The sequence below is a fragment of the Zosterops lateralis genome (assembly GCF_965231275.1).
Source record: "Zosterops lateralis genome assembly, chromosome: 11".
In the NCBI taxonomy this organism is placed as follows: Eukaryota; Metazoa; Chordata; class Aves; order Passeriformes; family Zosteropidae; genus Zosterops; species Zosterops lateralis.
This window is the reverse complement of record NC_139771.1, coordinates 4309996-4598353: the sequence shown is the minus strand read 5'-3', so window position 1 is coordinate 4598353 and position 288358 is coordinate 4309996. Positions and strand designations below refer to the sequence as shown.

At 41.8% G+C, this 288358-nt stretch overlaps 4 protein-coding genes across 7 annotated transcripts; 1 reads left to right on the top strand and 3 right to left on the bottom strand.

Moving 5' to 3' along the window:
• The first annotated feature begins 21577 nt into the window (after window positions 1-21577).
• DCAF1 (DDB1 and CUL4 associated factor 1) lies at window positions 21578-69305 on the top strand. 4 transcript variants are annotated; one of them, XM_083869115.1, is made up of 25 exons: window positions 21583-21729; window positions 26769-26886; window positions 31467-31543; window positions 31797-31870; window positions 32827-32940; window positions 34643-34780; window positions 35593-36096; window positions 37230-37331; window positions 38557-38715; window positions 40003-40182; window positions 41332-41541; window positions 42706-42875; window positions 44009-44133; window positions 45208-46468; window positions 47376-47574; window positions 48247-48329; window positions 49112-49196; window positions 50569-50802; window positions 51333-51426; window positions 51893-51997; window positions 52706-52779; window positions 53639-53743; window positions 64489-64744; window positions 67504-67559; window positions 68264-69305. In XM_083869115.1, exons 2-24 carry the CDS (start codon window positions 26777-26779, stop codon window positions 67521-67523), a joined length of 4479 nt encoding a protein of 1492 aa, XP_083725241.1. In that variant the 5' UTR covers window positions 21583-21729; window positions 26769-26776; the 3' UTR covers window positions 67524-67559; window positions 68264-69305. The 4 variants fall into 4 exon arrangements, 3 of the variants coding, with proteins under 3 accessions (XP_083725241.1, XP_083725239.1, XP_083725240.1); XR_014590849.1 differs by lacking the exons at window positions 67504-67559; window positions 68264-69305 and adding an exon at window positions 57586-57641 and having other exon boundaries at window positions 21578-21729; window positions 64489-64540; XM_083869113.1 differs by lacking the exon at window positions 67504-67559 and having other exon boundaries at window positions 21585-21729; window positions 68264-69304.
• Window positions 69306-74201: 4896 nt separating this feature from the next.
• Window positions 74202-77243, bottom strand: RBM15B (RNA binding motif protein 15B; the record flags this gene model as incomplete). The annotated part of the gene is made up of 1 exon (XM_083869644.1): window positions 74202-77243. The coding sequence occupies one exon, from the start codon at window positions 77241-77243 to the stop codon at window positions 74475-74477; it is 2769 nt and encodes a 922-aa protein (XP_083725770.1). The 3' UTR covers window positions 74202-74474.
• Window positions 77244-77611: 368 nt separating this feature from the next.
• MANF (mesencephalic astrocyte derived neurotrophic factor) lies at window positions 77612-82338 on the bottom strand. Its single transcript, XM_083869818.1, has 4 exons — window positions 82201-82338; window positions 79809-79936; window positions 78908-79049; window positions 77612-77955 (listed from the first exon to the last, which is right to left on the bottom strand). Exons 1-4 carry the CDS (start codon window positions 82286-82288, stop codon window positions 77771-77773), a joined length of 543 nt encoding a protein of 180 aa, XP_083725944.1. The 5' UTR covers window positions 82289-82338; the 3' UTR covers window positions 77612-77770.
• A 4030-nt stretch (window positions 82339-86368) lies between these two features.
• DOCK3 (dedicator of cytokinesis 3) lies at window positions 86369-283677 on the bottom strand (the record flags this gene model as incomplete). Its single annotated transcript, XM_083869273.1, has 58 exons — window positions 86369-90952; window positions 91430-91512; window positions 92088-92210; window positions 95510-95597; window positions 96498-96616; window positions 99998-100150; window positions 102037-102118; window positions 102631-102766; window positions 104252-104373; window positions 104759-104875; window positions 106130-106213; window positions 107182-107361; window positions 107817-107903; window positions 108438-108604; window positions 109316-109457; window positions 114269-114373; window positions 115962-116048; window positions 120679-120827; window positions 121502-121595; window positions 122085-122145; window positions 123820-123915; window positions 124038-124064; window positions 125903-125988; window positions 128288-128436; window positions 129814-129872; window positions 130142-130242; window positions 131138-131213; window positions 132643-132737; window positions 134934-135032; window positions 137089-137193; window positions 138129-138256; window positions 139213-139405; window positions 141529-141615; window positions 142853-143023; window positions 147003-147084; window positions 148376-148476; window positions 148809-148892; window positions 150524-150621; window positions 151080-151251; window positions 151948-152054; window positions 152515-152677; window positions 156672-156796; window positions 165978-166103; window positions 168209-168297; window positions 172857-173004; window positions 174965-175025; window positions 179394-179475; window positions 192963-193117; window positions 194922-194963; window positions 202513-202597; window positions 215167-215315; window positions 243477-243573; window positions 246291-246346; window positions 248161-248201; window positions 257059-257142; window positions 276470-277325; window positions 282557-282783; window positions 283626-283677. 58 exons carry the CDS (start codon window positions 283675-283677, stop codon window positions 90446-90448), a joined length of 7440 nt encoding a protein of 2479 aa, XP_083725399.1. The 3' UTR covers window positions 86369-90445.
• Window positions 283678-288358: the final 4681 nt, after the last annotated feature.

The following is a 288358-nucleotide window of genomic DNA, read 5'->3' as shown; positions in this document are numbered from 1 at the left end:
TTTCATCTTGAGAGAAGGGCTCAAGCAAGTCATGCAGGGGAAGTGGAAAATCAGAAGTTCACTTGCTTTCTTAATATCACAATGATATTCTTAGTATCACTGAGCTTTGTGCTGAAGGACTTGGTCAAGGAGTCACGAGGGAGCCACATCTCAGAGCAGCCTGTTAGGTTTGTGCTGCTCCAGCCCCACGGGCATTTGATCAGCCTCATGATATCCAGGCTGGATTTCACCTGCACTTCACCACTCAGCCTGCAGCCTCCTCTTTCCCCCGCTAGAAGGGGCTGAGAACCAGCCACTGCAGAGCAGGAACAAGGGAGTTTCGTTACGGGCAAGTTCAGGGCAAATCCCACCACATGAAACAAGTTGAACAAATCCCACCACATGAAACAAGTTGAACACTTCTCTGCCTGTTAGGCTCAGCACTAGCCCAATTCGGTGTCCCTACAAAGCACAACCTCTCTGCCTGAAAAGCTGGCACTTTGGTTTCTTAACCCAATGGTGAGCTGCTTTGGGAAGGATTTCAGTACTCATTACGTAACTCAGCACAGCACTGCTCACCTGAAACACTCCTCAGCCTTCAACACTCCGGTTTCAAACACTGGGTGCAGGAAGGTAGAACAAGGCACCAGCTCTTCTAGACAAAGCTGGACGGGTTTACAGTTTCAGGAAAGTAAAGAAAATAGCAAAGATATGATGATATAACAGGAGACAGAAAGATCTAGACAGGGTGTTTTGCTCATAGAAGAGGCAGTTTTATGTTTAAAGAATTAAAAGTAAAAAGTTTACAAACTTATACAAAATACAAGGCAACACCTTATTAGAAAAGGTCACACAGCTGCTCCTGGCAATCCCCAGGGCAGGGTGCTGGCTAGAACCAGGCTCACTCTGTTTAATCACCCACTCCAATAGTGATGTTTATGAGGCCAGCAGTGAACTCCCAGATACTCCCACAGAGGGGTGCAAAGTTAAACCCACAGCTCCAGCACGTGTAAATGCATAATTGAACTGCCTCGCGAGGGCCCATGAGCAAATTCACAGCAGTGTCAAAAACATTTGATGTCGCTTTCTTCTTGCTGTGCTTTACCAGAACTACAGAGTGTAATATAACTGACAAGCAAACAAACAAAAAAAAAAATTGCAATATTACAAGAAGGCATCACCTGACTTGCTTTTAAGCCCAGCCTAAGAAACCAGGCATCTCTACAATGCCCCCAACTTCAGATTGCTCCTTTTAAGCCCTCCTTCCCAGCCAGGTGGTTACAGCAGGTGCAACAAGGTGAGCACAACGCCATCCACCCTCACACCACCCCTAAAATGTGCTGACCCCTTCCTGGCCAACACCAGCTTTCTGCACCCCAGGATATCTCATTCACTTAGGACAAGAGGAAGTACAAAGTAACACTCCTTCACCTTCCTTGGTGAGGAAAATAAACCCACTTGCTGGTCAGGAGTGCCCTACTCTCTGTTGTGCTTTGGTGTTGGGGTGCGTATCTTTCTCTGGTCTGCCCAGCATTCGGCTGGACCACCTGCTAGCTCTGATACGCCTCAACAGAACCGTTGTGTGGGTTCTTGGCTCTGCAGCACCTTTACCTTTGCTGTCACGGCCGTGGTTTGAAAGAGGGGAAACTCTTGAGGCTTGGGGAACAAAGGTTTTATTCAGGGGTCACAGGGAAGCCCCTGGCCCCAGGCCTGGTGCCTCAGGAGAGAGACCCTGAACCTGGGCTGCAGGGAGTTTTTGTCCAAAACAATTCAGGGCATGGATACAAGTTATAAACCAATAAAACAAAGCAAGGTAGCAAATGCCAACTGAATTACATAAACACTAACAAATCAAGGTAAATTGGGGAGGAGTCCCTGGGGGATCCACCAACCACTGGCTGAACCTTCGGACCTTGGAGATAATTGATGGACAGAGGGGGGAAGATACATTGGAGAGGATGGGTAGGGATTCATTTCAGGGAGGGACCAATGGAGACAGTCTCTGGGCAGAGACCTGGGTTGTCTTGGAAACTCTTATCTACTTCTGATAAGAACATTCCAGGATAGGGGGGTCCACTTAAGGTGGCTAAAAAACTACACTAAAGTTACAATTAAAAACTATACTAAACTTATAAGTAAAACCTATAAAACAATTCCAGCATCCCCACACTTTGGAAGCTACAAGAAGGCATTAACTACTTTTGTCTTTCTAGCAGGCAGCTCTTGACTGGTCTTTATTGGGGGCACAACCAACTTTTACAGCACTCCAAGGAGACAAGGCAACCTCCTGCCAAGAGAAGAGCTGGGTCACAGACCTGGGGGTGGCTGCTGTTCCCTTTGCTTTTGCCTATAGCCAGCTTTACTTCTCTGCCATTAGCTGTGGGGTAGGGGAGATGGCACAATGCACAACCAATGTGAGTAGGTTTTTACTGCCAGTGCTCTGCCAATACCTCCTTTTCAATGCTGCAGTGAGGTTTTTCCTGGGGAATTAACTTTGATAACAGTTCATACAAGGGAGTTTTCCCCTATGTGACAACACTGTCCCTGTTTGACTGCAGATATCAGGGCCATAGTGTCCCTAATGCCTTGACCAGCCTAATCTGGGACTTCCACCCACACACCCAGCCCCACTCATTAGCACAGGGGCTCAATTTAAACCCAACTCTGGGCACTTAGTCTTGGTCTGTGCCTGCTTTGTTTTGCTGGGTCTGGCCTGCAGACTTTTTCTCCCACCCTTGACTTTCTCTCTGCCTTATTGACATAAGCCTGTGTGGTGACCTGGATCCTTGGTGATGCTGCTTGCTGTTCCTCAGCCTGCCTAGCTTTTCTGACTCCAGTGTTGTGGTGCAAGCACTGACTGGAGAGAACCCTACCCTGCTGGCCCTGGGATCCCCTTGGCTCCTGGTTTCTTGTCCCTTTAGGGAGCAGCAGGTATTTGCTGTTGATGGAGAAATGAGGGACTCTTCAGCCTCTGCTCTTCTCCCCGTGATTAAACCTGGTGACTCTCACCCTCAGAGTCTGTGTTGATAAAGTCCCTGGGACTCTACCAGGGACAGGGAGAAAGGCTAGAGATTGCTTTAGAAAGTGAGTTTTGTTTTGTTTCGTTTTGTTTTGCTCATTTCACAACTGCATTTTAATTGATTAGCCTAAAATTTATCCTTACACAAGGGTGGCACAAAAAGAAGGGTTTTTTAGGAGATGAGAAGGATATGTGCAATTAAATGACTAATAATAAAAGACATTTTGGTTTTGAGTAGATATGCAGCAGACATAAGGCCTATGAGTGGATTATCAAGGTTTGGGAAGAGAATTTAGTGCACTTTTCATATTAATGCTGATAAGACCTACATTTGTTTCTTCAATCTGTAGGCTCATCCAGGATTTATTATTAATCTGCAGCCATAAAACAAGGTAGAGAACTTTCCTCTGCTTTTCAATACACTTTCTACTCCCTTGTTCTTCATGTAGGAGCGAATCTTTTGTTTATTAGAACAGTTGTAATCTCTGCAAATTCTTTAAGCAGCCCACATGTAGGGGTTGGTGTTGATTTCACTTTTCATTTATTAGCAGTAATGCTTCTTTTTAGTATCATAATCCTGAAACAATGTACTACGGGAGACTCTTGGTCACACACACAATTGTTCAGGAAATGAGTGGCACCAGGAACTGCTCCTTTCCCTACACTCTCCTGGTATCCAAGTTTGGCTCCCACCTGGATCCCTGCAGGCATTGCCCACTATCCACCACGCAGAGCTGGTTGTTCTAGAGGGCTGTAATCACATTAATGGCAAAAACTGGTGCGCTTGAAAGCCACAATTCATTATGCTGTTCATCCCAGCACCTCTTGTGTTTGGGAGGGGCTCTCCACAGCAGTTATTTCTGCTTCTTCACTCAGTGGGAATACACTGGTGAAATTCAGCACTCTCTGCAGCCTGCTCTCCTGCAGTGGGTGGGATCTGAGTTTTGAGATAGGTGAACACCATTGTAGTTTGTTTTTCCTCCACAACAGGTGAATTCACTAATTTGAAAAGCAGCCCCTGAACAACAATTGTTTAAACTATATTAAACAATATTTTCTTTTTCATTGACTCTTCTGGCTTTACAGTTGTTTCTGAGGTTTATGTGCTCAAGGAAATTTCTGTTTCAAAAGCACATTTTCATTCCTGCAAGGCTCAATCTCTGGGGCATGACTTAACTAGATAATTCTAATGGTGGATGCATTTAAGTAGGGAAGTTATGGAACTGTATGTATGAAGGAGGTAATTTGGGGCTGCCTGTATGAATAAAATGTCTTGATACATAAAATGGGAAGCACCATTAACACATTGTGGGATATGGGGTTATGGACAGCAGCACTGCAGCTGAGCCAGCCAATGGGTGCCCTTCTTCTGTTAAGTTTTGGTTATGTCTGGTTGAGACTAAAGGTATAAAAAGAGAGTGATTTCTACTATAAGGAAATTTCTTTTGCATGCATAAAGGGGTCTGTACCTCTTTGTTCCCCATTGCTACAACATGTGATTTCTTCACCTGCCTGGCTGGAGCCATGGTCAATGACCTTCCTTGCTCAAATGCAACAAGATCTGCCAGCCAGGCCAATGCAGCAGGGAGGGGAGGACAATGCAATCAAGAGGCTGGACAATTATTTTTGGAAACTTACTGTTTACAGATCAGCATAGCAGTTAAGGTGGCAACATACCTGTTGTAAGAGCTTTGGAAACTGTACTGGGCTCCCTTTCAGGTACTGCCTGAAAAGAAACGTTATGAAACACCAAATGGTTCTTTTTATAGTAGAGGGGCATGTGTTTGGCATGTGAGGAAACAAAACTCAGATCCTTCACTTTCTCCAGCTTCTGGTAGAGGAAGCAGCCTCTAGGATTGCCCTCATCCCTCTGAGTGGTGACCAAGCGCAGGATCCACGGACATGTCCAAATACACTCTTTCTGACTTGCAGTTGTACTGTGCTGCTTCCTTGCCCCTCATCACCCACCTTGTGGCCCTGGTGAGAACAAAAGTAGGAAGTAAATTAAATCATACAATTTGTATTCCTATCTGCACTCTGGTCTAGACCACAAAAAGGATGGTTTTGAAAAAGATTAATTTGCTGAAGTTAATTGGCATTAGGAGAGGGAAGGTATCAGTAACAGCTTTATTTTATTTCCAAGCATCTAAAATGACTATACAAAAAAGAAAAAAAAAAGAGAGAGAGAAAAAAAAGGCAAATTAATCAGCAAAGTGTCCTCACTGCAGCCAAGCTGCACACACACATAGAGAAGGGTTGTTACAGGCAGCTGAGCCTGCAAACCCTGCATAGCAACCAGAATTATGTGAAGTATTAGAGCAAAATTAAAGAAAAACCACAAAAGAAGAGACAGAAGAAGGCAGACAATTGCAGGACTGTAGATGCAGAGGGTCAGAAATCAGCCAAGTGATAGGAGTGAAGTTCACTCAGACATATTTGTGTGCACCTGCCACCAACTTCCACAGCCCTGGTGTGCTTTGCCACAGAGTCCCAAATGGACAGGGCATGAGTTCTGCTTGCTCCTTTGCACAACCCTGTGCTCCACAGGAGTGAAGAGCAATGGGTAGAGCAGGTTTTTCCACTGATAGAGACTCCTGGAGGCCCAGCAGCCAGAAGAGGTGTTTTGGCACATCTGCTGGCAGATGAGCTGGAGGCAGGAACTCTGGCTCTTGGGATGCCTTGATGTTATCAGAATGGTGTCTCTCTCAGGGCTTTGCAGGAAAATTGCAGAGCTCTTCAGCTGTTTCAGGCTGGAGATTATTCCACAACACACATGCTTGTTTTTCTTAGTCATCTTTCATTTTCTTAGTCATTTTCAGCTAGTCTACACTCTGGATTTAAAATTGCTTGTGTACAGTCTGAGTTCAGAGCTGAGCAGGAATGGATTGCACCCAGCTGGTGTCTGCGTGGGAAGGAGACTGTTGAATTCCCAAGAGATGTTTAGGACATGAGTACTCCCAGCAATTCCCCAGCATCAAGTGATTTGAGATGGGATGAGAGGCATGGACCAGAACTGGCAGACCTGGATGCTGTGACCGCGGCTGAAGCACATGGTGAAGTCAAAGAGTCCTTCCAGAAAAAACAACTCAGGGATGTGGATGCTGCACCTGACACTTATATGGGGAAGAGGGGAGCTACAGCCCTCCCTCCAGAAAATCCTCCCCAGCCTGTGCTGAATACCTCCTGGGGATTTTTCCTAACTGAGCAAACCCCCCTTCCTCAGACACTTTTCCTTAGGAAGGAAGATACAAACTCTGGAATTTGATAGTGTCTGCAGGGTGACATATTCTCCTATGTGCACAGGATAAGGGGTACAACTCCACTAACTACAAAATCCATGTGTTACTAAAATCTTGGCAAAGGTTCAGACAGAGAGGTCCAAGAGAGAAAAGCTGCATTAGGAATAGGAGCAAAAACTTTTCTTTGTAAGTGTGGGGTGTCTGCAAGCAGTCCAGCAAGACAAAAGGTTTTGTGAACGTGCCTGGAAGAAAGCTGCTTTCTTCCTCCTCCTTTCCCATTTTCCAATGCTCTTGGGAGAGTGATGCTGATCAAGTCTAGGCAAAGAGGGAACTAGATCAGAAGAGCTGGAGCTGTGAGACCTCAGCACTCCTTTTTCTCTTTGTGAAAGGGAGAGATGGGGAGTTGCATGGTTGGATCTGGAAATGTTGCTCTAAAGCAAACACTGAATACTCACCATCTGGATGGTGGGTAACTGCAGCTCGTTTTGTAAAACTTTTCACAGCAGGCAATGTTGTTCCCTGGAGCTGTCCTTTGGGGATCCATCTGTCAGGGTCCGAAAACACATGCGGGGAACCTGATGGTTCGTTTTAGAGATCTCAAAGCGCAAAAGACACAACAGGGGACAACTCAGTTTGCTTAAACAAAAAATGCACTTTTATTTAGTGCCCACAATGCGATAGTAGGGAAAGAAAATAGAGAATAGTGAGAAAGATAGTGAAAGAGGGGGAGGAGATTATAGCTACCAAATTAGAGGGTCGAGTCCTCAAGGCGTAGAGATGCCCATAGACATGATCTTCTCCAGTGGGGTGATCATGAAGGGTGTACGGGATCTGCAGGGTCTTTATAGGTTGGTCGGGATGAAGACCAAGGCGAATGGCACATAGCTGAGGCAGGCACCTGGGTTAAGGTTGGGTGCTCAGGAACGAGCTGCAAACTGTACTCTGCTAGTACGGTCAGCTCAGTCCAGTGTAAGCAGGTACTATTGTTCTTGCATTCCATTCTTGTAGAGATGCATATCAGTCCTCAGCAAGCACCCCACCTCAGCCAGGCCAGGGGCTCTCTCCAGTCTCTTCGGGGGTCTTGGTCTTCAACCATCAGAGACAGATGTGGGGCATAACACATTCACAGACAGACTCTGACACCACCCCATCACTCACGACTGGCGACAAAGGTCTTCTTCCCTCAGCATGGTTTCGTAGTCTCGTGAAGTCTTCAGGACTCATCCCCATTGGCAGCATATCCCAGGAAAACAGAGACAATAGAGAGGGTGTGGGAGAGAGAGAGGGAGAGAGAGAGAGAGAGAAGAAGGAAAAATACGGAAAGGGAATAGAAGCAGAAATGAAACAAAAATTAATGAAATTGATTATAACAATTTTTTCAAAAATAATCAACATAAATCACTTAAATAATTAATATAAATTTTTTTCAAAATATTAACTCAAATTACTAAATAATTAATGTATTACCATCAATTAAAATCAGCAATTACAATTTTCAATCAAATACTTAATTGAAAACAATTTTCTTTCACAAAATTCTTTAAAATTTTAAAGTGATAATAATTTCTAAACAAAAAAACCCCTTAATTTTTTAATTAACATGACTAAGACAAAGCAACATTAATCAAAACAACAAACCATTTCAAATCAAACTGCTGTTACAGGCCTAATTTTCGCTGTCTGGGTAGTGCGTCTTATGTCAATAACTTTAGGAGTGTCCTTTGCAAAAGGGATGTTAACTAAACCATATGTTCTCATTATAGATGCCAAATGTGCCAACTCCTTCATCATTTTCCAATTTTGGTGTATAAAATTACTGATAAAACAAGGCCAATCAAAACCAAAATCAAAAGGACAACAATAGGAAGACACACTTTGTTCAGGATACCTGTAGCAGTAGGTGACCACCCAAAAAGGGTATCCCACCACCTGTATTCAGCATTCTTTTTTACCCTTTCCATAACACGATGTATTTCCTTCACATCATGATGGACTGTTACCAAAGTTTTCTGTCCATTTTCCCTGATCTTTTCCAAAATTTTTATTAAATCCTGGTGAAGCAACAGTTGCTTAACTAAGGTCAGGTTCATTCCAATGGGGACAGGCATTATCTGGTGAATCAGTGTGAAATTGGATTGTAAAAGATGGTAGGACGTGACTGGGGCTTTATAAGAGAAGTCACATCCTGTAATTGTGGTAAAATTACAAACACAAAAATTTGAGTGATTTTTAGTATCTACCATTACATTTTCTACAACTACAACATCACAGACAGTCCTAAAGCATGCACACCCATTGGCTATGTACACAAGCACTGTTCCAGGAGCTTCGTTAGGATGTACTTCAAAATGACAAATATTTTGCTCTGTGTCTAAACAAATGTCCTGAGCTATGATTGCATTACTTTCACAAATGAAACCTTGTTGCCCCCTAACAACACAAGATTCTAAATTGACAGTTTGCCATTTCTCACCAGTTTGACGGGCCCATTCTCTATGCTCGGAAGGATAGAGAATAGCTCCATCATGGTTTATACCTAATGCAATGATGGGGAATATCAAATGCACTGAAGCATTCCCTATTGTTAACACAAAGACTGTAACTGTGTTAGTATTGGGGTTATAGGTAAAGTTCACTAATTTCCACCAGGATTGGAATTCTCTTTCAAAATCATTTGCATTGTCCCAAACTATTTTCCGAATTTTGGTAGGAAATATGCCTTCCTCATCTTCTTCTTCTTGCCTTATAATTGAGGCAACAACCATCTGCATCCAAAGCTGTGCCTGGATGCAGCTAAGGGCCAAAAAACTATTGTTTTGTGTAGCACCAGGTGTATCCATTACCAATTCGCTATCATTCACATTTATCTTTTCCCAATTTGGTAATATGTTTAATAGCAACCACTGAAGTGTCCCCAAAACCAATAAGGACGACTATAAATTGTTTTAATTTGGTTAAGTATCTAATTGTGGCAACCAATTTGTTCATTAATATTTCTGATTCAATACTATTTAAAATTCCTGTTTAAAATATTTATCATGGCTTATATGGCCTTCATGTCCCTCGGAGTTCTCCTGTGGAAAGTAAGCACAACAGAATCTGCCACGAGGAGGCAGAAGGTTTAGAATGATGAAAATTATCCAGCCTGTATTTGTCCAGTGCTCTTTCTCTAGAGCATCAAAGGCTACCATGTATATTTATTCAGAGGGGTTTTCAGCACTAGTGGTACTTCCCCTACAGTAGGGAGGTCCACCAAAACAGGTTGTCCAGGGCAATGTGCTGGATTGCTGGAATCACTTGGTCCCCACAGTGAGGGAATTATGCTCGGAGCTGTCAGGCAAAAGGCAGAAGGATCAGTAAACCAAGGATTTGCTGACTGTTCGAGGGGAAAGGGAGGGGTAATGACCAAGGCAGGTTTGTCTTGGATGCTATCCAAGTTTTCTGCTTCTTGTAGTATTAGATTTTTCACAGCTCCTTCAGTTATTGAAAAGATGTTACAATAATGTTCAATCTGAGTAGACCACTTCCTTACTGAGGCCCTCTGGGCCACCCCGTCAGGTGGGGGGGTCCCAGTAGTGACTGACTTAACTTTGAAGGGGCCTCTCAAGACAACTGGTTGTTGTCGTGCAATTTTCTCCACTTCTATGAGAGTTAAGCTAACCACAAACAAGCCTTTTCCCCAGGTAAAGGGGATACCTCTTTTCAGCATCTTTAAAGCCACAGGAGTAAGAGCTAACTGGTCTGATCGGGCCTTCAGGACCCCTTTGCCATATATGTACTGACAATCCTGAGATGGCAAATCCCCATTCTACCTGAAAAGGATCTGTAGGATGAATAGGGCCAAGGGCTTGGTGGGCAGTTGCTTCAAAAATCAACAATTGTAATGCTTCTTCCTGAGAAGGGCTCCAGTCCCATTTTACTCCCTTTCTCAACAAATCCTAGAGAGGTCTAGCAATGATTGAAAAATCTGGAATGTGTTTTCTCCAAAATACCAGTAGTCCTAAAGCTTGTTGGAGTTCTTTTCTAGATTCAGGCATTTTGATTTGATCTAAAGAAGTTAGGGTGTCTGGTGGGATACATGTCATACCTCCTTTCCACCAGATTCCTAAAAATTTCACTTCCTGGGAGGGTTTTTGTATTTTCTCTGAGGGGATCTGCAGACCAAGGTTTTCTAAGTGGGAAATTATTTTCTGCTGAACATCCCCCACTACTTCTTTTTCCTCTCCTCCCACCAAAATATCATCTTCTAGTTTTTGGGCTAAAGCATGGTGGGCTAAAGTTCCCTTTTCTGGTTTTTCATTAGGAGAAGCAATTTCGGGTTTGTCCTCTGAGTGCTTCACTGGTCCATATTTTCCACTGTTATGACTGCTGTTAGATTGTGTGCTAGGGGTAGTAAAAGGTGGGAAGTCAGTGGAGTCAGTGGAACCTGTTTTATCACTTGTGTGTCCAAGAAATCTTTCAAGCCTATCTACCGGGGTGATAGATGCTATTGTTTTTTGAAGAATAATTGCTGTTGGTTTAAGAGACTCCGGCAAACCTCGAATTAGGGGGGTCATAATCTCGAGTCTGACAGGCTGTTGCATTGGTGACTCATAGTCAGAAATTAGTTTTCTTTCATGTATCATTTGCAAGCATGCAGCTTTGTGTATGTTTTCTAGGAGTTGGTCCGGGGTGCCGACTATTGCCAGAGGGTCGCCCCTTTCAAGGGGGTTTAGTCCCCCTGCCCAGTGAGCTGCACGCTGTGTCAGGGACCATGGAGCACGTGTATTCCCTGTTGTTAAGAAAACTCCATGTCCCCAGTAGCCACTTGCTTCTTGTTCACTTAATTTAATTTGGTCACCCCCAGTAAGTGAAACTCTAAAGACATACTCCATCTCTGATTCACTAGGAAGTTGGGAGTATTCTTTCTTTAATTTAGCTCATACTCTGTCTCTGATTCACTAGGCAGTTGGGAGTATTCTTTCTTTAATTTAGCTAATTCAGTGGCTGTGTATGGTATTTCTTTTGTGGTTATGTAGGGGTCATGACTCTCTACATTTATATAATTAAATTCTGTGTTGACAAGAGGTCTCAAGTTGGAGCAACAGAGTTCCCCAGAACTTTGCATGTGTACTAATTCTTTCTGAGGGTATATCTGTTTAATGCTGTATGTCTCCTTTCCTCCTGTTTCCTTTGGTGAATCTACAAGTTTTAAATTTTTGCTCCGCTCTTCTGCAAGGGAAATCTGCAGCAAATAAATCTGACTTCTTTCCTGTTCTAATTGTTTTTGCAAAGCTTCTACCAAATCTTGCAGGGATTCTATTACTGCTCCCTCTCGATTTGTTTCCTGTTCCAATTGTTTTTGCAGGGATTCTATTTCTGCTCTCTCTTCACTTACCCATTTAAGACGGGCTTCTATGGCTGCTGAAAGGCAGACCCCCAAAACTGAGCAAAGAATGGTTTTATTTCTGCCCAGTTTATACCTAGCATCATGTTGCAAAGAATATATTCTATCTACAATGTTTTCACACTTAAACCAATTATCTTGTCCCCACTCTTCTCTGGCTGGAGAAGGTCTAGCACCATGTTTCGCTAACAAAGCAAAAATAATATCCTTATCTTTTGTACTAGAATCTTCAGTCTTTTTTTGTGAAGGGACAAAAACCACTCTCAGGGAGGTATTCTTAAAGTTACACAGAAGTGGCACAGCTAATACTGTGTTTCCCTTCACTTCCCTGGAATGGGAGAGGAGACCCAGCTGCTTGGGAGGCACTTCTTCACTGTAAAACTGTTGTCTCCTCAACTACACCAAGCAGCTCAAAACATATAAAAAGACACACACAGTCCCATCTTTTGCACAGTGAGATGGTTTCTGAAAAATCCTGACGGCAGGGAGTGCTTATTCGCCTGGGTGTATACAGTTTGCGGGAATTTTCCTTCGCCCCCCTTGCTTTCTAACAGCGCTCACTGAAGTGGCATGCTAGGTGCGGCTGAGACGAGGGTCCTTCCCTTTCTACAAACTATATAAAACCCGCAACTCCACAGTCTATCAAGATCCTGTCTGTGACGCCAATTTAATGTCAGGGTCCGCAAACACATGCGGGGAACCTGATAGTTCATTTTGGAGATCTCAAAGCGCAAAAGACACAGCAGGGGACAACTCAGTTTGCTTAAACAAAAAATGCACTTTTATTTAGTGCCCACAATGCGATAGTAGGGAAAGAAAATAGAGAATAGTGAGAAAGGTAGAGAAAGAGGGGGAGGGGGTTATAGCTACCAACGTGGAGAGTCGGAGTCCTCAAGGCGTAGAGATGCCCATAGACACGATCTTCTCCAGTGGGGTGATCACAAAGGTGTTCGGGGTCTCCACAGTCTTTATAGGTTGGTTGGGGCGAGGATCAAGGCGAGTGGCACGAAGCCAAAGAGGGCACAGAGCCGAGGCAGGCACCTGTGTTAAGGTTGGGTGCTCAGGGACAAGCTACAAGCTGTACCCTTCTAGTACGGTCAGTCAGTCCACCGTAACCAGTTCTATTGTTCTTGCATTCCACTCTTGTGGAGCAACTTTCCACCTCAGCCAGGCGAGGGGCCACTCCAAAGTCTAGGGTCTCGGTCCCCAACCATCGGAGACAGTGGTGAGGCATAACACATCCACAGACAGACTCTGACACCATCTTCCAGGGGATTCTCGCCTCGCTTATGACAGTTTTCTGTACCCCAGGAAAAGATAACAGTGGTTAACAGTAAGTAGCAGGAGGAGGCTGTGTCTCAAGGAGCTCATCTGGCCTGATGCACCTGTCTGCTACAAAACAGGCTGGGAACAATCCCAGCCAGCCTGCTGGGAGAGGCTGGGATGAAGAGAATTCAAAATGTCTATGGTGAAATCTTGCCTTTATTATCCTAGTCACTAACATCCCACATATTTCAAGGAGACCAGCATTTTACTCCCACGATCCAAAGACAAAGCAAAATAAATCTTGGTACTCTCAGCCACAGTGCAAAACTCTGATTTATAGAAAATAGCATCCTAGCCTTGAAGAGTGGCTAAACACGCCTCCTTCTTCCTTCCTGACTTAAGGCTTTGCATCCCTATTGCTAAAATCTCCTGTGAGTTCAGCTGTCCAAACAGTCTGTAAAAGCCATAGACATCCCTCATTATGTCCTCCCATCTTTTTAACTTCTCTTCGGGCTAAAGCATTGTTCTCCTTGCAGACTACACTGAAGACTGCTGCCCAGGTACTACATAATTGTAATGAAATTATGATAAGCTCACAAATGTTACATTAAACACAAATATAGGCTGTGAAATAAGGTAATACGGGAAAATTCCTGTTGATCCTATGCAGTTGTACTGGTGATTTGGTATGCCAAATAACTGAAAAATATCTTTTTTCTCTGGAGAAGACTTGATGAAAAGAGAGGCAAGATAAAAAAATATTGGGAGGGAAAAGAAATTCTTCATTGGGGTATGCCAAAATGATTCCTCAAAAATATCTGTATTTCATATTTTGTAGCTTTTTACTGCAATTTAACAATCATATTGTTAGGCATCCAGTTAGAGACAGACATGTCATTGCAAAGGCACAGTGCAATATTGTGAATCAAGTCCACTCCCAGGCTGTGAATGGTATCCCCTTCTCTATAACTGCTCACTGATGACATTGGGTTTTGATAGTTTTTGATAGTTCCTTTGTGTCCAGAGGTGGTAGAAATGTGTCTTTCTCAGAAACCTCCTCCATTACAGGGCAAGAGGTGTGTGTGTTACACATATGCCTGGTGTTCAGACTGAATGGAAATGCAGAGCTTTGTATCACCCATTTATTGTCATTTGCAGCCATCACTTCACATCTGAGCTGCCCTTAAACCATAGCTCCAGAAGCAGAGAGGACATTCAGATATTTTTCTGGTTATCATTTATCAATGCTGGTTTTAGAATAAGGATAAGGATACAGCACTTATCTACATCCCAAAAGGAATAGACTACTATATAAAATACCCTGCACTCCTATAAATGCAACTAAATGTTCACAAACAAGGTTCTCTGGAGACCAAAGCCCATGAGTATGTCCCTGCAGTTGCTAACAGAGCATGCTGTGCCCTGGGAGGAAGTGGTATTTTTCTCCTTTGTGGCTTGGCATCCAATTTGATTCCGAAAAAGTCAATGCTTTTCCCTTTTCCTTTCTACATATTGTCAGGTGCTTCTGGTTTATTTAGGCAAAGAAAATTTATTAAGCTTCATTCTTGCTCTATTCCCTCTTCACTGACTGGGGATATGAAGCTCCTGGAAGGAAGAAAAGATACTGTCATCTACATGAAGGAACAAATGGAAGAGGGAAGGGAAGGGAAGGGAAGGGAAGGGAAGGGAAGGGAAGGGAAGGGAAGGGAAGGGAAGGGAAGGGAAGGGAAGGGAAGGGAAGGGAAGGGAAGGGAAGGGAAGGGAAGGGAAGGGAAGGGAAGGGAAGGGAAGGGAAGGGAAGGGAAGGGAAGGGAAGGGAAGGGAAGGGAAGGGCCTCGAGTTGATGATGCTGTCTTGATGTGGCACTTTGAGTTCAGCAGCAGAACCAGAACTTTGTTAAGTCACCACAATGTCAGGGATTTGGGTCTGCACCAGTAACATTGTGTCCTAAGGCCCACCTGCATTGCAAGGTACCTGGGCTTGGAGGTGCTCAGTGTTTCAGGAAGCTGCCCTCAAATATCCCTGTCCTAGAATGTTTCTGGGGCTGCAGAGACTGTTCAGGACCAGGGCAGCACAGAAAGAGGTGTTGCCAGAGGAAGTCATTCCTTCCAGGTGAAAAGACATGACCTATTTCATGGCAGAGGAAAACTTAGGGCAAGAGTCCTGGGTGAATCCCTCAGCTTTACATTACCTCATTTCAGCTGGGGCTTTTCCCTATGACAAACACTGTTGGGCGCTTTATGCTGCTAAGGGACCTTCAGACCTTCTTCCTAAGTGTGGCTGAATGTGTGGAGTCAAGTGTTCAGACTGTACAGGGCTCTCAGTGTTTGGGCAGTGCCTGCAGTGGGGCCACGCATGTGTGGCTGCAAGAGTCAATACCTGTGGAGCTCCCAGAGCCATGAGCACCACCATGGACAAGCCAAAAATTAGGATTGCCAGGAGATGCTGCATATGATGAACATCACACAATTGTTATTAAGACACTTGGTGGAATCCTATTGGCAATTGAGGGATGGGGAAATTCTGAGTTCTGATCAGAAGCTGAATTTATTGAGCATACAAGGCATTTATATAGGGTTTTTCTTGTATGGCACTTTTATAGGGTTCTATTTTGGTAACAATTTCTCATTGGTTATGCATTCTTTATGACATGAAATCACCTAGTATCATTATCTTATCACAAGGTTTCGCAACATGTTTCTTGGTCACTTATTCCCCAGGGAGCCTTTATCTGTGTCTGTCTCTCCCACAGTTTCTGTTTAATCAGGCCTAAGATATCAGGCTCTTTTATCAGTTCCATTATATTCTCTGTTTCATTCCCCATAGAATCCTCCTGTGATAAAACAACTCATGAATACAAAATCAACATTTGCACACGTGCCTGCCACCATTATAGCCCACTTTCACCAATTTGCCTATTGTTTCCATATGCATCAAAAACTGAGACATAAATACACTTGACCTAATTAACTCCTATAGGGAGAAGTCATGAAGAAAGCAGATAAAAAGTCTGCACTTAAGGCCTGATAAAAAGGAAAAAAACCCACAAAACACAGAAAAAACCAAAACAAACCCCACTCTCCCCTTAAAAAGGCTAGTAGTCTTTAAATTGTACTTTTCCCTAGCTCTCTTTAGTCCTTGTTTTTTAAAGCTGCTGTTGTTACAAGTAATCCCTAAGATCCTTGCTGCTGGAAAACATAAGGAAGAATTTGTTTGTATTCCCAGTGTGTGTCTTGCAGGCATTTCATAGCACGCTGTGCATAGTCTTTTCTTGCTTCCTTCTGTATGAAGTTTTCTTTGCTGGTTATTTCCTATAGTAACAAAACAGATAAAAAAAGGAAAATCCTTGTTAAACCACAAAAACTAGCAAGGGATTTTGTGTAGTGCTTGAAATGCACTTTTAACATTCCCAGATAGAGAAATGAGTTTAGTCAGGAAATGATGTCTTATTGCCATGATGCCACTTTCTGTGTACTAACTGTCCCCCACTTTCCTCATGTTCTCTCTTGTATATTCTCTGTGCATGTCTTATCTGTGCACTTCCAGTCTCCCAAAGGCTCTTTCTTTCCATAGCTTCATACCCCTGGATAGGTCATATACCACAGGACACACCCATAACCCCACCTTTCAGTAATTAGGGAGAAAGGAAAGGTAGTAAAATCTGCTTGAAGTTGCTGGGGGTGTGTGAGAAGCTGAGCACAAAGCTCTGAGCAGGACTGCAGTAGCAGCTTGTTCAGGATTCGGGGCCACGCTGCTGAAAGCAGGAGGTGTATGTCAGTGTATACTTCATGCAACACGGATCACTTTGTACTAATTAACTTTTTTGTTGACTTTCAGCCTGCAAATGCAGGTGTGCTGTCACTCAGCTGCTCAGCTAGGCACAGTTATGTGCTCTTGGCATCACACTGAGTGTCTGGAGTGTTTTGGCACCAGCCTGTTTGGAAGAGAGCTTTTTGCCTGATCATGTTCTCATTAGTATCTGAGCTGATGAACGACATTCTTCTGCATTTCCATGTTCCTAGATATAGATCTGGCTTCTCTCTTCAGTCTGGGCTAAATGCTCAGGGGGAGCTGGCTGGGGAGCCTGTGTCTGCACTGCTGAATCCATCCATGCAAACGCTGGGAGAGCCTGGGGAACAGCTGCCTGATGCCAAGTCCTGCAGATCCTGGGAGAGTCCACAAGAGTCAGTGTACTTGGCCATGGTAAGGCCCTTGATACTTTCAAGAGTGAACTGCTTCTACTGATCTACAGGAGTAAAATAAGACACAACGGTGGCTCAGCCATTGCCAAAATGTAGGTCTCTCCCTGGCACCTCCTCATAAATAGCTTAGCTGGTTTTAGTTTGTGCTGCTGTTTTAGCTCCAGCCCAAAGAAAACCTGCCCCAGAAGTTTTGCTATCACTCTCCTATCACTCTTTCCTCTCCCCACAAGCAATCACCCTTGAAATCCTTTTGCAGTAGGTGCCATCAGCCTGCTGTCACTGTATTCTCCTCTGTATCTCTGTGAGAAACTTCTCCTTGAGCTTTGTTTGGCCTTTTCTGCTGGAAGGAAACCCCAAACTCTCTCTCCACACACAAGAGCAGACATAACTCTCAGAAAAGGTGGCAGTTACATTCCCTGGATCAGTGCCCACCTCTGCTGCCCTACGTGCATTTCTTCTGTACATTTCATTGACGAGAGAGCCTCTCCTGCCTTTCCCACCGTCACTCAGAAGTAGCAAAGGAGCACAGGCAGAATTCGATTGAATGAACACATTCTGCCTGCCCTTTTACATTTGATGTCTCTCTCCAGTTGTGGGGTGGTTTTGCTCTGTGTGTGAGCACACAGATGGCTCCTCTAAGCACGTCGGCCCCGGATGATTGCTTGTTAATTTTTGCTTTGGGCTATTTTGAGCTTTTTCCTCTCCTCCCAGGAGGACGCAGGCATGGTGTGATGATGCCGGTGTGCCACCTAGTGATTGAACTATTCCCTTGTCACCCGTCACTTATCGGAACACCCAGTGCCCGTATTTGGGCCCCATTTGCCCACGGTCACCGAGATCGCAGTTACCTGTGGCAATGCCTGCAGCCTCTTTGATCTGCTCAGTCTGTCCAGGCAGAGGGGATCCCATGAACTGTATTTCCCTGCTTATTTCACTTAGTGCCTTTTTTCTCCCTTCGTACCTCTTTGTACTGTATTATCTGCAGTCTCCCTGATGTGGGCAAGAAATGGGACATCACTTGAGGGGTGTTGGCTGCCAGCTTGCGGCCACCCATGGCCATAATCTAATCCTTCAGGCAATATTTTTGTACAACGTGAAAATGTAGCACTAGATACAAGTCAATCGGGTGCTCTGGGGGAATCTGGACAGTGTTTAAGCCCTTTAGGCATGAGGGGTATCACGGCAGATATTTACCTGCTTTACACTTCATAAAACCACTTCTGAACTGTTTGGGCAGATTCAGGCTGGATGAGCAATAGATGGTCTTGGGGTTGGAACTGAGGCCTTTTTGTCAGGGTTTTGTGGCTGCTGCCCGCTCTCCAGAGGCACGGAGGAGACTGGCAGGGTGGAAGGGGGACAGGCACCGGGCAGGGAGGTCCCTCACAGCCGGGTGAGCTGCTGTGCTGCCCTGGCAGACCGCCCTGTCCCCAGTGCAGACGCCTGACCTCTCGCCTGGCTCCTGCAGTGCCCCGGGGCACGGGCGTTGCAAAGGAACACCCTCAGTTTACAAGCAGCTGAGCAGGGCAGGTTCAGACCCTCCCAAAGGTTCAGGTCCTGCCATTGTAACCTTTCCCTGGATCTGCTGGGAAATCCAGCTGGGTGCAATTGCAGCTGCAGAGTGATACGGCGTGCTGGGAAGGGACTGGACTCTATTCCGGGGCTGACTACTCACCTGCTATGAGTCATGCAGCAAAATTATGCTGCAGAGGCTGGTACTGCTCGGGCAGTAACCACTGTCACAGCTGCCCTTCAACAGGAGCTCAGCTGCAGGGAGAAACACGGTGACAAACAGAGTCCCACAAGAAGATGGGGCAATTAATGAAAAGGTAAGTGTAGGAAGTCAACAAACTTTACCACTGTGGATCTGTGTTGGAGGTCGAGATGAGCAATTAACACTCCTAAAAGCCTAAAGAATCTGTTCTCTCCTTGTAGGGCAGCTGTGATGAGGCATCTCTGAATGTTGTGATCTTTTTGCTAATGACCTTTGTCTCATTCTCAGAGCAAAGGTCTGTTCAGGCAGAAGGTGAAGCTGCTGCCTGGAGCCTGGGTCTGGGGCTCTCTGTCTTTGCCAGCAGCTGGGAGAGATGAAGCATCCCAGACACTTTTCCACCTCTAGCTGTACTCAAGGCATCCTTTGGAAGCACCTTTTTTGTTTTCCTGGCTTCTCCTACAGTGCTGTTCCTCCTCTGATCCCACAGCTAATTGTCCTTAATTCTAGAAGTTTATTAGGGCCCCATTAAATGGATTTATCCTCTCCTGATAAACCACAGTATTGTGAGGTGATCTGGGATGTGGCAGCAATGGGGAGAAGTGGTTACTTTGTTTAAGGCACCTCAAAGTGTAATTCAGCCACAAGTCATTGTTATTATCAGTTGGCCACCCTGTGAAATATGTTGTTCTCCTGGTGGGAGAGCCCATGGAGGTGAACCTTCCCTTCCTTGCCCACCACAGGCCTCTCTCTCAGCTACAAGATCCCACAGGGCAGGAGGTACCAGCTGTGGACTTTTTTTCCTTCAATTGCATCATTCAGGTGAAGTTTTGTTGTGAGGGTGGGGGCTTACTCCCTACATCCAGTGCTGCAGGATTCCTACTGTTGCACTCATTATCCTCGAGTTCATCAAGACTGACAGTCAAATGTTGTAAGTGTGGTAGCAGAATCTCTACCTGTGCAAACACTGCCCAGGGCAGGGATTTATGCAGTTGCAGTGCAAGAAAATGGATTAATGTGGACATTGTGGGGCAACTTAGATAGGAGTGGTGCTTATGAAGCTTTTCCTTGAGAGAGAGGACACTCTTTCCCCTTATTTACTCATTTTTTTATTAATATATATTCTTCTACAAGAAAAGCTTCTGCCAATGGGCAGTAATTTGCCCAAACCTGGGCAATTGCTAGAGCACAGCAGCATAAACTGGGATTTCATTGCTTTCATGCTGTCTTGTTCCTGACTCCCACCTGCCCTGTGGGAAACAAGAATGTTGGACTGAATCCTTCCCAAATATCTTTGAGGTGTGGAAATGCAGGAGCTGGAGGCCTGAGCATTTTGGGAAGTTTGTAGAGGAGGCTGTGGCAGAGCCAGGGGGTGGCTGCAAGCTGTGCCCTGCGCCAGCAACGTGCCAGGCTCTGGCAATGAGCAGCAGGCTCTGAGTCTCCTCACCTGCTGAGGTGAGTTGGGAAGTGAGCATCACTTTCTCTGAGAAGAGACCCTTTCCCCAGTGCACCATAGCTATGGCAAGAACTGGAAACCCTGATTTTGCTCTCAGCCCTTTGAACGTGGGGAGGAGGGGTGGGAATGCTGACCTCTGCAGCTCCTCCTGAGCAGCCCCATGGCTGCCTCGAGGCTCCCAGGTGCCTTGCAGGGAGAGAAGAAGGTGCAGCTGTGGGTGTGATGATCTTCCCTGGATAAGAACGCTGCAGGCAGGTCTGACACTTTTGATGCTCCAACCAGCCAGGAGCGCCTGGGTGAGGAGTGTTCTTTTCCAGATCTTCCTTCCCCTCAGAAATAGTAACTTCACTGATCTCCATGGCTAACTGGATACAGCGGGGCAAGGGACCGTGCAGAGTAACACAGTCCATTACCGCTGTAAAAGCACACAGGGACATTCCCACTGTGGAACCGACAGACAAAGAAAAGCAATCCCAGAGGAACAGACGGCTTTGCTGTGGAAGGCACACAGGGATGGATGGGGCTGTACAGTGCTGGAGGGTTTCTCTGCACACAGACTCTCTCTCATGGCAGGCAGGTGCATAACTTCTCCTGGAGTGACAGAGGGAAGGACTGGGGAGCGTTTGAGCTCTCCGGAGCTCACAATGAGCAGCTGTTGGAAGGGTGAGAAGAGGAATTTTCCTGAGACACTCAGGAGAGCCCGAGTCTCCTCTTCCTCCTTTGTTATGGTCCAGAGCTGAGATGGAGGTGGGTGTTCAGTTCCACTGTGGGGTTCGGCTACAGCTGCCAAAACCAGCCCTCCGTTTGAGTGTGAAGAAGCAGGACGATGTTCATTCCTGTGCTGGAGGCAGGAGGAATCACTCCGGAGCATCGGCATCCGAGTCTCCTGCAAGCTGCCCTCCCTCTGAAACACCTGGCTGTGCAGCTGAAGGTGGCCTAACAGATGAGCAACATTCAGCCTGGAGAAAGGAAGAGCAGCTGCAGCTGGCGATGGTCCTGCCGTGGGGCTGGAGGGCGGAGAGCGGCGTGCCCAGCAACGCTATCCGCTATCGGGGCGGACACGCGGGTATCGGAGCTGACAGCTGCTGCCCGGCGGCTGCTCCGTGTCATGCCGTGCCGCGGAGCCAACAGCCTCGCCCCTCTCCTTGAGGAACGCCTGGCAGAGCACCGACACCTCCGCCCGCAGCCACCGCGCTGGGCAATGGCGACGCGTACCGGGAACTACAGCTCCCAGCACGCCCTGCGGCGGCATCTCCCGGGGAGCGCATGCGCCCTGCGCGAACTCCCTTTCCCGGCAGGCCGGCCGAGAGCGTGGCCGCCGCCCGGCTCTCTCACGGCCGTGACGCGCGCGCCGTGACGCAGCGCGGTGACGCAAAAAAGTGTGCGCCCTCCACAGCGATCGCGGCCGCCGCGGGGTGCGCGGGGCCGACAGCAGGGGCCGGGGGCGGCGGCGGCACCGCGGGGCAGCGCGCAGGTACGGGGCTCGGGGCGGGCGGGACGCGCCGCGCCGCCGCCGCTTGCCCGGAGACTTACCGGGCCGGGCTGGTTGGCGGCCGCGGCCTCCGCGCCGGGCTGGGGCAGCGGCAGCGGCGCGGGGTGAGGGGGGGCAGCGGCGCGGGGTGGGGGGGGCGCCTCAGAGGCGCGGGGTGGGCTGCGGGTCCGCCCCCGCGCTAGGGGGCGCCCTCGGGGCGGGGGCCCCGGCCCGGCCGGGCCCGGCTTGTCTCCCCCCGGCCCGGCCCGTCCCGTCTCCCCCGGCGGGACCGAGCCTGCGCCGCCCCGCCCGCCCCGGGCCCCCGCGCCCGGCCCGCCCCCTGCGCCTGGCTCTTCCTGCTGCGCTGGGCCCGCTCGGGCGGGAGCCTCTCTGGCTTTTCGCTCCCCCCCCCTCTGCTCTCTGCCGACCTTTAAACGTTGGGGCCGCCCGCCCGCCCGCCCGTCCGTCCCGCCGAGCCGGGCAGTGCGGGTCCCCGCGGGAGCTGTCACCGGCCCCCCTGCGAGGTGCTGCCCGCGGGTTTCCCTTTCCAGCCGCGCGAGAGGAATTGATGTTGAAACAGAGCGAGGCTTTTTTTTTTTTTTTCTTTTTTTCTTCTGTATTTTGTCGACAACAGAAATTTGTTCCTGTTTTTGGGGCTTGTCCTGCCAGATCAGAACGTAATTCTAAGTTTGTTTTGTAAAAGGAGAAATTCCAGGAAACTGGATAACCTTGGGTTTTCCCTGTCCTTAAAATACCTCAATTAAAAAAAGAAAAGAAAAAAAAAAAAGGCAAAAAACCCCCAAAACTAAAAAACCCCCAAAAGTCTAACAAATAACAACAGAGTTTTAAAACAAATACTTAAAGGCACTATTAGGGATATGTTCAGTATAAGAGTCAATTTGTATCTGTGTTAAACAGGGAAGAATAAACGAAGACTTCCCTCAGTGCAGGAGAGCAAACCATGTTTTTGTGCTCCAGAGATTGTGAGATTTTTCTTGCTTGGTGGTGTATTATTTCCACGAGTGAACTTCAGTGTTGACAGTTTGTGATACTTTAACTTCCACGTGGTTATTTGAAGCTCAACAGGTTTAGATGGATAGCTGTCGGGTGCCTCATCTCTTCAAAGGATATTTGTGATGAGAGGGAGAATTTTATTTTTTCTTAAAGTGAGGAATTCTTTGTGTTAAAACGTTAGTATGAAAGAACCTACAGATGCACTGCTCAGCTTTGCTGGGCAATTAACTAGATTGCAACTCATTAGTGTTACATTATTACATTAGTCTTCTCCTCTACATTGTGTCCTCAGCCAGATTTAGAATTTTGTTTGGGAGCAATGTAAAACTGGAATGTTTAAGCTGCCCCAAAGTGCAGTTATTAGAATTTGAGTTGCCCCAATGAATGTGGAATTACAAATCTTCATGTAATTTTTGTCCATTTAATGTTCACATTAATTTAAATATGCAGTCTTCCTACAAAGTTGATTAAAATTGTGGTTTTCAGGAGGGGTTTTTTTGTTGTTGCTTGAGGTACATTTTTTGGTTTTATTATGTAGCTTATTCATTTTCCATTTAAATTGCTAAGTTAGGCCTTTTGTGTTCACCTCCCAAACAACCAAACTGTTGGTTTTCAGATTTTACAAGTATATTTATGTTCACTGGGGGTTTCACGCTTTCAGATGTCTATCTGTGGGAAGTCAGTGTTTTCAGAACCTCCCCATCATTTCCCTGAGCACAGCAGCAATAAGGCAGTGAGCTGTAGTGGTGCTGTGGTTGGTATGAGGCTCCAGTAGACAGAAGGGTGGAGCTGAATTGCTCCAGCTGATCCCGGCTCTGGATCAAGGTCTGTGGTTAGAGGTCGCTGGAATTGTATTTCCTCGCTGTTCAGAGGTGTCTCACTGAGGTGACTCAAGCACTAAAGTGTCTGAGGTTTCAAAAACATGTGGGTAGCTTGAGGAATCAGTGTCTCAATGCTCTTTGGGTTTCCTTTTTGTGTCAAGTTCTCACATCTCAGCTGAGGGGGGCGCAGTGCCCACAAAGCCTTAGCTGTGACACAGGAACAGCCCGTGTGTTCCATATCACAGCAGTGCCACGTGCCCCAGCCAGGCTGTGCTGGGACAGGCACATGTGGGCTCTCAGTGCCACTGCCCACCCTGCTAGTTAGACTGCAAATATTTGTCTTTCAAAGTCAAACCCTTTGAGTAAGGGCTTTATGTTTTGTTAATACTGATTCTAAATATATTTTGGTAATGGGGCTGTTTGGGGGGGAAAAAAAATCCCTTTCCTTAGCTTATTAGATGTTCAAACTGAAATCTGTAGTATGTAATTTTCAGAACCTATTAAGTGACAAAAATTACATTTCCCCCCCAAATTTAAATCTGGTTAGTTCTGCTGGTTCTTGGAGAGCAGTTTAAGATGGAATTTTTTCAGCAACTTGTTCAAGGGAAATAGTGAAAGTCAGAGCTGTTCTCCCAGGTTTCCTCTCTGTCAGGCCAGGTGTGTTGCTGACAGCTACAGGTTAGTTCATATCATTTATGTTCTTGTCTTCTCTGCAGAGCTCTTCACTTTGATTTAAGATGGAATTCTTGAAAAAAGTGAGCACAGTAGGAGTTTCTGTGGTGCCATCTAAAAGAATCATATTTATTTGACTAGATGGGGAAGGATAAGCCTGTGGAAGAGAGGAGATGCCTTGGTGAGACATTCACTGTCACTGCTGTGTCCCAGTAGAAGAGGTTGCATTTTTATGTTATAACTTAATTTCGGCGAAACAGCTCTCTGTCAGCACCAGTTATTTAGACCAATAATGTGCTTTATTGAGGCAATATTCCAGGTTTTAGGGATAGCTGGGATTTCCACTCGATTTTGGTATAGCACAAGGTGTCTCAGAGGGCAGTGTGAGCAGTCCCTGTGCTCTTCCAGGAAGACTGGGGCTTCATTAACCTGTTGCAGGTATTGCTGGACCTTTTCTATTTCCCAGCAGGAATAGTTAAGGGTTGATAGAGGAAGTAACCTGTTCTCCAGATGGCAGGAGAGCCTGCACAGGCCCTGTACCAGCTCTGAGGTCACGGGGCCCTTTTTTCTGTATCCCTGAGAACAGAATGACAGTGGGGATGTCTGAAATGGCTGAATGTGGATTCTGTTGCAGCACTTGTCTTCTGAGGCCCAGAGTGGATTTGTCTGAATGTTTTTCTGTGATATTTAAAAGCTCTGAAGTGCTGCTAGCAAGTGTTCAGTTAATGAAAAAGGAAATGGAACTTCATGAGCTTAGAGTAGTTTTTATTTTCAAAGGTGTTTTGGGGTGTATGTGTGTACAATCTTATTATGTTTTTGCCTGCATCTAGGTAGTGTTTCTTCCTAAGCAATTTATACATTTGCATTGAATTTCCTGATGTACTTCTGAAATGAATGAATGAATAATGAATGCCCCAGATAAAATCATAATTCCTGTGATTTAGGAAACATCATCTTTCTTCATGCTTAGGTAATTTTTTTGTTGGCATATGCCCACTTCATATAGTACTTATCAAAATGGTGTTCTTGTAGTCACAGGTCTATCTTTTTGTAGTCTTTGGGTGATGACTTTTGTGCAGTTTCTGTCAGTTTAATCTTCAGCCAGTGTTCTTAACTTCCTGTTTCCCATTTAACTGACCCGTCACAGTAGATTAAATTCAGAAGAGACAAGAGGTAGAACTGTAAGATTGTTCATCCATTCCCTGAGTGAGGAAAAGTTTTAAATGAATTGGAGGTGTCCAGCACACAGTTAAATTATGGTGATGTTTTTCAGAGACAGCTTGGGCTATAAATGCATCTGTAATCTGTGCTTTAAAGTCTGTCATTTGACTGACTCTTGAACATGTATTTCAGGAGTTGATGTGTATGTCACTGTCTTAAATACTCCTGTATTTAACACTGGTTTGAAAACTTCTTTCTCTGGGTCAGTTATGACAAATGGGTATTTAATCTCATGACAGATGGATATTGGCTATGTTATGGCTAATGAAATGTTGAAAATCTTTATGTGTTTTTTGATGTGAAAAAATCTGTTTTGCGTCGTGTACTCTCCCCATACAAAGTCAGTTTATAAATTAGGTTTGGGTATTCCTTCCTCCAGAAGTTACAACTCTTCACAGCAGTCACAGTCTGTCAGGTTGGAAACTAGGAGCACAACAGTATCTTTAGACAGATTTTGTTCTAGTTTAGACTGTTAATATTTCCAGTAGGTTTTTATCAGATCAATAAAAGCTGACATCTGGAAATTTAAAGGCTTAAACAGAACCTACAGTGATAGTTCCCTTCATTAAATGGTACTTCAACAAGTCACTCAGTGCTGCAGGAGTTTCTCACTTTTGAGGATGGGAAGATAAATCTTCTGTCAGCTGCTGTCATGCCAGTAAAGGCTGATAAATCTGAAGTAATTGCCCCAGTGCTCCCTGCTGTGATCATCCTTCCTTCCCCCTGGAGCCAGTGGCTGTTGTGGGAAGCCCCGAACAAGCGGTGCCCACCTCTCTCCCTCCATGGCCGTCCCGGGGCTGCTCCCTCTGCCCGCGGTGCTCGGGGGCTGCTCCTCAGCACTGACCTGAGGAGTTTGTTGGCACTTCCACCGCTGGCTGCAGGGTGTTAAACTGGGACAGCGACACTGATCGCAGTCTTGCTGCCCTGCCTGGGTTGGTTCTTGACTAAATCACCATAAAGAGTAACTCAGGTCTGCTCCTGGAGTTGAGGCAGAGCTTTGTGAAAAGGCTCAGCAGTGAACCTAGCTGTGGCAAGCTGTGCATTCCAACCAGCCTGGTCAGGGCTGGGGAGCACCAGTCAGGGCTTGTGTCAGAGGTGCACGTGTTCCTTAGTCTGCAGGCAAAGGACCAGAAACTTTCACCTTTGAAAGCACTGCTCTGTCACTTTATCTTCTCACTCCTTCTTGCTGAGTATTTGCCTCTTTAAAATGGCTAGTAATATTTGATTTGGATTGTTTCAATGAATACAGTAAAAGAGTGGGATCTCTTGCTCATTCTTATGCCTTTTTTTTCCTGGTTGTTACCTCTGCCTTAGGCTAAGCCATGACTTCAGGATCTGGGCATGTGGACTCCAAGGCTGAGCTCACTACTTTGCTTGAGCAATGGGAGAAAGAACATGGCAGTGGGCAAGACATGGTCCCTATTCTCACCAGGTAAGATCTATTGAGCAAATATCTAGAGCTGAATATCTGAATTTACATTACAGCAGCTTTTACCATGTTTTTTCTTAAGGTGTTCACATACCTGATAACCTGTAATTCATTCTCTTGGAATGGAAAATAAACTGTTAGTGTGGTATTTAAATAAAAATTTTTAGTAAGAAATTTATATTACAAAGATGTCTTACACAGACTGTCTCTGAAACATTCATTTAATTTTCTGAAATAGTAGAAGTCAGAAGCATCATTAAATGCTTGAAATAACTTTGTTATCTTCACTTGAAGCTTTTAAAACATTCATTGAGATGGGAAACAGGGTGTGAGGGGTTTGAGATTGCAGTGACATCGATCAGATTAAATGAAAGGATGAGAGGAGGATGGAGTAGGGGGAGCTATATTGAGAAGATATTAGTGAATATCTTTTAAAGTGAAGTTTGAAGTGAAATTTAAAAACCTGATTGTTTTTTAAGCTGTGTGATGATTGACTGGCATTGTATTGTGAGAAAAATATTCCCTGGACCAATAAAGTATTTGGGGCAGTCTGGGTAACACCATTAATTATAAGACAGTATCTAGTACAAAAGAAAGATTGGAATGATCAGCTGCATTTGTGGTTTCTCAAGCCAGGCTTCATTTGGTTGGACTGACATTATTCCTGCTTTTAGGGGGGATTTGCAGAAACTCCCCCAATTCCTTACAGCTGTACTGGCAGATCCATTGCCTGCCCTGAGTGTGCAGGACTCAACTGCTCTGCAGTTCAGGGGCAGTCCAGGTGTCTCTTCTGCCTTGTTGGGCTGGACAAGTCAGTGCACAGAGCTGCAGCTGGCACTGGGTGGAAGTAACAGGAATCTGGTGGAGCTTCTTTGCTCAGATCTGTGCTGTGCCCAACCTACTGGGCACAACTTGTTTGCTGTTCTTACTGCATTTTAAAAATATCAGCACAGGAGAAGGAGATGAGCAACAGAAAGCCAACCCTAAACACTTGAAGATTAGTGGATCTCTTGAAAGTCATGAGACAGGTTTTGGTGTGTCTTTGTGTATTGTCTGAAGGAAACATGTGCTGTTTCAAGGCTTTTTCTTGTTGGCATAACCAGAAATTTACTGTATTCTGAGGAATTTAAAGACATTTGAACAAAATGTGGATTTTTGTGCTTATAGCAGTCTGGCACTTCTTGCTCCCACTCAGCTCCTGGAGCTACCTACATTATTTATGCTCAGACAAGTCTGATAACTCTGCTGATTCTCAAGGTTTCTTTGCAGCAGGCAGAGTGGTTATGAATGGTGAAGGATTGGGTACTTTTGCTTTAGTAGAGATGGTACAGATTTATTTAAGGTAGCAAGGGGATCCACTGGCTTTGGCCAGAAGTTAAAGTCAGAAAATAGATTTATAGTGCTTCAGTTATCAGTGAGAGCCATGTTTCTCTTTGTAGGAGAGAGTTTTAGCTGTTTAGATATTTAGAGTTTGCTGGTAGAGATGCTCCTGAGGAATCCTCAGCAGTTGAATGTTGCAGTGGCCCATGTCCTGAGGCAGAGCAATGTCCTTGCATGTTGTTTTGGTCTTAGGGCAGAGGGAAGTGTGGTCAGACTTGTGGGTGAGTGATATTTCTCTGCTTTCTTCCTCCTTGTGAGCTAAATGGAGGAAAACTTCCCTATGTGGATGGGGGTCTGTTGGATGTGATGCTGAGGCAGCACAGCTGAGAGTGTAGTGACAGGACAAGGACAGCAACAGAAACAGCTACCAGTTACAGACCACAGCTGAGTTGTCACTTCCAAAAATCTGGTTTTCTGGATTTACAAACACTTGGGTGTTAGGAGTTATAAACTGAAGAAATTGCTTGGGAAGCTTGTCAGCAAACAGCAGATATTTAATATACACAGTTTTCAAAAACACTGTAAATTGAAATGATCCTGCAATAGTGTTACTTCATAGACTGGATTCAAGTCATGTTCAACTAATCAGACAAATCCTGGGACTCAGGTAATTTATTGCATCCCAGGAGCCTCTTTCATCAAGAGGATAAATCAGCAGTTTAACATCATAACTTCATCTCCACAGACCAACCATATTGTGGTGTGGGATCCCAGAGCACTTTATGCTGTTGCAATCTGCTGTAAAGGCTCAAGTTGGTCATTAAAGCCAGGTGATGACACAAAGCAGGATTAGGATGGCTTTGCTGTGTCATCTAGATCACTGGAGGCCTTGCAGTGTTGACATACTTTTCTGTGTCCCTCGTCCCTTCCTTCCCCACTCCCAAGGTGAACTCAGTTTATGGCAGGTGGAAATGAGGATCTGACTAACTTTCCAAAGGCAGTTGTAAAGAGAAGAAAAATTAGTTAGAAGTAAATGGCTCCATGTAAATCCTGCATCTTGTCTGCAGACTTGGAAGTAGCTGCAGAACCTGTATAATGCCAAGTGAATGAAGGAAATCTTGAAACCAGAATAGAAGTTCTGTGTTTTTGTCAATTGTGTTTTGTTACAGCCCTGTGTACCAGGTGCTTGTTAGAAGGTGGGAATGAGTTTCAGTAGTTATTTGACACTCTGTTGCTTCAATTGAGAATTGACAAAGCTGTTGATCTAGATACACTTATCATACAAAACACCTTTGTATGTGTTAATTAAAAGAAGAGTATTGTAACCAAGCTTGATTTTTTTTTTTTTTTTCAAAAATCAATTTCAAAGAGGCGATGCTTAATTATTTATTTATATTTAATTTGGTCAAACAATTGTGAATAATTGTCTCAAAACCCTCCATAATTAGTGATTCATGTTTGTATTTCATTGAGCCTGTGATAATGTTGTCCCTGAAAGCACTGGGAGCTGGCTTGCTGTTTGGCTGCCTACCCAGACAGGATGCACTGGCCAGAGTGTTGTGCTCACTTCCCATGCTGCTTGTCTGTCCTTTCTGGCTCATCACCAAAATGCTAATTATCACCTCAAAAGACCTGACAAGGCGAGAGTGCTGCTTCCCAGCTCCCCATTTGTCTGAATTTTCTGTCAGCAGACATCCCTCAAGCTATTAGTTCTCAAGGAAAAAAATGAGGAGCTGGAAATGGAGTACTCAAGTAACTTGCTTTTGCCAGAATTTCTTGAGAGCTCAAGCTGTGCCACCTATTATTAACAAGGGACGCAATTTGCATCCCTTCACAATCAGGCTTATAAAAGTAAATGTTGGAATCCCACAGGATCAACAGTTTGTTGAAAGATAATTGTCAGATCAAAGGCAAGCAAGAAAGTTCTCTGCTCATTCCCAATGAGCCAATTTGCTGTTCCTAGAATTTAGCAGGAGTCATTCTCTGTCACACTGGCAAGTCAGTGTAGCTCACAGAGGCAGGACTAAGTACATTTTTGCCTCTGGTCATGCCTGGGAACACTGGATATTTTCTGGAAAGTAACTGGAACGGAGTAGAAGTCAGCACTGTTCTGGAAGGGAAATCCTCTGTGAAAGACAAATGTTTTTCCAGGGATTACTGCAGCCTTCCAGCAGTTTTCTCTCCCCTGTGATAAACTCTGCCTAGATAACTACCCTGAGGTATTGAGACCTTGCTTTAAAATGCTGCACATCAATGGGGAAGAAATCATGTTTTATACCAAGGAAATGAGAGTTAATTTCCCTAATGCTTTTTCAATTGAATTGAGTGCTCTTTATTTCACCTCAAATTACATATATTTCTGCTGTAACACTGCATGGAGAAGGACAGTGAATGACTATGGAATCGTTTATTGCTTGACCTTAAGATAATTTTTTTCGTCTTGATTTTGTGTAAATAAAAATAATAATTAATTCTCTTACTGCTCATTCTAAACTAATTAGAACATAGGATTTCTTATGTCTGCTGAGGCTACTTCTCAGTTTATGGAAAGGCTTACCTCCAAAACAACTCAATGTTGTTTTTCTGATACAGAGGAGTATTTAATGTGTTTTGAAGGTCTGTGAACAGGGAGCTGGCTGAGTTTCTCCTTGTCTTATCCATGCTGGTAGTTGACTCATGGTAAAAAGTTGATAACTGAATTGAAGTTACGCAGCACTTAATAAAAGTATTTAATACTTATTAATTATTTATAGTTAATTCTATGACACAATTGAAATTTAATGTGCACAGTAACAAAAAACTGTGCAGACAGTTTGAACAGCTGCCGCTGCACAGACTGAACAGGGAGGAGGACTAAGTCACCTGTTCAGGACTTGCTCTGCTGCAAAAGAAGGACACTGTGGTAGTGAGAAGTACTGCTCAAGCCCTTTCTTTACTCTAGTTCTCTACACTGTGTGTTGTAGAACACCACAAGGAGTTTAACATGAGTAAATAAAAGGTGTTGGCTTTTCAGAGTGTCATGTTTATGCATTTCTGGGGTATTGCTGTGGGTTCAGTGCATTTTGGAGCTAAAAATGAGAGGAGATAGTGGAGGCCAGTGTTTTCTCTCTCCCCTATTGTGGACAGTCAGAAATCCTCTGGTGGCACTGAACACTGGGTGAAAGCCGATGGGCTGGTTTGGAGTGCTCTGACAGATCTGTGAATGTGGGGAGCTGTGCTCCAGTAGTGTGACTCCTGCTCCCTTTGTGCTGTTCCTGCTGCAGAATGTCTGAGCTGATTGAGAAGGAGACTGAGGAGTACCGCAAAGGGGACCCAGACCCATTTGATGACCGACACCCAGGTAAGGTGTCCTCAGTGCCTTTGGCAGCACCAGCTGTGTCCCAGTGCTTACCTGGTAGCTCATATTGAAAAGTAAACAGTTTTTAGCTTGAATGTGCCAACTGCTGATCGAGGTCTGACACTGCTTTTGCACTGGGAAGCTGTGCTCTGTAGTGCTGACACTAGAACATCCCACAGTTGGTTTGAAGGTAGCAGTTCAGTATTAATGTTGGCATTGAGGTAGGAGGATGAGTGTTTTCCTGTTTGTCCCCCAGGTCGGGCAGACCCGGAGTGCATGCTTGGTCACTTACTGAGGATACTCTTCAAGAATGATGATTTCATGAATGCGGTAGGTTTGCTCTGAGAGCTTTCTCTGTCCATTCCTCACACCACCTTATTGCTTTTATTTCCTCTGTGCTGGTTGACCTTGGTACTTGTTTAATATTTATTTTAGTGGTGTCAGAATTCTCTTTCCCATGATAGTGGTTTTTAAGACGGGTTTAAGAGCAACTCAGTTGCCACTGTTAAAGTGATTCAAGGACAGGGGAGTTCATGAGCTATTGGAATGTGTGTAGCAACAACTGAATTAGTTGTTTTCAAGCTTTGTCAGTCTCTTTAAAGAAAATGGAGCTTCTCTAATACAAGTCCAAGAATATAATTTTCTTTCTATAATGGAAATGAATCCCACTAATTCCAATGCCTTGTTTCTGAGTGCTTGGAACTGCTGGGCTGCCTGCAGGAGCAGTAGAGCATGTCAGCTCTAGAAGACTCAGGCAGAGAATCAGGAGGCAAGAGTTTGCCTTTCCACTTGCATTGCTAACCTCTAACATGACTTAATAGCTAGAATTTTGTTACCTTTCCATCCATGCAAGCACCTATATCAGTACACATCACTGGAAGGATTCTGACAGATTGCGTGCATGTCTCTCTCTGTCTTAAACTGCAAGTGATAAGCAAATACAGGTGCAATTAAAAATGTGCAATTTCTTAAGTTAATTTTTTAGTTAACTCTTTTCATGTTTGCACTGTTACTGTTACATTTTTTTAAGGCACTTGTTCTTACAAATCAGTTCAAGATAGATAGTCAGTGAACAGCAGATCAGAGGCTCTCTGGTTCTCTGAGAAGTAATTTCAACTTCTAAGGCACTGAGGGAGCAGACCAAAGGCTGGTCATGTTGAGATCCAGGGCTTAGACTGGCATTCCTTACTTTATTGTTTTGCTGCTGTGGGAGCCATAAGGCTTTCACTGCTCTGGGTTCGGTCAGAGTTGAATTTCAAACCAATGCTGTTCCTGGTCTTCTCCAGCTAGTGAATGCTTATGTGATGACAAGCAGAGAACCTCCACTGAACACTGCTGCCTGCAGACTTCTGCTGGACATCATGCCAGGACTGGAAACAGCTGTTGTCTTCCAGGAAAAGGTATCAACCTGTAATAAAGCTTGGGTTTTAAGCTTGCTTTGTTTTGTACCCCAACAAGATTTCCCAAAGGAGAAACCAGTAAAAAGCCATATTGAAATCCTGTGTCTGAGAGTCAATCTGTTCAGTCTTACTAGTGGTTTGGGGATTTTAGCTCTTGGCTTGTTCAGTTAATCAAATCTTGGGTATTTGATAACTTTTTAAAGTGTGATGTGACTGATTCAAACAGAGGAGCTGGAACTTAATGTAATGTTTTGGGAATTGTTATAATTTGAGTTGTTACTTTATGGGCCTGTGCGTGGAGCAGGCTGTGTAGAACATGGAGGACTTGCCCAGCAATCCCCGGCACTAGGAGAGCCAAAGCTTTCCTAAAGTTAAGTGATAAGCAAGTCATACTTTAACTAAGCAGTCTAAAATCCACAAGCTTTGTGGGGATTATCTGGAACTGTGATGGACAGCTGAATCAGACTTCAGCATGTTGACAAATTAGTTGTTCTGAAGGAATGCACAAGAGTGGAAAGTGAGGAGAAAGTGAATTTCACTCAAGCCACAGTTTCCCCGTCTGTAAGAGTTAATGTTTTTCTGAAGTTTGGAAGTGAGGTAGTGCTTTATATAAAAGTTCTAAAATAATTTCTCTACTACCGGAAATATGCATATAAATTCTAAAGCATGATAAAAGAAAAGAATAATGGGCTCCCTTTGTGAAAAATTTAATTTAATTTGAGCTCTTTGTGATCTGTCCAAAAGCTGAGGCTGGGAAGCCTTGATCAAAAAACAATTTAAAAGCAAAATAATAGTTCTCCATTTGAAGAGAATATAGCTATTTCCAGAGACCAAAGCTCTCTGTAAACCAAAATGAAATTAAGCTCTGCACTTAGGGACTCTTTTCCTTTTGATTTGAGAATATCTAGAGCTGTGTTCCGGCACTTACGGCTCCTGTGCACAGGAGGCTTTGGGCAGAGGGTGCTGTTCTCGTCACAAAGAGGCCCTCTAGCGACCGAGGGAGTTCACAGCTCACCAGTTAGATTTATTTTTTTTTAATTACATAAGAGCATTGAAATAATAATGCAGTTGTCTTTGAATATATAACAGGCAACTCTCAAAATCTGTAAGCTGAGAGTTTCCATTTAAATGTCTCTTCATCATTGCTTTTCACTGATCTTTTATTGTATTGTATCTATAATTCAAATTATGTCCAAGATTTGTCATGATAATGATGCATTGTTGTTGATGTTTCCAAATCCAGTGGCAATTTAGAGGAAACAAATTAATATTTCATTCTAAACCATTTTATTTTTAATTGTCTGTTTTAAATTTAGCTAGATTTCATTTTATTTGATGCAAGTTCAACACAGCTTCTTTGAAATTTGCTAAATTACTGGAGACTTTTATTAGTGAAACTGACTGAAACTTTGGGCTTGTTTGCTTGGACTAATTTATAGTTGTAGTGTTTTGCTGCTTCCTAGGAAGTACCTTGACTGGCCACTTTTTGCAGGTGTGCAAATCTAAACATCTGATGCTTGGGCATTGTTTCATGCAGCTTAAAGTTTTAGCCTCCCTCTCCTTCCTCCCTCTTCTTCCTTCCCCAGCCTAGTCGTTACTAGAGATAAGAGAGAATTCTTCCCAGCAGGTGCTTTCCCTGTGACTGAGAAGTTAAAGATGAAGTGTAACTACTAGAACTGGTTTCTTGTTTTCTCCCTTCTAGGAAGGCATAGTTGAAAATCTCTTTAAGTGGGCACGAGAGGCTGATCAGCCACTGAGGACATACGCAACGGGACTGTTGGGAGGAGCTATGGAAAACCAGGACATTGCTGCAAATTACAGGGATGAGAACTCACAATTGGTAATGATCTCTTCAGTCACTTTCCCTTTGTGGAGTACAGTTACCTCTTTATAATTTTTATTTACGGGGAGCTCACATTCATGGGTTAATACATGAGTCTTACAGTGGTTGTAGTACTGTCTGTAAGAGTCATGGTTTCCATCCTTTCCTGACTGAATTGGAGCATGCGGCCTGATTATTCTTGTTAACGTCTGTTGTATCCAAAATGCCAATGGAAACCTAAGAAGTCGAATACTTTACTATTTAACAAGGATTATATTCCTACTTTCCTTAAAGAAAAAATTTCAGAAGCTCTGCATCTGTGACTATTGCACATTGTGATTTGCCCACCATTCAGAGGTTTTAAAATGGAAGGTAAGTCAACATGGAGACAGCTATGCTGAGATTGTGATGACTTCTCTTCTAAACATTAAAAGTAAAAGCATGACCTTTGGTTTTGTGGAACTGCAATTTACCAAAGCTGCTGCTTCCAAAGGGAATGTTGTCTTTATTTCAGGCTGGGCAGAGATGGTGGAAGGATGCTGCAAGTTGGTATGTGGTTTTATTAGCACCAGTATAGCTCATCTGCTCCTAATGGCTTTCCAGCCACTTGGGAGACATGGTGCTGATATTTTAGAATTGAAAGTAGCTGTAGCAAAATGGATTTGAGTTCTCTCACTCACTTTGAAGTTGTTTCTCTGGGCAAATGCACACCACAGCACACTCAGCACTTTATGCTGTGTAGGGGTTATATGATGATAACAAAAAATATGGCTGAGGTGTGTTCCATGAGCAAGGAGTGTGTTCTCATGAGTGCTGCTTTTCTGAAACAGGTGGCTCTGGTGCTCCGTCGGCTACGAGAGTTGCAGGTGACTGAAATGACCACAAAACAGGAAAACAAGCGCCCCAGTCCTCGGAAAGTGCCATCAGATCCTCTGCTGCCCCTTGATGAAGAGGCTGTGGATATGGATTATGGGGAGATAACAGTAGATGGAGAGCAAGAAGAAGTCTCTGGTGATATGGAGATCTCCTTTCATCTCGATTCAAGTCATAAGACCAGTAGCAGGGTAAACTCTGCTGCAAAGCTGGATGATGGGGGAGTGAAGAAAAGCAAATCAGGGAAGCAGCACGAAAGAGACGGCTTCCGGAAGGCCAAGCAGAAGCTGGGCTTCTCCACCTCGGAACCAGAGCGGGTGTTTGTTGAGCTGTCCAACAGCAGCTGGTCAGAAATGTCCCTCTGGGTGATTGGCTCTAATTACACACTTTACCCCTTGACTCCTGCCATAGAGCAGAGGCTGATTCTTCAGTACCTGACTCCCCTGGGGGAGTACCAAGAGGTGAGCATATGAAGGTGGGAGGAAGCACTCTGTGCTCTAATTCTCTGTACAAAGATGACTGGAATTGTGGGGGAAAATTGGCAGAACTGTTATATCACTCTCTGATATTTCCTGTCATGCTGAAAACTGCTAACTTTTCCTGAGTTGTTGATGACTTCTAAATTGATGAAGTCATTACTTTGCATATTACTTGGTGGGTAATATTCAAACCTGAACCTAGTAGATGTGTGATCTGGTAGCTGGAGCATAGCTCTGGGAATTTTGTCCCGTGTTCCTGCTAAATTTGGTGTTTCTGTGAAGCTTTGTTTGAAATGCAGACATTTTTCCTGTTCCTGCAAGTAAAAGTCTGAGAAAATAGTCAACCTGAAATTCTAAATAATGTGATTTTTGTAACCTCTGTAGTAGTTCTGAGGAGAAGTGGCAGGGCTGTTATGCAGATGCTTTTGAAAACTGATATTACTTTAATGGACAAAATAATGTGGCTATGATTTACCAAAGTGTGGTATGGGTTTTGGGGGTTTTTTTTGGGTTGTTTTGGTTTTGTTTTTGTGGTTTACCTTCATTTGTAACAGAACAAAGCAACACAGTTATGCTTTGTGGTAAGATGTTCTGTGTGTGCACGTGTGCCTTGTTTCTGTGAGAGCCAGGGAAACCATTACCCCTAACACCCCACCACATGCAGACTGGATTGCTTCATATGCCAGCAATAATAGGCTATAAAAGTAGGGATTACTAGCATAAAGGTGTTAAAAAGAATGATGCAAAGGGTTTTAGTTTGTTGCCCTGCTCTCCTGTTTTTTCTGTTCAGTTGTTGGGTAGTTGTCTTTGCACAGATGGAAGGTAGAGCCTCTCTCCAGGGTGGTTTCTGTGTGGACTTCCATAGCTGCACTTGGAGGAGAGTCTTAAGATTTCCGTGTGGCAGCTGCCATGCACCTTGCTGCAGTCAGCAGATGTTTTACAAGAGGTCTGTTAACCTTTATTGCTTCCTGTGGATGGAGCTGGTTACCTCTGACCTCTCATAACAGGTATCTGCTAATAGGGAGAAAACTGGGGGTTTGAGAGAGTATAAGCCAAAAGAGACCTTGTAATTCTCGTGAAACATTCAGCTAGTGTCCCATTTTTATTTTTCTCAGCTGCTACCCATCTTTATGCAACTAGGATCAAGGGAGTTGATGATGTACTACATTGATTTGAAGCGAACCAATGATGTGCTGCTCACTTTTGAAGCCCTTAAGGTAAATTACTTTCACAATATGTAAAATATGCCATAAACATTGCAAAAACGTGGAATATATGCTTGTTATGTGTCAAAGGCAAGTGCTCATCTTCTTTAAGCTGGTGTCTTGCAGCATTCCCTGGGATTGGAAGTGGCTTCCACTCAACTTGAATGCATTGCAGTTTTGGATTTTTAAGTGTCAAGCACTTAAAATAAAAAAAACAGGAATGGAAGGAGTGAATAAAAAGATCTTAATTGTTCAGGAAAGGCCATCAAGTTCACATTTCATGTACCTATTTTAAGATGATAAAAGTTCCTTTTCCTGCCAAGTGATTGTGTTCCTGCTGTCCTTAGATGGCATTCCTGAGTTATTCCACTGCCTGCCATCGCAAAGGACACTTGTGAGGGGTAAGGGGCATAAACATCTTACTCCCAGAAGCCCCAGCATGACATCTCTGAGCTCAGTGGCTGAAATACTAATTTTGTGTGAGCAATCTTTAAGGGTACTTCCCCAAGGTAAAAAGCCACACAAAATACCCTTATGCAAGCCAAACCTGCAGTGCATCAGCACAAGTTAAACTTCTCTGTGCAGTCTTTCTCTTTCACAATAACTTCTCTGCCTCTTATCCTCCAGAGTCTTCCTCTCTGTATCTTTGTCATTTGTCTGAGAATTTATTTTGAAGGAGTAGTGTTCCTGCAGTAGCTGTAGGTTACTTCAGTTGGGAGTAGAGTGGGGTTTACAGTGGTTTTACTGTTTCCTCTTAAGGTGTATGTAATACAGAAAAGCACTGTGCAGTACACTTTACACTTCAGTGCAGCTGCAAATTTCTCTTTAATTGTCTTTAGACCTCATTTTGTTAAAATTCCTTGTGTCACCAATATGTCACAATCAAAGTATGAATGGAAATTTAAATAATAGTGATAATAGAATGTGAATGAACTTTAAGATAATAGAAAGACCTTAAGGTGGCCTGTTGGATAATTTCTGAGCTGCTCTGCTTTTCCTGTATTTCTTTTGCAAGATGTGTAAAAAAAGTGATAGTGCCTCTTTTGGTTTTGTTATTGGGATAAATACTGCATTCTGGATTAAGTGTAATGAGGGGAGGAAGTGAGGTGCACAAAGCACAGAGCAGTTACTTTTTCTGCCTTAAAGCAGAAAGACAAGTCTGTTTTTCTATGGGATTGGGATGGAATTGATGATAGTTTGAAGAATCCTAGACTAATCTGCTTTTATGATTCCTTAGCATTTGGCATCATTGCTGCTGCACAACAAGTTTGCTACGGAGTTTGTTGCTCATGGAGGAGTGCAGAAATTGCTGGAGATTCCTCGTCCTTCCATGGCAGCAACAGGAGTGTCCATGTGTTTGTATTACTTGTCGTACAATCAAGATGCTATGGAGAGGGTAAGAGTTGTTCTTGTACTGTAACTGCAGTGATTCCCATCATTTCCCAGTGTTTCTACCTGTGTTCAAACAGTGAATAAACATCTAAGCTTAAAAGCAAATTTACGTGGATGATGGATATATGCAGAGGCATTAGGAGGTATATGAATAGTAGTGTATTGTTTCAAGGTGTGTATGTGATTAACAGTGTTTTGTTTCAAGGGTGTGGATTTCAGTTCCTAGGCAATTAACTGAAGATCTTGTCAGGATTGTCCCGATACTTTAATCACCCTTTTCATTCTATTCTGTCCTCTTTCCCTCTAAAAATCCCAACAAAAACCTCCATCATTTTCGTTTGCCTTCCTTTTCCTGTCTTGTTCCAATGGACTATTACACCTGGGATTGTTTTCCTCCATGCATGGTTCCAGATGTTCTGCCAGATGTTATCCCCAGTATGTTCAGGTATCAGGTAGAGCAGGTGTCCGTGGTACATTTTGGATTTCAGAGGAAGCCACCTTCAGGGTACAGTCCTTTGTCAAGTAGTTCAGTCCATGCCAGACCTCAGGTCTGAAGCTGGTAGCACTGTATTCTTTGAGTACATCCAACACCAGCAGAGAAGAGATGGATAACTCGGCTCACAGCAGCTGGTGCCAGCACTTCAGTTCCTCCTGTCACTGACCCTGACAGAGGGTTCCCAGTTCCTCCTCAGTAGAAGTAAACAGACAATTGCAGAAGTGCAGTTCTGAACACGTGGTCTGCGCATCCTGGAGGCACGGTCTGAGAACAGGAAAAGACCAGTTCAGTTGTCTGTTTCCAGAGAAAAGTCAGGCTTTAGACTTGCATTTGACAATCCTTGGAATTCCCCTAGGCATCAGGGCTGCCAGAGTTTGCTAGTACCTCAGCATAGTGTATGGTACTTGGTTACACTGAGCAGAATTTGTGTTTCTTCAGTGGAAACTTGTCTGCTTCTAGAGAAGCTTCTTTGGATGTGTAGAAGTGATATGGAGAAGGGCTCTCTGGAATTACACTGCACTAAGGCTGCTGTATTGTGCTTTGCTCTGGGAATGGGCCAATTTCTAGACTTATATTGCCAAATCATACTCTATTAGTCTAACAGCAGCTTTTCTTACTGGTCTGGAAATGGGACTTTTTATTATATATATTTATATATTATGTCTCAGATGTCCCAAGTCAAGCTGGGAATAACTGATACTCGTCCTCCGTCTCTCAAAGAGTCTTCATTCTCCTTGGACCAAATCTCTTAAGCAATCTGTTTGAAGTCCTCAAGAATGTTCTTTTGCTTTCTAGGTTTGCATGCACCCCCATAATGTGCTTTCAGATGTTGTGAACTACACCTTGTGGCTGATGGAGTGCTCCCACGCCTCGGGCTGCTGCCATGCCACCATGTTCTTCTCCATTTGCTTCTCCTTCCGTGCTGTCCTGGAGCTCTTTGACAAGCACGATGGGCTGCGGCGCCTGGTGAACCTGGTAAGGGCTGTGCTGAACAGAAGTTTGTTTAGTGGCACATTTTGCACCCTCTAAGTGTAACTGTGCAGAGTTTTGTTCTTTTGTTTGGTTTTGTTTGGGATTTTTCTTCTTCAGTTCCCAAGAGATGGAGAGGTGGGTACACAACACTCACGTGCATCCTTTTATCTTTATTATTTTTGTTGTTACGATTATTGTCTGGAGGCTTTCTACCCTTTGGGCGCTTTTTTGCTGCAACTCCTGGGTTAAGCAATGCTCATTCAGGCAGTAGTGGCTTAGTGGTAGTCCAGCTGTTTCTTACCACTCCACATGGACATGCACCCTGTTGGATGTGGATAAATACAGCCTTGTCCCAGGAGAGGAATGGCTGTGTGTGCTGCAGGAACCACAGTACCTTCTGGGCACAAGTTCAGGTAGAAAAGCTGCCATGTCTGCAGGGTGTTGCTGTGCACTTCTGCAGCTTGGGCCGTGTCTAACTCAGGGACATCAGTGCTGCAGGGTGCAAGCACACTGTGTGATGCTATATTATGCCTAATAGCACTCAGCACAACACTGCCTCCAGACCTACACTGATGTGACTTCTTTAGCCTAGAAGAAAGGAGGCTCAGGGGTGACCTTATCACTCTGTACAAGGTGGAGGTCGGTCTCATCTCCTGGGCAATGACTGATGGAACGAGAGGACACGGTCTTAAGCTGTGCCAGGGGATGTTCAGGTTGGAGGTCAGAAAATAAATTCACTGGAAGAGTGATTGAGCACTGGAATGATCTGCCCAGGGAGGTTGTGGAGTCACTGTCCCTGGACATGTTTAAAAAAAGACTGGATGTGGCACTTAGTGCCATGGTTTAGTTGATGAAGAGGTATTAAGTCGTAGGTTGGACTTGATCTCAAAGGTCTTTTCCAGCCTTGTTCATTCTGTGATTTCAGTCTTCATAGATAGTGAAGGAGAGGGCATGGTTCAATTTAGGCTGTTACCCATGCAGAGACCCTTTTCTGTTCAGACAGCCTTTGTCAGCTCTCAGTGTGCCTGTATGTCCTGTACAGCAAAGGCAGCGTGTTGGGGTTTGGTACGAGAGCAGCTGAGTTGTAGATGCTTTTTTCCTGAAGACTGAGCTAATGAGACCTTTTTTCCCACACCCCACTTCTTTCTGAAGATAAGCACTCTGGAGATCTTAAACCTGGAGGACCAAGGAGCCCTGCTGAGCGATGATGAGATCTTTGCCAGCCGGCAGACGGGGAAGCACACCTGCATGGCCCTGCGCCGCTACTTCGAGGCGCACCTCGCCATCAAACTGGAGCAGGTGAAGCAGTCGCTGCAGCGCACCGAGGGCGGCATCCTGGTACACCCACAGCCCCCCTACAAGGTGAGCAGCACATGGCAACCTTTTCACATGGCTGGTCATTTCTCAGTTGAATCTAAGCTGCAGACATGTGTAGATACCCTTGGAAGCCAGTGCAATTACTAGGCAGGCTGCAGTGGTTATATTTGTACTTCTTTTCTGTCGTGTGGAATGGCACTGTAATAGGAAAACACAGAGGACCCTTGAGGTTTGTCTGAATTACATTTGATTAAAGCTCATGTTCATGTGCTGTGGTTCCCTTTCCATCTCTCAAAAACTCAAAGGCAAGCTGTTTTTGATACTTGTGGGGTTTTCCATGCTGTGAATCTCTGAAAGGACAAAATCTGTATGTATATAGAAGTACATAATGCTGAAAAACTCAGAAATAAGTTTAATTTGATAAGATAACTGGAATATCTTTTGGACACAACTGTTTTTAGAAATTACCCGTGAGATCCAGATAGACAATAATCCAGTCTTGACCATGATTTTTTTTTTTTTTTCTCCTGATTTCTCCCTGCAAAGCTGGTTTCATTGGTTTGTTTTGGATTTGTTTGTTTGTTGGGTTTTTTTTAAACTGGCTTTTATGGCTGCTGGTTTTGAGAAAGTACATTCACCTGCGGTTTCTGATTTAATTTATGATGATTTTCTGGAGGAACTGAAATAAGAAAATAAAAGGGAGTTTTTGCTTCTGCAGAAATCACCAATTTTCAGTATCTGAAGAACTGTATATAAACTCTTGCTTTCTTATGTAATTAAAAATATTGAAAGGCAAACTTGCTAGGAATTTTTTTTATTCAGTATGTTTTGTACTCAGAAATTGTAATTGAATATTTTTAATATTTTAGCATAAATGTATATGGAATGGCAGTGTAGTAAATACTAGATTAGTAGCTTAAAAGCAGAGTAGAATTTTAATTTAATGTAATTTTTCTTAAGTTTGCTGTAGCTTTCTAAGAATATAAAGAAACTTAAAGGATATTATCCTTAAGCTTATTATTGTATATTATAATGACAGTTGCTGTATTCTTTTATAGCTGAGGAATAAACCAGAAAGTAAATACTTAATCTGCAAGATACAGTAGTAGTCTAATCTTACAGATGCAGTTTTCAGTTAAATCCCAGCAGTGGGGAATTTGCTGTGCAAGTTTGTAACCCTTGTGATCTAATGGTGTCCCTTCCCTGCAGGCCTGCTCCTATACTCATGAGCAGATTGTGGAGATGATGGAGTTCCTGATTGAGTATGGTCCAGCACAGCTCTACTGGGAGCCAGCAGAGGTTTTTCTCAAGTTGTCTTGCGTCCAGCTCATGCTTCAGCTCATTTCCATTGCCTGCAACTGGAAGACGTACTATGCAAGGTGAGCTCCTTGCTGTAGTGCTCTGAGTGCAGCACTTGTGACTCTTGGGCAGGACATTACATTTCCAGATTTTCTACCCTGGGAGTGTTTAAAACAGGCCATGTGCTGGTTAGTGTTGTTAGGGCCTGTGCTGTGGCCACACAGTGCTTACCAAAACTAACTCTGGGGAAAGCAGGAATTTCTGAAGAGCCAAAATGCCTCAGGCCTTTGAATACTATGACACTGATTTCTCAGAAAAGTTCTGTTCCTCTTTTTATCTGTCTCAGAATTTGTTTATCTTTTTGTTAAGAGAAAGGCTGGAAAATGCTCCAAGGAGAGGGTGAAATCAAGACATCTTAATCTTGGAATGAGGTGGACCAGGGCTCCCTCCTCCTTATTTCTGCTGCCTGCAGGAGCTCCTTGCCTAACTTAAATTGAAAGCCTTTGAAATCTGTCTGCCTCTGCAGTTCCCTGCCTCCCTCCCACTCTCAGGTTCCACTCTCCTGGGTAGTTCGTGTTCTCCTGTTTCTTTCCTTCTTCAGCTGCTTCCTAATTGCTACCTGGGTTAACCCCCACCTTTCCACACAGGTTATATAGACCTCTTCTGTTTTGCAGTTTTCTGCTCTCTCACATCTTGCTGAACATCCCTTTTCACATTCTACACACCTGTGTCTTTCTTAAACTGGAGCCTATGTTGGTGTCTTTTGGACTATCAGAGTTGTCTGGTTTGCTGCTAAACATCTTCTTTTGACTTCAGAAAACCTTCCTTCTGAGTTAATTAGTGACAGAGTATTTTGGACAGCAGTGTTTTCCTGCTAAGATGTAGAGTTAGATTAGATTTAGAAGCTTGATTTAGAATGCTTTCCTTAGTAAGCCCGAACATTCTTATTTTTATAAATATTAAGTTATTGTGCTTTTAAGAGCCTGTGAGCCATGTGGGATAAATGTTGGCAGACAGGAGGCAATGGTGTGCATGTGGGCCCTGCCTTCTATGGAGACCAGCCCTTTTCATTCTAAAATCAAAAGGCATCATCAAATGGAGCAGAGGTGACTGTTTTACTTCCATTTCTTGGAGTAAATTGAATGCTATTTTATGTTATTGAAAGAACTCTGTATATGCAATTCTAACAAGTTCTTCTGTTGCTGTCTTCCAGGAATGACACAGTACGATATGCTTTGGATGTACTGGCCATCCTGACTGTAGTTCCTAAAATCCAGTTGCAACTGGCAGAACCTGTGGATGTGTTAGATGAAGCTGGATCTACTGTTTCCACAGTGGGTAAGCTGAATATGGTCTTAATGTCTTACACATTTATCACTTGTCTTCTGCTATGTGGATTTTGGCTGGCTGTCACCTACAGGGAGATAAGGGTTAAAAAAATTAATGTACTCAGAGTTACTGTCAAGGATGCAAATAAATGGGAGAGTGCACTGTGGTTAAAATTGTGTCATGATTAGCACTGTGGTTGGGTTACAAATTTAGAGGCAGGTCTTTCTCTTGCACTTGTTTTCAGGAGCTCATTAAATACAGGTGGAGGCAAATATACTTTTGTAATGGGACTATTAGGTTTCCTCTGTTTCTCAGAAATTCAGGTCTCCTGAGGATATGGCATTTGAGAGTAAGGGAGAGGAACAATTATTGCTGTGTGAGTTATGTTCGAACTGATTACCTCCAGGTTCAGTATGTAAATGAATGAGATGTGCCTGGATCAGATCCAAGGCTTCTACTTTACCTGGAGCCTCACTTTTCTTTTTAAGAAAATAAAAATAAAAGGCAGGCAGAGTATTGGCAAAAGACAATTTCTTTTAAACAAAAAGCCTCTAGGCAAACACCAATTTTGTGAGGGTTTTGATATTCTCAAGCAGACATGAAACTAGCAGGAATTCTGTGGGGGGGAAAAAAAGTCTCCCTAAAATTTCTTTTTTTCCTGATTCCTTTTGAAAGTTGTAATATGATTATTTTGCCTTCAATGACCTGGTCCCCTCTCTTTCTCTTAGTGTTTACTTTGTTAGTGTTTATACAAGAGAGCTCTATGTGGTAAGAATCAGAGCATGTCTGTGCATCTTGCTCTGTCCAGATACCTTAGATTTTTTACTCCTGGGCTGTGCTTGATGACCATGTCTAAGAGATTGTGTGACACAGATGATGAGGTGGAGGACCAGCAGTTCAGGAAAACATTTTGCTAGGGAGGTAGAAGAATGTCTTAGACTAGTTAGCAGAACTTCAGGGGTTTCTGGAATTAAGGGAAGCACCTATTTTCTTCAAATTTGTTGGAAGACTCCCTTACTTGTCTGATCAACTTGTGTAAGATAATTTTAGAGTACTAAAGAAACTACTTCTTTCCCTCACCAGGTATTAGTATCATCCTTGGAGTTGCTGAGGGTGAGTTTTTCATCCATGATGCTGAGATTCAGAAATCAGCCCTTCAGATCATCATCAACTGTGTGTGTGGCCCAGACAACCGGATTTCCAGCATCGGGAAATTCATCTCTGGGACTCCTCGTCGAAAGCTTCCTCAGGCCCCCAAGAGCAGTGAGCACACGTTAGCCAAGATGTGGAACGTGGTGCAGTCCAACAATGGCATCAAGGTGCTGCTGTCATTGCTGTCTGTGAAGATGCCGATCACAGACGCGGATCAGATCCGGGCGCTGGCCTGCAAAGCCCTGGTGGGGCTGTCGCGCAGCAGCACCGTCCGGCAGATCATCAGCAAGCTGCCCCTGTTCAGCAGCTGTCAGATCCAGCAGCTGATGAAGGAGCCCGTGCTGCAGGACAAGCGCAGCGAGCACGTGAAGTTCTGCAAATACGCTGCCGAGCTCATCGAGCGTGTCTCGGGGAAGCCGCTGCTCATCGGCACCGATGTCTCGCTGGCACGGCTGCAGAAGGCGGACGTGGTGGCCCAGTCCAGGATCACCTTTCCTGAGAAGGAGCTGCTGCTGCTGATTCGGAACCATCTCATCTCTAAGGGCCTCGGGGAAACGGCATCTGTCCTTACAAAGGAGGCTGACCTGCCCATGACTGCGGCATCTCACTCTTCTGCCTTCACCCCTGTTGCGGCCGCTGCCTCTCCGGTGACTCTGCCTCGCACTCCCCGCATAGCTAACGGCATCTCGGCCCGTTTGAGTAGCCACACTGCTGTAGGTTCCACTGCCACCTCTGTCCATGCTCAGGCAAGGCCATCTGCGTCCCAAGGTCCACCTGCCCTTCCAGGCCCTTCTTACGCCAGCAACTCTCCTCTGATTGGCAGGATTAGCTTTGTCAGGGAGAGGCCGTCTCCCTGCAACGGCAGGAAAATCAGAGTGTTGCGACAAAAATCGGACCATGGCGCCTACAGCCAGAGCCCAGCTATCAAAAAGCAGCTGGACAGACACCTTCCTTCCCCACCCACGCTGGACAGTATAATCACAGAGTACCTTAGGGAGCAGCACGCCCGCTGCAAGAACCCTGTTGCCACCTGTCCCCCTTTCTCTCTCTTTACTCCCCACCAGTGTCCTGAGCCAAAACAGAGGCGCCAGGCGCCCACTAACTTTACCTCACGGCTGACCCGCAGGGCGGCCTTTCCGAAGTACGGAGGGGTGGATGGTGGCTGCTTTGATAGACACCTTATATTTAGCAGGTAAGGAAGAAAACTGTGTTGTGATCCCTCTCAGAATGTGTCCTGTGTCAAAAAGCCTTACCTGAATTCAGGCTGTGCCGTCCCATGGTGGAGTATCCTTGGAGACAAAAGAGTTTTCATTCACAGTCACAGTGAGAGAGCCTCGAAAGGCATTTTTAGTAGCTGTTCTGTTTGTCTTGTCCTTAAGTGCCTACCCTTAGTACACAAAGCACACTTTATTTTCAGTAACAATATTGACTAATGAAGCTGTGGTAGTTCTTTGTTCTCTTTTGGAAGGTGAGTATGTAGCACCAATTTTATGAGAGTGTAACATAGCCTTGAGGATGGTTGGCTGACAGACGCAGGATGGTGAAATCTGTATTTTGTTCTTGCAACTGAATCATCAGCACCACTGGTTATCTTTTTATATGGCCTTTTCCTGAGGTTAAATTGGAAGGTGAGGTAAAGTTTATGAAACTAAAGGTGACACATTCATGAAAGCACCTTCACAGTGAAGGTAGTGTCACTGTGGGAAGTTATGATGCCAGGATGTTGTTTGGCTCATATGACATCTTCTTCTGCTAAGTGTTTCAGAACCGTTAGGAATTTTTTTTGCTAGCTCTCTCTACTTACCCAGGTGTTGACATTACAGGTTTCCATCAATCCATCTTTGAAGATGGAGTCCAAGGGCTTCAGCTTAATGATGTGCTGTTACAGAAGTACCACATAAGGGAAAACAAACCCTGAGAGATTGCAAACAGTGTTGTAATACTTGAGCACTACTCTTCAAACCAACACTTGGCTTAATCTAGAAGAAGGCTTTAACTTGTACCTGTGTAATCTTTAAGGGCTGGATTTGATATCATCGCACAACATTTCAGTTTTGCTTTTCTCCTTTGGATTACCTGTGTATTTTTGCCTTCGCCAGGTTCCGTCCAATTTCTGTGTTCAGGGAAGCAAATGAGGATGAGAGTGGCTTTACCTGTTGTGCATTTTCTGCAAGAGAACGATTCTTAATGCTGGGTACTTGCACGGGGCAGTTGAAACTCTACAACGTGTTCAGTGGACAGGAAGAGGCCAGTTACAACTGCCATAACTCTGCCATTACACACCTTGAGCCATCCAGGGTAAGGAATCACTGACCTGTTCTGATTTTTAGCAGTTCTCACTGCCTAAGCCCTGGCATGTTTTGGGCCCATATGGATATATTTATCTGAAATATACCTACTGGCTGGCCAGCAGTGCATGTCATTGAAGTACTGTTGGCTATTCTTGCTCTTGTGAGTTCTACATTTAGGGTTTTTTCTTCCCAAGATAATAAAGAAGATACACAGCGGCTATGTGCCTTCTTAAGAAATTAATATATATATATCTGGAAGTGGAAAAATGCTTAAACTGACTATTACACTTTTATTTATGTGTGAAATCAGATATCAGTGTTTATGTATCTTTTCTGGAGAAAGAAACCTTTCAGGGGAAGAAAGAAAATATTTATAAGCAGAATGGACTCCCCTCACAGGGCATCAGAATTCAGCCATGGATTATCCTGATTTTATCTGCTGTTAACATCATAGATTGTTCGTATTGTTACCTGTAAAGTTTGGTCTACCAAGGGCTCTTTGTTATAGATAGTATTAGATACTTGGATTTTATACCTATAGGAGTACTGTTAGGCACAAAAGTCTGCTGTACAGTTTCTAAATTGATCTTGTAAGTTAGAAGTGTACATGTAAAATAATAACCTCAGTTTTCCCTGGTGTTGTTCTTTTCCTTTCCTCGACTTCAATCTGGAAATCCAGGATGGATCTTTATTGCTGACATCTGCTACGTGGAGCCAACCTCTGTCTGCATTGTGGGGAATGAAGTCTGTCTTTGATATGAAGTAGGTACACTCCAATTCAGCTGTGGGCTGTGCTGCGGTTGGAAGAGCCATTTGGTACAGGAATAAACTCAAAAACAGAATAGCACAGATCTCAAAATGTCTCTTGTGAAAAAAAATGTGATCCCTTTCTTATGTTGGTAATTTCCCTATTTTATGTGGTACAGAGCAGATTCTAACTAAATTCTATCTGAAGTCCTGTTTCTTGCAAGATAGATCACTAAAGTCACTGTTACTCCTGAAGGCAGAGAAACGTGTTTGTTTTTATTCTCGTGTTTCTAAATTATCTTGGCAATCTTTTTGTAACCAGTTCAGAATTTGACTAGCACAGTGGTTTGTGCAGTGAAATTGTCAGACCTGGACTGCAAACTTTAAAATCCATTGCGGTATTTACAATTGCTCCTTCCCATAAAAAAGCAGGTGGAAAACTCTTCATTTTTAAAAGGTTTGATTGTTGTCTATTTTAGTTGTAAAGAACTGTTTTGGTGTGACCTGTGTGGGGTCAGCTAGAGGCTTTTCTTCAGAGGAAAGGTTTAACTCCCTCAGGCTGCACATGTTTGTGTTCATGATCCACCCATTGCTGATTTCTCCAATGTGTTATATTTGTGGCAGGCTCTGTTGATGGCAGGTCTGAATTTGCTATTGCAGTATGATGTGGTCAGTGGTAAAGAAGAGAGTTTTCTACGTGTTTCCTCTGTTGTTGAAACCTGTACTGGAGCTGTTGGGGTTGTTTGGGTCCTGTAGAATCTGCAATTCCTTGACTTGCTTACTGACTGTGTCTGCAGGCATTCCTTCCCCGATGACCACTATGTGGAGTTCAGCAAGCACTCTCAGGACAGGGTCATTGGCACAAAGGGAGACATTGCACATGTAAGTACCAGGAAAGCTCATGGCTGTGAAGCTCGGGCAGGAATATAATTCTCCATAAGAAATCTATTAATTGTTGTGAGTACTTTGATACTCTGTGTAACTGATGAGCTTCAGAGGAAAGCTTTGAAAGTGTCAAATAACTTCAACCTGTTCCTGAGGGTATAAGCTTGACCATCACAAGCAGTACAGATGTGTTTCCTCTGGGCAAGTATCCTGGGCAGTTTTAGATTTTGCTTTGCTGTATTTGTTTGAGAAAGATCATGCAGGATTTTTTCCCCTCTGAAGTTGCTTTCCTAGCCTTGCTTTTCAGTAACGGTAATAACAATAAAGTTCCACTATAAACAGTAGCTCAGTCAACAGCTGTGGAAAATGACCTATTAGAAATGTCCTTCTTTCACCCCCCAGAATTTGCAGCTTACTTTTGGGTAATTTAGCCTTACCACTGTATCTTCAGTGTATTGTTGTACTGCTTTGCATGAATTCCAGCAAATTGGACAGACAAGGCTTCAGAGAGCTGCTGCTGCTTTGCAGTGCTAATTTGCATTTGTTATAGGCCCTGTCTGTCTTAAAGGAGAATTTGTCTGAAAATTTTCCATGAAATATAACTTACTCAAATTATTTATCATTTCACATGGTACTCTGATTTGTTTAAGTAAACTCTCCATTGCTGCCCAGTTTTTAACTTGGATTTAGCTGGAAGTTTGTGTCTTGTGTTTATGTGGTAAACAGATTTGTTTTCCAGTTCTAGAGAATATTTTCCTCTGTAAATTTGAACAAGAGCTAGGCTCTGAAGGAAGTTACAGATGAGATTTATCTGAGGAGATGCTCATAAACCCTATGTACTAGTTTAAAGCCCTTTTTATATTCCAAAAGTTTCTTGTGCCAAAGCTCAAATTTGCTTTTCTGTGTAAATGCCAAGAATTTTAACTCATTTTCTATAGATTCTGGCTTTTTTCCTCTTTCACTGAGTGCTTTGGAGTTTTAATGTTTGTAAATACCATCTGCTCTGAAGGCAGTTCCATTTCTGAAATAGTTTCTGGCTAAGTGGTACCTTGTGACTGCAGCTTCCCAGTCCAGTCCTCCTAGTGGGGTTATTTTATTTGGACCTTATCCTGATTGTAGTGAAATGTCAGTGAACCTGCAGTAAGCCAAGCACTGGCCAAAACTTGTTGTAAGGCTTGGTTCCAGCTGTGAAAAACTATTAAAGGGCTGGTAGGAAGGGTTATTTATGGAATGCTGTCACATGAAACGGGAAACTGAAATGGGGAATAGGGTGATTCTGTGAGTGATCTAGGAAGGGGAACAGGGGGATTTTAGGCACAGGTATATTACAAATTGTGACTAATCTTTCTTTTTCTTTTTAATCTAAAAGATCTATGATATTCAGACTGGCAACAAGCTATTGACTCTGTTTAACCCAGATCTTGCCAACAACTACAAGAAGAACTGTGCCACCTTTAACCCCACTGACGACCTTGTCCTAAATGATGGTGTCCTCTGGGATGTCAGATCAGCACAAGCCATCCACAAGTTTGACAAATTCAACATGACTATCAGTGGTGTTTTCCATCCCAATGGGCTGGAGGTCATAGTCAACACTGAAATTGTATCCTTTGGGCCTCTGTGGGAACTGGTACTGTGACTGGTATGGATGAACAAATAGCTATTTTCAGAGTTGTATTAATGGTCTTCTGTGTTACATGTTATGTGTGGTAACACGAGCTTCTATCTGTGAATCAAGGAAGAGTAAGGACTGTTAGTAGCTAAGTTAAATCTAGATTCTGCCTCTGATGCAGTCTAGAGAAAATGCTTAATACAGAGAAGAGAGCAAGAGAGATTTTTCTCCTCTGATCCACTCCATAGCACCTCAGCTCTCTTCCCATGTCTTAACAAGATCAGCCTTGAAGGTACTACAGTCACCTCTCATGACTTGGAATAGCGTTTTGTGTAAGAGCTTTCTCATCTTGAACACATCTAAGGGAATTGTAGTGCCAGTGTCCAACTCTACTCCCATCATATTTGCAAGACAGAGGCAATGAGGCTTCTTGAATGCAGTTAGCCAGTTCTTTGCCACTTCACTGAAAAGGAAATAGAAACTTTCAATTGTTTATTCCTCCTTAGTCTGTGTTTTTCCAGTGGGACCTCCGAACTTTCCATTTGTTACACACAGTACCTGCACTGGATCAGTGTCGTGTGGTCTTCAACTATACTGGCACAGTGATGTATGGAGGTAGGACTTCTCTCCTCACATCACTCTCCTGGCTCACCTCTTGTGAGATAAGTAAATGCTTGTTCAGTGAAATAGGAACCTTCAGAGACTGTCTAACTCCAGGCCTTACTGGCATATGTGAACTGGATTTTTTCCAGGATGTTCATGCTACGTGTATTGCTGACAAAGACAGTTTTCTGTAACATCAGCAATATCACAACCAATTTGTGAGATTAAAAAGCAACCTATTGTATAATGGTAGGTCCAGTGATGCTTGAGAAAATAATTTTGTCCTCTCTATTAAGATGATGATTTTGATGATCTGTAGTATCAATAAAGGCATGTCTGGAAGAGTAGATAGTAAATGGGTCTTGCCAAGCTATTAAATATAAAGAAAATTCATGTCCGTGTCTCATTTGATCTGAAGTTGATTAATGGTAGTGACTAATGGAAGGCAAATTTGTGGAATAATCTTTCCTTGTTTCAGCTATGTTGCAGGCTGATGATGAGGATGACCTTCTGGAGGAGAGAATGAGAAGTCCCTTTGGCTCTTCTTTCAGGACATTTAATGCAACTGATTATAAACCTATAGGTAAGAGTGAGAGAGGAGCCAGTAGCTTTGTCTGGAGGTTTGAAGGTTTTTTGAAAGTTTGCTGAGTAACATTCACTTCTCTCTGCATGTGTGAGAAAACAAACCGCTATATCCTCTTGTGGAGGAAGCACAGTGTTGGGTTTAACGCTGACATAATTTCTAGTATCATATCCCATTCAGTTTGCGACTGCCTTACTTGCTTCTGTTCAGCAGTTCTGGCTTTATTTCCTCTCTTCTTTCCAAGTAAGGCATAATCTGAGGCAGTAGGTCACTTGGCCAGTGTGGCATTGCTCTCATTTCACATGGAGCTCTTTTTTTAGCTTGTGGAGCTAAGCTAATTGCTGCTGTGGATGTAAACAAACGTGGCTTTTGCTGTTGAAGTGAGGCATAGGTCAATTCAGTCCCTTTGTTGCCACCTATTCTGAAGGATGATCTGTTGTTTACTGTGCTTAGGGAAACCAATAAATGTATTATCAAGGGAGGAGGCACTGTGCAGAGCAGGTTAAGAGCTTATTACATGGCTGTTTTTCACAATGTCTCCAACATTTTTATGCTTTATTACAGGTTGAATTGCCTACAAACATTCATTTCACTCATTTCAGCTGTTTTTTCTTGTCCAAAGACTGGATTATTTGCTTTTATACACTTTTTTTTCAGTGAGCATTAAGTAACCTGCAGTTAACCACTGAGTTCTGTGATGTTTTCCAGCTACCATAGATGTAAAGAGGAATATCTTTGACTTGTGCACAGACAGCAAGGACTGCTATCTGGCTGTCATTGAGGTAAAGCAGCTAAAATAAACCCTGGTCTCTGTAGCTTGTTGTTTCTTTTTTGGAGTTCTTGCTGTGAAATTCATGTCCTTTTTTATTCTGCACCTCCTGCAGTCTTGTTTTGCTGCTTCCTATTCCTTAAATTTCTAGATACATTTGCTTCTCCTCTTCAAACTCTTCCCACTTTAAAATCTAGAGATTTTCCTTCTCATGAGCATAAGGAAAAATGTGGTTTTTCTCTTCTTTATAGCAATAATTTCCTATTATTGCAAATCAAAATGTGCACTGGACCAAATAACTGGGAAATGCAATCTTTCTGGGGCTTCCCACAGAGCTTTTCTGTGAATCACTCTTACTGTTCCTTTTGCATTTGTCTTCCTAGCAAAATCCCAGAAGTTAGGGTTTTGAAGCAAAAATTACTGAGCTAAACTTCTGATTTGTTAGGGGTGCAGTTCTTTGCTCCATACATAATATGTTGTCGGAACGCAATTTCTTGAAGCCTGATTATGCACATGTAATGAGTAATGTAAAATCCTGTCAGCTTTATACTCTGTGAAGCACTGCAGACCAGAAAAGCAAGTCAAGAATTTGTAGCAGGGCAAATTTCATGTTTAACTACTGAAGTTGGAGATGACAAGAGTTGTGAGACCAAGAAAATTTTCTTTAATAGGAGTCATTGGAAATGTTTCTTCAGGGAACATGGCAGGTCTTGAAACCAGACTCATTTTTAGTGTGAATTGCAGTGCTGCTGGTAAATGGGAGGGAAGGATTTTGGAAATGTTGCTGTGACTGAGATCAGATGATGTAGCATTGAAAATGAGAGCCGAGCTCAGTTGCTGGGGTTAACTTCCCTGTGGGCATCTCCCCTCAGAACCAGGGCAGCATGGACGCCATGAACATGGACACGGTGTGCAGGCTCTATGAGGTGGGCCGGCAGCGCCTGGCGGAAGATGAGGAGGATGAAGAAGAAGATCAGGTGAGAAGCATGGCATTGACCTGGGTGTTCAAGAGTAGCTGTTAGCCCTCTACACATGTTCATGTTTCACCCAGAAAGTACAGAGGCCTCATTTTGCCTAATGTGAAATAGATGACTTTACTGTCAATGTAAATGAAGACATTCTGTGCAGAACCTGTGTGAACAGTAACTTTGTGCACTGTAAACTAACACAAATCATATATGATCTATTAATTTCCTTAAGTATTCAGTCTTGATCAGAAGCTTTGCTTTTTGTTCTGTCTTTTTTTTTTTTTTTAAAGTATTTCAGCCCTCAATATAGACAATAGGGCTTGAGGCTTTCATTTTTTCAATTCCAATTCTCATATTTGGACATAATTTATCACCAGTTTCTGAAAGAGACACAGCTTGTGACTAATGCAGTGAAACTGCACAGTACTTCTACACAGCAAAAGGTTTAAAGAATTTTGAAGAGGGTTGTAGGTTTGCATTGGGATGTGTTGGTTTTCCTTCTCTGATCAGCTGTTTGATCTCTGGCAACTTGACAGAAGAGCTCAGAACTGCAGTAAGTGCCCCTGAGGGTGCACCTGGTAGAATACACAGTAGGGCAGAATGCTTACTACAGTAAAGTGAGAATTAAAATTCCACAGAATCAATTTGTAGCCTTGTGGGTGTCAGGTGTTTTGGGGTTTTTTTTTGGACAAGCAAAAACCTTATGCTTCAATTCCCTAAAGATTTAAAATGCATTATTTTTTGCTCTCTGATGTCTGCATTCTAGTAAATCATACATTTGTATCTCTTGTGAGAAAAGCTGACTTCACCTTTTTCCAAAGAATGCCAGAAGGTAATACTTTGGTGGGGTTATTTCCTCAGACCGTGGAAAGCTGGATTTGTGCTACCCTTTCTATCTCTGAATCTTCCTGTTGCTAGGTTAAAACTCATACTTTCTAGTTCAGAAGGCTGGAGAGCAGTTCTCAAGAAAGAGTAACTTTCTTTGCAGTGAGTTGTTATGATTTCTCTGTAATTCTGAAGATAAAGCAGTAGTTCTGGTTTGAGTGTGAAGTGTGCTGTCCTGGCCAATGAGTGTGCTACAAGGTTGCAGTTGAAGTCTTGGCATTCTTTTTAAATTATTGGTCACTGTATCTATTCATAGATTGGATAAATTAGAAGAATAGAATTTCTTGGGAAGCAATGAAAGAGGGAGGAGGGATTATTGCTCCCTCCTTCCTTTCCACATCCCAGCCATCCAGTGTTTGCCATGGACAGTATTTACTATTTCTATCTCCACTTCCACTGGTTTTGTTCACTTTCACTGTATTTTAGTATTCATATTTTCTTTATAAAATCTCCAAAAATAGTTTGTAGCAGAAATGAGTTTTGCATTGTAGAGTGATTAACTAGCAGCTGACAGGGCCTTGCTTTGCAAAATCATTGGTAAGTGTTGACTTAAGGGAGATGTGTGTTTGTGCAAGGCAGTCAATGGCTCCAGGCTGTAACACCAGGTACCCAGCAGAGATAAGGGATCTGCCATCCAGCAGATGTGACCGGGGACACTTTCTGTCTTACAAACAGAGGTGGCCCCAAGCAGAATCTAAGTGTGCTAAAAGCTGCTCTGTGAGTCTGATAAAGTGTTCAAACAAGGCTGCTCCTGGATTGATTTGCAAGCTAAGAGTGATTAGTTGGTATTGCATAACTGCTTTTTATGGTCTCCATTTCTGGGGTCTGTACATGTTTCCTTGACAGCAACTTTTAGGGAAGGTTACAACCAAGTTTGTTTAGTAAGAGATTTGGTTTTAATATAAGCAACACTTATGAACCCAAATTCAATTCAATGTATGTATATCTAGCCAAACATAAACTAAGCCCCTTGCTCTTTATCCCACAACTGTTCTGTGCTTTTTCTTCTGGTTTGTTTTTGTCTTAGGTTTACAAAATACAGCTTTTGTCTCTGTAGAGACATCCAATATTAAGCTAGAATGAACAGAGGTTTTCCTGAATAAAGACAGAATCTCTTTGGTACACTTGTCTGTTGAGAGGTTCCTTGATGGAAGGATTTTTGTTCGTGTGCATATCCTCACACATATATAGATGTTCAATATTTGCCTAGCTGGTTTCTGTGATTTAGCTTTTGAAAATTTGGATATAACATTTCAAACCTGTTGGAACTGCTCACAGATACTCTAAAACCTCTTCTGGCTGAAAGAGGATGTTTTCTGATCTTTCTTGAAAGTGGTGGTGGGGGGAAATGTGTATGAATCAACGTGAATCTGGTATCTTTTTGGTCAAGGTTTGTGAGGCAAAAACTAATCTGTTTGACCCTTACCTCTTCACACCTTGACTTGATGTATATTTGGATTTTATATCTGACCTACATGGGTCTATGAGTACATTTTTTGCCTGTACAGAAAGTAATGAATACTCAAATAGAAGGGCTGATAAGCAGGCCTTGCTTAGAAGTCGTGTGATGCACAATGAAAGTGCTTTAAAATTTGTACTGAGAGATAAGAACTACGGAGAAAAATATCTGCCTGACTTTTTTTTTACCTTAAATTTTGATGCCTCGCAATGTCAGTTCTGACAAATATCAGCTGCTGGCTTTCAAAAAGCAAAGACCAAGAGTCTGTGAAATGAATCTAAGGATGTTTGGCCTACAGATATCTTTCAGTTCCTTCTGTAATTTAAGAAACAAAACAGCTGTGTTATTCCTCTTGTCTCAAACCAACCTTGTAAGATCAACCAATCTGCTACATAAATAGCCCTTGAATTAAATGATGGGGCTGACTCAGTGCTTGAGCATGGGGCTGCTGCAGTGAATGTGTGTGGGTTTATTTGAAATGCTTGAGGACAGCACCAGTGTGGCCAGGCTCTTCCCTGCTGCTGTGCCAGCCTTTCCAGTGAGTTCCCTGGGAGGCTGCCTCTCCCTGAGTATGGCCAGTGATCCAGAGTTGTCAAGCCTTGTTAAACAGAACAAATGCTAATGAATGTTGATGCTCTGTGGTCTGTACTTACTGTGCACTGAGGGAAAGTGAAGATGTAACATATTTAACTAGAGTCTGTCTGTGAGCTCTTTGGTTGGGGGTTTTACTCCAAAAATACCAGTGTTCCTGCCTTGAACTTCCAGGAGTTTTGTGAATTATTTCACTACTGGGGGAGTATCCAAATGTATCCATCAATAACCAACAATCTTACTCAGAAGTATTTGCAAAACTGTGTTCAGCATACAGGGAAATAAGTAAGGGTTTCCTATTTTTCAGTCTGGCTGCAAGATCTTCCTCTTTTTCCTCCTGTATTTACCACTCTTCTGATACACTCCTTCAGTTATATTTAGTGAAAAAAAGTTGGGTGTCTGAGCAACTGGTACAGATCTTGGACCATCTTTTAGTTGTTAGCTTGCTTTATTCTTACTTATGTCTCTTTCTTGGCTGATTACTATCCCTTGTTTCACTAGTTAATCTACTGTCTTCTGTAGTGAGACAGAGGAGGAATTTCAGAGGAAATGACATGTGGCAGCTGCCATGGGCTAGGAAAGAAGACTTAGAAATATCTGCTCAGAAAAGGTCAAACCAAGGGAACACAGAGTAGACTCAAAACTGTGAAACTGAAGTCTGAATCAGGTGATCTTCCGAGTGGTTTTTAGGATTTTCAGTCTGTGCATTTTTACTTCCCTGTTTTAACTTTTCTTCCCATATTAGTTGTTTAAGGCATGTTTTTCTCTCTGTGGTATGTGTGGGTGATGTTGCATCTGTAAGGCTCAAGCAGTGTCCTCAGTTATTGTCATGTTCAGAGGGATTTATGGCTTCAGCAACACATTGCTTCACCTAGCTGTCCCTGTCCTATAAAGTGTGTTCTACTTCTTTTGCCAGACCTGAAGAACTGTTAATTATCCTGCAGTGCTTCTGGGCTATCCAAATGGTTGATGGTAGGTGTGTAATTTGTCTTTTTGCATTGGTTTAGAAAATTCTAGGTGATGGGAAATAAGCTTTGTTGATAAGGCAATAAAGACTCAAAAGACAATTACTGTTCCAACATATGGTTTTGCCAGGGTGAAGAATGTTTTCCTCAGCTATGTGGTCTTTGTGATGCCAGTTTCTACTTTTATTTTAGGATTCTCCCCCTGTCTGCCTGCAACAGTAATTCAAACAGCAATTCCACTGTACTTTTTTGCTGTTGTTTGATATAGTTGGTTTGGTTTTTTTCATGTGCATACTTACTTGTTGGAGAAAGATCCCACAAACCTTAATCCATATTGGCACAAATATTGGGAATCATCAGACCATGGTGGTGCTTTGCCACTATAAGCTGACCAGAATGATTTTTGTCACCAGGGGTCCCTAAAATCAGGGTTTGATTTAGGAGTTGTTTTTGTAATATTTGAAGGTACAGTTTGATTTCAAGTCTTACTCAGGGACAAAATGGTTTAGAGAATAATAGCTGTGAATGGGTATTTTCAGACAAATGTCTCAGATGATAATAAATATGTATCTGTTGCCCACCTTCATAGAAATCTTTGGGCTTAGTTGCAGCTGGGAAGGCTGAGTAAAGAGTGGGGGTTTCTATCAAAGAAACTTCTTATATAACAGACACATCTTTTGAACCAGCATCCTCCAAACAGATGTTTAAAAGAACAGTGCCTGTACTTTAAACCATATTTTTAGATAGTAGCAAATAACTGTGACTATTTTAGCCTATTCTGCTGTTTCAGAATCTATTTTCAGTAGCTCTTAGGCAGTGCAAACAGAGAAAATTCTTGGAAAGAGAAAAGTATTTGGAGTTTCCAGAAGGGCAGACTTAGTATTATGATGTAAAACAGCTTCAGAAGAGATAAAAACATATTCTGCCTGTTCAGTGACATAAATCAAAGATGTCCTTCTTGCTAACACATCTTTCTAGAATTCCCACAGTAGTTGGGATCCAAGTAAATAAAAGCTGCCTTGGCTGTGGTGAAAAATGCCAGTCAGAGGCTTGAGAAAATAAAGGAACAAATTCTTCTCCATAGGGAAGAAGTTAATTTACCTGCCAAATTCTTAAATTCCTTTATGCAGTATTGCTCTTTGTCATGGAATTAAAGGAATTAATTTATTTTTGTGAGTGTGAGATCAGTGAGAGAAAGGAAAAGAAACACATTGAAATATTGTGCCTAGTTCTGTACTCCTTACATTATCTCTGAGCCCTGCAGCACAGAGAATATAATAACAGTCACCTTAGAACCCCTTTATCCCAAGCACTAAGGAAGGTATCAGCTGTGAAATGATGCCTTGCACTCAGAGGAGTGACTGGAGCCAGGTTGATTATCATCAGATGCACACAGATTGAGATGGAAACATTTCATAGGCAAAACCTTAGTTTGCTCAAAAGAGCCCCACCTGAACCTCCTGATCCATGTGAGGTCTATTTCCTTAAAGCTTTTGTTTGTCTTTATCATGGATGGTTTGTCATTCATCTCAGGTAAGTAGTCATTGTTAGACAATCTAAACCCACTTACACAGACCAAGAGATTAACTGCTTTTTATTTCTTCACTCCATGTTTTGCCTCTGTGACATTCTGTACGCTGTGTGCTGTTTCCTGTTTTAAATCTGCACATACCTACACCTGCATAGAAGCCTATGGTAAGATTCCTTGCTTGTTACATATGGTAACTTCTGCACCTTCCCAGGCTTCTACATTTTTAGCTCTGTGACTAATGGCTGTGAAGAAGTAGAAATTCTAACCCTGAAGTAGCCAAGAAGGTAAAAGTAGGTGCAGCCCTGTAGTGTGAAGGAGATGAATACTTGGAATTAATTTATTGGTACATAACAGGATTTGCAGGTTTGCTAGCTGAGGGGAAGGATGGACACTAGGTAATCTAGGATATGAAAATCCATACATGCTTGACCAAGGAGTCTGTTTGCTATATTTAAGCTTTTTCCACTACCTATTGTCCAGGAGTGTTAAGAAGTGGTTGAGGGGGGAGGAATTGGATAGAAATTCTTAAGTGACTGAAAACCAGATGTCGTCACTCCTGGGGATTACACAGCAAAGGCCCAGAAAGTACCAACATGGTACTCAGCAAAGAGTAGAATTGTCAGAAGGTATGACAAGGTTGTTTGTGGAGAAAGGTAGATAAATTACTAGAACAAGGAGAGACTTACTCCTCTGGGTGAATCATTCTTCAGTACACTTGTATTTGAACAACAATCACATGTCCTTTTTTATGAAACCAAGACCCCTTCCCAAGCTGGAATTATGGAGTAATTAAAATACTGATAATCTGGAAGGGATCAGATTGCTGTAGGAGAAACTTGGGGAAGGAGGGTGAAGTAAACCAGTAGGCTGTTTCTTACAAAAGTAAATAAATTAACCAAAATAATGAGACTATGGGAAACATGAATTTCTTTAAAAAGAAAACAAACCAAGATTAAATAAACAACTGCTAGAAGCAGATGTTACCAGCAGATAATTTTATTTGGCTGAAAGTAGCCAGAAGTGAATTAAATGAGTTCAAACATTTGAAGTAGTGGGAAAAGCTTTACTAACATTGATTAGTTGTTCTGCACTTAGCAAAAAGATAGATGAAAATTAGAATAGTTTGAGTAATACAATCTAGCATGATTCAGACTTAGAGGTGCAATAGAGATTGTGTTTTCAGGGGGAGGAAGTGTTGCTGGAAAGCAGCTGGAGGTGAGAGGTGCTGCTTTGAAGGTGCTGATGGGAGGTGAGCAGGGGCTGGGGAGGGAGTTAGTGGCACAGTCCCAGGAAGCTGGGCAGAACTGTGGATGTGCTGCTTGGTTTTGCACTGTAGTGCAAATCAGCTCCTAGTAGAGGAAGAAAAATTCAATGAGGTGTGAGAAAAACAAATGAAGGTTTTTGTAACAGCTGAAACCATGGCAAATAAGCAAAAAATCAGTGACCTGTATATCTCAAAACTGAATCAAAATTTTCAACCCAAATATCAACAATTGAAAAAGACCTGTGGGGTCTTCCTTTGGCAACTAAAGGCCAACCTAGTGTAAATTTGAGAGGTGGTGTAATCTGCAGTGGAGAAGTCTCAAATTCTGGTCATGTGGTCATAAAAAACTTCTGGATTCAAGAAATTAAGAAAACTCAATAAAAATGTCTTGAGAGTACTTAAAAGCAGGCTGGTGTATTTTTATATACTGCTGATCTTCAGTCCTATAAGTCATACTTCCTGAAGCAATTTGTACATACACTAAAGTTAGAATACATAACAGAAATATATTAATATCAAAAAGTTAAAGTTCTGCATAGCTAGCATGTATTTTGTATCTTTTTGAATAAGTGAAATACTGGAGTTTTCCTCGGCCTTTGAATGATTTTTGAGAGATGAAAACCAGTGAGTGTGTCAAGTATCAATAAGCTTTTCTACCCAAAAAAGACAAATTTGTGAGTTTTGTACATGCAAGATGATTGGTAAAGGGGTTGAAAGTTGGTAAGAAAGTTGTTGATGATGATGAAAGCTTATGAAGTGTGTGCCAACAAGCATCAAAGAACAATATGGCATGAAGCAGATAATGCTTGAACAAGTGCAAAGGGTATTTACTAGGCTCTGGAAGGGCTGTAAAAACTGACAATATGAAAAATTAGGTCAAGTAGGTTTTTTTGTTCCGGTGCAGCCACCCCAGTATCTGCCCTTCTGTTAGGGGAAGTTGTTTAGTTTTTTCCTTTGGGGCTTATAAATGGTAAATTAATTGAACCAAATCTACTCTGCTTTCTGGAAGCAAACTGGTAGTAGAGTTAAGTTACCAGTAATTTGCTTTGAGATGATCTTGAGATAGTTCTTTGCTGTGTAATCAACTTCTCTGATTCTGTAAGTTTATGTCCAGGTTTTCTTGTACTATTACATCTCTATAAATTTTTCCTACACAAACCTGGATATGGTTTTGGAATAGCTGTCTTCTCTCCTTGTGACATGGCACAAGGCTTTTTTTGTCTGCTCTTAGTCAGAGTGCTTGTTTGAGTCTCTGGGGAAGGTGTGCCATTTTCTCTCTGTGTAGGGATCCATTACATGAGACAGCTGTGGTGTCTTGTGAGGATTCGTCCTGGGTCCTCATGAACAGCCTGGATATCACTTACATGTGGTGGTGTTAGACTGTACCTGGCACTGCCTCACCCCTTTCTCAGCTGTGTCCCAGGGGTTGGGGTTGGGAGCAGAAGCTCCAAGTGCTTTGTTTGGAGAGCTGTCCCCAGGCTCTGCCTCCAGCCAGGGATGCTGCACTGGGCCTGCAAAGCTGCTTGGCTTGGCTTAGAAGCTGAGGCAGAATTACTTGCCTGTAGCTTAGCAGAAGCTTCACAGTGTCCAAGTGGTGTTTGGGTCCTTTCAAACATGACAAGATCCAGGTTTCCTCCTCGCTGATGATGATGCTCTCCCTCAGCCCTGTGATGTGTCACTCCTCCTGCTCTGTAAGGATGTCACTACCTTTGTCACACTCACATGCACATGTGACTTCTTGCAGCATGAGTTACACACTGTTTTCTATTTTACCAAGGACAGGTATAATTTTCATCTCATCTTACTGTTTTTAGGTGTTTTTTTAAATGAATATGTCCTGATCCTAATCAACAACTTCAGATTAAGTAATTTAAACTGTAAAAGTGGAAACATTTAAATTTTTTGTTTGTATTTTTACAAATAATTTTTTATTCACTGATATAACCCTTCAAAGTTAATTTGCAGCTAAATATACAACCTTTCTGTGTAATTTGGCTCTTACTCTTGTCAGCCAGAAGGGATTGTTAGCTCTGTACAACTGTATTTCATTTCATCCTGTATTTGAAGGGTGATGTCGGTATAAATGCCTTGCCTTAAGCTTGAATTAGAATGTTAATGAAATGTTAATGAAACTCTAGTTCAGTTTCCAAGAAATACATTATATATGAAACATAATCAAATAGTAGTTTTGGCATTTTGAATCCTTGTGGACTAGATATTTAGGAAAAAAAAATAATTTCAGAAATTCCACAGGTGTAGAAACACAGAGGGGACCTAAATAGTTTCAGAATCCTTCAAGTTTTACCAACATGGATTCTAAATGGATCTTGTAGAAACACATTTTTCCTAATATCTACAGATGTGTCTCTATCTCCAGATACTGAGAAACTTGGTTTAATAGTTGCAAGATTTTTCAAATAAATTGATTTCTCTTTTCTGCTTCAAAGTTGTTTAGACACTGAAAAAAGAAAATAAACTCTCCTGCCTTTTCAGTTTTTAATCAGCTTTTCAATTCTTGAGTTGAGTAATAAAATTTAAGACACTGGTCTCTCTGCAGGTACTGCATAAAACAAAAAGAAATGCAAATTATTAAGGCAAAGCTTTTATACTCGATTCAGAACATTTTATGGAAAATTATACCCGGTATGGCACTGCAGTTTAAAATTGAACTGCAAGAAAGATGTTTCCTCTCCCAGTGTGTGTACAATTTTGTCTGTTTATCTGAGGATTCATTGACTCAAAGTAAACTTGTAATTTCTTAAAATAAACACAGGCTTTAAAACAGGTTGGTTTAAATTTTATATTTAATATAAACTCTTTCATAAAGGAAACTGTATGTAGCAAACAATTGCTTTTCTACAGTAATCTGCATTTAAGAACATGACACTTCTGGTCAGCAGTGAAGACTTGGCTGTCTTTTGCAAGTGAAAAAACACTAGAATATACTCAGGCTTTTTGCCTTTCCTTATTTCTTTTGCCTGTGACAGATGTTGAATTTGTGTGGGTGTGGTAGTTTTTTATACCACTGACTGAAGAAAACGTAGGTTGGGGAGATGACAGGAAAGGACTTTCCTCTGTCCCTTTAGATCTGAAAATGCAGCAGTCTAAACAATGGGAGAGTGGTGAGCTTGAGCGCCAAAGGAACCCTTGAATTGGGTTGTTAGATTTCTCTCTTAATTCCTTCCTAATTTTGCAAAATGCATCTCCTCCCAAAACAAAGGGGCAGTTAGGACTGAATGAGTTGAGAGCATCCTGTTGGAGAAACAGGCTGTGACTGAGGAGATGTGCAGGTGGATTGAAACTTTTCTTTCAGTCCTGGAGTGCTCTGGAGCTTGGCTTGTGATGGCAGTTTGTCTGGAAGAAGGGTAGAACTGTTACAGCTCCTTCCCACTCAGTCTCATCCACTACACACAGATCAGCTCCTTCCCACTACACACAGATTTCTGGATTTTGTCTGTACAATGAAGAGTTCAGTTGCTTTACTAAATGCAAATTCTTGTGGTTTGATAAAGATCTTGAACAGATAAATACCAAAGATGAGGCTTCTGAGGTGCCTTAAACAGTTCTGTCATCTGAAGCTGAATGATTCGGGGATTGGCTTAGGCTAAAAGTATCTCTCCCTACATTTTATACCTCATCTAAATGGCAAGAGACTGATGGTGCATGTGGTTTGATGTCAAGTGGAGGTTTTGGTCCTGCTGAAACTAAAGCACAAGACTAGCAACAAAGCCATGGATTAACAGGTCTTACTGCATGTCCTTTTTAAGGGTGCATTGTGGTGACACGTTGGTGGCCAGTCCTGGAGAGGAGATTGAGCCAATGGTACCAGCATTTGCAGTTAAGATTTTGCAGGCCTGCAGGTGATCTGGCATGTGTGATATTGTGAAACTTTGGAGAGAGTGCTTAGATGGATGATGGGAGAGTGTCTATAATGTATTTATAATGTCTGATGGCTGGATGTGGGGAGAGGTGAAAACTATAGGTTTTTCTTTAGTTACTGTTACTCCGTTTTACATTTATCTTAATGTCTGCAATGGGCTGTTTTTGCTGTCTTTATAGGAGGAAGAGGAGCAAGAGGAAGAAGATGATGATGAAGATGATGATGACACAGATGACCTTGATGAACTAGATACGGACCAGCTGCTGGAGGCTGAGCTGGAGGAGGATGAGAACAACGAGAATGCTGGTGAGGATGGAGAAAATGACTTTTCTCCCTCCGATGATGAGGAGATTGCCAACCTCCTGGAAGAGGGAGATGAGGGTGAAGATGAAGATTCTGATGCTGATGAGGAAGTTGAGCTGATTCTTGGAGATAGTAAGTGTGTGCCCACCTTGGTGACCTTTTCCACTGCTTAAGGTCCTGACAAAGAGGCAACATCTAAGTGACTTAACTGACTTGTCCCTGGCTGGTATGAGTGACAGGCCATCATCATGCTTGTTCACCTGGGGCTTCTCTTAGTAATCTGCTGGTAAAAACATATCTTATGTGAGAGAACAACTGTGCATTCTGGAAAAGGAGGTATCTCCTTTCTTCAAGTGCTCCCCACGTGTGTGTGTGTGTGTGTGTGTGTGAGAACTCTATCTGAGGAAGTTTTGATTGCTTGCCTGTCCTGCCCTTCAAGGGGACACAGGTTTAATTCTTACTTCACCTGTCCTGTCTGCCTCATGTGAGCCTGTAAGGACAGGGAAGCACTTTTGATTCTTGGTGCTGTTCTTTCTCTTTCATAACTGCTTAAAATGCAAAGCCAACACGGCATTTCTGATTTCACTTCCTTTATTAGACTAGTCTGAAGCTAACATAACTTTTGGGATACAATTTAAATTGTTCTTTTTCGGGCATTCTACAAATACAGTGATTGGAAAATGTGAAGTATGTGTGTATGTGTGTATAGAAAGATCTGAACTTTTTATGTAGCAATAACATTTGGAAAAATGCTTCACAAGAAGGAAGGTGAGTATGATAGCACCAAGCTTGGGATTTGTGACACCAGGTTCTGTTTCCTTTTTTGCAGCACAATTTTTGAGTATGTGCAGCCAAACCACTTATTTATTTTTAATTTTCAAGCTGTAAAAATGGACATAAAATAGTTACCTTAAATTAAAAGGTTGGTAAGGATGAATAATTACAGTGTGCAAGGTGTTTGAAGTCCTGCAGTGATAGATTAAGTCCCATCTCAGCTCTCACATCAGTGTTCCTGCCAGTGAGCTGGAGGATGAAGCATGCCAGGCCCTTCCTTGGCAGTGGCTGGCAGACTCATTCCATGTCTTCGGCAGCAATGTAGCTCAGTCATTTTTAAGGATCTGGCCACATGAGGTTGCCAGGGTTATTCTGTGGGGTTACACTGCTGTTCTCTAGAAGGAAGTAGGTTTATACTCCGGGCCATACAGGATATTTGCACAGCTCAGTCGTTAACAGCATCTTGCAGTGCAACATTTTGGGGTTAGAGGGAACGTCTGTGTCCTAGTGGTGGACAGGACCTTTGCCACACATCTCCACTTGTTTTTCCTCAGGGAATGCAGGGACAGAAGTTCTTCAGAGAGCACTTGGAGTGCTGTACCTTGAATTATCCTAGGGGCAGAATGGCCAGGATGTTCAGATCATTTCAATAACTCTTCCTGGAGGCTACTTGACAGGAATTTCAGGGGCTACTTGACAGGAATTTCAGGCATGCTCTGCAGAGCCCTGTGTTATGAAGTGGCCACATCTGTACATCACTTATGGCTAGAGTTACTTGAACGGAACGTTGATCTAAATTGCTGTGGAGCTGCAGCCAGCCCATCCTGTGGCTGTTAGGTTGCTTAGCAGCAATTTTGGGAACTCAGAGCAGGGAGTGCAGCTCTGCCAGGCTGATACATGCGTGGTCCTTGATGGGTTTGATGAGTGGGGTTCTGTGGCAGCTTCTCTGTGTCTTCATCTGACTTCTCTCTGTTTCCCACCCAGCCAAGAGCAATTAAAATGCTCCTCTGCTTATGCTTGCTCCAGAATTAAAAGTTGTAATGGCACTGCCAGTGTAGCAGGTACTGGCATGGGGTGCATTTAGGTGTTCCCTACTCCAAATTCTTGCTGTATTGTGGGTGAACCTCCATAATATACAGTGAGTGTTTCCAAAGCAAAATAATTCAGAGAACAATTGAAACAGGGGAGTGAGTGGCATTGGTCCCTTGTGCTTTAGAAGAAGTTCTAATTCCTTTTTAAAAATAATCCATGGAGAACCTTTTAAGTATGAATTTGTCTTCCTCCCCCTTTGTTACCACTTGGGGACATTAGATCTTTTTGTCAAAGCTGTTTATGCATTGTGCAGCTCTTTCAAGAGCTTCTTCCTGGACCAGGTGGGTGTAATTTTTGAAGTGCACATGTGACATAGGATGGAAGAAATATATGGAATTCTCACCAGCAGCATGGCTGACTATTGATTCTGATTCCTCTTTACTTCCATAATCCAAAATGGCAACTTCCAGGCAGGTCTGTCCAAACTAACCATGCCAAGCAGTTAACTGCAGTCAGGTTTACTTGCAGGCATAGAGCTCAGAACTGAAAGGTTTTCTGGTGAACTGGGGAATAGTGAGGAGATCCTCAAAGCTTTCCTCTGGGTTTAAAAAAATCGAAACAACAAAAGCCCCCCAAAACCCCAACTTTCCCAGCTTCTCTTCTCCAAAGTTTCTGGATTTTTATCTTGCTTGTGCTTCTTTCCCTCTCACTGTGTAAGTGTAGCTGCTGCAGCACTGGCTGGTGTTTTCTAACTCCCCCACATGGCTGTGGCTGTTCTGGGAGCACTGATGACCCTTCAGCTTAGGCTCAGTCTGATGGATGGTGAGATGGAGAATCCCTTGCTGACCGCAGTGGAAAGGCAGCTGGCTGATCTTCAGGGAGGAGGGTTGGGGGAAAGGGTTTGTGCCCTCTCTGCTTGCCTGTGATTTTTTTTTTCCCTAAGGATAGCATAGAGTGAACCTTCCAGGTGTTTCTTACCTTAACAGGCATTTTAGAGATCCACCATTGTTGAAATGGCTAAGTGGAAGTCTTGGTGTCTTTTTTTTTTTTTTTTTTTTTCTTTTTTAACTATTTTTAACACCCAGTTATCTGCTGCATCCAATGAATTTGCACAAGAAAAAGAGCCAACATCTCCTCTAAGGTAAGGCAGGAGCCTCTTGCTGCCAGAGCTGCTACCACTTCCCTCTTGCACAACTGAGGGAGGAGAGATCTTATGTTTTAAGATAAAAAGCAAGTGTGTGTGTGTGACTGCTTCTGGTAAATCCCTTCATGTCTTCATTCTGTACCACAATGAAGAAAACCAGGAAAAACACAATTTGCAGGTCACCTTTAGGAAGTGACCTATAGTTAAATTCAGTTCAGAAACTTTTGAGTTACTAGAGGAAGGTTCTAGTTGGGAGTGTGTGGATTGCTTCCACCTTAATGGGGTCAGCTCATTGGATAAGGGATTACCTTGTGCACATCATAGAGGGCCCTGGCTGGTGGAGCTGTCCAGCTGTGAGGAATGACTGCCACATCTGTCCAGCTCCTGGTGTGAAGAGCTGTTGCCCTTTGCTGTGCACAGGAAGTTGTGCAGGCAGCTCCCTGCTGGTGTCCTCACCTTGTCAGGGGAGAAACCTGCCAGCTCATAGGAGCTGCACTTGCTAGAGCTGCCCTCCTTGAGCTTCTGTTGTAAGCAGGGAAGGAAAGCTCTGGTACAGATTTGCTGGCTGCTTTTGATTGGTTTGGAGCACTGATGGTGCTGGCTCTGTCTGTGCCAGGGAGCTGCAGCCTCGGGTAGGGGTGACCATGTCCTGTGTCCGTGTCACAAACCAGACGAAACCCACATGTCTCCCTCCTTTGCAGCCGACAGCTCCGATAACTCTGACCTGGAGGACGACATCATCCTGTCCCTGAATGAGTGAGGAGAGGCTGCAGGGTGGGGAGTGGGCACGAGGAGGTGCTCCTTTCCCAACAGAAGACCAGAGACCAAATTGGAAACCGACTCTGAGCACCCCAGCCCTGCTTTTCCTGGGAAAACCTGAGGATCTCCTGCCGATCTGCTGTGTTGGTTTGAGTCAGTTTGAGGCTCGGGCCCGAGTCTCAATAAAGAGACGGGGGTTGGGCCTCATTTCTCTCTGCCTTTTTTTTTTTTTTTTTTATTTTTCATTTTAGGCTGAGATGACTCTTCAAGGAAACTTCTGAAGATATTTCACAATATATTTTCTTTGTATAAAGTTCTTTCCTAAAGAACAGAAATAGTTTTATAAAAAAAAAGAAAAAAAAAAGAAAAAAAAGGCAAGTGTTCTAGTAAAGAGGGAAGACCTTTGTATTCCTGTAGTACCTTGTTACCATGGGGTAGGTTTGGGGAGAAAAATTGTTTAAAATTAAAAGAAATTAAAATTTATGCAACTACTAAATGAAATAAGAGGATCATGGTTTCTAATATTGTTGAGGAGTGAGAATATTTTTATTTTAAATATGATTTTATTTTTAAAACAGAAGAACTACAGGTGTTACACCTGCTAATGCACCAGTGTGTTCCAGATGCTTGTGTCCTCCAGGGAGGAGCCCCTGGGGTGTTTGCTAATGTCGACTTGCGCTGTGGTACCAGCTATAGTGGGAGGCTGAAATCCTGATGGGCCTAGTCAGAGCCTGGGGATCTGGGATTGAAGTTTGAGCCCTTTTTCTCCCCTCTGCCCTTTGTGGTTCAAGTTTTTTAATCTTTCTTTCTTTCTTTTTTTTTTTTTTTCTTTCCCTCTTGCCCTCTGTGTGGAAACTGCAAATTGAAGGCCTTTTTCTTTAATGTAAAGTGTATTTATTAAAAAATTAAATACAAATCCTGTCTGTGTGTATGGTTGTGAATTGTAGCCATGCAAAAGCAGTGCTCCATGTGCCTGCAGGGCTTGGCTGAGAGTAGCCAGATGTAGCTGGAGCCTGGATTCAGTAAGGAAGGGCAAAGGAAACAAAAATGGGATTTAGGAGCACAGGATGGCCATGGCACAGCAGCTCTGGGTTCCAGTCTGATCCCTCTGGTTGTCTGACAGCCTGGAATTCTGTGGCATCCTCATCCTCACCACACTGAGTGGGAGCTGGATGATGCCACTGGTGCTGGGCTGTGGTTGTGTGGGGAGGTGCTCTGGAATGTCCACTCAGTGCTTCAGGCAGGGAATTCCACATTTTCCCGCTCGTGCCAGGAGCTTCCTCCTGTGGTTTGGCATTACCCAGGCTGCCCTGTGGCTGTCAGGGCTCTGGGCAAATCAGCTGCTCCTGGTGGGGCAGGACAAGAGGCCCTGCCCTCAGAACAGGAGGAAGAAGTGGCAGTGGGGTGTGTGACTTCCCAGTGCAACACCCTGTGCTCAGAGCTGCAGGTGAATGTGCTCACTGCTTGCCTGGACAAGGCCAGGGCTGTGCTGTTTGTTCCCAGGTGTTCAGTAACATCCACTCACCTTTTAACCCTTTCTCTCTTTTGGCCACTTTTAGAATAGGGTTTGAGGCAAAACAGGGAACTGGAGAATTCTCACTTCTTAACACTGCAACCAGTTTTCCACCAAGAACTGCTTATTTCAACTAAGGCTCAAGGTCTTACTGCTTGAAGAGGAAGGATTTCCTTTTTAACTGAAGGAAGGGATAGCTTTTTCCCCCGCTCCAGCATTGCATCTACTTAATGCAATTACCCAGGGCTGTTTGTTAATAATTAAAAAGAAAGGTTCTGCTGCAACTTATAATGGATAATTGCACCCGACTGAGTCGATAAAGATGAACAAGTGACTACTACAGCATTTAAGACCAGCAATTGGAGCACCATTTTGATTAAATGAGGAGATTGAAAATCAGATATGCCACCCAACAGCTGGGGTAGCCTCTGCCTTATCAGAAACCATCCCACCCAACTTTACCATAGAAAAATGTGCAGCTCAGGAGGAGAAAAAAAAGCATGTACTCAGCTGCTACTCCCAGAGAGATGCAGTGCCAGATGTCCATATCTTGTTCTGGCATTAAACCCCAGCTGTAATTGGCTGCATCTGCTGCTGATTTGGGCCTGGCTGTTTTGGAGAAATTCACCAGCTGGTTTTGTGAGGCAGAACCAAAACACCTGGGATGGAGCTCCAGTGTGTGCATTTGACTTCATCCTGAGGTGCTGTAAGTATGTGAGCCTCCCTCCCCTCCCACACCTGCCCTCACTCCACTGACCAGAGCCAAAGGGAGTGGGTTTGGGCCTCACCCTGTGGGGAAGGAGGCAAGGCCACAGCTCACCCCCTAAAACCGCTGAAGCAGCCCCTGTCCTGGGCAGACCTGGCCTCTCTGAAGTTAAATACACACCTGGGGAAGCTGCCTGCACCCTCTGCTACTGCCTTAGTTCTGGAGGTCTCGCTGAAGAGTTCTGGAGAACAGGTGACTGCATCAGCCTGGGTGCAAAGTGGAGTTCAGAACTGGGGACTGGCCGGGATTATTTAGTTTTTGTCAGGCCATAATTCTGCAGCTGCTCAGGATGGGGAGAATTCTCAGCATTTGGAAAATCACCTGCCACCCCGGCATCATGATCTAATCTATTTAAAAGCATCTTGCTTGGAAAGAATCCTCTAATCTTCTGGAATACTCACAGGACGTGGCTGATGTGGTGCCATACAGTATTCTATGCAGCAGTTACAGACCCTGGCTTAGGGGGTGGAAGGAGATTTAAATGTCCTGCCAGCTGGCTAAGGAATACTCCTACCTCTGCACCAGAGGGGAGCAGGGATGGTGCTGTTTCCTCCCATGATGTGAGCAGAGGAGCCCAGCACAGCCTGTGCCCTCCTGGCAGCATGGTCATTGCACTGGGACCCGAGTACCTGCCTGGCCCATCTGGTGCACTGCACCACCTTTCCATGGAGGACAGCCTGTGGAATGCCCTGACAGCGCCGTGGGAGGGAGCAACACATCCCTGCAGGGCTGGGCTTAAATAATCCCCCCCGGCCAAGGCTGGCAGAGTAGGGTACAAACCTTGCCAAGTGTAGTAGCTGAGGGTAATGACTGAGGCTCCTCAGCACTGGTCAGAGCATGTCCAGGGCTAGCCCTCATCCCTGTTTCAGTAGGAAAGACAGTCAGCAACTGCTGTTAAAGAGGCTTTGTAAGACAGAATGTTTGCTGAATGGATGCTTAGAATAAAAGATGGGGTACCTCAGGCTAAACACGAGCACTCTCAGACCAGCCCATCCACCATCTCACACTGTTTATCCCTCGAGTTTGAGATCACTCCTGAGGGGCCAGACACCATTACCCTGCCATGATCACCTTACCACCCCACTGTACAGGGCTGAAAGGCACCATCTTCCCAAAAACAACCCTATCACTGCCTTCCCCAGCACCTTCCAGCATCACCAAGGGGCTTAGGCCTCTCACCCCTGTATCTTCTCCCCAGAACTGCTGCCCATCCCAGTTTAAGTCCCAAGTCTTTGATGCTGTAAGATCCAGATGCAGAGTTATTTTGCTGTAACTGCCACCCCTTTTTCAGTTCTGCTTCTCTTGGAATCAGCCTGGGATCTGTGAAGGGAGGGGATGGTGGACATGGGAGGCCTTTGGCCTTGGCACAGTCTGTTGAAGCCCTGTGGCTCCCTCGCCTTCAGGGGAGCAGGGAAGGCTCAGGTCATCGTGTCACACCAGTGCTGCTGCTTCTCTCCCAGGTGTTTCTTCCTTAACTCCCCAACTTCTTTTCCCCTGTTAATTTTGGTAGGAGGGAGGTTTGTTGGTCTCACATGCTTACAACCACCTCTCTGGGAACAGAAATCCCATCATTCAAATCTCACCCAACCTTTGTCTTCTAAACAACCCTGCATTATTATTTACTTATTTCACAAGGAAAGTGGGAGATGGGGCATTTTGGGCTGTTCCTTGGCTTTGCCAGCAAACGGTTGCAGCTTTTATAATCTACTGATTTTTTTTCCTTCCCTTTCCTAACATTCACACACCGTAACACACACAAGGCCACGGCCCAGCACCACGAGCTGCAGGTCCCTGCCAGTGCCAGTCAGGCCGGCACTTGTCCTGCCACCACCTCCCTTGTCCTGCCACCACCTCACTGCCTCGGGCTGCCCAGACACCTCCAGGGCAGGATACTCCCACCAAGGGCTCTAATCGCCCTGGGACGGGCCAGAGGGGTCTGTATTAGCACTTGGTTTCAGATAACACTGAGCCCTGACAATTGTTGGCATTTAGCACCGTCTGCATCGGGGACTCGGTCACGAGGGTGGAGCTGTGACCCTATAACCGCGTCGGTGACCTTATAACCGTCAGTGACCTTATAACCGTGTGAAACCGGGACAGCCCAGTGCCCCCAGGGCAGCCCAGTGCCCCCAGGGCAGCCCGGCTGCTGCGCGCAGGGGAGATGCTCCTCTGCTGCCACAGCACATTCCCGGATCCCTGCTGTTCCCAGCAGAGCAGTCAGCTCCCATCTGACTCGTGCCTTCATGGAAGATGCATCAAGTGAAATGCAAACCCCCCCAGCCCAGCAAACCAACTAGTTGATATTAATACCCCATCATCAGCTGATGATGTCCCTGCATCTGCAGGGTTAAAAAGTGAAAAATTAAAGCATCATTAGACTGAGTTATGCTCCCAAGACACCAATCATACCTGAGAGGAGGTTTAGAAGGGCTCTCAGCAACCCTCAGCGAGTTGCTGGTCAGAGATTGGGGTGAGATTAGTCTGGTTCTCCCACAAATTTGTTCTCTTGCTTACCATGAGAAAAACAACAAAAAAACACCTGCAAATCTAAAGAAACTTTAAAATGTAGCATTTTTAATCCCACACAATTTTCTGTAAGTCTCCTAAAATCTACAGGCATAATTTTAAAAAATAAATATCCCCAAACAGAACAGAGTGGATTTTAACTCCAACTTGGACTCATTACCACATCCTTACATTGTTGAGCACTCAGAGGGTCTGGCCTCCCAACCAACTACCTCATTCCACAGCAAAGGTGATGGATCAACCCCATTTTAGAGCTCAGATTTTGATCTCTAGTGGTTCCTTCCTGTCACAGGTCACCGTGGTAGCAGGACACATTCTCAGCCAGACAAACACATTTCTGCCTTTTTTTGTAAGCCTGCAAAAATTTTAAATTTTAGAAAAAAAGAATTAAACCAGCCATTTATCTTTCAATAAAGGATTTCAGGTAGTACATGATTGACTGCAAATGGGCACCTCCAACTCACCAAACACCTTCATGCCCCTGGCTTGTCCACATCAAATATGGGCCCAAGAGGGTTCCCCCTTAAATCACCCTTTTTTCTTCTGCTTGTTTGACCTTTTATAAAAATTGGGAATGTCAGACCTTTTTTGTTTTATCCAAGAACTTCTATGACTGAGACATGTGCCAGGTGGTCTCAAACCTCACCACCTTGAATACAGGGTCCACTCCTCAGCAGCAAACTTTTTGCCAAGTATCAACTAATTTTTTGGTGTGTATGAAAAACACTTTTATTCTTGATCAGGATTTGCTTCCTTGGTTGTTGGCTTCCTGGGAAGCTTCTGTTCTCAAACAGAGATTCAACAGCAAAGCATCCAGACTCAAATTTACGAAATAAAAAGCAAACGGGACAAAAAAAAAAAATAGAGAATCAACCTTTCAGTCTCTGATACAGCACAAAGAACCCCCCCTTTCTCTCCCACCTCGAAGGACACATATGAAGATGAAGGAGGTGCTCAAGGCTGGGATCTGGGAACTGGACTGGGCTGGGGCCTCGCCTGGCCTGGCTGCTCCTGCAGCACAGGAAACTCGCCCTCCCTGGGCCAGAAGAACTCGGATACCGCACAAGTTTAGAAATCCATCAGTGAACAAGGCTTTACTGACAACTTTTCATACAGTTAAAAAATAAAAATACAGAACAACAGCGGACAGTGTCACATATTAAAAACGAATAAAATGGGCTCTATTTAAAATTTTAATAGATATTATAGGTATTAAAATTAATTAGAAACTAAAAATCTTACCACTTTGGTCAAGGTGTTTTGAGCCTCGACCAAAATGATCAGCCTTAAAAACAACTGGGCTGTGTGACACACAAAGAAAACATGGAATTTGAAAAGACAGTGTGGGCTAGGCAGTGTCTTTGACTATAACTATCACCATATGTTCTTCTTCTAACTTCCCCAATGTCCTTAGTGCTGACTGGAGGTACTGCTGAGAGAACTCGCAAGGAGGGAACGCGTAAAGCATGCCTGTGCTGTCCCTGCCCTTGGCCCCTCCCACGGGCAGGCTGATAACCCCAGCAGCCTGCTTCTGTTTCAAGTAGGAGACCAGATTCCTGAGAAGCCGTCGCTGCAAGCCAGGCTCTACCACAGGGAAGGTCCCCTCGGCCCCTGCCCCTCCTGCCGGGGCAGACTGGGTGGCCAGGAGCACAGCATAGCCATTGGGGCTGCCTTGTTTGATGCGCCGGGTGACTTCATCCAGCTTGGGCTGGTCCAGCCGAAGTCTCTGAGCGATTTTGAGCTGCGTCAACTTCCCGCCAGATGAATGGTCTTTGAGGAGTCCGTTGATGACACCCAGGTCTCCCTCCAGGATGTGCATAGAGGTGGGGAAGCAGCTGTTTTTTAGCACAAGAAGCCCATTCCAAGCGAGTTGCAGTGTCTGAGCGTACTCCGATAAATTCTTTATCTTTTTGGTCTCAGATTTTGGCTCCTCGTGAGTTTTTGATTCTGATTCACCAGTTCGATGATTGCGTTCGCTGTCCCTTTTTTTGGGCTGGGGAGCGTCGGCCGGCTCACGATGGGGTTTCTCCTCAGCCGTGTGACGATTGTTCTGGAGGGAGTTGCTCTGCTCTTTCTCGGCTCCGGGTTCTGTAGTGTGGTTTTCCTTGCGAGCCCTGTCGGGGCTGCGGTCTAGAGCTGGCCCACTGGCCTTTGTCCTGCTTCTGTCCTCGTAAGGCGAGTGAGTAGTCCTCCCACGGTCGCTGGAAAGGCTCCGGCGCCTCCGCCTTTCTTCCCAGGGCTTGGGGACGCCGCGGTCGCCATCGCTGCCCCAGCGCTCCCCGCTCCGGCTGCGCACGGACCGGCTGTAGCTCTCCAGGTTGTTCCTGCGTTCGGCGTTTTTGGCGGGGCTGGCCCACTCGGCCTCCACAAAGCTCCTGTCTCTGTCCGAGTACAGGAGGTGCGGAGGAGTCCTATCCCGCACCCTCAAGTCTTGCTCCAGGCTCCGGTGCCGGCTGTACCCGTCAGCCAGCAGCTCGTAGTGCACGGGCAGCGGCGCGGGCTGGTACTGCTGCGGGTATCTCGTCTCTTCTGCTTTGGCAAAATCCACCCGGAGCCTCCTCTCCGGCCCGCCCAGGGGGAAGCCCCTCATCTGCGCGCAGGCGGCCTGGGCGGCGTCCAGGCTCTCGTACTGGATGTAGGCGAAGCTGTCGCCCTTCACGTAGTCAATAGTCCTGATGCTGCCGAAGCGGTCGAACTCCCTGGCCAGGGCAGCCAGGGAGGTGCTGGGCCCGAGGCCCCCCACCCACAGCCGGGTGGTGGGGTTGGCCTTCCCGTAGCCGATTTTGATGGGGTTCCTGCCCACGACGCGGCCCGACATGGCCACCTTGGCCCGGTGAGCCATGTCCAAGTTCTGGAACTTGAGGAAGGCGTAGGCGCCGCCCTGGCCGCGTGCGGGGCGCTTGATCACCACCTCCTCGATGATGCCGTACTTCTCGAAGGCGCGCCTCAGCTCCACCTCCGACACGTTGTGGTCCAGGTTGCCAATGAAGAGGTTGCGGGTGGCCCTCTGGTCATCCTCCGGCATCAGGTCTTCCTCGGCCACGATGGGGTAGCTGTAGGGGCGGCCGCGCTCGTCGTACAGCCCGTAGTAATCCAGGGCCCGCTCCCGCTCCCGGGAGAGCCCGATGGCGGCCGCCTCCAGCGCGAAGGCGGCGGCGGCGGCGGCGTGGCGGGGCCGCGGCTCCCGCAGCAAGGGGCTGGTGACCGGCGACAGCGAGCGCTGCTTGTACTGGTAGGCGCCGTGCAGGGGCGGCAGATAGCCCAGCGGCTCCGGGGAGGGCGCGGGGGGCGGCGTGCGGCTGCGGCGGCCCCCGCGCAGGTACACGGGCTCCACCTTGAGCGGCCGGTCGTAGAGCAGCAGCTGCCGGGCCCGGGCGTGCCGGCGGGCGTCGCGGGCGTCCCCGGGGTGTCGGAAGTTCACGTAGGCGACGCGGCCCAGCTCGGGCGTGTGGGAGAGCTTGACACTGATGTCCCCGGCGCCCCCGCCCGCGAAGCGCTGGAAGAGGCGGAACAGCCCGTCCTCCAGCAGCTGGTCGGGCAGGGCCGCGCTCAGCCCGCTCACCAGCAGCGTCTTGTACTCGCAGGAGCCGGGCGGCTCCCCGGCCAGCCCGGCCGAGCCCCCGAGCGGCGCCAGCAGCAGCGAGGGCGCGGCGCCCGGCGGCGGCCCGGCCAGCAGCAGCGACGGGGCCACCACGGCGCCCGGCAGCGCCTTGGCCTTGGGCACGCCGAGCGCCCGGGACGAGGAGGAGGAGGAGGAGGAGGACGGGGCGGCCTGGCTGCCGCCCCGGGCGCCCGAGGCCGAGCCGCTCCCCGCGGGGCGGTGGTTCGAGTCGCCGCCGCCGCCGGCGCGCTCATCGCCGCGGTGGCTGCGGGAGCTGGAGCCGCCTCCGCCGCCGCCGCTGCTGCTACCGGTGGTGGTGCTGCCGCCGCCGCCTCCGCCGCCGCCGCCGCCGGGCGTGGACTTGTCCCGGCTGCTGCGGGAGGTGCCCGAGCTGCGGTGCGGGCCGCGCCGGCTGCTGCTCTCGCGGTCGCGGTCGCGGGGCCGCTTGGCGGCGGCGGCCGCGCGTCCGCCCGCGGCCCCCGGCGGGCTCGAGTCGCGGTCGCTTCCGCGCTTCATCGCGCCGGGCCCGCGGCTCAGGAGGCGCCTCCGGCGGCCGCCGCCATCTTGGACAAAAGGGAGCGAAGGCGGCTCCGGCCGCCGCGCCGCGCGGGCTCTACGTCATCGCTCCGCGCGCCGCGCCGCAAGCTAGCGTCACGGGGCCGTGACATCACACGGCGCTTCCCGCCGCCCGCGCGCGACGCCCGGGCGGCCAATCAGGACGGGCGGCGAAGCTCCGCCCCCCGACGGGCTGAGGGGGCGCGCGCGGCGCCGGTCCGCGGCTGCAGCGGGGGCGGGAGGGACCGGGAATGGCGGACTCGGCGGGACGGGGAAATGTCGGGATTCGGCGGGGCGGGGTGTGGAGGGGGTGTGTGGAGGGGTGAATGTCCCGCAATCACGTCACACGGCACGGCTCCGCCCGGTACACACCGGCGAACTTTAATGAAAGTCCCGTACAAAGCGCGGGACCGCCGTCGCCCCTCCGAGCCTCGAGGTCGCCCCTCAGAGTCCCCTCGCAGCCCCCAGTCTCGCCCCGGTCTCGGCGCTCAGAGGTCTGTCCGGGCTTCAGCTGCCCTCGGCGCGTACTTGGGCATCAGTTCGTGGATCCTGCGGATGAAGTCGGACTTCTCGGCACAGCCCTTGCACACCTCGCCCCAGTCATCCAGGATCCGCCGCAGCTCCTTGACGCGCAGCTTGCGCAGGTCGGCGGTGCTCAGGTCGATCTGCTTGTCTGCAGGGAGAGCAGAGCTGTGCTCAGACACACCAGGCGGGTGAGGGAGCCAAAACCCAAGAGGGAGAGAGGTGCCGGGGGTGGAAGGAACATCTAAATTAGGTTTTGGACAGTAGATAAGGCTCTTAATGCTAAAAATTATCAGAAGACAGAAAGCTTGGTTGCAGTTTAGATGCAGGAGTTCCACAATAGCCCTGAAAGCCCCTTTATTATACGAGCAACAACACTTCTCTTCCACTGGATAAAAGAAATACAGCAGAGTGGTTTCAAGGGAAAGATAAGAAAGTGACAACAACAAAAAGCTTTTCAGGAAGTAACATGACCTTAGTAGGAGAAATAAGTATAAAGACCCACAATCCAAGGGGTGTCTCCAGGGGGTGTAAGGGCAGCGATAGGGGAAAGCAGGAGGTATTTCTATGCCTTTTTTGTGTTAAGTCTTTTCAGGAAGACGAGTCATCTAGGAACATGAGAGTTCAAGGAAGGTGATGAGAGACAGAGAGTGGAATGCTCTGATACACCAGAGGTGAGAAAGCGGCATTTATCACCCCCATGCTGGGAACAGGAGAGCAGCTGGGACTGCAGAGCTCAGCCAAGGGCCTGAGCCCCGCCACAGCGACACCCCTGCCTGCTGCCAGCACAGGCTGCACCACACAACCCTCCCAAACACCACATTCCACACGGCAATGTGAGCACAGCAGTGCTGCTACACCTGGGACTCCTTTATTCCAGGGCTGATCAGAGCCCCTGCAGAAGCCAAGAAGGGTTAGCAGCCAACAATCTTAACCTAAGCATCTCCACAGAACTCTCTAGGATGTTCATGGAGAGCAACCCAGGTTGTGCAACCTAAACAGGCTACAGAACTCAGGTCTGGGTAGTTTTAGGATGTTGCTTCACCCCCAGTGATCTACACCCCAGCAAACCATGGGCATTTCCCCTTGTGCAGGCAACTCACCGTATTTTAGTTCACAGATCTGACTGTCTTTCTTCTTCAGCTTCTCACAGATCTTTTCCACAGGGATGTGGTGACTCATGGGCTTAGACACCTCATTAATGATTTTGGTGGCTGCATCACTTGTGGCCCCAATGTAATAGCACTAGAGGGAAGAAAAAAATGAAGTCAGGATGCACGGAAAAAAGCTTCTAAAAGCAGAGTTTTCTGTCCCTGTCCTCATTTGTTTTTGCAGCTGGATGTTTACTGTTACAGGGAACTGCTAGAACTGGGCAAAAGGAACCTAACTGTGCCCAGAATACTGAGCAGGTGTTTTCTATTGCACTGATTTTACAGCTGCTGAGGCTGGTGGTCTTGTATCTTAACTTTATAAAAAATTGAACAGGGTTAGGAATAAAGTCTTCTTCATTCAAAGAGCCTCTCTGAAGTGTTCCCCCTGAGCATGTCAGATGGTATCTTTTGTAGTTCTCTGAGGAGAGTTCAGGGTTTCTTCCTTGGGCCTCTTCATTCACAAATTGCCTCTGGTTTTAGTTAGGGCAATTTGGTTTTCCTTTATTTAGTTTTCAGCTAAACAGCCAAAGAGTATAAATATTTTAACAGATTATATAGCACCCCTAATACCATTAAAGGGACAGGGAAGCCCTACAGCAAACAAAAGCTTTGTAATCTCCAGTGCTTCAGTAACAGTGAGACACCAGCCAGTCCAATCACTGTTGACAGGGTGGTGGTTTTTTTCCTTTTTTTTAAGGTAAAGAGATTGAACTCCTCAAGTGCTTTCTTATAAAAAATACAGGACCAACTATAGTCACAGAGCCAGCAAACACAGCCCCTGGAAAGCCACATCATACAAACTCAGCTTCCTCTCATTTGCAGGAGGCAAATATTACTGACTCTCCCTACTTACCAGGCGGTTCTCTTTGCCCTTTGCTTCTTTGCAGGACTTCAAGAGCTCCTTTTCAATACTGGAAGGTGTGAATTCAACGTCATTGTCCTTCAGACTCTGGTAGAACCTTCCCAGGAATGTGACACACACTGGAAGGGAAGATGGATGGAGTTATCAGCCAGAGCAGTAATCTCATGGCAGCTCTTAGAGGACATTTGTAGGGAAATGGAATCGGGGGTTGGGATAACAGAATTTTCTGAACTTCACCCGTGCTTCCGAAAGTCATTCAGAGCACACGTGAATCAACAACGTGCCCTGGTACTTCTAGTGTGTTTGTGACAGTCTGAGAAATGAGATCCATGGAAGTGTCCAGGGGCCTCTGTACATCGTCCTGAGTGAGCACAGGATCATATGATGGATACAAAACCACGCCCATGAAAAAAATGTAAATTTAAAGTTGTCCTGCTGCTTTGGGAAGCAGCTTGTAAGAACACGGGTGACAAACCCAGTGCTGATAGAAAACCAACTCTATACATAATCCTCTGAGACTCCCCATGTGCTGACTTCAGTAACAGGGTATCACTGATTACCAGGCTGCTTCAGTTGAAATTACTTCCAAGAGAAAAAGAAACATGATCCCATGCTATGTCCACAAGGCACCTTTCTCCTTCTTTCATTTCCACAAGCTTCCGATGTGGTTTCAGATGGCAAGAGGGAAAACTCTTAGACGTATCACAACTCCCACAAGTGCAGCTGCAGCTGAGAGGACAGATCCAAGTTCCTGCCTGTGGGAAGGGCTGCACAACTTGGTCACTGCTCCTTCCCTTGGCAGAACTCACTCTGCACGTGCTCCAGAGTGCAGCAGCCCTGTTTGTGGCTGGCAAGGAGGGCACACAGCCCTTGGGATGACTGAGGGACACCCTGAGTGTCAGATTTTGGTCATCCTGCTGCTCACAACTCATCTGTGGATATCAGCATCACCCAGACCAAGCACTCTGCAGCTCCCCCAATTCCTGCTCAGCACCTGGGGATTCTCACACCTTCCTGTGCAAATGAGTGCCAGGATTCATTCTGCCAGTAAGGAACAGGTATGAGTTAGGTCATTTATGGGATGTGTTTACCCCAGCAGGAAGGGACTGGCAAATATTACTGTCATTAGCAACTTGCGTTCAACTCAGAACACAATGCACGGCACAGTAATTGAGCAGGACAGGGAATGGAGTATGGCCATCACAGAACTCAGTAGAAATGTACTCTCATTAAAACTAGAACTAATTATAACATGGGCCATTTTGGAAAACATTTTTGTATGCATACAGCACCCTTATTTACCTCCCACCAGTCTATCCCCAGTCACAGACACACTGATGTCCCCTGTAAGCTGTTGTAAGCTGAAAATCTTGGGAAGAAAGAACTTGCTGCAGGCAGTGACACTGACGGTGACCGCAGGACAGAAACACATTTCCAGCCTAGTGCTGTGATAGCAGCTGGAAGCTTTGATTTACAGGGTTCCCTCCCCTCATTCTGTCTTACTGTACAGGAGGGATATTAGTATCCCAAACTCCCAACCAGCTACCAGAGCCCCACCTAAGTTCTTCTTGCTTCACTTGGGGAATCTGTTCAGTTCACTGCACAGGAGCAGCTTAATTTGCTGTGTAGCTCAACAGGTTCCACCTCCGAGGTGTTTGTATTTCCGTGGTGCACAAAGGGCCCGACTTGATCAGGATCAGCTGCTCACGGCTCCCGGTGTGCGCGCTGAGAGGACTCGGAGCACTCCATGAACGTAATACTGCGGTGACTAAGGGGGGAGTCCCGGCGCGGTCCGGGTGAGTAACTTCACCTGCGTTCTCCCGCTGCCTGCCCTGGTCACCGTCACCCGGCCGGGAGCGCTGTCCCGCCAGTGCCGAGCTGCGACAGCGCTCATCTCCCAGCCTGGAGACGGTCCGCTCTCCCCAAGTCGTCGCTCCTCTTTCCCGTGGAGACTCTACACTTCCGCTAGCCCATGGGGAGGGACCGGCAACTTCCCGACAGAGCGCAGCACCGTCGGAAGGGAGATCCCGTCCTGGAGCGGGGCACGGCTGGAAGCCCCGCCCTGCCTGCTCCGCGCGCCGCCCGGCGCATCGCCCCGGCACCGGACGGCCCCGAGCACCGGCCCGGCATCGGCCGCCTGCCAGGGGCGCCCGGCCCGCCCTTGCCCAGACTTGGGAGACTTTTCCTGCCGCTGGAGGCAGCGCTCCCCCCGGCTCGGCCCGGCCCGGCCCCAGCGGCCGAGCTGTCACTCGCGGCTGTCACAGCCCCAAGGCTGCTCCGCGTCCCGGCCCCACAGCCCGGCGGACGGGCCAGACTGCGGGAGACGGTGGCGAGGAGCGGCCTCCCCGCGCCGTGCCCGCGGGCCGGACCCGCCCGCACTCACCCTCGCAGTCCCCGTCGCGCAGCGCTCGGCCACCGGCCGGCAGCAGGAGCAGGGCCAGCGCCGCGCAAAGCCCGTGGGCCGCCCGCATCCCGCCTCGCCCGGCAGAGCCCGTCGCACCGCCACCACCGGCACCGCCACCCCACGCCGCCTGCCCCCGCTGCCGCCCCATTGGCCCGCTCCCCGCCCGGCCGCCACGCTCTGCGCTCCCATTGGCCGCGACACCGCCTCCACCGGAGAGTTGGCGGCCGCTGATTGGGGGAAGGCGGCAGAGCGCCGGCGCGCGGCGCGGGTCCCCGCCCCCCTTCGCTGCCATCTTTGTTACGGGAAGAGCCTCGCGAGCGCTCCCTGAGGGCGGCTGCGGGCGCCATGTTGGAAAGGGGCAGGTCCTCGCACCTGAGGGCGGGTGGGGCCGGCCCGGGCTCTGCCCTCCGCCCGGCTGCGGCTGTAGCGGGGCGGGCAGGTGAGGTTGAGGAGTCGCTCCGGGGCCGGAGCGGAGTGCAGTCGGCGGGGCACAGGAGCCGCGCGGGATGGGTGTCCTGTGAGGGGCAGGCTCGGTGCCAGCACGGGCACAGCCGTCAGGGGTGGCTCCGGGTACACGCCGTGAGGTACAAGGACGGGATGCTTTGAGGTGGGACAGCTGAGAGGTCAGAATAGCAATCTGCGGGTACTTGTTTCTGCCTTCTTGGGTGGGTATTTTTGCAGAAAGAATTTTTTGTTGTTGCTGTTTAATTCCAACTTTATATCCTACTTGCTGGGCCCGTTACCTTTGTTCAGGGACATAGGGGGATTCTTGGGGTTGTCCTGTGCCAGGGTTAGGGGTTGGACTTGTGGGTCTTTTCCAACTCAGAATATTTTGATTCTGTTCCAAAAGCCCTCATAGTTTGTGCTGTTAACTACCTTCAACAATCCCCAACACTGCGAGTTTATAACCGAAATTGCCTTGAAGTTAGGAGAGGAGCACACACCTGCTGATGGCTCCTTGTGTGGTTTTACATGTAATTCTGTGCATCCTGGGCTATCATTGCAGTGAAAGAAGGGAGAGGCAAAGTCACACAGCCCTGTGCTACAGCAAGGAACCTTCCAGCAGCTCCCTGGGTTCTCTTGCACAGCCAGGACTGCCTAATCAGAATTTTCTTGCAGACCATCAGGTGCAAGTGCTAAGCCTGAGGAGGTGAGACAGGCAGTGTGGGAAGGAGGAGCTCCTCATTCAGGAAAGGTCACAGCAGGTGAGCAATAATTAGGACACTAATTGCCAGTGAGAGTACATCATGTGTTTATTAGGAGAGGTGGGTTTTCACATTTCTGGATCTTGTTATCTCTCCAAATGTGATTATTAAGATCAATATTAATATATTAAGTCAGTCCATAATGATTTCCAGAATTACTCAGTATCAGTATGCTTTAGGAAGATTATTGGCTTTTTAAAACTCACACTTGTTGCCCACTAATGTCACTTAGCTGTGCAGAGAAGTGGTGGCTTAAAGTGCCCTTGTTTCTTATCAGGATAGAGGCCAAAATAACTGTGAGACGAAGTGGCTTCTTAATTTGGTGGAAATTGTGCTTAAATTTGGAATTAGGAGACTTTAGGAGGGTCATGATAAAGACAGAGTTTACCTATCAAAACAGTGCAGTTATGAAACATCTTCAAACTAGGATCTTTATACATTTTTATGGAACAGGAGAGGATTGATTTTATTTGGTTTTGGATTGGGAAATGAGGCTCTGTATTTCAATATGGGATCCTCAAATGGGTGTGAGGAAGAACAAGAACTCCTTTTGGTTTTGGTGTTGTGTTTTTTTTTCTTCTTCTTTTTATTTATAGTTTGTTTCAGCAGTTGAAACGGATTCCTTGCATTTTACCTTGTGCTTCTTTTTGATCCATGGTGAAGTTTTTGGGGCTCTGTTTGTTCTACACCCTCCAGGCTCTGTCTGTGTGGAGCATTAGGGATTTGTCCTGGCTGAGACGTGGGTGATGGAGAGAGAGCTTGTGCTGGTCCTGTTGTTTCTTCCCAATGTCTTTGTGAAGCCATTCCTTGGTGTCCTTATCACTCCAGGGCCTTGTCCAAACTCCCTCTCCCACATTCTTGGAACCCCTTTAGGCATTGGAAGGTGCTCCAAGCTCTGCCTGGAGCCTTGTCTGCTCTGGGCTCGTCAGCCAGTTGAGTGGGCAGGAGAGGTGGGTGTGTGGGACTGGAGTCATTGGGAAGTGCAGGTAAACAGGATGTTCCCGGCAGCTCTGGGGGCTGGGCTGGCTCTGCCCTCTGAGAACACAAATCCCTTACAGCCATGAAGGGGTGTGAGGACAAAGAAGGGAATTCTGTCGGGGGGAGGGGAAACAGTTTGGGAAAAGGTAATGCAGGAGTGCTGTGAATGAATGCTGAATAGATCTGCTATTCTAAATTTGGGGTTAATTTATGTGGGATTGACAGTAAAGCCCCTTGAAAGGGAGAAGTGGTGTGTGAAGCTTCTCTTAAGACACCTGAGCTCAGAGCTCTGTCTTGGAAACTGTTTTTCTCCATGGCTTAAGAATCATCTGCAAATAGAGGGACATTTATGCACAGGGTGTAGAAGGCTGTATCCTTCATCTGCTAGGTTAGAGTCATTTCTGGAGGTTTAATTTCTCCTCTTATCAGCTTTGTAATGAAATTCATACTGAGTCAGACAAGTCATATATTGAAACTGCTGAAGTTTTCTTATTTAGATAAGAAGAGGTATTTGGACATGGGATTTAGATTTCAATCTGACTAGTGGCAGCTTAAATAAAGTATTGGACTTGCACTGAAAAAAAAAAAAGTTCTATTGGTTTTAACAGAAACTAGAGTATTTTTTTAACTCTTGTGTAAAGCTGAGGGCTTCACACACCTTTTGCTGTGCCAAAACACAGTTTTTATTTCCTGTGCTTGGTTAATAAATAGTTTTTGTCTGAATGAAAAATACTTACTTAACTAAGATTTAATAAGGTGTCTTAGGAACAGTCTCAAAGGGTCTGATTGAAGACAGGGTGAAGGATCTGGAACATAAGTCCCAGGAAGAGTGGCTGAGGGTACCATGGTGTTCAGGCTGGAGGTCTGAAAGGTTGTATCTCTCTCTACAGCTGCCTCAAAGGTTGTAGCCGATGTGGGTTCCTTTTCTCCCAGGGAACAAGTGACAGAAGAGGAAATGGCCTCAAGTTGTGCCCGGGAAGGTTCAGGCTGGATATTAGGAAAAAATTCTTCGCTAAAAGGATGGTTAAGCCCTGGAACAGGTTGCCCAGGGAAATGGTGGAGTCACCATCCCTGGGACTGTTCAAAACCCAAGTATCTCTTCACAATATGGTTTAGAGGGCAGAGTGATATCTGGTTGAAGTTTGGACTTGGTGATCTTGGAGGTCTTCTCCAACCTGAATGATTCTATGATTCTATTCTATGACTGATAGAGACTTCTTCAGGCATCAGGTGAACATTTTAGCCAAGCTACACTTTGATGCTTTAGATACACTGAAGCACCGTGTTAGTTTCTCTTCTCAGCGTTTGTATGTGGTGTGTGCAAAGGGTGCCTTGGCAGTCCGTGTACACCCTGGGGCCAGCTGAAGAGTCAGACTTGCTGCTAAATGTCTTTTGAGACAGGTTTCAGAAGTTCTTTTCTTGGTTTGTCAAGACATTAAATGAGTTATTTTGCCTCCTGTACAATGACCTGGTTTACTAGTGGTAATGGAAGAAAATTTGAGATTAGGAGGAAGTAGAAGTCAGCACAGCTCTGAATTCCCAAATCCTCTATTCCTATGTGTTTTAACTACTATTCTCTCACATCTATTCTGTTAAAATAATCAGTATTTAAATCCTATTGCAATAAAAGAGTATCAATCTTTTAGGCAGTGAGACAGTGGTGGTTTAAGCCCAGCTGATAAGGAAGTGGCACCCAGGCACTCCTCAGCTGCTTTGTCTGGGACAGGATTGCCCCAGAACGGTGCCTGGGGCTGTTCCAAGTGCCAGCTCCATCTACATCAGACCAGGAGGGGGCTGTGCCTGCTGCTCGCTTCAAGAAGTTGATATTCAATAACACTGTCAGCTAAAAGAGTAACGTGGAAGCTGTTCCCTCACCACACAAAAGTCCTTTTGGTTGACCCCCATTTTTTTAATTCACACAAAGGTGGGAAGTGAGGGCTGTTCATTTTCTCTTGTGAAGGTTTGGAGCAGCCTGAGCTTAGCCCTGCTTCGAGGACAGCAATGACCATACAGCTGTACTGTTTTAATATCAGGTATTAATCTTTAATTCCACATCACAGCAGTCGAGTGAATGGGTAAGGGAAAGGAACCCAAAACAAACGGCAGATATTTACATCTAAAATTCACACCACTTATTTGTTGCTTCTGGAAACATGCTATCACAATATATACAATGAAGTACCTTTAGGACACTTGTACAAATTAATTTTTTCCTTTTGAATTTGATTTCCATTATAGATAAGATAGCTGTTTTCATTTTATTTTAAACATGAATACACAAAAGAGAAGTGGTTAGAGGTTTTTGCCTTTTTTTTCTTTTTTTCTTTTTTTTTTTTTTTTTTTTTTTTTATAAGCACAGAATGCCAGAGGTTAAAAACACATTTACAGGGCAGAATACCAGTCAGACATCACAATCTATACATTTTTTGCTCAATTTCCTGTACAAATACACAGCATTCAAATGGGGGTATTTACAAAGAAGCATGACCAGAGGAAATTTTAAATATCACATAATTTGTTTCCCAAAGGCTCTTGTTCTCTCCAGCCTCCCCAGTTTTGGCTGATACTCCCACAGAAGGGATATACAATATCCCTTACCTAAAAAAGGGTAATAAACTAAAAACCAAACAGAGGAAAATACGAAAAAGAATCTGAGTCTTGCATACAGCAATAAAACCAACTCAACTATTGGGGAGAAAAAAGAAAATAAGTAGGATTCAGAGAAATTGTTTTAATTGCTTTTCTTCTACCACTGTAGCTCCTTCTCAGTTTTGTTTCAGATGGGGCAGCAGGTACACTGACGATGGAGAGATTTATAGCAGAATTCCACCAATTTTTCTCAGGAATGCACATGCTATTTTGTTATGCAAAGAAAACCCAATGAAGGCAAGTACACTGGGGTTTGAATTAGGTATAGAATGTCAAGGTCCTGTTCAAAACATCCTTTTGCTGTGGTTTATACAAGGAATCTTCAAATCCTGTTGGGCAAGTGCAACAACTGCTGTTGCTTCCACCTATGCCAGGACTGAGCTTGATGTTGGAGTTGGTACTGTGCAAAAAGACACCTCACCCTACAGAGAAATAGTAGTTCCAGGCAATATTAGTTCCAAGATTCACAAAATCTTAATAATAGTCTTTCTATCTTCTGCTCCCTTTAAGGCAAACACTGAAAAGGGAGACAGAATACTTGGTAGATATCAGAACAACAACAGAAATTTAACGCCAGAGAGGCTTAAATTTGGTAAATTCAGCAATTTATTCCACCCTTCTTTCTGTGGACCTGCCATACATTAGGTATTTGTATACATCACCTGATTAATCTTCAAACCTTTGCAAATAGATAGGAATGCCAGACTCCCCAGATGGACTCACTGCTGTTGTACCAGGTCTCTAATCGGAGCAGGATGATGCATTTTCAAATGCATCGTTTGATTAGAGCTCTGGTGGGCAGGTTTTCCAGCTGCCTGGGACTCAGTCCCATGATAATTGCATTCTTGGTTCTGCAAAGTTTTATTTGCAAGACCTGCTGGTTTTTCACATTAAGGAAGCCTGGTAAGTCACTACATTTACTACTTTTAGTCTTGCTGCCAGGAAAAAAAAAAATACCAGGGCAAGGGAGATGGAACTAAAACTTAGTTCTTTTAAGAACTTCACTGGAAGAGTCTCAGTGGGATTGGAGGATAGCATAGGTGAAAACATTTCACCCTTTTCTAAGGAATTACCTTGACTTACCTTTACTGAAAACATCAGATGTTTTCCTAAATTTTTTCTATACCAGAAATCCAGCTTGGTTTGTTAACACTGAAGACTGTCCTAGCATTGGAAAACTCTCCTTCTTGCTAAAGATGAAACATCCACTATAGGCCAGATTTTATTACCATTGTTTAAACTGTGAAGGATATAATGATTACAAGCAGCCTCTGTTGGTAACAAAATAGAGGAAGCAAGAGAGATTTTGTTCCAGCCAAACAGGCCATTTAAGAAACAAATCCATAACTTAGTAGTTTTGCATGGGCTAGAGCTTGAGAAAGAAAACAAACAAATCCTCTTATAGTCCCCTTCATACAACTGCTGAGTCCAGACTTCATACAGCCAGACCATCTTTAGCCAGTTCAGAAACCATGTACTCTGCCCAGTCTCTGTATTTAGAGGTAGTGCTAAAAGTGACCTGTAAAAGATTCATAATAATCCTTTTTTGCTTCTTTATGCTGTTTTTAGCAGGAGAAAATGAGCAATTAGGCAAGAATTCAAGAAGTAAGTTGAGTGCTGTTCTGTTTCTGGCACTAATTTATATGGTGAAGGTCTTACTTGAATGTGCTTCAGATTTATTAGTGGTAGGAAAGAGGGAGGGCAGTTTTTATCCTACAGAGTGTGCTTTGCAGTCTGCAGGTGAAAGGGTTATAAGGAAGGCTAAAATATGTGTGGGTGTGGCAAGGGAAAGGAAGGTGGCTTGTTCATCTAAAAACATTAAACATTTGATACTATTTTGATTGAAAATTTCTTGAAAGTATTTATTGAAAAGTATGAAAACAGGAATAAAAGGTTTCTTAGAACCAAGATCTGTTCTTTGTAAAGAACAATACTACCCACAGATTTTTTTTTCCCCTTTTAAAAGGCATGTTTTGGGTTCATAGACCTGTGTCTGTGACCTGTACTGTCTTCAGCTCTGCACACTGGTTTGTGTGGTGTGGCTTGGTGTCCCAACCAATGTTCAGCCCTTTCTAGAGCTTATCAATAAAAAATATGAGATGGGGAAAGGCTGTATTGCTGCCTGAGGAGAAAAAGACATCAACCTTCCAGAAGAGAAAAGCAGCATCTTACTACACATTCTAAAGAAGCAAAAGAGGAAACAAACACTTGTTCTTTACAGGTCCTGACTGTCCCTTAAGGTTCCTGACTCTGGGGTGTACACTTGATACCAGGCATTGCTCAAGTCTTGGTGTTTTCTGTCTGCTCTGAGAGATGGGAGATTCTTTCTGCACACCAGCTGCAGTGAGTTGTTGGGAGGGACTGAGGATATTGAGTTAACAGGAATGAATCTCAGCTCCTGGGTGATGGAAGTTGGTGAGAATTATGATGTTCGGCCCTGAGGCAAGGATTGTTGGATATGATGCATTTAAGCCACTTCTTTACTGGCTGGGTCAACAGTCAGCTTGTGGCATGAGAAACTCAATTTGGTTGGTTTTGTTTTGATCTGGAATAGAAATGCTGGTGTCAACAGCCTGCCCAAAGCTGGGCATGGGAAAGGCCTACAATGAGGTTGTAGCTCCAGTAGCCACCAACCTCCTCTCATTCTATAGCACAGATGAATAACATGATTCTCATGAGAAAGCAGGTTGGCTTAGCCAGTGAAAGCAAAATTTAAGAAATGAAACAGTACATAAAAAACAAAGGAGGCAGAGTTTGTTGGAAATGATATCTTGGAGATCAGTGCATCAGCACTGTTTAGATTGCCTCAGCACCTATGAACCAATGCAGGGAGATCACTGCACAGATATGTACAATCCTGCTCTCAAAAGAGCCAAATTCTTCTTAGAATTGCCATCTTTCCACTGCCTGCAGCTCATGCACCTTCCAGCCTGACAGTTCATAGAATCCCTGATTTCAGCAATGAGCTTTCAATTCTGTACAGCAAAGAAATATGTCCCTAGTGCAACTGCTTCTACTCATGTGCGTCTCAGAACTGAGAGGAAAGCAGGTTCAAAATCAACTTGCCACATCCTCCCCGTTTTCCCCTCCACTTAAAATTGTATTTTTCAGCTTCTGCAAGTCTCTATGGCTCGTATGCCGTATGATGTGGTTAAGAAACTGCAGAAGGAATAAACTGTCCACTGCACAGAAAGTTAAAAAACATAACGGAAAGGTGTAAAAAGAAATTAAAAAGGAAAGCAGCAACCTGCCATGCTGGCCCAATTGCTTTTGTGGGCCTCAGACATAACCTTGTGGCAGTAGAAAATCGGTTTGCTGTTCTCCGAGTCCTGCTCTCTCTCCATGTATCCAGACCTGGAATGCCAATGCCAGCTGTGTACCGGGAGCTGTCCCTACTGCTCGCCAATGCCGTGCTCCCACGCCACCCTGGCCTGCTCTTCCTTTGCACCGCTCACGGGTTGGGACACTTTGCGATGCAACGGGCGATGTTTGTCATCATCTTCGATTATCATCCCCTCCTCGTTCTCCATGTTTGGCAGCCGGGAGTGGTAAGGTTTGGGGGGTAAAGCAGGAGGGTCCATGGGGTCCTGAGGAATGACTCCGGATGGAGCAGAGTGGCTTCGGCATGGCTGGGATTTGAGCGACTCCAGGACATCAGGCTCAGAGAGACTGTACCTGACAGGGAGGTAGGGTGTCTCTAGATCTTCATCAGTGTTCCAGGCCTGGCTGGGCACAGAATCCATGGTGTCTGTGCGAGGAGGTGGTTCAGAAGAATGTCCAAAATTGCTCTCGCTCAAGGAAGAGACACCACTGCTGGCACTGCCAGATAAAGTGGAGTTACTGCCATCTAGACCAGACTGCGGACTGGTGGGCGATGCAGGGATAGGATGAAGAGGGGACTGTTTGGAGAGAAACAAAACCAGGTTAAAATTGACAAAGGAGGCAATGCTGCATCTTGTGTGTTGATCCCCATTTCAGCTTTTGACAGTGTTGTTAACAACGATGCAGTTCCATTTGTGTTCAGAATGTCAAGGTTATTGGTTTACATGTATGGAAGTACCACTTGTGGGCAGATAAGTGCACTCAACAGCACCAGAGCTGTTAGAAAAACAGCAGCTGAGGTGATGATTGGGGTGCTGAAATCACAGCATATGGTGCAAAAAAGGAAAAGGGAAGGACCTACAACCCATGAGTTATTTCTATAGCATTCAGCTATGGAATAGGTTAAGAGCTTTCAGTGGGTTTTCTCATGTGCAAGTTACTAGCATGTTAAAAATAGTGTTTCTGCATTCAGAAGCTGCTTGGTGGGAGCAGAGAAGGGGGAGCCCTTTCAGGAGCCCGTTGTCCTACATCCCTCTCTGCTCTCCTGCCGTTACCTTGCGCAACGTTCGTGCGGGCAGTGCTGGAGGAGCATCACTGAGCTGGTGGTGGAAGGCATCAAAGTGCAGTGAGTAGTGTCCTGGAACGAGACAAGGGTCAGAGATGCAGACTTGTGCTGTTTCATTGCAGCCACAGAGCTGGGTTTAGCTCTGTAATGCCAGGTAACAGCTCTAAAGGCCACCAGCTCCAGCCTAGGGCTGCCTGTCTGATGGATACTGCAGAGTGCATCTGTCACACACAGGCTGCTAAGGAGAAATTAAGAGCAGAGAGGTTTTTCACTGCTCCGTTATCAAGGATCTCATGGCAAGGCAACAGGCTCTTAAACAATGAACATTTGAACTTTCATTTAATAGCTTTGTAAGCTTAAATTACTGCTAAAGTTGGCCATTGGTAAGACGCCACACCAAGCTTCAGCACTCTCATCACTTAATTCTAGTCCCAAAGTACACACAAGTCCACACTGCTTAAGGACTGCAAGAATTTGAAGATTTGGAAAAAAAAAATTGAAAACCAGCAGACCAGGAAAGACTATGGCTATGGGGTTGTTGTTTTCACAGAGGTGGGGGGGCTAAAGGCTCTAGTCCGGTTTTAGGTGGTCTGTATCTGTGTGCGTGACTGCAGGCATTGGCAGCAGGCCTGCTGGGCAGTCCTTACCATGGGGGAGGCTTCGGGGAGGCACTGGTGGGGCCAGGGTGTTCCCAGCGTGGGCAGACAGGAACGGCAGCGCCTCTCGGCTTCCGCTGTCCAGGCTCCAGCTACTGGGTGCTGCTGGCACAGCTGGAGGATTGAAACAGATGGAACTGGGGTAACAGGATGGGGAGCTTGTGGGGCCAGCACTGGCTGAACAGTGTGCTCTTCAGCAGCAGAGACAGATTCCAGAGACTTGGTGAATGGCAGGATTGAAAACACAGAAAGGCTACAGAGTGTTAAGTTTAGAGATGCTTTGTTAAGGAAGTGAGAGTTAGGTGATTGCAGGGTTAGTCTGCCCAGCTCCCCTCCATCCCTAGGCCCATTTCTAGCAAATCTGAAGAGCAGTAGGAGTCTGGCAGGTTTTTTTGCAAATCAATGTGAAGGTAAAAATGAAATCCCACCAATGGAACGGTGGCTGGATCTCAGGTGTAAGCTGTCTTGCTTGGTGGGGAGTGGTGACAAGAGAACCTGGCAAAACGTGGAAACACAGGACAGCCTGTGGCTGCACTGCAGGCTCAGTGAGGACTGAATAGAGGATATGAAGGAAGTTATACCTCAATCCCTTTCAATCTGTTGCAAAAGAAATAACTTCAAAGCTCCAATTTACTAAGCTACAGAGTTGATCAAGAACTTCGATGACAAAATATTTAAAGACAACCGTTTGTCCACCTTGTATTACAAAGTCTCCTGAAGAGATCAAGTCTGTGAATCAGGAAGTATAGAGAGAGCAATGCTTGCTGCATTTAACAGAGAGTGAACATTATCTCCGTGGACTTGGTTTTTTCATAGAAATAAAAGCTCCTCCTTGACATGAACATGAACATTTTTCGAGATCTTGAGAATTCTGTCAACCTTGATCATTATTAAAATGCACCTTCCTTCCTTCCAAACAAGACTTGATTTATTCTGAGATGTGCAATAGTTGTATGTTTATTTAAAAAAAAATAAGGAACTGTAATTTCTTCAGATTAGCAAAGAAAGAAAAAAAAGTAATTCATTGAGCCTGTCAAAGAAAACTGAAATAAAAATAGCATTTTCCATCTTCAGTTTGCGAAATGGAAGCCTGGAGAAATAAACATGGAGTTTGACATCTGAAGAGGATTTCTCCTTAATTAAAATGCCTGCAGCCATTTTTGATGCATTTCTTTCTAAAATGACTTTGAAAGGTTTATTTTTTTTTTTGTCTCCCTAGTTCATGAGTTAGCATGAGCATGGGCTCCCCAAGGCCTAAAATTCCCTAAAGTGAAAAAGATTACAAAGTGACAGCTTCACAAGACAGAACAAAACCCCATAAAAATATAAAAGATAATGTTTTTTTTAAAAAAGAGAGACTCTCAGCCTGAGAAACGCATATGAAGAAGACTAAGAATCTTGACAGAGAACAGGTTAAAACTATGGCCTACCTCTCTATGTAAGCAATGTGGCTCCAGATGGATTTTCCCTGTATACATGCCAGAGTGCTCTAATTTCCACTACTGCAATTGGTATCAAAGGGCTAAAACAGAGGGACAAGATGCACAGCAGTGCCAGCCTTGCTCATCTCTCTTGCCATATCCCAGCAGCAAGTGAAAAGGACAGAAAACCTGATTTGCTTGGCCTGTAAAACTATTGCTGTGCTTGTTGTTTTGGGGGTTTTTAAAACACTGAGATGCAGAATGAGAACGTGAAGAAGAACACATGGTACCCCAATGAAAAAACCCATTTATGCTTTCTCAGTGTTCCCTCAGTCACAGCCTTTAGAGTATTTAACAGTGCTGGAAGAAGGTGAGATTTTGAAGAGTGGCTGCTGCCTGTTAAAACCAGAGTTTTGGCCAAAATGCTTCAGGGAAGAACAGAAGCAGGGAGCTCCTGGTGCTGTGACTTAGCCCATGTCTCTCTCTGTGACTGTTCAGTGGCTCAGTGGCCAAGTTTAACTAGCAAGGAAGCTGCACTTGAACCATTCTGCCCTGGGCTACTGATGTCACCACTGTCACTGGGAATTACCCAGCAGAACTTCTGAGGCTGCCAGGAGGGGGTGCGGGAAGTCAGGGCCCTGACTGCTCACAAAATCCAGGGCAGATGCCATCCCACGGAATGGTGAGGGGTCAGGCCTGCCAAGAGCACCTGGAACTGCATTTTGCCACCAGCAAGACACAAGAGCTGGGATTCCTGCCCCACCATCCCCACTGAACATCACCTCTATCTTTTGTGGCTTCTTAAGGATTCTGTCTTTGATCTCTTGGTACTGAATACCACACTCCTGCAGAATATCACCTACAGATACAAATTCAATATTTTTCCATAGACAGACAATAAATATTTATCTACCTTCTTTTTCCAGATCTTTCTCCTGTCCAGTACAAAGATCTCACCATCTCTGGTTCAAACTAACATGGCTAAGCTGGAGCTCTTAATCCCTCAGCCCCCAGTCTTAACTCTTGTCATCACTTGTTATTGTCATCATTCTGCCATTTATTCAGAACTGGTGTTTGGTTTCAATCTGGACTGCTCATGTTGAAGTAGGGGATTCTGATTTATGAGGAATTCTGAAATAAAATTTGGATTTTGTTTTTTAAGGTACAGTTTAGTTCTGGCACAGTTACTGAAACAAAAAGACAGAAAAAATCTGAGTGTACGATGTAGGTCAGATTAGAGAATTGCAGTGGTCTTTCCTGGCCTTAAAAATCTTTTAAGATACCATTTTTCCCAGCCATACATGACTGTTGATTGCTTAGGCAGCCTCCACGTCTCAGATTTTGATTCAGGAATTGTGCCCACTTCTCCTTTTTCAGAGTGCTGCCTTTCAGATAATTTTTGAGCCCATCATTTTGTTCACGGCACCTCCTTCACAAGCTGCTCCTTTTCTCTTAAACCAAACAAATTTTTTGCCCTCTTTCAGTGTTTTTTTCTCCCTGCAAGGACTCTGCCTGTTTTTTTTTCAAAGGAATGAGTTAAAAAAGCATATATTCCTAACGATAAATAAATATGAAACTACCTCAGAGAGGGATTACAAGGAACGTTTGTATTTTGAGCAATAAATGCATATTAAAAACCAGTATAACTCATGAATAAAAAAAATAGTCCAAATCTTGGGTTGTTCTTAGATAACTTCTCATTTGCTGCTTTGCAAGTTTGCTTGACAAAGGCTGCAGAAATTGTTTCAATAAGAAAATGCTAAAGTCAGAAAGTTTTCTGAAATAGGGAGGTTTGTGCCACTCCACCCTTCTGTGAAGGCTCTGAGATAACAGGAGGTTGTCAGAAGGCCCCGTTAATTAAACTGATAATTAGAAAAGTGTGAGAGAAATGCACTCTGCCAGGAAATGTAGAAGCCCATTGGTTACTTGCTGTAGCATGACCAGAGGAATAACATTTTAGCAAGCATGCATGCTGAACAGGAAAAGGAGTACCTTTCTCAGCCACAGACAGGTTGGGATCACTGCAAGGTTTGCATGGTCCAATCATTTGCTGGATCAAGGCGCGCTGGAAATTTGGAGGCTAAGAGAGAAGAAAGTTAGCAAAGAAGAGTTAAGAAAAAAAAGAAGGTTACAGACCAGCTGGGGCAACATGGGGACTTTCTGTTCCTTTTTTTGAGCAAAGGAGTTTTTAACTAAAGATTCCCTGGGAACCTTAGGCTGTGCCTACATTGGCAGGTATTGCAGTGCAATGTGAGTGGATCTCTAGGGTGTAACAGTGCTGAGGGCCCACAGTTCTGCTCTCTGGAGGAGTTATTTCAGATTAGCTCTAGCCTGGCCTTGGGCCCATTAGCAGCTGGAATACATTGTTTGCCCTCTGCAGCTTATCTTTGGCTTTGTTTGAACACTGACTTTGCATACTTTGAGAATGCTCTGCAATGCAAACTGAAGTGTGATAAGTGGCAAGGATCCAGAGATTCCCTTCAGAAGTTTATGCCAGGGCAAGATTTAAATGCTTACATATAGGCACACTTTTCAATTTGTTCAGAGAAATTAGGGCACAGATTATTTGGAGACCCTGTATCAGTGTATTATTTCAACCTCTCATGGTTTTTGATACCTCTGGAAATCACCATAAATTTATTTAGAATCAACTTGGAGGCTAGACTGCAGGATGGATGGCCATGGTTCTAAACAAATAAAGAAAATGGTGTAACTACTTGCAATAGACCAGGGCTCACAGGATAAAGTTGGGAAGTGAGTCCATTTTCACAGAACATATCTGCTTTTTTAACAATCACTACAGTTTGTATCACTCAACTATCACAGTGGGTGCCTCCAGGGGTGGATTAATAGGAAAAGTTCTGCTTCACCTCTGAAAATGATCCAAAAATAAAAAAGAAAGCTTTAAGGTGGTCAAAGCCAGCAAAACTGCAGCCACAGTCTCAGGTGGGTGAAGTGGCACAGGAATCAGAGGTGCTACCTGTCCGTTTTCCATGATCGCTGCGGGATACATGGCGCTGCTTGGTCGGTCCCGGTGCGCTGGCAGCAGCATCATCATCTCCCGAGAGTGGCGGTACTTATCTGGTAGAGAGGGAGAGCCTGTAAACAAGTGAGAACAATCACGTACACGGGACAAACAACAGCCATGTCTCTGCATGCCCAGGGATCTCAGTCCTCCTGCACTCTTGGCTCGGATGCATGAGCTCACAGGACTCAAGGAAACACGGTGCTGAGCCCACTAAGCAGCTGACTGTTGGTGGGTGCATAGCATGAGGATGGAGGAAGAACTGGCTTGTGGGATACAATTAAGGACATACCACGTAGGGTATGTAAGGTGTGTGTCCCTAGTTGTATGTTGCAAAGTGCTTCCTCTGAAACAGAAAAAAAAGTGGGCATCTGTGTGGAATCAGCTGTGGCAGTGCCTAATGCTCCCTTGCCCCATAGAGTATTGTAGAGTTACAGAAATGCCATAAAATTGTGCATTTGAGGACTGAATGTGGAAGAAAGGGATAAAGCTTGAGATACACCATTCAGTTAAAGCAGAAATCTGTGGGAAAATACTTCATTCCTTGGTTCTGGATAGAGATAAGTGTTGCCATTTAATTGGTGCTATCTTTGTCAGCTTCCTCTTGTTAAAGCAAACCAACCCCAATAATAAATAGCATATTCTATAAATGTGAGAGGCACTTTGCTTACAATGCTGCTGTAATGATGATTACTACTGTGTTGCTGTACTGAGCCCTTTGATGACACCAGACATCTATCAATGTCTAGAGTTTCATAGTAGGAATGATAGGCTTGATTCATCTATTAGTTATCTGTATTGTTGTTAATGACAACTATATGACAAGATATTGGGGTATTCAATGTAACAGCTTCCTGGCAGGTGGAATTACTTGGGACTCATGTTCTTCAAGATGAGTGCCACATAACAATATGCCTTCTGATGTGCAACAGCTGACAGTGGATTTGCCAGAAGAATGATTCCCATTAGTGAATTCCTAAAGTCTGATACTATCGATACACGCAACCCTTGGGATGTACAATATTAGGCAGGAACTGATGTGAAGCTGCTGAAGTGAGCTGTAATTTGCACTGATAGTTTGATTGCGTCACAAACACGCACTGAACAGATGGCAGCACACAGCGCATTACAGAGCCATGCCAGCTTTTGGGGAATACATGCCCCCTCTGGCAAACTTCCACAACCACACACATTACCTGGACAGCACTCCAACATATGAGCAAAGGCATTGGTGCTGGCTGATGCAGCTCTTACCCCAGCAAAAGCAAACATGCAGTTTTGGGGACTAATATTCAGCACACAGTGGAAGGAACAATGTGTCCAGCAGAATGCAGGATAAAGTCCTACAATTGCAACAATTCCATTTGAGGGGGCGGATGCCAGATTAATTTACTACACCCCCACTCTGACATGAACAGTGGCAGAGTATCTGCATTCTAGTCCCGAACTCATTTTCTCCCCAGACATAGAACAGAAACATAATTAGACAACATTTTTTGCTTTGATGTACAACATCAGCTTGGAAAACACAGTGTTAATGCTTTGTGCTGAGTCTTTTCCTCACAGGTCACAGACAGTCCTGTTCTGCAGGACAAATGTTAAGATGCTGAACTTTTAGGTGTGCCCAGAACTACAGCACAGCACAACCTACACTGAAAACTTTTCCCTCTTTATTTATGTTGTCATCCTTGCTCTTTTATATCAAATATGCAAACCACCTCTATGTGCTGTCAGTTTATATGGGATTACAGCTTCGAAATACCTTGGACTGCAGGGCCTGAAAAAATAACACGTACTGGGAGAGTGTAGTTTAAAAAACTGGTACCCCAAATTTATCATTAACTGTAGCTATAAAAATGGTAACAGATTATGCCAAGTGTCCAGTCTGAAAACAAATTTTAAGTATTGCTGCTTTGGACAGATAGAGAGCACAATAATCGTGGCTCCTTTCAGGGACTGGCAAAACTTAAAGAGCAAAGTCAAAAAAAGCTTTGAAAGCTTCCACAGCAGCCAGTGGCCATAATAAAATGCTGCAGCAGGTGCCAGGGCATACTCATTTTAGCATGTAGCTTGGTTCTGATGTTAACAGCACTGTAGGTACTTGCTAATGAGGAAGGAAAACCTGTGCTAAAGCCAGAAACAGTTTTGCTTTTTTAATTATAAATATGTTAATTCACTTGTGTCAAGTATTACTTTCAAGGAATAAGTGAACATTAATGTAAACTCCAAACTCACTGAATCTCTTCTCCTGGTTCATAATTTTTATTACAGTTATGAAAAGTTTGCTCCTGCACCAAATTGTAATGTTTTGATTTAAAAAGGAAGTTTTAATGTAAATACATGTATTCTTGCAAGGTGCTGAGTGAGACACCGGGACTCATTTTCTACACCTTAATGAGGGACAGTGTTGAGGAAGCAGTAGGGATGCCTTTAGAGGCCAGTCAAGTGTCATGTGGGAATTGCTTTTTGAGTGCACTGGAGGAGTCCTAACTGTATTTTAAATTAAATTACTGACAAACCCTAACTCATTCCTAGCTCTTTCCAGGCCTTTTTGAGTTACAGTTTCTCTATTTCTGAACCCTGGCTTGGGTAATCTTTTAACTGTAGTAAAGTTCAACAGTGCCTCATGAGCTACCTCAAATGAAGCCGAACTGAACTGAATTTCTTATTGACCTTTTACACAACAACAGTGGTGCTTCCTTGACAGGGAAGAAGCTACTCAAGGGTCAAGCCAGGTGAAAACTGAGAGATACATACTTGTAATAAAGAGTAACTACTAATGCCTATTGTTAGCACAGAATTAGCAAATTCTGATTTCAATTCTATTTAAGACTTCTGCTGTAACTTGTATATATTATAACTAGTGTAAATTTTGATTCCTTAATCTGCAGTTCAGTGATAAAATCAAATCATTATTCAACTTTCCTGATGACTATCCTTTAAAAATTCTTTTTAGATTAATAGCTTAGTTATTCTCTTTGGACAAGCCAAATAATCACCTATGTTGCTATTTTAAAGGTCCATAAAAGGGTAATCTTTTGGAAGTGGAGAACAATTTAAATTTCTGCTGGATTCTTAATACAAAAGGCCATGGCTTCCTTTGGTCACTGATGAAACTAATTTGTTATAAAGATACCAGTCTCCTCCAGAAAGGACTCTGCAGTCAGAGAAGGTGGTCTAAGTACCTGCATTATCATTTGAATAAATGAGAGAAGCACTTAAAAATTAGGCTAAACCCTAGAAATACTACCCAGTTGTGCTCAAGTTAAAGCCACAGGTGGTGACAAAGACATTGATAAATTTAGGTGGCCTCTATGAAATGCATTGTTGGCCTTTGTCCACTTCCCATCTGACAAGTGTTCAGCTGCAGCATTGTGACTCTCGTAGCTCTGTTGGCAGTCTCAGCAGAAAGGCCAAGGGTTGGATGGGTCATGGAGACTGAACTATCCTCTCACCTCTAGAGGTGGTCCCTCCAGGACAGAGATGAGGCACATGGGTGGGGGCAGCGTGGGGGAACTTGCACAGCTGCCGCCCATGCTGTATCTGCTCTGTGGGTAAATAGAGGGCTTCAGCCTCCAGTGGTGTCAATCCAGCACCTTTCACCAGCGCTAAATTAAAAAGAATATAAATAAATACCAAAAAAAGAAAAAAAAAAAAAAGAAAAAAAAAAGAAAAAAAAAAGAAAAAAAAAGGATAGAGGTGCATTGGCAGAGCTGCACATGTCATGTCTGTGAAGTACCTTGCTCCAGCCAGCGATACTGGTCTCATTTTCACAAGCATCAAATTCACCCAGTTAAAAAACAAAACAAAAGGAAAAATCACCAAGGAGAAGAACACAGCTGCATTATCACAGTGGAATTTAAGTGTAAGGGCTTTTTCTCATTAGGAACAGCTCCATTTACAACAGCAGTGTTGTAATAACCAGAACAGTGACTGGCACACTGGGAAACACAGATTGCACCTGGGACCTTACTATAAGTGAAATCCCACAAGTGGGTAATGTCTGAATGCTGTGCTCACCTAATTTAAAAGTGAACAGAACAGCAGAGAAGAAACATTGTATCACAGGCTATATAAATATTTTTCAAACTCATTACTTCTCTTACTGTTTCCCATTTGAAACGTGTCTGGGTCCCATCCTTGGGAGGTGCTGTTGGCTCACCCAGCAGCCCAGAGCCTTTGGAGCATTCATCACGTTGGTTTCTAAGCAACAGTGAGTCATACCATAAAGAGGGAAGCTGTTGATGCTGTGCAGTCAGGCTCAGAAAGACTGTCACAGCCTGTCACAGTGAGCCTGTCACTGGACATCTAAAGTGGAAAACAGCGTGAAACAGGACAGCACCAAACCCAAAGATCCCCCCAAAGATTCACAGGACAGCTGAGGCACATCCACTTAGGGAGCTCTTCCTGATATGATAGCCCTCCTCATCTTCCCTTTCTTGTTATTCCAGTTTCACCTGGTTACTATTTATCATGATTTTCCTTCCAGCCCTTGGTAATTAGTGCAGCTATTTGCCTTTATTTGAAGATGTTCACTTCTCACCTTCCTACTCCATCTGACTCCTCATTTAAATCACCTTGCTGCATCTGTGTCAACAACCAGTCAATTAGGATTTTACTGGCAGATAGAGCAAAAAAAGCCCCAAGACTGCTTGAGAGAAAGGGCTCTTCTCCATATTCCCTCTCCATCAAGAGACACAGAATTCCCCTACATGAAAAAAGGCATAAGATTTAAATATCAGCCTCTATCTCTGACTATATCCTGGATACTTTCTTCAGATGCCTGTGAAAAGAGGTGTAGAACCTGCAACTGAGAATCCAAAATGAGAGGAAAAAACCCAAAACCTTGAAGAGAAGTTAGGAAAGTCAGGAGATCACACGGAGTGGTTTTGCTTCAGCTGGGGAAGAAAATGATTAGCAGTATCAAGACCAGCTACTGTAACACAAAAGCAATATGAGTACCCCCAGAGTCTGCTTTTATATTTTTTCTTTCTTTGAGAATTTCCCAGCAGGGAAGCCCTTCTTTATCCCCACTATTTAAAATTCATATCTTTCAACATTCATCCTATACATCTACTTTTGTATACAAATGTTTCTGCTAAACTGCCTCAAGTTCTTTTTGTCATAATTTCTTTAGGCTTGTAAAATGATTTCTTTGCCTTTTTTCTTCATGATCTCTCTTTTAAGTACTATAATGAGGACTATTCTTGTTTTCCTCTAGACTGCCTGCCATAATTTTGTGGTGGAACAATGACAATCATTATGAAATTCAACTGCCTGAAACCAGCATGTATTAGAGATACATTCATGATGAAAAAATGCTAAAATGGAGAATGAAACCATTTGTAAAGAAAAAATATTGAAAGGTATTTACACGTCCAAAAGAGAAACAGTGTTACATGTCAGTGTAGGTGTTGTTTCACCTGTAAGTCAGCAAGGCTGCCAGGTTTAGGGAACACCTGCAGGTGCCCCACCAGGGCCTGTCCATGCTTACCTCGAGCACTGGAAGGGGCAGAGTTAATCATCTGGGATGGTGCCGAGTGAGTGGAGCTCAGGCTGGAGGTGGAAGGACTAGCCTGGGATGAGGATAAAACAGAGACATAGGTGACTGAACCTCGGTACCTGGGGTTAGGGTAAACAAGCTGCAGGAGGCAGAGAAACCATCGAGAGAGACCTGAGCACATCAGTGCCTTAGGAATTTATCTGTCTTGTAAATCTGCCCAGCTTCAGTGCAGGCCACTGTTAACCTGCACTCAGGACTGTGGGACTTGTTCCACCTCCCCAAACCAAGAGCAACACTATCTTCACATGTTCAACGTAGCAGATAAACAAAATGGCACAGAAATCTCACTTTCTGAAAGCAGCAGGGTAGCCTTGGACTGCACTACCACAGTCACTGTACAAACACAGATTTCCTCCCAAAGTTAATCTAGTGAGTTACTGCCATCTTTCTTGAATAATGTTAGATTCTGCCTTTTCAGTTCTTTGAAAAAGCTATCACAGACAGATCCAAGCATGTGCACAGATAAAGTGTACTGCTCCTAAGCCAAACCTCTGGCACATGTTCCTGGCTGTGCTGGAGCTGTACCTGCATGTGATACATATCCTCAGCAGTCTCCCCCACAGAACTGTCTGTCAGGATAACCAGGTTTCCTGTTTCACTGGAGGTGTGCGATGACAGAGAGGATGAGGAGTGTCGGACTGAACCAAGCATGTTCAGTGGGCTGGAAAAAAAACAGACCAAGGGCATAATTACTTTTTGAATCTCTTTGTGAAGCCTGATTTTTTTTTTTTTCAAACTAGTAAGTACCTGCAGTTACCTGCTCCTTTAGGTCACCTCTAGATGTCAAACACTTTTGAAAAATCAGGCCAAATAAGCTCAAACAAATCCATAAATGAGAGTAAATGTGAAAGAAGTGACAAGAAGATTACAGGTAAAACAGAATGATACACAGGATGTTGAATTTCAGAACCCCAACCCAGGGTGATGTCACATCATGACCTTGGGTGCATATTTGTTTTGTTTATAACACAAAACACTGAAACCACTCACATTCTTAATGCTAAGATGAGTGGGAGCAGCTTAAAAAAACATTCCAAAGGAATCCAAGCACAAGATACACAGGTCAAAATCCAGTTTTCCTTATTGCATCCACTGGGCCTCAGCATTACAGTTGAAGGCAATTTTGTAGCTGACAGTAAATTAATACAGCCCAGCTGGTGTGCAGGCTGCACCCTGATTTCCTTCAGGGAATTAACTTTTCTCTGTCACTCTGAACCACACACACAAATACATTGTACACTACAGCATTTCCCTAGTTGGTCCTAAAAACTAAAAAAGCCTTTACAAAGTGAGGAATTTGGAGGGAAAAAAATTGTATCACCCAGACACTGTTTGTCAACTGCTAAGCCATGGAAGCAGTATAAGCTACTTGGTTTTGATAACATAAAGAATGTCACCATCCTGGATTCATGGACCAACTTTTCACAGCTTTTTATGCCAGCCTTTAAAAACAGCTAAAATATAGTGACCCAATAAGAAAAATAAACACAGAAGAGCAATTAGCATTTTCAAATAAGCAATGTTGGCTGGATACAAAACCCACTATTTTGTCCTTATAATCCAAATTTTTATCCTCTCTCATTATCTCAGATTTAATATATGGGCATTCAGTTTGAAAAAGCACCACAGGGTCATTTTTTGATGTGCTGATCAAAACACTGGCAGCCTTTCTTGTATTTGGCTTCTGATTTGGTCAGAATTATAAAAATAATGATGTTAACAATTTTGATCCTTCAAAATGGGTACATATTGTATGGCTTGTTGTAAAACAAGCCAGACATTTTTCCTTTTACGTTAGATAAGGACCCAGTTATTTGCTGTTGGTGCAACAGAAGTAGGAGAGGTTGGGACCTCTGAAGCCAGATTGAGCTTGAAGAGCTGAGTGGCAGATTTGTGTTTTTGCTCCTACAATAAGTAAAGTGATGGAGTCACATCTGGAGATGTTCAGCATTTGCTGCAAGTTGGATTTCTCAGCTTTCTTACTCTAATTCTCCAACTTCAGTCATTAGCACTGAATGAAGACAGAAGACACTTCTGCCTAAACTCAGGCTGCCCCTCCTGCAGTCCTGCTGAGCACTCCTCAGGTCCTGGACCCTGGTGGAGCAGCGTGCAGAGCCCTGGGTCTCTGGGGAGAGGAGGGGGTTACCTGTGTCGATGCACCAGCTTGATGCTCTCGGGGCTCATGGGGCCGTGGGACACCAGTACGTTGCTGCGGGGGGTGCTGGAGCCGGAACAGGCTGGGCTCAGCTTATCCAGACCAGGTAACTCCTGCAGGGCAAACACACTTCAGCTGAGGCATGGAAAACTGCAGGTTTTCTTCATTCATGCTACTGCCAGTTATGGCACTTCTTTTGAAGTGAACATCCAACACCTCCCAGTAATCTTCCTCTGTCTTGCATAAGTCTCTGCTATGCGAGATAGCAACTGGAAATTAAGCTTTACAATTGCTCTGTGATACAACAAAGATCATACAAATATTAACAATTCTTGCTGAAAGGCCAAGTTAACATATTTTCTACAACTGCCTTCTTGCATGAAAATCAAGAATTCCTTTGGTAATTTGGCAGTTGAGTAGGTTCCTTTGTGAACCTTACTGCAACTGACAGATGTTTAATCATAGAATTCAAAAATGGAGGAGTGACTGTTGGCTTACATGGTACAGGCTGGATCGCATCATCTGAAACTGGTCTATCAGTTTCTTATGCAGGGGACGCATTTCTGGGTGTACAAATTTCTCATGGACTGCCAGACCCACTCCTAGGACATGTACCTGTGAAAAAGAAAATGCAACGTCAGACACTCAAATCAATTGTGTCTAAGAGAGAGAATAGAAGCCTGTCCTGCAGTTCTGGCAATGTGCAAGGAATATGCCACTGTCCATTACAAGACTGCTGGTAATTAAGCAAGCCTTGGAGTCCTGGCAAGTTCATACTACTCCAACAAGTATTTAAGTGTGAGACAAGTACATTTGTGTCATGTTGCATTGCTTTTCTTAGGAGATAACTATAAAAGAATACTAGCTAGATTCTCTCTGCAGTATGAACAGCATTATGCCCTCACACAGATAATGCCCTGTGACAAAAACTCTTCCTCCCGGTGCCAGGGACAGGATCTGAGCTGCCAGAAGAGACTTCAAAAATGAGTTTCTGATAATTGAGATGAACAGCAGCAGTGTGACACATACGGTCACTCCTCCTGTTCCTCATTAGTTACTTCTAAAGGTCACTTTTTCAAAGGTCAAACATATAATATTAACGACTGAATGAGATTATATAAGGTCTCAGATGAAAGAAAATAGCAATGATAGGAGGCTTAAAATGTATGTAATTCCCTACATGATCCAAAGTCTGTACAAACAATAACTTATTAATCTTCAAACATCTCCTGAGGATTGAAGGGAGATAAGCATTATTTTACAGATGGGAAAACTGAAATGCAATTCAGTGATCTGCTGAAGAACAAGGCCTAGTAGCTCTATTCAAATTTGGGCATATTGTTTAATGGGGTGTATCTTGCCAAACTTTCAGTTAAGTGGGATGTGATTATCTGATTTCATTCCCATCAAAGCATCCCAAAGCTTTATCTACCAAGATGTTTCAAGGAGACACTGTGGAAAAATAAAACTGCAGATAATATAAATAGGCATTAAGTTTTCTTAAGTGGCTCTGTCACTTTAATCTCAAGCCTGACCTGTCCTGCCTCTGATTATCTTTGAAATTTGCTAGGAAGACATAGTTCAAAATGCCAAAAATTAATGGCAGGCTTGAAACACAGCAAGATGTCAGCTGGATAACAAATGTAGTAAAAGAAATTAATGTACTGAGCTTCACCTCACATCCCATGAGGTGAGTGACTTGTCATAATCTCCTTGCCCACCTCCCTCCTGTTTTTTGTTTGAATGTATTTAGACCTTCTGTACCAAAAAAATCTGCTTCTGAATGACTCAGTTGGATCTGATGTTTAGACTGACTGCTGATGAATCCAAACAATGTAGCAATCTTCTTCTGCACCTGGAAAATAGTACCTGTTCCTGCATGAGTTCCTTGAGCTGTGTGATCTTCTCCGCGTCTCCGGGGTGCTTTGTGATATAATCCTTATCAAAAAAGGCCTGCAGGAAAAGGGAAAAAAAAGTGCCTTTTACTTACAGAAAGGTGTTTCATCATAACTTGGAGTCAAAGGATGAAAGGAAAAGGTCCAAAAATTTTAGGAAAATGAAATATATTAAGATAACAGCAGAGGTTAATTTTATTGGGTTTTAGCACTCTGGGATGCAGAGAAAATGGTCGTGGCAGCTGAAACAATTCTGTTGAATCATGACTCTGACCAAGTTTCCCCCTGTGACAGTGATGAGCAATACCACTAAACCTTGTATCTTCCAGTTATTTGAATTTTATAGTTTCCTTCACATAACTGCCTAAAGCTAAAGGAATTTCGTGAGTAAATTGGCAACTAATGTAAAGCCTGAAGAGTGTTCTCTCCATGACTCCATTGTGAAGACACATCCCACACCCCTGAACCACTGCTGCAATTTTTCAGAATTTTACCCTAAACCTACCTTTTGCAATGTTCAGTTTAAGTAACATAATTGCCAGAGATTATGCTGGATAACATATTGTATTTAACATCATTTTAGTTCTACAGCAAGTCTGAAATTAGCCCATCAGCAAAGATAATGGTTCAATAGCATGAATTAGTAGTTTCTCCTCTTTCCAGACCTAATCAGTTACTACCAGTCCCACAGCCTCTATTGCAAAATGGATTTATAATGTAAGCAGTATTAAAAGAGTTCACTGTTTTACCTGCCAAGTGAGGATTTCCAGGTAACAAAGTGTCATCTTTCAGAAACCCTGCTGTTACTTGTACCTATTTCCATGTGAGATCCCAGCTCCACCCCGGAGCCTCTTGGCATGTGGCTATGCAAGCACTGATGCAGAATAACCAAGTAGGGAGTGTAACCCCATCTTCAGAAAATGCACATGAGAATTGCTTATCTTATGAAGCCATACTGTCACTGAAACAGAAATGCAAATAAAACTGAGGAAGGGCGATACTCAATCGGAATGGAGCCCGGCTCACCTCCTGGTACCGTGCAATTCCCCCATTAACGGCGGCATCAATCACTCCGTTCAGACACATGCTGAGAAGATTAATGTTGCCATGCATCTGTTTATGCTGGTACTGGCTTATCAGTGTCCTCAGCTCCTGGTTTTTGTTCTCAACCACTTGAATGGCATTTTCCAAAGGACTTACTTCAACCTCAAAGGCAATAAAATATACTTTAATTCTGTGGACACTTCACTGAGATTTATCTTCCTTGTAATAAAATGATACTCCAGGATTGTTCAGTGAGCTCCCTTTGCTTTTACTGCTTTGTAGGAAATTAGCTACATTAACAAACTCCACCCTCGGCAATGCTGGATTTCAGGTTGCTCGCTTCCAATAATAAGTGTCTTTCTATGTACTGAAGACATGGCAGCAATGCAATTATTCCATCCTTTTGGCACTGTCTCCATTGCACTATTAGCTCATACAATTCCCCTGGTTACATTCAGCAATTATTTAGATGAAGTGGTAGAAAAAGGATGTATTTAATCTTTGGTAAACACCATTTTAAACAGCAAGATTTCAGCCCAGTGAGTTTTAAGCTGCCTATCCCATGTCCTCAGTAACTCATCATTTCAACCCCGAATTACAGAAATTATGAATGTTACCAGTTCTCTTCTCTCCACTTCAAACCACCGAGAGATCCCAGGCAAACTGTGAGTCAGGGTCAGAGTGGTGCGTTCAATCCACAAGCTCTGCAAGGAGTAATTGAGGCTGTGAGGAACAGTGAGTCACAACCACATCCTCTGTAGTCTTACTACAGGTGCAAAGAGGGCAAGGCTCAGAAAAGAATGCATTAACCTCACAAGCATTAATTCTGTAAAAGGTCTTCCTGAAAGTCACTTAAACAACAAAACAGGAATTCAGTATGCTTGAAACAACACATTCAACATTTCTATTAGTTTTCAAAACTTGACCAATCACCAGTTGTGTCATGGGACCCAAAAAGACATAGTAGACCTTTAAGTCAGTAATAAAAAAAAAGTCCAGCCAAACAAACAGTGCCTCCTGGCACTAAAATAACTCACCTTTAAACTAGACAATGTTTTAGTCAGGTCAGAACTCAACAGTATTCAATCAGACCATGGACTTCACCTGTTACTTGAGTTACTGTGGCTCTTTGGCTATCAAATCAGGATTACCTGAAAGGCTCTATCAGCATAAAATAAGAAGACAGTATTTACCTTGAAGAGATGAACACTCAAACACTGCTTATTTGCTACTTGTACCTTAAATTCATTCTCCTTGTCCTTGGGGCCCTTGTGGAAGGGTCTGTCATAGCGGAACTTGCGGATGTTGTTGACGCGGTAAAAGCTCTTGATGCGATCAGGGACATGGTCCATTTGCAGCACGTCTATGTTGTCTGGGATGGGAGTCACCGCATAGATCTGTAAATCTGGTAATTGTGCAGTCAAAGAAAACTTCATCCAGATGTTAGAAAAAACAAACAGAAAATAGCAACCCACACAGGAGGCTCCATTTGCTGACAGTGTCCTTACAATTCAAATCCCGCACAGTATCCGTGCTGTTCTCACAGAAGCCAAAGAGTGGGGGTTCCACGACTAAGCTCTCCAAAGTCCCTGCAGTCTCCTTAAACGTGATGTGTTTCAGTCTTTAAATGCACTGAGCATTGTACTGGGTGTACCAAATCCCAGTACAGGTGACCAATGAGAATAACGAGATTCAAAGCCTTGGGTATGAAAAGGTTCAGCAGTTTTAAAGAAAGGGAAATTGTGAAAAAGTAAAATACTGATGTAAAAAATAATAAGGAGAATGGAAAATAGTGCTCTGGAACTAGTATCTGTTCCCAATAAAATACTGGCCAAGAGAAGGTATCAGGAATACTCCTAAGGACACAAACTGTGTGTGATGCCAGTGCTGTTGGTAAAGCATTAAACGTGGATATGACCAAGCACAGCCCTTTCCCTTCTACATGGAACATGACCTGAATTACTCCCCGAATAAAAAGTGACCACTCTCCAACACCACATCCCACAATGAACCAGTTACTGTCTCCTGCAGACAGGGTCTGGTTTTGTCCATATCCAGTTCTACCTCTGTGTTCCGCCCCAGCTCCAGGGAGAGTTGCCCTTTCACAGAAGGATACACTGAGCATCACACTGCAGTATGGAGTCATCGGGGTGGTTTGGGTGCTGCATTGCAATGGCTTGGGGGAACTCGCTAAGCATCCTCTGCTGGAAGGCTTCCAGCCTCTCATAGTCGTGGCCCCGACACACATATTCTTTGTTCTGCAAGAAGGACAAGCATATATTAGCATCCTTAAGCATTTAACTTAAAAGTAAGTTAAATTCTACTGACTTCCATCTCACTTTAAATGTTACTTCAAAACCAAAGATAAATGACAGTGGCAATATACTAATGTGCGAGTAGATGTATTATATCCCTTCCTTTTTCTTTACAACGTACTTCATGGAGAAGTGATGAATGAGGAGACTATTCCACTGAACTCTAAACAGCACAAAACCTCTGATTCAGGAACACACAGCATTCAGTCTTGTGGTCCCTTCTTACCTGCTTTTCAGAAAAGGCACTATTTTTAACTGGACTACATATCAACTAAAACCTAAGTCACCAGCTTGGCTGTTCTGCGCTGGGAAAGCTGTTGTCAAATACAATTTACACCAGATGGATAAAAGTCCTGAGGATCTCATACAACAGAGGGAGATATATGTTTATCATTTTATCGGTTCTCCTTAGAGAGAAGCTGCAACAAACTATTCACAAAAATCACTGTTTAATCACTGCTGTATTATCACAGCCATACAACCCAGCCCTGATCATGATGAACAAACAATACATGCTCAGGAACTCCCCTGTCTATAGCACAGTAATACAGAAAAGCTTTAGCAAGAATTCTCAGTGGCAACTTAACAAATTCCCCTTCGGCCCTAAAAGCACTTTCCTCTTGATGAATAAAATTTCATTTCTGCTAATAATGGAAAGGTGCATTTAAATATGACTCTTGAGGCATTAAACCACTTGTGCAGAATTCTTGGATGCTTTTTGAGCCATCTCTAACTCCAAACTGCACAACACAGGATTTCTAAATTCCTCAGTGTCAGGAAGATTGCATTCTAGTGCCTTAAACCCTCACAAACAACAATTTTCATCAGTGTTAATATATCCAAATTCTCTAAATTTTGGTAGTTTAAACTCTCATACGCATAGAATCACAGAATCATTGGGTTGGAAGAGACCTCCAAGATCACTGAGTCCAACCCAGCCCTAACACCTCAACTAAACTAAATCATGGCACTGAGTGCCACATCAAGTTTTTTTTTTTTAAACACATCCAGGGATGGTGACTCCACCTCCTCCCTGGGCAGATCATTCCAATACTTTATCACTCTTTCCGTAAAAAACTTTTTCTTGATATCCAACCTATATTCCTATATTTCCCTTGGTGCAGCCTGAGGCTGTGTCCTCTTGTTCTGTCAGTTGCTGCCTGGAGAAAGAGACCAACTCCCACCTGACTAAAACCACCTTTCAGGGAGTTGTGGAGAGTGATAAGGTCACCTCTGAGTCTCCTTTTCTCCAGGATAAACAATCCCAGCTCCCTCAGTCGTTCCTCACAGGGTTTGTGTTCCCAGCCCCTCACCAGCCTCGTTGCCTCCTCTGGACATGCTCAAGTGTCTCAACGTCCTTCCTAAACTGAGGGGCCAGAGCTGGACACAGCACTAAATGTCCTTCCTAAACTGAGGGGCACTTGGACTTAATAAACTTCATCTTACTGGACTCTGCCCATCCATCCAACCGTTCCAGGTCTCTCTGCAGAGCCCTCCTACCTTTCAGCAGATTGACACACACTCTCAGCTCAGTGTTGTCTGCAAATTTACTAATAAAACCCTCATCCATGTTGCCAATACAAACGCTGAACAGAGCTGGCCTCAGCACAGACCCCTGAGGGACAACACTGATGACTGTCCCCAGCTGGATACAGCACCGTTCTCCACCACTCTCTGGGCCTGGCCATGCAGCCACTTCCTAACCCAGCAAAGAGTGCTCCTGTCCAAGCCTGGACTGCCAGCTTATCCAGGAGTGGATAAGCTGTGGGAGACAGTGCCAAAGGCCTTGCTGAAGTCCAGGTAGATATACCCACAGGATCCCCCAGGCAGGTCACCTGGTCATGGAAGGAGACCAGGTTGGTCAAACATAACCTACCCCTCCTAAACCTGTGCTGGCTGGGTCTGATACCCTGGCATAATAACTCGAAGAACAGGGAGGGTTTTCACCTTCATAAAACAATTAAAAATTTTAAGAAACAAGAATACCCTTTTATTACTTGCATTTAGAAACTGCAGTAGATTTAAGAATGTGTTTTTAATTGCTCTGGAAAAGGGATGTGGCCAAGCAGTTTTTGGTCTTGTAGCAAAATCGAAGGGAAAGTTGCAAAACCAGATCTTAAAACACAGGCAAGGAGTTCAGTTATCCTTGGCTTTGCATTTCAACTTTATGGAAAGGATCTCATGTTCTGGCTGTGACGTGTCACTTTGTATGCATCAGTCACAGCAACCAATGGACTGGGAGAAGAATCACATGATGAATCTTGACAGTTCAGTCTGTAATGCTCAAACTTTGCAGCTATTATTAAATTTGGAGTGAGCTCATGTTTGAAGGTGAGTATCTTCATGACACTGCATTCTCTGTTTTAACTTTTGATTGCAGCAATCTAGAAAACTGTAATCCTATAAATAAAGTTATTGTGATTCTAAAAATAATGCCCTGAAAACACCTCAAAGCTAAATTTAATAAGACTTTTCAGACAGATGCCAACACAAGATCTCAAAATGTGGCTTGTCAGGCCTTAGTCGAACTTCTGGTACATGGAAGATATGGACAGCTTTAATTTAAATTTACTTATGTAGAAGGACTAGAAATAGATGCAGAATTCATAGAAACATGAACAATGTCTTTTCTAGACAAAGGGTCTTCAACAGTCAAAGATGCAGAAAGAAGTGGTTATTTTCTGTCTTAAGCTATACAGCAATAGAAAAATGCATGAGAAAAGGGCTTGGAGTTACTTGTTCACTTTAAATCACTCTCATATCCATTTGAAGATTTTAAATCCATGTAAATCTTTTTTCTTCTCTAGAATAGCTGCTTCCAATCTCTTTACAGTGTGATCCATGCTGATGTGACAGATAATGGGCTTAGTCTGTGCTCCACAATGTGTGTGCTGTATGGATCATTAGGGAGAGAAAGGAGGAGGATGACTTTTAATGAGATTGCTACATTAGTAATCTGCTATCAAAAGTACTGCTACCAAATATAATTGCAGAATTAACAAGGATTATAATTATGTACGCTCGTGTTCGCTGGTAATGTCTCCAGCCAAGGATCCACATTGTTACAGCTCTTTGCAAAGAGTCAGGGCTGAGCACAGCAAGATCAAGTAGCGTCACACACTTTGGCCATGCAGGATCCCAGGTAAAAGTGAGGATCCACAAGATAAAAAGATAAGCTCGAGTCACTGACAGCACTTCAGATGTTAGGAACACTTGTGTGCCATGATGACTGTGTTGTCACTCACTTGCTGAAACATTTGTTGTTAAAAATAAAACCAGGAGTTGTCAGTTTTCTCTGGAGATCTTCATGAAAGGGCAGCTCTCGGTTCACACTGCAGCACCTTCCTTTCTTTGGATTGCTCTGCAGGGGTGTTCCACACACTGCTTCAGCCTGCTGCATTCTAAATTCTGTGACGAGCAGCTGAAGGAGGAGGGGCTCAGACTGGAGAAAAAGAGGCTTAAGGGAGACCTTCTCACCCTCTACGACCCCCGGAGAAGTGGTAACCAGGTGGGGATCGGGCTCTGCTCCCAGGGAACAAGGGACAGGAGGAGAAGAAACTGCATCAGGCTGCACCAGGGGACATTCAGGCTGGACATCAACAAGAATTTCTTTATGGAAAGGGCTGTCAGGCATTGGAAGGGGCTGCCCAGGGGGGTGATGAAGTCACCATCCCTGGAGGTGTTCAAGAAACACTGGTTGTAGCACTGGTGCCATGGTCTGGTTGACAAGGTAGTGATTGGTCAAAGGTTGGATCTTGGAGGTCTTTTCCAACCTAAATGATTCTGTGACTCTCTGATTCTGGCACTGTTCACCTTCAAATAACATGAAACCACTACCCTTTATCTACTGGTGTTTATTCTTCTTGACTAATTCCAACTTGCCTTTATTACCCCTGCCTGTGTAAGTATTTAAATCCTTGTTAAAAAAAAACCAAAAAACCAAATTCATAATCAGAGGGAAGTATAAGAGGGCAGCTTTCAGAATGGCTTGGCTTTGTATGGCTCCATCCTGTGTACCTCAATTGGTGCCACCTCTTATCAAACCATTCCTTCAAAGGGAACACAAACCATGCACCTCCACTCCTTGAAAGCTTCCAGTTACCTTGTCCTGTCACATTTGATGGCATCTGCCATCAATTTGCAGGCAGCTCTTGGAACACTTGTCAGATTATATTTCTTCCTTGCTCTAAACTAGCAAGAAGACATTGTATAAACAAATATCCATTTAAGGTTTGATTCCTCATTAGGAAAAGAAGAAAATTTCACTTTTTAGATGGATTGGTACACCAGGACACAATGAGCTCCAAGTGAGGACACGTTCAAAGAAGCTGTTTGGCTTTTTGTTGAAGAGAGGAAATTTTCACTTGCACATAGCATAAGAGTCATCAGGCTGGGATTAGAATTCTGTCAAGTGAGACTTTTTTAAAAGTGTGATAATTTGAGATGATGAAAATTAGTTGTAATGACCCAACATTGCTGCAGTACAGCATTTTGCTTAATATAGAGACAATTTGTGCTGCATCTGCAGATCATCAAAAATTCACAGTGGCTTGAGTCAAATTTCTGATCTCTGTTCCCAAGAACATTCCCAGTGGACCATGTCCTTCAGTTCAACCAGAAAATTGTTTTTATTTGTGCAGGCTTAAAAAAATATGCTGAATGGTAAACATCATATCCCCAAAACAAAAATACAAAGCCTCAACAGCTACTCTGAGCCTGGTCACTTTGTCACATCCTGTATAAGTTTGGCTTACCCGCAGGAAAAATGGGAATTTTCGACCATAAAAACCAACTCTGAAAAACTCCGGTTCTAAGCGCTGCTGTTCCATGATATTGTCATAATAGGTAGCTTCCATTTTCTGTGGAGGAAAGAGATAGCTGCTATCAGCCCCTTAAAGCTGCACTTAAAACATTAACATCTCAAGACTCATTAAATAAAATATGACATTACTCTTTTACTCCTGAATTTTTTTTTTGAAAAGACTGAAATTCTGTTAAAGATAAAAATTATTAATTAAACCAGTCTACATGGTGGAAAAGACTAGAATATCATCATACTCATTTTACATTATGGAAGATGACATATGAATTTTTCCTGGTTATCTTATTTTAAATTAAACAGGTCTTGCATGTGATTTTCTTTGCATTGCAGAATTAATGACAAAGCTGAGATTGAGATCCACATTGCCGGGCTCACATTGTCCTATTCTCTCCTACAGATCAAAATCCATACCACTGCCTGGAAAATTACATCTAATTGTGTTTGCCTTAATTGAGTTGAGGGGCATGAAAAAGGATAAAACAAAATTAAGTCTTCTACAGCTCTGTGCACCAGAAGGTTTAACATGGACAAAAAAGCTGGTTGGAAAGAGGAAAAGGACTTTTATCTAGTTCCAATAACTAGTTTTGTGGCATTGTGCCAACAAAGATCAAGAGTGGGATTTCTAGACCCTTTGGCAAACTGAACCTCAGTGGAAAGGCTCGCAGGAATTTTACTGTACCAAAAGGTGGCTTTTCAAGGAGAAGAACCAGTCTGACATCATTGCTTCCACTGCAATATTGCATCCCTGAACTGAGTTTGTGCTCAGTTCCCACAAACATTAACTCCTTTTCCAGAAAGGAGAAGGTCCCCAAGTCATTGCAGGAAGCATCAGGGAACGTGGTGGTGGTGTAATGGCACAGTGAGTGCACAACCAAGCTGGTCATGTCCTCTCTTTGGGACCACTTTGGAAAAAACAGGTTCTTCAGAAGTCCAGTTTATCAGACATTGGTAGACAGGTGTCTTCAGAAAAAAATAAACTGGATTTTTTAGAAAGATAATTTAAACCACTGTGTATATGCATGCAGCATAAATCTCAAATTTGGATACACGTATGCTACCCCAGGTGACAGGAGGAGGTAAACTATTTTCACACTCAGAAAGTTTTTAAATAACAACAGGAACTTCAGCTTTTTCTGATTAAAGCATGATGCTGCAAATGTGCCCTGATTTTCTCATGTGTTTGGCTGCACCAGAGGACCAGATCCTTGTAAACTGATAAGAATTCCATAAACATTTGCCTTCTTCATTTTCTCTCTCTTGTTCATCTTATCTCACTGAGGCACAAGCTGTCCTTGATTCTTTTGGAATTAAAATGAAATATGTATTAAAAACTAGGGTATTTAATGCAAAAATATATGTAAATATGCCATTGCAATAGCAAGCCCAGCTTCTGTGTGTCTGTGCTGTCTCTATATATTCATGGGATTTTACTGTTACCGGACTCTGGAATTATTCCAGTGGACATACAAAATCATCAATATGAACCAATGGCAAGGAGTCACAGTGAATGGATGGAACTCCATGAGGAATGCAATTATTTTTTAAATTCAGAATGCTCTGACAGGAGAGCCAAACGCTGTGGGGAATGGTGTCAGAGTCTGCAGGGAGGGAAATGCCTCACTCACCCGTATCCAGCTGAGGCTCTGGTAGTCATAGAGGCTCTCGTACTGCAGGACCAGCTCTCGGCACAGCGGGATGCCGAACTCCCAGCTCTGCGGGGCCAAAGCAGATCACACTCACAGCAAACATGATGCCACTGCCAGCTCAGCTGACAGCAACATGGAAACTCATTTCTGGGCATTCATTTGGTATGAAATGATAGAGATTAGATGTGAAAATGCAATGCGATGAAATCATTTCCATTAAATAGCAGATCGATTCCTTCTAAAAGATGAGAACAGAGGCATATGTTCTGTGGAAATTACACACACATACTGCTTGTTCTGACAGTTCCTTTATGAGACTGGGAACTTATTTGGAGAAAGATAATAAAACTAACAATTTTTCTTTGTGCCAGACACCCCTTCAACCCACCCCCAACAGCTCCTTTGCTTCTTGCACTAGAACTCCCTGGAGTACAGAGTTAAGGCTCGGCTCCCCTGCAAAGTGCTTCCCTTCCCACTGGAGCACAAACTGTCAGGCACTGGGAACACTCCAATACACAAAACATTCTCATATCTGACCTGCATTACTGCAGTCAATATCCATATTCAGAAAGCCACACTAATTTCTTCAGCTCCCCATCCCACACAATAAATCTCTCCTAGCACACCATACTCTTCATCACAGAGGTCAGGAGGGAGAGATCAACATTGGGCACACCCACACTGAGAGAAAGACTCTCCTGTTACCTCAAGTGGCTTTCTGGAGGGCTTATTTTACACTGAAATCTCCTCTTCCATCACCTTTTACCTGTACACACTGGAAGCCTTTTGGGGGAGTGGCTGTTTCTTACCATGCTTATGGTAAAGGATTTACAACACCAAGGTCTCAGTTGAACCTTTACTGGATTAAGTTTCATTATGCATTACTGGGCTAATTTGCCTGTTGTTTTACATGGGACCCTGCTGTAGTGAAAACAAAATTAATGTGTGAGTTAGACTATCACCTTAAGTTTTAGGAATATTAATAGCAATATTGTAAATTCTTGGTAACAGTCATTAAAAGCAATTATGTAAAATATTAGCACTTAATATGGAAACAGTTTTTCTGGTTACATGTACCTTCACATTAAAAAGTGAATCTCTACAGTGTTTAATTTAATTTATGAGGCAGTTTACAGTGTTTCCCTTTAAGCACATATTTGTAGTGTCTGTTCTCTCCTTACTACCACTTCCTCACTACAGATCTTTAGCTTCAGTTAATTACAAAAACTTCAATAAAAACTTGCTAAATAAAACATTGTACCAGAATCAATTTGGATATTCTGATAGTATTTGTAGTTTGGGAGAATAGGAGGCCTGAGATTTATTTAGATCAAAGCAATAGATACAATAGGAAAGGAACTGAAATACCAGTTTCTTGGCTACTCTGAATATTAGTGAGGTATTTGTGATCTCAAATTAACAGGATTTTTGCTGTGGGTTGTCAAAGTTCATGACACACAAACTGAATCCACTGAATTGAGATCAACCATAGTCAGTTAAGTGTTTGTATTTGCAAACTCAAGCACCATTGCATTTTTACTGGTTGCAGTGCATTCTTTACAGAGATACTATACATAGATTTTCAGTCCTCAGCTGATCTATGTTCACTTCTAAAACATCTGGCCAAGAAGAAATGGCTTTTTTTTTTCCCCTCAGAGAGTGCAAGCAGTCTTACTTCCAAATGGGATGCTGTGACTAAAACCTACCTAACTCTAATCTGTGTTCTGGACAGAAGCAGAAAGCTCCCTGGCTGTTTTCCCTCCAGGTGATCTGAGGGATGTAACCTTTTCATGCTCCTTTTCTGATGACAATTACATTAACAACATGTAACCACATCTGATTTCTCTGTATACTACCTCCTCTACATGTACCTTGATACCATTCCTGTCATCCTAACTCAGGCTCTCTCTTTGTTTCAGTTTCCACACCAAGAAATTCCACTGTGCTACCTGAGTATTCTGCAGATACAAGATGAGATAGAGAAGTGAAGAAAAACAATATGCAGGTAGCTTTCTAAAGAGAAAATGGTTTGTAGATATTTGAAAGGAAAAGGAATGAATGGATATCCAAGTCACTGTAGCTTTGGTTTTAAAATCTGTGTTGCTAATGAGTAACATCTTCACGGTACTGATAATTAATATTTAATTCCATGTGACATGCAAGTGTCACTTCCCTCTTCAAATAACTTCCTGATGTCTCCACTGGTTATTTTCCTCATTAGTGCTTTCTGTTTTGCTGACCTCTGATGTGTTTGCATGTTGTGTATTACTTGACAGCCACATTTACAGGGCATTTATTGCAGCTTTCTCCTATGGCACCAGGAACTCTCAGCTTGTGTGCAGCTCCTTGCACACAGGGGAGCACAGGTAGAGACAGTCACCCCCGTTCTGAATGCCAGCCTTTATTTACTCACATCCCAGTGTGTAGATTTCTTTTGGAAATGATTCCCATGAGGGTACACAAGAGAAATGATTTCAAGTGTTGGGTATGGAGCACATGATCAAAACTGAAGTGCTTTGGGAACTCTGCTTTGGGTCTCTGTGTGCACTTGGCTGCACTGAGGAGAACAGACCCTGCATTGCCATGGTGAGAGCTGGTCAGAATTCTCAGTTAATAAATCAAGCAGTGAACTGGACAGAAAAGGGTTGTGTAGTTTTCTAGCTATTGCTGTGCAGAAACACGATCAGTCGGGTTCAAACTGTTCCATTCACGGATATCTTCAACTAGAGAACTTTTGAGTTTTAACGGTCAAAAATGTAACTGAGGATTAAAAATGTCTTCCATTTAAGTTATGTGCTTGCACACACTGCCAGCTGAGCCACAAAACAACTCACAGCATAGCAGAAATCACCAGTGAAGGCTAAAAGGGCTTTGGAACACCATGTTCATTCCCAGCACAGGGCTGCTGCTGAGCTACTGAGGGTGAGAGTCAGTTCTGCATCCACTGCAGCACTTCAGGCCTGCCACAGGCTGTGCCACTGGCATGTCACAAGACATCCTTGTGGCCAGTTTTCCTCCCATTCCTGTCCTGAGGAAATTTTCCTATTAAAAATTGCAGAATTTTTACAGCCTTTACACTCGGCCTTGACACCCTCACTTGGTGGAAGACGCCAGGAGCAGCAGGAGAAATGGAACTCTGGAAATGCAACTGAAGGACAACAACAAATCCTGCTCTGCAGTGCCTAAGGAGCGACCATCTCAGGATAGTGCAGAAAGAAGCTGTCAGATACAAGCAGAGGGAAGCAGGTTTCTTCCACTCCCTGAGCTGCTCCCTGTCACACAGAAGGAATGCTGAAAAGGAGGATTTGGCTTCTCAGCATCTTTCACTTCCATAGTCTGAGTGACATACACACTGCTTAAGTGGATTATTTAATCATTCAGCTACCATTTGTAATAAAGGAGGATTAAAAGACAAATCACAACCAAAAACATCCACTGGGGAGAAAACCTAAGAGGTTAACACTATATAATCTGTTAGGAGTTTTATAGCCTAATTACATCAGTCAAGTTTTACTCTCCTTCACTGTGTCTATGGATTCACTGTTGTCAAAAATAAAGGCTCACTTGCTTTCTATAGTGCCTCTATCATCTTTGTCTAGTCCAACAGTACAGTACTGCAATATTTGCACAAGCCAGTAATTTGTTTTTAACTGCAGTCTGAAAAATCCCATAAAATTTCTGAAATGAGAGAACCATATGCAGTGTTATCACAACAGAGCAACTCTGGCAGACACACAAAAAAAATCTTAATCATTTCCTCATAAATGGGCCATTTTCTCCTTTACACAGGAATCTGACTTCCTTTTGCAGGTTCTGTAGAAAATGTTTCTGCCATATGCAACTCCTATTACCAGGACTAGGAGAGAATTATCTGGAATGGCAGCCCCATAAGAATCTACTCACATTTGTATTTTAATGCCACTGTCATTGCCATCACAGGCAAAATCAACCCTGAGGCACACATATAGATGTTATCTCCCAAGAACATAAGCTGGAGGAATTTTCCTAGAGAAGGGAAAAATTTGAAAATACTCCAATAGATGATGTCAATTTTAAGGTTCACCTCTGAAATGCTCCCAAAACACCATGACACAAGGGACTAAAACATCTACCTCTGCAGTAATTGAAAAAAAAATATAATTAACTGTAGAAAACCCATACTCAATATATGAAATTGAAATGGATTGATTTTCTTCTTGTGCAGTGGATGGAACTGCACTTTAATTGAAAATCACTTTAAAATAAGTGACACTGAAAAGACTTAAACCTTTTTCAATAAAAAGACCCCTATAGCATTTGCCTGCCATTTCCTTGTGTAGTTTAAGCACAAAACAAGTTCTCAAGGGAGTCACAGCACAGCAGTTTGCATAGACAGCTACAAAATGCAATCCTGCCTCCCAAAGCTGAGGAAGTAGCACTCTGCCACATCAGCAGATCCAAGGCTTGGTTTAAAGGTTTCAAAATGTTTTGGTGTTTGTCCTGTTGGCCTCCCTAACACATTCCAAATGCCATACATAATGAAATACCTTTTCTCATCTGTTTTTTTTTTTTGTCCAGAGAGTCAATTTGTCATGCTATAAACCCTTTTTGATACAAATTTACTTCCAGACTACTGAACTGAGATGATGGCTTGCAAGCCCTAAGTCAGTCAGGAAAAGGGAAGGAAGCTGCTGGAAGAGAGAAGAAGTTGGCATACCTTCCCTTTGTTGAAGTAATGGATAATCTTACGGCACAGACCTTCCTTACGTTGCCACTCTGACTGAGATGGGTAATGCAGGAACTCTCTCAGAGGTCTGTCCTCCCACTGAAGCAACTCACAGTACAAAAGCAAAGTGAATGCAGCCTCTGTAGGAAAGGCAATTATGGAACGCTGAATCAATGACAGCAAATAAACACAGCCAATACTGAAAGGTCACAGACCTGCTTCTGATACGGTCTGTGATTTCTGATTTATAGTTTGTGAAAAAAATCTCAACTCTTAGAGGACCATTAAATGATTCAATTACTTAAAATAGCAGGACACGATTTTTAGGTACAAATCTGTCAAGTTTCTTTTTACCAGCTACTTGATTTAAATGCACAGTCAGATGTTCAGATCTGATTTGGGGCCTGCAGCTGTAAACAGAGCTTGGACAACACAGTATTAGAGTCCAGACACGTTCCAAGTGCCCCCTCAGCACTGCAAGGCGAGGAAATATGACAAGTGATAATATAATGGTGGTTTTGCTAATCTTCCTCCACATTTCATTCTGCTGTTGTGATTTTTTTTTAATCCATCTTCTCCAAGGACACCTTAATGTAAAATCTGTATATAATGCAATGATCATGTGGTTTTGTGGGCATAAACAGACAATACTGAACTTAAGGAAAGGAGCTGGGCCTCAGCTTCTTGCCTTCCCAACTGCCGTAAGTGATTCGTGCAAATTCTTTCCAAAAGAATGAACCAGATATTATAACATTGGGAAAGTTAAAAAATGTCATGAGGACTTCAAGCAGACTCTGTGGAATGTCTCCCTCACCTGTGTAGTTCTCAGCCTGCAGGTGCATGTCACACAGTTTGTGGATATAGCGGATGTACATCTCCTCCTTGTTAATTTCAGATTTGTAGAAATTCTGTGGAAGAAAAAATAGAGCTGTTACTCTTGAGAGTCTCCCTTCATTCAAGCACTCAGCAGCATCTGTGGAGATGCAAAGGTATTGAAAAGAGAACGCATTCTTAATGGGAAAGAAAAGTAATAATGCTTTTCACATTCACACTCATCTAACCCACTAATTTTATTGTGGCATGATTTTTTTTTTCCAAATGAAGGTAGTTAAAATCTGAAAGAAGAGGTGAGAGAGGTTGTAGAACCTGTGTCACAGGGATACACAGACCTCAGCTGGACACAGCCCTGAGGTGCCTGACCTATCTGGCCCTGCTTTAAGCAGCGAGTAGAACCAGAGACCTCCAGAGGATCCTCCCAATCCTCATCATTCTTTTCTGTATTCCCAGTGCTTGGATTCTGAAGCTACACTTGCCTGACACAGATTCCTATCCCAGCCTTTCCCATCCCAGCTACAAGATTTCACAGTATCACAAAGAGATAAAGGAAACATCTTTACCATAAGGTTAACAGTGCAGCCGATCTTCTTGTTTTCTGTTTCATCTCCTTTCATACAGTCCCTGAGAAAGCAGAGCAATGTTGAAACAAACATCTGCCAAAACAGTCCTTGTAAAATAAATTTGAAGCTATTTTATCTTCCAGAGTTTCCCTGGATGACAAACAACAGATAATTATATTTAATTTTATAAAGTTCCTCTGAAAAATTTTCCATATTAGGGCTTAGATGATGTGAGAACTGAATGTCCCTTTCCAAGTTTGCATCTGTGAACAAGCACCTGAAATGAGTGTTCCTTCATTTCTTACAAGAATCCAAATGAAAATCAGATAATAGGGGTCAAAAATAATCCAAATGCAAGATCTACTGTAAAAAACTCTTATTCATAAAGATGTGAACATTTAGTCCTAGTCAAAGGGTTGGCTTCCACAAATGCAGCTGTGCAGTGTGGTGTGGCACACAAGGATACAACCTGAGAGATTTAGACTCATTTAGTTAGATTTCTAACTTTTGCATAGGTAAGTTAAATCGCAAAAGTATTCTTTCTGGAATATTTGGAAATTATTTCTATTCCAACAGTACAAGAGACTGAATTTTTAAAGCAGTGACACAGCAAACCATCTTGAGAACTACTGCAGCTACTGACTGGCAGCTGGACTCTAAGAAATGCCTCTGTATTTCCAAATTCCAGTGCTACATTCCAGTTCCCTCTTCTGGGAATGACAAATCAGCTGCAAATTGAAAATCAAATAAAAACTGGCATGTGTTTCTCAATTAAGCATGGAAATACATATCTGTGTGTCAAAGCTGCCTTGCTGGCAGCCATTTATCATTAAAAGACAAAAAACAGAAACCAAAGCCACATGACACCTCCCACCCTCCCCCTCAAAAAACCCCCAAGCAGCTCCCCTGCCTTCCCTTTAAAAGTGTCGCCAGTACCTGGTTGTACACAGTAGTTGTGGAGCAGTTGTTGCCAGGAAAAAACCAGGAGATTGGATCAAAGTGGTAGGGATAACAAAAAGAGCAAACTAAAAAGCACAGAAAAGCATTTGGGACTGCAGAACACCCAGCCTAGTCAGAGGGTTTCACCTCTAATGAGCAGCAGCCGAAGAAAAAACTATTTGAACTGTTGTCAGTAGGCTAAAGATAGAAATATCTGGGGCAGTTCTATATAGGTTCAATTTGTCTATTATTAAAAAAACCCCTCTGAGTGTGTATGTATATATAAATCTAAAGTTAAAACATTTCCTTCTAACTAAGTCAAAGCTCAGCTGCATTGACACAACAGTCCTGCAAACTTCAGTTAAAAACTAAATGAAGGCTGACTAATTTATAGTGAAATTTTGCTCATGAGCCACCAGGTGATGTGTCAGAGCTCCAGATGGAAGTTCTCCAGCCCTGCAGGCCTGGATGAGGCATTCAGCACACCTTGGTTCAATGAGGCTTTGGGGATCACTCTTGCATTTAACATCTATTTTGCTGAATTAGGTGAGATCATTTCAGTGATAGAAGGAATTAATGTTTTAGCAACCTGAATAAACCTCAGTACAAAGCTCTCAGGAACAAGCACACAAGAATGACAATAAGGGCTCTAGAGATGAGGATCTGGGGTGTTTGCTCAGAACCCAGCAGTGATCTGTTGGCTTGCATGTATACAAAAATATTCCCTGTAGGAATTAGGTACCATATCTTGACAAACCTCCTATGCTTAGAACATGTTATTGCTGGTGCCAGATACCTGTAGTCGAGCAGACGCTCCATGAGACGAGTGACGGACGTGACAAAAGAGATTCCAGTCTCCCGCCAGGTTTCCTGCTCAATCTTCTCCAGCAAACTGTTTGGAGATGGAAAGATAGCAGCTGAGGCTTCCAGGGAAATGGTACAGTGCATGCAGACTGATCCAGACAACTTGGTTTCTCCCTCATACAACAGATTCCAGAAGAATTAGCATCTTACCTGGGATAAGGCCCAAAGAGTTGGGTTCTAGTCCAGGCAGCATGAAGTAAAGACAAGGAAATTACAGAATTGACAGGAGAAGGGAAAATATCCTCACATCGCCATTTAACAGATATGGAAAAGAGCAACATTCATGGCAATACTCAATTCCCACATTATTATCTGTAGCTTAAGTAGTGCTAGCAGCAGTCAGAAACTGAAAAGGAGTCCAAACCTACTGCAAATATTTCTTCTTTGCTCATCACTCCATATATTTTCATCTCTAACCAGCAACCAACAACCCTTAATCACATTGTATTTAAACTGGAAATAAAAGTAATCTGCTCCTCCTAGCACAGACAGTACAGTGAGCACCCATCTCACACAGCTGTGAAGGAAGAGAGAAGGCTGGAATGAGAACAATGGACATTGTGTTTAAAAAATGAAGAAAGAAAGCAAATTTACATGCCAGTTTTCCTGAAGCTGGATTTCCAGTCAAAGAATTTGCCACTTCTAGGAAAGAAATTCTGTTGGGTGTCACATCCTCCAAAAAGGCAAACTCTTCAGTACTGGGATGATTTGCAGCTGAGGGAGCCAATTCCCTTTTCAGCAGTACAGCTGAGACAGTAGAATTCAGGGTCAACTGTTTTTGTCACACAGCATTTACTAATTTGCGGAATTTTTTCATCAAATTGTTTCCTCATATTCCTCTCAGACAACTCGGTGGCAAATATACACTAACTGGTTGCTGGAATTCCAGGCTGTGTTTCTGGGTAATGCATCCAGTCACCATCATCTAAAAATGAGTAAAGGGCTACAGCCCTTGAATTCTTAACATTTCAGGTAATCAATGTCTTCAACTGGAGCAAAGGCACACCATTCCTCTTGCCACGTGAATAAAAAAAAAGAATAGATATTTCCTTTCCTTCATCCCTGAAACAGACTTACTTTATCTGTACACATAAGATCCTAGACTTCCCAAGGCTGAATATACACAAATCCAAACTGAATACATTTCCATACCTCCTGAGGATATGCACATGGGATGGGCAGGCTTATCTAGCTTGAAATGAATGAATGTGCAATTGCAAATTCAGAAATAGAATAATTGGTTCCAGCAAAACTAAGGTTTATGCCTCAAACAGCCAGTGTGCTACTGGAGGCCACGTAAAATTGTCTGGAATATATTGCTAAAATTCTACTAATGATCTCTCTGGCTCACTAGAGTATTAAAAAAAATTGGGTTAACTGGTCTGGACTATCAAGAGTTCAAGATAATTCCTTCTGAAATAAACTAGGAACACTCAAATTGAAATTTGGAGACAGATCAGTAATCAAAGGTAGTGAAGCGTAAAGTCAAACATAAAATCTTCAAGTATATCCTTCTGAGTATGAATTATTGGTGTGAAAGGGAGTGGAAATACAGTGTGACAATGGACTCTGAAGGAAGCAACTGGCAACTGTTGAGCCAACCAAAACATGGCCTTCAAAAATAGGAGGGAAGGAAAATGCTGAGGAAAATCTCCTTTTCTCTAACAAGGCCTGACTCAGTAGATAGCACGCTGTCCCTCTGAACAATCCTGAGGCCAGGATCTCACTCACTGCTACAGAAAGAGAAGGGCTCTGGCTCCTCCAGCAAATGAATTTTTGATAGGAGGATGATAACCTGTGCAGCCTTTTATTAGATGTCACAGAGAGAAGACAAAGAAGAATTTAAGTCTCTATATTACTTTCAGCACTACTTTGCTGAGCTATTCCTTGGAAACCTGCCAGGAAGCCCTTCCCTGCCCTCCCCAAGGATCTGTGGCTGCACAGATCAGTGCCTGACTCTTGCAATGGCCCAACATTTGTGCACAACACGAAGAGCAGGAACTGGCAAAGCTTACAGCAGGCTGAAGAGCTCCCTGTAGTTCTCATCACCTTTTCCTTCGGACACCAGGCTGTCCAGCTTATCGATCAACTCGGCTTCCACCTGCAGAAGTGACCAAATCCATCACTCAGACACAGTGAACCAGTAGATCAGCTAAACTGGATCCTGAACTACACCAGAAAATCCAGCCCCACTGCTCTGTTGGTGTAATTGATTTGCAATGACCCAGGCATCATTATACTGGAAAATTATTTGTTCATTAAACCCCACATTTTAAGCCTCTCTATGATTATATGACACTTCTGCTTTTTCTTTCACTTATATAAAGGGCCACACTAGCATCATTATGTTTCTCTTAGAAAGATTTTCAATATATATTAATTTCAACCCTAAATATCAAGTGTAATATTTATTACCTAGATATCAGGTATTCTCATAAAATTGATTCAAGTGCAGAAATTGATGTAGATAACATTAAACAAAACGATTTCATGTAGTCAGAAATCTTGCAGAAGATTTGCAGTTTCACTACTGGTGAAGACAGAGGCTCCTAAAGGCTGAAACTATTTGCAGAAACATGGCTTACTTTCATTTAAAGACAAGCATAGTTTAAGCTTCTCTACATTTTTCAACTGCCAAATTGCAAATGAAGGAAAGATGGGAAGGAAAAGCAAATCAGCCGATGGTACACAAATGGACTTGGTGCTCTTGCTGCTGAAATCATTACAGGGAGACCTGATTTCATCCCTGAATCAGATTGTATTGTTATCCAGCCTTGCTGAAAAAACAACCTTGTTAAAACATGAACTATGGAAAATTAAAAAAGGGCTTGAAAATTAATTTTCAGGATTTTTATATTTTCTGTCAAATGACTGAATATTCAAAAGGTGGAAAGAAGCTCAGATTTAAAAAAAATCCTCCCTTTGTTTGTGCTCTACAGTGACAACAGAAATCAGTAATGCTTGTGTCCAGCTCTCCAGCATTGTACTGCAAAGCAAATAACTCCCTGGTTCCAGCAGATAATGTTAATGAGGTTTATTATCTCTTGGGGTACTTAAACATTTATTTAATCACTAATACAGATGATTATTTAATCTTTAACCTTAGAAAGTTACAATATATTCTTCATAAAGCAGTGTGGAAATTTTTTCCACAGGTAATTTAAGAAATTCTTGGAGCTGTAGTTTAAAATACATTAGTGAGTATAAAAATTAAACGAAGATTATGAAGGTTTCATCTTGATAAAGAAAATATAAATAGGCCCAGAAACTCAAAGGTGACTGTAGGTGCTTATTACTGTAATTTCCAGGGAAAGACTGTTCTATTGTTACGCTAAAACAAGTGGAAAGAGGACTACGATCAAAATGCTATTGCAATAATAATAATAGTAAATAATAACAATATAATAGTATAATAGTGAATAATAACTATAACAACAGCAATCACGGGAGTTGAAGAGGAAGAAAAACAAGCTCCTGGTAATACTTTTCCACACAGCCTTTAATAGATCAGGTTATGGGAAAGGTCTGCTATTCTCCTGGAATGATAGATTAGATATGTCATTTTAATGACTGTGCAGATAATTAATGACATGAATCGTAATAATTTAATGGTGATTTACTCCCTCAGAGCAATTCTCTGCAGATACTGGCCCACAGTACTGCCCCAGTGCAATGACAATGAAACACTGTCATCTGAGGATCCAGAGATCCAAGGATCCAAACCCATCCTCCTTTAGCAATGCTCTGCACTTTCAGAGATATGGTTTGCAGTGGAAAATCTGAGCAATTCTCTGACCACGACAGGGAAACAGAACGATGAAGATTCCTCTCCCTGATTTGCAATCAGAGCTCACAGCAGGTGGAAACTGCAGAGCTCTTGGACTTAACCCTTCTTGGAGAGCTGCTGCAATTTCTGAAAATAAAAACAGCTACAAAGTCTGTTCCAAGGCATGGTATAATGATTTAATTATACAATACCACTTCCTAGCTGCAAATTGAACACAGAGAAGCAGAGAGCACTGTTTGCACAAAGACTGGCTAAATCTGTACATCCCCATTTTTGGTTCTCAGCCTGACCCATTTAATGGCTGAATAAGAATCTAAGTGAAACCACTGGGAGCAGTCATAGCCCAGCACTTAGAAAATTCTTTTCCCCATCCATGATGTGCTGAGCACATCTCTCCTCTTTCCCATGTTCATGGGAAATGCAGTTTCCATTGGCTAAATAATCTTGGGGGTCTTGTGATAGTTTTGTGAATTAGGTCTCGAATTTTCTACATATATTTACATGACATCTTCACAGTCAGAAACAGATCAACAAATACAAACTTCCTTGCTTCCAGTTGGACTCTGCAGACAGACAGAGCAAGAAAAGGAAAACCTGGGAAGTGCCCTCACACCTGTTTGAAGTTGCCATTCTTTCTCTGCTCCCAGTCCATCATGTCATGGAAGATTGGGATCATGATATTCCTGACTTCTGGTTGTGGAACGAGCGTAACACCCAGAAAGGGGCCAATCATTCCGGGAATAAAGTGAATCTTGTGCTCACCTGTACAACACAGAACAATTATAATTCAATAAAAGCCTTTGCTACCTGTCACTGAGAAAATAGGGAACCCTTGCAATAATGACATTTACACAGTAGTAAGCATGAACATTACAAAAGCAAACATTCTTTTTCTGAAAAGGAATGAAAAATCAGTATTTGCTTTACACCATTTCTTGCAAAGTCTCTAAGACCATTTTTAATTTCACTATGAAAGCCTTCAGCAAAAAACGTCAGTGCATTTTACTTGCAAAGGAATTCAAACTGTCAAAAGTAACCAAACTAAAACATACTAACTGGGGGAAAAGAGGCCAGGGGTGCTTCTGATTCATGAAGATTTTGAAGGGGCTGGTGAAAACAATGGTACTTAATGGAGCATGTTTAGATTTCAAGGAACTACAGAGCTCTTGGTCCCCACTGCAGTCTCAATTCTCTAACTGCCATTGATGGGACCAAGTGGAGCTGCTCCAGGAGGGACCTGAGGCACTTTGCTGACAATCTCTTCTGAGCCACACTACTGCACTGCTGCAGAGAGAAACTCAACAAAGCCTGATCTGGAACAGCATCCAGTGATAAATGTCTGCTTCTTGCTTCTCACTTGAGTTTGTCCAGCATCATTTTATGGGTATTGGATCTCTGTTATCTTAGAGGACCTTTTATTCTCCACACAGATCTTTTGAATTGTGACCAGTTCTGGCTGTATCATTTTAGTTGTGCAAGACAAATCAGGCTTATTCCATTTTCTTGCTTCTGTAGTCTTTCTGACTGTTGTCTGAACTTTGTCCAACTTGCCTTGGGTTTATATTTTTTTGTGATTTGTTGTTTCTTTTAGCTGTAGAAAGCAGGACTGGGCAAACTAATCTAGAACCAAGTGCACGTAGGGAAAACACTGTGACAGTAATATGATCTCTCTTCTCTTACTCCAGATTCTTACATATTTTCTCAAAGATTACAAAATCTCCTTTATTCATAGCATTTTACAGGTAGCTCCCTTTCAGCTGATTATCAGCATGGTACATTTGTTGTCTTTGGTTTTTTGAATAACAACTCCTACCTGTATTCCTACACATAAAATATTTGTATTTGGCTTGGTGAATATTTTGCTGCCACATTATTAAATTATCCAATCTGACTCATGTCACCTCCTTTGGTCTCTTAGTGATTCACCTACTCACGTCCTTGTATTTGTGATCTCTATCAGCAAAGATTTAATTTTCCTCTAGAATACAGTGCAGAAGAGAGTTTTGGTGGGAGAAGTACTTCTCTTCAGAGAAACAAAGGATTCTGTGATGCCACAAAACATTAAACAGATTTTAAAATCTGACAGAAACAAGGTTTTTCTTTGGCATTGGTAGTCAGGTGAGAGAGGGAGAGGCTTACCCAGGTTCTGCCACATGCTGAAGAGCTCATAGGCCATCATCACTCTCATATCACCATACCTGAGAGAGAACAGAGACACAGCTGCCCAGGGAACAAAAACTTGCAAGGCAGTGATGTGAAAAAATAATCAAATGGTTAAAAAAAAATTCAGTTTACATTTATGTCAATGTAAGAATATCAAACAACTTGACTAATTGCTGTATTGGGAGATCTAGTTATTCATTAGGCATTTCACATTCCAGGTTTCATAATAAATCACAGATACTTATGGTAGAAAAATAAGGCCCTTTTTTGAGGTGGGAACCCAACAAAACATATCCTTCCTTACTTATCCAGAATCTTCTTCCTCTTAGGTGGTGTGGCATTTTCTAGTTGGAGACTCGGCTGGTTTATAAACAAAACTGCCAGGCTGAAATAAGAGTTCCACACCTGTGACAAGGGAAGGAATATCATAACATTACACTCCAAGAGTAAGTTTAAAAGAAGTGGAGAAAGACATAGACTCCTTTTGGTTATCAAGGGGTAACTTCATCAATATGTCTCTTACTATGGAGATACAAATGAACTCTTAAGGGTACAAATGGATTATTTAGAACCCGGTAGGAACTGAAATTAAAACCCCCACAAAAGCAATGCCACTGGGTTTTCCTCTTTGCACCAGAGCTCAAGAATTAATAAACCTGGTGACATCAGCAAACTTTTAAATTGTTTTTCTGTATGTTGAATGGATTTTATCTGTCAAGAATCCCCAGAGATCATGAATTGTATAATGAATGAGACCCCTGTAATTTGGTCTGTTTTCCCAAAGAGATGAGGTTTTTGGTGTGTGCACTTGTGCCCAGGTGCATGTCTGGCAGCTCTTCCTTACTAACACTGAACCTGCTGCCCATCTCCAACTACATCAGATGCAGGGACAACACTCCCTAGGATTGTGTTCCTCCAGGTTTTGTGTCATCAGCCAGAGAGACCTCTGGGAGAAGAAGTTAATGAATGCCCCAACTTCAGGAAAAGCATTGCCTGAGTTTACACTGCATTATCCATCAGTCTGGAAGACAGCACACTCCATTAGCCCCATGCTTATGGAATTACTTGTTTCCTTTATGAGGGACTGAATTTTCCTGATCTGATCTCACACTGTATCTGTTCTACTTCCCATCAGTTCCACAGCAGATTCCATTCCTGTCCTTTATCAGATAGGTCATCTTCCTGACAGACACTCTAATAAATGCTGCAAATATCATCAGCTAATGCAGAGGGCAGTTCCTGTTCCTTTGTTACTGCTGGTTTGAAAAGGTGTCAGAACATTTTCTGAATCAATTCTTACTTTAAAATCGAAGTCCGTTTCTGTGAAATTCTTATGCAGGGCAGAAGACAAGTACTGAACCGTTGTAACTATGATACTGCAGCCAAAAACAAAGAAAAGAAAACAAAAAGAGAACATTTGAATCTGGAATACAACATATTACAGTGATTAGTGGTGCTGGGTTTACTGCACGTACAGAGAAGAGCATTCTCTGTGTAATCAGTGATATGTACACAGAAGTCACTCTTCTGTGTTTTATGAACAATTTGTATTAATTAATGCAAGATTATGAATGTTCACTATTATTTTAACTTTCAGAATTTACACATTTAAAATCCTATCTATTTTGCATGGCTGGGCAATATGATCACCAGGGAAATGGAAAAATACACTCCTTCTCCTCCTGTTCTAAGCAGAAAGATTATTTTGCCCAGAGAAGAGTGGCTCAAGAATTTTTGAGCTGTCCTTGTCCACTTGTCTATACAATGGTCCTTTCTCTCACTCTCATTCAACTCAAGATATTTGCAAGTATTTTGCCAGTATTTGATCCTGTGTTATTTTTTGTTGGTGGCTACATACACCTTAGTGAAAGGTAATTAAGGTTAGATTCAGGAATTTATAAATGGCATGCAGATAAGGCAACAGTAGTATCAAAAGAAGAGCACTTCTCTGATGTGATGCAAGCAATACTCCAGCAGTGCTGCTAAATGTAACTGTCAGTCTAAGGCTTTGTGGCAAAATTATGCCCAAAGGAACAGGTAACCTGCAGCATCTGAGAGAGCTACTGTTTCAGGTGGATTTCTTTTTTCTTCCAGAACTTCATTGAATCTTTATGCTTGAATTACTGAAATGCACTTCTTTCACTTCTCATTAGCAGCGTGGACTTGCAGAGCGTTAAGCTCAGCTGAGCAGGCAGCCTTTAGGAGCATTTCCATGGAGTTTCCTCAGAGTGGGAATGCTCCAGCTAGTTTAGCTAAGGAAACTAGTGAGTAATTCCAGTCACCCTCTGTTCAACAGTGCTGCCAAGCCAACCCAGCAGAAGCAAGAAACCGAGGTAAAATGGAGCATTAAAATGGCAGATGACAACTGAATTGAGAAGGAACTCTGTGTAATGCTTTGGTGTCACAGCTGGGGTCTGCTCCCCTTTTCCCAAATTACCAGAATGCCTCTCCTCACTTGGCTAAGGAGGGATGTTCATGGGAAAGAACAAATGTTCAGTGCAGGGATTCCCCCTGTCAAGGGAGCGAGAGGCCCATAAACACCCCTCTGTGTGCTGGAGCTGCTGGGCCCCCTTGGCCCCTCATGGCAACTCCTTCAGCTCTGCTTTTAACTCTGAGAATAGTGGTGGAGTTTAACAAATCCACGAACACATAGGTTTGATCCAGAGTGTTACAACAGCAGCACAATGAGGACCAGCACTCCAGAGTTCCTGTCTTGATCCTCACATCTCAGTCTGAGGAAGAACACTGCCCCCAGGCTTTAGCTGCCACAGAACGGCAACACTCGACACCTGCTCCTCTACTTACTTGCTGGTGAGCAGCCTCATCACCATCCAGTCTCGAGGAAAGACACTCATCTTCATCAGGTTCCGAAACACACAGAAAATCTTCAGAAGGAACTCCTGTCACACAGGGAAAAATAATTTAAAATCCCCAGCAGTTGCAGTGAATCTATTTTCTTGATTGTAAGAAAGACCATTAAGCTGGGTGTACTCTACTTGAGCTTTGTGTTGCAAGGCCATTCACATGGAAGCATGGAAGCAACGTACATTGAAATATGGCTTTATTCCTTTTGTTTGCATCTAATACACAACTTGCAGCTTCTTTAAAATCTTCAGTTCTACAGGGAGATGAAAATTTTCCCTATGTGCATAATTGTATTTTACTTCTCATACTATCACCGAGAGTTCCAGTGTCAATTTGCAGCTATTTTCAAACATACGGGACTCATAAACACTTTTTAATGATTCATTTTACTAACTTATCTGTCCAAATTTCTTTGGACTTGTGTCACAATTTGAGAACTAACCACACCCCCTAGCCCAATAAAACTCCGACACAGGCTTTCTAAAATAGTAACAGAAAACCCCATTTCTGGCAACACACGGCAGCAAAGAGCTCTTAGACACATTCAGCTGAATGTTTGCTTTCAAAAAAAAAATCCCCAAACCTGAAGACATTTTTGTTTTTTGACTACCTGCACCTCCATATCTGTACAGAACAACAGGGAAGGTTAAACGGGACAAGTTGTTGGCCTTGCAAACTATGATATTGTTGTTTTGTTTTCCTTCCAGACAAAATCAAAATAGCAGAGAAATTGGCAGAGCAGGGATTCTTTAAAACTTTATTTTTGAATATAGTTTCTTTAAAATATAGAATATAGATTCTTCAAAACTGTATCCAGGAGGCTCCTCCACAGATGCCATTATGCCTTAATGGATGGTGTGTGATTAATGTCTTGGTGTCACTGAGCTCAGAGCAAAGCATTAGAAGCTCCTTGACTTTTGCCCTCATTCTGCCCAAAGTGTAACATTGGTAAGTGGTAGATGAATATTCACAGTGGTAAGTGAATAAAATGCCTTTCCATGCCAGAAAAAGTATTGGAAATATTTTAACAGCCATATTTGATGGGAAAAAAGAAGAGTAATATATACAATCTTCAGCCTTTGTGCTACTCTTGGAACATATACTCAGATTATCAGAGATACACCACCTCTTTTGGGCATAAAGACAAATTTTAGTTCAGTGACCTTTCCACAAGTCTGACATAAGAACTATAGTTTAGATGGCTTTTAAAATAGCTATTAAAATTTATTATGAATTAATTTACCAAATCATTTTCCTGTGAGTAATTTGAAAGTTACCAGAAAGGCAGCAATCTTAGATAACTATCAACCTGAGATACACTGAACCCTGCAACCTAAAGATAAGAATTTTATCATTCCAATTCGTTTCCCTGATTAATTCAGCTTCTCTATATGCACACAAAATATTTAAAAGCTGAAAGTCTATCCAGAAAGGACTTCTCACTGCTTCTCCATTTCATTTGTTAAGATAACAGACGTTCCTGCCACATTACATTGTTCTTATTGTGCATATTTGAGTGCCATGCTAAACAAAATTGTTTTATATAAAAGCTTATCTTTATTTATAGAATTAGTCTGGCTTTTAAACAGGCTGTTGCTGGAGATACTCTTCTTCCCCATCAAAGTTGAGGTAAGAAGTTCTGCTGGTGTGAGATGTGAGATGTGCCATTTCAAAATGTCAGAGGTCTGTGCCCCTCACCAACTCCTGCTGTTCACTGAGTGCCATAATTTAAGCTGATGTCCACAAAGCATGTAGCAAGTGGAGTGGTAAGGTTATACCTTTCCCAAAAAAATATTTCATCTGCTGAGACATTTGTAACCCCCAAAAGGCTTGAAATTCTCTTCTGGCATATAATCAATACCCTTTGTAAGAAAGCTCCAGTGCATACTGAACATGAAGTAAAATGCTATACAACAACTGACTTCACATTCACAGGATTAAAAAAACCCATGTTCCTCTGCCTGTGTGTTATATGTAACAATTACAATAACCTTTATGTCCAACAGCATCTATCCTGGGACTCTGTTTGCTGTTATAAAGATAATTTGGTGCCTTGTGCTCTCAAATGTGTTTTTGCAACACTACAGCAATGATTCTAAAAGTGAAAGGAAGGTCCCTGAACAGAGTGCCAGTGGATGGGAATGATTAACAGAGCTAGTGATGCTGGAGGAATTCCCCTCTGTTCTCCCATTCTGAGGGAATCACCCTACAAACATCACATCCTTTTGTACCTTCAGTTCATCCTTGCTTTGGAAGTTGTCCAGTAAGTGCTGGAAGTGAGTGTCTGACATCTGACGAAGCAAAGATAAAAGGCAGGAGACATATTCTCCCTGTTGACCAAATGAGAAACTCTTTCATTCAGGCAATCTGAAATTTCATAGATACAAAGCTTAACCCGGGGGAAGGTATAAAGGGAGGGGTCTGAAATGGCCCCAATGCCTATGAGGGGGCAGCTGACATGCACAGAGATTGAAAGTACTTCAGGTTAACAGTTCCTGAGTTACTGTTAATACAGGGATACACCTCCAGGAGGCTCCTCCACAGATGCCAGTTTTAAAGGTCTTTTAATCAAAGCTGTAGTCTAATAAAAAATATTTCAAAATTATTAATACAGACATTAACAAATCACCCTCCAAGCATGCAGGTTTTGACAATACCTTTTTCAGTACTTCAAATACACAGTGTCTGTCAGAGGTGTGACTGCAGCTCATGCCAACAGACCAGCAATTATTTGAAGTAAGTGACTCCAACCAGTAAGGCAGTGACAGCTTGGGATCAGGCTAGGCTACAGAAGGTGTCTGGAAGCTTGTAAATATACAGCTTATTAGTGTTCACCAAGTTCTGTGCTGTCAAAGCTCCAGTACTGACAGGACTGCAATCAGATTTCCTGAGCACAGTCTGGGTAAGCCCACATGAGCTACAATTACATTTCTGTAATTCTGCAAAGCAAATACACCCTAACCAGTTACCACAGCATCCCAAAGTGTTTTCCAAACAGGAGCTCCCCCATTTTACAAATCTGAAATCAAAGCACAGAGAAGGTAAGCAATCTGTCCAAGAGAACAAGCAAAGTGGTGCCAAAAACATCAGGTCTGGATTTGTTGACTACCAGTCCCTTGCACAACACTATTTTTTGTTGCAACAGAGAAACTAATCTGGAAAATGCACAAACCTAAGCCATATCTAGTAAGAATCCACATATCACTGTGCTGTGGAATGTAAATTGAGGAGCAAATATAAGGGACTGTGCCTTCCAATTTATTGTTTTTCTAAATGGATCAACCATCTACCCAGAAGCTGTGACACGGGTTGTTGCAATAAACTTTCCAGGGCTGAACTTCACTGGGAAGAAAGATGTACTCTTCTGTGTGGGCTGGCATGTGGTAAACAGAGTAAGTCAAATGACAGCAGTAAAAGGAAACTGAGATATTACTGGACATTTGCAAGGCAGTGCCTTTCTTGTCCTGTATCAAAGAAAATCTCATTATCTGAGCTAACATGGAAAGATCCAGCCTTCTCTCTTGTATGAGAAGTGCACCTTAGTGCACATCTGTCCCCAGTGGCACTGTTGAGGTTTCAGCCATTTGCTAAAAAAACAAGTCTAAATAAAGGATGTTCTGAACAGCAGTTTAACAGCCTACATTGTGCAAAAGCAGCATTAGAGACTCCAACAAATAAAAACACACTAAAATAGGCTAGAGTAGAAAAGGGCAGAAATCCAGGAATGAAGAAGCCTGAATAGCAAAATTCTCTTCTTTTTCTTCTCTTGCAGTGCATGCCAAAGAAAAATTTCTTCCTTGTGGCTAAGGCTGGCAGCTGGGTAAAGTGGTGGCTTCTCCCACCAAGCTCAACAGCTCATTTGACTTAGCATCTCTTAATTTCTTTTGAAAAAGTATGTTGTGTTTCATTTGCATGAAATAATCAATGACCCTGGACAGAAGCTCTCCAGGGTGTTAAGCAAAGGATTTAACCACAGAGCACTGCCATATCCTCAGTTTTGGGGTCACAGCCTGATACTCATTATAGCCCTTGGTGATACCACCTTAGGGGTGAAGCCCCAGGCAGCTCCCCAGCACCTCAAGTCTTAAGTAATAACTCTGAATCACAGCTGCAAAGACAAACAAGAAAATAATCTGGAAATCCACTAAAGCTTCCTGAGCTCCACTGCTTCCTGCAGCCCTCACTAGTGCAGGGAGGAAGGAATGGGTTTGTGGCTTATTAAGGGAAAGAGACAAAGCCCTGGGCATTCATGCAGCAGAGATGATGATGAGGTGCCAATGGTGGTGAGGGACTGAACCAGAGGTTAGAGAAGCAGGAAATAGAAACTGATTGTTAGTTACTAACAGTGATTTCTGCTGTGCACTGCGGGCAGCGCTGCCCTCTTACCGCCTCCTGAGACTGCGATTTACTCATGATTGTGAGCAGAGTTTGTAACAGCACGTCCAGGAGGCTCTCCACCATCATCTCAACCTCCTCCACGACATCTCCCTCCTACAGCAAGTGGTGAGCAAACAGTTAGAAACTGGAGAGATGGAACAGGTAAAGACAGTTATGCTGAGTCAGTCATACCACAGGCTTGCTGGGATAGAGCTCACAGAAGTACAATCAAATTCCTCATTGGTACCAGATCGTGCTGTTCTGTTAGCGTATGTGTGTTACCTTGACAGTTTCTGATGGAAACCAGGTCACAGCCATAAAGGTTAGTCTATAATCAAAGGTCTAGAACACAACAGGAGCAAATTATGTTCAGGAACCTTTTCCATGTCAGTATTACTTTAGCTTATTTCCATGATACCTTTCATCTCATTCCTTTCACACAGAACCATGACTTGTCATTGGAAATACACATTGGTATGAATTATATTTAGTATCACGAGCTTCCTACTTTAGTCAGGTGGGGAAACTTCACCACCCCCTCTTTGTGAGCATTGCTTTACATGATCTAGTTACCATTTGAGATCAGAGTGTTATGACCGTCAAAGCTGGGTGTTGAAACTCAGCAGCAATTTCCAAAAGTAAGTGGGATTTCATTGATTGGATAATTTTAGAGTATTCTTTTCATGTGAACCACAAAGTGCTAGTTACTGTCTCTTGCAGAACTGCAAGTCCTTGAGCTTTGTACAACTTTTAAACTCCACTGGAATCTAAGTTCTGGGAGAACTTGCGTGAAGAAAATTAAACAGTGTCAAAGCTGGTAAGGGAGTATGTGAGTCCCCCCTCCTAACAGCAAGCACACTGTGTAATGAGGATGCTCTGAGTCACACACAGAGCCAGACCCTCATTTCAGATGTTCTCCTGCTGGCAGCACAATCTTGTTTTTAAAAGATTCTTCTAAAAATCTGTATTAACCTATAAAAACATCTCACTCTTCATTTTACTAAATTAGTGGTGCAAATGCAAAAATTAAAATCAAGTAGCTGATTTACCAAAGAACTGGTCTTGATTATGGAGAAGATACTACTGAGGATCCCAGAACAGATCAGCAGCTCCTTCTGCTGTCGTAGGTGAAGGTGAATGTGGTGAAGGACCACAGGCAGCAAGATGCGCCGGGACTCTGAATGGAGGAAAATTGTTTCAAATGCAAGGAAGGAAAATATTTACAAACAATTACAATGGATGGTTTCAGCAAAATTCTGTGGTGTTATCATTCTCATCTTGTACTGAGTACAATAATTGAAGTGCACTAACTTGAGGTCCTCTCTACACAAAAGAGAAACCCAGTGGAGCTTTCTATCTTCCACTTTACTTTCATAATTTCTTTCATTCAGACCTTTATGTACGAAATGAACTCACAATCTTCACCCATTTTCCACTGAGTTCTTAAAGATTTATTAAAATTCTGTTTTTAAAGTATATGTATGCAATAATATAAGTATATTTAAGTAAAATTTTAAGAATTAAAGAGTTACTAAAGTGTTGAGCTAAAGAAATATTAAAGTTATGACATAAAGATTAAAGATACTTTAAATGAATGTGGTGGGTTTCTCACACGACTATCCCCCCTGTTTCTCAGGCATAAGCTGGCTGGAAAGTAAGTTTCCTTCCTGTCCCAATAAGAGCAATGCAAAGTGTAAAGTGAGATCTGGCAGTTTTAAAAATTGACTTGATTTTTTAATGTATGTTTATCAACCTTTAACAGCTACAGTTTATCTAGGATGGATTTATAAACATTTCCTACCATAGTGAAACTTGTAAAGTATTTGTGTTGAACAGAGTTAACAGAGTTACAGAATATTCTGAGCTGGGACACACAAGGATCATGGAATATACAACTTGAAGTGAAAGCCCTTGTAAAAAGAGGGATCAGCCCCACAGTGTTGGCTTTATTAGCACCCTGCTCCAACTGAGTGAATGAATACATTTATCCACGATGCTGCCAAGAGAAATAATGACCAACATTACTGGCATTCAGTAGGGAATTATCTGCACCAAAGCCACTGCAAAAGCAGTGTTACAAAACCAACCCAAGGTGTTGGTGCCCTGGGGGACAGCAGGCTGAGCCCCACTCACCTGAGAAGGAGAAGAGGCGGCTGTCGACCGTGCGGGCGATGGACTGGAGCTTGACCACGTCCATGGACTGGCCGATGTGCACCGTGCTGGGCATGCTGCCCAGGGTGCCCCGCACAAACTCCGCCACCTCCTGCACCGTGAACATCTGCAGCAGCTCGTCGAAGATGGCGGGAAACGAGTTCAGCAGGGCGGCCTGCAGGCACAGGAGGGAGCTCAGCACCTGCCCTGCCCCGCCTGCAGCTCAGTGCTCGATGACAGGAACAACGGGAATACTGAATGAAGGGTCTGCACAAAGCTACTACAGACTGGGCTATGGCTGGTGCTCGTGGTTTGTGCTACCTGGAGCTCACAGGGAACAAGTCACATGTAGCATAGAAAAATCAAGTGCTGCTGCAATAGTAAATCTTAGGATAAGTTGCACACATATATATAGCTTCAAAAAGCTGTATTTTAGTATACAGCTTGTAAAATAGAAAAAAATTTGAGATATCAGAGAACGGGAGAGAGTCCATTTTTGTTGATTTACTTTTTTCAGTTAATACAACACTTGCTTCTGATTAGAGAGTTCTATACCATTTGTTTGTACTAAGCAACCACTTAAGACTGTTAAAACTCTTCAGAAAATATTCTGAAGTGAAGAACCTGCTGACAGACCTTTAACCAGTTCTGCCATGTGATATTTCAAGATTTCTGCAGCAGGGGTGGGGTGTGAGTCCACGTGAAAGAGGCACCACATCATGCGAGTGTGCATGCGATTCTTGCAGTAACAGATATTTCCAGCAAGCTGGAGCTATCCTTGAAAGTGCTTCTTAAAGTGCAGAAATGGTATCACCACAACAGCAACAAAAACCTCTTCATGTCTTATTTCCTGTTTTTCAATTAATTTTTTCACAAGAGTAGAAAATTCTATGCATCACCCTATGCTCAATTCTGCACACTTGGAGTCCTATCGAACAACTGCCACCACCTTTAATGTTTTAAAATTCTTCCCTTCTACATCCTACCCAAGCTCCACACCTGCTTCCTCATTATAACTATTTAAATTCCTAGATGGTCGGTTTCTTGAAGCAGCCTCACCTCCACTCTTCCCTTCCTGCCATTCCCACCTCCCTTCCCTGAAACTCTCCACACAAACCCCCAGTGATTTCCTGCACAGGTTCAGGTTTACCAGACTTCACTGCAGATCTCTGTTCAGCTTTGCCCTTCCAGAGTCTCACCACTGTCAGTATTTTTTTTTTCCTCTGAGATTTCCTCTGAGTGTTTTCTCACTGCATAGACATTTTAGTATCTCTTCCATACTGATATAATTCTCCTAATCCATACAATCCCAGCCTCCTTCTTTGCAAAGTCTTTTTTCCTTCTACAGTGAAATCTATTTAATAGTATTTGAGCAAAATCAAGTTATTTTAAAATTTACCTCCTTCTTCCACTCATTCTCTCTCAAAATCTTCTTTTGTTACAATCAACTCAGATTACACAAGACCCCACAAGGCCTCCTGGGTGTTGTCACCTATTTGTTCCTGCATACCTGCAATGTACTAACAAAATAAATAAGTATAAATCGCTTCACTAGCTCCTGGTAGTTTTGGAAGGCAGTAACAGCCACAAATCCAGTCACTGTCTTTATCTTTGGGATAATATAAGTGAAATTACAATATCGGCCCAACAAATCCTTACAGGAGTTTTCCTAAACTTTCTATTACTTAGAAAGCAGAAGGATTTCTGTATAGCCCTAGCAATCCACGGGTAGGCACAGGATCTCTTCAGGAAGATTTGGAGCTGTCCTGAGATGACATAATTTCAACAGTTCCTTGAAGGATCCCATTATTGCACAACACCCTAAAATATGCTGGAACATTACTCATGTGCAGCTAATTGCCTGGGAGGAAGGAAATCAGTTTTACTCTCATTGCTGGAAAAAACTGAGATACTGAGATTTCTCAAATATCCTGGAGAAGAGGACAAGCGTGAGGGAAATTATGTTTGCCAGGGCCTCAAGCATTTCTGTGGGTATTTAACAATTGTCCAGATTTTCAGAACTAATAATCAAATAAGAAACAAATGCTTGGCTCCCCTGAATAAGGCGACTTATATAATCTTGTGTACACCCTCAGTACTGTCTTTTTGGTGTGTGGATGCCATAAACTGCTCCATGAATAACTGAAATACTCCTCACCTCCAAGTTTCAAAGTACTGGCCACTTAAACATCAAACTCCAGTTGATATGCAGGAAAAGAGTGTTTGGGGTAGGGTAAAGAGATTAACTGGGAACATCCACAAGGAAACACTTGAGCAGTCCTGGGGATCATTACTTACACAATTAAATGTCGGCCTTGTTGTGCCCCCACATTTTTGTGGGGCACCTGTCCCGGCTCCGCTCGCCTGCCCTCCAGGCTGAGGGGTCTAAGGGGCAATGGGATCAGGGGGCAACACAGTGGCAAAGGGGAAACAAAAAGTAAACTTTTCAAAGATTCAGCAAGGACAGGCTTTACAAATTACAAAAGTCCAAAGTAAGAAATAACATAGTGAGAGAAAGGAGGAAAAAAAATTAAAAAGAGAAAGAAAGAGAAAAAGGGAAAATCCCCCATCCTCACAGTGACTCTCCCTCTATATTTGGGACCAACACAAGTGGAAAATATTCAGAAGATACTGTTTCCATTCACCGTCACTTTGTCTGCAAAATTCTGTGCACCGATTTCTCTCGTTCCTGGCACATCTTATTAAAGCCACTAAAGGGTGATTAAATAAAACATTAGAGCAGCTGTTCTCAAATCTTTCTGAGCAGCTCCTTAAGAAAGAGATCACTCCACTGGCAGCTTCCTAACCAGCAGAGTCACTGCTTGGCTGCAACGTTCACAGCAGCTGCTTCTTTGGCAAAATACAGCAGGTGTTTCAAACATCTGTAATTCTGCATTAGTGATTACAAACCACCTTCACATTACGAGGGAGCTCTGGGTGCTCCCTTCTGACATTCTCTGAGCAGAGGCATAAAACAGCATGTTTGACATTTAACACTTAGATGCAGGAGTATGTAATGCAGTACAGTGGTCTTTAAAACTGAACCCAAAGCTGAGCAGCATCCTTTCTCACTTTGAGTATTGTCTTCAGCCCACATGGAGTCTTCATTAAGTCCTCTGGGCCATATTAAATGATGCATTAAATATGAGTATGGGCATCACAACATGTTTGTGGTCAGGCTGCACATGACACTGATTGTAACTTTAGCACATGCTGGAATTGTTTATCTGAGTGCAAATACAACAGTTGGAATTCTCACTGTGATGCTGCTGTGACTGTAAGTACTGATTTGAAGTGCTATAATGAAGGATTTAGAAGTTCTTGAGGCCAACCATAAGACATAGGAATGAGAGAGACTTGAAAACGCAGTTTACTTCTGCAAACAGTAAAAATTTCACTCTTATGTGAGAAGTTACTTCCTCTTAAGAGTGCCCCAGCCCAGCTCACCTGTGCAAAGCTACTGTCTAATGCCATTAATGGGTGTCTTGTTTCCCAGCATCGCCAGCTTGTTAGGGGGAAAAACTCCACTGACCTGCATTTAACCCCCATGTGCCCACGCCTCCTACCCCTGCAGGAACAGCTTCCTCGTGGTTTGCCAGTGGGAGTGTAGGAAATAGCAAACCTGTGTGAAGATGAGAGTCTCAGAGCTCCTGCTGTCCAAGCTGAGCACAAATCTGATGGACTGGAAAAGCTCCTGGATGCTAGAACGGAACTGCTCCTCCTCCATTCCACAAGTAGCTCTGGAGTAAAGGATCCGAGATTGGACAATGAACTTGAAAAGATATTCCAAGGCCTTAAGGAGCAGGAGAGGAAGGAGATCAAGACAGAGAAAAAGAGAGAAAGAAAATAAAGGAGCTTTAAAGAGAACCAGGAAAGACTACATGCATAATAACTAAAATCTTGAGCTTTAGAAAGGAGAATGAAAAACAGGTTTTATAAGTTACATAATTCAGTTAAGGAAGAGCTACCCTTAGGCAAATACTCATTCTCAATCAATAATCTTTGTTATTTGCATGTCCCACTAACAGAAAAAGTATGCATTTACATCAAAGAGACAAATCTGAGTTACATAATTTGAGGAAAATTTTGGTCAAGGTAAGAAACATCTGGTTTTCTCATGACTTGGCACAATGACTGAAGTATCTGAAGAAACTGTTCTGTTTTCTCACAAAATTTTGTAAATGGCATTATTTAGAACTGCATTTATCTGGCAGCAGGGACCATTGTTCTGAGCAGCTGTAACAAGTCATCAACAGTTCTGAGACACCAGCCCAGCAAGGTGACACTTCACACACCTCCTAGATGTTGGCTGTGCACAACTGTCAGTGCCAGAATGTACCAAATATCAGGGACATCACTCCTTCCCTGAGTACTTAATAGGATTCACCAGCAAAGCAGGATAATTCATGGTTTGATGATATCCTCAAAATCCAGCACAGGGAAACAACAGGCTAGAGATTCAGCAATCACAGGCTGTGCAGAAACCTTAGTAATATTTCACTGTATTCCATGGAAAATATTCAATGCTGGGAAAATGGAAATTAATTCAAATACAAATTTTGCTCCCAAGACATATTTTCGCACCCCTAAGAGTCGCTCACTGAACCATCACCCAATATGCACAAGTATGAAATGCTATGTTTTAAGTTTTAGAACGCTACAGCTTTAAGGATATAGAATGGGAATGTGAAATTCCTCATAAAGCCATAATGGATTTCAAAATGCCATTGACTCTTACAGCCTTTTATTTTTCACCCAGAAATAATGGCAACTTCAGTAATTCAGCAGTTATTATTTATATTTCTGTACTAAACCATCTCCCAGTGAAGCTTCCTTACACCAAAGATCTTCATCAGGAAGTATCAGCTGCATTCCTGGCTCATTTCCAGACAAAGGCCAGTTGGTTCCCAGTCATCTCTCCAAGGCTGACATCCCTGTGCTGACACCAAAGCCAGCACATGCAGTGCTTGTAGGAGCTGCTTTAGGGCTTCAGTACACACAGCCAGGAATCTCATCTGAGGGCTCATAACTTCAATGTGAGGATTACATTTTGCAGTGAATCAGAGCATTTGTGTGTGACCCTCCATAATTCCCTGTGGAATTATGGTGAGGTAGCAGGGCCCAGACCTTGTCACTGTCCTTAGCAAGCACAATGAGCCCACACAGGCAGAGAACCAAAGAGTCCCAGTGTTTGCACATATGGCTGGGATGCTAAAAACACAAACCAAGTCTTGGTAGCACAAGTCAGCACCAGGACTAACTTTGACTCTTGCTACCTATAACATCACAAATCTGATGTGCATTTGTGCCTAAAGACATACAAGTGCACTGAGATAAAATCCCAGCCCAGTGATGTTTGGCATGATACAAAAGGTCAGTGTCAAATTAAAGTAGGTCCCTCACAAACACAGTCTGTGTGCATGTTCATGTAACAGGTGAGCACCTCTGCCCTGTGGCCAGCAGGGAAGATTCAGGGAAAACCTCCTGAGGGAGAAAAGCCCTTGCTGTTGGTTTCCTAATCTAGGGAAAACCCACCTATAGTTCTGCTGGAAGATAACTGAAGCTGAAAGGGCATTTCTTTGACACAGTTCCTTAGTTCTTAATTTCCTCAGGGACAGCAAAACTTCATGGAGACTTGGTTACAGAAGTCCTCTGGGAGGCACAGGCAGCTGTTCCTTAATGCAGCTTTTGTGGAGCCTTGTATAGGGCACAATAAAGGAGCATGATGCTGTGCTCTAGGTAGAAATATCCTTTTGGTTATAGCTCCTCCAAGTTGCACAGGAGCTTTTGAGAATAAAGAGCAATCTTGAGGGAGGTAGGAAATTTTAGAAAACCTCTAGAACTCTGCTAATGCCAGTATTTGAAATCAGAATACTATGAGACATTTGCATGTCCATCATGAATGTACATGAGCAGCCAGGAGCCATAAGAGTGCAGAGTATTTCAGCACCAGCTTTAGGGCACTACACTGAACAGATAATTCAGGGAAAAAGGGATACAGAGCTATCCTGTTTTCTCAGCTAAAGAACTGCTAATGCCAGGAGTGTGGTGAACACATCAAAGACCACAGAAATCCCCAACAGTAGAATCTGGTACTAATAACAATACATCAGCAATGATAATGTCTTTGGTACAAACTTGTTCCAAATGCCGGAAATAAAATCTGGAAACAAAGAAGGAAATCAATCACTTCACTGTAATGGGAGAAGAAAAAGACCTGAATTTGGGCCTGCAAGAGGTATCTGCAAAGGCAACTGTCTGAATAAGATGTGACAGCAGTGTGGGTGCAGAAGATGTGCTGTCAGGTCTGCACAAACTCTGCTGGTAATTTTAATTCCTGTGCTTGGAAAGGCTTGGGCTGTCAGGTCTGCAAACTGACCTCCCTCACAGAGGGAACAGCCATGTTCCAGCCCTTGAGAGCCCCAGAAAGCAAAGAGCTACCTTGGGGAGACACAATGAACCCCATTGAAAACTGACTTCCCTAACCCCAGCTGCTGAAAGTTATTCCAACATTCCTGTCATTACTATTTCCAAACTGACTGCTATGAGGTTCAACAAATGCAGATCACATAGGGACAATATCCTACATCTCTATTTGCTGCACTGCATAAAGCACTAATCAGTGGTTTGAGAGGCAAGAAAATCTCCTCGAAGTCATTCCAGCTGGAGATCTTCCTCTCATTTCATAACTTTAATAGCTTTTTTTGCAATTAAGAAAGAAAGAAATATAAGGATAGAAAAAAAAAAGAAGAATGAGAAAATTGCTAATTCTTTGAAGAGGCATCTTTGCCCTATTTTTACCATTCCATATGAATTTGTGTTTGAAAATTCCAAAGATGTTCAATGTATGTATGTCAATATCTACAAAAGCAAAGCAATGTAATGCCCTTGTATTATATGAATAGGATCCTAGCAGGGGATTTGGAAAGTGAGATGATGGCATTGGCAGTGTCCTTCACCTGGAAGAGGTTTCACATATTTGTACTGACAAGTGACAAAATCCAAGTGCTGATCACTGCCACTGCTTCCAGTTCTCCAAGTGCCCACACTTAGGTGTTAGGACACCAGCCCCCTTGCAGGCAGAAGGTGCAGGTGGGCATTCACTCAAAGAAAAACATTTTCCTGCAAATGCTGGCATCTTATATTTATACACTTAAGACACTGACTTCCAGGCTTACTATTACACATGATTAAATGAATACTTTATTAATTCTCTGATTTCTCTGTAATAGCACCAAAACCTTCCTGGCGTTTCTCACAGCTGTGCCTCCCTAGGACATCACGTTCCAATCACAGTACCATAGGTCAGGTCCTGTGCTACTTCTGAGGATTTCCATCCAGTTAAAGACTCATTTATCTGCTGCTTAAAATACTCCTGGACTTCAACCCATGGTACAATGGAGCTGTGTCGCAGCCAGAAATGAAGAGCAAAACTTTGATCCACAGCACCTGTGCCTAACACACTCAAACTTACTGCTGCTTGGAAGGCAAGGTGCAGCCCACATCAATGGAGTATTTATGCACTGGCCATGGATGTAAGTCCCACTTAGGTTCTCCCTAGGGGTGCAAGAGGGCTTAAGGAAACTTAATTCTTCCAATTTTTTCAGCACAAGAGTAAATCTCCCCCTAAAACTGTGGCTATACATGTAAAAATCTGGTTAAACAATTACAGGAAGCCAGTGCCACACTACCCTTGATTCCATTTCCAGCTCTCCCAGCCCTTCCTTCTGTGGTCCCAGAGGAGCAGGCAGCAGCTCCCAGAGGATACCTACTCTCATGGCCTCCTGGATGTGGTCCTGGCGCACAAGCTCGGCTGAGCGGTCCATGTACCACTTCAGACACCGGATCAGCTCCCTGGAACAGGCAGGGAACAGAGGCCTTCAGCACCACTTCTCACAGTCATCAAACATTGTGGTTTTAGGGAGACATCTCTAAACCAGTCTCGTTTCACCTTATTTCAGTGGTCAGTTACAGTTGTCCTTGATACTGAATTTACATAGTATTTACATTTATTTAAGTTTCAAATCCAGAAAATTATTTCTTATCTGTAATTGACTTGGACCATGAGGAACACTAAGAGAACATAAAAAAGATGTTATTAGAGAGATAGTTTTGATAAATGTATGGTTCTAAGACCAAAATATACTTTTGTTTTAATAAGAAATCCCAGCTCTCATCTCAGTAAGAAGCTTTTAGAAACTGAGATCACAAAGAAAATACCTGCATCTATTTTGCCAAGTACACGAGACAATCTGGACTAACTTACAAAGCTGTATTAAATCCATGTTTTATTTCAGACATCAAGCTACCAAAACCCATTAGTTTTGTCTGAAAGAGGTGCTAATTAACACAAAGCAGAATACCTTTTTACCCTCTGAACGTGACAACCTTCCAGTGTTGTATATTATCTATGGATTTTCACCTACCATTGATAGAGTATTTTTATATTTATTTTAATTGCACAAAAATGTGAATTGCTTAAAAGAATCAAAAGAAATTTATAGTTTTTGTATTTTATAGTTTACTGTGGCCAAAGATAGAATATACTCAGGTATACAAAAGCAATGGTCTAAAAGAAAGAAAGAACAACACCCTGAAGGGTGACTTACTGCTTTCAAAAAGTCAGTCTCATTTTCTGATGCAACTCTTTTAAATACCAGAAAATAAGGCAGAATCTTTAAAGTGACAGTTAAATTTAGATTTCTGCCCTAATGAAATTAAATTGTAACCAAATAGAACACCTTATGTGAATATCTGTCTACTTTAGAAGTTACAATTAATTCTCTAAGCTTTCACACAAGTTGTGCATCCCAACATCCTTAAGATGAGGACTGCATATGCTCTTGGTAGCTCATTTGTCTCACTTGCAGACTGATAATGAGTTGTTGCTGAGTATCTCTTCAGTTTAAAAAAAAAAAGAAAGAAAAAGATTTGCCAGTCCAGAAGGTCAAGAGAAATGCCTAATGTGGCCATGCCCAGCCACTGGTGACATTTAGCAGATTTTCCCTTCAGCTGTGCTGGAAAACTTCCAGGTGAGCAGCTCTGCTTTGGGGGACACTGCTGCCAGGAAGGCTGTGATTCTGATGGTGCCACCATTCCCAAGCTTGGTGATGCCACCTCTCAAAGAGGGGAACACAAGACCTACTTGTAAGCCAGAGCTCCTGCAAAGTGCTTCTGGATGTAGGTGTCCATCACGGGGCGGAAGTGGAAGTACTTGCTGTCACGGAGCAGGTTGATGATGAACACCTGGGAACATGGAGAAGGGAGCCCAACTCAAGGAATTGCAATTGCTGCCAAGTGTCCACAAACAAGTGTTTCAAACTAAGGAGCATTCAAATACATGAGCTGCTTTAAACAGTCACAGTTGTGTTCTCAGGTATGATTGGTTGCTTCTCCCACATGAGAGCAAATACTGGTGCCCCTGGATGTGCTGAGGTCAGCCTGCCCTCCTCACCCAAGATCATTACAGAAATCACAGCTGAGTATTTCATATTTGACAGAAGCACAATAGTAGCAACATGATCATAACAAACTTAAAACTCACTGAGCATGAGATAAATAACAATCCAGCAGCTTACCAGAGACTGAAAGACCAACAGACCATACTTCTCTGTGTTGTCATCCAAAACTACAAACAACGTGTCCAGAATGTCTTGTAGGAACTAAAATGACATCAACAAAGAATTTCAACTTAAATTTTATTCAGAAGGTTATTTCTCCTCTGCTTTAATTAGTTCATACATTTCAATATCTTTGTGAAACACTTGCCAAGGACAAATCACTTCAGGTTCACCTATGTGATGTGACAGATTTTAATTTGATTTTACATAGAAAAATTTTTATCTCTGCAAAGAGTATTTTCACACAAAAATGATAGAAAATCAAAAAATAAAAAATATGTACTATATACCTGATTTATAATTTTGACTGAGTGTTCCTCTCACTTTAAGCTGACTGGAAGTGCTGCCTGACACCAAACAACTCGCTCTCATTCTCAAATCACTGGTGTCCCGGGTACTGTTCAGCATCAAATCTGAGGCTGGGCAGTACATTAAATTATGTTTAATATTGAAATCTTTGTTAAATGACAGAAAGTAAAGCTTTTCTAACAAGCATTAATTGGGGTGAGTTACATCTTGCCAATTGCTCCTTTCACCCTTAACTCCACAGCTTCTTGAGCACTGACAGTTCAGTGATTTTCCTTGGGAAAGCACAGTCTCCAAAAGGATGAGTGTGAAGGAGAGTGCTGGAGATCGTTAACTGCACATTCTCTCATAATTTTTTAATCTACTCTACCTAAATTTCTGATGTGGACAACAAGAAATAAATTATAACAATTTATGAAGTCTCTAAAATGATAAAATATTTTTTTTTCTGAGTTATTACATTCTGTTCTTCATATTCCAGTGCCAAATGACAGCTGATTTATGGGGAGAATCAATTACTTCTCCCCATGAAATAATTCAATCCATATCTTTCTTTTTCATTCTCTATAAAACCTGATACTGCCCTACAAACAAAGTGTACAAAACATGACATTCTTGAAGAATTTCAATATAAATGGGATTTGTGCTCCCCCTGTTACTGTTACCAAGTTACCATGAAGAGTAACATTCCAGATATGGCAACACTCAAATGAGTTACAGTGAAGTGGCTTTAATGACAAACTGCTTAAGTGATAGGGTTTGTCTTCAGTTTCTTCTCCTTGTTGTTTGTGTTAGAAATCAGCTTTTACTTACAGATTTATAGAAATAAATCCTAGGGAGAGTTCCCAGCACACCTAAGATTATCAGAGGCATATCTGGAATGCAGTTTGTTTTGCCGAGACCACAAGTATTCAAACACAGTTGGAAGTTCCTCGGCCCTAAGGAAGAAGCTCAGGCCACACAAGATTATCATGTGGAGCAACAGTGGCTACAAAACCTGGTGAGATGATGAGCTGGCAGACAAAAGACTGGTGCACTGCTGGCTGGAGGCACCAGAGAGGGTTTATGCCTGCACCAGCTGCTGTGTGGGACTGCAGACTGGAACCACTGGTGCTGAGGGCCCAGCACATGTGGCTGAGAACATTTGACTAAGGATTAGCTCTGGTTTGATCCCACAGACTGACTGTGCACTAATGTCTCAAATGTATCTTCCAGTTTCACTTCATAATAAAATCCCAGTTCCTACAGGGCGGAAGTTCACAGTGTGAATCAAAAAACACAGTAAGAGGGGGCCTTCAGAAGTGCCTGCAGGTTTGAACTCACTGCTCACCACAGATACATCCAAAGGCTGTAAGTTCATGTAGTACCTTAACAATCTCCTCGCCACTGACATGTCTCAGTCTTCCCAGAATATCCATCACTCGATCTGGGTAAGCTTTCCATTTGAGCAGGGCAAGCAGATCCACTGCAGAGAGAGGGAGGAAGAGCTAGAACCCCACACAGAGGGAAGCGTGGCAACCCCAGACCCACCAGAGATTCATCATGTTGCACTTCACCACTTGATGCAGTTCATACTTCTTGGGAAATGACATATATATATATTTATATATGTGTATAATGGAAAACAAGAAGTAAAATATGGAATGAGTCAATATCAATACTGCTAATGGAGAAAGGAATGGGGAATGGTAAAGTGCTTTAAAAAGAGTAAAGGCTGCATTTTTCCCTGTGTGACTTGACAATCCACTTCTGTCTGTTCATGTTTTAGGGATGTTGCTGTAAAAAAAAAATCTTATTTTACTCTGCTCTGTAAAAGCCAAGCAAAACAAACTCTGGATTGTGTAAAAGTGCTAATAGTGAAATTTTTTGCTCTCTTTCCTAATTCCCGCTGCCTTGGGCAGTTCTGAGGGATCAGCAACTCACCATTCTGGGTCAGTTTGGTAGAAGAGAGCTGTGTGGAGACTGAGAAGGTCTCTTTGGTGCTGCGCTGGAAGATGAGGCTGGAGGGGATGTTGGGGCAGCCATTGTAATCCTCCTTGCAGCAGGGCAGTCCCAGGTACAGCGCGTGGTTGTTGAACGTGCTGTTCTCATCACACTGCGGAGGCAGCACAAGGGATGCAGTTGTACCTTGGCCATCTCATCCCACATGCCCACAGCCTGTCAGCAGCTCCCCCAACAGTGCCTGTGTTGGGATTTTTGTGGGTGCACATCAACACTTCTAAGGAAAAGCTGTGCTTGGGGGCCTGGACACAGACCCAGAACAGACCCAGCTCTACAGAGTGGTCTCCAACCACTGCCTCATTAGAACTCATCAGATTTTCCAGATGTAAACTTAGTGCTGCCACCTGAAAATTTACTGAACAAATAAACCCAAGTGAATCAGCAGAAAGGAAAAACCCCCAAGCCCAAATCTCTTGCTGCAGGGCTGCCAAGTCCTGGCCCTGCAGAATGAGGCATTTGAATCCAGCACAATGTCATCTTACAAAGGCACAGAGCAATGCCTTAGGCTGGTAGAAGTGCTGAATGCTCATGAACACCAGCGTGTTTGCAGTCAAAATGGATGGGATTAATAGCAGATAAATCATCATCATCAGGATGGAAAAGGTGAGCTGCACCTAGAATAGAAGGCTCTATCCAAACCATGTGAATTTGAATGTATAAAATTTTGAAACTACTATTAATCTGTTCCTCACATACATCTAATAAAGAGGAGAAGGATAATGTAATGACCATTACTCATTTAAGTAATGAAGTAGAGATGAGCAGTGAAAAGTCTGCAGAGAACTGGTACCTTATAAACATAGAGCTCATGGATATCATCCGACAAGGTCGTGCCATCATCTCTCATCAATGGGGTGAATGCAAAACCAAAGAGCTTCTTTTCTCCCTTGTCTTTTGCTGCAGCAAGAGATAGAAAGAAGGAATTATATTTGTGCATAGCCTCTCTGTCAATATATACAAGATTACTCACCAACTTCTCCACATCCCTGAAGGAAAACAAGCAGCTTACAGAACAAACAACTTTTCTAATTCTAATTTCTTTTTTCTAGTTCTATGTAAAGGACTGATAAGCTTCAAATCAAACACAGACATGCCAAACAGCAAAATCTAAATTGTTTATCCTGCAAAGAAAACATTCTACAGAAAAAACACAACAAAAGAACAGCAGGGACAAACATCTACAAAGTGCTGTGCCCTGCACTGATCGTTCATCATGTTCTCAGTGTGCCGTTCGATAAACTCAGCAGAAGGCTGTTTAGCAGTGTATTCCCTGTATTCCTGGCCTCTCTTTGCTGCCTCCCACCCAGTGGCAGCCTCAGGCAGCAGTGGCAGGAGCTGGGCACCCGTGGGCACTCACTGGAGCAGTGCCGGAACTCGAAGCGCAGGTGGGAGCCGCGGAAGCGGTCGATGGGGATAGGCAGTTTGATGATCTCGCCCCAGCGCGGGCTGTTGTTGTGGTACAGCACAAAGGAGTGGTAGGCGCTCCTGCTCGGCTCCCCCGAGCCCAGGCTGATGCAGTCCTGCCACCGAGGGAAACAACCAGCATTAAACACATCACACCACCACCCCTGAATCGTTCTATTGTCCAGTGACAACCCTTAGATAATTCATGGCTTTCTGTAGACATAAAAGACTCAGAAGCAGAAATTCAGAGACAATGAAATGTGGATTTTTTTAGGAGATCTTGAAACTTTGTTTTGGGGCAAAGGGTGAACTAAGACACCTGTAATACTGGGTGAATCCCAGTATCTTAGGATATTGTTTAAGCTAAGTTTTCCATCAAACACTGAGTAGATGCAATAAACATCTAAGTCCAAATATATACAATTCAGTCCAAAAAACAGGCCATAGCAGACCATCACTAGTAATATTAGCCTTCAGTGAAGAGATCCTTTAACTAGATTTCTGCTTCACTATCTCAGTTCAGAAGTGAAAACTGACCTTTCCAAGTTCTTTACAAACATTCATCTTTCAAAACTATGACTATCCAGCCTCACCAAGTATCCCATAAAATTCTAATCAAGTTACTTCCTCAGTAAGCAGAGAATTTCTGTGTAATACTCATCACCTAAAAATGTAATTGGATCTAAATTTCTGCTTTCAGATATAACAAACTCAGAGATTTTGCCCAATCTGTGCTTCACAAAATACAGATGAAGAAAACATTAACTGATATTGTTTTAGAAAACAAAAATTTCTTAGAATACAAGTGAAGGAAAATAGGATAAATATTGAAGTTCTGAAATAAGGTCAGTAAAAGGTCCTTTGTGACAAAGACATGGAGCAGGAAGCACATTTTTTAATATATGAGCACTAACCCATGCTCTAGACCCAGCAGTAACAAAGAGATCCAGGAGATACAACATCTCATAAAAGCAAGCAGAAAAAAGACAGTTTGGAGATTCTACACTAGCATGTCCAAGGATAATGAATCCAAGAAGAAACAAGCTAAGTAGACCAAGAATAACTCATGCAATATAAATTCTGATGTAAAAAAACCCCATGGAACAGTATGATGACAAGAACTGCTACTGGTCATTTCCCCAAGGCATCTATAAATTCTATCCCAAGAAAATACCAGAAATGTTTTTTTAAATCTGTAAGCCATCTGACTGGCCAGTCAAGAACATCCCATTAACCACACCCAGTTAGTTCAACCTCTGGCAATAATCTGCTGGCTTTGGGAAAGTTAAGAATTTGTGAAGGAGCCCAGAAGGGAAGAAAAGCTCTCTGGAATTCTGGGATACAGTGCAAGGACAGCCTATGTGGACAGAGACTCACTGCAAAGGCTCTGATCCAAAATGAGTAACTGAAGGCTGAACTCACACAACTCAGTCCTCTCAAATAATCCTCAGTAACCACATGGGATGAGCCACAACCCTACATTTGTTTAATACAGCAACAAGAATTAATTGTTGCAGATAACAACAGCTTAGCAGAGAGCAGTGCCAGTACTGCAACCCAGAACTGTAAGATCCCAGTTCTATTCTGCAGCAAGAGTAAACAGTTTGGCTTCAACACAGCAATTCCAAAATCTCATTCTGCATTAGGCTCTTAGGAGCAAACAAAATAGTATTTCTATTTCCTCTACAAGATACAGTAAAAATTCAAATTGTAATGTGAGCATTTTTTGTTCCATCAAGGAGCCACCTGCTCTGGCTGACAAATGGTCAGTCTTTGAATGACCTATGAACTTCTTCCTATGAACTTCAAATAAATGAATAGTTTCTCCTTCTGGTTGTTAACTTAATTTTCATGCAGTTATACTACAAATCTATAGTCTGAGGAGGGCAGACTGGTAATTCTTTAATTCTAAATTGTGATCTGCAAAATACAAACTGATCTCCAGATACCTGGTGACCTCGAGACCCAAGTAAGCAAGGGAATTAGAGGGAAGAGGCAGGGTAGAGAAGCTAAACTAGAAAAACTATCAGGAAATTTCTATTGTTAAAGGTGTGCCTTGCAATTCATAGGCTATTCCTGCTACTGGAACAGAAAGAAGAAAGAAGTGAGAAATGTGTCAAAGGATTTTTTTTTTTTTTTTTTTTCAGACTATATTGAAAGATACTAACAATTGAGTAAGACTGTTTTGAGAAGGAAATACTCATTTTCCTTTTGAACAGCACTACATTCTGGAGGTAATTTCACTCCTTTCAATAGGACTATTTCTGGATCAAGATACACTCAGCAGCAATGAGGAGCTGAGAAAATTCTCATTAATGCTGTGTATGGTTCTGCTAAGGGCTTCACGAAGGCACAATTCAGATTTGGATTGTGCTGCTGGTTGGGACAAGTTTAAGGATTTTACTCTAATATGAAATGAAAACTCTGGCCATTTCCTCCTATCCTATGTAATTCTGCACACAGTGTCTCTGTTGGCAGCTCTGCTCCAGAAAGGCCATGGGGCAGGAATGGTGGAGGGTTATTCCAGCCAGGAAAAGGAACCAGGATTCCAGCCAGGTGGAGCAGTGCTCCAGGATCAGTGAACTCTCGGGGTTCTGCCCACATTCACAGGCATCATGAATCACCAGGAGCCAAAGATCTCCCAGACACAAACCAAGTGTCTTTGCTGCTTTGATTGCAACTACACAGAGGAGCAATACCATAAAAACTGGGACACAGAGTTTCTTTTAAATATGTAGCCTAAATTTTAAAACACCACAAACATCCTTATATATAAAGTCTCTCCTTTATGGCAAATCCTGGAATGATTTAGGTTGGAAAGGACTTTAAAGCTCATCTTGTTCCAACCCCCTGCCACGGGCAGGGACACCTTCTACCAGACCAGGTTGCTCAGAGTTCCATCCAGCCTGGCCTTAAGCACTTCCAGGGATGAGGCAGCCACAGCTTCTCAGGACAATCTGTTTGTCTGATTTTTTTTCTAATTGGACTGACCATCCTTTACAGCGTTTGTGTCATGCCTGTTCCCACTCTCTCATGTAAAGCCTCAATGTACTTTACAATATTAATAACAGGCAAAGACAATGAAAAACCAACTTCATCTCCTGAATGACCACTCTAACCAAATCATTGCAGTTAAGACTGATAATGTCTAGAAATTATCTGGCTTTTGCATGCAATCATTAGGCACCATTATTAGCATAAGCATTTGAAGATGCTGATGCTGCAGTTTGAGGGACTTCTCAGACTGAAATCAACTGATGATTTAAACTTTGCCACTCAGTTTGAAAAGCTTAGGCAGAAAAGGAATCTGATCTTCCTGCAGCAGCTCTGAGCACAAATGGGTTCCTTACAAGAAATACACTTTACTTTTAATGAAACCACAAGCAGTTGTAATGATGAAAGCTCTCCTTTCAAATAAACCAACATATTGTGGCAATGTATTTGGTACACACTTTTAGGTGTTTAGATTCTCTACTGGAATGGCTACAAAGCCCATTTTATTGCAGTGGATGTAAAAGAAAAGGGAGGGGGAAGTTATTTCTGATTGCTGCTCATGCTGAAGTACTTCCTGTTTACTTCTCTATATTCACAACCTCCCACCCACCTCCTTGTCTTCAATAAAACTAAAAAAACAGGAGGTAAAACAGGAAACATAAACAATTCCCATCCCTAGGTGGAATGGAGCCAACCCAGGGTGAATTTTTATTCAAAGTTATTTTCCAGAACTACATTCAGTACTGTAACCCAACAACTCAGATTTAGAAGTCTCCCTTGGAATCACATTTCGTCGTGTTGTATGACACACATTTAATTTTAGATATGCCATATACTCCTCAGTTACTCTATTTTTTTTTTTACTTTAGCCACTGACATCACATTTGGAAATCACACAGGCTTTTCAGTTCATGAGTATTTTCTCCAAGTCTTCTATCCCCATATAAGGGAAATGCTCCAAATCCTTACAGATTTATAACTGACCAGAATACAGAGCTTACAAACTTCACAATTGAAAAAAAAAATTATTTTAGCTCTTCCCTTGCATCAGAGCCTCTGGAACAGAGAATGCTCCTGCAGGGAACACCTGAGGCTCCCAGGGAAAGCAGCTCTTACCTTCAGGATTTCCCCATCGGCATAGAGCACGTACATGGTGACCTCGATGTTCTTCTGCACACTTTTGCCACCCCTTTCAAAGTCCCCCTTCTCCAGGGTCAGGTACAGGTCATTCCGGATGTCACCTGCAGGGACAGAGTGGAGCCACAGCCTTAAACTCCACAGGGGACACGAGGGCTGTCCCAGTTCCATTCTGCAAATTGTTCTCTGTGTTCTGCAAGACGATGGCTGATGCCCAAATCATTCCAAGCAGCAAGTTAATTGTTAATAAGGATGAACAGTTTAATATCAGTGCAGAAAATCAGACCATTGTTAGTAATGCCTTTAATAATGTGAATTCAGAGTCAATACTGGTTTTAAGTATGTAAGTAGGGAAGGGAAAAACACCTCTTACTGCTATGCTGTGCCTCGTTAGCTGAGCTGGAAGTGTCAGGCTGAGCCTGACTAAACATCCTTAGCTTTCTATTTCCAATATATTTTATGAAAAGTAAGTATTTTTGTGATGATCAGAACAACATTATGTTCAGTTAGCCTTTCAAGCATTTTCTATATTTTTGTAATTTCCTTTTATCATAACTATAAAACAAAAGCATCCTTTTTGGGAACCTGATCACAATTCAGTTCAGATGGATTAGGAAGGAATTATAAATGTAACTTTTGCTTGATTTCTGGCTGGCCTCTGGTATCCATATGCATGGCTACATGAAAGCAGGCAGTATGGAGACTTGCCAGCTTCTCACTACGTCATCTTCAGGAGCTTTCAGACCAAATTACTATATTCAGAAATAGAAATGCTTGTGTCTCAGTATCTTGTTATTCTGAATTTCACAGACTCTAGCTCACTTGGTTCGATTTTATTTTAGAATCTAATTTGGGAAACTGCTTTCAAAACTTATGTGGGCAGTTCTAAGGCCTACACCAAAAGGACAGCAGGTAACACCTATTTTTCTCTAGGATTTAGTTACTGATACCATTTTATGATGGTTCACACTCAACAATTCTTTTCATTTACTTGCCAGAAATGCAAACACACTAAAGGGCAATATATAAAAATACACAAAAAACCCCTAAAAACAAAAATCCCAAACAGACAAAAGCCCCCACCAAAACCCCAAATAAATGAACAAAAAACCAACCAAAAAAACCCAGACAAACAAAATTTAAACCCTTTCAAGGCAAGTATTTTGTTAATCAGCCCCAAGACACTAAATAACAAAGTAATGGAACAAAGCAGACACTCTTTCAATGTCTGACTTCTTCCACTTGGAGAAGCTGATGCAGTTAAATATCTCTATTAATCAGAAGCACAATTAAATAAAGCATCATTTGCTTTCAGGCACTGAGGGACATCCTTTTGTGCCCCTCAAATCAGCACTTCAAATCCTTCCTGAAGTCTAAAACCCCACAGAACTTGTTCCTTAATCTACTGTAGGGACAAACAATAGAAGCTTTCAGTCCTGTCTTTGCTTTCCATTTTATTTCTGGAGATAAGAACAACTCTTTCAGCATGGAAAATCCAGCTCTGCGGCTGCCAGTCAGTGTTTCCTGGTAGGAACCCTCTGTGAATAGGAATCTGTGTGCAGAACATGCTCCTTTTCCTGCAGGGCAGTGCTGGGAACACCTTCCAGCCAGAGGCTGAGCTGCCAGGGGGCTTCAACAGGGGAAAGATGACAGCAAGAGCCTGGTGAAAGACCTGGGATATTGGATCTGCTTTGGCTCACCAAAGCACAGCATTGAATGCAACAATCCACAGGCCACAACAGAGGAAATTATCTTAGGCTTCAAAATCAAGCTGAGATACCTCTATCCTGATTGTAGGGATATCAATGGAATACAAAATTCATCACAGAATCTGATTTAAGTTGGGCCTTTTGTTTTGAAAATGCTCCTGCTTAACAGACTCCATCCCTTTTTCTCAGCAATTTGCACAATTAGGAAAAAAGTTTCAATTGGTATGCTGTAAATCTTATTAGAAATTAATTGTACTCACTCTAATTAGCATTTTGGAGCTCCCGACTTATGACCTCTTTTCTGGAAGGCAGTCTGGCTACACAAAGTGTAATGTCAGATAGCAAATAATTTTCCAGTCTAAATTAAAGGCAGCATTTAGTTATATATAGAATCTTATCTTCTATTAAGCTTAACAGGAGGGATATTACTCCACTAATTAAAAAAAAAAAAAAAAAAAAAGCCTTTGGGGTGGAGTGTAGAGGGATATTAAAATCAGTGGATTTGCATAAAAATAAAGGAAAAAGATGGGGAAAAGTATTGAAATATAACAGTGCATCTTCTCTTGTAAAAAATAGTCTATTGGATCTTCAAAAATACAAAAGGTCACTACATACAGTAAAAATAGGAAATACATGTATCTAACAAAGACAAAAACCACTTAACCATCAGGTAAGGTGATTATTTTGGTGGAAATCACCTTTCTACAAGAAATAATCTCCTTTTCCTAACATATCTGTTGACCTGAGGCCTCATAAGCCTCTTGCTTTTTTCCATTTGCTTGTGATTTTGAGGGATTTGAGCTCTGATACCCCAATGGGCAGCACAGAACCCAGAGCAAATGCCTGAGCACAGAGTAGTTTATTGCAATCCCTGCTCTGGTGTGCAGGACCAGAGAGAAAGCTCAGTGCCCTGTGGGGCTGGGCATGGGACACTTGGCATGGGACAGCACCATGGGGGCATCAGCAGGAGTGGCCTGGGCAGCTCCAGCCCTGAGGCAGGAACCTGGGCACATGGCTTGGCTGGATTAATTCCATTGGAAAGGGACAAAGAGATAAATAATGAACTTTATTTTAAGATGTCAGACCTTTCGTGCAAATGACTGCACAAACAGCCTTGTGCTTGTGACAGTAAATCCTGCATTTTGGGGAAAATTCAGGCTGGGACCTCAGCTTGGACCACAGAGGCTTCAGGCCTTCCCAAACAGCAGCACAGAGCTAAAAACTGGGTGAGCTGTGACCTCCCATCATCAGAACAGGAATAAAAAGTGCTACAAGGCCAGTGGGCCACGAGTATTTATAGAGCAAAGCCTGCTGATGTCATTTGAAGCTGAAGTCTCTGCTGGATGGCTGTCAGGGATGAACTGAAAACCTCATGAGAGTTTTCAGATTGGGAATTGTTTCAATGCCCATCTCTCTTTTCCAGTTAAAAACAAAAGTAAACTTCTTTTCAGCATAATCCATGTACTTGTTATATACAGGGTTACTGACATTAATTCCATATCAAATGCCTTGAAAGACAGTATTTTCCACTATAACATTAAAAATAATTTTCTCTTGTTATGGGGCTCTTCCTTTATCAACTCCCTTCATCTTCATTGAGGTTTTGTTTTTCTGTTTTAACCTATTTATGAAGCCCAATGTCCAACAGTTGTTTAAATTATAAATCATAAATTATAGCTTGGGGATGTTTTCTTGTACGAAAGGAAATCCTTTCTCATATCACCTGAAACTATTTTAATGGTAATGGGGGCAAAAAGGAGTAGTGGAAAAGGCTACATGAGCCAAATATTGATTTTGCATTTGCAGTATAAAGGAATGTACTGGAAGACTTCCAAACAATTTTTTAAAATAATTTTCAAGACTTAATAACCTGAAGCAGCCCAACAGCCACTCCTTGTCTAGTCTCCAGCAGAAGAAATGGGAGTTTATCCTGACAGGGTGTGTAGGTTTTCCACTGCAAGACTGACCAGTTACTTGTACTGCAAAACAGGAACAATTTACAGGAACTGCATGCATTCAACCAAACACTTTTTATTCAGGGATCCTAAAGATTTTGGACACTGAGGACTGGAATGGTCCCTGTTTTGTGCAGAAGAATACTGCATCAAAAAAGGGTACATCATTCACAGAAGTTCCTGCAGGAGAAAGAGACATAAATTTCTGATCACTTGATTCTAACAACTCTTTCTGAGCTGTCAATGCTTTGTGACTTTGTGGACATGTAATACATCCCTGCAAGCTGGGGAGAAGTGGCAAATCCCAGAAGTCTGCATGTGTGGGTCTAGTTTCAACTAAGTAAAATAGCTATTTATCCAGAGAATATTGGATTTTTAAGGTGAAAGTTTAGTCTTTTACAATTTAGGCAGTCAAGAGGAAAAAAACCCAGAATATTAGTGTTTAGGTCTATTTTTATGAAATTGCTGAGCTGATCCTAATCACTTAGGGCCCCACATGATGCACTGTCTGCTGGACTCTGTAACACCCCCAGGTTTGGCATCTCTTCAAAAATGGTGGCATTTCACAGAAGAGTGAACGGACAGAAAAGACAATCAGAGTATCTTCCACAATGGATTCTGAAGAAAACCCAAACATGTGCATTCATGTCCCATCTATAAATGAACAACCAGAACAAATCAGCATCACCCCACTGACCTGAACAGAGTTACAGCAACTCAAAGTGAGGACTTGGGCCAGCAAGGAAGAGCTTTGAAGCAAATCATAAAGTGTAGAGATTTCTGTTCATGTGCAGTGTTATCAGCACATGTTCTGGCTGTATTTGTTTGAGCTCCTTGCAGGGGAACTCCTCTGCTGCCTGAGACTCTCACATTATCCTGGACATTCTCTTTCTGGATGGCTCTTCCCTGAAGCTGCTGCTTTCAAGGGGTCAGTGATGGGTCCCTGATCTCAAACAGCAAAACTCCACCCTCACCTGGAGCTGCAGCTGCCTCCAGTGCAAACACAGCTACCTGCAAAGGACAGGGACTTCAGCACAGCTGAGGCTGACAGGATCAGCTCTGTGCTCATCACATCACTCCTCCAGACCAAAGGGACAAGGACAGAGTGGCCAAGGCTCGGTGGGAAGGGTCTCCACCACCCCTGTCCTGCTTTCTGGCTGCCCCTCAGGACTTGTTCAGAGTCTCATCCTCCCACTGTGTGATTTTAGCAGTGACATCCCCTGTGAAGCCCCTCCATATTCCCACTGCATTCCTGGCACAATCCCACACTCTGGGGTCACATTCCATCCATTTCAGCAGCTCATTTCTCTGCCCCTTCACCAGCCAGGCAGCAGGGGTTTTTTTTAAGGCCTATATTCTTGAAATAGCTACAGTGAGCAACTATTAACATAATTGTGAGCAATATTACAGCAGCAAGGGGAAACAAAGCTTTTATCTGCTGCCTCTATGGCAAATTAAATTAGCTTTTTTTCTCTCTCTAAAGAGAACATTATGCAAGTTTAACTCCGTGTGCTTCTCCAGCTTTCACTGATCAGAACACAATTGTTTCAAAGAAAAGGGACAAGCAATACTTATTAGGTTATTTGCTACCCATTGTTTGACTTCTATGTATAACAAAGAATTTGTACAATGCCCTTTTTAAGTGCAGTGATTTCCCTGGAATAGTTGCCTTTCAGTAGTAGGAAGTTGTTTTTTAATCCTTTTTGTCTCTTCCAACTTTCCATTTCCACAAGTTTATTTATGACAATAATACTTCTTATTCTCCCTACGGACACTTTTTTGGCGATAATTATTACATAATTATGTCTTTTGGTCTTGTTAACATTCTTGCCATGAACATTCTGAGAATGGCTGATGGATTTTACCTTGTCCTTGCCTCAATGTATTTTTGCCATGACTTTGTGCTCTCTGACTGAACAGATGCTGAGATGTTTCTCACTGATTCACCTGTCACAGTTACTAAATTTGCCTGAAACCCTGTGGTATGAAGAGAGACAAAGTCTCCACCTCCCTGTTACTGAAGTTTCCCTGTGATGTTATGATTCACTGTCTTTATCAATCCCAACATTCCATGGAAGATATGAAAATGGAAAAAAAGCAAGCAAAAAGCAGACATTACACAGAAAAACAGAAACTTACACCCAACAATCTTCATCTCTGCATCAGAAACAAAGGGGAGAGAATAAAGGGAAAGGAACAGGAGAGAAGCCAGGAAATTAAGACAAGGAGAGAGAAAAAAGAGAAAGAAACATCACTCACGAGTCAGAGATGAAGCATGCACTTTTCATCAGAGGATCAAAGGAAAAGACAGAGTACTTATCAGCACATGGGCAAGGGGAGGGATGTCCTTGGGGGACTGACAAACACCAAGCCTGTGCAACAGATTTCTGCACAGCAAGTTTTGCACAAAGCCCAGCTGCAATGCCCAAGGAGCAGCACAGGCCTCATTGCCCTCAGCTCTGGGAAAGGTAAAATTGGCAGGATCAAATGCATGGCCTTAAACCCAGGAGCAATTTAGGAAAGGAATAAAAAAAAAAAAACCAAACCACAAATGAACAAAACCCCACCATAACTTCTTCAGGAGGCTGGTTTGACCGAATTTTGCCAAAAAAGAAAACTGAAGTCTTTATGATGCTCTTGTCAGATCACAACACAGTAGGAAACAAAGAACAATTTATCTTTACAAAGGAAGGCAGGAAGGGTTGTTTTGTAGAATATTAAGCTTGTTCTGCATGACTGTGCAAGATACAAACCCATAAAGACCAGTTTCACTTTGTTTCTTAATGATGACCAGCTACCCCTGGTGCTGCTCCTATCTGAGGGACAGAAAAAGAGGGCTTGATACAGGGAGCTGATGCTACAGTTTGGAAAACAAAAAGGGATAGGAAAACAGTAATGAGACACAGCTACAGAATTTAAGAATTTAAATAGTTAAGAAGTGCACATGTGAAAGGATTTCCTGTTAAAAAAGAAAATTAAAACATTCAAACTTATAACAGAAAAAAATTAAGTTGAAATGCTAGAGCTATTTACTTTTTAAAAAATAGATTTCTTGGTTCAGCAGAATGATCAGGGCTTTTTTTAAAAGTACCAGGTGACACAGGCCTTATTAATTTAATCATAAAAATTTTTTTACACTGTCCCGAAAAATCTGTATCCACTTGCAAAATACAAGTCATGAACTTTCTGTGCTCTTTTCTGGAAGAGGAAACCCTGTGTTAAAAAACAAACAGTTCTGAAACAAAGCAAGAAACAGCTGGTTTGACAAAGACTATTAAAGCAGCAGACATGGCTGAGAACTACTAATGTGCATGACAGGCTTCAGTCTTTGGCTGGGGGTTTTTTGTTTCTTTTCTTGGTCATGTGTGTCTCTAGTGAATTATTTTTCAACTTCAGACAATAGTCATAAAGCTAAAGAATGTTTGATCCTGGCTGTGGAAACGTGAAGTCAATTGATAGACATTCCTTGCTCATGTAGCTGGGCTAATCCACCTGAAAGGTAACAGAACCCAAATGTTCTATCCTGATGTCAGGCAAACACCAACCCCAACTGGACCTGTTGTTTTAAAAGCAAAAAACAGGCAAATATCTGCTGCCACTTGAGTATATCAAATATCCTTTGATTTCCAAAAAAACCTGATTAGTAATTACACTGAACACTGTTTGCTGCATCAGTGGAGTTCGATTACATTTCAATCTCCTAATTTTCCAGAGATTTCATTATTCTGGACAATACCCAAGATAGTGAAAGCCTCTGTTTGGAGCCTCATTCATGACCATCCCTCTCTTCACAGCTCCCTTCTGCTCTGGCAATGTCCTCGTTTATAACTATAGTGAAAGTTCATTCACCCTTGCTCAGCTGCTTTGCTTTTCTTACTTGGTGTTTGCAGACATGTACAAACTGCCTTTCCTCACAAATAGAAGCATTATTCTTACAATGCCTAAAGCTTTGCACCTAATATATATATCAAAACCTCTTGTAGCACATCTGGAATCAAGGAGAAGTTCAGTGCCCAGATCCTCTAGAGAGGCAAGAAGCATTTAATAGCAGGATGGTGATCCTTTCACACATTTGTTTCTATCAATCCGTATTTTGGCCTTATATGTATATGTGTATATAAATATGTATGAGTCCAATTCCAAAGAGGTTATCATCCAAAAACCCCAGTGTCTTCCCCAAAAACAACTGCGTTTCTCACAAAGAGAATCTGGAAATTTGGATTAGTTGCAATGAACAGAGAATTTTAAAAGCTTAGGGAAGGAACACTTTTTGTATGAGCAATGCTGACCTGCTTGCTCAAGCCCTGGCCCAAAGCAGCAAATACAGGGGACACACTGTGCACTCTCCAGAGGAACCAGGGCCCAGAAAACAAACAAAAAAATTGCTCAGGGGAACACTGAGGACATGAAGCTTCTCCTTCAGCTTCAGTGGCCTGAAGCACCTGAGGTACAGCTTTATCCACAGAAATGGAAGACCAAGCAGTTCTTGCAGGAGAATCAATTCCCTTGCACAGGTGTGTAAATGTGACACATTCAGCTGTGATCTCAATTACAGATCACCTTGCAGCTGCTGTGTCTGTACCTCAGCCTGCATTAATTCATCTTTTTCCTATTTGATTGCGTTGGGTATTGTCTGGAACTGCTATAAGGTCACTGAGAACCAAAATTTATAATTGGCTTTACAGCCCACATCTTCTGCTGCTCTGTTACCACCATTTTCAAGCTCATTAGTAAATATACACGCTGTTCTAAATCCTTTAACTGTTTAGTTTCTAGAAATGCTTCCCACCTACTCCCTATTGTATTGTGGTTTTTGAAGAGCTTCCATAACGAGGCTACAACTGCTTCTGGTACTGATGTCTCACTGCAGCCTTTTGAGTAATAAAATCTGATGTTTTTCCCATTCTGCTTTCATCAAATCTCCCATGTCTATAAAGTCATCCTTCTTGCTCATGACAGCAATGAAGCAATGGCTCAAATGCTACTAATTAGCAAACCCATTTCTTAGCACACTGCAAAAGTCAAACCACTGTAACACCAGATTTTATGTGGCCGCATGACTGCACAATCTGGTTCTTCTCTAAATGAACTCTTGGCTGTGCTGGGGCTGCCAAGCCAAGAAACATCTCCAGCTGCTGCTCCAGAGGTGAGGAGCACAGGAAGGACCAGCTCCTCTGTAAGGCCAGAGGGAAAATCCAACTAGGTCTGCCCCTTCTCTGATTCTCAGCATAAAAGGATCACATGAACTCAAAACCATCAAGGTTGCAAAGTGGAAACTCATTTTTTCCAGGATTTGGATTGTTGGGAAGTAGAAATTTCATGCATTTGAAAAGAAACATCTCTATGCTGAGTGTACAAGAGGGATATTAACTGGCAGGAGTTGTGGGGAATATCAGTGCAATCTTTCCAGATCCCCCTCTATCCACAATTTTAACACCGTCTATCACTGTAATGTCTGTTCCTGACAATGTTTTAGCATTTGTGTCCCCAAATCTGGCATTTACTGATAAATAAAACAACTCTGTTATGAATCTCACTCAAGTACCCATCCAGTTGCACTTGATTGGGAGAGTAGGAGAGAACAATAACCAATATTTCCAGCTTGGAGCTGCTCTGTTTACCTGGCATTATAACATCAGGAAATCCCAGTTTCCTGGTGACAGAAACGCCTCTGTTAAAGATCATGGGGTTTTCCCTTCGGATCTGCTCCATGTCACCACGAAGAAGCTGAAGAGATATTATAAGTCCTGGAAAAAAAACCAAAGAGTTTCATTGTTTCTGACCTAAGAATTAAATTCTGTGTGTATAAAGCATGCAGGTAAACTAATGTTTTGCTCCACAGTTAATTTAATACAATATATAAACACAGAGTTCTTTTCTCCCTTGGAATAATTGAAAATTGCAATGGAGGAAACAAAACTGTTACAAGGGATCAGTTAAGAACACAGAATTATATTAAAATACAACTCCTAACAGTCAGAATACTTAATTTTGCAGGCATGTCCTAGGCTACAGAAAGTACTTCCATTATTTCTATTCCTAACATGCAGCAGGTTATGACACATGTATGAGCAATGCCACCTCTGTCTGTGGGACCACCAACCACACAAAGTCTGGAACATCTCCAAAGTGCCTTTAGTCCTGCTTTGTACCATGAAAAGACCTTAAATCTTGAAGTATATCTGTTCCACTAATTTCTTTAACTGCTTCATAGAGGGATGTTGATTTTAATGAAATTCCCAGCAGTTCCTCAACATGTTTCAGGAGTTCCAACTGGCCAAACTGATTTCAGCAACCAGCTCTGTTGTTCAGTGTATCATCTGAACAGCTGGACTAGGAAAAATTACACACTTAATCTCCGTCCAACTGTTTTCTCTACTTGCTTTTAATTTACAACATAAGAGAGTGTACTGGTAAAACTATGAAGTCCAGCATTACCATACAAAAAAACCCACCAGGACTGAGCTCAGCCATTCAAGTCCACTCTCACCTGCTGAGCACACTACCAGCTCCACATATCCAGGAGAATTGCTTGCACAGAGCCATTTCCCACATTCTTTATCTCCTGCAGTGTCACTTGGTCAAGAGTTCCTTCTGTCCTCTCTGTTCACAGCCCAGAACAACACACACCAAACCAAACCCTGCCTTGGATGCACATTTTTGCACAAGCCATTCAAAGTCCTGGTCTTTCCTAAGCTCAGTATCTGGGCTTTGTGACCAATATTTAGTCACCATTTTCTCTGACAAGTTACCAGGGGAACAAAAGCAGGAGTATTGTGTACCTCCTACTCACTTCCTGCCTTCTCCCCTTGAAATAATTTTCAAGCCTGTTGTTTGGCTTCAGCCAAATTTGGCAAATAAGTAGATACCCAGATTACATGAAGATTGTATAAATTTAAAGAATACTGGGAATTGGGATGAAAAAGATGAGCATAAACCCTTAAAATGAAGGAATAGGGAGGCCAACCAGCCAGCTGGACAGTCATCATGTATGTATTCAAAAGCTGCCAAAACATGGACATGCAACTGCCCAGCTGGGTAGGCAGGAGAGCTCTGCAGGGAAAACACAGGCTCTGAAACCATGTCAAAAATCCAAACCCTTTGAATACCATGTTTGAATACCATGTTTGTGTACAGAGGGTTTCACAGCACACAAGAGACACATGTTCATTAGAAATCAGCCTTGACTATTTTTGCCACTTACAGGAGAACTTGTTCATTTTATATCCTTGTTTGCTATTAAAAACAAACTAATGAAAATACATTTTAAAATTTCCAGTGTAAAAGGACTGGATCAAATTTGGAAGTTCAGACATGTCAAAGGTATAAAGAATTTAGGAAGATCTTTTAATAATGACTAGTGGATAACTTTAACTGTAACAGGAGAAGGAGCAGGGAATGAAACCAGCTTTACATACAGAAAAATTCCAAACCTGCAAAATATTTTAGTTGCTTATTGTTGTGCTTAATCTCTTCTATGGGAGCGTGCACTGCATATTCCACTACAGTGTCTCAACATGCAAAGAAACAAAATTAAGAAAAATTGAGTATTTGGACATCACGATGATTCAGGCACTTGGTAATGAATGCAGAACTGGCTGTAATGAAGCTGAACTGTATCCTATCAGCTGCTTCATTTGGAATGGGAGAGCAGTGATATCTCTGAATTAGCAACTACATCATTACATGAGGCAAACAGATAAGACAGGATTTACTTTCCCTATTTATCTGTCATTAGCTACGAAAGGAAAACCTCACATCTCAGTGAATTTCTCTGGTACAAATAAGCAGCTGTTTCCTAAAGGAGCTGTTCAGCTGCTGTTCTGGCAAACAAGCACAAGCTGATATTTACCATAGTTGGAGCTGGGGGCCGTGTATTTGGTGCTGGACTTGCGGATGATATTTTCGTGGATCTGGCACCACTCGTTTTCATTGTTACACCTAAAACAAAAGAACTCTAATTCAGGTTAAATGCTTCCTGCTGAACCATCTTAGAACATGACAGTCAACTTTGCTGTAGAGATAATATGAAAGCTTGTAGGGTTTGGATGAATGAGAGAAATACCACACAACTCTTATTTTTAAAAGTGGAAGGAAATAAAATATTCTCTAATAGTGATGTCCTTTCAATGGACACTTTGGTGTTGGTGGTGACTCTTCTGCCATCAAAGCCATTGTTCTACTGTTCAGATTATAGCAGAATGAAGAAAGCTCTGGACGTTCTATCTGAATTCTGCCTGTAGAAAATGTGTGCTACACTTGTGTTCAGGAGCCAAAACACAACATGCAGGAATTGAAGTACCACTGAGACAGGAACAAAGGAAACCACCTCACAGGATGGGAGAGACCTGAGGTGTCACACTGAGGAGAGAAAGGCAGAGAACTTAAGTGACCCTCTTTATCAAGCTTTTACATGACAGATGAGCCATATAATCTTCTCTCATCTGAAAAAAATAGCACCTTTACCACATAGAGGGCTATTGGTTAAAAAAGAAAGGAAAAGCTTTATGTTGCTCAAGTATAACTACATTTTAAATACATCTGTGCTTTATTTAAACCACAACAGCCAGATTCAATGATTCCCCATGAAGTTAGCAATTTTTAACTCAGCAGCAATAGTGAATCTCATTTCTCCTGAAAAGCAATTGAATTAAACAATTTAATTAAACTTCTGACCTATTGACTCTTAAAGGTTAAAAAAACCCCAACTAATACTCCAAGCTTTCAGCTCTTAGGAGTTTTGAGAAATAAATCACTTTATAAAACTTCTCCAAGGATATTATTATTTTTTCCCTTTTTTGCTTTAAGAGTACAACATATCAGCACAGCCAGGGTAAGACACACACCAGCTCCTGTGAAGACAGTGGGGATGTTTTTGTTTGCTGCATTATGCAACTAAGAACAGCATGGCAGAAGGAATTCAGGCTCTCTACAAGTAGGAGCTGGTAATTTCCTACAGCTTCAGTCTTGCAAAACCATGTGCTGCCAAGAACAATGAGGAAACCCTCAAAACCTGTGATGACTGATACCCCCAAATGTTCTTAGAACAGCAGAAGGAACAGAGACAACTTGGAACAAATGAAATACACAGAATGTCACTTGCTCTACTGTCCACCTCCTGTAAGTGCTCTGTCCCTTCTGGGAAGAGACACCAGTTCCCACAGAGTCACACAAAGCAGATCAGCATGAAGTGACCTTGCAGAATGGAATGAAATTTATCTTCACAGGATGGTAAATTGACTGTATTTGCACTTCCCAAAACAATCCCTCAAAACCAAAACACAACAGAGCCAAAGCATTAATGGAGAGTACAAACCCCCTGCCAATAATTGTGGTGTTGTGAGCTAATTCAGTGCTCATCAAGACAAAATAAAAATTATTTCCACATTGTCAACACATTAAAAGTAATTTATCCTACTCCAAATAATATTCTCCTAAAAGTAGAGAGAGAATCTATAGCACAAACTCCATACACCATCCCCCCTCCTCAGTTACAAATAAATATCTAACCTGTGGTGATTTTTAGTTGCTCTACCAGCCTATGGAGTGCAAGTTAAAATAGGTTTCAGCCTCCAGTGACTTATGCCTACAAATTAACCTGCAACCAAGTTATCCCAAAATCAACTGTAAAGGCAGCTTAAAGCCAGTTTTGTACTGCCAGTAGAAGCTGCACTTTGCATTTCCTGAGTGCCAGGAAGGAAGATCTCCCAGCTTTGACAGGCTGGCCTGGAAACATTTCCACTTGCTTGGAATGTGTCTTGCTCACATTTTACTTTGTCCAAATACCAAGCATATAAAAGAATCTATTTCTCCTTTAAATAAGAATTTTCTCCTGAGCCATCCATCACCTTTGAGGCTGGCTGGTTGTGCAGCAAATGCACATTTGGAATGTTTTCATCCCACAGCAGCCCCCGGTGTCAGCAGCTGGGGACAGCAATGGGATGTCAGCTCTTGTCCAGCTGGGCAAACAGCAACAATGGAACAGCAAAAGGGAAAGGCATTCAGGCATTAATGGGTAAGAATTTCAAAATCTAGGGCTGGAGAAGGAGGAAAAAAAAGATTGAAAGAAAATAGGATAGAAAAAAAAAAGAAACAGAAATAGTGACTATGGAAGACAAATCCATGAAGTTTTCAGGGGACTTGTACGATGGACACAAAGAATAATGTTCAATGAGCAAAAAATTTCATTAAAGATAAAAATTAATACAAAATATTAAGCTATTTCAGAAAAAAATGGACTGAGAATTTAACTTTCATCTCACTTTAAATTATTTTGCATATATATTAAAAAGAATAATAAAAGTAAACCTTTATGCTTTTGCATAATGAGCTTATTACTACGGCTGTGGTACTCCATCCTCTTAGGGAGATTTTAACATGAGAGTGGGATTAACAAAGAGGAAAATCTCAATTGTGAGAAAAAATATTTTTCAGACATAAATCTTTAACAATAATAAGGCAAGCTGAGAAAGATTGGTGAAGTAAATTGATTTTTTTCCCCCCACCCATAAGCATTCTCTTGTGGATTCAGCAGAAGTCTCCATTGACAGACCATGCATTTGTTTCAGCCTTTGTTAGGTTTTCAGTCTCTCCAATTTTTTACAGCTTCTCCCTGTGAAAAGGCTTTTCCAGCTGCCTCATTTGTGGCAGCTCTAAGCTTTAGCCACATAGTGTATAAAAGGAATGCTTTTTACTGCTCCTTGAAAAATACAAATACACCTCTCTCCTTATTCATCTTTATGATGTTTTGGAGTTGGCCTGAGGCATTTTAACAGTAATCAAAATGAGAGCAGCAGGTAAGAAAATCAGTTCAGGGCTGTTTAAGCAGTCATATTCAATTTTAAACTTCCAAAGGACAAAACCCTGTCATGTCAATTGTAGCCCATGAACAGGAAAAGGCAGGTTAGCTAAAGGAATGTGCAAAGAGAAGATGCAAGAGACAAACCTGTGAAAAGTCTATCATGAAAGACCAAGAGCTATCAATGCTGTAAAAGGGATGAGCTGGTGCCCCTCAGATATATCCATGTTCCCTCCTGAATATTTCTGATGGAGGTTTACACAGAACACTGCAAACAGCAGTAACATAAAAGAATGATGTACAAGCCTTATAACAGCCCAAGAGAATGATAATAGTGATAAAGAATTACAAATATCTGATTACAGAGCTGAATTCAGCCAGGGGCTCTCCCTGCCCACGTGAGGAACAACTGGTGCAAATCTGCTGAGGAATTTGGGCAAAAACTGTTGGTGCTCTGGGTGCTGTGAAGGGAATCCATGTAAACAAAATGCTGCATATTAGCAGGAAGAAAAAGGAAGCTCTGTATCCTGTGACTTTTATTTCATCACTGTACCAAGACTTTGGGTTGCTCTAAGGGGCTGTGTGACTCCACCTGTCACTGACGAGTCCAGTGTTTCAACAAATTTTTTCTGTTCTATTTTTCAGAAGCTAAAGATGCATTATATGGGCAACAAAACAGAAATCTAATAATCAGAATGTTCAATTTCTGTAAATATTCAAAATGTTCCAGTTGCAATACATTAACACCATATCTACAAAGCCAATAGAACTAAATAGCCAAAACCCATTGGTCTGAGATAAGCTGAAACTGAATGTGACAAAAGGCCAAGACTGGCCAGATTCTACTGGCAGAGAGACGAAAGATGACCATTTTCTTGCCTATAATTGCACATTTTTGCCACAACTTTCATAACTCTTGGCAAAGGAAGAATGAAAGAGCTGACTCTGAGAGACTTTTGTTCAGACTTAAGAGATTTATAATGTATGAAGATACATCCAACAATCTTCAGTGAACAGTAAAACACATTTTTTCATTTAGTTTCCCTTGAAGGTCACATTTTCTGCTGCTGAATGCACTTCTCAAAGAATGACAAAGTTCCATAACCCACCAAATTTTCTTATTACTCTCAATAGTGGCCAAAGACCACAAAGCAGTATCAGCTGTGCCTCAGCCCATCTGCAAAGCAAATCCTGCCAGTATTTATCCTCACTGACAAGGGATTTAAATATTCCCTGCAGTCTCCAGACAGTTTGTCTGTGGCCTCTTTATTACAACTGTGAGACCACATTTCATAATAAGAATTTGTTAGTTCAAAGTTCAAAATCACAAATAACTGAAGACACATTCCTGCTAAAAAATCTTGATTTGTTTTGAGAATTTTGGTCACACACTGTTGACTTCAGTTGTTTTCTACTTCTTTTCTTGGTTACCATGAGTGGTAAGGAATAGCAGATGAGGCACGAGTTATTATTCCCCTCATCAGATGAAATGCAGCACATTTCTTCAGGTTTGAGCTCAGCAGATTTTAAATAATTCACATTAATAAAAGAGCAGCTTTGCAAGTCACATAGATTTGGGCAACATTCAATAACATCTGAGGAATTTCACACACCTGAAACATCTGTGGATAATATTCATTACTTTCTATGAGCTGCTGGAATAATAGAGAAGCAAAAAAACTTCTTTCTAGGAGTGACTCACGTGTAAACTTTGAGCACAAAGTCCTTCTCCTCCTTGATTTCCGAGATGGACTGGAGCACGTCCATGATGCTCAGCACTGCGCAGCCGTAGGGGCGCCGATAGTGCAGATGGGGGGGCCCTTTCTTGGAGTCATTGAGCAACATGCGACCTGCAAGGAAGGGAATTCAGACATCAGGGGTGGACACAAAGCCACATCCTGCCTGCTGTGTTCAGCACCCCTCTGAGAACTCACACTGAGGCTCCTGCCTGGCTCTGCAGGAGCTGCAGCTGGTTTTCCCCCAGCCCCACGTGCAGGGCTGTGCTGGTGCCCAGGAGGTGCTGCTGCCAGCCCAGGGGTGCTGAGCGGGACTGGCACAGCACCAGGGCTGCCTCTGCAACATCTCCCTCTCCAGGAGCCTGGGAGGGGACACAGCTGACCCACACTGGCCACAGGGATGTCCCCCACCACATGACAATAAAAGGGGAAGGAGGAGTGGGGACATTTGTCACTGAGGTTTGGCTCTGTACAGACTGAGGCCTGGCTTCCTGGGAAATGGCTAGACATCAACACTGGACTGAAACTAGAGAATGAATCTTTTGTTTCCCTTTGCTTCTGCTCATGGCCCTTGTTTTATCAGACTGCCTTTATCTTCACCTATGAATTTCCTTCCATCTCGTTTCCCCCCACCCCCATCCTGCTGATGAAGGGAGTGACAGAGAAGCTTGGAGGGCACCTGGCATCCACCTGGGGCCAACCCACCACAGCTTTTCACTCCTCAACTTTTCAAACCCAGATGTCCATTTGAACCTACATCTCACTCAGCCAAGAACAGTCAAGGGCAAAGTGAGAAGCGTCTGGCCAGCTTTGATTTGCAGCTCCATGACACATATTTGCATCCAGCTGAGCTGACTACAAATCATCTGTGGATGAGCCAAGAATATGGCTTATAGTGTGACCCACACAGAGATTCACTGTGCTCCTTCCTTCAAGTGAACTATTTGCACAAATTCTCATTTTATTCAACTGCTTTAAGGGAATGTATTATAGATTGTTTATAATATGTAATATTATACATTGGCTGTTTATCATATTTGGATGGATCCTTCTTGGAGCACAGGAAGGAGAATTCTGAGGTACAAAGCTCCTCTGTAATTAACTTCCTATTACTGAGGAAGTTTTTAAATAGAGCAAATGATGCCAAGGCCAGAAAAATCACTGTGATAATGAAAGTGAACTTGTAACATTACACATAATAAATTTGTGCAGCCCTTGCATCAAGGTTAATTCAGCATCTTTCTACAAGCCTCAAGTGGTAACAGCAATTCTGACATGTAAGCTCTTATGACATGGGAAGGCAGATAATGAAACCCTGACCTCTCTGACACATTTGTGTCTCTGAAGGCACATTGCCATTCCTTGGACAACACACAAAGCTCTGTTTAGAGCTGCTGTACTTCAGAAAAGGTGTCTGTGGCTGGTAATGGGTGTGAGCAGTGACTGGGCTGGCAACAGGCTTAAAAACCATTTTCTTGCAGACACTGCCTGGCCATTATTCAGTTACCTGAAAAGCTGAAACACACAAATGGCACTGCATTACTCACTTGTTTACAATAATACAGCTGAGAAAACTGTCCCATGCTGCTCCATACACTGTTAACAATTTAATATTTAAAATAAATTATACTTAACACAGGTAAAATATGTACTTGCACCACAGACTCCTACAGCAGCAAACAGATATTGATATATATTTGTCTAACAGCCTCTGATTTACTCAGTGTGGACGGTCAAACATGCTGATGTCCTCCCCTGTAACCCAGCTATATCACCAGTAAAAAGATCTCATTTGAAATTTTTAAACATTAAACAAAAAGTTTTTTAGTTTGTCCCTCTCCTGTAGATGTGGTGTTTAATCAAAAATTCTGTTTCAGACTCAGAAAAACAAAATCACTGCTAAAAGTCATCAGTAACTTCCTAACACTTAGCTCCATATGGTCTGAATGTCAATCAGTCTATGACTGAGCTTTCTAAATGTATAAATCAGTATAAAGTCAGCTAATTAAAACATACATTTTAAAAGAGGAGCTCTGTTTATTACATATATTTCAAGCACTAAATCATACTGTACCTATTCGGATTACATGGGCAACTATGTACAAATCCCTCTTCATGTCCTTGCTGCTGAGATCCTGAAAAATTGGAAAAAAGAGAGACATTCCAACATAAGTTCCTGCAGCTATAAATGTGGATGAAAACTCTGGAATCCCATGTTTCCCATGAAAAGCAGGTCAAGATTTTTAAAAATGAGCTTCAAGAAAAACCGAACAATAGAAGGAGAACCTACAGAAGAGCAAAAGGAAAGTTGAAGACAAATAAGTGTTATTGACTCTGAGAAAAAATTAAAAATAAAGAAATAAATAAGGAAAATACATATAGGACACTTCTCAATAATTCATTATGGCAGCATTTTGCATTCACATGTCAGAAGCCACCTTAATTGCAATTTCCTTGCCATGTTGTAGTTTTCATTGATAACTTCATAAACAAACAGCAACTTCTGAAAAATTCCTCCTGGTTTTGTTTGTTTGGGGTGTTTTTAGCTACAGGAAGTGTCTAAGGAACATCTCTTTCTAAAAACCCAGTTTTCCCTATGCCACTCACCTCCCAAGACTTTAAACAGATCCACTGTACTGAATATTCATCCCTGTTTTAGACTAATGCAAAAAGGCTCCTCGTGCTCTACAGCAACAGCTGCTGCTTCTTTCTCTAAGTGCTGTCATCTCACTGTCAGGTACTACTTACACAAAAATTAACTGAAACAGTTTCTGATTCAGATAAAATCTCATGGTGTTCTTTTAAAAGCTCCTCAACTACGAGGTATTATAACCTCTGTAAATGAATGCTATTTTTACATAAAGAGAGGAGGAAAATTAAACTGTGGTCATCTAAGATCTGTTATTCCTAATCTGAACTAATTCAGAATTAAAACCTGCATTTTGCTGAAAGCTAAAACATGAACCTTAAATCACATAGGGAATTCCTTTCCCATGTGACTTGAGAACCCAGACCTCAACCAGTGAGATGATGATGGCAAAGCAACTCCAGATTATGGTGCCACACGGCACAGTAAAAGCGGCACAGTGACTCAGAACTAGGCATAAAGGGAATTTATCCTAAGGACAAGTTTCAGCCCCTTTTCAATTGTGTTATATTGCTGAATTACAGCAGGCAAGTAATAAATTCCTGGCTGTACCTTCTTGCTCTCTAAAAGCAGCTCTGTAATTCCCAGGGCAGCATATGCAGGGAGCTGCACAGCCACTGTTTGGAATGCTGCTAACCAGCAGATCTGTCTCTCCAGAGCCAAAAAATGAAGCTACATATACCATCCTTAGCATTTCCTCCTCAGGCTTGATTCTGCTGCTACACCAAGAAGAGAACACATTTTCTAGGCTTTCTCCATCACCCAATATACCAGGGTAACATATGGGAACCTTTATCTTGTGCATGTTTTGGAGACGTGAAGTTCCACACTAAAAGAGAGTTGACATAGTTTTAATCTCAGTAATGCCTGACAAGACATTTCAAAATGCAAAAGAAAACCTTGGAGGTAATACTTAATGCTCTAAGAGCAATAGATTCCTTAAAATATCTGTGCTTTGACAGGGGCAATTTTATTATCCCATCAGATTACCAGTTCTAATTAACAGCAATTTAAAGAATTATTTTTTCAAAGGGCAGCTGTCAAAACATCAGAAAACGGCAAGGCATGAACATATTGATGGGTTCACACTTTAGTCGCTTTTCCAATTTCACAAATATACTGTGTCACAGGCAAAAGACAAAAAATGTGGTCCCAGATGGCCTTGCATTTCAGTTTGTACAGCACAGGCTTTTTATAAGGCAAGAAATTCTTACTATGACATGGACCAAACAAGCAAAAGCCCCAATTCCTGTGAGGAAGTTTGCAGATAATCCATGTTCATCTCCCAGGACCAGGAGAGGATAAACTACATTTACTGGTTATTCTTAGGACTGCACCCACAGGGTGGGTATTTCCCAAACCCTTCTGAGCTTCTTAAATTATACTGACTGATATGCAACATAATTTCATTATAATTCTAACTGGATGGCTTTTTTAGAAAACCACCCCTAAATTTTCCCACCTGAATTGGATATGGAAGAGAGTTACTCTATAACAGTGGTTAGTTCTTTACAATGCTGGTTTCTAGAAAGGTCTGCTTGTGTGTTAAAAAACCCAAACACCATCACAACCACCCCCAAACCACTGGAATCTAGGATACCTGTCTGCCACTAATTAGTTATTTCATTCAGCTGCCAACCTCAGAGGTCACAGAGAATAAGGTATTTAACAAAAATAACACCTTATACAGTGTAGTTCCATTTTAATTCAGACCCAGGAACATTTCTAACACGTGCACAGGCTGAGGTTTGCTTGAGTGAGCTTTGATCTCCCCAGCAAGCAGTTTCTCACCTTTACTATGATATGACAGTAGATGTAAAACCAAAGCCTGGATAATTTTCATCTTACACAAGAAGACAGCTGAACCCTTAGAAGTAATAGAGACAGCGGGAAAAAACAGGGATCCCTTGAATTATCTAAGATATGGGCTGCTGGCCCTGAGGAAAGAGGAGAGTTTTAAAAAGATACTGCGGTGTGGTGAGGGAGGGCAAGGAAATAAATGAACAGATTTAAAGTCAAGATGAACACAAGCTTAGGAGCAGACCTGAAAATCACAGAACTATCTTATTTTAAAAGCATTTCACAATTAAGAAATTATGATAAGACAGAACCATTGCAGAAAAAAATGGTTATTCAAAAAAGCAAATACTTATTGCTCTTTTACTACCCTTTGGAAAGTTCTCTGAACACATTGATGAAAAATACTGTTTAGAAGTGTGAGATTTTCTGCACAGATAATTTTTCCAATTATATTATGTAGAGTATACATTTATTATAATTCTTATGTATGGTATACATAGGGTATACATAAGGTATACATTCTATAGCAGATGAGTGAGACAGTCTGAGCACCTCCACCAGCCAGTGATGGAGTCTGAGCACCCTGGAGAGCTGAGACTGCAGGACCTTTGGTACTTTGCCACAGTGGTGGGAAAAGGAGCTCAGGAGGTATCTGTGGTCAAGACTGGGGCTGCACTGGTAAATGTCAGCAACCCCAGGGCTCAGAATATGCAGCAGGTCTCTCCTGGAACTACCTTATGGCCCTGAAGGTAATTTATTATTATTTTTTAAAGGGTGTAAGGGCTGGTTTGCAGATCACCAGAGCAAAACTGTTTCACACCGTTCAACACTGAGAGAAACAGGACACTTGTTCCATGACCCCAAGTTGTGTCACACTGGTGAGGGGTGGGAAGTTGGAGGCCAAAAATCTTTTCCAAACTGATGAACCTCGGAGGCCAGAAAGTGCCAAAGTGGATACAAAGTCTGTGCTGCCTTTCAGGAATATTCCTTAGGGCAGCTCCTAATGCTGCACTCCTCCCTTTCACCTGACCCAGACACCAGTGCTGAACCTTAACCCCTGCCCAGCTTCTCTCAGCAGGGCTAGCTCTTTATTTGAGTTACCATCTCTGGGGTGACACTGACACCTCTGCTGATGTTTAATCAGCTGGCAGCACTTCACTGATGGCACCAAAACCACAACCGCTACTTATGTCAGCATCCAGGTCAGTGGTACTTTTGGACTGCATCTCCTAGACCCAGATGGAGAGAGAGCTCAGCATCCTTACAGCTGGATCTATTCTGATCCCTAAGAGGAGGAATTCTGCTGCCTTCCTAAGGGAGAGAAGGGAATAGCGCTGGGGGCCACACCTGGTTCAGGGTCCAGCCCTGCCTGACCTCAGAGAGTGTCACTGTCAGAATGAAAGCTCTGCCATCTTTCTTCTTCACTGAAGGTAAAAAACCTTCTGCTACAGAGCTTCCAGCATGTGCATTAACTGAAGGTGGGTCACGATGGAAGGTGATTATCACACTTGGGATCTGAGATTCCTTACAGTTATTCTGTGAGGAGTTGTTAAGTTTCAGTGCCTCTAAATTTTCATATTCTTTCTGAGAAGAAGTAGCAGATAAAATGATGGTCTGACACTTGATTCTGAGGGAATTTTAAACACAACTTAAGACCAGCACAGAAGGGATTTCTGACAAGGGCACGTAGGGACAGGATAAGGGATAACACTTGTCTGATTTTCATTCAGAAAAAAGTGCCTTGTTTTATGTTCAGGCCATCACAGCCTTTTCTATGCTCTGTTATCTAAGAGCATAGCACGTCCAATGAAAATATTCAAAATTTCACACTATCTGCAGGAACAAATGCAAGTACTTTGGAATATTCACTTAGTCATAAAAATAATTTAGAAGTACATTCACTTTCTATGTTAACATTTAGTCAAAACCATAACAAAGCTTGGAAACTATTCCTGTTCTACTGATTATATTGGAGAGGAAGAACTGAGTTTCCTTTCCATCAGAAAACCTCCAAGCCCTGCCCGGTGAGGGGAGAAGAAAGGGAACAGACACGTACTGTGAAAAGTGCACACATTCGATCGATCTTCTCTGGATTCCTGGGCCCTCCATTCTTGTTTAACCTCACCATGAACCTCTCACTGAAAAACAAACAATGGTGAAAAAACAATGAGCTTTTCCTGAACATACTTCAGCAGAAAAATACAGGTACATTTGGGTTCTATTAAAAAAAGATGCAGGGGTTGTTATAATTCCAAAGTCTATAAAACAGTATTCACTGGTCTCTACGAAATTACATAGAATAGTTATAATTTTAATTAATTTGCTACCAATGCTTACAACCTCAGAGACTGCTGAAATGCCACAAAGAAATCCATAAGAAACAGATATTTGATGATTCTTTTAAGATGTCAGTAAGTCAAGAAAATTTCACCAGATGCTTTAATGACATGGTAAAAATCCATCCTTTCAGTAAGAATTTTGTGATGTGTTAAGTGGAGAGCAGGACAATACTAGAACTTCACAATATTACACTGACAGTCACATCACAACAACATAGAGCTACCTTTATCTATCTAATATGTAATTCAATGTTACATACTGTATTTTAAATTTCCAGTAAGATGTAGTCTTGAACTTTCAAAACTGGGTTGTTTTTTTTTTTGGTTTTTAAATTATTATTGCACCTTTAATGAGCATTTCATTTTCATACAGGAGCTGAATGCAATACTGTGTGCCACAAAATCCTGTGCAGACTGTCCCTTGGACAATGGCAGGGAAAAGGGGCTAACAAGTCTTGAGCTGAGCTGTCTGGATGGATTTCATTCATTAACAAAAGCTGTATTGCTTAGTGTGCTTTTAAAGCACCCAAAGAGGGATATTCTGGAGACTCACTTGATGGTCCCTTGAAAGGTTTTCGTCTGTTAATAAGTGGAAATCTTTTAAAATTTGCAATTCATCTTTTCCTTGTTAAAGCCATGGAGAAAATCTGGTTCCTGCCCCCTATTCCAGTGCTTTTCAAGGAATGAAGCAGCCACCACCTCTCTCACCTGCCTATTGATCACCCTTCCCTCAGTCCAGCACCTCTGCAGTAACAAGGTTTACATTCCTTCCTTTAATTTCCTGTCTTCCTTTGAGTCCTCTTGAGCTTGTGTGAATAAATAATTAAAGAGACTTTGAGTCAACTGCAGTACTTGAGAACTGTGGAACAGGAAGAGGCATTTGGCCAAAGGAGAACCACAGGAGGCAGAGTGAAAGGGCAGCAGTGCCAAGAGGCCACCCCAAAGGACCAAGCCAGCTCCAGTTCTCCCTCTTTTCCTTGCACATCACCTCTCCTAAACTTGTGGGTTTTTTTCCCATCTCCAGTATTCCTCTAATCTTTGATAATACAACTGATCAGGAACAATTTACTATTATTCTGCTATTCTGTTATTATTCTGCTAAGGTCTCATTGGTGCTGATACTCTCAGGATCCCTGGAATGGTCCCTGGGATAGGACTGGAACCTTTTTACACTGGTGACCCACATTATGAACTAATAATTCAGCTGCTTCTCATTTTACAACCGTAAATTTATTTCTATGTCAAAGCAAATCTGGAAGAATAACCCTGTTTCCAATGACCTGAAAATCCACTGCCTTCATCTATCACTGCAGGTCTGTTTCTAGACAAAAATACACACATTTAGGGTCAAGAAACTCAGTGGGAATTCAGCATCTTAATTTCTTCTTTTAAGAGCTATGCCCTTGGAAAAAATTGAGTCTCCAGTGTGAATTTTCCTCAAGCTTATCTTCTGCACAACGACAAGAGCACGCACAGAATCTAGGAAACATTAGTTTAGTAAAACTCAAGAATAAGAAATCTCAAACCTCAATAAACTCCATGTGGAAATTAATTAAAACCCCAGTAGTTATAACTGCCAAATGAGTGGTGGAAATGAAGCATGGGAGGTACTGAGATGCAATCTGACTGCTTGATCCTACTGCTGCCCAAAACCAAAAAACCCACAAAACACCCACAACCAAAACCAACAACCCAATAAAAGTTTTCAGCTATTCTGAATATACACCAAAATCAGTTCTTTTGCAGAAAATTGGAGATAAATGCATCAAAATGGAGAAAAAAATTTAACATTTTCCCCTGCTGAGCTCAGACCTAAGTCGTGCCACATCAGAAGCTGTATCTTAAACAAAAGCTTATTTATTCCTCTTACTCCTATATGCTATAACCAAGCTCCAATTACTCTAATTGCAGCATCTCCTCCTGTGCTAATTCACGTCATAGTGAAACCATCTTTTGTGCAGCACTAAGCCAGAGTTTACAATCACTCTCATGATTAATAATTGCTACAGCTACTCAAATAGAAGAACCAGTGCTCTGACAAGCAAAGTCAAACAGCTTCTTGTTCATTCACTTGAAAAGGAGGAAAAATGAAAGGAGTGTAGTGTCCCCCTTCTTGGCTTCCCCAAAGTGACTAAAAAGCAGGACCATACTGAACTCTGCAGAAAGGAAGGAAGCCATCAATGGTTTGGGATGTGACATTTTCAGTATGAAAAAGGAGACAAACAGGGACAAAATTGCTGTTGGGTGAGCAGGAGTGGCACTGTGCTCACACACAGGGAGGTTTTGTTGTTGAGGTTTATTTGTGATGTTCTTTGCACAATGTGTGAAGATGACATTAAAAGGAAAGGGATGGCAAAGAGCTTGGACTGGACTGGTGAGCCCCTTGTGTTCCTTCATGGGCACATTTCATTACTGGGGGTGTTTCAAAATCCTAACTAAGCATCAGTTAGGGAATGTAGGTACAGCTTTAATAAATGCATAATGCCAAAGCTGTGGAGGTCTGCAGAGAGGCTACAGATCAATTTTCTGTTTGAATTGGAGACTGGTGATAAAGAACATGGACTAAAAAAAATTAATACTTTAACTAAGTATAGGAGATTGGTTTCTTTCCTGAAGCAGGGACAGCAGCACATCAGGGCTTCATTCTCCTTAGGCAGAAACCTCACATCTTATACCCCTCCCTTGCTTTAAATGGTCCAGCAGCTACTTCTCCCAGAAACAAAACCTCCTTCATCCTCTCCATTCTAATGTCCCTCTGATAGGAAAAATGTATAAATGCTCCCTAATTTTTCTTATTTTCCTCAGTGCTTCTTATTTCCAGAGCAAACTGGGGGAATGCTGAAAACCTCCAATATTATGAAAAATACCTGAGTCCTTTCTCAAAAGCTGTATTTAATTGTGTTTTCAGAATTTAGCATGTGGCCAACCCCTTCTAAGAACACAGGTTATTTTAAAAATATGTATTGGTCCATGACACATGTAGAAGCACTCAGGGAAAGGAGTAAGGTGGTAGCAGAAGAGATCATATAACAACTTGATGTGTCCGTAGGTTTCTTTCTGACACTTTTAGTATCATGTAAAACCTTACCTGCATGCAAAATACAAACTCAGGAACAAAAATCTAAAATTGCTGACCCAGAAGCCAGAAGTTTGCAGGAATAAGCTACAAGCAGCCAGAACAGTTCATCTCCTTTCAGCCCTACTGGTTAAAAAATAAATTATAAGCATTATATACTATTTAATTTCTCCCCCACCTCTGCCCCTGAAAAGTCTCTAGTCTCTTCTTTAAAGAACGTTAACATGCCTGGCAATAATTCTAGAGTAACCTTTGAGCTGACACATGAGTACCATAAACATTTGAAGATGCTCCTGTAAAAGCACCATATTTTATCCCAGGTAAATCTCAAGAACCAGCTCCACACAGGCCATCCAGGAGAGAGCCTAGGATGAGCTGGTCACTCTATGGCAACTGAACCTTGTTAGCATTTCCCTTCAAAATATCCTGGTCTTGCTATGCAAGACCATATTTTGGGCACTTTACTCCACCAGTGCCATCAAATACTGCAATCTTCCTGCCTCTGTGTGTACAAGTTCTACAAAGACAATATGTTAACTAAATGAATGGAATTATGTTAGGAATTACTGGTATAGGATCAAGGCATTTTCTTAAAGCTGCAAAAAAAGGAGCTTGTTTCAAACCAGGAATTAAGGTAGGAGAGAAACACCATGAAAAAGATCCCTGGGGCTTGGTGTGGGAAAGGGAGAGAAAACGGAACCACAGTCTCAAAACCTTACCGTTTGGACAAGCTAATGTTTGCATGGTTAAACTCGAGAAGCTGTTCCTGTATCAAAGAAGAAGTTCACTGACCCAACAGACCAGAAGTTTTAAAACCCCAGGGCATTAGCCAGTTTTCCAGAAAGCAATTACTGCTCCCCACCATCCTATTTGGAGGCTGAGGGAAAGCTGGGCTCTACTGTCCTGGCTTTCCATTTGTGCTGCACCCTGCAGTACAGTTAATGATAACCACATGAGGCTTCTCATATTGGCTTGCACAACTTCACACACGAAAAAAATAGACTTTTATTTTCATTCCATTGGCATTTGGAAATTTGTCCAAACCTCTTGAGTTTGTCAACTGCAAGAACATTACCACAGTCAGTGATTGAAACGGTCACATCAGGACAGCACTGCAGCGTGATGCTTTTGAGAACACTCTGTAGGAACTTTCTAAAAAGGAAAAAAGCCTCACTTCAGGCCTTCTGAACTTTATTTCATGAGCATGGTCTCATGTTCATGAAGAAACCACACACCTATATCGACATTTCAGTAATTTCCCATTGGGAAAAATAATGGGTTTTACTCTTGAAAGATGATTTAAGCAGTAGGAGTATCCTCTGAAAAAGCTTTTCAAGTTTATTTTCTGTTCAGCATTATTCTCTTTCAGAGTTGCTAATTTTTGCTCATCCTCTTGGAAAAAAATCTAGGTCTCTTACAGCTGCTGTAAAACTGACCTAATAACAAAATCTCCCAGAGCTCCACAGAACGAGTCTCCACTCTCAGTGTGAGTGCAACAGGAAGCCAGAGCATATGTACAGAATGGACCCGTGTCTGTGAAAAACTCAATTCCCACTTCCAGTGTAAACCAAGGGCATCTCCCAGATCCCAGCAGTGTTTGAGCAATCCATCATCCACAGCGGTCACTGCCGGGCCCCGGAGACAGCAGCTGAACTTTCAGTTTGCTCACGGTCTCAACAGTGACTCATGGACTATTTAAAAATCTTCCTTTTCAGACGAGTGCTCACAGAGTGTGTTTGGTTTTTCCCCTTTTCTTTTGTTGGGGGGAGGCAGGAGAGTTCTTTCCCGAGCTGTCTTATCCAGCAGCTCTGCAATAACCCCGGCTCTCACAAACAACTGAGGCACAGTACACTGCTTTGGTTTATGGAGTGTATTTTATAAAGACATCTTAGAAAAAAGAACACTGAATCTGTGAGGGAAATGAATCTGGCCCTGAGAAAACGGCTCCAAGCAACAGTTTGCTTCCCAGCAAATTCAGGCTTAATGCTCATGAATTATTAAATTACCACATCGGTGAGAAGCCCTGGGGGAGGATTACAGAGCTTACAGTAAGACTGTTACTGCAAACACTGGGTTACCATGGAAACAGAAAATAGTGAAAATAACTACCTGTCATTTCTCTTGCCACATTCAAGGGAAAACCACCACAATGTTAAAGTGTTATTGAGGCTTGCAGGGGAAAGGGAGCTAAGCACCAATTACATTCTCCTTGACTTCTCATGACTCTGCCACACTTGAACATTTGACACCATCATGAGGATTTTTCTGTTATTTCCATCATGAAAGGTATATATTTTTGTTCCTGAAAGGAATTCTGACAATTAGAAAAGGCTTCTATTAAAAGATAGAGAGAGAGACTTTAATCATGTAGTGTGATTCCACAGTGCCAGTGATTTTAACTAATGGAAGGCCAGGCAGAGTGACCCTGCCAGGTGGCAGGTGAGGGGAGCTTTGCAGGGAAGACTTCTCATTTTGGATTATACTGGTATTTTGTAGAATAAGGATTTTATCACCAGCTCTACCCTGGGAGAAGCTAATGGTTCTGAGGTCTGATACAGCAGCTGTCACATTTAATTCTTGCTCCACAAGAACTTTGCACATGACAATTTCTGTCAGGAACACAGAACTGGCTTTTGAGGGGGAATTTTGCCACAGAAAGAGCTCAGGCGTAATGAGAGGATTCCATACACTAGGCCTTCCTACAAACAGAAAATGACTTGGAAGTGTTTTCTCTGAGCTCACTTAGGCATTTAAACAACACAGATTTCCCTGCTGCCCCTCAAGTGAGCAGAATTTCTTCCAGCTGTGTGTGTTCACAACATTGTCATTCCTCCCAAGCAGGAAAAGGGAAGAGGTTCCAATGCCTGCAATTCATTGATTTCTCCCTGTTAACAACTAAAAAATCAAAATAACCCTGGAGAAAACTCTACATCCCTGCTTATTTGTATGTCATATTTGATCTCCAACCCAAAAAGCCCCCACTTGTGGGGGAAGGAGGATGGTGGTGGTGAGATACACAAAATAAGATGGATATTTTTAAAAACTCCTGCTTTGGAATATCTACCTATTAATAATTCCATAGGAACTGTGAAAAATAGTCATTTTGTAGAAAAGAATTAACATCTCTAATAACACCACTTACATCTCTTACAGCAACTTCCATATACAAATCCAGATAGTAGCAGTTTGTTTTGCATACACTAATAACAAGACAGGATAAACAGGAAAACTAAGCAAATGCAGATTCCAGAGAGAGATCCCAGGAATGAAAATCAGCTGAAGCAACCAACAGGGAAAATGAAAATACATTGCTCCTCCTCTGTCCTTTTCTAAAAATCTACCCAAAAACCTTATTAGATACTCCACAGGTTTTGTCTTCAGTGATGACAAAACGTTTGTTTTTCAAGAGTTCTATATTCCAGCAGAAAGGCTCTTTGTTCCAGTATGAGTGCAGCAGACTTCAGAGACACACAGATTTTCCATGGTCACTGCAGTGACCAGGACAAGGCCATTGCTGTGGGCAGCAATATTCCTTAATGTTTGCTGAGGTTTTGAGGAAGTTCACTTGAGCATGATGAAAAAGTCCTGCTGCTACCATTACTATTGCAAATGAATTATCTATTGCAGAAAACTCAGAAAAAAACTTCCCTTGAAATATGAAGCCACACCAAACTAAAGAACAGGAGGAGCTGATGGAGGATTAGCTATCCTAACAGATCAGATTGCTAAAAGACAGCTAAAAATTGAAAGATGGGTTTTTTCATGACTAAGCAGAAGAAAGAACTCATTAGTTGGTAAGGTTAATCCCTGGGAAAATTTTCTGAATATTAAAGAAAAAAAAATCAGAGTGATACAAAGTTTTGTTTTTTTTACCAGCAGACAAATCGTTATATTGACAGTGAATGAGATAACTTTTCTATTTTAAAATCGTTATGCTATTAAAAAGATAACAAAAGGAAAATTCAGTGCATATTGCACAATAAAAGTAAAATATAATTGCTTCCTTACATAGCAACTGGCAATAAAAGAACATGATAATATTTTAAAGCAATTAACGGGGGATAAATGCCCACACATTGTCCCAGCACTCCCAGAGCCATTACTTGAGAGAGAAACAATACAGAAAAAGGATCTTCAGGTCAGTCCCATATCATGGAAGAGAATGAAGTCAAACTGGTTTGACACAGTTTTTCCTGAGGATCCTTCCACATTAATTAACAATTTCTCTTTCAGCTGTTCAACTTCAACCATATTTATCTACCCAGTGACCCTTCTCTCATTTTTCTGACCTTATTAATGCCAGTCTTACTCTTTTTTATTTCACCTGCCCCCCTCTCTCCACTGCCAGCTGCCAAACCTCCCTCTGCCCAAGCAGAGTCTGCTGCCTAGAACATGTACAAGTTCTACAGCCCTGGTTTGGGCAGGTGTTCCTGCATCAAGGCTGCTGATCCTCCACATCAGAGCCTTGAGAGGACTCAAACCCCCTCTTGGACAGGACTTGTGGGAAATTTGCCATCACAAGTTGGCTCAGTGTTTGAAATGGAAGCTCCTGAGAGTGGTAACTGTCTGCATTAGCAAGTGCTACAGGAAAATTATTCAAGATGGCATGTGTAAGCGCAATGTAATTTTAGCTACACTGTTCCTGTTAACATTTTTTAGAAGCTGATATACATTCCTATTGACAGTTTAAAAGTAAAAAAGAAACATGACTAAATGATGATAACCATGGAGCTAATGGCCATCATCAAACACAAACAGAGATGAGGGATTCCTGTCAAATTTGTCAAGGTAACCTTCAGCAGCTTGGTATAGATTTGTATTCTGATGTCTGAATTGAGAATACTGTGTCTCAAAAACTCCTACTACAGAAAGAGTGAAAATCAAATCCCCTACAAATTCATCATTTCTAAATCCAGTATTTCCAAAAGGTGCATTTCATCCTGCTCTACCTAAACACTGGCACGAATATTTTCTTTTTATATCCTCCCCCTGCCACTAAAGTGCAGTATTGTGATTTCTACAGGACCAGGTTGTACAAGCAACTTGAGAAAACATCTAGCACTCACCCACTGGTTAAACCAAACCCAGTGTGGTCATGCCCCAGAAGTTTACTTGTAAACAAGGATACATTTAAATTGATAACAATGTTCTCTAATATTTTTACACCTTTAGTACCTTGAACTGTTTACACATTTCTCTGCTGATTTTTAGCAGAGAAAATCATTTGGTTGGAAAGTGTCCCAAGATCCAGAGGTGAGTTACAAATGGGAAATCATTATCTCCATTACCTGTGCAGCTACCACCAAAGCCCACTGCAGAGCAGTACTAACAGCCAAACATTGCCACTGAACAGGTTTTGACTCAGTCTTGAAAAACAGGGGCAGATGATTTTATGTCAGATGACTTTCCAGCAGCTGAATCCAACTATCCTGCTGAAGACCCAGAGCGGTTTTTTCAGTCCATAATTATGTTTCCAAACCATGTTTCTCTCCCGAAAACTGCTTTGTCAATGGTGCTAAATCCTTAACACAAGACTTGGGACAGACTGTACTGCTCACATTCTCCCCATCATCCACCCACAAACTGAGAACATTTCCACAAAAAACATCTTTCTGTATCACCTATTAGCAAGAGCTTTAAAGAGCAAGCTTATGTTGGTTTTTTTTTTTTTTTTTTTTTTTTGTGGTTTTTTTTTTTTTTTTTTTTTTTTCATTTTGGCTACTGCTTTTAAATTTTAACACTGAAATAGATGTTTCCAAATCAAACTCCTAGCCTGTGTTGCAGTGGTTGCAATCCTGTCTCACCCCAAATACGTGGCAGATATTTAAAACAGACACTGCAGAGAACACCTGGTCTGTCAACAAAAGGTTTGAACAGTTTCTGTAGGAGAAATGCCCACGTGGACTTCCTCAGTGACTCCCATCACCAGCACCATGGGCTCTCAGCACATCTCCCAATCCCCCAGTCACGAGGAGGTCGTTGCTAAAATGGGAATGGCAAAGGCTCAGTAAGTAGGAGGAGGCAGGTGGAGGAGTTACTAGCAGAAATATGCACAACACCATTCTCCATGCATAATTACTGCTTAGGCCCCCAGATCTTCAAATTCAATCATATCAGAGTTTCTCTTTTGTTCTGTTCACTCTCCATAATTAAGGATATTTCTAGATGACAAGAAAAATTTAAATGCCAGTGGTGTGTAAAATACGGTAACTGGTTGAAGATGCAGGCAGAAAGAAAAACATTCACGTTTAAACATAAACTTTATGAAGAAATAATAAGATGGAAATTTATTTATCCTTTTCCATACTCAAAAGGATGAGAAAATTGGGATGATCCAGCCTGGAAAAGAGAAGGCTTCAGAGTAACCTAGCTGCCCCTTCCAGAACTTGAAAGGATGCTACAGGAAAGATGGAGAGAGACTCTTTACAAGGGCTGTAGCGAGAGGACAAGAGGGAATGGCTTTACACTGAAAGCGGGTTTAGATGAGATATCAGGAATAAATTCTCCCCTGTGGGAATGGAGGGGTCCTGGCACAGGGTGCCCAGAGAAGCTGTGGCTGCCCCTGGATCCCTGGGAGTGTCTGAGGCCAGGTTGGACAGGGCTTGGAGCAGTCTGGGATAGTGGAAGGTGTCTCTGTCCATGGTGGGGGGTGGAATGAGATGGCCTTTAAGATCCTTTCCAACCCAAACCATTCTGGGATTCTATGACAGTTAGTGGACTTATCAAGCTTATTTTCAGAAAAAGAAACCCTGCTATCATACTTCTGAATGTGTAATTTTTTAAAGTTATGCATAATGCCATGCATTTCCCAGAAAAAAAGAGTTATTACATAGGTATCTAAACTTCACTGCTTTACTGAATTTATTTTCACCCATCAAAATCATGCTAAAATGTCAAAAATGTAAATATATCTCCTATTTGTTGCATCTTTCTAGCACAAATAACACTGCATCCCTTTATCTACGAGTTTCCAGCTCCTTTAGAACAGTTTCATCCAGCCTGTATCTCTTTATTGTATCAAGTTTAATACTTTCTTCTGTTGAGGCAGGAGGTGCATTCCCATACAACCAAACAAAATTAGTTGGCTCTGATATGATTTGTTCTTTGCAAATCTATGTTGACTTTTACTTATCATCCTGTTAGCTTCTTAGTGCTAACAAGTAGTTTATTTGTTCCACAACTTCTTGCATTTGTCATCAGATTGCAGCTGACCTTCTTAGGGAGATTGAGGCAAAAGAGCCATTAAATACTCCAGCTATCTTGGAAACATCTGCTCATGGCTTAATGCCCCCTCTAATCTGTTCAGTTATTTCTTGATTTTGTAAAAAAAAAGCTTTTTTTGCTGGTAAAGCATTATCGAATTATTCTTTTTTTATTGTTCTTGATGCCCTTTGCTAGTTGTATTTTTTCTACAAGTTTCTGTCTATTCCCATCCCTGGTTGTGCAATTTCATTTGTCCTTTTTTATACTGCCTTTCTGCCTCCATTTCACCACAGAACATGATTCAGACTGTTGTTCCCATATATTTAATCTTTCCTTCATACTGAAACAATTTGCTTTTGTGCTTTTCAACAGTATCATTCAGAAACAGACAACTCTCAAATGTCTTTTCTTCATATCAGTTTACCTATCTCTGATCATTATTGACATCTTCCTTACTGAGTTTATCATCTTTACAGTAACATTTTCTTTGCTGCCTTTTTGATGTTCTGCTCAACTTGATCACTCCATGCTCATTCATCCCAAGGTATGTCTCACAATGGGGTATAATTATTGGCTATAATCCAAACTGGATCAATTACCACATCATTTTCCAGTAACTTCCACCTCGCAAACAAACTGAGGTGTTAAAGATGAGTCACAAAGTTGCTAGACTAGTGGCTTTTGTATGCAAGAAAAAAAGAAATCCCAAATACTTAAAAACAGACAAATAAGCTTTAATTCCTTTTTATTTGAGCCTTCAAGTTCTATTTACTTACAATTACTGCTTTTTATATTTCTGTCAGACAAAAAATGAAGTAACTCTTTCCTTGTGTTTACCTCTAGGTCTGACCCCTTTGATGGCAGTGCTGTTATTCCTGCTCTCCACAGCTCCCTACTGTCATCCTCTGCCTGCTCCTCCTTTGCTGACAACCATTAAACACAGGAACATTTTTGTATTCAGAACCTGGGAACCATTCAAATGGTATTTCAGCTGCTGCTCCAACCTTCTGATTGCTGATCCACACCTGGTGCACACTGTTACTTCAGCCCTTGAAAAACACTGGAACTTTGAGCAATTCTCACTGGGAAATAACTCTTGGCACCAGCAGGTTCAGGGAGGTTTGTAATCTAGCACATGTCCAAGGCAGTAATGCTGAAAGCCACTCAGCCTCCAGCATGAGCTGCTTGGGTAAGAAATTTATCAACCTCCAACCATTTCAGAAGTCAATTTTTCCCTTTCATTTAGAGTGCAGTGTGCACAAGCCTTGCTTGGGTTTTTTACCTTAATGTACTATTTCCCAAGGGGAAAGAAAACGTTTTAAAGTTGATATAAAAACATCATTCTAAATTTGTAGCAATGTGTTTGTCTATTTTCTGGTTTCTTCTCCAAAAAAGATCACAGCCTCATTACACATTTCTTCCCCAGCAGTCTTTGGGATGTCAGAAAATGTAAAAATTATGCTGTTTTCACTACAGCAGACCACTGATGCTTAATGAAAGGAGCTAAGTAATAACAATTGTTTGCAGCAAAAAGCATTATATATATATTTAAATTTGCCTGGACCACTCTTTGTGCTTTTTCTCATTATAACTATAACTTCCCTTTTTTTTAATCACTGGCAAAACCCTTTCTTTAAGGCTCTCCACTCAGTGTTTACATACAAACTGCAGCCCAAGATAATTCATCTCCTTTCAAAGCAATTTCTGCTGGCAACAGCACCTGTCCACCTGTCCTTTCCTCTTCCTGACAGCTTTTCTCATCTAAACTACTTAATATTTTGCTGCTTTGCAAAAGGAACTAGTTGGGTGTATTTTTTTGGTTTTTGGTTTTCCATTTTCACCTTCCCCTCTTAATAGCTATTTCCTGGCCATTCTCTCAAGAGAGGAATCAGAGGCACATCCTAAACTACATCAACTGGAGTGTCCAAAGAGCTGCAGAGATGGGAAGGGCCTGGAGGGGAAGCCTTTAGAGGAGCAGCTGAGGGCCCTTGGTTTGTGCAGCCTGGAGAGATTGAGGGGAGACCTCATTGGGGCCTTCAGCATCCTCCCAAGGGGCAGGAGAGGGGACCAGTCTCTGCTCTCTGTGCCCAGGGAACGGCTGGAGCTGTGTCAGGGGAAGTTTAAGCTGAGGGAATCCCATCAAGTCATCAGAGCTTTCTAATACAGATCAATTTTTAGTGGGATGTACTCTGAAAAGACACAAAACTGTTCTCACTTACTCTGAGCTTTCTTCTGAAGAGAGGAAAGAAAAATCTGTGGCTCTTCCCTCAGTTGGAAACAAATCTAAATCTAATTGCTGAAAACTAGGAGAGTTTTGACTATGGCAGCAAGTGACTGTCAGGATATGCTTTTACCAAAACTCAGAACATCACACAAACATGGTCAGATCAGACCAAGCTGCATTTGCTAAACTTTCAAGACAAAATAAATGCTGCAATGCTCTTCTACATACTCTGATGTTTCCAAAACACACGTCTGTAAGAGAAAATGCCAGCCCATCTCATGTTTGCTAACACTGGTACAAATTAGTTCAATAAACTGAGAGCACAGACACAGGGATGAATGTTAAAGAGTTTATGTTGACAGCAATACAGTGAAGAGAAAAAGCTATTTTGTGACAGGCCTGGAAGGCAAGGAGTGGAGAGTTAGAGGCACACAGCAGCCCCTTCTCAAATCAGCCCCACAGCCTGGCCCTGTCATTATTTGTGCTTCTTAACCAACAGCCCCAAGGAGGAAGCTAGGAAATCTTCAGTAATGTCTGGAGGCAAAATCAGAAAACTAAAAAATTCAATCATTCTGTGCCTTTAATGCTTCACTAAATTTCCTATGCAAAGACCAGTACTTGTGACATTCCCACATAAGGACTACAGGGCCAGCAACTCATGATTTACCAGCTCTGTCCTTCCAGCTGGGCCACAAGAACACACCACATGTTCATCTCCAATATATTTGCTGTGCTCGCAACTCTTTTCCAAGGAAGCTTTTTAGCAATTTGACACATTCCTACCTGATCTGTTTGCCTTCCCGGACATCGTACAAAGAAAAAAAGACGTCTGTGTCCTCTCCAATGGTGTTGTAGGTGAAGCTCTTCAGGCTGAGAAAGAAGTGATGAGGCACTGGCATCCGACAGGCTTCCCCGTGCCGCTGACGGATCGTGTCCACCTGATTCAAACCAGGGAGAACCATTGGCACTTCTATAAATTCTGTATATTTCTATACGTGCTTCTAAATAAAGAACACCCAACCAACTTGACCATTTTAATTGAGATTTTGCTCTCCTCTCGCCATCAAGTAAAAGCTTAATCTCAAATATATTCTGCCTCAGAGATAGGTGCTAGATTAAGCTTTCTGCCTCTATTTTTAATGCTCCTAATTTGAATAGATTGATGAAACTGTGATAAGTGGATACAAAACAAATGGTTTATGCATTGGAAATCTGATTTTATCAAGTAAACCGAGTCAATCCTATTTCTCAAATTTTGCCTTGATTCTGGTACTGAAAATGAATTGTAAGATGGTACTGGGGTCGTTCCTGATGATTTCCATTTAAAGCAGACAGACTTCAAAGCATTTTTAGTAACATTTGTTAAATTATTTCTTTTGAGCAGCTGCAATTCACTTATGGAGGCCATTTATGTGACCATTAGTATGAGGGCAGTGACTGTCCCCCTGTCCTGGGCACTGCGGGAGCCACAACCTTGAATCCTGGGGTTTGAACCCCTCACTCCAAGGAAGAGCTGAGGGGATGGAGCCTCTCCAGAGAAGGGAATGGAGCTGGGGAAGGGTCTGGAGCACAGGTCTGGTGAGGAGCATCTGAGGGAGCAGAGGAGACTCAGCCTGGAGAAAAGGAGGCTCAGGACATTATTGCCCTGTGCAACTCCCTGAAAGGAGGTTGTTGCCAGGTGGGGGTTGATCTTTCTCTCAAGGAACAAGGAACAGGGTAATAGAAAATGGTCTCAGGTTGTGCCAGGGAGGTTTAGATTGGATATTCGGGAAAAATTCTTCACTGAAAGGGTTGTCAAGCACTGGAACAGGCTGTTCAGGGATGTGGTGGAGATCTAAAGGATGTGTAGATGTGGCACTCAGGGATAGTTTAGTGGTGGGCTTGGCAGTGCTGGGGGAACATTTGGACTCCATCTTAAGGGCATTTTCCACTCAAAAACAATCCATGACTTAGAACCAGGCTTAACAGGCCAGTTAATCCTGCAGGTATAAAAAAACTTAACATGGGTTGATAACATGAGTAACCAATCAAGTCAAATAGTAGAAAAGTTTACATTTTGACTCAACATATCAAGACCTATTTACAGCAGTGAATGCTGGGGTGGCCAAAGAAAAAAACAGTGTAAGTAACTGTATGCTTTTAGTTTGTACAACCCTTTGCATCCATTCATGATGATCTTAATAAACAGGTTGCATAGGTATCATAAATTCATTATGCTCATAACCCCTGAATGCATGGATAGGTAGATTCTAACAAAAAAAATCTTAAAATTTCCAGACTTACAATTCAGATTTGTACTAGTTTAAAAGAAATGTTGTTCTGGATATTAAATTAAATCCAAGGAAATTGTCATTCTTTAAAGACACGTACCTGTGGAAGCCCAGATCTCTGCAAAGATCAAAGCCACATTCCATGACCAGGATTGGATTATATTAGTACAAAGAGGATGTGTGGAACAGAAGCCACAAAGCCACGTGTTAACAGGTAGAGAGGAGAGTCACATGGGCAGAGTGAGGCTTTTGATCTCACTACACAATTTTATCTTTTAAGAACAACAGTTACGAGCTCAGGAAAAGAGACCTAAATGGAATTTGAAGCAGGACCTTAGTGACTTGAATACTTGGGAATCTTCTGAGGAAGTGTTCCATTGGTAAGGACTTACACAGTAATCTCCATCATACCTTTACCTACATTACCAAGAACTTAAAGACAACAAAAAATTCAAATATGGATGGTATTTACCTGTGATGTGCTCTGCTGGACACTGTGTCTACTTGACAAATGCTGTGGAGATACAAAACAGGAAAATTTAAACCTTTTTGAAAGTAAGAATTATTTACATTACATTTATGTAGCATTAGACCAGTAATTCTAAAATATGACTTTCAAAATGATTGACAACTTTCCATGCCTTTTTTTCTTGGTGTATCATCACTCACAAGACCACCTGCTTTCCTAAAGGCTTTCTTCAGTTAAGTTGTTTCTTTACCTAACTGTTTGAATTTACAGGAAGTATTTACCTTAGCTTTTAAGGTGAATGGCTGTCACAAGTTAAGCAGAATTTCAAAAAGAAATGCTATTACAGTGTTGGAAAATTACATTATTCTGTATAAACTCTGTCTTCTCTTGCTAAATGGGAAGATACCTCACCACTAATCCTCATCTCCTGCTATGCTGTCTGTGAAAAGGTGCATTTGTTAAAAAACACAGGCATCTAGAAAGAAAGATGGATTTTAGACGTTGTTAAAACTTTTTGCTCTAATAAGAAAATGAAATCCTGAAAATTGGTTAAAGACTCTTCTACAGTTTCAGCTGCCCAACACCTATAAAGAAGAATCAGTATAAAGAGCTACATGTCAAAAATCTCAGAGGATGATGCTGTATTTAAAGCCTTTTATGTAGAAGGAGATGTTATAATCAGAAAATGGACTGCAAGACTCACTGAAACCATTTAATCTCCAAAGGGAGATTTAAATACTAATCTAAATTGAAAAGGTTTTAGGGAGCTTTAAAAAAACATTAATGATTCTGCCATGCCTTTCACTGCACATCATCTTAACATTAGCATTTTAAACTGAAATATTAACATTGACACTACCACATATTATTAAACATCCTCTTCATTTGCCCCACCTCTCTCCTTCTATTACAAACCCAACATCTTATTCTGACAAAACATTTACAGTCTGTATCAGAATTAGCAGATCAACAAACATGAGGCTTCAAAGGAGGTGAAAGTAAAGGACTGTCCACAAAATGTATTTGGCAATACTCTTAAACTATGACACCATCTTTCACACAGAACACAAATAATAATTCTTACCACAAAAGGAGAGAGACCCTTCATAATGAGAATAAACCAAGGAAATACTGGGGTACTGAGGGAGCTGGCAGAAGTGCTCACTGAACCACTTTCAATCCCTCCCCAACAGTCCTGGTTAACTGGAGAGGTCCCAGCTGAACACAAGTCAGCAGCAGGCCCAGCTGGCCAAGGACGCCCCTGTACTCGACACTGGTGAAGCCACATCTCAAATCCTGTGTTCAGGTTAGGACCCCTCACTGCTGGATCAGCTATTAGGGAAAATTTTGTCACCCAAAGTGTTGTCAAGCATTGGAACAGGCTGCCCAGGACAGTGGTGGAGTCCCCACCCTGGAGCTGTGCCACATGGGGACAGGGGCTGGTGGGGCCCTGGCAGTGCTGGGGAATGGTTGAGCTCAATGATCTTAAAGGTCTCCTCCAACCTAAACAATTCTGTGATTCTAAATGACATATTTTGACACCTGTTTACGTTCACAGTTACAAAAATGTCCTCCTTCACACTCTCAGTAGAAAAATAATGATCTCCAGCTCCATTGTTTGTCTAACTATTGCATCACCTTCTGAATGTTAAAAGCCTCCAAGCTGGCTGAGTCGCTTATTTAATCTTTTTATCACCTGCAACCACTCAGAAAGAGCTGGCATAGAAATGACCAGTTATTTAAGCTATTCAAGGTGTCCTGTCTTCTTTTGATTAATCTCTAAATCCAAGCAAGAAAGTGAGACACTCAAGCAACACAAATATGAGAGGTGGTCTGAGGAGATTCCTCAGCAAACACTGCTGCTTACAGAGTGTACACTGAAGTAAATCTGTAACAATAAGTGGTAAAAACCTAAAGTTTTAAATTTTTCCACAACTAAAAGATTAGATTTGACTAACTCTCTGCTTTCATGCTTCAGGATCACATTATAACAATACAATCACTGACTGAGTTAATTTATGTGCCCTTGCCTCTGGCCGGGCAAAGTGCCCAGAGGGTACATGCCATTTTTGGGTACTTGGATGGGAACATGACTGAAAATAGCCAAAATGGATTTATATGGGGGACATTATGCTGGATCAAGTGATTCCCCTGAGGTAGAATAACCAAATCAGTAGATGATGGAACATTAGTGGCTGCTGTCTCTCCCTAGCTCAGCAAGGCGCTCTCCCACAGCATTCCTGTACTCAAGCTGTAAAGTTACACCTGCATGGGCAGACTAAACTGTTTGATCAAAAAACCCAACAGCAGGATTTTCAGGCTCCAAAGGTAGTGGATGATGGTATGTATTCTTCAGGGGTCTGTCCTGAGACCCATGTGGTCTTAAATTCCCAGATGATCCTAAAATGGGGGCAGCAGACTGGCAGGGTCCTACTAAAGGAAGCCAAACAAGTCAGGGGAGCACTCAGGCTGCAGGGACATTTAACAATTTATTGTTTCTGTTATCAGGAGCCAGTACACTGAGAATAACATTTCTTCCTTTTTCCTGAGCACTGAGTAAACTCCAGCTGAAATGCTGCATTCAGCAAAGGCCAGCGAGGCAGCACAAGCTGTTTGAGGAGGATGGAGGGAATGCAGCATTTTGAGTCTAGAGAAGAGAAGGTTTGTAGGTGACCTGTAGCCATGAAGTTCCTAGCACAGAGAGGTAACCAGGCTCTCCACAGAGCTGCACAGCAGATTGGCCAAAATACTGGGGTCATCAACTACAACATGGGATATCCCAATGCTCCAACAAGGAAAAATATAACTCCATCAGGGCAGCTATTAGAACATCAGAACAGGGATCCAATCCTTTCTCTTGAAGAATTTCAACATTCAACCAAAGCACTGAGCAGCCTCAGCTGAATTCAGTATTGACCTTGCATTGAGAGCAGGAAGTTTGTCTGTTTGTCTAGACCTCCCTGATGCCCCTTCCAACTTGAAAAGTCTTCCAAAGTGATATGAAAATAGGACTGTTAAGATATTATCCATCTGCATTCTTAAAAAAAAAAAAAAATAGCTTTACCTTTATTTTTCCCAAAAGATAGTTGTCTGGAAAGGTTGTGCAAACTTGAACAGATACAACGTTCAGTATATCTTTCCTCATCCAAGTGTTTTCTGATGCTTAAACTGATTCTTTTCTATCGTAACCTGGGCCTATTGATTCTTTTCTTATCCATCATTAGGATGAAAGGATTAATTAATTCAGCTTGTGATTCCATTATAACCTCAAATCTCCTCTACAGAACCACCTAAGCTTGTAGTGTTCCAATCTGTGCTTCAGAACTAACAACTGGCTGCAGGAGTTAATATCCTACATTTATGATTCTCCCTGGTATAATACGTTTTTCATATAATTTCTTCAATTTCTCTATATTATTTGGAATTCTGATCCTTCCCTCCACTGAAAGAATCAGAAATACCATTTCAAGCTTTGTGGATTTTGTATCTTTAGTAAGGAGACTCCTTATTTCAGCATCTTAATTAAACGTGAAGGACTACAAAATGGATGATGACTCCAAGAAATTCAGCGAATTCATCCCTCCTCCTATTTAATCAAATTATTGACAACCATTCTCTTTTTTTTTTTTTTCCGAGTCTGGGTTTTCTAATTAGCTCTGTGTTTACATTAATTTCATCTAGAACTGATGACCTTTGGAGAGTTTAAATTAAAACAAACATTTAAAACCTTTATCAAAATCTAAAGATGGCATCAGCTGCTTCTCCTCTATCCACTAGACTTATCTATGTTCTGGAACTTTTAAAAATGGCTTATTCTGTACAAGTTCACACTCACTATTACTCATGTCCTTTCTGCAAGTAATTATCATTTTCTTTTATTATTTTTATTAGTATTTTCCAGCATTTTTTAAAGGGAGAGAATAATTAGCTCGCCCAGCTCTCTCCAGCTCCTCCTTCATCATCTGTTTTTAAGGTGTGAAATTGCCTTGCCCTTTGCTGGTATTCTGGAACTTTCCTCATCTTCTCAATGATTATCACTAACATGATTGATATGGCTTTTCCAAAGATCCCAACTAAAATATACAGAGTTCCAAATCTCCTGGAATTGAAAACTTCTTGATAAAGTTACCACCTTACCGGAGTTTATGGGGCAAGAGAACATTAAGTGCCATGTTATTTTCTTGCCTCATGTGCCAGTTAGTTTTCCCCCAGTGTAAAAACTTTCCTTTAGCTTCCAATTAGTATGAGGTTATTTATACAAAACTGTTTCTCAATACAATTGACCACATTTGCTTGTTATATTTGAATTTGTGCATTGCCTTTCTAATTTTTCTATTTACCCATTTGTGCTATTCAATTATACTTCTCTGTAATTACGGTCTTGTAAACTGGCTCTCTGTAATCTCAATTTTCCTTTCCCTCTAATGCCTGGAGGAAATGGAGAATTCTTAATTTATCCAACTTGGCCTGTTAGTGAGCATCTTAACTTACTGAAAGAGCTGTCAATTCCCCTTACCTCCATTTTCTCATCAAACCTTTTTCTCATGATATCTTATCTACCAATATCAGTTTTCAGTGTTGTTCTTCCTCATTCCTTTCCTAACAATACCTGGTGAGTGAATCCCACCATTCCCAAGTCAGTCTTAGATTGCTTTCCATCTTCATATTCTCATCTGACTTCTTACTGGGCTCTAGAACCCAATATACACAAACCTGTTCCCTCTCAATCGCTTTGTTTTACAAAGAACAACCAAGAAAATCACAACAAAGATTTCATGATCTTCCTGTCTAGTTTGTGTCCAGTTGTTTTCCTTATCTAGTAGAGTTTTGGGTAACTGAATTCTTATTTTCTTGACTATTTCTTGTTAACAATCACATTTACCATTTGAATAAAGAATAAACAGTAATGAGGTGATGGCAGCATTAATTTGAAACTATTTATTTAGGTACTCTATCTTTTTTTATTAGAAACTCTGGTGAACTCCTGTCATTTCTCTCACACAGTTGGAAGAAATGCCTAAGCTGCAGCAGTTACACACAGCTGTGCCTTTCATGAACCCCCTGAACTTGTCCTGAAGACACACAGCCACTTCAATAACTTTATAGAAAAGCTAAACCTAATTAATCACCAGCTTTGAGCATTTCTGATCTGTGAAATGACTTCAGACATTTGTGTCTTGTAACTCTGCCACTAAAATGTCCCACCCAAGTGTTCCTGACATTCTGCAGGACTTTGTGTTCCTAAATGACAAATCCAATCCAGTGGCAACTCCAGCGCTGAGTTTTGTGGCAGAATTCTGGAAACATATTTTCCCACCATTCAAAAGTAATATGTATTTTTAAAAAGTGCTCTGTCATATTTGTTAAAGTCACAAACATTGTCATAGGGAAAGGGCAATTTGCTTTCCTCCAGGAGCAAACAACAATTCCTGACAAATGCTGTGCATCCTGCAGCCACTGGCATTTAGCTTCAGAATGAGTAACGTGGAGAAGCAGGATGTGCAAGACCTCAGAGCACAACAGTTCTGCCAAAGAGATGAACACAGGATCACCCAGCAGTCACAAACACACTTAGAATGAAACATGAGAGCCAAAAAAGAGGCTCAAATTTAACAACTTACAATTTATCAAGAAGAGCAGTGCTAAGTCTAATGACAGAGTAAGAAATGCTCGAATCTGTTGTCACAGAGAGAAAAGTCTGATGTGTTGCCTCACCCACTGTTCTGCTAATGAGTGTTTTCCATGTTACATTTACATCCTACAATCCTGAAAATATAAGAAAGTCATCTGGCTCTCACAACTATTCCCGCAAGATTATTTTACAATGTAAAACGTCACTGCTCATTTGAGAATCCATTAAGTATTTTGTCACAAGTAAGGAGGATTTTCTCCCTGGGTTTTTGTTAAATAATAAAACCAACCCCCAAACTACATTAAAAATAACCCTAAAACAACCCAAGTCACCAACATATCCTTCCTTCATTTTTTAATCAAATTTAAGTTTAAAAAAAGTAACAGGTTTTCAGCTGCTTTGGTTCCTGAAATTGCTTCTGAATTGAAACTGACTGTGAAGAGATGTGATTAGACAGCACTGTCCTCTTGCATCTCCAGGCTCCGGCAGCAGTGAAGTGTGAAGTGAGTAATGGTGCTGTCCTGAGCCCTGCCCAGGATGCAGCAGCACAGAGACGGTCACAGGACTAAGGGGTGACATAATCAGGCTGCTCTGGCAATAAAAATTGCCGATTTGCAGTACTCCAAGTAGTCAGAGTAAAAAAAGGTGCAGAATAAACCTCAGAGTAATAAACCAATCCTTAGTTAGCAACTAATCTCACACCTGAGTCTTCACTGATGGAATTTGCTATGAGTTATTTCCATGCTGTGCTGAAGGAAAACTCTGCTGTACTGGCACCGAACTCCTCAGACCACAGCAAATTAGGAACAAACTTTAAAAATTACCATGATAGATTGCTGTATGTTCATATTTCTCATGCAATAATTCTTACTTCTTCCCATGAAACCCACTGTTATATGGTGCAAATTATCCAAATCAGCTTGTTTACAAAACACGGCTTTGGTTTAAGGAAAAGTCACATTTTGAACACCAAACCCATGGACCTCTCTGCCCCTTATCTTAAATAGCTGAAAGTCAAAACTGTTTTAAAACAGGAAATGAAAAGCTTCCTGCGAGTGAGTGACACTATAGCAACATTATGTAGAAAACAACTATTTTCTTTGGAAGATATTAAGTGAGGAAGTTGAATAAAATAATTGCTGAGGGGTTTTTATTTAGATAAAACAGCATCTGAGGAATGGTTTTCATTCAGTTTCCTTAATTTTACCTGCTGTTTCTCCCTGTACAGTAACATCACAATCCAACCCAACATTACCTGCATTAGTCCTACTAATAGAGTATCCAAACACAGTTGTAAAATGCACCAGTGTCTTTACAGTGCATTAATGGCACAAATCACATTTCCAAAGCAATTTCAACTTCATTATGTACAAACAGGACTGTAAAAGTGACTAATAATGACAGGTTTTGGAATTCATTCCAGTGAAGGAATTATACTACTTCACCTGAAAATCCAAATATTCTTATTCAAATGCAATCCATGCTTTCTAAGAAGCACTGACCTACAGCAGGCCTTTATGTTCAAGAATTAGTTTTACTTAACTTATGCACTGGTCTCTCTCCTCTCTCCCCTTTTTTCCTGAGCTCAAAAAGTCTTTGCAACAGGGCAAGATGTCTATTATCTATGCAACCACTAACTCAGACTTTTCACTGAGGTATTCTTCATCTGCAAATCTACTCAAAGAATCAAATAGTGGCTCTCACGGACTTTTTTCTGGACTCAGAGAACATTCCAAGAGTTAACACTATGTTACTTTGTAAATTGAAATTAAAATGTATCAAAGCATGCCACAGCTTAGGGTACCAGAGACACTGTTCTAGTGGTCAAGGTGCAAATGAAGACATTTAACTTACAACACCATTCCAAACAAGAAAATATATAAGAGTAAAGAATAAAAATCCTTTTCCCTTCTTTCTCTCTCACAGTGAAAACTCAGAGGAATCTCCCACAGAATTTCTTACCATTTTATAAAGGTCTGAAACACTGATCTGATCTGAATCCACAACCTCAAAGTCCTTCCGTGGAACTAAGTCAAGGCCCAAGTGTCTGCAAGAGAAGGAAGGAGCAGCGTCAGTTGGCACATGAATGGTCACCAGCACCTCCTGCATGTCCCTCCCCAAGGGTGGGGACACAGAAATACTCAACTATTCCACTCTTACTGCAATTGTAAACCATTAAACAGTGCTAAAGAAAATTCAATGCAAATATAAAAAATCCCTCTCCTCTACAAACTTGTTACTTTTTGTTCCCTGATTTCAGTGGAGCTCTGGCAATTAATGCAGGGGAAGCTTTTGGCCAATATGTTGGTCCAATACCCAAAACAAGGTAATTTTGTACATGGAAATACAGCAGGCAAATAAAGCTCATACTTTGATTGCTGCTGAAGTATTTGAGTAAGATCCTTCACTACATATAGAAAAAGTTCCATTAAAAAGTTTCTGTGCAAATATGTCAACAGATCCTGAGCTTTGGGAAGCTGCTTTGATATTCCTGGTGTCCCTAAAACTTCACCCCCATGTAAACATAGTATTTTTTCTTAGTGAGAAACAATAACTGCAATAACAATAATCTTAATCAGTATTTGTAACACACACAAAATATTCTTCATTATTCTGAACAGAATTAATATATTGGCTCAAATCAAACATATAAACTGATTAAAAAAATACCAGTGCAAAGATGACTAGTTAAAGAACTCAGCTGTAGAAAAGGCAGTTCAGGTCACAATTTTACAGGAGTAGCAGACAGAATAAGATATTCTTTATCCAGACAAATAAATGCAAACTCTTAATGATTAATTAATAACTGCAGACTGCAGAACAAGACAACCTTAAAGGTGACAAATCCCAGGTTTTGCTCCATAGATCTTCAGTTTCTGAGGCACAAAGAGTTCTGAGCATTACAATAAACACACATTGGGAGTAAATTTTTAAAAAAACCAACACACAAATTAATCATTTTCCTGCTTTTGCCTTTTGCAACTTTGACACTTCATTCTAGACATTTCATATTGAAATTCTTAACAGTCTTAAAGAAAAAAAACCCCAAACTTCAGAAGAGGTGCCCTCACAAAGCACCTTGGCACTCCTTCTGTCACGAACTATAAAAGAAAAGGAAAAGTCAATTTAATTTTGTAATCAGAGAGGGAAACATTCTGCACAGACTTGTTCCTGATGGCAAATGAAAAATTTTATTAAGAAAAACCTCTCTGGTACTTTGGAGTAATTGTGTGGAGCAATAACAGAAGGCTCCAGGCAATCCAGTGTCTCTTTCTGAGCAATTGGCTTAAAACAACAGCTGGGGAGAACTAGTGGTTTGGAGGAAGCTCAGCTACTTATGCTCACCACAGGGCTTTTAAACGGTACCCAGAAGTTTCCAAAGTCTGTAACTCTTTTTATGAAACTTTGCCCAAGCAGGTTTTCCTTCTTTATTTATATCCCTAAATCATCATCCAAAACAGAGCTCAGCCCTGTTCACTTGCCCTGGCAGTACTATACGGTCATTGAAACACCCTACTGACAAACTGGAATTTCCACATTCTCAGTTCTTTGCTCAAATCAATTATATTTTCAGTGGAAAAAAGGGAGCAGCTTTCCTTCTTCAATGCAGTTTTGTTGGATGGAGGGAGACTGACTCAACCAATGTTGATCAATCAGGCTCGATTTTATTTGTTTTCTTGCTTACATTTATATTCTAAGTAATTAGTTCATACATATTGCAAAAGCCAAGCTCCTGATTGGTAGTGACTACACAATAGCTTACTTCATGTTATATCAGCATATTGCAACAGTTGTATCGCCTTGTAGCATTTAGTTCCTCTTTTCTCATGACCTCAGCTTCTCTCCCTCATCCTCATGCTGGCCTTGTCCTAGCTTCTAGTTACAATATTAGTCTGAGAGCTATTGTGTCCCTTATCCTCTACCCATTTCTCAGCTATCCTCTCCACAATTCCCCCTTTTTCTTTAATGGTTGCAAGCACTTGGGACTGACGACAAAAAAAAAAGCAAGCAAACACCAATCTTACACATAGAATGACAATTAAAATCATAAGCAAAAATTATAGCCTTTCTTTCAAAAGCTGAGTTAGCCATGGTGTTAGACTAAAAGTTTATAGCGGTTCTGTTCTGAAGGACTGCCTGTCTCAGGCTGTTTACATCTTGAGTGAGTGCTGATATGACCTCTGTAGTAACATCTGCCTGCTTTATAGCCCAACATGCAAGTGTATTAAGTGACACCAATGCATGAGCTGTGCAACTCTAGGGGTTATAGATGCAAAAATACGAGCTGCAGGACCGCATAACTCTACTTTGTCATTACAATTCTTATCAAGGGCTTGTAAAGATCGTCGTGGCTGCTAACATCAGTTACTAAATCAGATATAATGTTGGATGTGATGTTAAGTTGTTTACCTGTCTAACAAGCCAATCACCTTAACTGTGTTAAGGCTTGTGACCCAAGGCGTGTGACCCTGCTACACCTGGGGCAAGGATGGAGGCAACGATCACTCTTGGGGGATCCCACAAGTTTACCTTGTTATTGCAGTTAGGACTCAACTGGTTCATGGCCTATACAACAGCTGACAATTCCAAAGTTTGTAACGAATCCCCTTCTTTAGCAGGCAATATTACTTCTTGCCACTCATTTCCCTGCTGCCATGTAATAGCAGCTTTTTGTGACTTTTTCCCAGCATCTGTGAAAACTGTGATTGCTTTTGGGATGGGCTGTTCACTCCGCAGAGGTTTGCTCAGCCACTGTTGTTCTCCCACCCATTGCAAGGGTGGGGCCACTTTACCGTTGTCACAACTGTGGCCCCTCCTCCCAGCAGAGCAAGGCCCACCTCTTCATGATTTTCAATGTACCATTGCAGTATATCTTGAGTTATTGGCAACAGAATAGTGCCTGGTTCATTCTCCATAATCTGTCGTGCACGCTGTCTGCCTTTATGGATAAGGACTGCCAACATTTCTGATTTTTGAAAAACAGTTTTACATTGTTGCATGGGTGGCTGTAACCATTCTAATACCCGAATGTTTTTCTTCTTTTCCCTATTCTCCCTCTTTTTCTTTAATTGCTGAACAAGGGCTCTAAGAAGATGGCGTTTCCCGAGCCATATAGTCAAATCAATAGGCAGGAGAGGGTTACAGCGAGAAGAACTGCCCTGCTGAATGATTTCAGCAAACTAAGAGCAATGTTCTCATTGTGCTGTTGTCTCATTTTGCCAATGAGAAATGTAACTTTTCCACGCTTCTCTTGCACATTCTTGTTTTCTAATTAAACAAGTGCGAAATGGATTGGAAGGCGTGGCAAGTGATAAACACAAATTATCCTGACCAGATTGATTAACCCAAGTGACCCACATGTTTTGCTTTTCGTCTATTTTTGGTAGCTCTGTGAGCCCAGCAGCGACAACACATGTCCCAATCAGCAGGATCCACCTGATGCATATGAGGTATCCCCACCCCATATTTGCAGGTTGTCTGCAATATGAGAGTAGCCTTTTGTGCCAACAGGCGACACACCTCTCTTTCTATTAAAAATACCAATTCCAGCTTATCTCTTTGACTTAAATCTTGAACAAGGTATACTGCTTCTGGCACAGTACTGCACCCTGTATAATTTTTTATGGCTGTCTGCCAATTATAACAATGCCAATAAAAGGAGCAGCGTGGGCACCATGGCTGTGCAAGCTGCTGTTGAAAGACCTACCATTGTCTGCAACAAGCCCCACAATATTATTTTTACCCAAGCACCACAGTTAGGCTTGTCGCAGTGCAGACAGTTAGAACTCTTAATTAATTGTAGTCGGGTGCTTTGTAGTTTATGCAACAATGTTAGTACATCAGTTTTATTTTCTACTATTAGAGGATTAGGCCACTGGCTGGAGCCGAGCTATCACAGGTTGAAGGATTAGGAGCAGGCGATGCCGCTCTCCTTCTGCTGGACTGCTGGGTGCTGTCATTCACTGCTCGCGTCCAGCGGCTGGGAATCCACACAGGACCTGTGGGTGTAAGCACACTTTAGCAGGTCCAGTGTTAAGAATGCTGATCCTCCTGTAGAGCCAAAACCATAGTATTCTCTTTGTGTTTCCGAGCGATGTTCCGGAGCCAAGGTCGAAAATGGTAACAATTGAGCTATCTGGGTGCCAGCTGGAATAAGCACCGGAGGATACAGTGTCCGTGCTAAAATACAAATCTCGCCTGTAAAATCAGCATCAATAAATCCCTCAGTAATATGTCCAATCCTTTTAAAAAAGTAGAAGATCGTCCCAAAAGTAAAGCTGCCTGTTTCTGAAATGTTTCACCTAGCCTTTTAATAGCCTCGACAATAAATGCCTGAGGCCCAGAGGGTACAGATGCTGCTTTCTCTAGAGCCTCTTCTACGGACCAATTAACTCCCAAGGTGTTAACTAGGTTTTTTGTAGCCTGGTTACCATTTTGGAGTATACACTGTTTTAACATAGCTCTTTGCATATAGAGTGGCACTCTAGCTTTTTCTATTCCCTCTACTAGTTGATCTACAAATTTGCCTAATGGTTTTTCTCTACCTTGTTTTATCCTCATATATATATAGGGGTTCCATGTGGATCTTTTACTTTATCCATAGCAGCTCTAGTGAGCTTCATGACCTCTCAACATTTTTCTGGTTCTAACAGAGCCTGTGCCTTTGTCCTTATCCAATTGCTTATTCCCGGCAATTTATCTAAGGTAACCTTATGTAGAGGATCTCCAGGTTGTTTCTGTGTGGCAACTGACTCCTGCGCTAGGGCTTGCCAGTGAGCTTGAAATAACAAAAGTTGGTGGGGTGTAAACACAAGCTTAGAAATACCCCGACAATCTGCTGGCAACAGCAAATATGTACCCCAGATATAATCCAGCATTTGCCGAGCAGGCTCACTGTTTACTCTATATTGGCTAACAGTGGAGTGCAATTGGGAAAGTAATTTCCAATCAAGGGAAGTCAACTGGGCAGTGACACCTCCTCCCGGTGCAGGATTATTTATTACCGGGCATGCCATCGAGCTCCCTGCTTCTATCATCTGTGCATTCCTTCGTTCTACTCCTTCTTTAGCTAGTGCACTCCATGCCTCCCTCCGATTCCTGGCCACTACCTCTGTTAAATCTGATTCAACTTTCGGAATAGTTTCATCGCTCTCCCCAGTCCATGGTAACGGACATGAATCTGTCAGCTGACCCGCAGCAACTGGAGGCATTGGGGGAGCTGATGGTACAGAGTCTGCAGCTACCGTGTCCCCTCTGGTGGCACCCATTTGCTCTGGAGGCAGATGTACTGTTGTACATCCAGGAGGCAAGGGAAAGTCTGGCTCTGATGAATACATCAGATTCTTTCCCTGGGCTGCTACTGCCTGCTGAGCTGCCTGTTTTTCTACTTGGTGTTGCAGCAGAGCATTATGTACTGCTCACCACTGTTTCCCTAACTTCTTAGCTGTTTTGTCATCATCTAAACTTGCCTCCCATATCTTATCCCCAAATTTTTGCCATTCAGAAAGCTTATGTACTGTATGGGGGTTTATAAAGCACCCTTTAGCATACCCATATGCTAGCAAGACTGGCAACTCCTTTTTAATATCTATACCCTGGACTTGCCATTTTTTTAGCATACAGGCAAATAAATTATATGCTGCTTGCCTCTCCATATTAGTCAGCGCTGTGCAGCTCCCAGAGGTCTTCGGCAGCACGTATCAGCTGGCCCCACCGATGTGAGCACCGGGGCGCGGAAGCTCTTCTTTCGCCGTCCCTCTGATTGCAGGACCTGAAACCCTACTCCTCCAACCGTGGTGCCGTATCACGTTTCGGGGTCACCATTTGTTGGATGGAGGGAGACTGACTCAACCAATGTTGATCAATCAGGCTCGATTTTGTTTTCTTGCTTACATTTATATTCTAAGTAATTAGTTCATACATATTGCAAAAGCCAAGCTCCTGATTGGTAGTGACTACACAATAGCTTACTTCATGTTATATCAGCATATTGCAACGGTTGTATCGCCTTGTAGCATTTAGTTCCTCTTTTCTCATGATCTCAGCTTCTCTCCCTCATCCTCATGCTGGCCTTGTCCTAGCTTCTAGTTACAATATTAGTCTAAGAGCTATTGTGTCCCTTATCCTCTACCCATTTCTCAGCTATCCTCTCCACACAGTTTCATATCAAATACCAAATTCTAAAGCTACATTGTTAATGTCATGGTTTCACACTTTGTTTTCATTAAACCTATCAAACACAGGTTATCTGTGGCCTAGGAGCAGTATCTGAAAACTGCAGCTGCAATGATAAAAATGATTGCATCTATTTACCAAATGAAGAAGATTAAAATAAGGACACACTAGGTAATCCTTACCTGCAGATGCCAGTTGAGCCTACTTATCACATAAAGTCAAAAAATATAATACAAAAAATGGTAAAATCAGTCAGAGATCACTGAAAAGATTTTTTTAAAATGCTAATGCTCATCAAATTCATTCACAGAATCTTTCCTGAACGTATCTAAACAACCTCCAAAACACCCTGTCATTCACATGTGTGTACACTTCCATCCCTAAAGTGCACTGATAAAGGGCTTTCCCCTCAGCACACAGATATGTGTGCTGAGGGGAAATTTTTCCCTACTAACATTATCAAAACCACTGTATGTGAACTGCAGTTCCAGAGCAGTCATGGAGCTCTGTTGAAGTTGCCCAGGAAAACCTGGCCAAGCCAATCCCAGTCCAAGGAGGTTCTGCTCACATAATTTCAGCTCTCTGGAGGGCTGGGGTGAAGCAGTGCCTGCACTCATTACTCAGAACATGATCTTCTGCTTAATAATGTTCAACACAACTGCAGCAGCATCCCTGTGAAACTTAATACCCTATTTTTAGTTAAATCCCTTAACACTGTGGATTTTCAGCCCAGAAGATTCTCATTCTCTAATACTATGTTAATCCTGCACAACACTTGCTCCCAGCAAATAAGAGTGTCTTGGCTGCAGCACAAACATGCAGCCATTTACTGTGCAGGTGGAAGTTCAGGTTTGTACATTCAATTTGTATCAATTATTTTTTTGCCTATGAAGGACTGACAACATAATGGTTGAGATGGCAATGACAGTCAGTGGCCCACTTTCCCTCTCTATTATCAAATGCTGGGGGAATAGAAGAGCCTCAGCTGCCAGGCAGTATTTCTCCAAAACAGAGCATGCATAAAAATTACATAATGTGCTGGTTTGTTTATTTGACAGTTCCTGTATCCACAATACTTTCTTTTACATGCAAATTCTTGTGCTCTTTTATTCTGCTTCACACTGAACTGCCCTTCAAAAATATTTCCCAAGTATACCTACAAAATATTCCCAAGCCTATCAATTACCTCTTGATTGCATCTGTTTGGGATACCTCCAGCTGGCATTTAGACATTCCTCCTCTTTTCTACATAAAAGTCTTCACAACTTCTCTTTCTTTGGGGTATAAACATTTTAAAAATCCACCACCTAAAATCTCTAGACAATTTTCTGTCAAGTAATATGAAATCAAGCCAACTGACAAAAATACAGGGCTTTTTAATAGTGAAAGAGATGAACACACAACTCAGGGTTATCTGGCTTCTAAAAATAATAAACTAGAGTTTAATGATAATTTTGAAGAATAGTCCTAATTTCTATTACATTCATTTATTAACAAGACAAGCACTACAGCATTTAGAATTCATAAAACCACAAGTCAGGACAACTCTTCCTAGAAGAATCTTGCAGAAATATGTCATTTGACATTAAAAAAAATAAATCTTCCAGATGCAAACTCAATCTTGAAGAACAGATTGGGAGAGCTCATCACATCTCTGGAGGATGCAAGATCTCATCCCCTTTGCTCCAAAAAATGTCCACCTTACCTCAACATTTTCAGCTTTAATTTTGCAACCACCATTTTTTCTTGTATTCCCTCTCTCAGTATACCAAAGCCTCAGTTAACATCATTTGTATTTCTCTTACACAAATAAAGATGGTGAAGGGAAAGAAAATGATCCTGGCAGTTACTCACATAAACTATGTACAGACTTTAAAATAGACTTTGAAGGAAATACGATACAGAAATCCATGGAAAATTAAACACATGAAAAAAACATGTTTGCCAAAATGAGACTCTACTAATACAACCTGATACTTTCCTTGGACAGAATTAAAACTACTACAAAAAACCGCAGGGGCTGCAATCCACAAAGAAATTAGTAAAGTACTGATATTATATACATATATATTATATATACTGATATAATATATGTAGTGCTACATAGGAAATTATTTCTTAAAATGAAGATGAGATGAAGGTAAATAATCTTAGTTAGAAACTAGTAAGAGGGAATTGTAGCAAATACTTCTGAGCATGGCAGTATCAGGCTACAGAGAGAGGTTATTCAGATTTTCCTCAAAGACTGACTTTCAGCCAAGTTCCTCACGCCTTTAATCCCAACTTGATCATTACTCCAACTATATTCAGGAGAGGGAAAGATGTTGTACATCCAGACAGAAATGGTAGCTGCTTTTCCTTCAATTCTCAAAGGCATTTCTTTATAGTTGCTTAAGTTGGTCACTCCTATTTTGATCTCCTTTGATGTAATGACAGCTACTGCAATAAAACTGCCTTTAATTCTCCAAACAGGTATCTGTACTTTCAATTCTTACCTCCAGATGCATTTTACTAATTTTAAGGTAATTGTTACAACAATTATTACAATATTTAACTTTAATTGTAATATTTAATTGTTTATTGTTACTGTATTTATATTTATTTATAATTATTTATTTTAATTTTAATATTTAATTGTTACAACCATTATTACAATAATTAATTACCAAAAACTCATTCTTATTCCTTTTATGTCAAGAAAATATGACAAGTCCCAAAATAATCTAAGAGTGTGAGCACTGAAATTCAGGGCTTTTTGAAATTAAAGACTGTGCTGACTTTACTGAATCACACGATTCCTGCCCTCCAGTTATGGATGTCATTAGTCAGTAGGTACTAACCAACTGCTACTGGCTTTGCAACTGCAATTCTGAGGTAGGAGAAAAATCATGACCTTAAAAGTGTGTTTCATTTTCTTTGTATGACACTGTGAAAGATTCATTGCTAATATTATGCCCTTTGTTTTTCTTCTTAAACACTTATTTGTACCTTTTGGCTACCTGTGGATCTTTCTGTACAGAATTTATGGCAACTATCTGGAAGATTTCTTTTAATGCAGTGATTTTAATAACATTTTATGGGAAAAAAGAATAACCTCTGACTAAAAAGTAATATAAGCCTACAAACTCATCTTGTTTATGGTTTTTATTTGTCAAAAATATCAAGGTATTGGTGGCTCCCCGCCCTTACTCTGTTTCTGACCCTAAGCATAGAATATATATTCCACAATTATAGGGAAGGAAGTGTCTTCCCTGAGTATGCAAGGAGACCTGGATGCTTTCTGGTAAACTCCTGACAGGTGCTACATTAATCTGCAAGAATCAGTCTGGAAGATCAGGTGAGATGACCTCTGATTTTCAAGTTGAATTACTTTGAAGAAAGCTTCATCTGCCTTTCTGGCACACAAGGTATTGCACACACTGCTGCAATTAGCTTTTGGCACTGAAGCAGAAGCAGAGGATTCACATTTCAAATAGAAGCTCTGTTTTTGATGCAAAAGTCTCTACAATGAAACAGCTCTCCATCAGCAGAAAAGCTGCATTCTGTTTTCCCATTCTTAGCCATAGTAAAAGCTGAAAGACTTAGCCATTCATATTCAAGAAAAAAAACTTAAAAAAAAAAAAAATTTCAAAATCAAGTATCCATTTCACTTGTAAGCCGATAGAAAATGAGCTGAAGAACTGAAGATTCAACTTTATAATGTGACTTAAATGAGGTGATAAATAGCAGACTTCAGCTTTATAATGTTTGTTTCCTGCTTTACAACTTTTTCCTTGTTATTCGCAGACCATTGGACACCTCCAACAGCATTTCAGACTTCCATAGATCAATATTATGGTCAATTGTATCAGAGTGAAACATGCTAGAAAGCAGAACTATTTGCAATATTCTGTATAAAACCCAGTGAGATAAGCAGGAAAGAGAACAGCAGATGAGATTTCAGCTGTGCAAAAATACATGGAGAGATGCTTAAAAGTGCAAGTCTAAAACCAGCAAGGTGCTCATCTGAAGGCAGCAAATTCCGATTGGGAAATACAAAAACTTCTGCAGCAGCAATATCAGCCCTGCATGTGTACAAACCTTACCTGGGGGTAAGTGGAATGAAGAAGAAAGCACAAATGGATGAATGAAACGAACATAAGGATGAGTCTAGGATCTTTCTTTTGTACAGGGGAGAAAGAATGTGTAAGCAACAAAAAATGGAATTGCTACAGGAAGGGGCAATCAGTATTGGGCTAGAAGAATGATTAGCAACAATACAGGGGGTTAGCAGCAATAATTGTAAAATAATATTCCCATATTTTAATAGGCCAAACTACGGAGCAAAACTTTTTAATATTTACAGTAAGCACAAAAAACTAAGCAAATAGGAGGTCTAAAAACAGTCTAAATGAGTTTTTTCACAAAAAAAGAGAAATCTGTAGCTATTCATCCAAGGAGTGTATCTGTCCCTTGATTTCCACCAGCTTCTACCATAACACATGGGATGGTTTCCAGAGCCACTGCCAGTGTATTTAAGGGAAAATTGTATCAGTTTAACAAAGTGGGAAAAAAAATATACGTAATTGGTGATGTCAAGAAATATGAGTTTCATGTTTGCATCACTCCTTCCCAGATAATACAATTCATTGATGATCAAGGTCAGGATAAAAGTAGTCTCTCACTGAATAAGCAAACATATTACATATGAGACGTGTGAGATTACTATTTTCTGAAAGCTGCTTGGCAATAGAATATCTCCTGTTACATTGTACTGTCCTGAGTAATTACAGCTTTGCTCAAACTGCAGGGAACTCAATCTTCTCAGACAACATTAATGCACATTAATAACAATGTTTTTCATTTATTTTATTTCCAAATCTCAAGTATGACAGAGCAGCAATTAACACTGTTATAATACTTGAGAAAGGGCATTACACTATGTGAATATGTCTATGAAAATCATTAGTGTTTTTAGCAGATTAACACAGGTGGTCCTAAGTTTCGTGATAAAACTCAGAGAAGGGGGCTAGAAGAAAGTGGCAGAACTCTTACAGAAATTCTGTGGAAAAGAGTATGTTGCAGAAATACCCCCAAAGCCCCAGACATTTAGATTTAAATATTTCATATATCTCTGATATTGTGCATGCCTTTCTCTAGGAAATTCAATATTTGTAGTAAGAAACAGAATTTTTTTTTAAACAAGCATCCTGAGTAGATGAATATAATCCTGAACACATTTACTGATTTCACTGATGCTTCTCCATAATTTTTATGCATTAGATTTACCTTTATCATTTGAATTACATTCCTATTTAATGGTTTTACATCAAAAAAGGTCTACAGGCACCTCGTGGAACAACCTATTCTCTTCACTGCTGCATTGCTGTCTGCTCTCCTCATCTTTTTTTCCTCACAGCATTTTTGCAGCTTCCTGTTGCTAATTTGATCCATAAACTCTGAGCAAAACCAGGCAGGCATAATGCTCAAAAACAGTCTCTTGGTTCCCATTTACTCTGCTGGGAATAAGAATGGAAAATATCTGTAATTCCACACTGCAGAAGGACTTGATGCAATCTATTGGTCTATGTCCTTCAGAGCTTCCTTTCAACAAGAGAGAAACAATTGCAGCCAGGGAGCTCCATCAGGGTGTTCAGGTATGTCCCTCAGAGGGGGTTTTGAGGTAGGTGACCGAGGCATAGAATCAAACAAACATAGCAAATATGGACAAACATTGGCTTTTCTTCTTAGCTGTCAACTTACAGGACTCCTCCCCACTCCCACTTGCTCATTAGCACTAATCCCACTGACATTGGGAAAGGAGTTGCTGCTTGTCTCAGAGTGAGAGCCACGTGTGTCATGCACAACGTACCTGTCTGATCCACACTGCAGGACACACAAGTCTGGCCAAGAGCTGTTTCTGTCTAATGGCAATTTATCATCATTTTGATGTGAATGAATTGCACTTGTGTTTGCCTTTAAAAGAATCTCTCCACAAAATCACCAAGGAGACTCTAAACCTCTGAGAAGCTTCATGATACAGAAAGTCTAAATATCATAGCCTCAGCTCCAATGGCCCTGGTTAACTGTGAGATTCTCTACTTTTTGCACCAACCATCAAAATAACTCCTCAATGGAAGAAAAATGTGTTTTAAGTACCTCTGAATACATCCTCCCAGGTCTAATATTCTCTAGGTTGACACCAAGTAAGTGAAGTGACCTAATCCTTTTACGAGTGGAAGGAGCCCTAAGAAAGGCCTACTGTTAAACAGCTCATTTCACACCAAGAGCAAAACACACTGCAGAAGGCAATAAACTCACTGCAAAAAGTTATACTTGACTTTCAAATAATCCCAAATTCTCCCTGTGCACAAATACTATTGGGAAGCAAATGCTGTGTGGGTTTTTTTGCTAATAAAAGTGACTTGAGAAGAATGAGAAGAAACAGGAGCCAGTACTTACTCATTGCCCCAGTCCAGCCTCACTGTCAGGTGTCTCTTGACCTCTCGCACCTGGTCCTGTGTCAGGTGCCCAGAGAGCAGCTGCCTGCGGAGGTCAATGAGCTCGTTCATCACATGCCGCAGTTTGTAGAAAAGATCCACCTTATGTTTCTGTAAAGGCATTTTGGGGAGGAGCGGGGAGGAGGGAGAGAGAAAAGGAAAGAAGCAGGGAGGGGGGAAAAAGGATGGGAAAGAAAGAGAGGGGGAGGAATAAGTTTGGAAAGACAAAGTGTGAGAAAGAGAGAGAGAGAGGGAGAGAGAGAGATTAATAAGTTACCCAATTTTCATTTAATTACCCTAGAGGAACATCAATCCAGTTTTTATAAGCCTTAAAGTATTTACATCAAAAATGTAGTGTTAACTGATGCAATTCACACTAAATAACTTCTTATTCCTGAGGTTTCGGTTCAATCTGCTAAGACGGCCGTTTTCTGATGGAACCTAATGCTAAATAAGAGGATTCATTAGGCACAGAAGGAATCCCTTATTCCAATCATACAGTAAATGTAAAATTTTAAGATTTAAAGAAATAGAGAGGTGAAAAACCTTACTTCTTTCAGCAGCTAACTGAATGGATCTGAGCAGGCAGCAACAATGAGTCACCACAACAAAAAAGCAGTTTTAAATTATCTGTGATATTCCAGTTACTAAAATCCAGCCAGGTATAAGGGGGGGATGTGTGTGTGAAAATTCATTACCTGGTACTCTAAAAAGGACTAAAGCAATTAATAATAAAATCCACCAGGAAAAGTACTTTGACAGAGAAAAATTACCATAGATAATATAAAAGCCCCCCACACTACCACCATCAATAAAGACAAAACCAGAAAATACCCCCAAAACTTACACAACTAACACTGTAATCCTTTCCAAAAGAACTGGTATTACTCAATTATGGAAAAAAAAACAAACAAAAAAACCCTCTTCACCAAAACCAAATCTCCAAAACCAGACAGCAGTAGAAATATTTTTTTCCCATGCAGGAAATAACTATATGTGAATCCCCAAAAAGGAAAATTTGAGGCCAACAACCAAGGCCACTCATAAGATAAGATAAAATAAGGACATGTGTCCAAACTACTCCACTCTGTGCTGGGTCAGGACTGTCTGTCAAAGGGGCTCTTCTCCACACAGTCAGTCTCCAATACTGCATAAACCCGCCAATGTACCACAAAGGAGGAGCCCAAGAACAAAACTAAGATCTCCTGATGCAGCTGGATGCTGGGTTTTGAACAGCTGAGCTCCATTCCCACCACTTTGCAAAGCCTGAAGTGTTTGCATCTCACTTGGGAACACACTGAGGAGATGGACTGATGTGGAGTCTTCATCAGCTGGCACTGCCTTGATCACATCTCTGCTTGTACAGAGTGGGTTATAAAAGGCCTCTTAAATAAAGACACCTGCATCTACCAAGACTATATCTGATAGAGGAACATCCACAAAGAGAAACATAAGTGTTTTCTGTTGCAACATATTATTAGAACAAGTGTTTTTCACTTCTTTACCAAAAATAGCTGAGATGAGATGAAAAAAGAACTTCCACCTACTTCAGTTTTGTTTTCCTATAAGACCACTAGATTTGCATGACTTAGGAAAACAGACATCAATGCAATCCATTTTGATAAGTGTTTTTTTTAATTTCTCTGAACCTGATTACACATCTGTTTTGCTGAAGCAGGTTAAGCACAGATGGCATAATCAGTTGTTCCTATCTAACAATTTTGAGACGAAAAGATGCACAATCTTTCAACTCTGCATCAACACTGGTTCTGGTCCCGCTTGAAAGAAAGAAAATCAGACTCCAGACCTAACAGAAAGACATAAATTTCTGGGGCTGAAAATATTTATGCAAGGAAGATAATCATGCATAGCTGAAAAGTATAAAATTACTCGATATTGTTTAGTTTTTATTACTAAATGTGGTCACAAGTAAATTCCATATAAGCTGACAATGACAGCAGGTATGACAGGAAATGTCCATTTTGATGTGCTATTTATGTGACCAGGAAAGGTTGTCACTTTTTAAAACACAAGATGAAAACGATTGAGTTTGGTAGTATCAAAAACACAAATTATGTATATTCGAATATTAAAACAGCTGGGAATGAAATTATCATCAGGTCCTAAACCTTTATATTCAGACTTCCCAAATAGACCTGCTAAGAGAGAGAGAGAGAGAGAGCCACTTTCTCACTCCTATGATGATGGTTCAAGGTTATCAAAGCAGTCAGGCCCAGAACACCATGCTGGTTAAATTACAGTATCTTCTATGGTTATGTTTAAACAGTCATTTTATACAGGAGTATCAGAAGTACTGACTTTAAATAGAAATAAAGGAGACTACAGAACACAAGTGCTTCACCTGCCTTAAAATTAATGCACAAGTATTGAGAGAGAGCTAAACATGAAGTGTCCTTCCAGAAAATCCAAGGTCCAGAGCAAGGAAGAAAGGAAGAGAAAGTGGAAGCCAGCAGAGTTGTGCCTGTGATCTCAAGGAAACTGTCATGAAGATGCAAGATCCATGATAGTGAAGGAAAACACTCATGAGAGAGAAAGGAGAGCTGGAACAGAGCTGAAAGTGGCTTTACTCCAGGATTGCAGCCAGAAGGGTGTTTGAAGCAGTCAAAAATCAGTTTGTAACATCCCTCCTCACACTACACATTACACTGAGCCCAAGGACTAATGAGTCTCATTTGGGAGTGAAGGAGATACTCACATTTTAATGCCTTCTCTCTTTCAAGACTAAAAAAAAAAAAAAACCTTCAAAATTCAACACTAAGCTAAGTTAATCAGGATTCCTACCCCTGTGTAAAAAACCCTGGAAAACAGATGGCCCCGGACACCACGTTTACAGAACCTGCCCCAGCCCCCCCAATCTCACAATCTTAATTATTACAATCCTTCAATTTTAGTTAGAGTAGCACCATAAATAAATGTGAAACTTTATCATCTTGTTAGTAGTTAAATATAAGATGGACAAGGCAGTCTGATGTGTAAGCATGCATTCTGTTTCACAGTTAATTTTCATACAACCTCTAAGCTCTCTTTTTTTCAGTCGGCTTTATCACAGGCTCCCAAGCAAGAAGTCCATCCAGAATGATCTGCTGTGTGCATTTATAAACATATTTGTGTGCATTTATAAACATATTTGGCAAATCTGGAATATAAAAGTAAATATTTCTGCAGGACTTTCATGGTAATAATTAAAATGAGTCACAAACAAAGAACCTGGATGGCTTTAGTGAATTGGGACTCTCCTCACAAGCAGCACAAGTCCTCTAACACATCTTGTTGCCTAATTTTACTATCCCCAGACAAAAAAACATTTTCTGTGTTTCTTTGATCTGTTATAACTAACAAGCACGCTAATCAATGTTTGGATAATCTTCAGATGTGCAGCTATCCATCAAAAAGTGGAATTCTGGCAGTATTTTCTTTTTCCGTTGATGACTCCATATTACCTCTGTGGAGTTCAAAAGCCAGAAGATGGGTTTGGTGTGGAGCTTTCCCCACCTGGTCCCCCTCTCACTACCTCTCTCCAACAGGCCAGGGCAGGGGGAGGAAATGACAATATCTGTGAGTTCAAAAGACAGGGAGCTCACTCACCCACCACCATCCCAGCAAAACAGACCTCTCTTTGAGGAATTTATTTATTGCCAATTCCAATAGACTTGGGTGGTGAGATACAAAGACACAAAGAACCCTTGTCCTCAAGCACCCCCTTCCCAAATGCAGTGTTTTTTCCCTTTACTCCCAAGTCCTCCATCCTTCACAGAATCACCTCCTCCCCACAGTGGCAAGAGAATGGAGAGGTCAGTCCATGGCAGCTCCTCCCCACAATTATCCCCTGTGCCAGGGTGGGTTCTGCCCACACAGATCCCAGTGTGGACCCCAGCTCTGTTGCCTGTGGGGCTGTTTCTCCCGTTCCTGCCTCTCTCCTGCCCCAAAGCTGCTGTCCCAGAGAACTCCCTCAGCTCGGCTGAGCCCTGTGGAAGCAGCTGGAATTCTTTCCCCAGCACCATCCCCACGGCCAACATCCAGCACAGGAGCTCATGATCCTCACCAGCCCACCTGGCCATAAACCCCAACATACCCCACAGACAGGCCCTGCTTCCATGCAATTCCCTCAGATGGCTCTGAAACACTATGGCTGCCTCTGTCATTCTTCTCTAAATAAATGCCACATAGCATGAAAATATATAACAGACTGGTATATTACAGCAGATGACCTATTTATAGTCATTTTGTTACCATGACTTCATTTACCACCACTGTAAAGTCAGGATTTTGCCTCTTTTAAGAGCAGTCCCTTAAGACATTTCCTGTAAAACTGCCTTAAGCTGTAATGGGGGACAAGGGCAGAAAAAATATTTTCCTTATGAAAGCAAGCGAGTAGCTTTTCCCAGGTTCCTTGTTACGGATTTTGGTATCTACATTAGATATTAAAGCCTGCAAACACCAGCAGCACATCAAAGGAAATACTAAAGCCAGAAACAACACAAAAATCCTGCCTTTCTTCTCAGTTTTGTCAGGATGATGTTAATTAAGCAAATTACTTTATATTAAAACTCTGTTGGAATTTAAAGCTTTTTACAATATTTACAGCTTAATCTTACTCAAAATCTGTAATATCATTACCATGCAAACCTTAAACGTTACCTATCAAATTAGAGAGCATTCATCAAGTGCCAGGTGATCAATAAAGGTTAGATTACAGGTTAGCACAAAGTTGTCTCAAAAATAGGGAAAGGAATTGAAGAGTAAAATTCTGTGTGGGGGATGTAGACCATACACAGGTGTCCTGACTGGCACCCATGGAAACATCAATTTGAGAACAGAATTAATACTTGCACATATTCATCAGTTGTCCATATGCGCCTAGACAGCTGGTCCTCTTGGATTACAGGACTAAAATGGACTTTAAAAACAGTCAAAAAACAGACAACAAATAAGAGAAAATAACATCAAGCAAGAATAAAGTTAATAAATTACAACTTCTCCTAATTAAAGCTACAAACTCCATTTACTAAGGGTTGAGGTACCATCCTGCGGTTTTCACAAGAAGCTGGGTTTGAGCTCACCCCTCTCTGACAGGACACCATTAAACACTCAGAGAGTCACTGGATCATAGACATGTTAAAGTTAAGAAAGACCTCTACATTTGTGAAGTCTAATAAACATCATTAGTCTTCCAAATCAAGTAACAGACTGAGAAAGGCATCTCAGTTTAGGGTTTTTTTCAGTCTTCTATCCTGAAAGTCTCTATTAGTTCTCAATTTATTCATAAGGATGCATTATCATGAATTGTATTTATTTTGTCTAATGAATATTCATAGCTTTTTGCTTCAAACAGAAATTATTTACTCCAATAAAAATCTAAATTGATTCTCTACTGTATTCACAGAGGGCATTTCAATTTACAGTGTGCAATAAAGGCCAGTAAATCAGAGTGGCAGAAAAAATAAGTTCTTCAGACTTTTGCCATTGAAAATGAGTAAAATAGCTTAAAATATTGACATGTGACAAGGGAAGAACTTAAGCAGCAAAAAGAATGATGTAACATCAATAAAGAAAGTAAAAGCAGAGAAAAAACAACAAAACAAAGCTTGTACAAGATAAATAGGGATGTTGCTACAAGCTTTTCCTTTATATTAGATTAAATAATGTGTTTGAATTACCATATATCATACTTCAGTACTACAGTAATTTTTTTCTAGATATAGTATGTCCTTATACTTCTTCCAAAAAGCTCAGAAGCTGAAAGATATATTGAATTTACATCAGTAACTTCACAAAAAGGTTCCTTGCACTCCTGGCAACAATCCAAGGAGAAACTAACAATCCTGGCTTTTCCTGAGCAGCAAAATAAAACTAAATTCTCAGAAGAATGAAGCCTGTGATATGAAGCTCTAGATCACAGATAAGCTCATTGGATACAGGCACCTCACACTCGCAGTGTATATGCAAAGTTCTCATCCCTCCTTATTCCCCCCCGATTTCTCCTAAATGTATTAGAAATTCCATTTCTGCAGTGTTTGTGCTGACCTCCCCCTCTCCTGAGGAGCATTTAATATGCTTCACCAGAAACCTTCTGCAGCAAAGCAACAACTGGATTGCCTCCAAAATAATTTCAGAACTCCATTGGATTGGATTGCACATTAAAAAAAATAATTAAATGCATTCAAATTCTTTACAATGAACCGAAAACAATGGTTTGTTCTGTCCAAAACCAAAATGGTGTATTTAAATCAAAGCTATCTGCCAACATATCCAAAAACTTGGTGCTATCTTTTATATGTTGCAAACCAAATACCCTACAGCCTTTCACAACTTTAAACCCCTTGCAGAGGGGAACTCAGGTAGCTCTGCAGCAATAGTAGCACTTAAGGAACAACAGGACACAGGAGGACAATCCTCAGAGTGTCAGCAAAGCTCTTTTGCCTTGACAAAAGCTGCTCTCTTTCCTCAGATCTCCTATGAAGACCAGTGGGTAATATTTAAACCTGTTGTCACAACGCTCTCTTTAACAAATCAACCCGTTTCAGTTCAGAGCTCTCCACAGAATATTACAAAGAAAAATGTTTTTACAATGGGTTAGTCCCAATCTACTGCACTTCTTCAAGAAGAGTTTTCTCCTATTTGTTTGGACCACCCCACAGACCTTAAATGCTTAACTCACACCAATGTGCAATTCAGAGTCTAATTTTATTTCTAGTAACTCAATATGATAGAAACATCTTCTCCACTCTAAACATGAGTTATGCCACACATGTAAATAGCTCTGAGTACAAGTTATTACACTCCCTGCAGGCAAGATGTGCATCTTGACTCTCATATCTCCTTATTTACAGCTTCAGATGCCTGAGTTGTCTAATACAGCAACTTGGGACAAGTACAAGATGACAACATTTAACAGTTACAGAAACAAGTTAAAACAAATATGAGGCAATTCTGGTGACTGACACTTCCTGCTATCAGTTTTTGTATGCTGTTGGTACTCTTAGGCATCACCATCATCAGGAAATGCACCTTGGCCAGCATGAGACAGGTATTCTGGGGCTAAATTAGTGTTGTTTACCTTTTTTTGGTTACGAGAAAAAAATAGGATGCAAAAGAAGGGAGATTGGTCTTCTCCAGAAAAAAATATAAGGGGCCCTGTAGGATAATCACTGTGAGAAGAGGAACAATTTGGTTGAAGAAATACCCTAAAGTTGCCCTCAGTCCAGAGCTCATCCCTACCTGGCTGCCACTGCTGAGAGCTGAGGGCTGGAGAAAACACACCTAATGAGATTGTGGCACAGCCTGCAGTTTACCATTGCTTTGAATGATTGAATGGAGGTCCTCAGTCTTTAGTAGCAACAGCAACATTAACTTCATTTCCTAACATCGTCATCAACTGTTAACAAAGCTTAAAGAAAGGGGGGATAAACTTAGAGGTTTAATTCTTCACTTCTACAATACTGCAGAACAAGTGACATTAATATCCCTTTTCAATCCATATTTTACTTATTGAATTCCATTTCAAATCCTTTGGATATTAAATGTACTTATTTGTTTTTATGTTCTAAGAACAACTCGATCTAGACATTCTTATATGTAAGAATGTACAATTTAGGATAAATTTCCACTCTGAAGAAAAAGAAATACACATGCAAGGTTTTTGCTATTTAATTAAGAATGATTCTCCCCAGTCTTGAATGCCTCCATCATGACGCAGATGTGTTAGGACACAACATGAAGGCAACACATTCTCCTTTATCATGTTTCTTCAGAAGTATGACTAACAAGACTAGATAAGACAAGTTAGCCTTCTGAAAGAAATACACCGAGGAAAAAGCCCAAGAACATGAAAGAATTTCTTTTTCCTGCTGTGATCTTTCTTCAGGTTGTGATCCTGCTTTTTGTCCTGCTCCCTCCCCTCAGGATCCTGAGCTCTCCCATCTCAAGGCCACTGCTGCTCAGGATGTCTTTGACCTTCAAATCCTCAAACTGCCCTCCCCTGTGTGTAAACACAAGGTCCCAGCAGTGAAGGAGTTTTAATAAACAGAACTAGAATTGGTACCAAATGTTCCCTGCTCACATCATCATCTTCTATTGTCCTCATAGACTTGTGTACCTATTTACATTAAAACCACAGCCATAATGGACCTTTCCTTTCCAAAATACACTTGCTGAATCATGGAGGGGGAGAACTGATGGTCTTGAAATACAGCAAAGGCATTTCCTCTCCCCTCAGAAGTTCTGGCCTTGCAAAGCTTGGAATATTGGTGAATGTGGCTGGAAGAGGAGCACTCCCAACCTCCTGCTGGGATCTCATCACGGCCATCCCAAATGCCTCCTGCTGGAAGCACCGCATGCCAGCACACCCCACATATCCTGATGGGCTGGAAAAGGGGAAGCTGTGTGACCTTCACCTGATAAACATCTAAACCTGGAGGACTTGAGGAAAAATGCTGCACTTGATACTAACTGGCACATTTACCTGTAAGACAAGCAACAAATGAAAACATTCTGCTCTAAAAGAAACTGAAGCAGTATTGGATAAGTGTGGATGCCTCTATATTTCACACTTTCAGAAGACTTTTTACTATCATTTAAATGCAAAAGAAATGAAGGTATTCAGAAAAAAAGCTTCCTACCCATAACTAAATGGTTACATTCTTTTGCAAATACAACATATCCTTCCACAAAAATTAGTATTTTAAGATTATTTTCTGCATGACAAAGAATTATATTACCTTTTGCATCAGTTTTAAATGCTTTTATTTACACTTTGACTAAACATGATATATTTATTGAAGTGGTCTTAATAAATAATTAACACTCATACTAATTGATAATAGTCATGCTAAGTTAGAACTTGCATGATAAATAGCTTTGAAGAAATTCAAACTGATTACAGTATATTACAAGTTCTGTCAGATAAATAGTTTCCCTTTAGTAGTGCCTTACTGTGCCAAATTTTCAAGCTGAAAAATACATTCCCTAAAGCATTTCCATTGCATTTAAATCAAACATCTGCTCTTCCAATGCTATTTACATTCCTAGCAGGGAACATCACATCCAGAGGGGTTCAAGGATACAACCTGATACCTTTTCCCAGTTCCTCTCACACAGTGTCGCACAGGGCACAAAATTAATATTCTCCTTCCCACATTGGATGGCTCTAGGAGTAGTATTACTGCTTTGGACCTGATAAACACAGCAGTTTTTCAGAGAAAAAAGCTCAAAAGAAGTCCCAGAGTCTGTAGGACTGGGTCAGTACGAGTCATCTTGAATGTCTCTAACAATTCTTTGTCTCTGTCAGGGTCCCTGCCAGTCATAAAACACAAGTTCACTATGTTAGAGAAGATTTTGCCAAAAGCCATTTTAAAGCAGCATTAGGGACACTTAAAACACTAAGAAAGGAAACCACAAACAAAACACACACCATTATTCCCACAAAATACAGAACACAGACCATTATTTGCAAACCGTTTTGATTAGCGCATTTTGTAATTAATGATCCTGGGCACGGAGCCACCATTTGTCTTCCAACATTTCTGTGAATTCCTAAAGAAAATTGCTGACTGGATTTCAGTGGTTTTCCAACCAAATTGTCTAATGAAGATTCAAAACAGTAAAGACATTTCAACTATGCCTCTCATAGACAGGTTCCAGTAATTTTCAGTTCTCTAAAAGGGATGATTTCAGCCTCAAAGGAACAGTCAAAAGGAAAAAAGTCTGTAGGTTTGCAAAATCCAGGACCACTGGCTAGCAGAGGAAAATCCTTTACGTGGGAAGCAGTAGCACATTCAACCAGCAATTCCAATAGAGATTGATAGACTTCTACTGCTCCACACAGATGTTTAGCACAACTCTAATCCTTCCTGGAATCCCTAATTTTGTCTCTATAAAATAGATATATAAAATACTAACTTGGCAAAGTTCAAACAACAACACAAGTGTTTTCTAAGATTAAGATCAAGATGCACTGAAATTGTGTACATCTTACTTGTAAGCTCAGGATTTTTTGGAAGGGAAGCTGATCACCCAAATTATCTTCTAGCTTAAAAAATCTACATATTCCAAAGTTTTCTGTTGCACACAATAATGCAATTATCTCTGTTCAAATACCAGATATGAAACATAAAATTGTGAGAATATGAAAATCAAAATTCCCTTACACATGAAGATTTTCTCATTACTCAAGTAATGATTCTTTATTGCTCTTTGAGCTATTTCAGTATATGCAAACTCCTGTTGATTTATTGACAGTTTTAACAGTAATGCTCAATGATGGCTCAGACACATTTTATGCCTCCCACAATTATTAAGAAAAAAAAAAAAAGAAAAAAAAAAAAAGGAAAAAAAAAAAGATAGAAAATAAATGCAGGAGCCACAGCCCATTTCTGCAAAACACCTCTGATGTTCCTACTTTGGAGCATGACTGGAGGAGAAATGAGGTGCAGAATAAAGGAATTCACACACTTGAACCAGCAGCTGTTACCAGTGACTACAACTGTCCTCTCTCTTGCTCAAGTCTGGATTTTAGTGTTTATACATGAGGAACAAAAGGTTTCTAAAGAGGAAGATCCAAAGAGTATCAGCTGTGGCAATGAGCAGCACCATTTGCCTGGAGGCTCTATCTCAGAAGGGTCATAGACCAAACTTCTGAGAGCAGGATTTGGGATTTTTGGGAACCCAGGACAGACATTTCTGAACCTTGCAGGATGTGGTGGCTGTGCTCAGGTGCAGAGATCCCATCCCATCCCATTTTAGGGATGATGCCTCCAGAGAACAAATAACAAATGGAATTGCACTGTAGGATCTACTCAGATACTCCGTGAGAATAGAGTCTGGGTTTCAGAACAGCCAGAAACTCTGTTAGGAAGAGCCAGATCCATCAAAGTAAGATTTATATAAACAAGTCATTTCTTCTGCAGCTCCACACATAGCCCCAGGAAAAATACTGGGAAAATAATAACTGATTCAAATGCAAGTTAAGCTACTTCACCCCATGAAAGAACATATGAAGCTGAGGAGCTTTAAATTCTGGCACTGAGCTGATAGCCATCCCATAATACAGCAGGAGAGAAAACAAATTACAATTTAGCAGTTAAACAAAAAGCATAAAAAAGAAAAGCAGAATGCAGCAAATAGGATGTAAATTATAAATAAGGCCTGTTTCTAAATATTTGCTTTCACTCATTTTGTAAAATGTTCAAGTTTTTGTTAAAAAAAAATTAAAATAGTTCAAAGATGAGAGGCAGAATTACAAATAAAAAGCTAAGGGATAACAGGTAAAACTCCCAGGATAAAGAATTAATTCCAACCTCTTCAATTTAAAAATGTTTGTTCCACATATGTGACAAAAACAGTGCAAATATTTGTAAAGGGACCTGTGGCTGGCAGCTGTTAAAACTGTAGATTTTAAACAAAGATCTCAATAACACCAGAACAAAAACATGTTTTTCGACTCTGGGCATCTCATTATTCTAAAAAACAGTATCAAAGCATTCCTGTTAGTGTGGAAGTGCAGGTAGTTCCTGAGCTTTTTTCCACCTGTTTTAAATAGGGTCACCTTCTGAGGTGGAAGTTGGGTGTTTTCACTGGGGCTCAGTGCTGGATGCTCCACAGACAAAAGCCATAAAGAAAAATATCACTGCACATGGAGAATGGTTAAAAGCTCCAGACAAGAAGTGACAGCCAAGCAGTGTCAGTACCAGTATTTGCTGCCCAGCACGTCTGGCAGAGCAGGGTTCTCCAGGACACAGCTTATTCCCAGGCTAAACCTGCCTGAAAGGCAAAGGAACTGCTCCTGACTCACCCTGACACCTTTACCAGGCAACTCAACCATTTCTGGTGATCTCCCACTCAAAGATATCCAAAATATCTGCTGTTGCCTACAGGGTTTGAAACGTAGGAAAGCCCAAAAAAAAGGTATTGAATGTCAATCTTTTCCACAGTTTCCATATAAATAGCCAAAAAGCATGTCCTCATCAAGGAGATAAGTCATCAAAAACCACAAAGAATGCATTTAAAGGGGTACAAGAATTAGCACTTTATCTCTGAAAGGCATCACTAGACAAAAACTCCTAAAAAACCATTAGTCTTTTGCATACAATGTTCTTGCCTGAAAGAATATAAAACACATCAGTGCAGCACATCTCCTACCTCATAGCATATTTTTTTGTATTTTAGTAATGCTGTTTTTTCAACACAGCTGGTCCTGACTAAACAGATTTAAAGATTCATCCATTCCAAGACTATAAAGGATTATTGTGATTATCTAGTCTGACTTCCTGCAGGGCACATGCCATAGAAACCTGCTCACAGATTGCTGCAACGTACTTCGTCCAGGATAATGTGGCAACAAATCATTTAAAATAAAATCCAGTCTTGTTTTAAAGATATCAGTAATAAAGGAACAACTGTTTTCTGTGATTAATTTATTGCTAATCACCCTAATTATTAAAAGGGTGCCTTCAATACTATTCCAAATTTTGCATGGCTCTGCTTTGTAAATACTGGGCTTTGTCCTATTTTTTTCTTTGATAAAAGTGACAGATTGTTGACAGATTACCTCAATTATCAATCATCTACCTGCAACCCTCCTCCACATACCCATTTATAAGTCACAATAGGCTGACTCCTCACTCAACTTCTGCAGTTTGTCTGAGCAAATGTGCAAAGTAATCCCTTCACTCTGTCAGGCTTCTGCTGGAACATTATTCTCACTTTCATTTATTTATTTATCTATGTATTTTTTTATCTATTATAGATCAAGAAGACATGGCCAAACAGGTTAATTCTTTCAAGCAATAATGAGAATATCCAGAAAACATGATATTTTTTAAAGGCTGGATTTGACTCTTATGTTTTAGTCTAGAAATGACAAAAAATTACAAAAATAAATCAAATCAAAAACTTGTAGGAAATAGAAATTGAATGAGCTCTTACCCTTGTTCATGGCAAATAGAATAGGGAATAACAAGCAGGAGGGAAGATTGAGCATAGGCTTCAAAAAAAAACCCTGTAACACATATGGGCCAAAAAGTACTGAATTTTTGACAGGCTGGAAAATATCCACTGTTGCAGATTTTTTTTTTAAACAGGCAACACAAGCATATGTTGAAAATGCCACAGCTAGACCTGACCTTGTTGTAAAGGACTGAGATGTGTGAGATAACCTGGAGACCCACACCAGGTTTCCCCATCCTGGGACTCCTGGTCATCGTGGATCACCTCGGAATCTTTTTGGCTGTTCCCTGTCTATTCTGAAGAGGACTCTGCAGAATCAGTAGCAGCTGCCCAGCAATCACCTCATTAATTTATACAGAGAATTTTTCAATTATTCTCCCCCTCTGCCCCTCCAGATGCCCCATGTCTAGAAAGGCAAGACTTCTTATCCTCTTAGCTGTCAAAAGCAAGGAAGAGGCTGATGTTGGATTGGTTTGCCATGATAATGTTTCATCATGTTAAGTATCACTGCACCCCAGGACACAAACACCATCTGTGGGGCCTTTCTATATTTGGATGTATTGGAGTCGGTGCTGTTTAAATGAGCCAAGTATCTGACAGAAACCACACAATTTCTGAACTAATCATTGTTTAACTTCCTATTTCTGCATCATCAGCAATTCCTATGTCACTGATTTTTCCTGATTTCTGTTAATAAGACTAGTGAATAACAGATTAGAACACATCCCTGCAGGTCCTATTAGAACCAGCAACACTGAACAAAAATTCTTCATTTTCAACTGCTTTTTTAATCAATTCATCTGTTTTTAAACCATTTAGTAAGTGCTAGATTTAATTCTACACTGTTGATTTCTTTAATAATTATGTCAAGGGAGGGTTAGTTAATACCATCAATTACTGGAAATTCCAACCAGATAAAAGGAAAATATTTATCCCTTGTGGGTGATCAAAATCTAGAACAGACTTTTTCCAAGAGATGTGGGTTCCTCAAAAATATTCAAAACTTAACTGGACAAGAACTTCAACAATCTGCTCTAATAGGGTCTGCTTTGAGGATAAGGTTGTACTGGATTCCCCAGAAGTTCCTTCTAATCTATCCAGTTGTGATTCTGTGCATGTAAAACTGAAGACAAAGCAGTAGAAGTCCCTGTGAGCCAGGAGAATATTCTTCATCCAATTCTATCTGACTTTTAAAACTGAAACTCCATGATGGTGATAACAAGCACAGCAACAGTCAAGTTCCACAACAGAAGAGCTTGCAGTTACAAAAATAACAACTCTGCCTCTAGACTACTACCAATAATATAAAAACTCTTTTTCTCGGTAACCACTCAGTTATGACACTGAAACTTAACACTGTGGCAGCACAGCCCATTTATTCCAGCAGAAATTCCTGTCTGAATTGTCTTCTGCTTCACATCATGGATAGAGCTGCACTGCAATCTTTCCTATGGCAGGAGCTATAAAATCACATTTCTTCCCTCTACACCGCCAAGAAAATTAATACCTATCCAAGAAAATCAATTTTTTTGTTAGACTGAGTTCAAACTGCTAAAGAGGTTCAATGTAAAAGGGTAGAGGGGTAGAAGGAAAGGAAAGGTGATGGCTTCAATTCCATCAGAAGGTCCTTGGCCAAGCCAACTTGAGGGCCTCTAGCAAAAGATGTTCCATAAGGCACAGCCCTCTCGTTTCCTCTAATAAAATGGAGGAACTCCTTTAGAAAATGGTGCCATCCACTGCACAATAATGTTCTCAAAAAAGCAGCTGAGATAGTACCAGTGTTTGCATTGGAAAGTGTAAATGTATAAATGTTAAACACAAAGTATAAATCTTTCAGCTTATTGTACATGTAAGAAAATTCTGGCTTTTTTTTTTTTTTTTTTTTTTTTTTTTGTAAAGCCTGTCAACTACCTAGATATGCATTTCCCAGATCTACTGACAAAAAAATCCCCTTGGAAAATAGCAGTGGAATGTGTTAGAAGTAATAAAAAATTATATTTTAAAAGAGGGTATGGCTTTCCTAGGATAAATAAAACTGACAACTAGAAAAGATTTGGTTTAGATTGCTTCACACGAGAATTCTTATCAAAAAAGGAAAGTACACAATGTTTGTTTCCTCTTTCTGCAAGTATTTTAATACCAGCATTCTGTTCTTTATTTAACACAGCACTGCAGTGGCTTCAAGAGAAATATCAAATCACAATTATGTTCCTACCAGAATACTATGCTGTTAACAGAATAAGTGTTAAACAGAAGCCTTGCATTTAGCTGTGTTTCTAATGTAGATTTACAAGATGACAGCAGCAGCATCACAGTGAGAGCTGACAAGCCTGGCAATTATTGTCAGATCCGAGACAAAACACTCACCAGCTACTTCAGAGTATGACACCAAAATCCAACAACAAGCCTAAGTGGCTCATTAAAATCATACTCCTGACTCTAAACTTGTCAGTGATGGTGTTAGTTCCCCAAAAACAAACAGCCATTCTGTTTCTGCTCTGTGACACAAGGACCAGACAAAAACTGGCAGAAAACTTATTGTTTGGTTTGTATTTTCTTAGCACTAGATTGGTCACAATATTTTCCTTTTTTGAAAGGCAACTGGATATCCCCATTTCCCTATCCCTTCTACCCCTTCAAGCAATAACTGCAGCATCTCTTGACATCACTCTTTGTCAGCTAAATGAATTGTCCAGTCAGTTTTTTAACTGCAGGAAAAATTAAGTCAACACTTTTTCTATTGTCCACTTGCATAAAAGTTAAAGTAAGAACTAAACAACAACTGAGTTATTTAGGAAAGCAAGAAGTACTCAACAAAATTCAGGAAATAAAAGAAAACCTACTGAAGTTTCATCAAAATAAAGACTGGGATTGACTGGGAAGTGCCCAACAGGGAATCAGGGAAAGGGAGATGAAAAGTTAATGACAAGATCAGACTGGGATCCTGTAAAAAAAAGATACAAAAAGGGACAGATGATGGGCAAGAGTCAGATGAAGAAATGGGGTAGCTGAGTTCACTGCATAAAAGTACAAATCAAAGTTTCCCAATATTTAGGGCGGGGTTTTTGTCTGTTGAACATCTGAGGCCACCGAATAATTGATAGGAGTTCTGACAGACTCAGGGGCTGGTCCTCAGAGCACAGTGATGAGCCAGCCTGAACTGAGCTGCCACCCTGCACAGGGCTTTGAGAACTCCACAAAGGTGACATGGTTTGGTGTCTTCTAAAAAACCAAAACTTATGTAACAGGCACCTCCCTATTCAAAGTGAAGATTGGTTCTTTTTTTTTTAAATTATATTTTGGAAATATAAAGATATACTACATCTCTGAGGATCCAGCATGTCTCATAACTCCCAAGATCTAAGGTTTCCATCACCACATATATTTAAATGAAATTAAAATATATTAATAATATCTATATACAATAAAGTTGTTTGGTTGTTCCAAAAAAACCCAAACCCACACAGTGAGTAAAATCTGATTTTCCTCTTCCCTCTCTTCCATTCTAACAACTATTCCATAATTAACATTTTTATTTATAGTAATTTCATTAACTCTATCATGAAAACCTGCCACACACCAGTTTCTTTACAGCATCCCTTTCATTAGTGAACACACAGTAAGAAAGATTAAAAAGAAAATCTTTGCTGCTACTCTTTCCCTGTTTACCCAGAAAATAAGATAATTTTCTTCTAGTGTTGCAAGCCACTATTCTATGCTACATTTTAGAAGTTCATTAAATTCCATCTAAGCAGCTTTCCAAGCATGACCCTTTAATGAGAAAATAACAACTCCATTTGACAGTACTAGTAAAGGCACTTAGCAGCACTAGGCACTCCCTGGGCACAATCTCACCTGCAGAGAAACTGCAGTGGAAGGTAACTGGCTACCAGCACTTCAAATTAAACTTGAGCTATTCAGGTCAAAACAAAAATTCTGATACCAAAAATGTTATTACTTTACTCCTTAAAAGTGGTAATTTCTCTGTGTAACTAGAAGTGGTGGCTTCTCTGTGCACTCTGCACAGCCTGCCAGGTCACATACAGGCCAGAAAGGCTCTATTAATTATTACCTCTAGTAATAAGTAATTCTGAGACTACTGAAAAAATACCACAGCGAAAGGCAGAGATGGATTCCCAAAATAAAATTACTGCCTTCAAACCTTTACTGGCCTACCCTCAAAAATTATTAAGTGCTGTCAGTAATAGATATGGAAATGTACAACACTGGGATCACTTCTAAGACTTTAACCCCTGTTTATGCACCTGTACCTGTAAGTGAGCTTAAGATAATTTGTAAAAGAAAGTTGGAAGAATTATTCTTAAATTAAAGAAACACTTTCAGTAATACCATAATCATAAGGCTGCATTTTTGATAAGCATCACTGTGAGGGCACTGAGCATTAGATCAGACTCCCAGCCAGCTGCCAAGTGACTGTCCAGGGTCAGGCGGCTGCTCTGTGCCCACCCCACTGCTGCCTCCTGAGGGGCAGGGTGGGAACGTCACAGCCAGGAGGGGACAGCGGGGGACAAACCACCTCTCTCAGCAGCAATGCCACCTTACAGCAGTCTGGAGAGTCCAGAGAGGGGTTAGGTAAGTGTCCCTTTGCTTGTGACAGGATGCAGGCTCAGCTCTGTTCCTAAACGCCTCTTGCACAGACTACAGAACAGGCATTCACATACCCTCCATCACCACTGAGGACATCTCAGAAAGAATAAACTGAAATCTGCTCCATCAACCACAATTTCATTTAGATCAAACAGCCGATGCTTGAACAGCAAAGAACATAAAAGACACCACTGTTTGTCCTGCTCTGTAAAGTGCTTTGAACTCAGACTTCTGTCACTTTGCTGAAACAAACACACACTTCAGATAACGAACTCGGGGCTCAGCATCTTTCAGATTTATGAGAAGCTCTTTTAGTTGAGGGAGATTGCAAAACTCACACCCAGCTCAGCAAAACACAGTGAAAAGGATTAATATAGTTATATTAGCCCTAGGAAGCCCTGTGCCAATTCACACGAGCACACAAACTTAACTGTTGTGGGTAAGACTTGGACCAAAGAGTACACCTTAAATACCATTTTCATAAGTAACTCAAGTTCTTTCAACCTAAAGCTATTACTTCTCCCCCGTTCCTAGAGTAGGGGAAGTTCCTGGATTTCCTGGCTCTCTGCAGCTGCTGTGCAACACCCCAAAGCCCCTCAGGCACAGTCCTGGGTGCAGCATTTGGCTGGGCAGTGCTGGGGCACCCCCAGCCCTTGCTGTGCCCTTGGCAGCAGCAGGAGTTGATGTTGCAGCCACACAAACTACAGAACACATCCACAGGAAACCACTGACACAAAGAGTTACAGGTATGTTATAAGAAATTAATATAATGCTACACATGATTTATGTTTTCCATTATTCCAGTTACAGTTTTTTCTGTAATATGTATTGGATCTCATCTAAACACACTGGATCCTGACCTATCAGTGGCAGTGAGTGCTGGCAGTAAAAAGAAATGAGAATTTGTTTTATAAACTGTTAGGGTGCCCTAAATATCTTTTGGAGTTAATTCATCATATCATCTGACAGATTTTTTTTTTCCCCTCAAAGGCAGTTTGTCATTTTCTAACATACAATCAGAGTATCTTCCTCTGATAAGCATACAATCAGAGCATCTTTCTCACTAAACAGTACAATGATGGCAGTGACAGCAACTAAAGACTTTGAAATCAAGCTTGGCAATCAGTACTATTTTTTTATTTAATTAACTTTTATGACTGAACCCAAAGCTGTATCTATGACCAACCAGAAAGCACAAGGCTCTACTCTAAATAAAAAATGAAACAAAACCATCATGAAATTTACAGGAAGATGAACACAAAAAATGTGAGAAACTGAGTTCCAGTACTCTCACAGAAATCTCTCCCAATTTTTTTTATTTTTCTTTCTTTGTATTCCTTCTACTTTAAACAATCTCTATGTGTAAAACATAGCATGATTTATTTCTATTAAATAATAAGGCTTTAGGAAACAGACAGAAGAATTTCTGAAAGGAGAACATATTTCTCCAAAGGCCATTAATCACTATTAGCTTAAAAATAAAGATGTAACAACAACCAATTAAGAAATTATGCAAGCAGTTTCCAAAGATACAATTTATATTAATTTTCCCCTTCTTCATTCCAACAGTCACAAAAAAACTGTGCTATGAGAAATCTGCTCAAAGAGAAAGTCAAGAACTCAAGAAAATGTGGATAAAGAAGAGCTGAAATCAGTCTTGCTCCCTCTGTGCTTTACAGTAGTTTTTGATTGCACGACCACATCCAGAACCTCTCTTTATTTTGACTGACCCAGGAACAACCATTTAGAATTTCATTATCATTTGTGGCTCAATGTACAGTTCTGAGGGCTTAGTCCACTAAAAATTATTCAAACCTTACCACAAAGGTAGATATTTCCCATTCCTAATATTTCTACTGAGCATCCAACTGTTTCAAACCCACAATATTTTTATGAAAATGTATGCAAGACTAGAGATGTATTACCTTGGTTTTACAGAGAGAGTGAAGTTCTTATCAGAACCCTTAGTGACAAAGCAGACTGGACTAGGAAAACTGGCATTTCCCTGCTTCTTGGATGTTTGCCTTTGCCACACTGCTTATACCTCTAGAACAGTTCTAATTTACCTATTATCCCTATATTATGCCCAGTCATGTGGATAGAAGTTGAAATATGAAAGACAAAACAGGTCTTTAATAATGTTGAATATTTTCATTTCATCTTAATACCTCACCTTTAATACCTCATGTAAAATTAATTGTCAGGCTTACTTCTGAATTTTTAAATTAAGATACATTTTTTCCTATTTGTTTATCAACCATTGCCTCCTCTCCAGCCAAATCCAGCAATGCAGAGTAATCAGATTTGGCAGCCCAAGTGCTGGCTGTCCACTGCTGCAGCCTCAGTGTTTGCTCTCTGTCACTCCAGTCACAAGGATTTAGTCCACTTGTGGTACACTGATTTTTTTCTACCCCTCTCACCTGTGAAACTTTCTGCTACCCACTCCTCTTAGAAAACAAATATAATTTTGTTATATATATATTTAAACTACCATAACTGTTAATCATTGTAATTGTTATATGCTAATTGCCGCCTTCTCTGGCTGAAGGATAGAAACAGCAGAAAGTGACACAAATCAGGATAAGACTGAAGGACACTTCTTGATACCACATGGACCATTCAGGCTGCCAAAAGGACAGATGTTCTTTGCTTTTCTACCAAAAAACAATTTCTGTCTTCTATGAAGTTAAATCCAAACTGTCTTTTTAGTTCCAGTAAATGCCCACTACAGATGATCAGCCTTTTCCTTTGTAAGCCCTATCTATGGACAGCACCTTGCTCATTCCCTCCAAAACACCAGATTCCCAGTCTTTCCTAACCCTTATCCCCCACTCCTGATTTTTTTGTTCTTTTAAAACCAAACCAAATTGCTCTGTTTTCTCAAAATACATCCTTGGAATACTAAAGTCAAACCACACTACCACTTGCCTCTATTTCAAATGCAATTCTATAACATCAGCAGAATTGGACCAGCACAGGTGATCCTCTTCTGTGACAGATAAAGAAACTCTCAAACTTCTGTTCAATTTTTTGATTAAAACCTTCTTTCCTTGATTTAATGTAATTCAATGTTCAGTATGTTTATAGTGCAAAAGAAACTGAAATCATCTGCAGGTCAGCCACTGGTTTCCCCTGAGAAAATTCTATTTCCCTGTTGATTTTTCCCAGCTGGTCTTAAACCAGCATTCAATAAAATGAAATTCCCATGTTTTAATATCACACAAGTACTTTACATGTGTACTGCAGCACTGCTTGCAGCATGCACACTGGATACTGTTCTAAGAGGCAAGAGCTCTTTGTTAACTACAAATCAGCTAATACTTGAAAAATTTAATCTAAAACCCCCCTCCAAATCCCCACACAATTTGCTATGAATGTCAGCATCAGTAGTACAACTACTCTGTTCTATTTACCAAAATAAAAGATCATATTGTAACCTCCCATATCATTGACTAAATAACATTTCTCTTCAAAGCAAGAGATTATAAAATATCCTGCATGTCATTTATCACAGTAGGATTTGCAAAGGACACCAGAAGGTGACTTACATTTAATTCTGTCTCTACTTTTAAAATCTATTAAAAATCTATCCATCTCCATGGTAACTCAAAACATATATTCCTCCCACACAGTTTGATTGATAGTTCATAGTTTTTGTTTTATAGTCAAGCTTTTGTTTGTTTGAAAATACATTAAATCAGTCTAGTTGATCCTAATAATCTTAAATGATACCATAAATCTGTATGTGGCAGTAAATGAAAGGTACTGCATATATGGCTCCTTGTTATACTGTTGTTTAAACCCAATAAACTGCCATAATAATCTGTGGTCTTCAAAGCAAAGTAACTTTCAAATCAAATAAAATAGATTTTCAGATTTTAATGGTATAAGACTTGCTTACAAACTAATTTTATTTTACTCTCTTAAAAACTTACTTTTAATTCCTTAGAGCTCAGAGTCTTCCACAAATCAACTATGAGAGACTGACTACATAAAATTTCTTGAAATCAAGGAAGAAAAAGGGGAACCTGCTATAACCTTGAAATATGAAGCACTTGAACTGAACTTCAACAAGTTAGTGCTAAGGGGAGAAATACTGAAATGGATTGCATTTTATAGCAGGAATCTAATAAATATTAAGTGCAATTTCTACATGAATAGTGCTCTTCCAAAGAAGAAATGTAGAGAGAGGTCATGACATCCACTAAAGACCTCCAAGAAACCATAACTAATAAATAGATGTAAATTCAAGTCTCAATTTGACAAAGCAAGAGAAGGGCTTCTACTCAACTTTCCAACACACATAAGCAGCATTAAAGTCTCTGATTTTACCTACAAAACCTTCTAATTTCCTAAGATAACGAGCAGATATAAATCACATTGTGACACTTTCACATTGAGGTCTTTATTCTGGTCCCCATAATTCAAGGAAGATGGAACAGACTAGAGCAGGTCCAGGGGAGAGGCACAAAGATGATCTGAGGGCTGCAGATCCTGGCCTGTGAGGAAAGATGAAAGCAGCTGGGTCTTTTCTCCCTGTGAATCCCACCCTAGTACTGCAGTACCAGCACAGCCTCCCCTTATAAGAGGATGGAGGCTCTGTCCACAAGGAGACACAGGGAAAAGAAAAAGGGCAATGGGTGTGAATTGCACCAGGAGAGTTTTCATCCCAATATAAGAAAGGAACAGCTTTCAGTAAGAACAACCATTCACTGGATTTGGACAGGGTGCCACATAATCTCATGTAGGATCTCTTTATGACAAAAGGTTGGGCCAGATGATATTTCAAGGTCACTTCCAACCTGTAATATTCCATGGTTTATCTCCAGCTTCCCCCTCCATGAGTACAGATACTGAATTATAAAAATAACCACTTTCAGCATACAATGTTGAAGTGTTCATCATTCTGCATTCTCCAAATCATTCTGCACACAGCCATCACAACCTAATCAAGAGAAATCTTCAAGTATTTTCTAGTAATCAAATAACAAATCTGCTTTAAAAGCCTCAGATTCAGTTGCTAAGCAATGAGATGATTTCTCAGTGCACTGTTCTCTCTGAGGAACTGAAGAACTAGATGCTCCTGGAAGTAGAAATATTTACTCTTAGTTTCCCATATATGCTGTGCAGCACTTCAAGAGACTGACTATCAGCTGCCCCAAACTCCTATCTGAGTTCCTGGTCACTCCATGAAAGTTCATTCTTCACTCCAAACATAGAAAGACTGCTGAACACTATTATCCAGATCCCTGTCTTCTAAAGTGGTATCTCTGAGTCTCTCTGTTAGTGTCAACTGAGGCCAGACAAGCTCTTCAGATTCTTTTAAAATGACTCGCACAATCCTGAACAATCACCCTAAAGGAATTTTCCTTCAAGGTAACCTTGAAAATAACATGAAAATGAGAAAGAGGAAAGAAGGCTGTGTATACAACCAAAAGTGTTTCTGTACATCTGTCTTGGTACAAATACCTCATCTTTCCAGGAGTTTGCTTGCACAGAATATAAGAGTGTACTTAATATGCTCAGCCTTGACTTGAAGGAATTCTGTTCCTTGAAGGGAAACCTTCTGATGCAGCACATCCATTTTAGGTCACGCCACAATTTTTTCTGCCTACGTTTCAGAAAATGCATCAGCAATTCCATGTTTTATCAGATATGGAGCAAAGCACATCTCACTGAATAAAAATGTCTCCTAGAACACTCCCTGTGAGAGTAAACTACCTTAGTGATTCACTGAATGGCATTTTTCAAGATGAGTTTTAACTAGTGCTTCAATTTTAGGGACACCCAAAACAACCCAAATCACATAGCTGCAATTGCACCAAGTCCTGCTACCCACTCTGTTCCTTAATAGGATCCCTCAGGAAACTTAAATGAAGCCAATGGGAAATTGGTTTCACACTAAGCTGGCAAAAATTCCATCTATTCCCAACACCATTAGGTCTTACTCCTGAAAGTAGACAAGAAGTCTCCCCACACATGCTCCGCTCCCCTTTGCATAAATAAAAGTAGCAAAAGAACGTTATTGATCTGACCAAACTCTAAATTAGGCAATTATGTTTGGTCTCTCCAAAGTCATCTGCTCCTTCCACAGAAATAGTCCTCACATCACATCTTAGACTCTGAGGAATTTTTTTACAGTTAAAATAGCTACTGTGCACCAACAGTGAGTTTCAGTGATCTCCTTAGCTGACTTAAAAACTCACAGGAGTCTTGTTTGACCTAATTAACAAAAGCTTACAGGGAACTTGCAGATCCTTTATTTAGAAGTAGTATAAAAATAACAAATCTTATCAACACATACAGGGTAAGAGAGAAAGTTAACAACCTTACTGGTATCATTTTGCTGTCTCAACAGAAGTCAGTAGACTGGTGTGGGCAACTACCAGATAGCTGCACACACCCATTTCACCGTAACAAATGCAATTTTGCATCTTTATCCACCTCTGTGCCTAAACAAGTCTCCCCAATGTTTGTTCTTGCTTTTCTGCTCTCTCTTCCTTGTCCCTTCAGAGCAGGCACAAGAGCAGGCTCAGCTACTTACACTGGTACACTGATAATCAATCTCACTTTTCCTTCCTCCTCCACTCTGAATTAAATACAGGATTGGGGAAGGGAATCACTGGCATCTTTTGCTTATTGCCTTTACAATACTGGGAAACAATAAGTAAAACCCTCTTCTAAATCTCTTAGGCTTCCACAAAAGGACATGGCTATTGTGTCCAAATGAATCTAAATAACAACAGAGAATATTGGAACCAGGCAAAACAACAACACAAGATGCTGGGTCTGTGCACCTACTGATAGTACCTAAATACACACAAACACACTCATGTGTGTGGCTAGCAACAACCCACATTACCAGCAACTCCAGTGGCTACATAGTGCAGATTTTAAACACTGAGATCCACACTCAGTGAAAACTCCTTCCCAAGTGATTTTTACAATAGCACTGAAAGTAGGAAAACCCAAACCAATTAGGTCAAATAGAACAGTGGTGCTTTTTTTTGCGAGAAAGTAACTACTAAATCTCATTGTTTCAATGCTCATCTCAAAGCCTGGATACAGGACAGAGTCTGGATACAGACAGATCAGAAGGCAAAGAACTGCTTTCCATTTTCCAGTGGTGTGACACTGCCTTGACTGCACACAGATTACATATTGAAATAAGGGAAAATGTTCTCTTTAGATAGAATCACAGAATGGTTTGGGTTGGAAGGGACCTTAAAGCACACCCAGTTCCACCCCCTGCTATGGGCAGGGGCACCTTCCACTGTCCCAGGTTGCTCCGAGCCCCATCCAACCTGGCCTTGGACACTTCCAGGGGTGGGACAGGCACAGGTTGCTTCTCTGGGCATCCTGTGCCAGGGCCTCCCTACCCTCACAGTATAATTCTTTTTCTTTGTATCTAGTCTGAATCTGACCTCTTTTCTTTTAAAACCATTGCCCTCTTTTTCTATTGCTATGGGCCCTGCTAAAAAGTCTGTCCCCAGAATCATTAAACTCACATCATCTTTACTCCTTTATTAAATAATAAATAGTTAAGTTCTATTCTTGATTACCCAATTATTTAAAAAGAGATTATTTTTAAGTAGGCATAGAATTTTTAACAAGATCATAATTTTTGCTAAAAATCCTATCCAATATAAATAACAGATTCTAATAGTTTCCGTCCCAGTTTTATTTGTGCACATTTATTTGTGTCCATCTCCCCAGTTGGAGAAAAACCTCTGGCATTTTCAAAAAACTTGCTGTTTTGTCAGCATTTAAAGAGTTATATGATCAGAATCCAACTACTCAGAGCATAACTGGTTATCACAGCAAAGCAAAGAACACATCATACATCTTCCTATTTCAAATTGATTTCAGGCACAGTCCTTTCTCTGTGAACTCATTACAGACAAATGCTTTTTTCTCCTCAGACTAAAACTTGGCTTTCACCTTGATAACAAAAATTACAAGAATATCACAGCCCTGTGTAATGCAGTGATCTCAGGCTAACCTTTCTAACGTATATTTCTCAGAAATCTAAACTCAAATTGCTGCAGAACTCCTGAAACTCAAACTCATTCGAGCTTCCCCCTGCACAGTTTATTCCCAGTACTAACACAGACTCTCTGTGGCCAGAAGGAAATTAAGAAGATTCCCAATATTTTGCACCAACTAATTTTCTATAATTGTCTCAAAGCTGTGCTTGACTTCACCCTTCCATTTCTCACTGTTCTCCTCCTCCCTCCAATTTTCTGTCAGCAGAACTTCCTTATCTTGGAACAACATAGCATCCCTCTCCAGGCAGCATTTTAATCTCTGCAGGTTTCCTGGTATTACATCCCAGCTCCCATTGTTTAACTGAGAAACAAATACAAACCTTACAATGCACCTCGACAATACTACCAAGGTAATTGCTGGGAATTTTTAATTGGAACCAACTTGGTCTTTCAAACCATAATCCAGGTAGGGCTTTCACCAAAAAGCATGAGATGAACATTTGAGCCTATTTAGAGATGTTCAGAGAGGCTGCCCCATTGTTTGGCAGCCCCACTGACCAGGGAAGGTCCCTTTGGAGGCACTGATCTAGTGAGAGTGTCTTTGCAATAACCAGCACTTGAATTTCCCCCACAGTAAGTAATTTTTTTACAAAGCTGACTAGGCACAGCAGCATTATAAATAACATTAATTACATTTCTTAGACAATTCTTATTGCAGTTTGGAAATAATAAAAATTTCTGCTGGTGCTGATCCAACAACAAACAGGGATCTCCATTTAGTCTTTCAATATATTTTAAGGTATGTCCTTAAATAGCTTCCAGCCTGAACACCAAGGATAAAATTCTAATCCCAGCTCTGCCACAGGCACCTCAGTGCATTTCCTCAGGATTCCAGTGTACAGCCCACAGATGGGACAAATGTCTGATACCCACTTAATAACGGTGTAAATTGTTCTTCTGCCAGAAAAGCTGTGGTTCTGTGTCAGTGGCCTGGAGAGAAGAAGTGCCTGAAGGGGCTCAGACATTGGCAGTTTGGACCAGGGAAGCTGGGGAGTCTCCATTCAGAAGGAGCTCAAAACCTGCCCAGTGCAGCCCTGTCAGCCTGGTCTTGCTCATCCAGGCAGCTGATGATCTCAAGAAGTCTCTTCCAATCTAAACAATTTTGTGATTATTTCTATATTAGAATTTTTAATTTTTTAAGTTTTTTTGGGGAAAAAAAAAACAACCCACAACACAAAACAATGTGTTTTCTACTAAGAAACTCGGCCAATTTCTTTCATCATGGAGCAGATGCCTCCTTCCAAAGTTCTATGAGAATAGTAAATTCTTTCCCCTGTTATTTAAGAATACAATAATGTTTTGTGCAATGTTATAAGAAATGTAATGAGCTACAATAGAAAGCAGTCCCAGAAAGAAAAATCACTAAATGAAAGTTTATAGCTAGAGCTTTCTCTCTCCTTCCCCTCAAGGAACTGGTGTTAACAATAAAAAAAAAATACTTTAGTAGAAAGAAAATTTAACTCATTTGTAGGTAAAATGGTTCCCCTTTTTCCAATTTAATACCATTGCCAATATTACTGTTATCTTCAGCTGACACTGGGGAGAGAGGGAGGAAAAAAAACCTTACAGGAAGAAAACAGAAAAGATGACTTTATTCCCATACACCAGAGAGGTAAGTAAGTATGTGCAATGGAAAAAGAAGGAGTACTAGGTGTAAAGAGTGGTATAAAATATGGTATATACCACATTCCCTGCCCCTCCTCCATTAGATCAGATGCTCCTTTCCAAGAAAAGGCCTCCAGGGACATCTGACCCCACAGAAGAACTGGGACCATCAAGAATAAAACTGATTTCCTAAGAGCTGATTGCTTTTTGAAGTACAGAACATAGCTGGTTATGCTGAAGATGCACTAGACGCACTCCACTGGATCATTCCTGGGTTCATTTCCTAGACATGTAACTGTTGCCACTGCAGGTTTAAATGAGGAAACAAAGCTGTCGCAGCTTATGGAAAGGTATTTCTCTAAAGGAAAGAAATGCAAGCTTAAACCATCTACAGTTCTTAATCCTAATGCTAAGGCTTGCAATTACTCAGCTGAGAAAGCAAAAATAAAGACCAGGAAAAAATACCTTCAAATGTTCAAGTTTTTTATCTGCTGTACCATGAACTTTAGCTATTAAAATATAAGAAAAGAAGAAGGATGAAGGCAGAAGTAGGAGACATTACGTGGCAGCAACTGAAAATTATATAAAAAATTATGTGCATAAAACTCAATACACTTATCCTAGTGTTTATTTCTAATTTATGGAGGAACAATTGTACAAAACTTCCCATAGTTTGAGTTCTTCTTTCAGACTTCAGACACTAAAACAACTACTTAGAAACTGTACCGAATAATTTTTGAAGTCTTTGATGGGACTTACAGAAGTATTATATTATTTCTTATATATTTAATAGCACTTTAAAATTGTTGCCTTTTTTAATAACAATGAAGTTTTCAGATTTAAAGGTAGAATTTCAGAACTGCAGAAATTTCCAGTGTAGCCCATGTTACTCTTACGTGATCCATTATACTGCAGTTAGGGAACCCTCATTAAATACAAGGAATCCAACAATTCTGATTATGATTCTGATGGATTTTGAATGCACAAAGGCAGGCAACATTTCTCCCAGAGTATTAGAGGTATGCAAGGAGAGGAGTACTGCTCTTACCACATACAGCTGTTTCCAGAGCACGGCCCATTCCTGCAGCGTTGCTGTGACTTCGGTCACCACAGAATCTTCAAGAGGAACAACTGTTTCATATTGCCTGTAAAAGAAAAAGAGGGGGGGAAAAAATCAAGAAATGTACCCTGGAAAAGGCAGAAAAAGAAATGTGGCAGCAGAGTAATTTGCAGAATTCTAGAACTTGAATTTATTCAACATAAGGAGAATATCTTAAGAGGATCATTTTGTCTGTTGTAAAACTGAAGCAACTCCAGAGTCATAGCAATTGTTCCTCCATTACATTCCCCAAGATTAAGCTTATGTGAAGCATTTCCTGGTTACCTGTTCAAAATACATCATTTCATTCTAATCAAGGTCAATGGAAAATTTTCATTACTACAGAATGTTTAATTAACTTGCCTGTAGAGTGGGGTCCTTTGCAATTTGGGTCCCTTCCCTAAGCCAGTCCACACCTTTCTCCCCCTCCAGAAATGTTAGCCAATATGAAAACTACCCAAAATACCTGCTGCCTACTAACCTGTCCTATCCAGAAGGCTTTTTCAATGTTGCAGATGAAATCTGAGGGATCTATCCTCTAATCTAAAGAATAAAACCTGTTCCTTTGTGGTAAAGATTTTCCAAAACCATTAAGGGAGAACCACAAGAGCGGTTTGGACTGGAAGGGACTCAAGGCTCATCACATTCCACCCCCTGCCATGGTCAGGGACACCTTCCACTGTCCCAGGTTGCTCCAAACCCCATCCAATCTGGTCTTGAACACTTCCAGGGATGGAGCAGCTACAGCTTCTCTAGGCAAAATATATCAAGGTTTCACTGCCCAGAGCCTAAAATACATCTTTCTTAAATGTAAACCATCCTCTCTTATCTGATTCCTATAGACCCTGTCAAAAGCCCTGTCCCTGTCATCTCACAAGACCCCTTTAGATACTGAAAGGACACAAGCAGCTCTATCCAGAGCCTTCTAATGCTTTAAGTTTTAGCTTTCATGTTTTTCAGATTCTGTGCTGCCTAGGGGTGCAGTTCTGAGCCTCATATTAAGTGTTAGTAAGCTCTCTTCACAGAGCAGGGAGACAAAACAAATCCTTTTCCTGCTGAAGACCAAGGACAACTTTCAGGCCCAAAAGCACAAACAAGGGTGGACTGAAGAGAGAAAACAAGAAGGATGAGACCTCACAACCTGAAGCTGTATTTGGACAATTAAACCCCAATATGCAAATGAACTAAAACTTATAAAAATGTCACCCTGTGACTGGTCAGCCATTTTGTGACCATTCTTAGTCCACGTTGGATGTAGAGGTCAGGGTCTTGTCCTGCCCAAGGGGTATTCTAGAGGCCTTTTAATAAATACCTGCTTTATTCTCTAGCTCTGTCCAGTCTCTGTTTCAGGTCAGCCTTCCCAAGGCATCACTTGTCTTCTCTCCAGGCTGAACAACCCCAACTCCCAGCCTGTCCTCACAGCCCAGCCCTGGGGACAGTCCCTGATGTCTCTAGGGTTGTTTGGGGAGGGCAGGGGGCACTGAGCAGATGGTGTGTGGTGTTCAGCTACCTGGAGGTTCAACACATGCTCTGTTATTTCACAAGTGTTTATAATGCTACTTGAAATATATTCTGAAATAAAGAGTTTTTAACCAGAACATGAAATACTCGTGCCCCTCTTGTTCAGGAACTGCCCTACATTCTATTGTATCAATTGGTGCATAAGGCTTTGATACTTTTAAACAGTGTATCAGCTTTCTAATAAGTATCTGAACTGGTTGCCCTTCACAAACTCTAAAGTAACATCAAGGACTAATTAACTACACATCACAGGGAACTGCTCCTTCCCCTGAGGAGAGTACACATCAGGAGTGGTTATTCTACGCAATAGATATCATTTTATTACACTCCAGAATTATGAGGCATCAGTACTACCACTGCCCTTACAACCTTTACTGAGGCACTTTGGGAACAAATCTATAATTCAAGACTATCAGAAGTCACCTGTTTTTCTGCAGGTAGTTCACTAAGTGCCATTTAATACATTTTATCTTCCACATTTAATTTGCTGCCTCAGGTCACTGTCTGAAACACTGGCATTATAAATCTCCCCACAGCAGCCTTTATCTGGAATATGTAGATAAGTAAAAGCAGCAGTGAAAACACAAGCTATTGATTTCAGGAGTCTCAGTCAACCTCAGAGGAAACTTTGCAGGTTGCAGAGCCCCCAGTCAGTAACTTCCCTGACATGACATTGCCACCAGTGTTGTTATTCATATGAACTGAAACAAACCCACTGCCAGCAACACATGAGCTACAAAGAGAAAGGCAGAAGTTTTCAGTAGTCCACTTCAGTCACTCTTTGGGTGAGGTGGGGAGGGCTGGATCCTTCAGAAAAGGCTGAAGGTAACACAGTTACCTGTCAGCTGTGACTCTGAAAATCTGTAGATAAATGAGATGGGCTGTCTACAGAATGCTGCCTCCATAAGGAACAGGAAAATACAGTATTTTGCCAGTGACAGAACAAGCAGAAATGGAAGAATATAAGTAGAGTTCCTTAAATGCATGTGTTTCAGATGATACCTCTAAAGTTACAGTTTTATGAGCCAAAAGCAAACAAGAGTAACCATCAGATCTGATTCTTGCTATATTAAAAACAAACCACTCCCCCAACTCTGTAGAATTACATTTAATTTTCAAACCCTCATACACAAAAAAGACACAATGAACTAAAACATCTCTGTAAGTTTCAATAGGTATTTATTTGTTTCCCTTCTAGATAAAAAGCACTGGAGCTTCTTAAAAAGAAGGAAAAATACTCACCCTCTGTTACTGACAATTGCCTTTTTCAAGTGAATATAATTTGCAGGAAAAATCCCCTGCAAGAGGAAAAATTCTATATGTTAGAAAAATACATTTGTAGTTTTTAACATTGGTAACCTAAGCCACAATAAATAACTGCCAATATATCTATTAAAAAACCCCTAAACAACCATTGTGTCAAAGCTGCCAGTTGAAACTTTACATTCAGACTAGTAACAATTGACTGGTTTAGTCTGTCTTAGACCAGGACACCACACTGGACCAAACCTCCACCTGGGAAGATCAGAAAAGCTCTTCTGCAGTTTGCAGCACAGCACCAGCAGCTCCCAGAGCAGGCTAATGCTGATTAGGGGTGACACAGACAGAGGCTTAAAAGGACAGATTAAACAAAAACTAAAAGCCCACCATCAAATTTGCATTGAGCCTTCATATACAGAAGTATTCTATTACTCGGATACCCTGGAGCTATCAGTTTTCCTCCCTTTCCAAGGAAAAGCTGTTCAAACCCACTTGGGATGCCTCCAGTTATTTGTCTTTTGCTGCTCCCATGAGGGCTGGACTCTAACCTTGCCTGTGCCAGAGGGTTCTTGTGTGTTGAGGCATGGGGAGAAGGGATAATTTAATCCAAATATTTTCCACAGTCTCTGTAAAGCACATGGCCCTGAATCCTCACAGCAAAGTCTGTCAGTGTGTAAGAACAGCAATCTGCACTTCAGTGGGAAATACAGGAGCAGCATTGGAAATCTTAGGATTAAAAACCAGCTGACAGCCTTTGACAAAAATGCCAGAAATCAAGTGTGGGCTTTCAATTTTTAGAGCTTTAAAACCATACAATTTAGGAAGAAAAACTTTTGGGGAGGGAGGGTTTGAAAGGAATACTAAGTAAAGAAGATTCCAAATGCTAAGGAAAATTCCTTCTTGTTCATAGGCAAGACTAAAATTACACGAGGAAAAAAACTGAATCTAAGAGGAATGGCTTCGCCAGGAAAACAGCAAATGTGCTTGCTCTCAGCCACATGAAAATCCAGAAAAGAAAGAAATGGCACTTCAGTTTCTTGTTTGGTTCACTTCCAGTTAATGCTGCCTATTTCTGGTATCTAAGAAACCAGGGAAGGTTTGGAGGGCTCTCCTATCAAAACTGAACATAAATACCAGCAGAAGTACCAACACACACAGCGACTGCAGACATTTCATTAAAAGAGTAGTATAGCCATGACAGTGTAATACAGGTAATCTTTTATTCCATAATACAGGTAAACATGAGGAATCTGGTACTTTTCTCTCTTTAAAACACAAGCAACATTTAAACCAACAGATAATGAAGCAAAGCTCATACAGAAGCACCTACTGGCATGTTTGGATATAAACATTTTAAAAAACTTAGATGTCCTCATGAAAACAACCATACCAGAACAGTCAAAAAAGTTCTCCAAAAGCAAAAACAATGGGAAAAATGGAAAATAACAAAATCCAATGGTTAAAATGTAAAGATCTGAAACCCCCCCCAACAACTTAAAAAATCCTTTTTCAACAGACTTTTTTCAAAATTGTCTTAGATTAATAACTTATTAAATGTGTTCTTAAAAATGCTGCATTTAAGCAATGCAATATAACCCATCTTTGCTTTTCTTAGGGGAGTAGGGTGGAGAGGATCAAACTGGATGAGATTTATAAATGTTGAAAAAATTACATGTTAAATGTCAGGAAGGTTTCTGATCCTTTGAATGATTAATGAATATCAGTCAATTTAAAAAGAAATCTAATCCTCCCACAGGAAAAAAGTTAGAGAAGAAAAATGAAAAGTTTACTGGGTTGCAACAGCAAAATAGATTTAATCTCCCATTATATTAACAAATGTATTCATGCTTACCTTGACACAGGGCTTCTTAATGGAAACACCTCTGTACCAACCTGAAACCAGATAAAACACATTATAATTTTTTGTGGCACTGCTTTCTTCACACAGAGGCAAACTGACTACAACTATGCAGTCACTGAGATCACCTAAAAAACCAGCTGTGCCTCACATAGGTGGAATTTTAAAAGATTTTTTTGCTAGGGTTTTTTGTAAAAATTACTTTTATTTTGCTCTGCAATGATGACAAGCCCTTAACAACCAGCAATGCTCTTGTTTCTTCCCAACAGGAATAAAAGCAGGTTAGCTAGTCCCTGCATCCCTGCACTAATAATCCTTAGTCACTGTGGCAAAGATTCATTCAGCACTCAAGGCAGAGTCTGCACTGAACTCTTCTCCTCCAGGCTGGCACATGAGTCTTGTTGCAGTGTTTATCTTGACAAAATCTCCAGACTTCAGAAATCTGTAAAAGCCCTTATCATACATTTCTAATGTGCTTTAAACAAATATAAATTCTTTGCATGTGTCTGGTCTTATGTATGTCTGAGTAGAGAACAGGTTTTAGGATCTTATTTACACACCCCATTATTATTATTCTTGTATCCCCCACCAGGAAAGAGCTCCAGACAGGAAAATAAATGAGGAATAAAACATAAAACTGCAAGTTAAACAGAAGAACCCAGTTCCTGCTGCTTCCCACAGGTGACAGCAATGTCACTGCAGGGTTCAGCTGGGAATAAAGGGACTGAAAACCTCACCCAGCTGAAGAGTGGAAAAGCAGCACACCCTGGACCTGGGCCTGGAAGAGCCCCAGGACTGCAGGGGGACAGTGGGTGCCAGGTCCGGGGAGGGGGCCTGGCCCTTCCCAGCTATCCCAAATTCCTGGGCGAACTTGGCCAGGCCCAGCTCTGAGCTAAGCTCAGCCCTCAGGTGTCAGCCAGGACAGCCCAGGCCTGCCAAAAGCCAACACTTCCACATCAGCTAAATCCACTTCCCATAAAAAGTCCTCTCATTTTCCCAGTGAATTCCCACTTACTGTCTTTCCCTCCCTTATTTAAAATTGCCCTGACAAAACCTGACATTAATTTGCCATGGAGATTAGAGAAGAACAGAACAAACTAAGTGGGTAGTTTGTGTCTCTTAGAAAAACGACTTCAGATTTGGCTGAATTATGATAAGAGTTTCATTGAGAGGATCAGACGTGGGGGAAAAGGCCTTGAATTTGTTTTAAAGACAGCCTGATAGTCTTGAATTTTTATTTTGTTTTAAAAAGGGAATCTAAGTCAATATGAATTCAAGACAAATGCAAGCCTTAGTACAGAGGAAATTAAAATCCATCTTCTTCATTACAGAAATTTCTCATGAAGATAGGACATAACACAAAGATTTGTTTTCCTATGAAATCATTGCTTATTTAAAAAGATAAACTATTGTTGTTTTGAATTCATTTTAGTTGATCAAACATCAGTGCAACCATATCAATATATACATAAATGCATAAACAACACATACAGATCCTTAACATGAGTGATTTCTAGAACTCCACACAACTGTGCCCACACCTGCTCTGAGCAACAGATGCTGCATATTTTTAAGGTCACAGAAAAAAATAAATGCATTTATCCTGTGATTCACTGTTACTAATATTAAATACAAGTCTGTACCTCAGAATTAACCAGACATTTAAGCACTAAGACAAACAAAATGACAAACTTCTTGGTAAACAGGGAAAAAGTGACTTTATCCAAGTTTGTGAACAGACCTGTAAAAGAACAAAACTCAGTGAAGGGGGTGACCATTAATAATCAGATCTGCAGGGCAGTAAACAAAACACATTTCTAAAATGCTACCTCATTTCTTAAGTTTTTGTTCTTTATTCCAAAACAAATTTTCAAAGCTTACAAGCTCTGTGTTTACAGTGTTGGGAAAAACAGTCAGGGAAGGACCCTGAGAAGTCACCCAGCTCATCCAAGTCATGTCTCTAAATCTCTCCTCACATTTAGTCTGGTTTAAACAGCAGCCAATCATTTATTATCAGGGCAGAAGAACACTGCACTCCTTGTCTATGGAAAATGATCCATACATTTGTAAAACCTAGATTCCAAGGTATTTCTGCACCAAATTCCAAGGAAGCTCTATTTCTGCTACTCCAGAGCAGCTGGAAAGCAGTGGTGCTGCACAGGAACCTTTTTAAAATTAATTTCTTTTACAGCTCAACATTGGTCAGTAAAACTGAGGGTAATGTGAGATTTCGGTAAAATACTTGGAAATCTGGCATATTTGTGTGAAGTGAAGATGGCAAATCCTCACTGGACAACTTATTTCAGTGGCTCAGACAAACATACATGCCCTTTACAATCTGAACTTTCTTTGATGCTATTTGAAAGCATCAAAATATTTGATTTTTTTGTTTTGGACATCATGGAAAACGTTTTGTTGACCTCCCTCTGTAGTTTTATCCATATATTGGAGAAGTTGTTACATTTCCTTTAATCTTATAAACTGTGCTCTCCAGATCTTAGTTGCACTTTTTTTTTTTCTTTCTTTTTTTCCTTTTTTTTAATGTGGTATAATTTTTTCAAGTCACCCCTCTCTATTTTGAGTTTCCTCCAACTTTGTGCAAGCAAGAGACAGTCAAGGAGCTCAGCAGAAGCTGAAATCCCCACACTGTAAAATGCACAACTCATTCTATATCACAAAGCAAAAGCTATGGGAAAAGGTACAATGCTTTTTTTTTAAAGGTGCATTTAGAAAATTGCATCTGCGTTACATTATTGTTGGGAAAGATGGGACAGGAAGGACTTATGAATATGACTGCATGGTAAGAAATACTGCAGATATAAAACCTGTGAGTGAAATAGAAATGGAAGCCAGTTTTGAGATGTGATCATGGCAGGCAGGCAGGCAGGAAGACGGTGATTAGCTGACAAAAAGACAAGAATGTTGCCTTTCCACCTTGGCAAAGACATCCGGGAACAAGGGCATAAGAAAGAAGTCTATAGAGCTTAGAAAGTAAAATGACATGGTAATGTAGTAGTTCTTATAGGCTGCATGCAAAGTTTGTAGGTTTTGTATCTCATGCCGGTTGGTCAATGTGAATTAGAATATTCAACAGAAAAAAAGATATATTGTATTGTAACAAGAGGATCACCCTCTTGTTCTGGCTCTCCTACCTTTTGCCCTTACCTCTCTCCTCTGGCCCTCACCCTTCTTCCCTTACCTCTTTTGGCCCATCTCCTCTCCTCTCTCTCACCTCTCTTGCTCCTGTTTTCTCCCCACGTTTTTCCCCTGCTCCTGCCCCGTTTTTACCCCTTAGCTCTCTTCTATCTCTCTCTCCCCATTCTCTCTTTAGGGCTTTGCTCCAGCCCAGGCTGGTGGCTGGAAGCAGAGCCCGCTTTACCCACGACCCTTGTAATAATAAAGCCACGTGTTTCTAGAGCATCTCAGGTGTGCAGAGTTCCTTGTTCCTGCCATCCACAGAAAAAATTGCTACATATTATTCCCTAAAATGAACTAAACCTGCATTCTAGAATTAGTCTAAAATACATTAATATTGATGAAATCATTTATCTTAGAGAGCATTTAATGACAATAATCATCAAATCCAGGCAGGTGCCTCAGCTAATTGTGATCCCAACAAGCACTCCCTGGTTAGACACAACGCTGACCAACAGGTTTAAGATGTCACTGCACTGCAAATAATAACTGTTAATATTTCAGAGTTATGGCTTGCATTTAATAGTGACACATGGTCTTTAGAGGGTACTGACTTCACAGAAGTGGTGAAGCAGATGGGATTTAAAATCAAGAAGCAGAAAAACACAGCTATAAAGTGACAAGAATTCTGTGAATAAATTAATGTGAAATAATGATCAGGCCTGCAGGGAGGCTGGGAGGGGACACAGCTGAGATGGCTGACCTGAATTAGCCAAGGGATATTCCATACCATACACATCATTTGGTACAAGAAAACCAAGAATTAGTCTACCAGAAATGTCACTCTAAAACTATCTGTACCTGTGGAAATCCAATGGGGGAACTTGAAGCCACATTAGAGAATCTGCAAACTGTTGGATAAAGACTGAAAACCCTCTTTCCAAGGGTGTGTCACACTCAGGAGTCTCAGCAATAGTGCAGCCCTAGTTAAGTTGCAAAAGTAACTCTGTGGCAGTCCTGCACATCTCAACCTCTTTATTTCAGTGACTAGAAGAGTTACCAATGATTTTTTGATCTTTACTTGAAAGTGTGTTGAACAATATTCTTTCTAAAAGCCATCTCACAACCTTTTTTAGATTTCCACTTAATCCACAAGAGGTCTGTCACATAGGAACAGCTCATTCCTTTAGAGGACTCAGTAACAAAAAAGTGAAAGGGTCCTAATTGAAAGATATTGATCTATTTTTCAGAAAAATAAAGTTCAAGTATCAGTGTTAAGTAAAGAATAATGAGCTGCAGACTGCAGGAAAAAATCTGCATATAATTTCTTGACAAATAAAATTCTGAAAATAAATTACATAAATATTTTTAGTAGATCCTAAAGTTAAAATTTGTTCTTAAATAAAGTACTGCTAGTAGAATCTGCTACAGGAACTTGAGCATTCTTTGTCCTACAAAAATAAATGTACCTGGCAATAATGCGAGTAACCTTCACTCCTGGAGCAAAGCTGTCATCTGCATATCCAAGCCAATAAACAATTGTTTTTACCTTATTATCTGCGTGTGAACTGCTGTGCAGAGCTAAAGGCACCCAAAGTGACCCAGGAGAGGGACAGAAGCAGTGCTCAGCAAAACCCTCCCGATGCCTGGAGCGTTCTGTCCCAGGCTGGCTGCTCCACTCACACCAGGCAGGAGGAGCAGCAGCTGAATCCCTTGGCCCAGCCTGCCAGCACCACATCAGGGAGAGCCTGGGGCCAGCAGAGCCACAGGAATATGCTGATCATGCTGCCAGGGCTGCCACGACAAAAGGCAAAGAGAGATGGGATGTGCTTTATTGTGGCATTGGCTGTCAAGAAGCCACTTCTGTGCTCTGAAAGATGACTTTCAATAACTGGGCAAGGTCTGCCACAGCAGAGCTGTGATCCTGAGAGGCTTTGCTTCCATGGGCACATTCCACAAAAGACAAAGAGGGAAAACAGGATGAAAAGAGGGAGAAAAACCAAATAGGAAAAGGGGTATCTCATGGGAGACATCCTCCTCAGCCAAACACAAATTACTGGGAGAGAGTCACTTTGGTCCAGGCAGCCCCAGGAGAGCTACTGACTCAGATGGGAGGAAACCTGCAGGGCTCCCACAGCACTGACAGCCTGGAGAGGGACTCCTTCCTCATCTGCTTGGAACCATGGCAAAGGCATCACTTCTCAAGTACACTGAATTCATCAAGAATTTTAAAAAAACCCTAATTGCAAGTTATATCTGCTGCTTATGTGTCCCAAATACCTTATTTTGACCATGTCATTAACTGTTGGAATAACAGAGGGAAACTTTAAATATATTTTAAGCATGGTTTAAGAACACAATTATTAATGTACACATATGAAAACCATGTAGATAAATACTTGTGTGGATAGCAGAATTTGCATGGGTAAGATAATGTTCTTTCAACTGTGCTTCAGGCATTAACTGGTGTTTCTATTCTTCAGTGAATATACAAAATTCTCAAGGTAATAATTACAGTTACTGAAGTTATAGCATTTTTAATCTAAAGAAAATTGCCTTCTAGCAATAAAAATAAATGGACAAAGCAGACATTTTAAATTTAGTCTCAATGCCTCTAGTTACTGACAGCCAGTGCCTGTGGCAGGGCAAAGGCCATGTGATTTGAAAGACAGGGTGCTCTTTAGAATGCACAGTCCAAATGTGTATTTCAAACCAGGAGAATGCTCATGCTTTGCCACTTGACAAAAGAAAACTCCATCTTTCAGCATTTGCAAGCGGCACACTAATGCCCCTTCAGCTCCTCCAGGCAGGGCCGGCAGAGCAGAGAGCTCCACTTGGTGTTCCAGCCCTCCCTCGGTGCCAAGATCAGAAGTGGAAGGGCTCAGAGGGGAACAGAGAGAGGGAAAGCTGTGAATGACAACCACAAATCTAAGTAGTGCCTTGATGAACATTTCTAACCTTTGAGTGAGACCAGTGGAGGATCTGAGAGTCCGTTGTGAACACGTCATGCTTTACAGCTGGTGTTTGACAGAAACAGTGGAGCCTTTGGTAGCTGCAGAGGAAAGGCAGGTACCAAGTCCATGGGTTTGATTTACTGGAATAGTGGGGCAGTGGGAGACCTTTTTCAGACTTAGGAAGGGTTAAAAACCAGTGATTTAGATATTTGTGGTCTGGTATGAAGGCACACAGAGGAGCAGTCACACAAATTTGGGGAAATCCAAAAGTTCCAATTTCAAGCATGTGACCAAGATCCAATTTTAAAAAGACAACTCTATTTCACTCCATTTGATTTTAAAAATGCAGAGACAACCACAATATTCTTAAACATGTCATCATTTGGTATTTGACAAATACCTCTGTGTGCGTGTGTGTGTATACACCTACATTTGTTTCTTTACTCTGCAAATACCTATAAAACTTTGCTGCAGTGGTACCCAAAATCCTGAAATAGGAAATTCCCTCCTCTTTCATTCAATTGCTCTAAAAGCAGTTTCCTTTAGAAAGAAGACTAAAAGACTGGTTCTTACTGCAGTAACTGCTTCTTACACCAGTCACTACAGAAGAGCACTTGCTCTTTTATAATACAAATACAGTTATTCGGTAAGTTATTATGATTAAAAATAAGCACATTCAGAAGTATAGCTACTCTTTGAATCTTTGTCAGCCTTGAATTCTTTGGTGAGTCTCTGAAATTATAGTTCACATCTCTAGAAGTTTTTGTGTATGTGAATCTTTTCAACTCAGACAGAAAAATCCCTGCTGCAGACAATTATGCATCAACTATTCAAGAAGTGAAGCTGAAACAGCAATGGATCTCCTGTGACTCTCACAGCAGTGACCCTTATTTTGTGTGGGTTAACATTATTTTATCCAGTCTGTCTACACAAAAGAATCCCCAGCAAATAATGCAGAAGTAGAGGACCCTGTTAAACAACCACTTAGACAAGAATGCTTAAAAAGCAACAGCTTTTCTTTTTCCCCTCTTAAGAGCCTACATTGCACATTTTACTGTGCTTTTTTGCATAATTCACAAATGCAAGAGCTGCAGCACAGACCATCTGAATATTCAGATGAGTTTCATAGTGTGGAGTTCCAGATGTTATTATCAAAATTACTGTATATTTTTATACACAAAGTCCATGGTAAAGGCGCCTCAACCAAAATGACAGGACAAAGGGCTTAAAAAACAAAACCAAAAAATTCTGTACAAAGCTTCTTCCATCCAGGAAAACCCTGCCTGAGGACCTCCTTTGTCAGCAATTTGAAGACTGGCATGAATTGCTTTTGAGGAATCATCCTCAAAAAATACTCAAAGCCCAATTATTTTGACACTGTAAAGACAAGTTGGATTATCCATTTGTTTTCCATAAACAACCTGCTCCTTGGAGATCATGCTTTAATTTCCCAGTTTTAAAAATTTCCCAGAAATGGTTGGAAAATACCATGACTGCTTTCAACAATATACAATGCTTAATTCTCTTAGTTACCCCATCCTAAGCAAAGAGATACTTTTATCTTGAGCTTGCACCACCTTCTAATTCACAAGACCTGGTAGAATAACTACAGTCTGCCATCAGTGTGTGAGCACAGCTTAACCCATCACACCACTTGTGGTTTTTAAAAAAAGCAAGGGATTTTTTACAGCAAACTTCTTTGTGGTTAATTTTCTCCACTGCACTGCAAAGACCTCATTCAACAGAATTTTTACAAATGTACATTACTGGAAAAATTAGCATAGAAAAGGTGACTTTTTTGTGACGATTTAGGTCACTAGGAAAACAAACACCTGAGTACAAGAAAAAGCATCAAGAGCAAAAGAAAAGTTCCAGGCATGAGAGAGGCCAAGCAGAATCTGCTGACAAGCATGCAGAAGGTCTGGGGAGCAACACTAACACTGGAGATGAAAAACTACATTAAACAAAAACCTACATGTACAACTTTGTGGAATGTTAATTTGGAATTCTAATTTGTGGATCTGGGTTTTGAATTTGTTTAACACTTCAGGATTAAGGTCACATTATTCCACCTCAGACTATAGCGAAACATGTTCTTATACTGTATCTCATCAACCTACTTCTCACCAGACATGTTTTACAATACTTGCTTGAACATTGGGATAAGATTAATTCTCCTTTTACATACAACTTCAAATCATATTCTTCATTATGAATAAAGCAGAGCATTAGGACATTCAATTTATTCACACACAGACATCTCCAGCAACATAAGAACTATAAAATTTACAATGGCATTTTGCTTAAGGTACAAAAACACACATCAAGATAAATGCAGAAATCTCCCCATAACCCACATTTTTTACACTTTTTCTGGTATTGCTAATCTATTTAAAAAATAATATTTTCCACCTGTACAGATGTTTCTAAGTAATTAAATTGATACACTTAATAGAAATGCATAACAGTAACACTGAGGAAATATAGTAAAAAAAAAGATACTGATTATATACTCTACATGATGAAAATTCAGTGTAAGACCCAGTTACAATACAACAATCAGGTCAGGGTTCAAGATTTTCTGGACAGATGGTTAACTTCAAACACACTGACCCCCTATCAGACTGGATTAGTGCCAAGAGCACTCAGCCTTTCCTATGGAAAGTGGGTCAGAGTAGGTTTTATTCAAGTGCTTTGATTTGATGCATCATGACTTCCACAGAACTTATTAAAATCTGCTAAATTAAAATATTTGTATATTCTTACATAGAAAATGGGGTTCCTTCTTGGACATCACACTTACCTTCACATTTCTCCAGGATCTGGACAGTTTCACCTAATTCCAGGACCAAACCTTGCGGAACAGTTCCTCGGAAGCTGCATATCACTAGAGGGTGGGGAAAAAGAGAGAGAGACACATATGAGGCTTGGATCTTTGTGTGAATTTTCTTCTAAGCATAGCCCTTTAGCTCACTCCCTGCATAAAAATAGCTCTTACATAGCTGCCCAGAAAACCTGTCAGCCAACTTTTCCTGATCAGGTACCTTTATTCCAGCCCTTAGGAGCCCTTATTAAGCTCAACAACAAGATAAAAGCTGAGCTTTTAAAAATATTTTTAAATTACCCAAGGCTTGTAATCACTTTTAATCAGCAACCTCTGATTCACATTGCACACAAAGATTTCCTTGTCTACAATTCTTACTCTAGTCCACAACCCATCGGTGGAACAGGCTGCCCAAATTGCAAAGGTTACAAAAGGAATTCAACTCCAGCATTTACTTTTCTCCAAGTTGAAATTATTTCAAATACCATCTGCGCATCTAATACACTGCAAAAAATCCTATAATACCATATATTATATTTAAGCAGACATATGAAAGAATACATAAGAATCTACTTCTCATAAGCACTAATATGATAACATCTTACTTTTCCAGGTATCTTTAATTTTCATTAACCAGGGAAAATAAGAACCCATTTCAATGTTTCAGAAAATATTTATACAATAAATAAAAATACTAAATGAAAAATTTTAATCAGTTTTAAAAATTCACAGTGTATAATGATATATTCTTCAGCTATGTTTATCAAAATACAACAGGCGTGGGTAGTCTCCTCAAACATGAGATGTCAGAACAAAGGGTGAATTGCAGGTAATGTCCTACCTCCCCCCAGTCCCAGCATTAAAAACTCCCCCAGAGTTTTTAATTTACAGATTAAATGCAAGCACTCCAGTACCTTGTTGCAGGTAAACACACAACCAGGAGAGTTCCCCTGTATGTCACCTACACACCCCGGAGCATTGCACGTGTAATTCCACAAGCTCAAACAGTGACCCCCAGTGGGCACCATCCTTTTCTCCAATTCCAGAGAACATCCCCCTTGGAATGCAAACACTCCAGCCGTGGTTAAGATGCTCCCATGTGAAGGAGGCACATTTCACAGAATATTCTGAGTTGGAAGGGACCCACCAGGACCATCCAGTCCAACTCAAGTGAATGGCCCATAGAGGGATCAAACCCACAGTGCTGGAGCTCCAGCCTGCTGAGTTCAGCTCCTCCCTAAAGATCCTCCCAAGCCAAAGCCAAGAGTCCCTCTGACTGCACACAGAGCTGAATTCCAGGGGAAGAACACCATGGAACCCAAGACTCCCATCTGCACCATGTACCATGAGTTAGGTCTCTTGAATCTTGCATTTCTAAGAAATAATGAGAACTGCCACCAAAACAAAACTGCATTCTAACCCTATACATACACTTCATAATGGGCAAGGGTAAGAAAGAACAAATTACACCCACCAGGCAAACACCCACACAGATGTTTGCAAAAAAAAAAAATATCACAGGGAACTAAATGGCATCAAATGCTTGCATTTCCACTGTGAGACTCGATGCAGGGTTTAATCCCAAGAGTTAAGAACTCAGAATTTCATCAACAAATCTAAACTGCTCTCTCAGCTCTTATGGCCCAGCAGAAGTCACCGTCAGTTAAATGAGGCTTTAAATTCTTGTTTACATCAGAGGCAGGAGGAACACAACAACAGACTGGAATAATGCAGACAGCATAATCCAACAAAAGCTAAGCTCATCAGCATTCTGGATCCATTCTTCACCCATGAACAAATCATAAATATGGATTTCAACCAAAGAAAAACTACTTAAAGCGTCTCCAAAGTACAGGAACACTGACAACTGAAATGCTGAACTGGCAGGACATAATCAAACCTCCCATGGCTTTTGCTTCTTTTTTTCCCCCCCCTTTTTTTTTTTTTTTTTTTTTTTTTTTTTTTTTAATATTTCCCCTTCAGTATTTTAGATAGCTGGATCCTTAGAATAAAATCCTTTAGATAGCTGGATCCTTAGTATAGAAATTGTTTTCTTTTTTCTAATTGGCAATTTTACCAAATCAAGAAAATAAAAGTTGATTTGCAAAATACTGCAAAGCTCTGTATTAAAATGTGATTTTTTGGTTCAAACCAACAAAACCACTAAAACATTCATGTCTCAAAAAGGGGAATTTCAAACACCTTGGGTAAAAAGCTACCTTTGAAAACACCAGAAAACAAAATGGACAACTGTTAGTACAGTAATAAGATATTCATTTATGAGAGTAATTTTAGATACATTATTAATTTTAAGAATTAATATAGGCATGATAATATTAAAAGCCAGTTTCCAGACCATTTTCATCTTTTCTGAACATGCCATGGATCTCATGAGAGAGACACCAGCCATGGGACAGGTGGGTGTTAGTGGCTGTAGACAATAGAAAAGTTAAATCATGGTGGCAAAACAACTCGACTGGTCTTACTCAGCCAAGCCCAAGAAGAAACAGTAACCCTGCAAAGTTTTATTGCAGGCTAACACTGCATTAGGTGCTCTGAATTAGCACACAGCAGCTGACTTCCTATGACAACTATTTACTATATTAAAGCTACTGGATCAAGGATGCAGCTGGGAAAGAAAGTACCGGTTCTTGGCCGTCAAATACCTGCTTGTTATGTAATAATACAGGTGAATTTGGAATAAAAGCTAAAGGAAAGTACCAGGAAAAGACAGTACTGAGGATTTTTCAATTGCTGATAATTTTTTTTTTAAATATGGTCAGGAATGGTGACTAATATATTTAGTCTTATAGGAAGTAATTCTAATAGATGTGTTAGTTTACAGATATAAACTATCTATCTTTAAAAGGATCCTACTGGTCACACAAAGAACATCTGATACAAAGAGACTACAATATATAACTGGCTCTTTGGGATTCAGAGTGCCCTATTAATAAGATAGATAAAGCTCTTTCCTTAGGTCTACTTCACTCAAAAAAAAGAATAAATAAGCAAAAATCACAAACCAGAAATGAACTGATCCCATCAGCTCTAGATATTGGTGATCACACTCAATTAGAAAATTAATTCTCATACAAAAGTAACAACCCCCTTCATTCTCAATACAACAGTATAGAATCTAATTCCTTTTGCAATCATCAATAAATTCTGTTAGTCTCTTCTGTTTGACAGTTTTTATAATCAGTCCATAGGACTGGTGAATAGCAATATAGATATTATCAAAACAATGGAAGCCAAAACTCTAAAGGAAATGATTTTCCAGCCACACTAAATCAAAGTCAGGAAAAATTAAAGAATCCAAATAAATTGACCCAATAGACAAAACTGCCTTGCTAAACTGTGTAACAAGAAAAAAATTTAGCATTTCTGAAATAAAAGAGAATAAAAAATCTCCTGATTATGACAGAATCACAGAAATTTAAGCTTCTTTTATAGTCTGATTTATTATTCCAACAGTTACTTCCAAAAAAGTTATGGATGTTACTCATTTGTTAAGCTAAAGATGCATTATGCAAGACAACCTTATTCATGTACCCTTTTATGTACACAACTCTTCTTAGCAGCATTATTTGAAAAATATGATCACAAATATAAATGAGAAATACAGAGTAATTCAACTATTCTGAAGAAAATAATTTACAGAGAGGACTCTGACAGCTGATTTCTTTCCTTTCCACAGAGAAATTCTTTACCCTACATGATCACCTACAAACTGCCCATCAGTCCTTCCATCATCTCTTACAAGATTCACATTCTTGGTCACCAGAATACACAAGTAACATATCATCAAAAGAGGCACAAAGCAAAGCTTTTACCCACCACTTTACGGATCTGACTGATCGCTCTTGGACTCCAGGACACACTGCTGAAATATTTAATATCCATTTTCAGATATGAAGCCCCTTGCCATCATTCAGGTCTATAAGGAGGTTGTGGTGCCCCTCACAAAGTCACTTCAGGCAGCAGTTAAAGCCAATATTGTGCTAAAGAGAAAAAAAGCCAACATTCTGCTAAAGAGGAAAGCTGTGAAACAGCACCACAAGCCACGTGGTTCAGGAATTATCTCCAAGACTGAAGTCCCTTATCTGTGGTACTTAAACTGGACCACAGGGAAGGAAATCCTTCCCTCTTCACCTCTGGAATTTACCAGTAAGAAAGGCACAAACCAGTTCACACAGGCAGTGACTCTCACGCTGTACCAGAACACGTGAAGGAATTGTGGGGTACAATATATAAGAACAGATGGCACTGGAATAATGGTTTCAGAAGTCAAGGATCCAGGGGATGATAGATTTTTCCCTGCCCATGGATATGGCCTGACACAGTACAATATAAATAGCTGCATTGCAAGTAACCAGCAGAAGAGAAACTGCATCAAAAGACAAAAAGGACCTGTTAAGCCAACGCATCTTTGCACACCTTTGATTCCTCCTGTGCTCCACCTAAAGCAGCTCCTTGCTGTGTGAACGAAGAAGATCCAGTTGATACAACTCAGGAGGTTTTACAAACTATGTTCTCAAACAGCCCCTGTCAATAGCTCTTGAAGAAATTGCACTTGGCTGTGATAAAGTGGGAAGGTGTTTGCACAGATAAACAATCAGCAAAGTGATGTGAAATAAAAGAGCCATTTCCCTTAGAGAGGACGTATTGAGCAGCAAGCTCTGAAGGGATCTCTGTTGGAATCTTTCCTGTTTCAAGTATTCCTAAATGATCTCAAAAAACTCATCATTTAGAGAAGCCACAAAGTTTATAAGGCCACTCAGGCTATTCAGATTAATAGAGAGTTACAGATGGACCCAAGCTCCACAAGCAGAGCTGGCAGATGAGCAGTGTTCAGTTCACCTGTGTGTATTCCATGAGGGATGAACAACCCTCAGCTCACACACAAAATCATCTCCTCCCTTGCTAGTGCCACATGAAGTGGAACCCTGCAATGTCAGAGGTCTTACCATAAAACAGTGCTCAGCCACTGTCAGAGACCATCCCACATCACACACAATATTGTCTTGGGGAAAAAGGGGAGACACCATTACCCACAGGACTACATAAAACTCCCAATGAACCCCATGTGCCAGTTTTCCCCTTTGTCAAAAGCTAATCCTTTGCCAAAAAGGATGGAACAGCATAAGAACAGGTAGAAAGAAGTGAGGAAGGACAAACTGAATAAGGGTTTTTATGTGATTGATAACCAAGATGGGAATTCTGTCCCAGGAAGGCTGAGAGGCTGGAGAGGGGATAACTGACAGAAGGTGCACAGGGAACCGCTGCTATTCACCACTTCCAGTGCAGAAAGCAGAGCAGTGTCAGAGGAAGCAGCAGAGCTCAGGACTTTATTCAATACTTCTTCACACAGTGCATAAACTATGAGACTCCTCATGAGGTACTGTGGGTGACAGAAATGAAATAATCCCTCAAGTTCCGAAGCCAACAGAACAAACCATGGACGTGTCCTGGCTCTGCAAGGCCCCGTCCCAGGAGGCACGGGAGCCCGGGGAAAGCTCCAGCCCTGAGGGAAAGCATGGCCGGGGCAGGACCGGGGACGGGACAGGGCTGGAATGCCGGAAACCCCCGCACACTGTCAGAGTCACCGCCTGAGCCTCTGCTGTCCTGTGCCATGGACGGCTTTGGGACCTCATCTGAGCACCAGCACGGCAGAGAGAACACAACTCACAGAGAAATGATGAATCAGATTTCACCTGTCTCGTTGTCACCTTCTGCCACCAACCACAGAGGTTGTTTCCCTTTTGCTGTGATACAATTTAAAATGTATCTTCCTCTTATAATTCTTCCCAGTTCCGGTTCCTGTGTCCCAGTCTCACCTGGGCTCCAATGCTGCCACTGATCATTTTCTTCTTAAATGGATGTCAATGCTCTGATAACCACAGTAATAGAAATGTGTCACATTTGCCACACGAACAGTGGGAAACCCCAGAACCACAACAAGGAACCGCAGAGAACCACCCAGCCCAACACATCCAGATGCTCATTCCCTTAAAACATTATATTATTTTTTTTCTTACCATTTACACAAAGTTATGCAATGAACTGACAGGGCTATATGCCTTCTCATGTACTTTCTTATTTTTTTAAACTATTTCTACACATTTCAGTGAAGCCTAAAAAAATATTTTGATCTTGCATAATATTTTATTTACACTACATAATATCAGTTCAGCTCATGAATAATTTGTTTGTTTTCATGAAGGAAAAAAGCCCTTTCCCTCCCCACTGTCCAAGATGTAACAATGAAAATCTGAACTTATTTAAGTGAAGACTGAGAAACAAAATCAATTCAAGAGTTTCCATGCTTACATGGTTTCTTTTTCCTTCTCCAAATCTGAACTATGTGTCTCAATCATTAAATTTGGCTTTTCAAAATTATTATTTATTTCCCAGGTTTTGACATCCACAATAGAAACCATTGCTACCGGAACAGATCCAATATGCCAAACCACATTTTGATTTTTCTTTGTCATAAGATGTTGATGAGGCCATGATTTAATGGACTCTATGGGTTAATTTGGGGGGAAAATTTGTAATTTTGTGAATTTTCAACACAACTCTATTTACAAAAGATAGATCTTCCTGCGCTTTGTGACAGTTTTTTCCAGTTCTCAACTCATTGTTAATATTATTATCTATCTTACTAAAATTCTGGTAACTTGCAATATTTTTAGATGACATTTGGAGAACAAATGTTTCAGGTTAAATATATAACTTAATTTTTATAAAAAATTACTGAGTGTACTACAGTCATCTCGCAGTTACTCAGATTATACATTGCCCATCCCTCAGTAGAGCTTCAGCTAAACCCATTTCAGGAGGAAAGGCAGGGAGAACACACAGAGAGGCGCAGTTGCAGTTGTACTGCTCCATACCCAAAATACCTTGACAAGGTACCATCACACCCAGCAGACACTGAATTGTGCTCTGTGCTACAAACGTCAAAGTTCTCAAGTTCTCTGACAGTGCCATTTATGCTTTATAACACATAAGCATGTTTTAAACTCAAACCTCTATCACACCAGCTAAGAATTTGGAGTACGTGTTTACTTGGGGTAAACACAAACTCTGAAATTTCACACTCCTTATACAGCATTTTTTATTCAACTACTACTCATTGTCACCAGTTAACACAGAACACAAATCAATCCCTGAGTTTAAGATTGAGTTAGATTGATTAGTATTAAAGCTTGAATTAAATATTAGATCAATATTAAATTATCAGACTAATATTTAAGAAAGTAATTGAATTACTCCAAACTGATAAACTAATATTATGATTAGCATGTATCTTTCCCTAAAATAATTTTTCATATTAATCCAGCTATTAAAAGTGTCTAGTATTAAAAGTTGTCTATAGTGTCTAGCTAGTAAACCTGTCTAGTTTCCAGGTTTAAGAGCTGGAAAAAAAAACTCCTTTATTTCTTCCCTGTAATGATGATAAAGGCTCCATGTAACCCAAGAGCCACCAGGTGAGACCAAAGATGGCTCTAAATCCAACACCTTTTCCCTAACAGGCTAAAACAAGGAGGGGAAGGAAGGATATTAGAATAGGGCAAGGATGTGGCTTTCCCCAGCTTGAGACATCTGGGGACTGGGTCTTCCTAAAAGAAGGGTTTTATTTGTATTAATTTTATATATGTATTCAGTACCATTTTCTATCCATTTTCTTCTGTGGAGACACCCAAATGTTGTGGAACCACATCAGCTTTTAACAGTCCAGAACTCCAGAGGGCTCTTCCATCACACAGAAATGGGGGTTCCCTTGCTTGGCTCCTGTGGCACCAACACTCCCAGGAACTGTCTTAAACGAGCAAACCAACAATTTTTATTCTTCTACTCCATGGTATTTGTGTTTTGAGAGTTTTCTAAGCTATCTTTGCTTAGTAATGTATTTTCCAAGGGCAAAAGTGGATTTTTTGCATTTAGGGATGACAGAGGGAAGAGTCTCCAGGCCAGGGCAGGATGACTGGGCAGGAAAACCAGCCCTGATACAAATGATCCCACAGGAGAGGAGAGAGGCCAGATTTAGATTTACCTTTTTATGAGGCAACTGTGTTGCACGACCACACCTACTGGCAGCACCGAATTAATACTTCCCAAACCTCCCCATACCCTCCAGTCTGAGCCTCTCTCAGAACCACAAGCCTCTTCCCAGAAAAAAAAAAAAAAAAAAAAAGAAAAGAAAAAAAAAAAAAAAAGAAAGAAAAAAAAAAAAGAGTAGTTTGAACACAGAAAATTGTGAGTTTAATAATTTAAATTAACAAGATGCCATTTATTAAAAAAACCCAACCCCCTTTGCATTTCTATAACAAAATCAAAGGCCACTGTGATTAATTTTTTCCTTTGTGGAACTGCTTGATTAAAGCTGGCAGATTCATAGATTGCACAGTTAGAGTCTGATAATATTTGACAAGGGAGCAGAACCATAAGGAAATGAACAGGAAAACACTTCCATTTTATTCTACAAATACCTACAATAATGTTTTCACCCTCACAATACACCTTCCAAGTATTTAAATGATTAATTGTGGGTGAGAGTTTCAATTATTCGCCAAAAACTAATCTGAGTCTTGCAGATTTATTTGCAAGTCCAGGCCTCATTCAGCAAGTATGTTCACAAAGAATACAGGGAACAGACCCCAGGTCCAGCACTTCTAAAATATTCCGCTGTTTAAGCAAGATGACAAGATGAATAATTTATGTATGGAAGAGAGGATATCTCCAATTACACCTTAAAAACCCAAATAAAACATGAAGTTTTTGCAGGAGATGCATCTCTTGCAGAATGTACCGGTACACACGGCACAGAACAGGGCTCTAATGCGATTGGAATTGCCAGGCACTAATGTAATACACACACACAAAAAAGATTACCAAAAGCTGATTAAAAGCCATCCAAACATTACAATCGAAGAGTAGGGATTAAACAAGAGGCATGATATAGAAGAGGGCTAAAATTTTTTAGACCTTATTAATCGTCTTTATGATCTTTTATGCCAAATCTTGATGAAGAAGAATATACTTCAGAACTGAAAGCAAGGCGCTTCACTTTGGGTTCTGTGTATTGCCAAAATTACAGTACAATTAAGTGAAGGTATTTCAGGCTGCTCGGGGAGCAGTGGCAGTTGCTAGGCAGCATCTGCTCCTGTCAGAGATGCTTCTTTCTTTGTGCAGTACAGAACCTCAGCCAGGAATACTGCCACCAATGGATTATTCCAAGGCAGCTTACTGCCATCACATGGCATCTGCAAAGTGCTCACCCGCTGCCTAGCAACACCGCCTCTTTCTACTGAGTCATACTAGCACCAGGAAAATATTCCTGCAAAAAAAGAAACAGATGCCTGAGAAGAAAGGTGATCATTCAGTAGCAGAGCAAAGGATTGCAAGCATCCTTCCCCTGCCCTCCAAGATAAAAATAGAGATTAGGCTCAAAAATCATGAGCTGTTTAAAATAGTTTTGCACATCCTGGTGGCAGGAGGTGGGAGAAAAGTAACGGACCAAAAGCCCACAGTGCTGTCCACTGCCTTAAGGTGTGTTAAAGAATTGATCATGAGCTTCCAGCTTTGCAAGGATCTATCCTGTTACTTCATCCTCTTCCTGTCACTCCATTCCATCACTTCATTCAAGTCCCTCACCCATACATCATTCCCTCTATGCAGGAAGTGAATGCAGCAGGTTTTTTCTCCCTTTTAAAGAGAGACAAAGGCTGTTTCAGTTTCTGAAACCTTTTCTCTCTTTCTAATACCCAACTGGCAAAGAGGAGAACAGTGAGCACACTCTGCCCAGAGAGGTGAGGAGCTGTTCTGCACTGCAGTGTTTCACAGGCTGCAAATGTGACCCTGTTGAAAACTTTACTGTTCAACACCAGAAAACAAAGTAAGACACCAGTCAAGTTTTGACTCTCCTGGAGGATGGGGATTGCACCCCCTCTCCAGGCACCTTGCTCCAGGGCATTCCCACATGCACTGTGGGAATCACTGTCCCTGACTAGAATTTGGCCCCAAGGCTCTTCCTTTCACCCTGTAACTCTGAGTAGTTCCTGGCTCTGTCTTCTCTGTACCTCTCTAGACAGCAGCTACCCACGAGCCAGCCCTTTCCTATGCTCCACTTCCCAGGCTGTATCACCCTGAATCTCACAGACCCTCCCTCCCTCCTCTCCCCCCTGTGTGATCCCACCTCCTCACCTCACCCCTCGTACTGCGAGGTGCAGCCCCAGAGCAACTGAAGGAGGAAAAGATCGTCTCCATCACCCTGCTGATGCCCAGGAACACAGCCAGGGATGTGGCTGCCTACAGGAGAACACCACTGGCTCATGTTCACACATGCAAAACCTCGGGGATCACCCCCCAGCACCTTCCAGCCTGAGCCACTTTGCACAGGCTACAAGACTGAGACTTTCAGACCTCCTGCCTTTTAAGTAAGTTCTCAACACATTAAAGTTACCTTGGCATTTATGATCAGTTTGCACATTTCCAGTGAACAGCAGGAAGGGAAGAATAGGGCAGATTTACAAAAAGTACATTTACCAGCATACAGCTCCTGCATTTCAGCTGAAAACTATTTTAGCCTATACTGGCTGCCACACAAGAACTTTGCTGAAGACAGCTATGAAACCTATCAATCCACCCATAGGAACTTTGAATTTTTTGGTTTGCCACTAAAATACAAAAAAGAAAAAAAATTGACAAAATTGTCAAGATTGGAAGAGTTAAAAATCATGAAAAGAAAGCATCTTCAATCTTGAAGCAAACGTGCATTATTTAATGCTATCAACGTCATCTGAGATGTTCAGGATATACTCTTTTTCTCTTTCTGTGCCCTCCACACAGGTTAATTAATTATTGTTATTATTATTATTTATTTTTATTTGTTAAACTATTCTTCCCCCTGTTAAAAGGAGAATATGGAGTTCTGCTAAAAATATAGTCACTCCAGAAGTGGGGGACAAGAAATCAAGCCCAACAAGATCAGCAGCTGCAGTCTGGGGCCTTGCTGTGATGAAGAAAGAGAGAGAAGCCTGTTTTCTACCTCTTCTGCCCCAGAGTCCAAAGAGAAGCTGTTTCTGCAAAACCAGTGCTTGAAACACAATCGTCCATGGCACAAACCCCTTGGACCATAGAGATTGCCAAACACCTATCTGCTAAAAAAAAAATAAAACAAAAAACCAAGCTGCCCCTCCCCAGCAGGGAGACTTTGGTCCTAATTCTGCTCAGATCAGTGCACTGGGAAGGGAGAAGGAGGGAGGGGGATGGAGGTCACCATGCACTGCCAGGGGAGCTTCCTCAGTGGGCACAGGCCTTTCCCAGGGGATGCTCTGCACACACAGCAGGGCCAAGCACAGCAGCCACGGGACCTTCTCAGGTCCCAGGACAGCTCTTCCCACTCTAACAAGTCCCCATAGGATCACCTTTAAACAGAGGCACAAGCATGAAGAAGATTCCCCTCATCTCCCGTCACATCAGGCCCACAGGCCGTGTCCAGCTCCATTTCATACAGCAATAGCAGATGTCAGGGCAAGACCATTTCCCAAAAATACTGATCCTGCTCTCACAGGTCCAGCAGAACTCCACTGCTGTTTCTTTGGTTTATCTAAATTCAGGTCACCAATCATTCAGATCATGAGCATTTACAGAGAAAACAAAACACAAAGATGCACCAAAGTTCAAATGACAATTTTTAGTAACCTTTTTTCTCTGTAATTTATCTATTTTTGGATTATTTGCCCCAGTCTGGCTGATACTTTCTCACCTGAGCCTACACTGTGTGTCCATGTAACACAGCCACACATGCACAAAACAGTGCCCAGATGAAGAGGGCAGCTTCCTGCAGACACTTCCACAGGCATTTTTCTCCACAAAGAAAGAGATGGGTGAGACACAAACACCTCCTCCTATCCCCCCACATCCAGACTCAGTCACTGGAAACAGACACTGCTCCCTGCAGGGAGTATCCAGCACTGTCTGAGATATTCTATGACAGGCTCTGCTCTCTTCATTGCTTGTTTGGGCAGCCCACCCAGCACTCACCCCAGCAAGGCAAAGGATCATGTGCACTGACACCCAAACAGTCACATATTGATTGCTACTGCCTTCTATTTAACAGTTCTGGGTTTCTCTGACATGGATTCAAGGCTTCCTTTATCAGGTTCAGAAGACAAAGTGCAGGTACCCATAAACATCTTCATAAACATTTTGGGAGGGAAGAAGGGCCCTGCTGCTCAGAAACACAACCATGAGAGGTTTCTAGAACAGTCAGGCACCTGCCAAAGCACTCTGCGCTACACTCTGGCACCTTGGGCAGCTCAGGGATTTACATTCAACAGAAAGAAAATAAAATAATTCACCACTCCATCAACTGCATACTGCCAACACTAAAAGCATTTAGTGCCTAAGCTTTCTTGCATTGAAATAAAAATAAAGGTTTGTCTTGATGTTTCAGAGGACACCAGCTTACCTCTGAAAGCACAAAGGCCTGCTTTTAATCACCAAGAGTTAGCTGGCACCACTTGTCATAAGCTTTTCTTAAGGCTTAATATCCAGAAAGACTCAAGAAAAGAAAAAAGTAGTTAAAAGCTGAAGAAGGATGGAGGGAAGTCTTATCCTTGGAATAAGTAATCACTTCACAACTGCACTGGAAAGCACCCAGTCTGCTCAAAGCCTCAGTTCCCTGCCTTCCAAATATATTCTCTAAGTATGGACTAAGGACTTACTGTTTGAACAAACACTAAAACATGTCTAAGAGGAAGCAATTATGGCCAAAAAAAAAAAAAAAAAAAATTTAGAGATGCTTTCAGGATCTCAGAAGACCTCACAAAGTTCATTTTGACATGGAAAAACTTGAACAGAGGTTTGATTTTAATACCGGGCACTTGAGTGAGATATTTCATATTTGCCTTGAGGTTCAGTGAGCAGATTTTGAAACAGAACAAAGTGAGAAATGTTGTGAGATTAAAGATTCATAACTTAAAAATAATCAGTAGGAAAAGGGCTGTCAATCACAACTGGTTTTGGACCAAGATCCCATGATATGCTTCTTTTGGCCTCTTCCTCCATAGCACAGTTGAGAGAAGAACACAATGAACTTAATAACCACACAAATTTAAAAAATTTATTGGGAGAAGGAGGAAAAAGTTGCATTAGGCTCTTCAAGAGCTAAATAATTTTCCACAGACTTCCCATTCCTTGGTGTTTTCACACTCATATCTGAAAAGTGCTCCCATTTCTCAAGAGAACAAATCTATGGAACACACACAGCCACCAATAACACCAGTTGTTGTACCCTAAGAGTTACAGCTCTTCTGTATGAGAACCCTTTCCTAATAACTGTTTCATGTGTTAATCAGAAAAGCTTGTCTATCTACATGTCACTGCGCATATGAACACAGAAAACTTCCTTGTTCCCAGTTATCCCTCTCTTGTGGGTTTGAAATGCCAGCAAATACATGGTAGAGAATTTCATGATTACAAGTTCTGGTAATAGTTCTTATATGTTTCCCTGATGTCTACATTGGAATCTGATTTGTTAAGGGCAGAATTGCTGCAAAAAAAGACTTGTAAGGGTAGTGAGACTCAAGTCCAGCTGAGCTATGTCATTGACTGTGCCCTAAGGAAGTTGCTTTCAGAGGATTAATAAAAAGTCACCCTTCCTCTCCTCCCACATACACCAGCAAACCACAACCTGCACCATCACCCCACAGTTACACACAACCTCCTATTCCTTAAGTGATTCAAAAGAAAAGTCCTTCTTTAAATTTACTTTAAATTTACTCACTAATTTCACTCTGAGGAATCTCTCTTCCTGTCCTATAGGCTTGACAATGAATTTAAACCCAAAGCACACAGTAAGAAACACCTGATAGAACCTGATTAACCTTCTTTTTTCAGCAAGTCAGAAGTTCTGTCTGCACTACTATACAGAGAAATCCCAGTTTCCAGTTCTTCCCCACCCAGCCCTATTTCCATTAAACATGCAGGAAAAGTTGTCCAAGACTGCCAACTCACATCATAAAATGTCTCTTGTTACTGGATGTATTGTTAGGTGAGGAACAGAAAGCCCGAACACCAAAATATTTCCACCCTTAGAAAATCATTCTAAAAACAAAATCCCTTCTGCACTGGGGATAAGGCTGAGGAGGAGCTGCTTTTGCCCCCACCCTACTGGTCAGTGGCTGAAGTTCTGCAGGTCTTAACTGAATACCTAATCCAGCACAACAACAAATAAATGGAGAAAATTGCTCTAAACTCCATCAAATCATCCCAAGTTAAACCCCATATTGCACTGCTACCACTTCTTACTCCAGGATCACTTCCACATTCCCAATCAAACCATGCAATGAACTGTTAAACAGACACATCTCACTTCTTGCCTTTGTGAGCAACTTGCTTCTCAACTTCATTCCTCCTGTATTTAGAAAGTTTTGGACAATTTCTACTGCAAATGCATTTGTGGACAACTGGTATTTGGATAATCTCAGAGAGTGATATCTTACAGGTTAATTCTCATCCAGTTCTGCAAACCAGCTCTTCACGAGAGCTGGTCTGACCACAATGTCTTTGGCTTAGTCTTTTCTGGGACAGAGGAGCCAAAATACATTAATCTCTTGCCACAAAACAGGACATTTAATCTCCAAGTTCTATCAGCACCTGCAGAATTTCAGATTTACCTGAGACTGGAGCTGAAGTTGCCCACCACATTTAATGACACTTGAGTAAACTCTCCTCTCCATACTGACAGTGTCCCATCGGATGCATCTTGGGAGCTGCTCTTTTCCAGAGACATTTCAAGGTGTGATTCATTTCCCATCCAGTTAAATAACCCAAATACATTTCCTTTATGATCCCTGACTGACAAATTCCTTTGCTCATTCTTAAGGCCTACAGGTAAAAAAAGGCCCTTAGGAGCAAAATATTGAACGGAAATTACTCCAGTCCCTGGACCATCCCATTTTCCTGACTAACAAGCAAGTCCCCAGGCACCAGCACCACTTCCCAAAGCAGCAGAGCACAGATTTCAAAGTGCATCCCTGCACGTAGCTTTGGTTCCAAGACAGATCCCTGAAGAATACCCTTAGTCACCTCCCTCCTGCTGCCAGACAATTACATCTCCTGCCACAGGGACACAGGAGAGAAAATGAAATATAACCTGTGTCCCTAACACAGCACCTGATGCAAGGATTGATATTGCTTCCCAAATTAACAAAGGACATTTTCCTAATTTGGGAGAGGGACTTTTCTCTACCTCTCTGAAAGTTTTCATTTTTAAACCAGTAACAAACCCCTCCAGTAACCCAGTGAAACCACATTGCCACTCACAGCCCCTTCAGCAGCTGCCCCCTGTGTGAACAAGAGCAGTCTTGTGCCAAAAGCCCTGGGGAGGGAAGGGAGACTTTTCTAAGTTCTGCAGTCCTGCTTTTCCAAGCATAAATGTGAACTGGAAGTCTGCAAGTCAAGGTTTAGTGATGGGGGAAAAAAAGAAAATCAAGATACTGATCAAAAAGCTGCAGTACAAAATTGTAACTAGGACATTGTGATGTTCCATCCCTTCTTAGTAAGGGCAAGGGGGAGTTCAGTTTTATGTATTTGTGCCTACGGATTTATTTTTCATTGTTAAGCAGTGAAAATAAAGATTTAAAAAACATTTTCAAATAAAACAACAGATTTTAACCCTAAATCTTTGAATAAACTAAAAACAGATGCTGTTAATGTAGACAGGTCCTTCTCTGTGAGTTAATACATACATATTTAATATGGTCAGCCTTACAAAAAGGCTTGTTGATACAGCATCAACGACATTAAAAAAAAAAAAAAAAAAAAAAAAAAACAAAAAAAAAAACACTTTCCTGAGAGCGTCTTGCACAAAAATAAAACAGCAAAAACTGACAGCCCAATGAAATAACCAGCTCTTACACAGTTGCCAAATGTTGTTTACTAAAGAGTTCTATTTAACTTTTTCTTTTAATACATTAATATTTAATACTTTCTTTTCAAGATTGAAGTAACTAATCAGATCACTTTAATAAATATTTTCTTAGAGACAGAGACTGCCTTAAAAATACTAAAACACTAGAGGGCTAGAGAGAGTTATCTTCAATAATCAGTTCAGAATTCTTATTAATTGTGTTCATAACTGGCCATCTTCAGCACCTGTGGAAGAACTGCCAGCTTTGCTTCAGCAAGTCTCAAGTTTTAAAAGTAGAGTTAGGATTAGAGGCACTGAATGTAAGTATTTCTAAATAGAGGGGAATTACTCAACACAGCTATCAGGTAGTTGCTATAGCAGCTGAGAAATAAAACCAAGGAAGATCTTCAAGGTTGTTAGGAGAACATTTAATTTATTTAGAAATATCCTGAGCAATCTTTTAATATCTTTGCTGCAGATGCATGCAGTGATTTGTATGAGAACTGGGCAATACAACAGTGCTCTGCAAGTGCAAATGTGGGAAACTCCTTTTAATTGCAGCTAGACAGGCACAGAGAACTCCAGAACTGGCCAAAAGGCACGAAGATTCCCTTCAGGAAATTTAACATATTCTCCTGCAGCCAAAGCCTGGGGCTGCACAGGAATATCTGCTGAGGGGCTCCAGCGAGAACAAGAAAAATACCTTTGATAGTCCCTGGAAGCCAGTGCAGAACACAAAGCCCTTCCAAAGCCACGTGTGGAGAGGGGAATGTGGCCTCTTTCTGAAGGAACAGCTCCTGTGAGTTATCACCTCTGAGCCAGTTACCCAGGCAGGGCAACAGAGCACAGCACAGCTTACCTTCAACACAGACACAGCATCAGAACAAACCCCTTCAAATGGTACTTTCTCTTTCCTGTTCAGGGCCTGGATGCCCAGATGTTCTTTTCTATTCCACCAGAAACCTCATTGTGGTATTCCAGTTGCAGAAATAACTGATTTTTCTTCCACCCAGCTTACATCAACAGCGACAGGAAGTTATTGCCTTCATCCAAAGGCAAATCCTTAAACTTTGCATGGTTTAACAGGAGCACAGACAAAACACACTGTGGTTTTTTGGACAGAGACTGCTCTAACCAAATCCAAACTACTAAAGCCCAAAGGCATAAGCTCAGAACAGTGACTCATGCCAAGAAGATTATTTTTGCACATATTACTTGTGGAATCAGTATAATTTACACTGCTATTTTTTCCCCTCCTTTTTATATGTTTTTTCCTTTTTTTGTTTTGTTTTTGGGTGTTTGTTTTTTGTTTGTTTGTTTTGGTTTGGTTTTTTTGTTTGTTTGTTTGTCAGTGCACCTCCCAGCAGCAAATCCTCAAGTCCACACTTTCTGCAGAATATTTGCTTCAAAATGCCCAAAAATAACCCCTCCAGCCCGCAATGACAGATCTGCTTTTGAAAATCTGTTATGCCACTCCTCATTGTAGTAACTAAACTCCAGATATAAGCAGCATTTTTCACCTATTTTCCTTCTCTGGAGGATTATCAATAAATTTCAATTACAGCAAAAGTAATTAAATCTCCTCAAGAATAAAAAAGGCTTGCCTAGAGATCACCAAAACTTGCACAACTCAGCTGTTACCTCAGCCCTACCTACAGGTGTGTTGTCTGCAAAAGAAAAATCCCCATCCTTAGAGGAATATTCTCCAGTCCAGGGAACACGCATTGAAATCACATTTGTTTTCATTCACTGCTCTCCCTTCCAAATGCCTCTCCCAGACTTGTTTACAACCTGAATGGGGATTTCCCAGCTTTTCAAACGTCTGCATTAAAAAAAAATTAGTTCACCCATTTTTTTGGATCAAGGTAAAACAAGGATTTTCTTATTTGAGCACATGGGCCAAACACAAACACAAACAACAATGAACATCAAACCCTGTGACACGGCAAAGAAAAACAACTACAGAAACAGAAGGAAAACAACAGGATTTGGAAGGCAGATTAACTATTTTCTGAACCATCCATTACAATTATAGCAGTGAGCTTCATCCTAGGGGAACAGAGGTGGCCTTTCACCAGCAGATGAGGTATGAACAAAAGTACAGCATCAACCACATAAAAAAACCACAGCAAAACAACAATTTCGTATTCCTGGAGCATCCAGCTGGGATGTAACAGGGCTTGGTAACTTTATGGACTCCCAGTGACCAACAGACACAGCAACAGGATTGGGAGCAACAACTTCCAGGTGTTATTTTCTGCCACTTGTTTATATGGCCCTACACTGACAGGTTCTCATCTGATGCTGCATTTGATTTTCGTTTTTTAAACAAAAGTGATTTACTTCATCTCTCTTCTCTTCCTCTCTTCACTATGAAAACAAGTGGGATGTACCAAGCAAAATATTTGCTGTACAAGATGAAAAATTAGCAAAAAGGATTTTTTTTTATTATAAAATGAACAGAAAGCATTTTAATAAAGAGGCATTAAGCCCTCTAATTGCTCACGAGTTCATTGCCAAAATCCCACTTTAACAGTTCTGGTTAACAGATCATGTAGCAAATTGGTTGGTTTAAAAAAAATATTTGTAGAAATCAATCAGCACTACACACTGTGGAACTTAGAAATCAATATGCACAACTGATAACTATAAATTTAATGAGGTGTTTAGGTGACTAATCAGGGTAGCAGTAGGAGCTTTTATTATCGTAATACAAGCCAACAGTTTAAAAAAAATTGAATCGAAATGAGCAATAGCGAAGTAAAAGAAATTCCGTTATCTTCCATTTCATTAGACGTAGCATTTCTGCTCTTATCAGGGGATTTAACCGCTAAAACAACAAACCAAAGCCGCCAACGGTGATGCCTCAGATTAGAGCGACCACGATGGCAGAGGGCTGTGCACTGTGATTTACCGAAAGAAGGAGAAAGCGGCGCGGGCAGAGGCCCGGGCCCGCCGCAGCCCCGGCCGGGCAGGTACAGCACCGACGCCCCCTAAAGACACCGCGGCCCCTTCCCAACTCCACCACACACCGCCTCGCTCCGCAGATGGGAACGCAGGGAAAAGGGAACCGCGCGCTTAAGTAGATTAAGGGCTCAGCGACTCGTTTTCTGATTATCTGCGCGATCCTGACCCCAGCGCGGGGCCCCCAAATCCCGCTCGGCCGCGGCGGCGCTCGGGGAAATGAGGCGACCCGAGGCACACGCAGAGCGCCTCCAGCAGTGCGGGCAGGGCAGGGCAGGGCAGGGCAGGGCAGGGCAGGGCAGGGCAGGGCAGGGCAGGGCAGGGAGGCACCAGCCCCCAGAGCCCCGCGGGCAGCGCTGCCCCGGCCCCAGCCCGGCCCCACCTGCGGGGCAGCGCCGCGACCGCCGCCGGCTCCGGGGGAGGGGAACGGCCGCCCCCCCACAGCACAGCACGGCCCCGGGGTCCGGCGGGGAGAGCGGGGATGCGGCGGCACCTACCCACGCCGTATTTCTCCTCCTCCGTGGGACTCCACATGCTGCTGGCTGGCTCGGCCGCGGCCGCCGGTCCCCGGGCAGAGCGCGGCGGGCGGGCGGGCGCCGCTCATCGAGCGGGGGCGGCTTCTCCTCCCCCCGCGCTCAGCGGGGGCGCCGCGCCGGCAGCCCCCGCCCCCCGCTCCGGCCGGGGCTGCGCCCGGGGGTCGCTTCGCCGGCGCCGGGGGGGCGGGGGGGAGGGAGGTCACCCCCCGCCCGGGCAGCACCGGCCGCCGCGCTCTCCCCTCCGCGGCCGCTGCCGCCGGCCCGGCGCCTCTTCTCTCGCGGCCCCTGGCCTTGCCGACGCGGCGGCCCCGCGGAGTTCGGCGGCCCCGGGCCCCCTCCTCGTCGTTCCCGTTCTCCTCCTCCTCCCAAGCCGCCGCCGCCGCCGCCGCCGCCGCCTGAAGGACTCGGGGCTGCCGCGCCCCCCCCGCGCTCCCGGCGGACCTGCCGCGCACGCGCGCCTCGCGCCGTCCCCCCCCCCCCCCCGCCCCCCGCTCCCCTCCCCGCGCGGCCGCACGAGGCGCGCGCGGGCGCGAGGCGCGGCGGCGGCGCGTGGCCTGTGAGGGGGCTCGGGGAGCGGCCGGTCCCGGGACACCCTCACACCCCTCACACCCTGTCCCCTCCCTGTTCCTTCGCCGTCCCGGCCCCGCCGCACCTGCCGGCCCCGGCCGCTCCCGGGAGGCGGGCCCGCAGTGCAGCACCGGCTCTGCCGCGTTGGGCAGCGGCGGGGCCGGCCCGACCCCCGCCCGGCGCCCCGGGCTGGCGGTGACACGGCCCGGCCTGTGCCCGCCATCGCCCCGAGCCCTCAGCCGCCCCTGGCAGCGCTAACCCGGGCACCGCCAGCGCTGACAGCAAAATTGGGCTGATGCTGTGTTTAATTTTCTTTATTAATCTCCAGAGCTTCTAAAGGGCTGGCGAAATTCGCGGTTTCCACAATGAACACGTACCCAAAATGGAAAACAGTTTTTAGATTTCATCTCTATGTTCAGCTTCCACTCCTTCCGTAAAAACTGAATTTGAATTCTTCACAGCAAAGGAAAAGCTGAAATAAGTTATACAAAAGTTTTCCTGCAACTGAAATTCTGCTCACTGCAATATTCTAATGGAGTAGTGCCCTTGTCCCAGTCACAGCCTCCCCAAAGCTTAGGGAAAAAAACACTTTTTATACATCCTTTTCAGAAACCTTTGTAAACAACTTGCTTGATGTGAAGTTTTGGGTTTGCACTAAACTTTTTAACAATATAACTTCAGATGTACCCAACACTTTTAATAGAATATCTGTTCTCTGATTATATAATAAAACAGAATGAAAGTCATCAATTTGCACTACAGAACTTGGGTTGCTGTGGAAACCTTCATTATTTATTTTTTTTCACATGTGCAACTGTTTCCCCACGGAGCAGGGCCAGGTTTCTGTTTGGGTTTTGGTTTGGTTTTGGGATGTTGGGTTTTGTTTTCCTGCATGGAGAGCAAACAGCCAGTGGCCAAGGAGTAAGTGTGCTTGTACATTATTCATTTAGAAAAAACAACTTGCTCTATCCTACCTTAATTCATATTCACATTTAGGCATTTGTATTTACAATAGCTCCGTTCCCTTCCTTCCTGATGCACTCCCACAGCATGCAGAAATAGCTTTTTGAAGGGACAAAGCACGACAAAGTCATTGAGTTGCATCTGTTGGAGATGGGCTGCTCCAGGTTTTGAGAAACTGGGTTTGTTTTTTTATTTCTGTATATGTCAATAATAAATACCTTTGTCATCTCTTCCTCGTACTTTGGGAGCAGAAAACCTCTGCAGTGACAGGAATTGGTTAATTCTTTCAGGCTCTTTATTTCACAGTCTCAGCCCCTCAAGGATTGTCCTTGCTGCCAAGCTGACCAGTACTTAAACTGATACTTTTCTTGCTAAAGAAAAAACACAGCAGATTTTTTTTTTCCAAACTACAACTACGTCTGAGTTGACTCTTCCCTTAAAGTAAACTGGGAATGAAGGTGAACTTGGGAAGGCAAGTGAGAGAGAACCTTCTAAGGTTAGATAAACTCTGAGGAAGATACCAAAATAGCTGGACAGAATAGGACCTGCAAGGACCTAATTGCACATGGAAAGCACTTTATTTAAAGGCCATATATATGATCATGGACATAAAAATGACAGCATTCGCAGGGACACTCACACTGATGGCAGATTACTTGTATTTGAAACACAACACATATTATTGCATGTTTATTCCTGACTCTCTTCTGCACTTCTGCTGGTGGCACCTATTTTCAGAGAGAGAGAGTCAGTAGATGACCATATGACCCAAATGACCTCAGGAAAAACAGAAATCAATGTACTTAGCTGTAGAGTCAGGGAATGCAAGTTTGCTTAAGTTAAAGTTACCAAATATATTTATACCTGTTCCTCTGATCTCTGCATTCACCCCTTTAATGAGGCTCCTATCACCTCCACAGAAATACTGATGGCTTTAGTAAACACTCTAAGCTTAAGTGTAGCAAGGAACAAACACCTCATCCTCATCCTCCCACGGAGGCAGAGCCACAAATCTCCCAGGCACCAAGCTGGAATTCAGGATTACCCACGTGCAAAGGAGAGACCAAAGCAAAGAGTGACTGCTGCAGAACAACTGTTTCTGCTGTCTCCTCTCTCTCAGCAGAGCTCACTCCTGCCAGCTTCAATACTCATACTACTGTGGAAAGCACAGGAAAAGTAAAAAATGTACTGTAGCAAGCAGTACAAGAAATTCTCAAGGTCATTGCCCTAGGGTTGTTTGTTTGTTTGTTTGTTTGTTTGTTTGTTTTTTTCTGGAGTTGTTTTCATTTCCCCTTATAAAGTTTGCACATTGAAAACACACCACACATTTGGAATCCAAAGCCTACTTCTTGTTAAGGTTTTGTTAAGAAGTTTTTTTTTAATTGGCATCAGCAATTAAACTAAATTTTAAACTCTGATGCAAATGTCAGAGCTCCTAGAAGAAGAGCTTCTGATGGTGAGCATTGTGGGTCCCCAAAAATTAATGGTTTCCAGAGGAAAGGGGCCTCCCTTTGCAGAAGTTTCCGAGATGCTGTTCTGTCACTAAACTCCTGTGTTGCACTATATTGAAATAAAGGCAAATACAAGGTTCAAGACCTTGTTTAAAAGAATGAGTCAAGTCAGCAGAAAAGCTCTAATCTCTCAACAGCACTGTCTAAAGTTACTTCATGTCCACTGTGTTCAGGAGCTGTCCCGTCAGAGGCATTGTGAGTTGCTTATGGTTCTGCTACTGCAAACACAGTTGTTCTTATCCAAACAGAACAGGCAGCAACGTTTAACACAGTGTTAATTAAAACACATTAGGGAGCTCATCCTATATTGTCCTGTCTTGCCATAATATAGATGTGATCTGAAAGACAGCTGGCTTGGGATTGGAGAGATTTGACACAGTTTCTTTCTCTTAAATAGATCAAGGGAACTGCACAATCCTTTCAAATGCTCTGCAAGGGACAATGGAAGGTCAGAGTGCAGAAAGCAGAGAGATTCTTACACCTCCCTGCAAAGCAGCTTTCTCTCAGTTATCCCAGCCTTAAGGTACCACAGAACAAATCACCCTCCTGCCCTCTTTTTCAGGTAAGTGCAGCCCCACACTTTACCCTTTCTCCCCATTCTCAGGCCTGTAGTTGCTGGTAACTCCATTATTACTTCAAGCCTCTGTTTCAGTACGATGGCCCAGGACCCTTGCCATCAGAAAAAAATTCAGGGATGAATTTCAACTCCCTGTGGCAGATCAGACAATTTATTTGATTCCATTCTCTCCTTTTCTATACTTGAGGTTCTGACTTTTTTTTTGTTTGTTTCTTTAAAGTTCATATTCTTCCCTTGTTGTTAAGATGAATTAAGCCACTGAACAAGTTGACTTTCCCTTTAAATTACGGACTCCTCACCTTGCAGGGAGAAACAAAGAGATGCAAAGCAAATCCACTTTATCATCATCTGTGATGACCTCGCAGGTCCTTTTGAAGCACCAAGTGTTGGTACTTTATGCCTCAAAATAGAGATTCTTGTGTCTCAAGAATTGAGCTGTTCTTCCTTTGGGTGAAATCATCTTCTAAAACTCTCAAGCAGGAGGTCTCAGGTTTTGATGTACAAACCCAAATTCTATTTTTTGTCCTATGGCAAAGGGCCGTCTCATGGATTCCTTGCCTATGAGAGATCAAACCAGAAACTTAGGGATCTAAATGCAGCAAATGACAGATTTTCTCTCCAAGGCATCACAGTGTTTGTGCCCACAATTTCACACACCCAATTATTGTTTCGTTGGGATGATATCTGATTAGTGCCAGGACTGTGGAGGAGGTTAAAGTCCATTATCTTAACAGTCTTTCCAAATTTTTAATTCAGAAGGAGTTCCTAATAAACAAATCTGCTCCCAGCCTTCAACATTACTCAGAGTGGCAGGGAAGGAAAGCAGAACTCCATCCAGCAGCAGCATTCCCAGCTTGGTGCTGTCACTCCATCATTTATTCCTTACTGAGTGCCTGAAGAAGGAGCTCATGACCAACAGCAGCCAGCACACCTTTCACTTCCCAATGTGAGATTTCTGGTAATCCTGGGAACATCTCAATTACAATAGTTCTGGTCTTCCATTCCAATATTTTTCTTTCATGCAAAATGGAAGTCAGCATAAAGTATTCCAGCACTTCCCCTGTTTTTGGTGTTGTCTTCCTCAGAAGGTAATCTGAAGTGATGGAGGGCAGAAAAAGAAGTGTCTTCACATCCTTCCAGAACATTAGAGATTTGGGTTTAAGCCTCACCTGAGAGAACTCCCCACAAAAATGTCCACTGCAACCAATTTACACAACAGTTACAAATATACCATCAAAAGTTACTTTTACTCTATTTGTAACATTGCTTGAAAACAAGTCATAAAACCAGAAAAAAACAGGACTCGCAGAAGGATAAGCATAGATCAATGTGGTTGTGCCAGCACTTAGTCTTTATGTTGCTTGCATGGAAATTATCTGGATTAAATCAGGAGAATAATAATTATTATTTTTTTCAGCAGAAAAATAGAGAATGGACTGACTAATACCTTAATACCAATATGTCAAGTATGAATGCCAAAAATTTACGGTGCAGGTGGTAATTATTTAGTCAGATGGACCTTTATATAAAAAATATCAGATATAATGCTGAAAAAATGTTTTCCTGGTACTAATGAAACAGTATTTTGCCCTTCAATTAGTTAAAAAAAAAGGAAAATGTTAATTTAAAACCTCTCGTACCATGAATAATTAAGAAATTTGAGGAAAATACTATTTCAGCTTCATTCTCACTTATCCTTAATGCTCTCACTACAGCAAATTACCTATTAAAAGGGTGAGAAATCATAGAAAGTTAATTAGCACTGTTGGTGCAAATTTATACCTTTTCCTATTAATTTCTTTTAATGTTCAGGATATAAGAAACCCTATCACAAGTAATAATTAACTCTTGTCTTATTTTGTGAAATGAGAGTTCAGAAGCATTTGTGAACTCTCCTTGTGAGTACGATTTTTCTGGTGGGTTTTTTTAAAAATTTCATTTCTGACCTTATGCATTTGTTATAATTTATGTATTTATTGCCATGAAAGAGATCTCTTTCATGCTAAGAAATTTATACTATTGAAAGACAACATCAGAGAAGTGGCTCCATCACTCATGGCAATGAGCATGTTGCTATTCCAGAGGCTGATGAAGTGATTTGAGCTATCACACAATGAGCCCTCAGCCAAATCCCTCCCGGGGAGGGCAGGCTTTGGTTGGGGATTTTTAACTGCTCTCTCTGATGTCACGGCGTTGTTTCAGGGACTACAGAACCTTGGTTTGCACACACCGTCTAACACATCTCCGGGGAACCGGGGCTGAGCGTTCCGGAGCTGTGCGCTGTGCTGTGTGAGGGGTGACAGAGCCCGGCGGGCTGAGGGGCAGGGCGGGAACTCCGTGTCCCCCCCGCGCTGTCCCTTCCCGCAGCTCTGTCCCAGCCAGCTCCAGCAGCCTCGGGGGTTTTAACCCCGCGGCGCTGCTTTAGTAAAGGAACCTGTGCCGTGACCCGCCGGCCCCGGCCCCTCCGCTCCCGGCTCCCGGCCCGCTGTCCCTGGTGCTGGAGCCCGGAGCCTTCCCCGGCCCCGCAGAGCCTCGCCCGAGCTCCCCCAGCGCTCCGGCAGAGCGCGAAGAGCCTCCTCTGTCCCCGCACTCGGCATCTCGCAGGGAGCGCAGCAAGCAGCCTCGGCTCCGGCCGGTCCCTCTGCAGGAACAGGCTGTGATCTGGAAATAAAAACAGCAGTGACATAATCAATTGGTAAAACTGGAATTTAGAACTACTGAGATGGATCTGGGCTCATCCCATTGTCCCTTTTGGGGATGCTGTGGCACACAGTGCAGCTCTGGGCACAGCTCTGCAGCTCAGCTAACCATTACAGAAATACACAGTCCTGGCAAGATGCCCAATACCCAAAGAACACTGTTTGACATCTCCTACTATTTTTACTGTCCATATTAATCACATATTTATATTTGAAAAGTAAACATTCCATGTGTTTATCTGTAAAATTATTTTGATTGCTTTTAGCTAGATAAATCTCTTGTTGTACATATGTACAGTCAAAACAATCAGTACATTTTTATAGTAAAATAAATAGTGTATTTTTATAGTATATAAATATTACAAATCTTTAAAAAATTAATTTTGTTAAGATAGGGACAATTGAACTGTCATTAGTTTGACAGAGAGCCAAATCAGGTTTCCAACTCCTAGTTCCATGTGCCCAGAGTGACAAGTAGCTGACAGTTAAGTGTTCATATAAGCTTGATATTCCAAAATTAATTTGAAATATACCCTTGTGAAAGATATGACTGTATTCCAATATTTAAGAGATATATTCTATAAGTGTTCCCAGCATGCCAAAACCACTTCAGTCTTCTATAAAGCAGACTCGAAATTTTGTGTCATGCATGCCTCGATACAATGACATCCAAAGACACTCACATGTGTCACTTAGGTTAACTGGGGGGGGAAATCTGACAGGAATTTATTTTATGAGCTTTGACCTATGTAATGAAACCAAATCTCCTTGAGCAGAATAAAAGAAAGCAGAATATTTTGTTACCTGACACAGCAGAACAATGAGTCAGTTGTAGCAATTCTGCAGACTGGCACATCCCTGAGTAAAAAGGATGAAGTTACTGTAAATCCATCCAAATACTCACATCCAGCTCTGGGAGTGAATCAGCACACAGTGACCAGCAGCTGATTCATCTAAATAACAAAAGCCCAAACACCTCAGCTGTCCCCACAAAGAAGTAATCAATAATCACACAAATTCACTCTCCTGCCATAATGTACTACCTCACAACTGGCCAAGAGCTCTCAAATACACCCCAGTGGTGTCTTCTGCTGAGAAGCTGAGGAATGACACCCACACCTCTTCTCAGTGGTTCCTTTTTCCTTAATGCCTCCTGACACTTCAGCAGTACAATGAGGACAGTTCTGAGAGCTGCTCACCACCAAAAAGGACATGGATCCAGGTCCCCCCAAGCCAGTGAGCAGCCCCAGGTATAGCCCAGCAGTACCGAGGCTGTCTGCCTGCTGCACACACACAGACAGCTCATTCCTGGGAGGCACCTTCCTGAAAACCAGCAAGGGATGTCGTGATGTCCTCAAGTGACTGAATGAGGTGATTAAATCAGTCAGCAGGAGCATCAGCCTCAATTAGATGGGGGGTATCCCATCCCCACATGGGGAAAAATTGCCATCTCAGATTGCTTTGTGCAAAGGCAAGAATGTGTCCTGAGCCTCCTGGAAAGCTGTGCAGTCAAATTGTAATTCTTTATGTTCTGTTAACATATTAAACAAATAGCAACACAAATCAACATAGCTGCCTGCAGCAGGAGTGCAGAGCTCTCCCCAAAAGCCCTCCCAGAAACAATCCCTCTGAGGGTAGGCCACTGAAAGAGGGAAGTACATTCACATTAGAAAGCAGTCAATGACAGGCACAGGGTCTCACACACGGAAAAAAAACCAGGGAAAACAGTTTATAATGATTCCTCAGAGACCAGCTATGGCCCACGTACTCTTTCAGTCACAAAAATGGAAGTTTGCAGACATTTTTAAATCCCTTAATTCCTTCAAAGTGAAGGGAAGGCCTGGAGGAGAGTCTGCAAAAGCTATTTTTTATGCACTTTTACCTACAACGTGATACAGATTAAAGGATGGGTTCAGTTAAAAATATATTTTTTTATATATGATTCATTAATTATCTACCATCAGGAGGAAGACCACCAGGTTTTGGACTGACTATGGCCACTGCAACTGTCCTACAGAGAGTGAACAATCTTACATATTTATTTAGCAGTATTAAACCCAGAAACCAATATAGAAATAATATGCCTGGCAAGCAAAGTGCAAACATAAACTGCAAACAGATCTCTCAACTAATCGAACCTGCTCAGATTATGAAGATAAAATTCAGACAATTTTTAATAATTCATTTTTTCTCCCTACTAGTCTCCAAGAGTTTACACTCAGTGCACACTGAGTTACAAATGTGCTACTGTTTAGAATTAGAAGAGCACAGATTCTGATGCAACTTTTACCTTTTCCTATTAATATGAAACCTTAATATGAAATCTTTTGGCCTCTGGTGCACCTCTCATTCCCTGGTGCAGTTCAAAATGCTGGGTTGCTCTCAGGGTGCTTGCCCATGTAAGCTTGAGCTGGAGCAGGACAGCTGCTCCCTGTCACCTTCCAGACTCAGCACACAGGGAAGATTTCAAGCTGCTGTCTGGAGGAGCTGAGGGCAGGATTTCCAGGATCCAGGTAATCTTCCATTAATACTAATTCCATTGCAACCTGGTAAAATCTGTTCTTTACCCACTGAAATAAATTCACTGTTCCCTGAGAGTTTATTTGGAACTCGTATTAATTGCTGCAGTTTGCAAACTACTCACCTCACGACAAATAATAAAAAAAATATAGGTACATTTTATTAGATCTACTCAGGTAACTTTGAGGGAAATAAATGGACACAGTTTTGGGTGCAAAAGCCACTGAAGAAATAATGTCATTAAAACCACTACCAATGCACAGAAACAGGCAAAGACTGGATTTTATTACACAAATATAACCTTTTATAGTTGGAATTATGCAATACAGCTTTTCCCTGAAGAGTATAAAAATATAACTAATAAAAAGAAAAATAAATAATATATAGCAAGATCAGGAAATATTTTACTGTTGTGTGTAAGATTGCTATCTGAATGGCCAATAATGAATGTGCATGTCTAATACATCATTTAAAAGAACCTGATGAAAACATCTAAGGAAAATGATAATGAAAAATGATAAAAATAAATTACTGAAATAAAGTGCAGAAATATAGATTTATTTGTGTTATGAAACAAAAAGAATAAAAATGTGAGCAGCATGGACAAAACCGAATTTGTGTGAGATTAAATAATTTTGGAGAATAATGAGCAAACAAATGAGTTTGCTCAAAATTTTCAAGAGCATCCTAACCCTGGATTTAATGAGAAAGCGCTTCAATTTTATCGCTCCTAGAAATTGTGTCAGGGTAGGAATTAACTCTCTGGACAGCAAGGGGAAAATAAATGTTCCTGTTGCTGGTAGCATTCACACTCTCATTAGTGTGAGAGCTGCCACATTTCCTTCCAAAACATTTAGCCAGTTCTCATGAAGTGACACCACTGTGGTGCCATTGGGATCTCAGCAAGAAGAGCTGACCAAACAACCTTGGAGCAAATGCACATAAGATGATTCAATTTAAATTAAACAGAATGGTGAACAAACATTGGGCTCAGCCTTGACTTTAGAAGAATCTTTGGGTAACGGGGTAACTGTTTACTGAAAATAATTGGACTGAAAAACTTCTGAAATTGAACGTGAAGGTTTAGAATATATTTAATTTGTAAATAGATCACTATTTCTATAATGCGAGTACAAAGAGATTTCAGTAAAACTGGACTCCAAAGTAATAACCTCTCCAAAGGAGGTTAAAAGTGCAAGTGAAAGTTCTAAAAGGACTTTTAAAAGGTATGAATTGGAGAGAGACAGGTACAAATTACAACTGTAAAAGGTGAAGGGAGAAAGTCAGAACTTCCAGAAATCAATTTGAACTGTATCAAGGAAAGAACAATAAAATAAGAATTTTCAGACCTGATATTTTTTAAAGGCAAAAAATGGGAGAACATTACAAGGAAAATGAGACAGAGCTTAAAAGCAATCTAGAAAATAAAATCCTCTTCTTTTACAGTTTTCTGTAGGATGTGAGGCAGGTTCATGTGCTGCATGGCAAATTAACACCATTTGGTGTTAATGAAAACCATGAGAAGATTCGTGGGGAGGAGGCAAAGGCTGAAGAGTTCAACACAACTGGGAACAGCCACTCTATGGCTCCAAATGCTAAAATATCTGACACCTTTGTGCCCTGTTCTGAAACCAGAAATTTGTAATATATTTCACCTTCCCATTCCAGTCTTAAAATGAGAGAGATTCAATATTGCATTTATTTAAATGGAAGAACAAGTGATCCAAACAACAACCAAGTTGTTGAACAATGATCAGAAGACACAGATGTTGGTAGATCATTACCAATCCTATGTACAAAAAAAGATTGTGGTTTGCAGTAAAACTCTGCCTTCTATTAGACTGCTACTGTAATAAAATAAATATTTTATCCAAAGCATTTCCCCCTATTTTTTACTAAATACATGTATCACCATTTTCTTTTGGAGAGAGGACTAATTACATGTCATGTAACCGTGATAAAAGAGGCAAGAAGTATAACCTGTCTTCTTGCTGCTGTAACCAGACAGAGATTAGGCCCAGGAGCCAAAACCTGCCCCTGGAATGAACATTAAGGAGCTTGAGTGGGAGCTGCCTTGTTCTTCCCAAACACAGAACATGACTGATGCAAACAATACCCTCTTATAGACACTTCTGGAGAAATTTAGCACAATATTAGGAAATAATTCTGAAGCCAATAAACCATCTTCTGATCATAACCAAGAGCAGCTGCAAATTTTTCTTAATATTAAAATATTACACCAGAAGAGAACCTATAAAATCAGAGTGAGCTACAAGAAATCTGTACACAGTGAGGTTGCTTGCAAAGATAAACAGGGTGAGCTACCTGAAACTAAGAAGGCTCATTTTTCTGTTACATTCTAAATACATGTTTATGGGAATTGCAGCCACTTGATTCAGTGGGCAATCAAGGCTATGTGATTCACTCAAGCAAGCTATAAAATAGTGATGGATCCCACATAGGGAGCTTTGCATTCCAAATCTGTGAGACATCTGGTAAACTCCAGGAAATTATTTCCACCAATTCAGACCTTCACAATCCACAGATGTCTAATTTCTCTAGGATTATTTGCTGAAATATTAAAAAAAAATATATTTACAACAAATATGAATCATAGGAGGCTTCCCACTAAATGTCATCTAAATGTGTTTGCTAAAGTGTTTTTGGCACAGAAGTATTATAACACTGAAAAACATAATGGTAATTGTCATTGCTAAAATCCCATTGATGAGTGTCCTGGGCATTCCTGATCTAATAGAGATTAATACAACACTCTGGGAATTTCACTGCTGCCACCAGCAGCAGCTCAGGCCACACAACTGGGATGAAGCAATCAGAGCCTGAGCAGCTCCAGAACTGAGCAGCACAAACCTCACACTGCTCCAAGCCCCAGTGAGAGCCACACTGAGCTCAGGTGGATTCAGAGGAAAAGGAAACTGTTGGAACCCTGGGCACTGAGAATTGTAGGATTTCTGTGCTGGCAGGCACTGACTATAACGAAAACACTACATTTGACC

Bases quoted from the DNA above. Each gene is read 5' to 3' on its own strand.
- MANF (XM_083869818.1), bottom strand. From the start codon at position 82,288: ATGCGGGCGGCCCACGGGCTTTGCGCGGCGCTGGCCCTGCTCCTGCTG. The intron at 79,050-79,808 runs GTAAGTAGGGAG...TCTTCCCTCTAG, and splicing joins AGGGCAAAGAGAACCGCCTG to TGCTATTACATTGGGGCCAC. The intron at 77,956-78,907 runs GTGAGTTGCCTG...CTCTCCCTGCAG, and splicing joins GATCTGTGAACTAAAATACG to ACAAGCAGATCGACCTGAGC.
- DCAF1 (XM_083869113.1), top strand. From the start codon at position 26,777: ATGACTTCAGGATCTGGGCATGTGGACTCCAAGGCTGAGCTCACTACT. The intron at 32,941-34,642 runs GTATCAACCTGT...TCTCCCTTCTAG, and splicing joins CTGTTGTCTTCCAGGAAAAG to GAAGGCATAGTTGAAAATCT. The intron at 50,803-51,332 runs GTATCCTTTGGG...GTGTTTTTCCAG, and splicing joins TCATAGTCAACACTGAAATT to TGGGACCTCCGAACTTTCCA.